The following is a 288,358-nucleotide window of genomic DNA, read 5'->3' as shown; positions in this document are numbered from 1 at the left end:
CCTCCAGGACACAGAAACAAGAATGTGATAGGGAACACACTCCTGAAAGCTGTCCCCTAAAAGTATGGGGGAAAAACCCAAGGAGTGTCCACCACTCTCCCCATACGTTAGGTAAGGTCACAGGCAGGTGTACTTCTGGAGGTTGTAGTCCAGGCTGGAAAAATAAACAGGACATGCACAAATAGACTACACACAAGGCATAAACTTAATAGCTCAAAACATTGACATGCGTTGTTGTGCCACAAAGGTCACTTACCCCAATGAAGTCCACAATGGAATTAAAGTTGAGTTCTTGCTGACAGCGTATGGCCTGCAGAATATGATACCAGGCCAGGAAGGGCAGAACTCAAGAAAGGACTCACACACACCATACACACAAGAAAATAAAAGAAGAGGGGAAGGATTTGAGGTGCACTGGCCGGCTCTCCAGGGGGGCACAAAAGAGCGGAGCAGCTACACTCTCAAGAGGAGAGACACCCGGCCCGGAAGGCTAATCCGAGCGGAGCACTCTCTCTCAGCAGGAACAAAGGAATAGGGCATGCAAAAAACTATATATAGGATGGGAACTGTTCGTGTAATCGGGTGCTTCAATAGATTAGTTTTCAAAGGTGCTATTTCCGTTCTCTTGACCCAGGAATTCAGGATTCAAAGCCCTGGCTGAAAAAGGACGCCCTCCAAATGCGTAGGGAATAGTAGGGCGGGAAGCCAGAGCCCGACCGGTACAAGGAAGGTTTACCTGTAAGGCGGGTTTAGATCGAAGTAGGAAAATGCTCATGCTCAAGGAGGAGGGAAGCGTCCTACAAGCAGGATTTCAGGGGCGAAATGCCGAGAGACGCCAGGAAGGATCAGCGAACGCTGATGAGGCGCGCTTCTTGAAACCAGGAAGTAGGAAGGGGGCGTGGTACCGGAACAGTAAGCCAAGCAAAGGCTACGTTCCTACGTGCCCTTTTACGTGCGCCAGGGAGGGTCTGTAAAGTCTATCTGCTTTGGTCATTCTGCTTGTAGGGATCGTGTGCAAGGACAGAAGGGGATCCTTAGGACAAACACGCATGTCAAGGTTTTCTAGTATGCCCGAGTCTCCGATTCCTAACATCGTCCTGCCAAGGTGGTGGTAGGTGAGCATTGAGGTCTGGGTGCGCAGGGTCGGGCAGTCATCCGTGGGCGGCGGACTGATCTGGGGACCAGGGCTTGGATGCTTGCAAAAGATGTAGGAATCATGCACACTTTCTGAGAAGTTTGCGACGACATTAGTTTACAGGCCCTGGTGGTCCAGTTTTGCCTGCACATTGTTGGAATGCATGTGGTTTCTGTTGCAGTGATTATGTGCAGTGTCGACAGGGGGCACAAGTAGTACATGTGTGCAGTCAATTGCCCCCACCATGTGCAGGAAGCCTGCTATGGTATGGTTACCTTTCTTTGTCTCCAGGTGTTCCTGCGCATTGTGGGTAAAGTCAACATGTAGGTGTAACAAGCTGAAACGAACCGTGATGCATTCAGGTTATAGAAATCCTGCATAATGAGACTGTAACAGAATTTCGTGTGGTTGTAACGTTCCTTTTCTTTCCTACGAAGGTTATGACCACACAAACTTCTGTTATGGCCATTTTGTACAGGATTGATCATACCTGTAAGAATTCCGGTTTGTCCAAATGCAAGACATTGTATCATATTACATTTGTGACCATACTAACGCTTGACCATTGTCTTCATTTATCCAACAGATTTCTGAATACTGGGTATTGGATTTCCAGGATGATCTACAGTTATTTTGATCCACAAGTTTCCCTGATGATGTTCCCCATTGGGAATGTTACTCGTTGTTCGATGTTTTTGTGTTGTTAATTTATGTTTTTCTATTAAAGTACTGTTTTTCCACTACTGTTGACTACTAGACTCCATGACCTGGTGCACCCCCTTTTCAGTGACTACAATCTTAGATCTGGAGCACAGAGGTGTCAAGCAATGGCTGGGGTTGGGGTTGGTTGTGCAGGAATACTATGAATTGGGACGAGCGGGTGTTGCGGATGCAGTGGCCCTACGTTGCTTTTGTGGACATGCTTCTAAGACGTGTGAGGAAGTTTAATAGGCTGGCTGTGAGACTCCTTCGACTCTGGCAGTTGTTAGTTAGAAAGTACCAGAGGCCAACAGGTGGAGCACAGCCAGCAGCTTTTTCTGAGGATGGATGTTGATTGGCTGCTGTGTTGGTACCGTCAGCCTGTGGGCGATATGGCAGTGTTCACCAACTTGACAATGGGGCGATAATTCTTTCTGCACTATTGCTGCGCTAAAGTGCCAATAACGTGGCGATAAGTCCCCCCTGCTGGGTTATAGGGTGACTCTAAAATGAGCCCTTGTGTTTATTGGGACTTTGTTGTAGCTACTTGCGAATCACAAGAAAAAAATGAAAAAACAAGAAAAGTGGGCAGGGTACAAACACCCTGAACCCCTAGGCCTGCTCAGGGGATCCCACAAAAACCCCCAGGGCCCGAAAATTATTATTATTTTTTAGTTTTAAAGGGGCTGGGTACGTGAATCCAGACAATTTTTTTTTTAAATGATGGGGCGTATTCTTAAGGATTTATAGCTGAGTTATCAGCACTTTATTGCAGCAAAAGTGGTGAAAGAATTATCATCCCATACTCAACCTGGTGCAAACTGCCGATATCACCAGTTTTCCAGTGATAGCTTCAGCAAAAAACAATGCCACGAATTAGAGCGACAACAAACGCTAATGATATGCAGAGTAGGCATTCCCTTGCAAAAAACCCACAAAAATGCCACTTTCCAATATTTTCAACAACCAGCCAAATTTGCGATGCGATCCAAAAACAGGCGAAAAGCTGCGTTAGCAGTAAGAATTTAACATATGCGTTTTACTGGCGTAAAGCAGGACCACTACCTATAGTATGAAAGGGAGCCCAGCCCAGAGAAACATCTAAAGACCAACATATGTCATGGAGCTACTGATCATGCAGCACCGACACCAAGAAGGCCACAACAGCCACCGCTATCTACCTCAGGACCTCCCCCCAGACCACCATCCCCCTTACTACCACCGAGGCAGCACAGAACTGGACAGCTGACCTTCTGAAAATGGCATGACCCCTCAGCCACACAATAGCTGAATGTTGGTAGAGGTGGGAACCAAGTATGTGTGAAGGAGACAAGTCACCCATGAATAAGAATGTACATAATGCCAAGTGTAGCGGTGATGTGATGTGCTGACAGACCTCACTATGCAGAGCACAGACCTCTCCATGTTGACATATACTGCTGGTGCTTGTAGTGTTGTGGACAGTGGATGCATCCATGTTACCTCAGGCAGTTGGGAAGATCTTGGTCAAGTAGCTGTGTCATCCCCCCGTAAGCAGAAGGAGAGTGGGCTGGTCCAACGTACGCCACTGAAGTGTAGGAGTGTGAATAAAAAGGCAGGGGCTCTGGGCGTGGCTCACTTCTAAGAAGGCTAATGTATTTGCCAGAGCGGCGGCCCTCACCCTGCCATGAGGCCACCACCATGACCACTGGCCCCTTCGACACAGGCCCCTTGCAAACCCAGCGGCACAGCAACGCAGAGATAAGTCTGTACAGACTACTGTCTTCAATGTACACTGCAGACAGCAGGGTTCACAATTCAGATTGAGTCACGATTGCAGATGGTGCAGTCCATTTGGCAACAAACATTGCTACCAGTGCGGACCGCCTGGACTACGCATCATCGCTAGCTGTGCTCACGCTGAGTGCTTCAGGTGCCACTAACTCAGTGCACCACAAGTCACTGCCACATAGTCTTATTAAGGCAGAATTCATTAGGCAAAAGGCATTGCTCCCAGTACGGCCCGCTCGGACCATGCATCATCGCAGGCTGCGCACACGCTGAATGCTTCTGGTGCCACTAATTGTGCTGCTCAACTCAATGCCACATAGCTGTGAGCCCCTTCTGACCGCTGCCTCTGATCTACACTGCGGACAGCACTGCTCACAATTCAGATTGAGTGGCGATTGCAGATGACGCAGTCCAGTAGGCAACAGGCATTCCTTCCAGTGCGGCCCGCCCGGACCATGCATCATCGCTGGCTGTGCACACACTGAGTGCTGCAGGTACCACTAACTCTTTGTAGCTCAAGTCAACAGCACATGGCTTTGGGCCCTTGCTGACCACTGCCTCCAGCCTACACTGCGGTCAGCAGGGTTTATAATTCAAGATTAGTGCCGATGCAAATTGTGTAAGAGAGTATAATCATTTAAGAAGACTATATGCTCCCAATCTGTGCAACTCAAGTCAGCGCCATGTAGCTGTGTGCCTTTGCTGACCACTGCCTCCGGCCTTCACTGCGGACAGCAGGGCTCACAATTCAGATCAAGTCGCAATTGCAGATGACGCAGTCCAGTAGGCAACAGACATTGCTACCAGTGCTGCCTGCCTGGACCATGCATCATCGCCGGCTGTGCACACACTGAGTGCTTCAGGTGCCACTAACTCAGAGCACCACAAGTCACTGCCATGTAGCCTTATTAAAGCAGAATTCATTAGGCAAAAGACATTACTCCCAGTGTGGCCCGCCCAGACCACGCATTATTGCTGGCTGTGCACACGCTGAGTGCTTCAGGTGCCACTAACTCAGTGCATCACAAATCACTTCCACGTAGCCTTATTAGGACAGAATTCATTAAATCTGATCTACTCAATGATCTAATATGAATCTCAGACTTGAAAAAGAGCCCCTCACTGCCCCTGGCTGGTGCCCTAGTGAATGACCTCCTATTATTTAAACTAAAAAACAACTCAACTTGGTCCCACTTCGAACCTTATTGTGAAGACTCCATATTAAAGACGCTAAACACGTTGAAGCCCTCCAATCACTTCACGGACCCGCTACCGGTAAACTACCTAAAAGACTTAATTCCCCTCTTACTACCCAGCTGGACCAAGATCATTAACACATCCCTCCTTCAAGGTTCCATTCCAGACATCCTGAAATCTGGACAGGTCTCACCTATCCTAAAGAAAACCATCGCAGACCCCTCGGACCTAAATAACTGTTGTCCCATATCTAACAACCCTATGTTAGCCAAACTCCTAGAAAATGCATTAACATACAGCTGAATAGTCATATTGATCGATTCAACTTGTTGAACGAATTTCAATCAGGCTTCAGAGCAGGTCACAGCACCGAATCAGCCATGAAACATGTATTAGATGACTCTCTCAAAATCCTAGACCAAAATGAAGCCTGTCTTCTAATCCTACTCGACCTATCATCAGCTTTCCACACCGTCAAACATGACAACCTGCTGTATTTCCTGAAACACAGAATGGGAATGTCTGGAAATGTATTTAACTGGATCGCCCTATTCCTCCAAAATAGATCCCAAAGAATCAAGGTCAACCAATCCCTGTCCAACCCCATGTCAGTCACATTAGTAGTCCCACAAGGCTCCTCTCTATCACCCAGCTTGTTCAACCTGTTCATGGAACCTCTTACTGATCTACTCAGCCTCACAAAGATACACTTCCACATGTGTGCTGACAACACCCAAATTTACATAAAGATACACTCACTAGAGGACATCAAATCGTTCAATACCACTCTCCAAAAAACCAAAACGTGGCTGGCCGAAAACCATCTGAAACCTAACTCCCTCAAAACGGAATTCCTCTTAATTGCCCCCCCCAAACAAAACTCACACTATCCTGGACTGGATGAAGCACCTAACAGCCCTTAATGGACAACCGCTCATAGTCCACTCAGCGAAATCTCTAGGGGTAACGCACGACAATAACTTAAAGATGCAGAAACACATTAGCGCCTCAACAAAAGGAGCAAACTTCCACCTTAAGACCCTGCGAAAACTGAAACCCTTTCTGCCCGCACACTCAAGCCCTAGTAATTCCCTGCGTGGAATATGGAGCAGTAACACTGTGCGGCCTCCCAAGGTCATCGACTGCTCCACTAAGAGCTATGATCAACTCAGCTGCAAGACTCATCAAAGGTTCTAAGAGAAACGCTCACATTTCCCCAGACCTCAGAGCACTAAACTGGCTACCGTTTGAAGCCAGAATTCACCAAAAAATCACTTGTATGACACACAAGGCCCTCTGCCACAATGGCCCACAATACATAGCTCAGAAACTGGTGCTCTCTTCTGGCAGCAGAGCCTCCAGGAGTACCAAGACTCTTCTCCTACAACCTCAATGATTTGCCAAGAAAAACACTTATAATCGGTCCTTTTCTGGTATGGCTCAGAGGATATGGAACGCCTTACCCAGTGCAACAAGAATTAACCCTTCCACTGCCTCCTTCAAAAGAGAAGTTAAAGCTATCCTCATGGCTAAATTCACTTGAACTCTGTGTCCATTCATTGTTAATTTTTTATTATGTTGTTCTTTGTATACTATATCTTGCCTTCTAATTATGACCTGTAAAGTGCTCTGATACTCGCAAGAGTCTTGTTCACGCTATATAAAACCTTCAAAATAAATAAATAATAAATAAATAAAATTAGGCAAAAGACATTGCTCCCAGTGCGGCCTGCCCGGATCACACATCATCGATGGTTGTGCACACGCTGAGTGCGTCAGGTGCCACTAACTCAGTATACCATAAGTCACTGCCACGTAGCCTAATTAAGGCAGAATTCATTAGTCAAAAGACATTGCTTCCAGTGCGTCCCGCCCGGACCATACATCATCGCAGGCTGTGCACATGCTGAATGTTTCTGGTGCCACTAACTGTGCAGCTCATCTCAACACCATGTGGCTGTGAACCCTTGCTGACCTCTGCCTCCGGTCCACACTGCGACAGCAGGGCTCACAATTCAGATCAAATCACGATTGCAGATGACGCAGTCCAGTGGGCAACAGACATTGCTACCAGTGTAGCCCACCCGTACCACGCATCATCGTTGGCTGTGCACACGCTGAGTGCTTCAGGTGCCACTAACTCAGTGCACCACAAGTCATTGCCACATAACCTTATTAAGGCACAAATTATTAGGCAAAAGACATTTCTCCCAGTGCGGGCCACCTGACCTCGCATCATGACTGGCTGTGCACATGCTAAGTGCCACTAACTCAGTGCACCACAAGTCACTGCCACGTAGCCTTATTAAGGCAGAATTCATTCGGCAAAAGACATTGCTCCCAGTGAGGCCCGCCCGGACAGTGCATCATCGCAGGCTGCGTACAAGCTGAATGCTTCTGGCGCCACTAACTGTGCAGCTTAACTCAATGCCTCGTGGCTTTGGACCCTTGCTGACTGCTGCCTCCGGTCTAAATTGCAGACAGCAGGGCTCACAATTCAGATCGAGTCGCGATTGCAGATGACACAGTCCAGTAGGCAACAGATATTGCTACCAGTGCGGCCCGCCCAGATCACGCATCATCGATGGTTGTGCACAGGCTGAATGCTTCAGGTGCCACTAACTCAGTATACCACAAGTCATCGCCACGTGGCCTTATTGAGGCAGAATTCATTAGGCAAAAGGCATTGCTCCCAGTGCAGCCCACCCGAACCACGTATCATTGCTGGCTGTGCACACGCTGAGCCCCACTATTGCCACTAACTCAGTGCACCACAAGTCAACACCACGTGGTTGTGAGGCCTTGCTGACCACTGCCTCTGTCCTACACTGTGGTCAGCAGGTCTCACACGTATCCAATCCAATCCTGTCCTGCAACAAAAGGCCATCATCGCTGGCTGCGCACATGCTGAGCTCTTCAGGTGTCACTAACTCTGTGCATAACAACTCATGGACCCTTTATGATTTATGCTGTAGACTCCAGCCGCAACAATGTCACCTCAGGCAGCAGGAATATTCCGAAGGGACAGTAACAATTTCTTCACATGAGCACGCTCATCTCTGGTGCCCTTACCTCAGTGCACCACAACTCATTGACCCTTTATGATAGAATCTTTTGTGTATGATTTCAGATCTGCTGCCCCTACCTCAGTGCACAACAAGTCATGGACCCTTTATGATTGAATCTCTGTGTTTGATCCGATAATCACTCTTATAGTTGTTTCCAACACCAACCATTCCCTGAGGGCTAGCTTACATTCACCCCACATGCATCCAGTACATGCATCCAGCACAGACAAGACTGGACATGTGAGCCTGGTAATAAAAAGGGGCAGAGCGCACGTGCCCGTAGCCAATTCCACTATCTATCTAACTGTGTCCATGTGTTCATTTTGTATGCATAATGGCCCTGGGCCCTACCACATTACATTGCGCTGTTGACTGCGCACGCAACCATGTTACCTTTGGCAGTGGGGAAGACCTCAGTTATGTAACTTTGTCTGGGTCATTCTATTAGTACATTGGTAAAGACTGGATGATTAGAGTACTGCAAGGAGAGTGTATGGTGAATTTATAAGTGCTTAGGGATTGGTGGAGTGATTGAATAAGTACATATGTTGGCGTAGCGTAACCCCTGAGCACAAGCTTGGTTCTAATTAGCTGCCAACCAGCAGCAACCCCAGCGGAGTGTCAGGATTGCAAACCAAGCCTCGGGAGAGCCGACACTACCCAGAGAGCGTGAGTCGGCACCGCGCAGGTTCCTGAGGCACCGCCTTTTTTGCTACAGGATCCCCACGGCCTTTGCTCTTGTACCCTGGGTTCCTGCCCACTAAAATCCGGGCCACTGGCTAGCGGGAATACCACATGGATGCCTGGAAAATCGAGTCCATGAGCTTGGAATTCTCATTGTAGTATACTGCATTCTCATTGATTGGATTCCCTCCCAGGTCGTTGATCTCTGGATCAAGGAATTCTGACTGTTGGATACCCGGAGTCCCTTCCTCTGGATTCCCTAAAGCGAGCTGCTGGGTCCATGGAGCACCGGTAATAAAAGCCCCAGCATCCTGTCTGCAAGATATTCCCAGCCCCACAGCTGGATCATTGACATACAGCAGATAGAATCTATGGAATTCTGTAAGCATAAGCAGAGTGGGCAGAGCCGGCGTACACCAGTTAGGGGCGCAACTAGAGCCAAATGTCGGGGGAGGCTGATAAAGATTTTAGGGGGGCTAATTCTTCCAGTCATAGGCATAATGGAGATGCAGGGGATCTAAGAAGGGGAGAAAACACAACAAAGCCTCATTAACAGGTGAATGATCTTTTAAAGACCTGTGAAGTACTCGGATAGAGCGCTGAGAGCCGCGCACCCAGCGCATTCACACTAGGGGGCCGCCCTGAGAGCCACACACCCAGCTCTTTCACACTAGGAGGTTGCGCTGAGAGCCATGCACCCAGCGTGTTCACACTAGGGGACCGTGCTGAGCGCCACGTTAGGATCGCCACTCCACACAAAAAAAGGTCCACTTCCAATAATTTATATTCACTCCGAACACCTCATCGCCCGCGGCATGCCCAATTCTTGAATGTTTTATTAATCATTAAGAAAGGGGGCTACATGGTCCCCCTTCCCTTGTCCACTTCTGGCCCCAGGGACCCCATCCCCCGGGGCCTATCCTCTTCATTGGGGACCATGGGGGTAACCTCAATGTCCACATGGTCCCGCCTGCTACCCGCCTCTTGCAGGAACCAGCATTGCTTTTGGGCAAGGGGAACTGCTAACATGCAGTCACCTTGCCCAAAAGCAATCCTGCTTTGCATTGTTGAAACGAGAACAGGTTTTCCTTCAATGAAGCAAAGCAGGGTTTGCTATGACCGGGTGGGAGCTCCCACCCTGACATAGCAAACAGCAATGTCCCGGGGGTGGGTAGCCTGGGTCATTGCATGAGCTGGCCCTGGAGGGTGATGGTCCCCCTGCATATTTTATTGAAAACCGGGGTTGGCGGTCCCCGGGGCTTAGGAGAGCCTAGAGGCCCCCCACTAATTGCAAAACAAGCCCCGGGAGGTGGCGGTCCCTGGGGCTGCGGAGGAACCGCAAGCCCCTGCAATATAATTATATGATTGTCCCCGGAACCTGGCCCACCTGGGGGCTCATTTAAATGAAGTGGGGGAGCTCCCGTTTCAACAAAAAAAAAATAGTCCGGATTTGCGCACCTGGCGCGCATTCAGTTTTTTTTTTTAAAAACCCTGACCCCCTGCGCAGGACTAGTGGGGTCAGGGTTTTTTCTACCCTGCCCCCTTTTCTTCTTTTTTTATCTTTATTTGACTGTTTTCTACCGAGTCACAAGTAGGCTCGCAACACTTCCTGGTTTGGAGTGCTGGCAGCCAATCACAGTGAAGCTCGTGGTCGGTTGGGTGAGCGAACCGACCGCTGCCCCAGATATCTAAACTTTTAGTATATGAATTTCTCAGCAACTACTAAACGGATTTAGACCATTTAAAAAAAAAAAAAGATCGCTTTCTGAACCAAGCACTACCTTTTTGCCAAATTTGGTGTAATTCTGTTAGGCAGTTCGGGCTGTAGCCTTGGCTAAAGTTTCCTATGGGAAATTGATTTTCAGACTTTTATTTTTTGAATTTCTCAACAACTACTTAACGGATTTACGTCATTTAAAAAAAGGTTGCTTTCTGAACCATGCACTACCTATTTGGTGTAATTCTGTTCAGCAGTTTGGATTGTAGCCTGTAATAAAATTTCCTGAGAAAATTTACATGGACAAAACACTTTTTGGGACCTCTCTTTTTTCTCAGCCCCCGCTTGACGAATCACCCCAAAACTTCCAGGATACGAGCTAACCTGGATAGACCTTTTTTTTGGAGAATTTCGTGAAGATTCGTCAAACTACGCCAGTAGGTAATATATATATATATATATATATATATATATATATATATATATATATATATATATATATATATTCAACACGATCCACCAGCGTCTTCCTTTTAGTGATATCAAAAAGAACAACACGGGAGCCGTGGCCTCAGTAAATGGTGCAGTTTAATGCAGATGCAACGTCCTACGCATTTCGGAGTAAGCCTACTCCTTCATCACAGGCACGTGATGAAGGAGTAGGCTTACTCCGAAACGCGTAGGACGTTGCATCTGCATTAAACTGCACCATTTACTGAGGCCACGGCTCCCGTGTTGTTCTTTTTGATATCACTAAAAGGAAGACGCTGGTGGATCGTGTTGAATTTAAGGGGGTGGCTACCCCTGCCGTGAGCCCGCCGACATAGAGGCAAAGGACCAGCTACAATTCTGTGTTCATATATATATATATATGTATATATATATATATATATATATATTTATTTACCTACTGGCGGTTGCCAGTAGGTAGTTATAGTTAGGACCTTGTTTCTATTCAAAAAGCGTTTTTCTTTTCCCAATAACTTTAGTACCGGTTGATGAATCTTCGCGAACTTTTCAAAACCTATGGCCTGCTCCGGACCGCTCCTATCATAAAAGTTTTGGGGTGATTCGGCCAGTGGGGGCAGAGAAAAGAGGGGGGTCCGAAAATGTGTTTTCTCCATGTTAATTCCTATAGGAAACTTTAGACATGGCTACAGCCCGAACTGCTGGACGGATTTACATCAAATTAGGTAAAAAGCTAGCCCTTGATTCAAAAAGAACTCTTTTTGTTAAATGGTGTGAATCCGTTCAGTAGTTCCTGAGAAATGTAAAAAAAGAGGTTGAAAAATGCATTTCCCATAGGAAACTTTACACATGGCTACAGCTCGAACTGCTAAATGGATTGACACCAAATGTGGCACAAAGGTAGCCCTTGTTTCAGAAAGAACTCCTTTTCTTAAATGTTGTATATCGGTTCAGTAGTTGCAGAGAAAATAAAAAAATAAAAGTTTTGATATATATAGGCGTGGTAGATCCGCGCACCCTCCCGACCACTAGTTTTATTCTAATTGGCTCTCTACACTCCAGTAAGGGTGGGCGTAAAATCAGTTTCGCGGTCGAATTTGCGGATTTTCCGCGATTTCGCGATCCGCGAATCTCCCGAAATCACGGTAAAAACCGCGAATCAACTAGGGGACGAATTTTCAGCCAAGAAAGGGTTACAGCAGCAGGTGCAAAAGTTGAACCTAATTTCTTTGTAACCTTTTACAAAAGGTTTACAAAGAAATTAACTTCAACTTGGGCACCTGCTGCTAAGTGCTTCCTGGCGCCTTGTTGCCTAATTGCAACTATTCTCTGACCCTGCTCTGACCCTTGAAGCAGGGTCAGAGAATAGTTACAAGTAGGCAACAAGGGACCTGTCCCAGGAATTAAACCTCATCAGGAAGCACTTACAGATATAAAAAACAGGAAGAAGGTAGAGGATGACAAATACACCCATTTTGAGTTGTCAGGAGGGGTTAAACTAAAAGAGACCTTTACAGCACAATTTTCATATGCATTTTGCTAAAAGTAAAAAGCTGTATGTTCTGTAGGGGCAACTCAGGAATCTGGCCCTTCAGAGATCCGGCCTCTCTTTCTTTCTCTCGTTCTCTCTCTCCCTCTCTTTCTCTCTCTTTCTCTCTATCTATCTCTATCTTCCTCTCCTTTCTTGCTCTATTTATCTCTTTCTCTCTCTCTTTCAAGTTCTTCCTCTTTCTCTGCTTATCTCTTTCTTTCTCCGTTGTTCTCTCTCTCTATCTCCCTCGTTTTCTTTCTCTCTCTCACATCCTCTCTTTCTCGCTCTCTCTTTTTCTCTCTTTCTTTCTCTCTCACTCTCCCTCTTTCTCTCTCTCTTTCTCTTTCTCTCTCTCTCTCTCCCTCTCTGTGTGTCTTTCTCTCTTTCTCTCTCTCTTTCCATGTCTCTCTCTCTCTCTTTTAATTTCTTGCTCTTTCTCTGTCTCTTTCTTTCTTTCTCTCTCGTTCTCTCTTTCTCTCTCCCTCTCTTTCTCTCTCTCGATCCCTCTCTCCTCTTCTCTCTCCCTCTCTTTCTCTCCCTTTCTCTCTCTCACATCCTCTCTTTCTCGCTCTCTCTTTCTCTCTCTTTCTTTCTCTCTCCCTCTCCCTCTTTCTCTTTCTCTCTCTCATCCTCTCTCTCTCTCTCCCTCTCTGTGTGTCTTTCTCTCTCTCTTTCCATGTCTCTCTCTCTCTTTCTCTCTCTCTTTCACTTTCTTGCTCTTTCGCTGTCTCTCTCTTTCTTTCTCTCTCATTCTCTCTCTCCTTATATCTTTCTTTCTTTCTTTCTTTCTTTCTTTCTTTCTTTCTTTCTTTCTTTCTTTCTTTCTTTCTTTCTTTCTTTCTTTCTTTCTTTCTTTCTTTCTTTCTTTCTCTCCCTCTCTTTCCCTCTCTCCCTTTCACTTTCACTTTCTTGCTCTCTTTCTGTCTGTCTCTCTCTTTCTTTCTTTCTCCCTCTCTTTTCTTTCTTTTTTCTTTCTTTCTTTCTTTCTTTCTTTCTTTCTTTCTTTCGTTCTTTCTTTCTTTCTTTCACCCTCTCTCTCCCTCCCTCTCTCTCTCTATCTCTCTCTCTTTCTCTCTTTTGAAACATTGCAAAGATCTCGTAGATAACAAAGTACAAACAAGCATTTGCAATGCAATAGGTCTCGCATGTTTTGGATTTACATGACTTAGCTGTATTGATATTACAAATTACAATGGCTTTTAATTTTTAAATAATTAATACTTAAATAAAAGTGATTTTAATTTATAATGGCAATAGCTTAAACTTTTGTAAATAACTTTTGTGAAGATTATGTTCAATGTATTTTATTGTGACGAAAATCCAAGAACAGAAGTGAAATATTAACATCTTTTTGTGACATTTGTAATAAAGTTTGAAACATTGAGAGAACATGTTTGAACCAGTTGTTGTTGAATGGTTGCGCAGATTGATGTTGGGGTGGTGCTGAGTGGTGCTGTGGTGGTGCTGAGTGGTGCTGTGGTGATGGTGAGTGGTGCTGTGGTGGTGCTGAGTGATACTGGGATGGTGCTGAGTGATGCTGGGGTGGTGCTGAGTAGTGCTGTGATGGTGTTGAGTGATGCTGTGGTGGTGCTGAGTGATGCTGTGGTGGTGCTGAGTGGTGCTGGGGTGGTGCTGAGTGATAATGTGGTGGTGCTGAGTGATGCTGTGTTGGTGCTGAGGGATGCTGTGTTGGTGCTGAGTGATGCTGTGGTGGCACTGAGTGGTGCTGTAGTGGTGCTGATTGGTGCTGTGGTTGTGCTGTGTGATGCTGTGGTAGTGCTGAGTGATGCTGTAGTGGTGCTGTGTTGGTGCTGAGTGATAATGTGGTGGCGCTGAGTGATGCTGTGGTGGCGCTGAGTGATGCTGTGGTGGCGCTGAGTGGTGCTGTGGTGGTGCTGAGTGATGCTGTGGGGGTGCTGAGTGGTGCTGTGGTGGTGCTGAGTGATGCTGTGGTGGTGCTGAGTGATGCTGCGGTGGTGCTGAGTGATGCTGTGGTTGTTTGAGTGGTGCTGTGGTGGTGCTGAGTGTTAATGTGGTGGTGCTGAGTGATAATGTGGTGGAGCTGAGTGATGCTGGGGTAGCACTGAGTGATGATGTGGTGATGCAGAGGGCAGAAAGGCCCAAAAAGCAGTCTAACAAAGGGCAGAAGGGCAGAAAAACAAGGGAAAAACGAGTCTAACAGAGGGCAGAAGGGCACAAAAAAACCAGTCTAACAGAGGACAGAAAGGCAGAAAAACAAGGGAAAAACGAGTCTAACAGAGGGCAGAAGGGCACAAAAAATGAGTCTAACGGGGCAGAAAGGCACAAAAACGAGTCTAACAGAGGGCAGAAGGGCACAAAAAAACCAGTCTAACAGAGGGCAGAAGGGTACAAAAACAAGGGAATAACAGAGGGCAGAAGGGCACAAAAAAACGAGTCTAACAGGGGGCAGAATGAATCCCGCCCTGCATGTTTGTCCACGAAGATGCCACCTTTTTGTTCAATACCTCTACTCAACTGGAGTACTTTCTACTGTCTAATCAGTAAGTGCTACCTCGTTGGCTAAATATATAGGGGCAGATTTACAATAACTGGTGCATCCCCAGGGATGTGCCAGTTATTGTGCACCGCAGCTCCGCCACCCACGGTGCGCCGTATTTACAATGCGGCGCACCATGTGGCAAAAACGGCACAGATGCGTCACGCATCTGTGCCGTAAAAGCAGCGAATTGCTGGAGCTGCGCAGCTCCAGCAATGCTCTGGGGGGGCCCTAGCTCCCCAATGCTGCATCAAGCCTTGCGCCTGCTTCAAGCAGGCGCAGGGTTTTGACGCAGCATTGGCCTAAAACTGAGTGAGTGAAATCTTGTAGATTTCATTCAGCCACTTTTAGGAGGCTGAGTCGGAACACCTCCTGATGGCGCAGGGCTTTACAACGTGACGCATCTCACAGAGAGATGCGTCACGTTGTTAATACCCAGCACCATGGCGCATCTTTTGTGCTGCCGCTGCGTCACAAAAGGTCTCGGTAGAGGGCGGCAGTGGTGAACCAGAGGGTGGCAGTGATGAACCAGAGGGTGACAGTGATGAACCAGAGGGTGGCAGGGGTAAACCAGAGGGTGACAGTGCTGAACCAGAGGGTGGCAGTGCTGAACCAGAGGGTGGCAGGGGTGAACCAGAGGGTGACAGTGGTTAACCAGAGGGTGGCAGTGTTGAACCAGAGGTGCTGTGATGAACCAGAGGGTGGCAGTCGTGAACCAGAGGGTGGCAGTGGTGAACCAGAGGGTGACAGTGCTGAACCAGAGGGTGGCAGGGGTGAATACTTAAATAAGAGTGATTTTAATTTATAATGGCAATAGCTTAAACTTTTGTAAATAACTTTTGTGAAGATTATGTTCAGTGTATTTTATTGTGACAAAAATCCAAGAACAGAAGTGAAATATTAACATCTTTTTGTGACATTTGTAATAAAGTTTGAAACATTGAGAGAACATATTTGAACCAGTTGTTGTTGAATGGTTGCGCAGATTGATGTTGGGGTGGTGCTGAGTGGTGCTGTGGTGATGCTGAGTGGTGCTGTGGTGGTGACAGTGATGAGCCAGAGGGTGGCAGGGGTAAACCAGAGGGTGACAGTGCTGAACCAGAGGGTGGCAGTGCTGAACCAGAGGGTGGCAGGGGTGAACGAGAGGGTGGCAGGGGTGAATCGGAGGGTGACACTGCTGAACCAGAGGGTGGCAATGCTGAACCAGAGGGTGGCAGGGGTGAACCAGAGGGTGGCAGGGGTGAACCAGAGGGTGGCAGTGATGAACCAGATGGTGGCAGGGGTGAACCAGAGGGTGGCAGTGGGGAACCAGAGGGTGGCATGGGTGAACCAGAGGGTGGCAGTTGTGAACCAGAGGGTGGCAGTGGTGAACCAGAGGGTGACAGTGCTGAACCAGAGGGTTTCAGGGGTGAACCAGAGGGTGCTGTGATGAACCAGAGGGTGGCAGTGGTGAACCAGAGTGTGGCAGGGGTGAACCGGAGGGTGACAGTGGTGAACCAGAGGGTGGCAGTACTGAACCAGAGGGTGACAGTGGTTACCCAGAGGGTGGCAGTGGTGAACCAGAGGTGCTGTGATGAACCAGAGGGTAGCAGTCATGAACCAGAGGGTGGCAGTGGTGAACCAGAGGGTGCCAGTGCTGAACCGGAGGGTGGCAGGGGTGAACCAGAGAGTGGCAGTGCTGAACCAGAGGGTGGCAGTGGTGAACCAGAGGGTGGCAGGGGTGAACCAGAGGGTGGCAGTGGGGAACCAGAGGGTGGCATGTATGAACCAGAGGGTGGCAGTGGTGAACCAGAGGGTGGCAGTGCTGAACCAGAGGGTGACAGTGGTGAACCAGAGGGTGGCAGTGCTGAACCAGAGGGTGACAGTGGTTAACCAGAGGGGGGCAGTGGTGAACCAGAGGCGCTGTGATGAACCAGAGGGTGGCAGTTGTGAACCAGAGGGTGGCAGTGATGAACCAGAGGGTGACAGTGCTGAACCAGAGGGTTTCAGGGGTGAACCAGAGGGTGCTGTGATGAACCAGAGGGTGGCAGTGGTGAACCAGAGGATGGCAGGGGTGAACCAGATGGTAGCAGTGGTGAACCAGAGGGTGGCAGTGCTGAACCAGAGGGTGACAGTGGTTAACCAGAGGGTGGCAGTAGTGAACCAGCGGTGCTGTGATGAACCAGAGGGTGGCAGTCGTGAACCAGAGGGTGGCAGTGGTGAAACAGAGGGTGACAGTGGGGTGGCAGGGGTGAACCAGAGAGTGGCAGTGCTGAACCAGAGGGTGACAGTGGTGAACCAGAGGGTGGCAGGGGTGAACCAGAGGGTGGCAGGGGTGAATCAGAGGGTGGCAGTGGTGAACCAGAGGGTGGCAGTGCTGAACCAGAGGGTGGCAGTGGTGAACCAGAGGGTGGCAGGGGTGAACCAGAGGGTGGCAGGGGTGAACTAGAGGGTGGCAGTGGGGAACCAGAGGGTGGCATGGGTGAACCAGAGCGTGGCAGTGGTGAACCAGAGAATGGCAGTGGTGAACCAGAGGGTGGCAGTGCTGAACCAGAGGGCAATAGTGGTTAACCAGAGGGTGGCAGTGGTGAACCAGAGGTGCTGTGATGAACCAGAGGGTGGCAGTCGTGAACCAGAGGGTGGCAGTGGTGAACCAGAGGATGACAGTGCTGAACCAGAGGGTGCTGTGATGAACCAGAGGGTGGCAGTGGTGAACCAGAGGGTGGCGGGGGTGAACCAGAGGGAGGCAGTGGTGAACCAGAGGGTGGCAGTGCTGAACCTTAGGGTGACAGTGGTTAACCAGAGGGTGGCAGTGGTGAACCAGAGGTGCTGTGATGATCCAGAGTGTGGCAGTCGTGAACCAGAGGGTGGCAGTGGTGAACCAGAGGGTGACAGTGCTGAACCAGAGGGTGCCAGGGGTGAACCAGAGAGTGGCAGTGCTGAACCAGAGGGTGGCAGTGGTGAACCAGAGGGTGGCAGGGGTGAACCAGAGGGTGGCAGGGGTGAACCAGAGGGTGGCAGTGGTGAACCAGAGGGTTCTGTGCCCATACATGACTGCATGGGTAACTTCGCCATGCAAGCGGCCCGCGAACACGCAAAAAGCCCCGCGAACACGCAAAAAACGCTGCGAACACGCAAAAAAACCCGCGAACACGCAAAAATCCAAAAATCCGCGAATTCGCAGATTTTGCGGATTGCAAATTCGTTTTCACGCGAATTCGCAAATTTCGCCCATACTTACACTCCAGGAAGTGTTGGCAGCCATCTTGGTCCTCGGTAGAAGTGAGTCAGAGGAAAACAGGGAAACTAAGGTGAAAAGAAAGAAAAGGCCTGCTCAGGGGGGTCTCAGAAGGACCCCCACAGCCAAAAAAAGATAAATTTTTTTTAAACGGTGGAATGTGCACTGGGTGCGTGGATTAAAGCGAAAGCTTTTAAAAAAACAAAGCAAGGGCTCACTCGCTTCGTTATTTTTAACCCCCGGGTGGGCCATGTCCCGGGGGATTTAAAAATTAAAAACAGGGGCCAGGGGGGCCCTTGCAGCCTCAGGGACCACCATCTCCATGGGGCTCTGTTTTTCAACGAGCCCCCCCACATGCCCCGGAGAGCCTAATATGTACATTAAAGACACATACAAAATATTTTAGTATATACATTTTTTTGCACGAATCGTGCATCCAGCAAGCCCCAGCACGTATATGACGTCACGTCAGGGGCACCACAGTGCAAGCGTTGCATACCGTAATGCGCATGTGTCGTGAATACACAGGAGCAGGAGTCGCGAGCCGGTAGCATACCCATCGCGCCTGCCACATAACATTATACGTATATGACGTAACTGAAAAACATGTTGTTTAATAAATAATATATTTACAAATAGACAGTTAAAAAACTGTAGAAATTCAGTATATAGTATATCATAGGTATAACTACTATTATAGTTAGAAATTAGCATTAACAAAACTTTTGAAATTCACTGAAAAAAACATAGGTTTCAGAGACGTTATAGTTAGAAATTAGCATTCACTGAATTCACTGAAAAGAACAGTGAGTGATCAAAGGTTATACTAGTGTGTGATGAGGTATATCAGATTGTCTAGTGGATGTTGTCATCAGTGATGTCATCAGTGATGTCACTGGCCATGTAATGAATGATGTAATATGTGACATCATCAGCAGCGCATTGCGGGCACGAGAGTTATAGTTAGCGGAACTAACTATAACTGAGGAATCTCTATGGTTTTGTACGAGTGAAATGTCCAGCTAACTATAACACCCCTGAAACCTATGTGTTTTTCAGTGAATTTCAAAGGTTTTTTAAATGCTCCTTTCTAACTATAACGTATCTGAAACCTATGTTTTTTTCAGTGAATATATATATATAGAGCTGTGCAGTCTGTTGTGTGAATAAATTACCTGCAAACCCATTCAAGGTGTCCGTGAGAATTCTTCCTGACCGAGGGAGTACTGTGGGCAATATTGTACAGGGCTGCCGGTGCCCTGACCACGGACCGCCCTGCGAGACGGCCTCTTTCAAGACCGGAGACGTTGCTGTTCATATATATATATATATATATATATATATATATATATATATATATATATTCACTTAAAAAACCATAGGTTTCAGGCCTTATATAGTTAGGAATTAGCATTTAAAAAAACCATTGAAATTGCTCCTATATAGTTAGTTGTACTAACTATATTTCGCGCACCCGCAATCCACTGCTGATGATGTCACATATTACATCATTCATGACATGGTCAGTGACATCACTGATGACATCTCAAATGACATCACTGATGACATCTCATTTGACATCACTGATCACATCACTGATGATATCATTCATGTGAATGCTAATTCCTAACTATATAAGTACTGAAACCTATGTTTTTTTAAGTGAATTTGCAAGGTTTTTTAAATGCGAATTCCAAACTATATAAGGTTGAAAACCTATGGTTTTTTCAGTGAAATTGCAAGGTTTTTTAAATGCTAATTCCTAACTATATCAGACGTGAAACCTATATTTTTTTTCAATAAATTTCAAAGGTTTTGTAAATGCTAATTCTATTAGCGGATAACGTTTATATATGTTATTATCCTTCTGGGACCACCTGAGCAGCCATCTTGTTTCTCAGGAGAAGGGAGGCACAAGAGAGCACAAAACAAGAGTGGAAAACGCGATAAGGGGGCAGGGTTGAGACCCCATGACCCCCTAACCCTTCTCAGAGGGTCCCAGAAGGACCACCAAGTTCAAAATTGTTTTTTTTAAATCGCGGGGTATGCGCACGGTACGCGTACCCTACGCGTACGGTGCACGTACCCCGCGATTCTTTTTTTTTTTTTTTGCCCTTGGGGATCCTTTTGGGACCCCCTGAGAAGGGCTAGAGGGTTGGGGGGTCTCTACCTTGCCCCCTTTTTGTGTTTTCCACTCTTGTTTTGGGCTCTCTTGTGCCTCAGTTCTCCTGAAAAACAAGATGGTGGCCAACACTTCCTGGTTTGGACAGTTTGGAATGTTGACAGTCGACTGCCAGCCAATCAAAAACTCGCTCGCGCATGTAAGGGTACGCGCACGTACATGTACGGTACGCGTACTGTACGCATACAGTGCGCGTACGGTGAGCGCATATAGATTTATAATTTGATCAAATTCAATTTTCTCAAAAACTACTAGAGGTGTTTTCACCAAATATAGAAAAGGCACTACTGCATACCTGTCCCTACCATTTTGCCAAGTTTGGTGTAATTCCGTTTAGCCTTTCGGGCTGTAGCCGTGTCTAAAGGTCCCATAGAAAATGCCATTTGAAAAATTTCAAATTCAATTTTCTCAAGAACTACTGGAGGGATTTTCACCAAACATAGCAAAGGCACATCTGCATACCAGGCCCTACCATTTTGGCAAGTTTGGTGTAATTCCATTCAGCTGTTCGGGCTGTAGCCATGTCTAAAGGTCCCTATGGAAATTAACATGGGGAAAACATGTTTTGGGACCCCCCTTTCGGCCCCCGCTTGACGAATCCCCCCAAAACTTTCTGGGAAGGAGCTGAGCGGAGCTGGCCAAAATTCTTGAAAATTACACACAGATTCCTCAATCGGCCCCAAAGTTATTCCTAATAGAATGTTGAGCGCATATAGATATATAATTTGCTCAAATTCATTTTCTCAACAACTACTGGAGGGATTTTCACCAAATATACAAAAGGCACCACTGCATACCCGTCCCTACCATTTTGCCAAGTTTGGTGTAATTCCGTTCAGCCGTTCGGGCTGTAGCCGTGTCTAAAGGTCCCATAGAAAATGCCATTTGAAAAATTTCAAATTCAATTTTCTCAAGAACTACTGGAGGGATTTACCCCAAACATACAAAAGGCACTGCTGCATATCAGTCCCTACCATTTTGCCAAATCTGGTATAATTCCGTTCAGCCGTTCAAGCTGTAGCCTTGTCAGAATGTCTCTATGGAAATTAACATGGGGAAAACACGTTTTGGGACTCCCTTTTTTCTCGGCCCCCGCTTGACGAATCCCCCCAAAACTTTCAGGGAAGGACCGGAGCGCAGCGAGGCAAATTTAAGGAAAATTACCGGCAGATCCCTCAATCGGCGTCAAAGTTATTTCCAATAGAATGTTCGGAATTTCCTATGGTAACTAGGTCCTAACTATATATACCTACTGGCGACCGCCAGTAGGCAATATATATATATATATATGTATATATATATTACCTACTGGCGTTTGCCAGTAGGTAGTTATAGTTAGGACCTAGCTACCATAGGAAATCCGCAACATTCTATTGGGAATAACTTTGGCGCCGGTTGAGGAATTTACTTGTAAGTTTCCAGAATTTAGGCCAGCTCTGCTGCGCTCCTTCCCTGAAAGTTTCGGGGGGATTCGTGAAGTGGGGGATGAGAAAAAAGGGGGGTCTCAAAACGTGTTTCCCCTATGTTAATTTCCATAGGACGAATAGACAAGGCTACAGCCCGAACCGCTGAACGGAATTACACCAAACTTTGCAAAATTGTAGGGACTGGTACGCAGAAGTGCCTTTTATATATTTGGTGAAAATTGCTCCAGTGGTTTTTACGAAAATTAACTTTTAAAAAATATATATATAACACGCCGAGGCCAAAAATTCTTGTCTCTGCCGAGAGAACGTGGAGGGCTAGCACTACCCGACTTTAAAATCTATTATTGGGCTACAGTCTTGCAATACATCAGAGGGATGCTAGGTGGAAATGTTATGGATAGATGGAGAGGTAGAGAAGGGGTCCCGGATGTATATGAACTATTAGTTAATGATTCTGACAGGTGGCTTTTATCATATGATGAAAGAAGTTATTATAAGAAAGTATGGTTTAAGACCCTAGGGGCGGCCATGTCAGTATGGTCTGGGATCAGGAAGAAATTAAAGATAAAGAGGATGAATTATTATACACCTCTATATAGAAACTCCTCATTTCCCGTGATCTTTCACGATTCAGTGATGAAGGGCTGGGATCTATCGGGGGTTAACATTTTAGGGGATCTTATAGGGGCAGCTGGCTTAATGACATTCGAACATATACAACGGCTATATAATTTGGGGAGCAGAGACTTCTTTAAATATCTGCAAGTTAGGTCTGTTTTAGTAAAGAAGCAAGGGGGGGGAATTAACTTCCAAAGAATAGATCTTATGGAATATTTAAGAGATGAACCTGGATGCTCCATCTCACAGCTGTATGGTGAAATTTGCAAACATAAAGAAGACGATTGTAATAACAGGTTTGAAAAATGGAGAATTAAACTAAATCTATCAGGGAGCGAACCGGAGAAATCACTTATACTGCTAAACTCGGTGTTGAGAGTAGCAAATTTACAAACCCAACAATACAAAACCTTCTTTGAATTGTATCATACACAAAATAGCTCAGTGGGGGGAGACTAGTGGGGTATTATGTCCAAGATGTCAATCCCCTCATGCGGATACCATACATATGTTTGCTTCATGCCCCGTTTTAGATACATGTAAACAGTCATTGGAGCAATTCTTTGCTAACTCTCTGGGGATGCATATAACTCTAATAGATGAAATAATGATCTTAGGGGTGACAAAGGGGGGATCGGATGTGATGCATCACAAATTTTTGTATCTAGCAATGACTCTCAGCCGATTATGTATTGCTACTCTTTGGAAAGACCCAAATCCGCCAACACTGCAACAATGGATCTCCCGGTATTGGCTACATATATACTAGAGAAAGCCCTATATGAAAAAAGGGGAAGGAAAAGAAAAGAAGCCAGGAGAAGGATATGGGCTCCAGTTTCAGAATGGAAGCAGAGTCTAGGAGAGATGTAAATCAGGCATTAAATAATGAGACTGATTATAAATGGAATGTTTACTGATTGTATTATATTATTCAAGGACACATTTTACTATTGTAACCGCGGATATCGCTCTTTCTTTTATGTCGGGAATTATTGGATTTGAGAATATTGATGTAAGGGCTATAATATCTTAATTTTTCCCTTTTCTTTTCCTTTTCTCTCTCTCTGTAACTTGTACTTCTGCGTATTCTTGATGATGATGAATAAATAAATAATTAAATTAAAAATATATATATATATCTATATGAGCGCTTAAAGCGCTTACAGGTACGCGTACCGGGGAGCGCACCCGGAGCGCTACGGGAGGGCGCGAGCGGAAAGCTGATTGGCTCTCGGGTGTCTGTCAACATGCTAATCAGTCCGGAGAGTCCGCCATCTTGTGTCTCAGTAGAATCGAGACACAAGAGGTGAAAAAAAGGGGGAAATTATTAAAAGGGGGTAGGGTAGATACCCCCTGACCCCCTAGGTTTTCTGAGGGGGGCCTAGAAGGGCCCTGAAGGACAAAAAAACTTTTTTTTTTTTTTAAATTTCGCGGGGTAAGCGCTGGGTGCGTTCCCATGTACGCTTCCCGGTACGCAAACCCTGAGCACACCACGGGGAAAAACAGAGTAAAAAATTAGAGCAAAATAAGAATTTAGAGTGCTTAGAGGTAGGGTAGCTCTGAAAAGAGCTGTTGTGTTATGTGGGTGTTTTTTGTACCTGCAAGTAGGTACCGATGCAGAGTCTAAAATTCAAGAGGAAGACTCTATTCCCCTCATCTGTAAAATATACACCATCTCTCCTATAGATGCCTTGCGTTTTGTAACGCAAGTTGTTGTGGTATATGGAACCCATACCATAGTCTCTGAGGAAAGAAGAAACAGATTTATTCACATGTTTCCTTGCTTTCTCAATCAGTGGACAAAATTGGTTGGACCAGTTCCATTTTTGCCTTTGGCATATATAGGAATATACCAAGGCAGTTTTGGGAAAAAGTGACATCAATTGCCCAAAGATGTCCTTTAAATGCATTTCCAGACCTACCCCAGTCAAAGTGCCCAGGTCATTTCCACCACAGTGCACAATTATGAGGTCAGGGTGTGGTAGATGCATAAAGATTTTTCCAATGGTATCAATTGGCGACATCTCAAACCTCTCTGCCCAATCCACATACTTTCCACATTTGGTAAATCAAGGTTGGAAATCCCTCTGTTAGCTGCATATTTTTCACTCCAGTGAACAAAGCTATGACCCACAATCCAGACTTTTGGCATCTTCAAGGTAGATGTGGTTGTATTCAGATGAGTTGTGGAAATGAAATGGCAGTTTGAAAGTAGGAGAGAAGAAAAAAAGTGGTTGAGATGCAGTGCCCTTGAAAGAGAAGAAATGATTTGTGATTTTTAAAGTTCTCCACTGAAAATTAGGGTGCATGCTTTTGTTTTTTGAAAGAAGTAATTCTAATGGTTGAGAAAAAGTCATTGAAAGAAACATTGCACATGATTAGCTAGTACATTGAGAGGTCAAACACCCTTGCTGGATTTATTTGCAACATAGTATGATGAACTTTTCAACTGTGTGCTGAGTTAGGTGGGAGTTACCATGGTAACAGGCTGAATGAGCACTGGGGGATGGGTGAATATTATGTGAGTTTGAAAGTGTTGAAATGTAGAACCAATTAAAATGTCAGTTTGGTTTTGAAATAGTGTAGGAAGAATTTTTATTGGTTAAGTCCAGGGATATGTGTGAAGAATAACAGGGAATCAGGGCCATTTGTGGTTGCCTTGTTTGAGGAGCATTTCAGAGATTGTGCTTAAGAAAATCTGGTGTGTGTGACTGACACTGTTCTAAATCTTCTAAAGCATTTTTAAAGGTGAGTAATAATTCATTTAATAAAGATAGACTGCTGTATGCACAATGGGGAAGATTAAGAAGCATATTGTGCTTCTTTATTCTTGCATTGTATGTCATGTTTTTTTGTAATGCTGGTAAAAAATGTAACGGTGCATATTGGAAATGTATTTTGGAAATGAGTCAGGTTTCTGCCTTGTTATGTAGTGGTCATTTAAATGGGCTGTGCTCAGTGTGTAAAACGATTTACTATGCTACATGTTTTTTGATAAAATGTAAGATGGTGATTGATGGTGAGATGGTATGAGCACAGACACACATATTGCATGCAGAGACAGACATGGTAGATTACATGTAACATCCTGGTCATGTGCCTAAGATCACACTGTGAGTCAAACTTGATTATAAATGAATCTGGATGAATAATTTGCTTAGTTGATGTGTTTAAAAATATGGGAATACATGTATTTTTGAAGTCAGTTAGGCTTTAGGATATGTAGTAGTAGAGAAACTTATGCAGCATGTCTGTTAGGCCTCTTACTTCACAAATAGGCTCTAAGCTGTGCAATAAAGATCCAGGTTGTGCTGTTGAAATGGAAAAGGAATGTTATGTCTTTCTTATATATATGTGGTCTGTTTTTTTGCCAGTAGAGACAGTGAAATAGTATGAGCAGAGACACACATATTGCATGCAGAGACAGACATGGTATATTACATGTAACATCCTGGTCATGTGCCTAAGATCACACTGTGAGTCAAGCTTGGTTTTAAATGAATCTGGGTGAATAATTTGCTTAGTTGATGTGTTTAAAAATATGGGAATACATGTATTCTTGAAGTCAGTTAGGCTTTGGGATATGTACTAGTAGAGAATCTTAGGCAGCATGTCTGTTAGGCCTATTACTTCACAAATAGGCTCTAAGTTGTGCAATAAAGATCCAGGGTGTGCCATTGAAATTAAAAAGGAATGTTATTTCTTGCTTATGTATATATGCACTGTTTTTTGCCAGAGAGACAGTGAAAGAGTATGAGCAGAGACACAGATATTGCATGAGGAGACAGACATGGTAGATTACATGTAACATCCTGGCCATGTGCCTAATATCACCCTGTGAGTCAAGCTTGATTTTAAATGAATCTAGGTGAATAATTTGCTTAGTTGATGTTTTTAGAAATATGGGAATACATGTATTCTTGAAGTCAGTTAGGCTTTAGGATATGTACTAGTAGAGAATCTTAAGCTGCATGTCTGTTAGGCCTCTTACTTCACAAATAGGCTCTAAGCTGTGCAATAAAGATCCAAGGTGTGCCGTTGAAATGAAAAAGGAATGTTATGTCTTGCTTATATATATGTGGACTGTTTTTTGGCAGTAGAGTCAGTGAAATAGTATGAGCAGAGACACACATATTGCATGCAGAGACAGACATGGTAGATTACATGTAACATCCTGGTCATGTGCCTAAGATCACACTGTGAGTCAAGCTTGATTTTAAATGGATCTGGGTGAATAATTTGCTTAGTTGATGTGTTTAAAAATATGGGAATACGTGTATTCTTGAAGTCAGTTAGGCTTTAGGATATGTACTAGTAGGTAATCTTAGGCAGCATGTCTGTTAGGCCTCTTATTTCACAAATAGGCTCTAAGCCTTGCAATAAAGATCCAGGGTGTGCTGTTGAAATGAGAAAGGAATGTTATGTCTTGCTTATATATATGTGGTCTGTTTTTTGCCAGTAGCGACAGTGAAATAGTATGAGCAAAGACACACATATTGCATGCAGAGACAGACATGGTAGATTACATGTAATATCCTGGTCATGTGCCTAAGATCACACTGTGAGTCAAGCTTGATTTTAAATGAATCTGGGGGAATAATTTGCTTAGTTGATGTGTTTAAAAATATGGGAATACATGTATTCTTAAAGACAGTTAGGCTTTAGGATATGTACTAGTAGAGAATCTTAGGCAGCATGTATGTTAGGCCTCTTACTTCGCAAATAGGCTCTAAGCTGTGCAATAAAGATCCAGGGTGTGCCGGTGAAATGAAAATGGAATGTCATGTCTTGCTTATATATATGTGGTCTGTTTTTTGCCAGTAGAGACAGTGAAATAGTATGAGCAGAGACACACTTATTGCATGCAGAGACAGACATGGTAGATTACATGTAACATCCTGGTCATGTGCCTAAGATCACACTGTGAGTCAAGCTTGATTTTAAATGGATCTGGGTGAATAATTTGCTTAGTTGATGTGTTTCAAAATATGGGAATACGTGTATTCTTGAAGTCAGTTAGGCTTTAGGATATGTACTAGTAGAGAATCTTAGGCAGCATGTCTGTTAGGCCTCTTACTTCTCAAATAGGCTCTAAGCTGTGCAATAAAGATCCAGGGTGTGCCGGTGAAATGAAAATGGAATGTCATGTCTTGCTTATATATATGTGGTCTGTTTTTTGCCAGTAGAGACAGTGAAATAGTATGAGCAGAGACACACATATTGCATGCAGAGACAGACATGGTAGATTACATGTAACATCCTGGTCATGTGCCTAAGATCACACTGTGAGTCAAGCTTGATTTTAAATGGATCTGGGTGAATAATTTGCTTAGTTGATGTGTTTAAAAATATGGTAATACGTGTATTCTTGAAGTCAGTTAGGCTTTAGGATATGTACTAGTAGGGAATCTTAGGCAGAATGTCTGTTAGGCCTCTTACTTCACAAATAGGCTCTAAGCTATGCAATAAAGATCAAGGGTGTGCTGTTGAAATGAGAAAGGAATGTTATGTCTTGCTTATATATATGTCGTCTGTTTTTTGCCAGTAGCGACAGTGAAATAGTATTAGCAGAGACACACATATTGCATGCAGAGACAGACATGGTAGATTACATGTAACATCCTGGTCATGTGCCTAAGATCACACTGTGAGTCAAGCTTGATTTTAAATGGATCTGGGTGAATAATTTGCTTAGTTGATGTGTTTAAAAATATGGGAATACTTATATTCTTGAAGTCAGTTAGGCTTTAGGATATGTACTAGTAGGGAATCTTAGGCAGCATGTTGTTAGGCCTCTTACTTCACAAATAGGCTCTAAGATGTGCAATAAAGATCCAGGGTGTGCCTTTGAAATGAAAAAGGAATGTTATGTCTTGCTTATATATATGTGGTCTGTTTTTTGCCAGTAGAGACAGTGAAATAGTATGCGCAGAGACACACACATTGCATGCAGGGACAGACATGGTAGATTACAAGTAACATACTGGTCATGTGCCTAAGATCACACTGTGAGTCAAGCTTGATTTTAAATGGATCTGGGTGAATAATTTGCTTAGTTGATGTGTTTAAAAATATGGGAAGACATGTATTCTTGAAGTCAGTTAGGCTTTAGGATATGTACTAGTAGATGAGAGTTAGAGAGATGGGGCAGGTACTGAGTGAGATGCACACTGTGAGCAGACACAGGTGACATTATTGAAAAATGTGAAAATATTATTCCTTATTTCATACAGACACTCAGTGTGATCCTTGTAAAAAAAACATACATTTTACGAAATGACACACACAAAGAGAGAGAGATGGGGCAGGCACAGAGTGAGATGACACACAGGCACAGAGTGAGGTGAGACACAGGCACAAAGTACCCTTTAACCTTAGAAATGCAAACTGTGAGCAGATTCAGGTGACATTATTGCCAAATGTGAAAATATAATTCCTTATTTCATACAGACACTCAGTGTGATCCTTGTCAAAAATGTTAAAGCCATACTTTTTACCATAAAACATTTACCAGAGTGAGATGAGACACACACAAACAAACAAATGACACACACAAAGAGAGAGATAGGGCAGGCACAGAGTGAGATGAGACACAGGCACAGAGTGAGGTGAGACACAGGCACAGAGTGAGATGGTGCAGGCAGAGAGTGAGATTAATAATGAAACTGTACTGCAGTCTTGCTGTGACACAGTTGCTGTGGTATAAACTTACTTATGTTGTAAACTAGTGTTTATATCGTTTACTTATTGTAATTGCTATGTAGTATGTTTGTAGTGGTCTATAATATGTTATTTTGTCTTTACCACAGATTATATTCATCTATAGAAAGATAAAAGAATATGCCGACGAAGGAAAGACGACAAAAATTATATAAACATGATTTATGGACCAAGAAAACACAAATACAAGATTCATCCAAAACACAATCTTCAGTGAAAAAAAAGAATGCTCCTGGTAAGCAAACTAAGGACTTTTTAAGGAAATTAATGAAATGACAAAAAAAGAAGTTCTTTCAAAGAAAAAAAATAACATCTCTAAATAGAAAGAAAAAACTGTGCCCCTCAAAAAATGTTAGACCTGTAGAAGGAGCTGATATTCTCTATAGCAATAGAAGGAGAAATCAATTTATTGACATTCGTAGATGAATGTTTTATAACAGAATAGTTTCAAATTTATAAAAAAATGTAAAGATGTATCAAAAGAAGAGTGCTATTTACAAGAAAAAAAAGCATAGTGAAGATTGTGGATCAGGCATTTCAAGTGAAAAATAAATTATATGGTTTAGTAATCAATAGAATTCGTACACTAGATAAGGTAATCAATGTTTTCAAATCAAAATGTAAGTGGAAAAGAGTAATTAATCAGACTCATTTTTGTGATGTTTTTTCTGGAGAATGGAAGCATAGTTCAATTTGTGAGCCATTTATTAATGAAGAAAGTTACTTTCAGGATAATGAGTTGGTGCATGCAGTTGACACCAGTGGTCGAGCATATGAGGTGAAGGACGGTTGTCCGGCTGAAAAAGAAAAAATTGTGCCTAGAAATACAGAAGAAGTGAAAGCTGATGAAGTTTTAGGGAGATGTCCTAAGACTCCAGTGTATACTTGGAATTGTAGTAGTATTTGTAGTGTGCGACAGGATTCAATTGATTTGTTTCTCAGTTTCTTACGGACATATAGTAAGAAAAGTCTCAAACAGAAGATGAAAATGTTGCAAGAGTTAGATCCTTGTAGAGGGAGAGAAAAAACAGGTTTGCATGGGCATTCACTGGCTTGTCTATTAAGAAAAGTATGTCAGGGTATTTTTCACCATTTTAGGATGTTAGCAGTGCATCATAATAAAGTGAGGAAATTAGTGAGAAGGTTGTATTATGCAAAACGTCCAGCACTTAAGCTAAAACTGTTAAATAGTGCTCTTTTGCATGGAACTGAATTAGATGTGAAGAACATTTGTGAAGAAATTGAGTTTTGTTACTTTGGTGAAAAAGAGGACGTTGCAGGAACTGATACAGTCATAGAAGGTAATGTGGAAGAGAATGTACAGATTTCAAGTACAGAACAATTTGAACATGAAATTACAAAGTTTAAGGTGAATTCAAGTGAAAGGCCTAATTTTACTTGTGTGTGTTGTCGACGAACTCATTATAAGAATCAGACTAGATTAGTTGATTTATATGTAATGGAAAATAATGATGAGTGAAAGGTTTTTGCAACTTATTTGTTGGTAGAAATTTGTTTTGATTTGGGTTCTGATCAACGTATTTGTAAATATTGTTATAATAAATTAAATGAAAACAGAATGCCTGCTAGAGCTGTTCATAATAATCTGGAGTTGGTAGACATTCCTTCTGAATTGATGGATTTAAATACCTATGAGTCTATTCTGATTCAATGTGTACATCCTTTTCAGGCTATTGTTCGCATGGAGCCTAAGACAGGGAAATCGCCTCCTTCAGATTTACAGAGAGGATTAAAGGGAAGAGTTGTTTATTTGCCTCTAGATTTTAAGAAAAATATTGATACAATTGGTGTAGAAAAAATAGAAGAGGAACCTCTGGTTATTCTAGTTAATGGTGTTCCGACAAAGAGTAAGAAAATCTGGCAAGAATTAGTGGATGTTAGGAAAGTCAAAAAGGCAACGTTGTATTTGGTAAAAAACAATCACTACTACCAAAATGTATATGTTGTAGAAGAGGAAACAACTGTAGAAGAGGACAGTGATTTCTCAGCTGGGCAAATTGAAAAAGTTGATGTCTCTAGAAGTGAAGAAATTTATGAACATTATAGTGTTATTCCATTGCATTCCAAAGAAGTAATGGGGAATGCTATTGACTTGTTTCAAATGAAAGAAGCAAAAGGAAGTCCCATTAGTGTATGGGAAGAAAGTTTGGAAGCTCGTTGTTTTCCACAGTTATTTCCAAAATGCCAAGGTGGACGATATGACGACCGACCTGTTCAAATTCCTGCATCTGAATACCGGACTTTAAGATTATATGCAGAAGATCCAAGGTTTCGTCAATGCATTCCATATTTGTTCCATCTACTGTTTGAGAGTGACTTGTCTGGACTTTCTGATGCAGTGAACCATATATTGAAAAGTGGAGTACATCTGCAAAATGTTTCCGCAAGGGACTTTATGGATGAAGTCAAACTGCAAGACAGTGTTTTGGAATCTCAGCTAATTAATCTCTTGGCTTGTCAGCGTGGTACTAACGAGTATTGGTACCATTGTCATGGGGAATTGAAATGTATGCTAAGAAACTTAGGAACTCCTACATGGTTCCTCACTCTTAGCTGTGCTGAGTATGCTTGGGAAGACTTACTTCAATTTCTACGAGAGGCAAATAAAAACATTGAAAATATTGAATACATGACACCTGAGAACTGTGCTCTTTGGATCCAGTTAATGTATGCAGGTATTTCAATCATAGATTTGAAGCTATGATGTCTTTTATGACAAACAAAAAAAATCCTCCGCTTGGAGAGGTTTTGGATTTCTTTTGGAAAAAGGAGTATCAAGGAAGAGGTGCTCCTCACATACATATGCTGTTATGGATCAAAGATGCACCAAAATTTGGAACAGATTCAGATGAGAAAGTGATGAGTTTCATTGAACAGTATTCTACACGTATTGTTCCGAAAAGTACAGAAGAAAACAATTTAAGACATCAAGTTTTATGCTTTCAAACCCATCGTTTGTAGAAAATACTGTCGTAGAAAATACAAATCCAAGGACAAATTCTACACAAAATGTCGTTTTGCCTTTCCACCTCCAGTAACATCGAAAGGAAGAGTGAACAATTTTATGTCTTCTCTACGACATACTGTGACTAGAAAATCACCGAAAAATACATACAACCTAAGAAGAAATGAAGAATTGAAATACATAAATGACTACAACCCAGTCATTTTGTCCATGTGGAATGCTAACATGGATATTCAATATGTTGCTGACAACTCTATTGCTGTGGCTCGATATGTGACGTCTTACATCACAAAATCAGAAAAGTCGGAACTGAAGGAAATGTGGGAGGAAATTTCACATGAAAAGAGTCTAAGTAAGAAATTATACAGTTACAGTCTGAAGATATTGTCGCATCGAGAAATTGGAGCATATGAATGTTCTGATCGGTTATCATCAGCAAGTCTATGTGGCAAATCTCGAACAATCATTTGGGTGAGTCTAGGTCTTGCTGCAACACGAAACCGAGTTTTGAAATCTGTACAAGAAATAGAGTATTTGGCGGAGAAAGAACCAAACTGTACAGATATTTTGAAGACAAACATGCTGGATACATACTATCGAAATAGAAGTAGTCATCTTGAGAACGTTTGTCTCTATGATGTTCTGCAAACCTATACTTTTAAGAGGAACATCACAGAAGATATCAATAAAGGTGTATATGCTGTAATTGGATGTGAAGGCTGTCTGGTGAAACAAAGAAAAGGCCATTTGATTAATCATCGAAAATTAAGTTGTGAATCTCCAGACAAAAGGGGATTTTAATATTTAGCTCTTTTGCAACTCTTTAAGCCATGGCGTACAGAAGAGGAACTACTTGGAGATTTTCTCAGTTATGAAGATTCGTTCAATGCAACCAAGGATACCATAGAATGTCCTGTTTTTTCAAATTATCTGCAAATGTTGAACGAGGAAATACAGCAAGAAGCTACAATTGCAGCAGAGATTGTTATAGACAGTTCTCAAGACAGTCAGAGTTCTGCTTCATTGAGTCAGGATCCACTAGGAGGACCAATTATCCAAAATGAAGCTGCCACTGCCATGAATGAAGTGGAAAGAGCCATGGAACAAGCTCAGGAGGATGTAGTTAACTTAGAAGATTTGGAAAAAGAACTAAACGTTGAGCAGAGACAAATATATGACGAAGTCACAGAACAGATTGAGCATGGTTTATCTCATGGGAAAAAAGAGTGCTCGTGTACATCATTTATACCTGTCCGGGATCACTGAAATAATATCGACTACCAAAATATCGACTACCCAAAATATCGACGAGAAAATATCTACAACCAAAATATCGAGTTTGTATGTACAAACAGGTAAGTACAAAAATATCGAGTACAAAATATCGTTAACAAAAATATAGTTGTAAAAAATATCAACTTTAATAAAAACAATGTTTAATTACATTAATATAAAAAATTAATTACTAAAATATAATTAACAATACTTAAAATAACTTTTAATAATTAAATATTTAATGAAAGTAAAAAAAAAATATTTTTTTAATCATATTTCTTAAAACATATATATATATAGTAACAAAATTTAATTAAATAATAGCCAATATTATTAACGTACAAATATAAAAGAGTAAAAATTACTATTCCCACTGCAAAGAGTGCAACAGTGGATATATGACGTTACAACGCAACTTTTACAACGCACTACCATTACAACGTAAGTATTGGTAAGTATATAATAATTTTTTTTAATTTAAATTATTTAAAATTATTTAAATATAATTTAATTTAATTTAATTTCATTAAATTAAATTAATGTAAATTTAATTTTACTTTATTTTTACACTGTACCCCAGTACCCCTGTACCCCAAAACTGACCCTGAACCCTAAAAAAACCCTTTACCCAAAAACCCAAAACTGACCCTGAACCCTAAAAATACCCCTTTACCCAAAAACTAAAAACTGACCCTGAACCCTAAAAATACCCCTTTACCCAAAAACTAAAAACTGACCCTGAACCCTAAAAATACCCCTTTGCCCAAAAACCCAAAACTGACCCTGAACCCTAAAAATACCCCTTTACCCAAAATCTAAAAACTGACCCTGAACCCTAAAAATACCCCTTTACCCAAAAACTAAAAACTGACCCTGAACCCTTAAAATACCCCTTTACCCAAAAACTAAAAATTGACCCTGAACCCTAAAAATACCCCTTTACCCAAAAACTAAAAACTGACCCTGAACCCTTAAAATACCCCTTTACCCAACAACTAAAAACTGACCCTGAACCCTAAAAATACCCCTTTACCCAAAAACTAAAACCTGACCCTGAACCCTTAAAATACCCCTTTACCCAAAAACTAAAAACTGACCCTGAACCCTAAAAATACCTCTTTACCCAAAAACTAAAAACTGACCCTGAACCCTAAAAATACCCCTTTAATTTAACATAATTAGCAATTAATCAATTAAATTAAATTAATTACCAATTACATTTTAATTAATTAACAAATATTATTTAATTACCAATTAATTAAATATTACTACCAATTAATACATTTACATATTTAATAAATAATAATTAAATTACTTCCCACCCTATTCCCCTATAAACCCACAACCCGCTACAGGAAATACATTATTTTAATTTACATAATTAGCAATTAATCAATTAAATTAAATTAATTACCAATTAAATTTTAAATAATTAACATATAATATTTAATTACCAATTAATTAATTATTACTACCAATTAATACATTTACATATTTAATTAATTATAATTAAATTACTTCCCACCCTATTCCCCTATAAACCCACAACCCGCTACAGAATAAAATTACACAATAATTTAAAAAAAATCATTAATTAAAAATAATTATAACATAAAATGACACTTTTCACACATATTATAACATAAAAACACTATAAATAGTTACATATTATATAAAAAACGATATTTTTTACTTTCGATATTATTTACAGTCGATATTACTTCACTTACCTTAAAAACGATATTTTGGCTGTCGATATTCTGTCCTGTCGATATTTTCTCCAAACGATATTTAAAACTCGATATTCTGTCCAAACGATATTTTGGAGTCGATATTATGTCTGTGCACCACCTGTCCGACTGTCCGTGAGTGGAGAAGCAGGAACTGGAAAAAGTTTTCCGATTAAAGCAATTGCAACTTATCTGCAGAAAACAACGGAGTCATCGCTGTCTTGTGTTGTTACCGCTCCAACTGGGTTGGCAGCACATAACATTAAAGGGATTACTTTACATCGCTTATTGATGCTGCCAGTAGAGCATGATAATAAATTACAATACCACAAGCTATCTGGAGAAGCTTGTTGTGAAGTTTCAAGTGTCCTAAAGAAAATGAAACTTCTTATCATTGATGAGGTAAGCATGGTATCAAATGTAATGCTTGCTTTTGTGCATTTAAGAATGCAAGAAATTCTTAAAACAGACTATGATGTGTTATTTGGAGGCAAACACATCATTGTTTTTGGAGATCTACTGCAGCTAACTCCAGTGAAAGGACAGCCAGTGTTTAAAATGCTTACACATGAAGATACCAGGAAGTGCCTAAGAAGCATTGGAAATGTTAACATATGGTTAAATTTCAAATATGCAGAACTGCTTCAAAATATGCGGCAGGCAAAGGATGAAGATTATAAAAATATTCTACAAGATATACGAATTGGAAAAGTAAGTGAGCATGGCAAAGACGTTTACATGCACGATTAATTTCAAATTTGTTTCCAAACGAAAACATTCTCCCAGAGAATATTTTTAAGAAAATTCCTGAAAACAAATCTGTGATATGCTTGATGCCTACTCTGCAAGAATGTTCAATCTTCAACAACAAAATGTTAAAGTTAGAAAATCAAGAGATTGTGAAACTGGAAGCTATTGATAAAATAGAGCATGAAGGAGCAACTATTATTTTGTCAGAACAGTTGAAATCAAAATTGGATTCTTTAGAGAAGACAATATCTAAAACTGCTGGTTTGGAAAAGACTCTGTATGCATCTTTAAATTGTCGTAAAATTTTACGACGTAATTTACATGTGGAAAGAGGTTTAGTAAATGGAGCAATGGGTTTTGTTATTGATTTTGTGAATTACTGAAATAGAGATGGAATTGAATTTCTAAAAATAAAATTTGATGGTATTGAAGAAGTCCAACAAATCAGTCATTGTTCTGCTCGATTTTTGCGTGTGAAAGATTTATATGTCCGCCGAAAACAGTTTCCTGTTTCTTTGGCATATGCAGTGACTATTCATAAATCTCAAGGTTTAAGTGTAGATAGTGCTTTGGTAAATATTGGAAGTTCTGTGTTCAAAGAGGGTATGGCATATGTTGCTTTATCTCGAGTCAGAACATTATCTGGATTGTACTTGATTGATTTTGATGAGACAAAGATTAGTGCAGATCTAAATTGTGTAAAAGAATATAATAGGTTAAGAAGAGAGTATGCTCCAAATTTACCTCAATATCCTCTATTTGAAAAGCGTGTAGTAGGCCGAAAAAGAAGAAATGAGAAAAATTGTAGTGAAGCTGTAGCAAAAAGATAAAAAGTAGATGAACCAGTAATTGTAAGCAGAAAGGAAAAGGATTCAGTTAAAGATTTTGTTGGATTTCAGTTTGAAAACAGTTCTGGTGTCAACTGCTATGCTAATGTAGTGGTTAATGTTGTTTTTTCTCCAAACTGTACAAGAACAGATTGTTGAAAATCGTGATCAAAGATTTTGTTGTTTGTTGAATTCTCTGTTTGAGAAATGTAGAAGTGATAGAACAAAAATACAAAGTGTTTCTAAAATTCGAAATGTTTTCGACATATGTTCTGGTCTAAATCAATTTTCACAGAATATTCAGCAAGATTGTCAGGAATTTCTAATGTATATACTTGTTGTATTGCAAGATGAAGGTGTAGATGCAGAAAATCTTTTTGGCTTTTTTTATAAATGGCAGCATAACTGCGACAATTGCTCCTTTTCAAGTACTACTACAATAGACACTGAAAGATTTATATATTTGACTTTACCAGACTGCAAATCAGTGTCTTTTAATAATCTAGCTAGATAAGCGAATCAAAACATGGTCTGTACTCAATGTAAATCTGCAATGCTATCAACATTATTTATACAAAGATATGGACAGTATGTAATTTTAATGTTCCAACGATGTAGACCTGATGCAACTAAATTGACAACTTTAATTAAAAATTTTGTGGCTTCTCAATTATCAATTTCAGGAAGAACCTTTGCAACTGCAGCAATTATTTTCCATGATTGTCCTTCGACAACATCAGGACATTACACAGCTTATTTAAAATGTCAAAAAGGCTGGATTAATTGTAATGATACTCAATTGACTTTCAAACAACGTTTGCCTTTTGACTTACCAAATTCTTACCTAGTATTCTTACAACCGAAATTTTAGGAAAGGTAATTGGCCTATGAAGTTTGGAGCAGTTAATAAAACTTAGTCTGCTGTTCAAAATTACTTTGTGAGTGAGAGTGATCAAGATAATAAAAAACTTGTAGTTGTCATAGAGGTAGTGTAAGTGTATCACATAGTGAGTGATATGAGTATTATACGAAATATTAAGCATAAGTAAGCCAGAGGTGGAAATATAACTATTGTTTCATAATGTAAAAGATGTTGGAGCTTTTCTTTCAGAAACTTGGTAAATGGAAGATTAAGAATACTATTGAGTAATTTCCAAAGAAAAGGACTTTCCATATACTATTTGGCCTCGTGGAAAAGTACGTGGATCAAAAGTGAGTTAAGATATGTTTTTTCTAAATTTTACATTATTTATTGAAGCGTTGTATGGGTTTTTTAAACACAATCTTTTTGATTGTGTTTTTTTGCCCGCTGTCATATGATGAGTAGTATTGAAGTCACTGTTTTAAGTGAAATTCAATATATTCTGAGAACAGCAAAAATAAACCATATAACATGTTGTACAAATTATTTTGTATTTTATATTATAAAATATATATTATTCTCTCCTTGTCTCACACCTTTTACCACCCTCTATCACTCCTCCTAACTCACCCTCACTGCCCTTCTCTCACTCTCCCTCACCTCCCTTCCCTTATTCCACTTCCCTCACTTATCCTCATTCCCCATTCCTTCACTGCCCTTTCCCTCTCTCCCATCCACCACTTTCCAGCTCTCAGTCACTCTACTTCACTCCCCTTCCCCTTCTTTCCGTTCTTTCCTCCCTCAGTAATTCCCCTTGCCTCACTCACCTTACTCCACTTCACTCACTCCTTCTCTCACTCCTTTTGTCCTCTCACATCCTCACTCCTCTTCCCTCACTCTCTCACTCTTAGCCTCATTCTCTCCGTCCTCTCACTCTCTCACTCCTATTCCGCAACACTCACTCCCTATAACTCACCCACACTCCCTCACTTATCTTTCTTTGCTCCCTTACTCAGTCCTTTTCTCTCACTCTTTCCTTCACTACCTGTATGTCCTCACTCCCTCAGTCCCCTTGTCTTACAATCACTCGCCTTTATGCACCCTCTATGACTCCTCATTCCTCAACCTCACTGCCCTTCTCTTACCCTCCCTCACCCCCGTTCCCTTACTCCACTTCCCTCACTTATCCTCATTCCCTATCCTTAACTGCCCTTCCTCTCACTCTGCTCCCGCAGTCACCTTTTCACAGTCCCTCTGCTTCACTCCCCTTCCTTTCTTTCCTTTCTTTGCTCCCTCAATCATTCTCTTTCCCTTACTCAACTTACTCCACTTTACTCAATCCTTCTCTCACTCCCTCTGTCCTCTTAGTTCCTCACTCCTCTTCCCTCACTCCCTTTCTGTTACCCTCACTCCCTCTGTCTCCTCACTCTCTCACGCCCCTTCACTCACCCTCACTCACCTTCCATCCCTCATTGTCGTGAATGCACCCTCACTCACTTCCCTTTCCTTCTCACTCACTCCCCTTCCCTTACTCCCCTTTCCTCATTTAGTTTTGCTAACTCACATTCCTTTAGTATCTTACTCACCTTCAGTTCATTTCTCTCTCCCTCTCTTCCTTTCTATCACTGAATCTATCTGCCTCATTATCCTCTTAGTAATTTGCTCACCTTCTATTTCTTTTTCCCTCTCTTTGTCCTTCACCATACCTTTGTTTCCCTTTCTGTGTTCTTTACTCCTACTTTATCTCTTACTACCCGTTTATGACTTTTAATCTCCTGCCTTGTCTCTTGTATTGTGAAATATATATTGTAAATATTATAACTTACTTTTTTTTTCTCTTCCACAGATATTAAATTTAGTAAAAATATATAATTAAGTTTACATTACTTATAAGGTAAGTTTGACATACAAAATGTACTTTATCATCACTCTTTTCCTTAACCTCACTACTCTTCTCTCACCCACCCACACCCCTGTTCCCTTACTGCGCTTCCGTCACTTATTCTCAATCCGCATATTTACTCCCCTTTCCCTCACTCCCCTCCCACACTCACCTTCTTTCAGACCTCCTGCTTTACTTCCCTTCCTCTCTCTTCCCTTCCTTCGCTCCTTCACTCTTTTCCTTTCCCTTACTCTCCTTACTCCACTTCACTAACTCCTTCTCTCACTCCCTCTGTCCTCTTACTTCCTCACTCCCCTTCCCTCACTCCCTTTTTGTTAGCCTTACTCTCTCCGTCCCTTCAGTCTCTCACTCTTGTTCTGTCATGCTCACTCCCTATAACTCACCCACACTCCCTCACTTACCTTTCTTTGCTCTCTCACTCAGTCCCTTTCTGTCACTCTTTCCTTCACTACCTCTATCCCCTCACTTCCTCACTCCCCTTGTCCTACCCTCACTCACTTTTATCCAACCTCTTTCATCCCTCTTTACTATGCTCTCTGCCGTTCTTTCACCCTCCTTTACCCCCGTTCCCTTAGTCTGGTTCCCTCACTACCCCTCATTCCCTATCTTTCTCTCCCTTCCCCTTTACTTTCATCCCCCACTCACCTTCTCTCAGTACCTATGCTTCAGTCCTCTTCCCCTCTATTCTCTTTTCGCTCATTCACTCATTCCCCTTCCCTCACTCACCTTACTCCACTTTACTCACTCTTTCACTCACTCCCTCTGTCCTGTCACATCCTCATTCTCCTTCCCTCACTCCCTCTCTCTTAGCTTTACTGCCACCGTCCCCTCACTCTCTCACTTGTCTTCCATCATGCTCACTCCCTATAACTCTCCTACACTCCCTCACTTAGCTTTCTATGCTCCCTCACTCAGTCCCCTTCTCTTACTCTTTCCTTCAGTCCCTCTGTCTCCTCACTCCCCTTGTCTCATGCTCACTTGCCTTTATCCACCCTCTATCACCCCTCTTTACTTACCCTCACTGCCCTTCTCTCACTCTCCTTCACCCCCGTTTCCTTACTCCACTTCCCTCACTACCTCTCATTCCCCATTCCTTCACTCCCCTTCCCCTCTCTCCCCTCCACCACTTACCAGCTCTCAGTCACTCGACTTCAGTCCCCTTTCCCTTCTTTCTATATTTTGCTCCCTCAGTAATTCCCCTTCCCTTACTCACCTTACTCCAATTCACTCACTCCTTCTCTCACTCTCTCTGTCCTTTCACTTCCTCACTCCCCTTCCCTCACTCCCTCTGTCTTACCCTCACTCTCTCCATCCCCTCACTCTGTCACTCCCCCTCCACTCACCCTCACTCACCTTGCATTCCTCACTGTCATCAACTCACCTTTACTCACTTCCCTTCTATCATTTATTCCATGAGTCACTTTCTCCCCTTCATTTAGTCATTTCATCCAAACAATTATGCAGTACACATTCATTGAAAAAAAAGAACGACACAATATGTAAGGAATATAGCTCTTTTTGGAGAATTAGAGGTAATTCTGAAAATAACTCTTTTTTTTCTTCTTTTTTAGGTTTTTATTTATTTTTTGTAAATTTTCTGAACGTTTTTATATTTTTTTTGTTTTTTTACAGAACAAAAACAAAACTAAGGAATGCAAAATTGCTCAACTGGAGCAAAAAAAAGGGAAAAATTAGGGATGATCCTTTTTCTTCCTGATAATTAATCATATACTTTGCTCGCCATAACAAAGCAACTCATCACAGTACTTGCACACAAATTTTATGTCTGCAAAGTCCGGCTGCACAACAGGTATTAATCTGGCACCTTGACTTCCAGAAGGTGTTGGACCACCAGTTGAGGTACATCTCTTGAGGGATTGTGTGCCAGGTCCCTGACACTCTCCCGGGCATAGTTCTGGGGGTGCCTTCTTTGTACATGTCAAATCATAGTGGAGTTGCCAAAACTGTATTTCTTTCTTGGGTCACCACGTGATAGAATTGTGTGACATATTTTGCATTCCACCTTTGGTGCATTGACTTTCCTCTCACCTTCTGGAATGGTGAAAAACTTCCAGATGAAGTGCTCTTTAATTTTTGGCTGAGGAGGGTCCTCATGTAGAAACTCATCAGAGTCACTGCTGCTTGGAGCTCTTCCAGCCATTCTTTTCAAAGAATTCAAGAGGAGAAAAAAAAGAAACAGGGAACAGGTCTTGCTCTCTCCAAAGTGAAAGAGGTAGTGAAGTAAATGGGTGGGGTTTACATTAGTTGCAAAAAAAAATGTGAACAACCAATGAAAAGTGTTATTTTAAGGTCACATGACTTGACGCGCTTACGCTACGCACTCCGGAGCGCTTCCGGGGGCGCTTACACGGCACGTACGTAGGCGCTTCCGGGGGCGCTTACGCGTCTGAATGACGTTTTGCTAGATTTTCGGAAATGCGTTTAAAATACGGTTATTTAAAATCAAAAATACCACTTTTATAAGTATGCCACTGAATGTCTTGCATTATTATTTACTTTAAATACATACTTATATATTTTTTCGCATGCAGGAATAGCGCTCTCGCTACGTTTACGGGTGCGTTTACGGGTGAGCGTACCCTGAGCGCTCCGAGGTAAAATGATAAGAAAAAACACAGGAAAAATACATTGAAAAATTAATTTTAGAAAAATATACTTTATTTAAATAATTTTATAAAAAATATAATAATTATTAGTTATAAAAACAGCTATTAAAAAAACATAATAATTCACTTTAAAAATAGTAGGTTACAAACTCGTTATAGTAAGGAATTAGCTTTTAAAAAACCTTTGAAATTCACTGAAAAAACCATAGGTTTCACACTCGTTATAGTTAGGAATCAGCATTTAAAAAACCTTTGAAATTCACTGAGGTGAAGGAGGTGCATCGTATTATCTTTCACTTTGATAACTTTATTTCGGTCGATGACCATAAAAGTGCAATAAAATATGTACAGGCAAGATGATAAAACATAAATACTTCAGAATTAAAAAGTAATTAAACATTGGTTATCAAAGGAATAGAAAAACATAAAAACAGTAGTCCATTATTCCTTATGGATAAATACATTTCTTCTTCGCCACATGCCGAATAAAAACCGGGAAACGGCAAAAACAATGGGAGGGGCAGTGTCATAGGTTAGGACTCTACAGGCGTGTACACAATGTCTAAAACCCAGGTTTTTACATAATGGGGTAATCCAACACTTCCGAATTTTGCTGTATGCAGGGCAAAAAAAGAAGATATGTGTAATGTCTTCCCTGACGTGATTACAGGCAGGGCAATTAGCCTTCATCGTTTTTGTCCATCTGGATGTGAATGCCCCAACCGGTAAGGAGCCGTGCCTCAATTGAATATATAGTTTTCTTGCCAGTGGCGGCTGCACCAGGTCCAAAAATGCCTCCGTCCAGTATTCAACTTTTGTTATGAGGAACTCAGTGGACAATCTGCCCAGGAAGTAGAACAGTGTAGCAGTTTGAGGTTATGGGATTTTACAGCTGCCACCAGTACAATCCTCTGTATCCTCAAACAACTGACCTCCGGTGTATCCCAAAGTTGGGGAAGACCAATTTGGTAAAGGAGAGTCTTAACGTGTACCAGCCAAGGTATATTCTTGTTCCTTAACTGCCCCCAAATAGTATTGAATTCTGCTCTAAACGGTTCAAGCTCCGCCACAGACCAGAGCCTTCTCCAGTAGAGCAGAGGTCGAGCTGCCACCAAATCAATAATAGGTTCCAGACCCAGGTCCAGGCGTAATGGTAGCAGGGGTGTGCTTTGTGGAAGACCAAACAAATGTCGCATGAAGGAGTGCTCGACTTTCATTAGCTTACATGCATTGGTGTGTCCCCAGAGTTCAGCAGCATATAAAGCTGCAGACCTGACCTGTGTTTTGTATATCTCTAGGGCAGGGGTAGCTGGTTTAAAAGTTGAGGCACTATGGAATCTGCCTATGCCACTCATAATCTGTGCAAGTCTCAAGGAGGATTTAGAGACTTGTTGGTCCCATGTAAAATATTCAGTCAGAGAAACCCCAGTATCTCTCTCTCCTGTCACTGAGGAAGTGGCAATTAACCAAAAGGTCTTAGAATCTTTAAGGAGTAGTGCCTGTCTCATCTCTTCCCACCTAGATTCTTCCCACTCACTCTTTGTTTGATGAGCACCTTTTTATACTGCAGTCTAGTTGTTCTAATTTTAGGGATGTCCTTAGATTTAATTGCCTTGAGTAAGTCTTTCTTTGAGTCTTAACATGCGTGGTTGTGCCAGGGATGTGTTTTGCTCCGGCGCGACTTAGACCCACTAACAGGATAGAATACATCCCCTAGACTCTCAACTAACTTTCTATGGGTCGCTATAGTCTGCCCATGGGAGATAGAATTTCCCATATCGCTTCTTAATGGAACAGCTATCTGGTAAATGTTTGCGAGACGAGTAGGAGAGTCTAGGCAGGAAGGCCATTTGACTCTTCTCCTATTGTTGGATATAATATGTAGGGGAACTATCGGAGTGGGATTAGAGTCAGGGTTAGTTAGTCCAAATGCACCCGCTTTAAGCGTTAGGACCAGCGCATTGTGGTCACTATCGTGCCTTTCAACAACCCCGAAGTCTTTAAACTTTCCCCAGTGTTTGGCTTCCAACATGAGGTAGTCAATGGTGGAAGTTCGATTTATCCTGTTATAAGTAGGCAGGCCGGAACATTCGTTGTTGCCCCTTCCATTGCATGCCCGCAGAGACATTGCAAGGGTCAAGGCCTTAATTTGTAATACTAGCGGGGTCCAGGCCTTAACCGGGGCGAGTCTTGGGGCTGGAATTTGCCAGAGCGAGTCAACCTCATCCTCCTCACACAACTCAGGACCGCCCAAAGGCTCGAACTGACAGTTCAGATCGCCACCAAGAATAATCGGAGTTGCGGGGTCAAGTGTCTGGAGAAAATAGTCGAGTGCTTGGATAGTACTCAATTCTTTCCCGTTCACGGTAGGCCTGGAGTAGATATTAATAATAGACAATGTAGATCTGCCAACAGATGTTAGCAAAACACATTGGATATCAGGCGAGTTTGTATCCACCTGTACCGCCTGCATGCCCAGGTGTAAGCCTACCCATATGGCAAGGCCCCCCGAAGGGCGGCCTTTCCCACCTGAGACTGCAGGGATGTCAAAGGTAGCAAAACCGGGACTGTCACTCGCCTCGAGGGACCAGGTCTCTTGCATCAAGCAGATGTCATCAGTGGACATAAAGGAAGACCAGTCTGGTGCAAGTAGCTTGTTCTTTAGGCCTGCGACATTCCACGAGAGTATTTTTATGCTACCTTCCGTAGCCTTACTTTTATCCTTCTCCCCCCCCTGTTCTCTTAGTGCTAGCTGATCCAGGCTCTGTTCAACCCTTGCCTGCTCCCTCTTTGAGGCATGAGGCCAAAGGGTCTCATAACTGTCGAAGGAGAGTGACTTTTCCTGTGTTATAATACCTTCATCTAGAATACCCTCATTATGTTTTCGTGGGGGTGTGCATGGCTGAATCAGTCAGTCCACCTCCTCAAGGACGCTAAACCTATTCCAATGGGGTTGTATCGTGTAAAATGGGGTATGTGGATGAAAACCCTCCCCAAATGGTTGCCAGTGGTGAGTCCCATTCGGGTAGGAGAGGGGATTTCTAATTAACTGTGGACTCCTTTTGTGAAACGATTTATGAATTGGGGTAGGGTAGAAATAGGACATGTGCAAAGGGAATATTTGGGACTCTTTATGGAAAGGAGTTCTACAGATATGGTCAACGGCTGAGGAGTCCCTAAAATTGATTGTTACAACATCCCCTGCCACTGTTTTAGGTCCCCTTCCAATCCAGTCTACTCTTCTTACTGCCAATATATGGCCTGAAATATTGGGAGGTAAGGGTCTATTTAAATTCAGCCACTGTATGCACTTATTATGTAGATCTACCTCCTGTTCTCTCTTCCCCTCACTAAGGGGTGGGACACCGGCTAGGGCTACTACATATGGTTGTGCTTCTGGAGGCAGATTTATTGTCGGCAATCGTTTAAAGGTTGCCTTTAGTGGGGGGGGTCTTGATGAAGATACTACTTTTTTTGATGCCGTATTCTTACCCTCCTTGGGATGTTGGCTAGATTTAACAGTTTGGCCCACAGCTGGAGGTCTAGGAGGACCTGATGGTTTAGCTGCAGGTGTGGGAGGGGTTACGAGGTTTAAGGATTTAGCTGCAGTACTTGCCGGTCCTGGTTTTCTATTTGGTTCCACCGGAACGGTGGATTTAGTTAACTCAGGACAGGGTACCTTTGTGGAGTCACCGGCTAAAACAAGGGGTAACGAGTTACCTTGGGAGATATGTGGCTTAGTTGTCACCAAAGTCTTATTGTTTACCATGGAAAATAATCTATCAAGTTTAGAAACCAGTGGTTTAATATGGGAAGCGATTATTTGCTCTAAACTATTCTGGAGATCCGTGACCATGTTGGTGACCCAGCAGGGTATCCCTGTAGTTGGATGCCGGGGATGGTCAAATGGGGTTACCAAGTTATGGTTGGGCTGTTTTTTGGTACCTAAATTTTTAGGAAGACTGTCCTTTTTTGTCTTAGAGCCCACCCTACCAGGTTTTAGTTTTGCCACAGGGGGAGGGGAGATCAAGATACAGGATTGATCGTCATTGTTAATAGAGATCTCAGCTAAGGCCAATGGAAAATCATCAGCTACTGAAGTCTCGACCGAGATTTGTGCACAGGGTAGCTCGGCAAAGGTGGATGTTAAATAGGAGTCCAGGATCGTAGGATCAATGACAATCGCCGAGCAATCTTCGCCATGGTCCTTAGAGCTTATTGTGGGTGGGAAGGATAATCTTCTTTCAGTATTTTCGATTGCATTGGCAACCACCCCTATGGTCTGTTGTAGCATTTTGTCAATTGCCGTCAGAGTTGGAAGGGACTGCGGCATTGTGGCCTGAAGTCTGCTGGTATTTGGGCGTGAAGCAGATGGTTTAGTTTTCTTGCCCTGGCTACTCATATTTGCTGTGGGTAGCCTCGTTAGTTAACAGCAAAGTATGGAGAAAGGTGTAGAAGACACAATGGGACCAGCACAGGAAATGGATACCGCTCACACTCTTAAAGGGGATAACTAATACGGTGGCCTGCAAACAAAAGGGAAAAAGCGGATAACAGTACCTTGTGGAACAGTGCCGGATGCTTTCGGGATTAGATGCCACAGAAAGGGGGAGTGGCCCGTCCCGTCCTCAGTCGTCCACGGACGGCCACAGACGGCCCGCCCTCTGCCCGGGCTCAGCCCGGCGTTACCCGCGCGCGTCCCGCGATGCGGGAGGAGCGCCTCTCTCTTATGCGCCTCCGGGCGCAGCAGAGTGATGCGGCGGTCGGCGTCCAGGGAGCAAGGGATGCTGGGAGTTGTGGTTTTTTCCCCGAAGGCTCTCCTCTCTCTGCGGCCGTGATGTTCCCAGCGGCGGCGGAGGAGAGCAGAGGTGCTGGCGGGACCGGTTTGCTGCCTCAGGAGGTGGAATTGAGTGGCAGTTGATGTGACCCCCGGTCAGATTATTTCCCCGCTCAGCCGCAGGAGCGCCTCTCTCTTATGCGGCTCCGGGCGCGGCAGAGTGATGCGGCGGTCGGCGTCCAGGGAGCAAGGGACGCTGGGAGTTGTGGATTTTTCCCTGAAGGCTCTCCTCTCTCAGCGGCCACGATGTTCCCAGCGGCGGCGGAGGAGAGCAGAGGTGCTGGCGGGACCGGTTTGCTGCCTCAGGAGGTGGAATTGAGTGGCAGTTGATGTGACCCCCGGTCAGATTATTTCCCCGCTCAGCCGCAGGAGCACCTCTCTCTTATGCGCCTCCGGGCGCGGCAGAGTGATGCGGCGGTCGGCGTCCAGGAAGCAAGGGACGCTGGGAGTTGTGGTTTTTTCCCCGAAGGCTCTCCTCTCTCGGCGGCCGCGATGTTCCCAGCGGCGGCGGAGGAGAGCAGAGGTGCTGGCGGGACCGGTTTGCTGCCTCAGGAGGTGGAATTGAGTGGCAGTTGATGTGACCCCCGGTCAGATTATTTCCCCGCTCAGCTGCAGGAGCGCCTCTCTCCTATGCGCCTCTGGGCGCGGCAGAGTGATGCGGCGGTCGGCGTCTAGGGAGCAAGGGACGCTGGGAGTTGTGGTTTTTTCCCCGAAGGCTCTCCTCTCTCGGCGGCCGCGATGTTCCCAGCGGCGGCGGAGGAGAGCAGAGGTGCTGGCGGGACCGGTTTGCTGCCTCAGGAGGTGGAATTGAGTGGCAGTTGATGTGACCCCCGGTCAGATTATTTCCCCGCTCAGCCGCAGGAGCGCCTCTCTCTTATGCGCCTCCGGGCGCGGCAGAGTGATGCGGCGGTCGGCGTCCAGGGAGCAAGGGACGCTGGGAGTTGTGTTTTTTTCCCCAAAGGCTCTCCTCTCTCGGCAGCCGCGATGTTCCCAGCGGAGGCGGAGGAGAGCAGAGGTGCTGGCGGGACCGGTTTGCTGCCTCAGGAGGTGGAATTGAGTGGCAGTTGATGTGACCCCCGGTCAGATTATTTCCCACATGGATGATGTCATCAGTGATGTCATCAGTGATGTCATTTGAGATGTCATCAGTGATGTCATCAGTGATGTCACTGACCATGTCATGAATGATGTAATATGTGACATCATCGGCAGTGGATTGCGGGCGCACGAGTTATAGTGAGTCCAACAAACTATAACGTGGGAATTTCAATGGTTTTGTATGAGTAAAATGTTCAGCTAACTATAACTGGTGTGAAACTTATGGTTTTTTCAGTGAATTTCAAACGTTTTTTAAATGCTAATTCCTTACTATAACGAGTGTGAAACCTATGTTTTTCAGTGAATATATATATATATATATATATATACTCTTTATGATCCGCTCTTTCCACTCTCCGGGCCCATTATAGGTGGTGAGTCCTGCGAGCGGTAAACTTTGATAGAAAAGCAGACATTTGAGGTGAGCAAATTTAGAGTGTTGCTGGTGTTGAGGGTGCTCTATACAGGAGCTGCCTTCCTCCTAAACTTCGGAACTACCCAGAGTTCTCTCCTTCTTTTTTGCCTAATTTATGCGTCACTCTATGCCTGCAAGGGAATTGTTTTGACTTATACTGTGTGCTCTCTTGTGTCTGGACAAAGCTACACCTCTCTGAAGAGCTGTAATGACAGCGAAACACGTGTCAGAGGTTGCTTTTATTCATTTCAGGTTGGCTTGAATGATATTTTACCAATCCAAAGCTGTAATATTGTGCCTGGAGTGGTAAATGGCTTTTGCCTTTTACAGCTCGGCATGGATAGCACTGTGCTAATCCTATGGTTAAAGACTTTTCTGTACAAATGGCAAAATACTTTTTCCATTTCTATCTCGGCATGGATAGCACTGTGCTAATCATATGCTTAAAAACTTTGATTGAAAAGCAGACATTTGAGTTGAGCAAATTTAGAGTGTGGCCGGTGTTGAGGGTGCTCTATACAGGAGCTGCCTTCCACCTAAACTTGGGAACTACCCAGAGTTCTCTCCTTCTTTTTTGATTATATATATATATCTATAACAGATGCATAGATATTAAAGGAAAACAAGAGTCCACGTGTGGCATGGATTAAACACAATATAATACTTTCTTTGACTTGAGCGCAAATACATACAATAAACTTTGACATGGATATATCATAACAACAAACAAACAAAGCTAATAAGAAATGAAGGAAAGACAAATGCAATGGAAGCTGCAGCTGGGTGGACATTCAGCAAGCAACAAACAGAATCAATGAGGCAAACACACATGGGCAAAGTAATAAAACACCAATACAATTGATTAAACAATTGGAAAAGGCAGGAAGGATAGAGTCAAAGCAATGGCGGGAGATAACATTGCTCTTCAAATACCTGGAATGTTGAAGAATACCTAGAGGCCTTTTCACTATCTTATTAACCACTTATGAGGACGTGGATGATGACCTCACAAAGGCATGATGATGGTGAATTTTAAAATAAATTGACGTAATCCCTTGGAGGTCTGAATATATAATGGTCACCCTTGATGTTGTATCAATGTATACATCTATTAACCATTTTTTGAGAGACAGACCTATTGAATTCCTGAAGCACACTGTAATTATACTGGAAATGCACCATTATTGCTCAACCTACAATGTGTACACTTTTAATAAAAAATTCTATTCACAGCAACAGGGAATGACCATGGGCACCTCCTTCGACCACACCTAGGCACATCTATTCATGGGTTGGCGGGGGAAGGAGGTGGCCTTGCAGAGGAGAATAAACCCTTCATCAACAAAAATGCCATGCTCTGGACTAGTTTTATAGACAATTTCTTCTTGGTTTTGGAGGGTGATGAACTTGAATTGAAAAGATTCATATCACAGTTAAATACCAATGAATGTAACATCAAATTTATCACAACAGAGTACACTGTGCGTTCTTGGACATTGAGTTAATTAAAAAAAAAAACAATATCTCCACCACAATCCACAGGAAACCTGCAGCAATAAATGTGATACTGCATGCCAATAGTGAGTATACACCGGTATTGTAATGGAGCACACTGTATGGACAAATGGGAAGGGCAAGGAGAATATGATTGTCAGATGAGGAATATGAGAAACAGGTGACCAAAATGACAAAGTGATTCATCCTATGGGATTATGTTTCTGATTAGCTAGTGCACGCACTGAAGCCAGGCAGAACCCACCACTCCAGTCAGTGCAAGTAACTTACACACCAAAGATACCCTGGGTAGCTTGGCAAAAAGCAGTCAGGCTTATCCCCAGAAACAATGGGTAAACTGTTTGTGCAACACACTCTCACCAGTAACACCATAAATACACCACAAAAGAGACGAGACTCCACACAGGATTATACAAATATATAGTGTATATTGTCCATAAAACAGACCAAAATGACATGAATTGTAAATCATTAACACTCAGAGGGTCTGCGGTAGAGGGAGACCCTGGCGTTGAGAGTGTACTACTCCCCATCTAATGTATGAACTCACAGAAAGTACACCTCAAAAAGTGGGGACGAAGAAGAAAACCAAACTCTAATTATTGTGTGGGTATTGGACTGAATTACCCAACCAACTGGGAGGGAAGAACTGATAGAGATCGGGGGTCACCTGACCAAATAATTTCACCATATAGTTTTCGGGCCCATATACTTCAATTCATCATATACATTGATCAGATGACCTTACAATCCACTACCAATAATGATGAGTCCCTTTCTTTATTTTCAGTGTACCCGACTTACCATCCACCGTTACGGGTACCTATGACCACGATGGGTCAGGGAGCTAGCTGTAAAGGAAAGGCAGCAAAGTACAAAACCCAACCTAGAATTACTTTGATATTTCATCAAATGACCACAGACAACTGGGAAGTTTTAAGAATTTTATCTAGAAATCAGTTTCGGAAATCATAAGGTTTACCATAAAAAGACAGTCAATAATCAGGATAACGAAAATCACATAACTATAAAGAAACAATGTAAGGGTGATCATTGAAGTTTTGTAAAATAGAGTAACAGGGAACTCACTTAAGTAGACTTAAACTGAAAATTCAAGAATAGACATCTATAAATGGGCAAGTTATTTGCATGTACTAAATTATACTATTGGAACATACTTCATAAAAAGGGGAAGAAATTAGGTATCCTAGATGTCTATCAAAAGAGTGGAAAGTGAAAACACGCTATAATTCTAGTAACGTTACATCAAATCAGAGTTCAGAAGGAAATTATAAACCACGTTTATAATTCATAGACAGTATGGAAATAATGTGCTCTAAAAGGTAGGGTAACATAGGAACATGCTATGAAAATTCAATGCAAATAGATTTCATAGGGTAGATTTTGTAAAAAGCATGGAAAATATGACGTGTGCAAAGGTATGTCTTTATTGAAGCAAAGACAGAAAAATAGAGAGGTGCAGTTTAGAGTTTTCGGCAAGATATTTACCTAGACTGGTGTGAAAACCAACCCTGGCCACGGGTCAGTTAAGGACAGGAAATACCCCAAGGAATAGCAGTCATCAATGGGACAGCAGGTGCAGAATGGACACCTCAGGACAGGACAGGAAACCCAGATTAGGATCAGGACAGGACCACCAGGATACGACCAGCACCCGCAGTTCGGAAGCAACACCTGCGCTCCACCCTCTCTGCAGCTATCAGTCAGAACCCCGATTGGGTTAGCGAACTACCCAGCAAAGTGCTCCGCCAGCACTTAAGGTTTAGTAAAACCTTAGTCTATGGTCAAATTCGGACAGAGTGCTCCGCAGCGCTCTGTATATTCAGTCACCTATTGAGTGCGTTGGGTCAGTGACAGGTCAGCTATTCGGACAAGTCGGACAATTTCTCTAGCTAAACCTAGGCTAGATATACTCTTTTGGGTCAGTGTACCACCCCCCAATGTTGCAAAGTGTCAGAATCCCCAATTTCGATTGGTCCTAAGGTAGGATGGGTTAACACACCAATCAGAACAGACTTATTCAAGTCCTATTTTGCATTCTAAGGTACCGCCTAGCAAGATTGGGGTTCCCATGAGAGAATATGCAGAATACAATAGGAATAATGTCATTGTATCAAGTTAGGAACACAATTTCTCTATCCTCCTGGGTCAGAGGTGGCGTTCTCAGGAGCATCTTGTCTGTGACTGCCAGCTGGCTGAGTTCCACCGCTCAAGGCTACGGCTGCCTGGGCTGCGTGGTCATGCGCAGAAAGGACTCTCAAGATGGTTCTCGACCCAGTTGGACCCCCCGTTTACCATGGTACATGAAAATTAAGCGAAAACAAATTAAAACATAGAAATAAATGAATAAACTACATAACATTGAGTGTGTACTTATGAATTATCACTATAAAATATATTATGCAATTATTTATTAGTGCAACAGACAAAAACACAAAAGCGACGGTGCAAGTTTCACCTCGTTATTAGAAAGCGCGGCCATTTTATGGCTGTTACGCATGCGCACCCTTTCCCTCCAAATGTGACTGCGTCATGTCACGTGATTATGCCTAACGCATGCGCAGAATCAGAATTCAAGCAGCATCCATTTTTAAAGACAAGGGTTATTCGTATTAGTGAAACACATAGGCAAGCATCACTATGATACACACGCACATTCAAAATACATAAATTTAGTAAAACGAACAATTGGAATTACGGGATTATAACAAATTTTCGAGGTTCTTGACTCGAGCAAGTCGCGATGCAAAATCTTGCTCTATCAATCCCCTCTTTGATGATATTTACTATCATCACAAAATAATGGAACCAGATGCCAACTTTCTTTCACACCTTGTACATTTCTATCTCTTCCAACAGGCGATTCAGTTTCTCTTTCTCATTTTTGGTAGGGTGAGAATTTTTCACCTTTTTATAAATCTGATTATTCATTTCTTCCAATTCAAGCTCATCCGCACTCCGTTTCACTCCTCTCGCATTCACTTGGTATTTCTTTGTGTGTTTGCGACATTTGCAACAGACGAATATGAGAAATAGGATAAGACCTATCACTCCAATTGGCATCAGTACCTTAAACAATAAGCTTTTACCTAAGCTAGCAAACCAATGACCTATATTGGAGAGACCATCAACCAGTCTCCTCCAGGCACTGTCAACCTCGAGTGGTTTGAGTTCCTTTTCCAAATTAGTAATGTTTTTCACATATCTTTTAAGCTGTACACTTTTGTCCGGAATGTAAGTGCAACAATGTTGCGCCTTCAACATCCGGCAGACTCCGCCCTCTTTTGCTAATAAGGTGTCAAGAGCAAGTCTGTTCTGCAAAACCATTGATCTGATCGCAACCATTTCAGTATTGACCAGCAGAAATCCATGAGCCGTGTCAGTAGACAACACATCCACTATTGTGGATAATTTGCAAATTCTGTGAGTGTTCAGAACCACTCCCACTCCAGGTATCAGTGCACTAAAAATACTACCCATTATTTCACCTACGCTTTCTCTTTTACTACGCACTAAGCCATTAGTGTTTTCATTGCTTCCAGCAATTTCATTCACGTGGTATATTTTCGGGAAAACAATGCCAAAATAGCAGCTTCCATACCAGTGATCCGGCAATTTGAAATAAGCCTTGTTTCCACATACATAATAAATTCCGGGAAACACAGGTTCTGACCCATTTTTGAAACCCCAACCTCCAATTACCTTGTAATTGTGTTCACATTGACTGGAACCAATGAAAATATTATTATAATAACTAGTCTTCTCGCGATGAAGACAGAGTTTCCCTTTCTTTTCGAAATCCAGCAACAAAGCAGGCCCTGCCCCGCCATTTGAGGTGCTTTCCATGTCCTCAGCCCATTTTGGGGTTTTCTGTCTTTTGTCATTTGCCTTTCTTTGGAAACTCTCCCTCCTCTTCTCTGCCATGTTCAAAAATATTTTTTCTTGTTCATGTAATGAACAGGTCAAGTTGTCTCTGTGTGCTTCATTTAAGTCTATGGTACCTATAGTCAGAAAGTATTCTCCCATATACCGTGTAACGTCACTTTTAGTATGTACAGGATTCAAGTTTCCACGTATGGGAAGTTCAGAAAATATCACGTCTGAATTAGAATAGTAATACTGTAATGCTCCTCTTTTATAAAATAAGCTTGCTAAAATGCTACAGGAAATTCCATAGGTCAGAGGTAGGTGATGATAAGTCACGCCTTCAGCTACAGAAGTAGGTAGCTTCATGCAGACATAGCAATCTTCTATTTCCATAGTTTCTACATAATGCACTAACAAGTTTGCGAAAACATTTAAGTGTGTCTGGTTTCTAACTCCGTGGTAATGTAGTCCTTCCTCATCTGATGCTTCTAAGTCTCGTTTTGTCTGTCTGAGTGCTTTTTCACGTCTTTCTACACTTCGTGTTGTCAGTTCTTCAGTGTCGGTAGTTTGAGTAGGGTCAATATTAGTATTTTTGCTTACCATAAAAGGAATGAAAACTGTTAGTCCTATCCAAACTAATATTACTATAACTATACTACATATACATACCTTGCAGCATGTTTTGCAACAACTGCGGCTAGGTCTACCACTCACGTTTGAATCAGACATTTTGGCTCAGAAGAAGTGTTCAACCCCTCTTTGTGGCCTTGCCCAGGTATCTTTATGCTGAGCAATTTCACGGCGGTTCGTCCTCTTCCTCTGCAGAGTAATCAGTAATCGGTTCCCCGTCGCTTTCGTCAGTAATATCAAGATCCTCTAAATTTTCCAGAATCAGGTATGTCCATTCAGGATCCTGGTATTTTTCATTCAGTCTTTTTATTCGATCACTCCTTCTTTTGGAGCTTTCTCCAGCTTGTTCTGCAATTCGTATGCTTTTTCTTCTGTCAGCAAGTTTCTCTTCTACTGTTTTTATTCTCAATCTTAGTCTCTTAATGTATCTTGGTTCGATATTTTTCTTTTTCTTGAGTCTTTTGGTTGGCACTGTCAGTTGACTTTCTTCTAATGCTCTTTTGTTTTCATTCGTTTGTGGCACTTCTTTTGTCTCTTCCCTTCCTGTCTGACTAGTCCCAGGTCTTGTATCTAATTTTTCTGCCTGGTTACTAAGCTGGCCTGGTTCAGGTGAATTTTGGGTTTGGCTTTCAAATGTCTCTGTTTCTGTGTCCTGAACACGTTTTTCTAGTTCTCTCTGATCCTGTTCAAGCACTTCGATCTCTTGATTTTCTTCTGCTCGAACTTTTGTACTAGTTCTAGTCTGTCCCTTTTCAATTTCAGGAGTCAGTGGAGGAGTATCGATCACTTGTTCTGTCCCTGTCTGACCTCCTTCTTCGTCCTCGGATTTAATGTGAATCTCAATGATCTGAGGGTCTTCGCCTGTGCCTATCTCGACCTCTCTATTCCACTCTCTATCTTCGTAGATTCGCTCTCTTGTTCTGATTGGGTCTTCAATGAAATCGATTATAGGTATCCAATCATCTTGGCTGGTGCTCGGTTGCTCGTCATCAGCTACTTCCGGACCAACGTCTGCAGGACCCTCAGCTGGACTGGTGCTCGGCTGTTCGTCATCAGCTACTTCAGGACCGACATCCGCAGACCCCTCAGCTGGACAACCTTCAGCTCCAGGCTCCTTGTCTGGAATTACCTTTTGAGTATGGCTGGCATGGATCCACCTGGGAATGCCTGCACACTTCACTGCTGTCGTGGTCACCAGTATTACTTGGCGTTTTTCTCCCCACTTCGGTGCAAGGCAACTCGAACGAGTGTGCTTCTTTATTCTAACCCAGTCACCTGGAACCAATTTGTGAACTGGAGTTGTCGGGTTGGCGACGGCGTCTTCCCCAATCTGGCGAGAGATAGAACGCACTTGGTCACCCAGTTTCCTGCAGTACTCAAGTACCAAATCATCAGAAATGCTTAACAGTTTGTTTCCTGGTACCCATGCTTGTCTCATCACTCTTCCCATCAAAATGTCATGGGGGCTCAGGCCTGTTCTCCGATCTGGAATACTTCGGAGTCCCATCAGAACAAGAGGCAAGGCAGTAATCCAATTCATTCCAGTTGAGTCACACATTTTGGCCAACCTCGATTTAATAGTGCCATTTATCTGCTCTACCACTCCAGAAGCCTCTGGACGATGTGCACAGTGTAACTTTTGTGTGATTCCAAATGCTTTACAGAGTTGGTCCATCACCTCATTCTGGAAATGTCCGCCTCTATCTGATTCAATAGTGACTGGCACCCCGAACCTAGGTATCAATTCTCGTAGTAACAATTTGGCTACTGTTAAGGCATCACTCTGTGGGACAGGGTAAGCTTCCACCCATTTTGAAAATAGGCAGACCACAACAAGGACATATCTTTTTCCCTCGCAGCGAGGCATGGTGATGAAGTCAATTTGTATTCTCACAAAGGGACCTCCTGACTTCCCAATTTTCCCCAGTTCAACTACTGTTCTCTTGCCAGCGTTGAACTGTTGACACGTCATGCACCTCTGGCACAAGGATTCTGCTACCTTCCTGAACTTCGGGTTGTACCAGGTCTGTTGAAATACCAGAACCATGGCATCCCTACCAATGTGTTATCCTTCATGTATCAGTCTGGCCATGGGGGCAAGCAGGTTTCTAGGTAACACAGGCATACCATCTGGGCCCACAATGACACCATCCTCACATCTTGGTTGACAACCAAGTCCCTTCCATTTCTCTTTCTCTTCCCAGGGCACAGCATGCTGCCATTCTCTCACTTCATCCCAGGTAGGCACTCCTTCAAACACCATAAGTTGGCAGCTGTTTCCAATCCCACCCAGTCTGATATTCATTGACATGCGATCCATAGCACATTGTTTTGCTACCCGATCAGCAAAATCATTTCCCAATGACACGGGGTCAAGGCCCTTTTTTATGAGCAACACATTTGACCACTGCCAATTCTTTTGGTAATTGGATTGTCTCTAGAAGGTCTTGGATAACTTTTCCATTTCGAATGGGGGTACCTGCTGAAGTCAGGAATTCTCCTTGTAGCCATAACTGGCCAAAGTCATGCACAACCCCATAACAGTACTGGCTGTCAGTATACACTGTTATTCTTTTGTCTTTTCCCAATTTGCAAGCTCTTATCAAGGCAATTAGTTCGGCTACTTGTGCAGACTTTACTCCAAATAAACAGGATGCTTCTTTAACTTTGTCTAACGCAACCACAGCGTAGGCAGCACTTAGGCCTACAAGTTCATGTCTCATGCATGAACCCACAAACCATTCCTCATCATGTACAGGCAAGGGTGTTTCTTTAATGTCTGGGCGGGGTTTAGTACTGAATTCTGTCAGGTCAATGCAGTCATGCTCGTTCTCTCCCTGGTCTTCTAAAACCATTGAGTCAGGGAGTAGAGTGGCGGGGTTCAGTATATTACACCGAGTGATGGCTACATTTGCAGCACCCACGAGAATCCTCTCGTATTTAGTCAGCCGACTAGGGGTGAGATACTGAGTCTTTGTTCTGGTTAGTAAAATCACAACTGCGTGTGGAACATACACAGTTACCGGATGTCCCATGACAATAGATTCACTCTGTTCTAAACGTGTGCATGTTGCAGCCACTGCTTTCAAACATCCAGGTAATCCAGCAGCCACTGGATCCAAAGTGGCAGAAAAATATGCCACGGGCCGTCTAGATAGGCCATGTTCCTGAGTTAGGACCGACAATGCACAATTGTCTCGTGTGTCACAGAATAGAGCAAACTCCTTGGAATAATCAGGCATTCCCAAAGCAGGGGCTGTACACAGACAATCACGTAATTTAGTAAATGCTGTTAAGCTTTCATCATCCCATTCCACATGGTCCGGTGCTCCTTTCTTTGTCATTTTTATTAAAGGCTTTGCATGGACTGCGAATCCCACAATCCATTGCCTGCAGTAACCTACAACTCCAAGGAACATTCTGATTTCTTTCTGAGTATGGGGTAACTGCATCTTTTGAATTATTCTGACTCTTTCTGAGGTGACTTTTCTGATTCCTTTTTCTATCTGGTGCCCCAGATATTTCACTTATTTTGAACAGAACTGCAATTTTTCAGGGGCCACTTTATGTCCCTTTTCACTTAGGTGATTCAGTAGGGCAATGGTGTCAATCACGCAATCCCTATGACTTTTAGACGCCACCAAGAGGTCGTCAATGTATTGCACCAAAACAGATTTTCTAGGGAAGACTAAAGATTCAAGGCATTTTTTCAAGATCTGATTAAAGATAGAGGGGCTTTCGGTGTACCCTTGGGGGACCCTGTTCCAAACGTACACGTAACTGTTGAAAGCAAACGAGAAAAGAAATTTGCTGTCTGGATGCAATGGGATTGAAAAGAAAGCGTGACATAGGTCTATCACAGTAAACCATTCAGCATCCCAGGGAATCTGATACAGAATCACAGCTGGGTTTGGGACAATAGGACAGCAAGGAACCACAATTTTGTTTACCTTTCTCAGGTCCTGCACTACTCTGTACTTGCCACTAGGTTTCTTGATTCCAATTATTGGGGAATTACACGGGCTACTCATCACTTCTTGTATGATGTTTGCTTCTAGCAATTTCTGTATTTCAATGGCCACTCCTGCTCTCACTTCGGCGCTCAATCTGTAAGGCTTAGTATTGGGGTAGGCTGCATTTTCTTTTATGGCTATTTGTATTGGGTCTACATTGGCCATTAATCATACATCCTTTCCTGTAAAGTCCCATACTTCTGGTTTCACTGTCTGTTGGAGTTCTTCAGGTAAGTCCTGTATAGTCATTCGTTTAATTTCTGAGTCAGGTCTGACTAACATTAGCTTGTAAATACCAACTTTGTCTGGGGTTTGAATCTCAACGCCCTTTGGTGTGCAAAAGATAGTGCAGTTCATTTTGCACAGCAAATCACGTCCCAGTAAGTTCACTGGACTGGTATCACAGACGACAAATCTGTGCATTTCTTTGAAGTTCCCTATTGATATCTCCATGGGCTCGGTAACGGGGGTACTAATCAATTGATTAGATACACCCACTACTTGGATTGCTTCTCCCGAGAGGGGTAGGTTTGGAACGTCTGCTGTTCTCACAGTAGAACGGGTAGCACCAGTGTCCAATAGAAAAGTGACATCATTTCCATCAACCTTTCCTTCAATGTATGGCCCTGACTGGTCTACCGGCAAGGAGGCGCCAAGTACAAACTCCTTGTCCTCCCCTCTCAGGCCCTGTCAGTACTCGACGTCACAGAAAAAAGTGTCATTCAATAAATATTGCGAAGTTGCTGCATTTCTGTTCTCAGTGCCCCCCAGATCTCTATATCATCTCCCTGCGGTGATTTTCCCTTAAAAGTTGGCGTTGGCGCTCGGGGTATTTGAATCGTTTTTACCTGCTGCTGGGTCTTTCTTGGCTTTTCATTCTGCGTCTGTGGAGTTAAATCAGGGGTTTGGGTATTATCGGACTGTAAATATGGACACTCGTCTCTCGAATGTCCAATTTCCCCGCACAGGTGGCAGGGAAATTTCTTTTTGGCTTCCTCTCTGCTCATTTTTGCTCGGGGCTTTCCTCCACCCCCACCCCCAGGGCCTTGGTTCTGAGTAGTTTTATTTATCTTATTCAATTGTTTTTCCTGCTGTTCTGCAAGTTTTACTTGAGCCCACATCACTTTCTCCTTCAGGGCCTTCTTCTTTTCTGCCATTTCGTCTTCACAGTACTTTGCGTACCGTAGAACCTCGTCCATTTTCTTGGACTTCCAACAGATTTTGTTATCTTTTATCCACTGACAAATTTCGGGTCTTAAACCGTTTACAAACCTGTAAATGAAATGCGTCATGTCCTTCATTTCGATGTTATCTATACCACTGTACGTTTTGAACACCTGCAACAGCCTTTCATAAAAGGAATGCACAGTCTCGTCCCTTTCCTGTGGTTCTATCTATCTTGGTCCAATCGGTTTCCTTTGCGGGCACTTTTTGCTTCAAGTGTTGAATTACTTGTTCATATTTCCTCATCACCTCAATAGAGGGTTCACCTGTTTTGGAGTCCCTCGGGTATTCCTCACTAGGCCAAGCTATGGCTATTTTACACTCAGTCCACAGATCTACAGGGACCACTATGTCAAAGAACCCATCCAGGTCCTTCCACGAGCATTTTTGCACCTTTACAAATCTTTCTACCTGCCGGTACCAATCGACGGGCTTCTCTCGTAATTTCGGGAAGTCATTGGTAAAGGACACAATATCCTGTCTGGACCATGGAACATGTACATATTTTCCTCCTGGCACTTCGCGCATAGGGCATAACTGTTCTGGTTTGTCGGTTTCTTTTAAAACGAATTCTGGGGTTACCTGCTTAGACCTGGCCTCATCTTTCTTTCAGGCCCATCTGGCTTTCCATCTTTCTACGTCTCCCCATTTCTGCAACACTGTCAATAGTTCCTTGACCTGTGCCTTTTTCCCTGATATATTCAGGTTTTCCAAATCTTTGTCTGAAAATTCTGCTCTGTATGGTTTCTGCAAGGGTTTCGATTTTGAAATATCTATTCCCATGCTAGCAGCAGTATCTGTCAATTTTTCATGAAGTACTCGGGCATTTCGGGTAAGACTTTTGCAAATAAACAACAGCTCTTCTTCAGAGTAGGTATTTAATCGGTCTAATCCTACATTTCCTGCCATAAGTTCTTCTATTTCTACTCTCAGTTTGTAGAGATCTAGAGGTTTCGACTGAAGAGTTTGTTTTTCTAATTCTTGGCTCCATCTTTCGATTTCTTCAGGAGTTACCAACGTGACACTCTTAGTACCCGAAGTTGATTCCATCTGAATCTCCCTCGTGTTAAAAGGGTTATGTCTTTTCTGCATCCTTTTCCCTGTGCTTCTATTGGGCAGATCCAATAGCGAGACCTCAGACTCGCACTCACTTGTCTGGTCATCTACAATTAAGGTTTCTGGTCTTGGCTGGACTATGACTGGGGTAATGACTGGAGGTTTTGGACTCTCGCGTCGGTCCCCATACAACGGTACCACGGGTCCGATTGTTACTGGGATTGTCAATGCTTCAGGACTGGTATTTAACTGGGAGATTTTCTGAATTATCTCAGCTCTCTGCTTTGCTAGAACTTCTTGCTCCTTTTCTTCCAATAATCTCTCTAAGGATTTGTCATGTAACACCTGCGGGGTCAGAGTGGGAGCATAGCTCGGGGCAGTGGGATGTGTCTCACTCGGTCCTTCACCATAATTTAGTCTGGGGAACAAACTTTCTGTGCCTAAGGACCTTGGTTCTCTTTCATATAGAGGCTGTAAAAACGGCATTCCTGAACCTGAGGGTCTTGCCTCACCCTCGTAGGGAGGTCTCGGGGAAAAATTGCTTTCACAGGAGTATCTTGCTTCTCCACTAGCTGGTACTCTTGGATAGATATCTCTTGTATCTACGGGACCTAAACTCTCGATATAAGGAGGTATGGGGCAACCCCCTCCTACACTGGCAGATCGAGCCTCATCCTGGAGATGAAGTCTGCGGGAATTATCCCCCTCACTGGAAGGTCTATGTCTTTCATTATAAGGAGGCGGACTTCTCATAAACAGGTCATCTAATAATTCATCATCCGACTCTCCAATAGGTACCCAATGTTTGCACTTTTCTGTTTTCTTCTCCCCCCCGGGAGGACCACATGCTGGCATCATGGGAAACAGTCCTTCTACAATCATATTCTGTCTCCACTGTTTCATCTTTTTGGCTCGGGCTTCCTGCTTCAATTTTGGATAAAATTTAGTTAACCCTTTATCCATTCGGGGCTTATCTCTCTCAAAAGCCTCAATCTCCCATTCCTCTAGTGCTTCATACTGCGTTAACCTAGGTCTGGGATGTAAGTCATTCATTCGGGTTCTCAGATTGAATAGAATCCTACTGTTAAAGGTACCCTCTAACGGAAAAGCCAATACCCCGTCATCCTTTGTGTATTCCGCCCAGTTCTCCAACCATACACATGTGTTGTACCCTTTATCGAACATCATGAAAGATGCGGGAGTGTTGGGTGGCGGTATGACAACACCTTCTCTAGTTTTAATCGGCTTGTCCTTTTTGAAGTAATTCTTTACTTTGTTTACAAGAGACAATTTTCTCTTATTTCCGTACATAATGTCGTTTTTAACGCCTTTCCACTGATCGTTCTCAAATCCCATATGCCGTGGATCAGGTCTGGTATGCGGTCTATACGAATGCCTCATACGATTTTTACGAGTGACTTTGTTTACAAAAATCACTTCCAATCCGAGTGCGTCTATTATTTTCGTGCGACCAATAAAATGCACGATTTCAAATAATTTCGACCAATGGGTGCGCGGCCTTTCGCGAGACCGTTCTCACGCTTTGGCACTCACCCCTCCTTTACAATTCCAGCTCCGCTACAACCCCGCTGTGACTACCAATCCCAGCGCGGCACAGAGTGACGTCAGAGCAGCTTCGCGCCTGACTCCCTCCTTTACAAGGTAACGGAAACTTTCTTTCTTTCTAAAGTGCTAGTGTTTGGTTATTTAACAACGAATACACATTCGCCACTGTGCTCAAGTGTCTAGACAGGAAAGAATTAGTTTCACTGCAAGTAAACTACTTCCATTTACTTTTCACACTCTACGGGTAGATCTCTTCTGCCTACCCTTCACACTAGCATTGGAGAACCTGCTACTTCCCTAGACTCATCCACCTTTCTGGGATATATCTAAGCCTAAAGTTTCATGAGCGAGCCCCTTTGCTTTCACCCAAGCTCCGATGAACCTGCTACTCTTCCGGTGTGACCCTCACTAGGTTATGCCACAATAGGAATTTTGCCAATGAACCTCGTTACTAACATTTATTCAATCATACATTCAGGAAACCCTAGTTAGCGCTTCTAGTTCTGCTTAACCTGCACTAACTTTCCTTGAAAGCCAGTGACCTCAAAGCAAGTGGATTCTATTCACCACTCGCTATTCAATTCCCCGGGGATTTCTGACAACACTTAAGACGTTTTACTAATGAACAGATAAATACATATAACAGTATAAGAATAAGAACAACAATTTTAAAACATTTCATAATTTTTAAAGCAAACACTTCAAGTGAGTGATCAGATCACTCGAATTGTCTACTCTCATTAGCAGCATCCAACTTAGTTAATCTTAACTAGTCCTACCTAACCTTTAGCTATTCCCTAACCATCCTCGATGCTACCAGAAAATTACTGATAGAGATCGGGGGTCACCTGACCAATTAATTTCACCATATAGTTTTCGGGCCCATATACTTCAATTCATCATATACATTGATCAGATGACCTTACAATCCACTACCAATAATCATGAGTCCCTTTCTTTATTTTCAGTGTACCCGACTTACCATCCACCGTTACGGGTACCTATGACCACGATGGGTCAGGGAGCTAGCTGTAAAGGAAAGGCAGCAAAGTACAAAACCCAACCTAGAATTACTTTGATATTTCATCAAATGACCACAGACAACTGGGAAGTTTTAAGAATTTTATCTAGAAATCAGTTTCGGAAATCATAAGGTTTACCATAAAAAGACAGTCAATAATCAGGATAACGAAAATCACATACTATAAAGAAACAATGTAAGGGTGATCATTGAAGTTTTGTAAAATAGAGTAACAGGGAACTCACTTAAGTAGACTTAAACTGAAAATTCAAGAATAGACATCTATAAATGGGCAAGTTATTTGCATGTACTAAATTATACTATTGGAACATACTTCATAAAAAGGGGAAGAAATTAGGTATCCTAGACGTCTATCAAAAGAGTGGAAAGTGAAAACACGCGATAATTCTAGTAACGTTACTTCAAATCAGAGTTCAGAAGGAAATTATAAACCACATTTATAATTCATAGACAGTATGGAAATAATGTGCTCTAAAAGGTAGGGTAACATAGGAACATGCTATGAAAATTCAATGCAAACAGATTTCATCGGGTAGATTTTGCAAAAAGCATGGAAAATATGACGTGTGCAAAGGTATGTCTTTATTGAAGCAAAGACAGAAAAATAGAGAGGTGCAGTTTAGAGTTTTCTGCAAGATATTTACCTAGACTGGTGTGAAAACCAACCCTGGCCACGGGTCAGTTAAGGACAGGAAATACCCCAAGGAATAGCAGTCATCAATGGGACAGCAGGTGCAGAATGGACACCTCAGGATAGGACAGGAAACCCAGATTAGGATCAGGACAGGACCACCAGGATACGACCAGCACCCGCAGTTCGGAAGCAACGCCTGCGCTCCACCCTCTCTGCAGCTATCAGTCAGAACCCGATTGGGTTAGCGAACTCCCCAGCAAAGTGCTCCGCCAGCACTTAAGGTTTAGTAAAACCTTAGTCTATGGACAAATTTGGACAGAGTGCTCCGCAGCGCTCTGTATATTCAGTCACCTATTGAGTGCGTTGAGTCAGTGACAGGTCAGCTATTCGGACAAGTCGGACAATTTCTCTAGCTAAACCTAGGCTAGATATACTCTTTTGGGTCAGTGTACCACCCCCCAATGTTGCAAAGTGTCAGAATCCCCAATTTCGATTGGTCCTAAGGTAGGATGGGTTAACACACCAATCAGAACAGACTTATTCAAGTCCTATTTTGCATTCTAAGGTACCGCCTAGCAAGATTGGGGTTCCCATGAGAGAATATGCAGAATACAATAGGAATAATGTCATTGTATCAAGTTAGGAACACAATTTCTCTATCCTCCTGGGTCAGAGGTGGCGTTCTCAGGAGCATCTTGTCTGTGACTGCCAGCTGGCTGAGTTCCACCGCTCAAGGCTACGGCTGCCTGGGCTGCGTGGTCATGCGCAGAAAGGACTCTCAAGATGGTTCTTGACCCAGTTGGACCCCCCGTTTACCATGGTACATGAAAAGTAAGCGAAAACAAATTAAAACATGGAAATAAATGAATAAACTACATAACATTGAGTGTGTACTTATGAACTATCACTATAAAATATACTATGCAATTATTTATTAGTGCAACAGACAAAATCACAAAAGCGACGGTGCAAGCTTCACCTCGTTATTAGAAAGCGCGGCCATTTTATGGCTGTTACGCATGCGCACCCTTTCCCTCCAAATGTGACTGCGTCATGTCACGTGATTATGCCTAACGCATGCGCAGAATCAGAATTCAAGCAGCATCCATTTTTAAAGACAAGGGTTATTCGTATTAGTGAAACACATAGGCAAGCATCACTATGATACACACGCACATTCAAAATACATAAGTTTAGTAAAACGAACAATTGGAATTACGGGATTATAACACATTTTCGAGGTTCTTGACTCGAGCAAGTCGCGATGCAAAATCTTGCTCTATCAGAACCTCTTTTGGGACAAGAGCCCTCACTCACCCGAATGTGACATGCTTCATCATTGGGTTCCCTCCTCGCCAAAGACTGCAAGATCATTTGTGTGGGCTACAACTCTCTGGACTTCGAAGAGGAGCTGAGGTGTTTTCAAGGGATGAAGTGGAGGGTGATGCAATGAAACACAGTATGTGAGATAAAACTGCCTTCAGGGGGGCAATTACTATTTATTCTGAGGGCCCCTCAGACTGGGATAAAAGAAAAAAGGACTAGGGATTAACCACAAATATACCCCTATCTGTTACTCAACCCGGGGTTCAGGGGCATTCTTCAGGACCACAGAATTAGTCACTCTGCATTGAGCCAATTTGTTTGGGGATAAATAAATGTACTGACTACCAAAGTTTATTGACCAGTCAAACTCAAACGATGGTCAATATTAGTGGGAAAGGCTGTTATGTTATGTTATGTTAAAAATTCTTTTACCGCGCGCGTTCACCCAAACGGTTTCTTGGCGCTCATAACAGATGCGGCAGCAAGGACCGAGGTTTTACTCATATGCAGCTTTGAAGAGGAACGTTTTCAATGTCCTGCGGAAACATTCATAAGAAGGGCAGTGACGATAGGAGGAAGGGAGGGAATTCCAAAATGTGGGGGCTAAAAAAGAAAAACGAAGACCACCGTGTTTCTTGCGATGAATTTGTGGGATGCACAAGAGATTGTCAGTGGAGGAGCGCAAATTACGCGTTGGTAAATAGCGCTTTAAATTGGAAGAGATGAACGCCGGTGCCAGATTGTGCTGGGCTTTGAAGATAGTGCATCCGAGTTTAAATGTGCAACGTTTGGCCACAGGAAGCCAATGAAGGCTCCGTAATAATGGCGAGACGTGCTGATGCTTTGGCTGGTGGAAGATTAGGCGGGCGGCCTGATTTTGTATCAGTTGAAGCCTCTGAAGCTGATAAGCAGGGATCGCCACGTATAAGATGTTAGCAAAGTCCACCCTGGAGATGACGAGGGCCAAGATGACTAAAATGAGTGCTTCTCTGGTGAGAAATCTGCAGATCTTGCGTATCCTGCGTAGATGGAAAAAGCAGGATGATGTGACCGCAGAGATCTGAGATTTCATGGATAGATCAGCGGAGATGACTACTCCAAGGCTTTTCACAGAGTTGACAGGGCGGGGGGGGACCCCGAGAGAGTGAGGCCAAAAGCTATCATTCCATGGGTTGGCCAGCCCACCCACCAGGACAAGTTCCGTCTTTGTAGGATTTAGCTTGAGCTGGCTGTACGCCATCCAGTCGGAGATATCTAACATAGTGGTTTGGAAATCAGTGTGGGAAGATGAAGAGGTGTCGATAGGAAAGATCAACTGCAAATCATCTGCGTAGTTGAAGATTTTTGCAGAGGATTTACGGAGGGAAACCATAAGGGGTTGCATATACAAATTAAAAAGAAGGGGAGATAACGCTGAGCCCTGGGGGACTCCACAGAAAAGAGAAGAAAGAGGAGCAGAGAAAGTGGAAAGATGTACAGCTTGGGAACGATTGTCAAGGAAAGATCGGACCCAATCAAGGGCCAAGCCCTGGATGCCGGCGTTGCTGACACGGTCGATCAATATAGAATGATCGACCGTGTCAAACGCCGCCAACAGGTCTAACAGGACGAGGGCTTGAGAGATGTTATTGTCAGCCCCGGTTCTTAAAGTGTCCATAACGGCAGCAATCACCGCCTCAATAGAATGAGAGGGGCGGAAGCCGGCCTGTTGAGGGTCTAAAAAGGAGGAACTCTCGATGAAGGCACTCAGACAACAAGTGACATGGTTTTCTAAGCTCTTTCCTAAGTAAGGAAGTAAAGAAATAGGCCTATAATTACTCAGGACCAAAGGATCTGCATTAGCTTTCTTCAAAATTGGCAGCACCACTGCCTGTTTGAAAGAGTCAGGGACTACTCCGGTGGCCAACAAGGTGTTGAGAAGTGCTAAGGCCGGGTCAGGGCAGGCCAGGAAAATTTCTTTGAGAATATGGGGAGGACAACAGTCATTAGGGGACCCGGAACTAACTTGGTGCAGGAGTCTCTGAAACTCAGTGATGGAAATGGGGGGGGGAAGGCATCCAGATGCTGAGGATTACTGGGGGGTAGCGGAAGAAAAAGGGGGGAAGAGGACAGAGGAATATTATTTTTGATAGTGATGATTTTGTCCTGAAAGTAAGTGTTTAATGCATCACAAAAAGACTAGGTAGGCACAAGGGGGAGAGTGACCCAATCCGGAAGAGAGAGCTCATTGACGATAGAGAATATATCCTTAGCCTTGGAAGCAGATTCCATTATTTTGCGGGAGAAATACGTTGTTTTGGCCTCGAGAATAGAGGATTTATCAATTTTTAGGTGGTTCATGAATTCAAGCTTGAGGAGGGGGTCATAGTTATGGCGCCATCGGCGCTCGGCTTGATGAAGAGCCAGTTTGTCGAGTTTTAGCTGTTCAGTGAACCATTGCTGAGCGTCATGAGGGCGTAAAGCTTTTATAGTTTTTAGTGGGGCTACAGAGTTGCAAGCTGACAACAGCCATTGTTCGAGAATGGAGGCTTGATAGGTGGCTGAGCCAGGGAGCAAGGGAATTGTAGCTGCCAATAAAGAGTGTAGTTCAGGTAAGTTAGCTTTCTTCCAGTTGCGGGCTGAGATATTAGTTGTAGGGGGAAGACGGCGAGGAATAGATAAGTCAACAGAAAAAGATATAAAATAGTGGTCTGACCAAGGGCAGGGAGTCACCAAAGGAGGCGAGATGTCAAGGTTAGCCGTCCAAACCTGGTCCAATATGTGGCCCTTGCAATGAGTGGGTGTCGAGATGAATTGCCGGCAATTCATGCTTGTGAGAAGATCCGAGAATTCTTCTGAGAGTCGGCATTCCCGGGGGTCGGAAGGCCAATAGTTAAAGTCACCGATGATAATGACTTTAGCGTTATTAATAATTAGTTGGGAGATGAGAGCTCCGGCCTGTTGTGGAAAAGAAGGCATATAGATGGGAGGTCTATACATAAGGACACAGGTCAAGGAGGACCTGTTAGAACTGAGTTTAATAACGAGAAATTGAGTATTGGGAATTGCAGCACAGGCTAAGGTGGAAAAGATATGTTCTGTGCGAATGATGGCTGCGACTCCACCATATATCTGAAATAAACAAGCATAAATAAATAAAACAATAGGAAATATATCATGTGAAGCCTAAACACAACCTATAAGAGGGACTATGTATTCGAATAGCTGTAAACAGATGTGGGGGAAACACACAGGAGTGCTAATACTGCCCTCACACACAGCAATCTGTGTCACGCTTCATCATAGGGCTGCTAACACACCTCCATGCAGACAAGTGACAATGGTATGGGATCATAAGTAAACATAGGTGCAGAAACAGTGAATAAAACTGGTCACAAGGAGTCCCTATTACAATTTTAATATTGGGTACCCTGTCCATAATACAAAGTGGTCACACCAGGACCATTGGATGGTGGTATGGGGAACTTATAATGAGACACACTCTGCAAACCGTCAACATGTTTCAGCCAGCACAAAACAATGCCTTGGCTTGTATCAGGACTCACAAAAATATGATCCCAAAGGTACTAACCCTACCTCCTTATGATCCAGGGGTGAAGGAAAGCCACCCTTCGAGTGACTGCTCAGGTTTAAATGCGGTAGAGGCTCTTGTTCTCCATGAGAACCAAGTTCATATAAAATCTAAACTTGAACTGTTGGGGGAGCGAGGACAGCTCCCTATAGTCACACTTTCATCAAGGTGAACTGTGGCATCAGAGTATGTCTCTCCCGGCGCCTTGTGGGAGTTGATATATCATGTAAAAACTAAAAAAGTGGACTTCATGTCAAACAAACAATAATATGATTACTGAAACAGCTGATGGTTTAAAAACCCTCTAGCATTGGCGTACCTATTTGATGAAGTGATATAACCTTTCTCAAGCCACATAAGTGATACTACTATAAAGCACAGCTAATGATGAGAAAAGTAGAGAAAAAACAGAAGAACCACTCAACATGATTATGCCCTGTGTGACAGTGACATTGTCAACTGGTCAAAATTTACAGTTTGTTCCGAAGCTCAGAATAAATGTTTAGTGAGCAGTATCATGCAGTCAGTGCATTGTTATTATTTCATAGGTACAAAGGCTGGAAAAAGAAGAGTGGATTACTGCCCATTGTGCATGATGACAGAAATTAAATGTGTTCGAGGGGGGCCAAAGTAAAATACTGTAAGGCATACAGTCCTGAAATTGTACTCTTTATCCTGAAAATACAAGAGTCAAAACCAATATGCATCATAGTATCAGGGCACATAATGCAGCAGTTTAGGGGGAAAGAACATGTGAATCATAAAGCATTTTAGAGGAAACACACAGGCCACAGTGCCCTTGTGCTTTTATTAGCCCTGTTACGATACTCAATGCACTATGTAGGGTGCCAAAGCCTCTGGACACCTCTTACATGTAATTTGGTAGTGCCTGTTTCCTGAAATAATGATGTGTCTCAAGTTCCCCATGGTATGGCCAAAGCATAGTGGGGGGCATCTATACTGGCATTCCTCAGGTGGCAAGTTCGACACTGCAGCTGTCCCAGAGCACACAGGGCAGCTGCTGGAGTTGCTGGGATGATAGTCTGTCTGCGGCTATGGGAGACCTCTTGTGATCTCCCCTAATTGACCTCTGAGTACATAAGACCTCTGTATGTCTCCAAACCAGTGGGGTGCACTGGGTACTGCAATGTGGGCTGCTTGAGTCCATAAGGAAGTAAACAAGGGTTCACCACTGCAGCCACAGGCTGAAACAATAAAGAAACTGTCTTATTGGCACATCCTAATATAGATATCTAATTAGGACAGGCTAACCAGGCCCAGGGTCAGTGCTCTGCTTAAAAGGTATGTGGTAATTGGCGTAATTACAATTGGTTCAAACAGCCTACCTGTAAGTCCCTAGTATATTAGAGGGAATTTGGATTTAGAGACCCCAGTAGATGATTTTATGTACTTAAGTGTGCACTGCTGTGGTGTTGGTTGTCAGTTTAGGAGCAGTCGTTATTTATACATCTTTAATTTGTAGATACCCTTGCTAGGGTATGATTTAGAGTGTATTTTCCTAAATGTTAACTTTTTTTATACACTAGCTTACATTTGAAAGGCACAAATACAACAAAATTCAATTGTTTATAACAAATGATTTACAATTCTATGCTCCCACAAGTCGTGCAACAAAACTTGTACCTCACTTGTGCAGGTTGGCCTAAAGCCAACGACAGAAAACGTCCCAAAACGCAACGTGGATGCAGCACATTTTTCCACTGAAACTTGCCCTTTTTTTCCACTGTGGGTAGCTTTAAATTTTGGACCCTAGATCAGCCATCATCAGCCGATTGTGGCCCCCAGGGAAACTACACCTGTATACAAAAATGTAGCCCCCACTGGGGGCAACCCGTGTCTAGGAGTGCCGATTCCTTGACAATTTCATCATTTTTTCACTTCTCTTTTAAAAAAATGAGATTTGCGAGGGGCCATTCACGTCCCTGAGGGGGACAAACACATATATATCCAATAAAAACTGTCTGTTACCACGAGGACCAATTCCTCCTTGTGGTTACCCTGTTGACCTAGTGGGAATCCTGCTCATGGATCAAGTCACGCAAATCCATTTGTGGGGCGCATTGCTGGAAAGGGGAATCTCTGTTTTTTTCAGTGAAAGTATAAGTTTTTTAAAATTCTATTTCCTAACTATAACAGCCGTAACCTTTTTGTAACTTTTGATTTTTTGAGTGAATTTTTATGTTTTTTTAAGTGGCAATGGTATTTGCAGAATGGTATGGAAAGGGGGCGGGCTTCTGACCAGCTCAAACTGTGTAGGACTTACAGAAAGTACCAGGAGAATTTCCTGTACCCAAGGTCCTTTAGCATCCTAGAGAACTTTATTCCCCAACCTGTAGTGTGCCAGGAGATGTGTTTTCTGAGATGGTGCATAAAGGGGGCATGGCCCCCGAATACCTCTTCACATAAGGACTGTGTGAAACTTGCTGGAGGTAACAGGAGGGGTAGTTGGCCCCAAATACCCTCAGTAGCCAAGGGGCATTCACCACCTAACTAGTACTAAGCCAGAAGGTGTGTTTGTAGAGTGGTGGAGAAAAGACATCCTTGATGATTGCACAGGTAGTGCATGTATGATTCTATGAGTGCCATTGCCAGGGACACTTCTTAGCAAAGTGTAAAACAGATATATAGAAATATTTTACATAAGGTTTCAGTGTAGCTATTTAGTAGGACACTAATTTAACGTTCCCCTTTGTAAACATTTGTTGCAATAATTACATAAAAAATTGATCTTTCTTCCTCACAGCAACACTGAAGGTCACAATGACATCAGTAGTCACAAATACTAATGGCAAAATATACAACAGAAATGTAAACATATTTTACACAAAGTTTAAGTCTAGCTAGTTAGTAAGATGAGTGTTTAACTTTATTTTAGCAACACATTTAACCAAAACAACAATTTCAAAATATAACTTTAAAGATCTGAACTCACGAGTAGAACATACCTACAAAACACCCAGAACACTACCCATTTATACCTAAAATCAACAGGAATAAAAAACGGTTCCAAAACTAGTACAATGCACACTCTGAAAATATCCCCGCTAGACTGATGAACAAAAAATATTCATGTGGGATAGCATGGTATATCATCTTCAAACTTAACATACAAAACATCTATAACTGGCAATCAAGAAAAGGAAAGATGGAGGACCATCTACATCAGTGCGACCGGAAACAACAATTCCCGGACAGAAGGTCCCTTCAGAGGTGCAGACTACTGCAACAGAAATGACTCCAGAGTTTTTAAGAATATCCACCTATTACATGGACTGTAGTGTGGTATAACTGCTGGTGAACAGTGTATTACAGCTATTCACAATGCTGCAAAAAATCATATATGCTAAGTTTTTCCCCTTTATATTTTTAGCACATTTCTCAGTGCACATTTTTCAAATTCTTCCCATCCAAGTTGCCATTTTTGTTACCATAAAAAAAGAACAAAAATATTTTACAATATTACAAGGGGTACATCAGAAAACATACCAAATCAATTGTGTAAAAGCACCTTGAAAGCAATGCACAGCTGAAGGACCCTCAACTTTAATAGCAGTTACAACCACTGGGCAGAGTCCATTCAGAGGTCCAATCTCTACTTCAAGATTTGACTCCACAGTTTTCCTGGATTGCATCATACTGCATGAATTGTGGAGTTCTAGTGAGTGGTGGAAAGCATTCTATAATGGCCCTTCGCAAAGCTGCAAAGAATCATAAATATTGATGTATTTTTATTATTTTCTGCCCTTCATAATTTTTCTACATTAGCAGGCATTTTATTGTCCCACAAAATGGGTAATGTTGTTCATTTTATTATCTTCAAATTGATTGTAACACTACTTATATATAAATTGCCGTATAGACAAGTCAAAGTGTTCCTCTGCGAATAAATATACAGCAAACTTTTGCCAGTTATCATTATTTACTTTTTCACTTTTTTTTATTTTTTTTTAAAACCTTTATTTGAGCAAGCAAGAAGGTACAAGGATGGGCCTACAACCACACGGGCCAGCCGCTAAAAAGGAGTAGACACATATCATACATGCCCGCAGAGGTAACAGTCAATCAACAATGCAATACTCCACATTATATACAGAGCAAAAAACAGGTTTTATGTATATAAAAGAACAAACATACAAAAAGGCGAGAGTGTATCACTGAAGGTCAGCCCAAGGGACGCAAGGGGGGGACAGCAACGGATGTGCAGTAGCAAAATTCTAAGCACTAAGGAGTTCGGAGGGGGGGGGGGGGGGGAGGGGCGCAGAGATCAGGAAGAAGGGGGGGGGGGAGCCGGAAACACCAGCTCAGTCCCTATATGAAGATTCCGAGAACGCTAGCCTAAGGAGACAGGGCAATCTCGATAGTGTCCACAAGGGGAGGAGTACAAATGTCGCCACGGTATTCATTCCATTGACCCCACACCTTCACCCATGCCCTGGGTCTGCCCCTGGCCACATAGACAGTTTTCTCACGGAACATGGACCAATCCATGTTATCCTCCCATTGCGAGAGGGCAGGGGGCCTGGAGGCCCCCCAGAGTTGCGCAATATCTCGCTTCGCAATCATATAGCCCAGGGTGGCCCATCTAGTCTGTGCCACCGAATAGTCAGTGGGCTCCCAAACATTCAAAAGACAGCGACGAGGTTCCGGACGCAAGGACATCCCTGTCACCACAGTCATCAGATCAAGCACAGCCACCCAATAAGCAGCCACCATCGGGCACTCCCAAAGAATATGCAGGAAAGTAGCACGCAAACCACATCCACGCTTACACAATCCATCGGAGGAAAAGCCCATCACCATCAGTCGCGGTCCCGTCACGTACACCCGATGAAGGATCTTCAATTGGACCAGACGGAGTCGAGCCGGGATAGCCACCTCCTTCGGGGAGGAGAGGGCCGACTGCCAATCCTCATCATCAAGTTCTAACCCATCTCCCACCCACTGTTCCCGAAGTCGGGCCAATAAGTCAGTCCGATTGTTAATCAACTTTTTATAGATCAGGGAGATAGTGCTATCAGGAAGATGTTCGTCAAGGATACGGTCTTCAAGGGGGGAAGAGTCAGGCGGAATCTCACCAGGAGCAAATACCGAAACCAAAGCGTGCCTGACCTGTAAATAACGAAAGAATTCCCGACTACTCAGGCCGTAGTCAGCCTGGAGGGCCTGAAACGGGCGCACAGAACCCTTAGAGTACACATCCCCCACCTTAGAGATCCCAATCAAGTCCCAACGGTCAAAACCCTTGGAAGACCAAAGACCGCCCAGACGTTCTGAAGCATAAAGCGGCGTCGCCAACGTCAAGCGACCCTCCCAGCCCAGGCTCACATTCGCGGCACGCCACACCGACAAAGCAATCAAAGTAGGTCCCACAAGATGGCGCCCAGCGGAGCGAGAATAGAGCACTCTGTTAAAGTCACCTCCCGGAAGCTGAAGTTTATCCATCTCAAACGCCGGATTACGACCTGGCGAGAACATAGCGTGATTAATAGCGGACAGATGGGAAGCCCAGTAGTATCTCTTAACATCGGGGAGCGCCATGCCCCCATCATACCACGGGATGGAAAGTTTCGCGAGAGCAATGCGCGGTCGCCCATCCCAAATAAGTTGCCTCTGAAGGCTCTCAATCTCCCGAAAATAGGCCTTAGGGATAGGATCGTAATAATTCTGGAGAGCGTAGAGAAACCGCGGTAGTGACATCATCTTAAACAGGGCCGCCCGACCCAGGGGAGACAAGGGAAGTTTGCGCCAACGGGCAACGTCCAAACGGAGCCTAAGCAACGGGGGAAGGAGATTACGATCAAAACGAAGGGACGGGTCCAAGGTAACAAAAACCCCCAAGTATTTGAAGCCATCCCGGACCACCTGAAGAGGAAGTCTACTCGGCAACGGAGGCAAGATACCAGATAAAACGTATACACAGGACTTAGACCAGTTGATGACGAGGCCTGAGTTAGCGCCAAAGGACGCAAGAACGTCAAATAAAACAGATAAAGACTTGCGAGGGGAAGTAAGATACAAGAGGATGTCGTCCGCATAAAGCGAGACGCGGTCTTCGAAGTCCGGGGCCCAACGAATCCCTTTAAGGGATGGTTCCCAACGGAGCCAGGCCGCCAACGGTTCAAGAGCGAGCGCAAACAACAGAGGGGACAAGGGGCAACCCTGACGGGTACCCCTGCCCAAGGAGAAGGGAGCCGACACTCTACAGTTCACTACAACTTGTGCCAGAGGTTCCGCGTACAATAGTCTAACCCAGCTAATAAACTCGCACCCGAATCCGTATTTCTCAAGAGTCGCCCATAAATAGGGCCACTCCACAGTGTCAAAGGCCATGGAGGCATCCAGGGACGCCAAAATGGCCGGTTCAGTCAAAAGCCCCGCCCTCGCCAGCACGCCGTGGAGGCGACGTAAATTCAGAGCAGTGTTTCGATGCGGGATAAAGCCAGACTGATCCGGATGAACCAAATCCCCGAGAACCGAAAGGAGACGGGTCGCCAAAAGTTTAGCCAAAACCTTAGGTTCAACATTTAATAGGGATATGGGCCTATACGAGGAACAGAGGTCACGCGGTTTACCCTCTTTGGGGATGACGACGATTGTCGCCAGACGCTGATCATAAGGAAGTATGTTCCGCTCACGAGATTCTAGAAACATGGCGCGAAGATACGGCGCCACCTTATCGGGGCGCAACTTGTACAACTCAATAGGCAAACCGTTCGGGCCCAATGCTTTGCCCGAACGGAGCGAACGAACTGCAGTGGCTATCTCATCATTCGTAAAAGGGGAGTCCAAAGCAATACGGTCCAAGTCGGTGACACAGGGCAAAGTGATATCACGCAGAAGAAGGCGGGAGTCGGCAACATCCCTTACAGACACGGGAGCATACACCACACGGAAATATTCCGCAAAGCGATCAACAATGGCAGTCGGATCAATCACATTCTCACCACTCGCAGACTGAATCACGGGCACCACACGATTAACTCTTTCTTTCTTGTCCAACCACGCTAGGAGTTTGCCCGCCTTGTCACCCACATCATACAATCTGCCCTGTTGCTCACGAAACATCACCTTCGCAGCGTCAGTGACCAAGGATTTATATGCAAACTGTTTTAGACCCAGGGCATGGAGTTTCTCAGGCGTGACACCAGACTCTAACTCGTCCTCCAAAGCAGAGATCTCCCCCTCGAGGTCCACCACCTCCCTCCTCCCAGCCTTCTTAGCTTCAACAATCAAGGAAAGGGCCTGTCCACGAATCACAGTTTTAAAGGCTTCCCACAGGGACACAGCCGAAGAGACCGACCCCTCGTTCTCCAGGAAATATGCATCCATAGACTTGAGCAAGAGGGTACGAGTCTCAGGGGAGGAAAGATACCAAGGGTTAATGGGAGCCACTCGGCCCGCCGCCTCTACCCCAACCTCGAAACGAAGCCAGAGCGGCGAGTGATCAGAAATACCCCTTGGCAAATGTAAAATCTCACGAACCGCCGATGATTGGGCCGCGGGCATCAGGAAATAATCCAGCCGAGACAGACTGCCATGAGCCCCAGAATGGAAGGTGTATTGGAGCTGAGTAGGATGCAACAGTCGCCAGCAGTCCACAAGGCCAAAGGTATCTAGAAACCCACCCAACCACTGCTGAGCCTGCGGGGTATCTCTAGGGGGATGGCGATCGTGAAGGCCGGAAAGCACCGAGTTAAAATCACCGGCCAGAAAGAGAGTACTATCAGGGAGATCTAACAAAACACGGCCCAAATCAGTAAAAGTAGAAGCCTGCAAACCCGGGGGAACATAGACATTGAAGAGAGATAGGGTGCGGCCTTCATATCTACCCACCAAGACAGTATATCTCCCACGATCATCGTGAATCACCTCATCGATCGCCAGGGGGAGGGAGGTTCGAACAAGAATACCCACACCCCTAGATCCGGAGGTAAACCCCGAGTGCGCCACAAGGCGGTAGCCCCATCTATTCAATGCATAACAAACATTACCAATCAAATGGGTTTCTTGCATGAAAACAATGTCCGGCGACAAGCGTCGTATACATTTTAAGACAACACTGCGCTTAATACGATCTCCCAGGCCATTAACGTTCCAGGAAAGAAATTTCAACCCTCTACCCCCCATCCCAGCCGCCCGAGCCAAGACCCCTCGTCCATGAGCTAGACATCAGAAACAGCAGCAAACACAGGAGCAACTCGCCTTGAAAACAACACACAGAAAAGAAAAAACTTCCCAACCCCCCTCCCCCAAACTGAAGAGAAACACCCCCCACCCTGCACCCCTGCAAAAAGCTAAAGAGCCACCCCAACCTGCAGCGTGCCTGTCGCCCAAGAACCCCTATTCTACACAAAGACCCCGGAGGAGGAAAGGTCTCCGTTCCACCCTCCCCCCGACCTCAGCAAGAACAAAAATAACAAACGAAAGACAGAATAATCACAATGTAGAGGGACGCCGGCCAACACTCCTGATAGTGTATACAAAATAAGACATAAGAGCCGAACAGTTAGATCTCCACACCACCTTCGGCACCACCCGGGTGAGCGGCGGAGTCAGTCTCAGGAGGACGATCAGGCAATGAGTCCAGCCAGTCATTAACAGCATCTGGCCGATCAAAGAAAAGGGTACGCTCATTGTATTCGACCCGAAGTCTGGTGGGAAAGAGCATGGCGTAACGTAGGCCCCGATCCCGAAGACGTTTCTTGGCACCACGAAACTCCATACGTTGTCTCTGAACCTGTTGAGAAAAGTCCGGGTAAAAGTTCACCGTAGCATTCTCAAAGGCCACCGGGCCCTTCACCCGCGAGGCCTGCAGGATAGCGTCCCGGTCTCTATAATGAAAAAGCTTCGCTACAATGGGTCTCGGCGGGGCTCCCGGCTTGACTTTGCCCCCTGGAACACGATGTGCGCGTTCCACCGTGAAAAATTTTGTAAGACCAGAAGGGGCCAGATGGTTCAAGACCAAATCCTCAACCAGGAGATCCACCGAGTGGGGTTCAGGGTTCTCCGGTACACCAACCAGGCGAACATTGCAGCGACGCGCCCTATTTTCAAAATCCTCCAGGCGACGGGTCATGAAGTCGTTCCCCCGACGGAGATTTCCGATCTCTGTCTGGAGCTCTGAGACGTCCTTCGTAAGGCTAGACGATTTAATATCCAAAGATTGTACCCTCTCATTCGTCTTGCCGAGATCAGCACGAATCAGATTCACCTCAATAGCCACGGTGTCAAGTTTATGGGCCAAGGCCTCGTACTGTAGGCCGATGGATTCCCTCACACCCGAGATGGCGCCCATGATATCCTGTAGGGAGGGCTCCGCCGACTCTTCCAAAACTCGTTCGGACGCTATACTGGAACCAGGCAGGGCAGCTCCGGGGGACCCCTTAGAATGGGTATAACGGTCCATGACATTTGATTGAACTGGAGCTCCGCGCAGAGGTGTTTTCGTCTTGCGCGTCTCTCTGTCCCCTCTGCCCGCCATTTTGAAGATGCGTCACAGGACAAGCCACCAGGTTCGACGGGCCCGACACCCAAAGTACAGGATCAAAAGTACACTAAAAAGGGGGCACAACTCGGGCAGAGGTCGCCAAGCCAGCAAATAGGTCACATGAAAGTCCAACAGCCGATCTGCCTCCAAGTCTCAGCCGCAACACGATATCCACACCCGTGGCCCAAGTCGGAACAGAATCGAAACCGAAACTTAGGAAGGGGGGACCCACAAGGCCAGATCTCCTGCCGTTGTTGTTCAATTGCAGGACGGCTACAGAACCGCACCCCGTCCCGGGCGCACCTCAAGGGCGGAGCCCAAAAGTTCAGAGCACCATATCTCAGGAATACGAGATCCAAATCAATTTCCGAAAAGTGCCAGGGTAATCAGCCAAACGTCCCCCACACGAATTCTTGCAAGAAATCAGGATTCAGCCAGGATAAAATGCCGGGAGCGGCGAGGGTCCGGAGAGCGCTGTGCTCACGCGGCCATCTCGGATGCCCGCCAAGCTCCTCCTCACTTTTTCACTTTTTAAATATAAGTCAACAGTCTCTTTTAAAATATTCTAATAAGTGCATCGACAACATATACAAACATACTCTGTTTTTTTAGACCACACTGTGTTAAATTTTGTTATCTTTAAAACTATCAACTTTAACATATGTGTTCTGTCCTGCAACTCCTCCTCTTAACAACTCATCTTTTTCCCTAGAATCCTGCTCAGGACCAAAGATATGAAACCTGAACATCACCAAAACTTTTTCTATGCCTGCCATAGTACCAAGCAAAGGTGCTCTATTTATTTCTCCTACACATAAAGCAGGAGTTTTCAAATAGTACAGCCTCCAAACTAAAGTTCGCATTGTTGAGTGGTGTACAGCTAACATCTTGAAATGATGAATGGTGCTTTGTCACAGTTTGTTTGATAAATATTCTACTGAGTATCCCTGCAAATTTGTATGTGTTCTAATCTTGCAAGGATCCCTGTAAAGCAGTTATTTTCTGTTTTAATCTTCACCTTGGAAACATATGTAGAAATTACCATAATATATCAATATTGTCGAATACTACAAACACTACTACAATTCAATTTCTGTACAGGCATCTGACCATGCCTTCCCTGTACCTGTTCTCCAATAACATATTCTACATTTGTAAGAACCATCACCTCTTTTGCTGTAGGCGTGCCATTCTTCATTACATAACATCGTCCTCTGTAATCAATATCATGAACTAATCTATTATCTCATACATAACTTTCTCCATTAAAGAAAGACTTTGACCTAGAACTATGTCTGCATTCTCCACTAAAAATTGTACAAAAGTTACTTCTATTCACTAACTTTTTTTCTGGTTTGTCTCTTCAAGTAGAACACCATTTTGTCAAGATTCTTTATTCTATGTATAATGAAAATAAATAGCTTCCCCATCAAAGCAAAGTTCTTATCAGCTACTATCTCTACTCATTCTTTCTGTTTCACTGCATGTCTACTTCTTCTATAATTCTTAATATTTGTCAGTAGATGTATAACTACTCTACTACAAAACATCCTAGCTCCGAATTCTTTAAACTGCTTCTGCCTCCTGGATAAAGTGTATACATGTGTGTTACATTCTTTCCTGATCTTGCTAAATAGATGTTGTCCATTGTTATTCTTTCTCATAGTTTGGATTTTATTTTCATCGTTTCATAATCTTTGGAAATGTCCACATATATTTTTCATTCACCACTTTTACTTTATTTTGCACAATCTGAGTCTCAGTTCTGCATAGATACTAAACTTGCTTCTGTTCCTTTTACCACTGAGCGTTTGTAGGCAATATGTCTGTAATTATGCAAATATTAAAAATATGTATATATTTGAATTTTTGTCTAGCCAATGTACCAGCTACCTTACTTCTGGCCTACACATATTATAATATGTTATGTTGCACTTTAAAATCTACAAATCAACCTACCAACATAAATACACGCACTAAGTTAAATGTACCAATCAAAAACCTAAACACAAAACCTAATTTAATATTTACCATTTAATATTATAGCACCCTCTCCTACAACACAGCTGCACCATATCTCAGTTTCCACTTATACACGGTAAAAGACCACTTTATCCCTTATGTACTCAATTTTAAAACAAACATCAACCAAAGAGTAAAAGTACATACAGTGTCTCAATACTCTATATCTGAAAACACAACATAGGAGCTCTTTTTGTGGCTCTCTACCACTGTGTCACCTGTAGATTTAGTGTTTCAGTACTTTTCTACTTAGATGTGTCAGATTTATATTTTGAGAAACACTGCATATACAAATCTGCACATTAAAGCTCTTTCTTCCAAATACATGCAAACTTAGTGTCAGAGGTTACATCTCACTAAAACTTGTAAATACATGTGTATGTGGTTGACTACAACACTACTCCTTGGATGATTGGGTGTGTACATTGATAGTGAGTACAAACTTCCATCAGAATATAAGTAGTGCCTGCATGGTTCCCTGAGTATGTCCAGACTGCATCAGTGGTCCCATAACTGCATAGTTAATGCCTGTGTATTCACATAACGATATTGCTACTATCTGGGTAATTGGATGAGCATGGGTGTTGCCTATGTAGATCAATGCGTACATAATTAGTGCCTGCATGATTGGAAGAGAGCAGTGGACTGTCCTGGTTATTGAGTAAATCTAGATATCGTACTTGATATTTAATTTTATACATGACTCTCTAAGAGTATACATTGCTCTGTTACACGGTGTAGATCTGCATCAATATGTTTCTAAAACTGCAAACAAAAATTCTTACCTTTTGAAAGCACAAAACCTTTTCCTAATGGCATACCTACATCATTTCGCAAATATTTCTTGTGTCTTTAAAACATATATTCAGAATTTCTCAAAGAATAGTTATATGGCAAGTGAAGCTATCACACAAACACTCAAAATACATTTTCACAATTAGAACCCCACATTTTAAATTGAGCATGTTGAAAGAAATGCACCACCCTCACTATGTACATGAAATTATCAATAGGCTTGAAGAACATAGATCACCATGTAAACATATATCGATAAAAGATATACACCTTCAGGCTAGCTTTACAAAAATCTATAGTTCTCTGCGTCTTTAAGTAAACTCAACACTCTCATCTCAAATGGAACTATCTGCAACAAAAAAATATATATCGCCATCTTAACATATGCAAACTGATCATATAAGTAAAAAACCACATTGACAAACACGTCCTAATACATACCTAACAAGTATTACTACTTTATCATTTATATGCAGGCACTGCACATTTTTTATGGTTTATTCATGACTACAGTACTCCTGTTTAATAATGTGACTAAAACTACCACAACTTCTAGAATGCAAATAATATAGATGTATCTATTTTGCACATAATGCGTAGACATTTATAACATTTTGAGTGTTAAAGGCATTGCTCATGGTAATTTTCAACAGTACTAACATTCTAAACACATACCCTCTGCCAGATACAGTTCCTCTGATATTTTTTTTCATAGCACTGTAATACTCTTTTTTTTAAATTTTTTTTTTTATTAACCCTGCATATGCTCTCCCGTATATTCTTACACATGTTGCCAGAATTTTAACAATTTTCTCCCGCTCTGTGGTACCCAACATGGGAAACTCTCGTATAACACCAAAAGAAAGTCTCCCTCCCCCCCCCCAAACTAGGGTCATCACTCTTATTTATGTTACATACTTCTCCTCCTACCAGCAGGTCTCCTTGTCCCATTGTCTTCACCCAGGTAAGTTATTCCAACACGTTGCCGCGTTTAGCACGAGTAAGCATACCTCCCCAGCCCCGCCCATCACTCCTCCTCCCCCTCGGAGTCCAGTTCGTCTCCCTCTGGCAAGGGTTCACAGATCTCACCCCTATAAACATTCCATGCCGTCCATATCTTGTTCCATTTGCGGGGGGCAGCTCGAAGGACGTACACAGTTCTTTCCGTGACCATCAGGATATCCATGTTTTTAGCCCATCTGTGTGCAGTGGGTACGTCTGGAGCCCCCCATTTTTGTGCAATATCACGTTTAGCTACTGTCATGGCCAGCGTGGCCCAAAGTATTCCATACCTGTCTAGGTCATTGGGGTCCCAGACGTTCAAAAGGCATTTACGTGGTTCTGGTAAAGTGGAAACCCTAAGTGTCTGGGAGACGGTGCGTATTATCTGTCTCCAGAATTCCTGTATTTGTGGGCAGTCCCATAGTGTATGGAGCAGTGTTCCCTCCTCCCCGCAACCTCTCAAGCAAAAGGGAGTGGGCGCTCTATGTATTTTGTGGAGTAGTGTCCTGGTGTAGTAGATGCGGTGTAATATTTTTAGTTGCACCAGTCTAAATTTTGCCGAGATGCCTACCTCTCTTGGGGAGGCCAAGGCTTCATTCCACTCTGATTCATCCATCATACCGATTTCCCCCTCCCATCGTTCCTTAAGTTTCATCGTGGGGTCCTCTAAGTTGTTGATCAGTTTTTTGTAAGTGAGGGAAGTGGCGCTCTGCTGCATGAAATCTGTTAATAGTCTGTCCTCAAGTGGCGAGGAGTCCGGCAGATCAGTGCCCGGTGGGATCACCTGGAGCAGTGCGTGCCTAATTTGTACATATCGAAATGTTTCAGTGGGTCTGAGGTCATACTGCTGCTGGAGTTGTGGGAACGGTATTACTGTGCCTTTGTCCCAGAGGTCCCCCACCTGGGAGATACCTATCAAGTCCCACTGTGCAAACCCTTTGCATGTTCTAAGGTTTCCCAGTGACTTTGTGTCCCATAATGGTGTCATTTTGGTGATTCTTCCTTTCCAGCCCAGTCGCGCCTGTGCTATATGCCAGAGGGTTGCTGTGTGTCGTGTCGGGCCGTGTAGATTTTTAAGTAGCGATTTGTCATACAGTACCGAGAGCATGCAGTCTGTTCCTAATTGCGCCCAATCTGCCCTGTATGCTGGGTCGTCCCTCGGGGTGTGGATCCACTGGTTAATTATTTTGAGTTGAGCTGCCCAGTAATATAGCTGAATATTGAGAAGTGCAATCCCCCCCTCATACCAACTTTTCACCAATCTGTCATAGGCTATTCGCGCTGGACCATTGTTCCAGAGTAGGTTGGAGACCAACGCCGCAATCTGTTTGAAGTATCGCGGAGGGACAGGATACGGGGTGTTTTCTAATATGTACAGAAATCTGGGGAGTGCCATCATCTTAAATAAAGCTGCCCGCCCCAGGAGGGTGAGGGACAAGGTCGCCCAGTGTTTAACGTCTGCGCGTAGGCGATCCATAGGTGGTTTCAGGTTGTTAGTAAAGAAATCTGCTTCAGAATGTGCAATGATAATGCCCAGATATTTGAAGGAGGCCGTCGGCGCCGCCAGGGGGCAGTTGTCCTGTAGCCTCGGTGCCGGACCCCTTAACGTGTAGATCACCGATTTTGACCAATTCAGGGTATAGCCTGATGATTCCCCATGTGTATTACAAATTTCCAGCAGGGCTGGGATGCCGTTGTCGGGGTCGACCATGTAAATGAGCATGTCATCCGCATATAGGGAGACCTTGTCCTCCCACCCCCCCTCCCATGTGATGCCTTTGAATAAGGGCGTGTGTCTAATCAGGATTGCTAGAGGCTCGAGCACCAACGCGAAGAGTAAGGGTGACAAAGGGCACCCCTGTCTGGTCCCTCTGCCCAACGGGAACACCGGTGAGATGTGGCCATTAGTCACTACCTGCGCCATTGGTTTGGTGTAGAGTAGTCTTATCTAGGCTATATATTTCGATCCAAAGCCCATACGTGCAAGCACCTCAAATAGGTATTCCCATTCTACTAGGTCAAAAGCCATTTTGGCATCAAGGGAGAGGATCACCGCCTGCTCTGTGAGGAGGTGCGACCGTGCCAGTACCCCATGAACCCTCCGGAGGTTCAGTGCCGTACTTCTATGGGGCATAAAGCCTGATTGATCGGGGTGGATCAGGGTGTTCAGGTGCGGCATCAGACGGTTGGCCAGAAGTTTAGCCAGCACCTTGGCTTCCACATTTAGTAATGATATCGGGCGATATGAGGTGCATTCGGCTGGGGGTTTACCCGGCTTAGGTATAGCCACTATCGTGGCCGTGCGTTGATCCAGTGGCAGTTCCTCCCACTCCCTACTCTCCATATACATGTCCAGTAGGGGTCTACTGAGTTCCGTGGCCATTGATTTATACCATTCCACAGGCAGCCCATTAGGCCCTAGTGCTTTGCCTGATTGCAGCGATTGTATCGCCAGTTGGATTTCTTCTTCCGAAGGATCTGCCTCTAAGTCTCGTGCAGTCTCTGGTGTGATGCTGGGGATGGCAATGTCTGCTAGTGAGATTGTCGCCATTTGCGCAGTGACGACATTATCTGGGGTGTAAATGGTTTGAAAATGATGTGCTAAGGTGCGCACAATGTCCTCCGGGTGTGTAAGTAGTCGGCCGTCAGTAGTACTTAGTCTCTGAATTCCTCTTGCGCCTCCCTCTCTCTTATCCAACCATGCCAGCATTTTCCCTGCCTTGTCGCCCACATCATAAATTCTATGTTTAGTGTTCGCGATGTAGCCCTGCACTGTCGCTCTGAGGTGGGTCTGGTACTGTTGTTGCCGTAGCTGCAGTGTGTGTGTCGTAGCCGGGGAGGGGTCCGCCATATGCGCCGTATTTGCATCGTGGAGTGCCAATTATAATTCTGTAAGTTCTTTCCGGGAATCTCGTTTGTGCCCTGTGATGGCTGCTATTGCAGTCCCTCGTAGGACGGTCTTGTAAGCCTCCTATAGAATCGACGGTGAGGTCACCGTCCCATCGTTTTCCGCAAAGTAGTGTGTCGTCGCTAGTTTTAGTTTCTTTCGTATGTTAGGGACTTTTAGATAATTTGGGTAAATTGGGTAGATCCTAGCGCATTTCTGTTCTCTGGTAGTAAGGGTGAGAACAATTGGTGAGTGGTCAGATATGCCTCTGGGTAGGATGTCGATCTTGTCAACCGAACCTAGTCCTTCCCCCAAGAACAAGAAGTAATCTATGCGAGACAGGCTATTGTGTACGGCGGAATAAAAAGTGTATTGGGTCGCTGCTGGGTGCAGATGCCGCCATATATCTACAATGCCCAATGCGTCTAAAAAGTCAGGGAGTGGTGTAGTCCCTCTTGTGCGGGCCCTGGTGGGAAAGGCGTCCAACGCAGAGTCTATGATCGCATTTAGGTCACCCCCTATGATTGTGTCACCCTCAGGGAGGTCCAGGAGGAATTTACCCAATGCAGGTAACGCCACGGAGTGCAGTGCCAGGGGGATGCATACTGATACCACATTACGCGGCTTGCCCTCCCACTGGCCATGTATCGCTGCGAAGCGTCCCTGGGCGTCTGTCGCATGTTGTGTAATGATAAAGGGCGACGACTTTTTTAGTAGTATCCCTGTCCCCCTGGACTCAGAAGTGAAGTCTGCATGTGTTGCCATTTTATATCCGCGCCTATCAAGCGCTTTGCATGTCGTCCCTGCAAGGTGCGTTTCTTGGAGCAGAACCACATCCGGGCTCTGACGTTTAATAGCCTGCAGCACCAGGCCCCTTTTTATTTTGTCACCCAGGCCCCTGACGTTCCAAGTGAGCATGCGCAAAGGGGGCACTCTTATTGCTACCGTAGCACTCTCAGTGGGTGCAGCTTGAAGTGGGTCGGCCATGTAGTCGTTGTAATAGTGTCGTGAGCAACGTGTCGGTGCCTTTCGCGGTGAGGCCTAGGAGCATGCCGCTATGTAGGGTGGTAACATTACGTGTGAAGTGAGTGATGACCAGAAACAAAAACATGAACATGAACAATAAAACTGTATCCCCTTCCCCCTTCCCTGCTCCCCTGCTCCACGGACAAAATCCCGCCCGTTTCCCCAACTTCGCAGAGTGCTTTAGTCCTTCCCCAACTATCTTACTTGCTTGTGGGGTTGGTGAGTCCCCCTCAGGCACTAACTGCGCCCACCTTACTCAGCTGCATCAAGTCCAAGGTCCATTGCGGCACCCTCAGGTCTTCTCATATATAGTCAATCTTCAGGTCAGTGCTGTCCGCCCCGAGTCCAGCGGATCTTGTGTGGAGTCGGATCCTGTTGCCGCCGTGCCATCTTGATGAGACGGATGGTTGGTCTGGCTGTCCATTTGCGTGCCGTTGCGGTGATTAGTCCGATCCTTGCGTGAATGGTGACGTTGCCCCACCTGCCTCCAACCCTCCAGCCAGTCGTGGGCCGCTTCTGGTGTGTCGAAGAACCACGCCTTTCCATCAGCTACTATCCTTAGCTTGGTGGGAAATAGCATGGAGTATGGCAACTCCCTGTCTCGTAGTGTTTTCTTTACCTCCGTGAATGATTTGCGGCGTCTGGCCACCTCCGCCGTGTAATCCGGGAAGAAGGATAAAGTTGCGTTCTGAATCTTAACTGGTGGGGAGACTCTCGCCGCTTGTAGGATTGCATCCCTGTCTCTAAAATTGAAGAGTCTTGCCAGCACAGGCCTCGGCGTTGCTCCTTGCTTAGGCACTCCGCCCGGAACCCTGTGTGCTCTTTCCACTGAAAAGAAGTGGGATAGTCCTTTGGGTTGTAGTTTGGTCTTGATGAGGTCTTCGACATAGAGGTCCATAGCCCCCTTCCCTTCCGTTTCCGGAAGGCCAAGGATTCGTACATTATTCCTTCGAGAACGCCCTTCTTGGTCGTCCAACTTATCCTGCAGGAGTTTGGTGACTTTTTCCATGCGTTCCATGGCTATTTGTAGTTCGAACGTGTCTTCCACCAGAGCTTTAGTGACCACCTCCACTTGGGATACTCTTTCAGTCATTTTTTTGAAGTCCGCACGTAGTAGCGTGACTTCAGAGGAGATGGAGCCTACTGTTGTTTTGACTTCGGTAAGGGTTTTCATAATGTCCTCAAGCGTTATCTTTGCGGTCCCTTCCGCTTCCGGGGTAGCACCCGTGGAGTTGCGTCCATTGTTTTGCGATTGTCCGTGTTGGCTGTATGCAAATTTATCCAGTCTGGTCTGTGTGGACCCACTCCTGGTACCTTTGCCCGCCATGGCGCCGCGACCTGTGGAGACTGGGGCCGTCCCTCGCCGTGTCGTGGACTGCGGTGGATGATTATTTCTTTCTCCGGCGCGTGGGTCAGGGGACCGCAGGTGGGTGTCCACTCTGACAGCGTGCTTGCCTGGGCAGATGTCCCTCTCACCCCCTCACTGTCGTCACACCGGCCCTAGTCCAGGACGTCTCCGGCCAGTAATTGCGTATCCTTGTGCTGTCGCCGTCTGGAAGGCTGCTGTAGCGGCCGTAATGACTGCGATGCTTCAATCCTCTACCTCTAGTGGCCAAAGCACTAAGTTGCTGTCAGTCATTGGGTGCAGCATAGACAGGGTGGACTCATGTCAAGTTTTTCGGTTAGGGTCCAGTCGGCCGCCACGTTGCCAGGTAGAGTATCTGACCGGTTACATGCAAGTCCCACAACGTGCCCCTTATGGTGTTATTATTAATGGTGTGGCCGAGGTCTTGGCCGGGCGTCTCTCACTTTGGCCGCTGCGGTCGTGTCACCACGAGTGGGTCAGGACAGCCACTATCGTTTCACGTGGTCGGGTGCTGCCGGTTACCCCCGCGTTTATATGTGTTTTGATGCTGTTTCCCTCAGTCCCCCGGGGGCACTCGCCTCCCCCGCAGTCGGCCTCTCGCTGGTGCACACAGACGCACTGACCCGGGGGGGGTAAGTGGGGTGCGTTTTTCCTGTCGTGGCTGTCAGACTCGATCCCCGGATGGCGTGGGTTGATCGTGTATTCTCAGGGGGGGGCCTCACCGTCTCCCAGCACTCCGTGGCCGCCCCTTCTCCCCTCCGTCTCCGAGTCCGCTTCTGTCCCACTCGCCGCCGTACACAGATACCGGCAGGCGCAGTGGGGAATATTGTCGTCGGCCGCTGCTCAGAGGGCGCCTCCGCTGCTCCGGTGAATGTTTTGGGCGGGCGAGCGCTCCCAGTGGGGCGCCGGGAAGTGCCTCTTTCTGCAGGCCGGTCCGGTCTCACTTCCACCGGGGCTGGTGGAACAATCGAGGTCGTTGCTTCCTTCGTAGATACAGGCCCCAATGCGCCAGTGCGTGGTTCGGTGGGTCCCGGTCCCCGGTTTCAGCCAGAATTTGACCCGGTGGTGCCGCTCCGATCCCGGACCCGATCACTGCCGCTTCGGGTGGGTGATGTAGCGGATACGTGCGTCGGATTAATAATTAGGCCGCAGTGCCTGCAGGAGCTCTCACTCTAAGCTGTCGACATGTTGGCCGCTAGCCACGCCCCCCTGTAATACTCTTTTTAATCAAACTCCCATTTACATTTCATTTCTAATACACATTTTTTATATAATTAAAAAGTGATATGCATACCAGTGAATTGAGTGCGTAGATTATATTGTTGTTTTAGCTCTTTCTGGATGGCTTTGAGACTGTTAAGATTTGTAAAAACTAAGCACAAGAATGGTACACCACTCTAATACAAAGCAACTCTAAAATGGCAACCTCTTCAACTTTCCACTCTATCACAATTGGAAAGGCAGCAAATGAAATCATGTCTTTCATTTTAGACTTCTGCATCTCCACTTGAGAATTGTTAGCATCTATTAACTCTTTCGCTCTCTTTCAAAACAAGGTTCTTGTCGTCTTGTTTTCCTGATCATTGTGGAGTAATCGTGAAATAAAAGGAAGCTCAAATCAATAGCTAGCTTCATTTGAAAAAAATATAAATACTGAATCAATCAATCAATCAATCAGAGTACTTGTAAAGTGCGCTACTTACCCGTGAGGGTCTCAAGGTGCTGAGGGGAGGGGGGCCGCTACGGCTCGAAGAGCCAGGTATTGAGGAGTCTTCTAAAGGCGAGTAGGTCTTGGGTCTGCCGTAGGTGGTATGGGAGGGTGTTCAAGGTCTTGGCGGCAAGGTAGGAGATGGATCTGCCACTGGAGGTTGTTCGTTGGATGCGGGGGACAGCGGCGAGGGTGAGGCTGGCGGAGCGGAGCTGGAGGGTGGGTGTGTGGAAGCTGAGTCTGCTGTTCAGGTACACTGGTCCGGCGTTGTGAAGTGTTTTGTGTGCGTGGGTGAGGAGCTTGAAGGTGATCCTCTAGTCAACAGGGAGCCAGTGTAGGTCTCTCAGGAGAGGGGATGATGTGGCTGCAGCGGGGGACGTTGACGATCAGTCGGGCGGAGGCGTTTTGGATGCGTTGTAGTCGTCGTAGGTGTTTGGCTGGGATTCCTGCGTAGATTGTGTTGCCATAGTCCAGTCTGCTGCTGACGAGGGCCTGTGTCACCGTTCTTCTTTTTTCGGTCAGGATCCACTTGTAGATCCTGCGGAGCATGCGTAGGGTGTTGTAGCAGGAGGAGGAGATGGCGTTGACCTGTTTAGACATGGAGAGGGAGGAGTCGAGGATTAATCCTAGGTTGCGTGCATGGTCGGTGGATGTCGGTGCTGTTCCCAGTGTGGTCAGCCACCAGGAGTGTTCCCAGGCTGAGGGGGTGGGTCCAAGGATGAGGACCTCCATCTTGTCCGAGTTCAGTTTCAGATGGGTACTCCTCATCCAGTTAGCGACAGCCTTCATTCCCTCGTGGAGGTTGGTTTTGGCGGTATGTGGTCCTTGGTGAGGGAGAGGATGAGCTGGGTGTCGTCGGCGTAGGAGAAGATGTTGAGGTTGTGATGGCGGGCCCCTTGTGCGAGGGGGGCCATGTAGACGATTAACAGCTTGGGGCTGAGGGATGAGCCCTGGGGGACGCCGCAGATGATGTCGGTGGGTTTGGATCGGCAGGGCGGGAGGCGGACGCTCTGGGTTCTACCGGAGAGGAAGGACATGGTCCAGTCAAGGGCCTTTTCTTGGATTCCGACTTCTAGGAGGCGTGTCTTTAGAGTGCTATGGCAGACCGTGTCGAAGGCGGCTATCAGGTCCAGGAAGATAAGGGCTGATGTTTCGCCGTTGTCTAGTTGGCACCTGATGTCGTCTGTGGCAGCGATGAGGGCTGTCTCGGTGCTGTGAACAACAGTTTATTAAACAGTCCTGAGTTGAAAGGTAAAGCTTGCCATTTTTTAAATTGTGTCATCACTCCACAACTTAAAAAAAAATCTGTCTCTTTAATGCCCTCCCCATCAGTACACTCTTAGGGGCACATGCATCAAAGGAAATTGCATTTGCAAATTGTGCGAATCGCAAAATTCGGCCGTTTGCGAATGCAATTTCCGTTTTTGGGATGCATTAACATTTTTTTATTTTTCGCAATTTAAGAAATCGCAAAATTGCGATTTCTTAAATTGCGATTGCATTTAAGGAATCTCAAATGCAATGCATCAAACTTTTAAAATGTGCGAATTCGTAAATAAGAGGAGCAAATTACCATGAAGCCGACCTTCATGATAATTTACGAAAACTTTGAAAAATGCACTAAAGTGCATTTTTCAAAGTTCCATTTCACACACACACATGCCCTTGGGGCATGTGAGTGTGCAAAACGTACTTCTGAGCAGATTTCAGGGGTGCAACAGGGTGTCCTTTGGACACCCCTGCACCCTTGAAATTGCAAATTAATAATGTCTTCCCATTCATTCCTATGGGCCTCCAGGACCATAGGAATGGATGGGGAGGTATTCCTTAATTTCGATTCTCAATTAGAGAATCGCAATTAAGGAATTTTAAGAAATCGCTATTTTTCAGCAATTTCTTAATGCATTGCAGTTTGCAATTCCTTAATTGCGATTCCTTATTTTTTGCAATTAAGGAATCGCAAAATGCAAAATTGATGCATGTGCCAGTTAGCTCAGTGTAGCTAGCAACTCAGTGGAACAAGTAGGTCACAAGTTCACAGCACATTCCAAATAAGATACAGCAGATGTGCTTTACTCCACAGATTCAAAAGCATATCGATGTCTGTATTACATTCCTTTAATTTAATCAAAAGACAATAAAAAAACTTCTTACTAAGGCATCTAGCACACTACCTAATGGTATTAACTGTCATGCTGACAGCATCCAAAGAAGTATATCTTTTTTTTTTAAAACACCCCATTTTAACTATTTTACCTTCGGAAAACTACCTCATTCAGCTCCAGCCTTCTCCTTAGTACTTTTGCTTCTTCACTTCAAAATGCTTAGAGTATGGATTGTGGGCCACGGCTATATTTATTGGGCAAAGAGGCTGCAAAAAAAGAGAGGTTAGGTTTGTCAAATGTGGAGATTTCTTGGTTTGGCCAGAGAGGGTTAAAATGTCATCAGTTGCTGGCTTTGGTTAAAGCATTTTGGATTGCTGAGTTCCTCACTTCATGATTGTGCACGTTGGTGGCAATGACCAAGGCACAATGACTAAGGTATGGCTGGAAATCCTAATGGAAGACAACTTTGCAGAACTGATGTCGCTTTTCCCTCACATTGTCTTTGTGTATTCAAATATATGCCGAAGACAGATATGGAAGTGGTCAAATCAGTTCACAGATTGACAAAGCCAGGAAACATGCTAATAAAACTGTTTCTGCATTCCTCAGAGACCATCACATGGGTTGTATCTATAACAACAATCTCCATTTTGACATGCATCAAATTTCTAGAAATTATGAAGTGCACTTTATAAATGGAGGCAATAGGGTAGTTCAAAGTAACCTGAAACTCTGCATCTCGTCTTATATGCAGCAGCCATATACACATATCCATCACAACAGCTCTTGTCAGAACCACCCTAGTGCACAAAATATTGCGAAGTTTTTTTCTAAAGGTATTTTTTTGACAATGTTCACAACGACGGCATGATCGTCGCATATACGTTGCATAAACAGAATGGAAAATCAGACATTCAATAGCCACCAACACATTCAGAAATAACATGTAAAAAAATCCATTCTGAACATTGGACTACATATATTACTATATACATACTTATTTCAAAGCATGTTTAAACTCATATTTTGTACTAAGTTTCTTTAAAAACCCTTTTTTCAGACCTATTTTCCATTGCGATTTGGGACCGCGACGATCACGGCTTTTGCATAAAGTCTAAAACATATTCACGCGGTATTTTACACACCAGGGGTTTTTTACAGTATTTTCTAAAAACAAGTTTTTCTAGATAGTTTCTATAAAAACCATCTCTGAAACCTACTTTCCATTTTTGCGGTAAGGCCGGAGATCATGATCACTTTCGTCATCGCAATCCCTATGGATATATTGCGAATGTGGAAAGCAAAGGCATGAGTTTATTAGCCAAACATTCAAAAATTATAAATATATATTTAATTCTTACCATCACAGTAGATACCTCACTATATAAATAACTGTATTAATCAGCGAATCCATGGAAACATTTAAAAATAATAAAGACATGTGGGCTCCTGCGCTTCTTTTTTTAAAGCCCATGAGTGGGCCAAATCCTGGGGGCATGAAGAAGATGGGTCATGGGGCCTCCCTCTTGGGCTTATTCAAATCCCCGGGGACCACCATCTCCCCAGAGCTGTAAACAACAAAAATGCAGGGGGCCCACTTGGCTTCCCGCTGCCCTCGGGACTGCCAACTTCCCTAGGCATACAGTTTTAGAAAATACTAAATGTGTCGAGGGCCTATGGCCTCTCCCACTGCCCCGGGGACTCCATCTCCCTGGGGCAAAGATATGCAAAATGATAAGGGGGCCTACTCGCCCCCCCCACATCCCCAGGGACTGCTCCCTCCCTGAGGCTGTGACATAATAATAATAATATGTGGGGACTCCAAGTGAAGTCCTCGGTACCCCCATCTCTCTGGGGCATGTCTTTAAAATTAAACACAGGAGCCTTGCAGCCTCTACAGCCCAGTCAACGTCCACCTTCCCAAGGCTTAATTAGAAAGTAGGGGGGCTGTGAGGCATCCCTCATGGATCCCTTCAAGACCCTGGGGACCGCCATCTGCCAGGGATGGCTCCAACAATATCCCAGGGTGCCTACCGTATCGCCAATACAGCTTTCAATGGCTTCTGCCAAGTCATAGCAAACCTGCTCTGATATCAACAAGCGAGAGCAGAAAATGCTCCCTCTTGTTGAAAGCAGAGCAATGTCTGCTACCCTGCCCGCAGTGAAGCAAGCAGGGAAACAGACATTGCTTTGGGATTGAGGGAGCTGCGTGTTAGCAGCTTCCTGGGTCTCAAAGCAAAACTGGCTCCTGCAGGAGGTGGGGATCCAGCAGGTACCATGGAGGCTTTCAGGCTTCCCCAGTGGTCCATAACGAAGTGGTCAGGCCTCAGAGGATGGCATTCCGGGTGCCATGCGGCCCCCTCCCCACCTTTTTTTAGAAAAAGATATAATGATCTGCAACCAGGTTTGGGGTCTCGATGCTGAAATCGGCCTAACCATGTCCCCCTCCCCTTTTAAAAAATAAAGGCCTGGCCCCAGGGGATGGGGTGTCCGGGCCAAAATTAGCTTCAGGAGAGGGGTTGTGGGGCTCCCCTCCAACGTAAAAATAAACTAAATAAAGGGCAGGACCCAGGGGAAGGAGTCCCCAGGGCCAAAATTAGCCTGGTAGGGGGCTGCGCCCTGCCTCCTTTATTTTAACAATAATAAGTATTAAAACAAGGGGCATGCCCAGGGGATGGGGTCCATGGGGCCCAAAACAAACCAGGGAAGCCCCCTTTGTAAAAAAAAAGATAAAAAAAGAAAGCTAGCAATTCACCAGAGGCCATGCCCCCTATCTCCAAAACGTGTCTTCTGGCTGCTGGTTCAAGGATCAACACACATATCCACTCACCCATACACACACTAACACACCCACTCACTCACTAATATAGCCACTGACATATCCACACATACACCCATATAGCCACTCACACACTGAGTCAGTCAACCATAGAGCTACTCACTCATCCAGTCAATCACACAGCCACCTACTCACCCATACAGGTACACCCACTCATTCAGTTACTCATACATATACTAATGCATACTCACTCACCTATACAGTAACATGTCACAAGCACACAATCACCCATACTGCTACTCTCACATTCACTTACTGACCCATACAGTCATTCATATACCCCATAACTCACCTACACTGCATTTTAAACACCCAGTTACTCACCCATGTACAACTGACACATGCACTCTCTCACTGACACAGCCATATACACACTAACTCACCCATACATACCCACACACATGCACTCACTAACCCATACAGCCACTGACTCACCCACTCACTCATCACCCTCCCACACAGACACTCAGACATAGAGGTACTCAGACAACCAATGACTCACCCATAACGAAACTCATGTACCCACTCACATACCCACACAGCCACATAGGCACCAACTGACAGACAGATACAGACATTCACACAACCAATCACTCAGACACTGAGACACCTAATCACTCACTTATACAGTTAGTCACTGAATTATCCAATCAGTGACTCATGCACCCACTGATTCAACAATACACCTTGGTTTATAATTTAACACTCTAAGGGGCATATTCTCAAGAACGTGTGATAACCATCGCAAAAGTAACATAACGCAACTTCCAACATCGCAGTCTATTGCTGGAAAATTACACTGTGTTAACGAAGCATTTTCAACACTGTGGTACCATGCGATAGCCACCAGATAATGCATCAACTGACCACGTTAAAATCAACGCCATGCCACAAAAATGCGAAATGCGAATGCAATAAATCTTGCGATGAGGCCAAACACGGAACAAAAAGCACAGAAAACTAGTGACCGGCCTGCAAATCACACAAGTCTGGCAGGAAAACGACCATCAGACCAGAGTCAATAAACGGTGAGATGACAACGTGAGAGCACAACCCCGCAGCTGTGATGAAGAACAAATTACCATTGTCCAAATCAGAGAGGCATTTCCCCACAAACAGCCACAATGCACATTGACATGCATTCAGTATGTAACCTGCGCCAATGCGGAAACAAACATGGTACACACTGTGAAACCGCATCTCCCCCACACATTGCAGAGGGACAAACAACACCCCCTGCACACCAATGTGCCATGTCCATGATCAAACAAGAATGAAAGCAAGGACTAATGTAGGGGCAGTGACTCCCCCTCGCGTACGTGTTGCCCTGTCGTGGGACTTGAGTCACAGGGTGCATCCCTGCATCATGGTGGCACATATCAGACCACAGAAGAATCCCTGTTGTCACTTGTAGGCCACAAATGACCGCCAAAATGGAATGAATTGGGACACTTGTGAAACGCCGAAGAGTGGGATGCCATAACAACTGTGACACACAGAACTGGCAGTTCAAATACGTGACACCCTAAACAGCCTCACTGCACAGAGGTGACACACCCATTAACCATCAACAATCCCTCAATTGACAGCATAACATGTCACACCCACACTTGTCTGAGTGAAGTGCTTGTACATGTGATTAACATGCCCGCAGGATATGTGGATCATAATGCTTTATTAACACATGCAGTGCCTGTGGCAGTCAACATATTATGCCATTACTGCTAAGGATCCACACAATGTCACGTCAACCAGAGAAAAAATAATGATATAGTCCAAATGGGCTATTCCTGCTGCGGCTGTAGTGGGGTGTGGTCCACCTGCCTCATCTTCATCATCATCGTCCGGTACATCTGGCACTCGTATCCATCGGGCTTTGCTGTGTACACATATGTTGTTCAGCAAACAACATGCAGCGATCATCCTGCACACGAGGGCTGGGCTGTACAGGATCTTTCCACCTGTGACATCCAGGCACCTGAAACATGACTTCAACACACCAATTGTGCGCTCCATGATACCCCTAGTGCATTTGTGGGCCACATTGTACTGCCTCTGGACCTGTGTGTTCGGGGCTCGGAGGGGTGTCAACATCCAGGCGCAGAGTGCATATCCCTGGTCACCTGTGACAGTGCAGAGAGACATGAGTTACACCTACGTACTGCATGATGTGCTGGCAGGCTCACTGGCTCATTGGTGTGTGATATGTGTGACTTAGTGATTCCTGTATGACATATACTGCATGCAGCAAATGAGCTGCATTACTAGGTACTACGTAGCCTCACTGCTGCACCTCCCCCGAGCACATTCACTAGTGTGCACAGCGCGAATACATCACATGCCCCCCTACGTCACACCATTGACATGCCTGTCTGCGCATGTCTACAAGCCTGAGTATGACACAGTGATGATGCTGCGCAGAATGTTGCCAGTCACGTGTGTGTAGGTCCATTGCAAGGACAGGACTGACACAGATGTAGAGCACCTGCCTTGCTGAACTGGACATGCAGTTGAGGGTACATCTTTGGCTCATGCTTCCCTAATAGCGACACACTCAACAGTGTGATCCCCGACCCAGAGTGTGCATGCCCTCCCCCATGTACCCCTTCAGCTGACCACGCACACCGGGGACATGCCACATAGCAGCATTGTTCATTACATGATGGGTGGGGCAGCCACTACAACAGAGACACACGCATCAGCCACATCCTTGACAAGGCCCATAGTGAACCAAACCCAGGTCCATGTGTGGAGGAGCCACACCCATATGTAGTACTGTTGTACGCCTGTCCAACCCGCTTATGCTCACATGAAGAAACAACACGGTTACATGTCCCTGCTCTACACCACTGCATGCAGTGACATGGTTGCGTACGCTGTACACAGCACAATGTAATGTGGAATGGCTCTGGTCCCACATGCATACATAATGACCACACAGACATACTGAGTGAGTTTGTGGGACTGGCTACGGGCACGTGCGACCCGCCCCTTTTATTACCAGGGTCACATCTCCAGTGACGCCTGTGCTGGATGGGTGTTTGGAAGTGTAAGCCACCACTCAGGGGTTGGTTGGTGCTGTCAAAAACCACAACAGTGAGCAGATAATTAGCAGTACAAGGTACGGAGATCATGGGTCCCTGACTTGAGCAGCACAGAATTTGTGACCCCGGATGCACAGCCGCCGGCACAGGCACACCGCCATGGGATGGTGACTTGCGGTGCACTGAGGTAGGGCCATGTGAGCTGAGTGAGTCCTTGTCGATATCCAAGGAGAATGTCGCAGAGGGTTGCGGGGGATAGTGTAAGGTGTCCTTCCAGGGCACAAGGCAGAGGGCAGTAGCAAGCAGAAACAGGCAAAATGGAGGAGTTGAATGCTACAGACTCCGCTTTTCCATCTTGTCAGTATCAGATACATGTAGAGGAAGACAACCTCCAGTCCATGGGCCCAGACGCCACCCACGTACAAACAGAGATTGACCATTAATTTCAGGGCACACACTCAGGGGAAACAAAGCTGAAAGGGGATGCAGTCTGCGATGAGGCCTCTACAATGACATGGACTCTGCCATGTAGAGGGCAAGACTCAGTTTAAAATGTTGTGACCTACTACACTGCAGTGTGTGCCAGAGCCAGCGGGCATCAGGGGCCCACAGCCATGTGTGGTAGGCATGCACTGCACAGAGTCAGTGGCACCACTGCAGTTGTTGGTATTGTCCCATCACCTCCGTAAAGGAGAGCATTTTCTCCTCCGGACGGAAGCGTGCCTTCCTCTTACTCTTCTCCTTGCATACTGTGACATGTACACTGCCATGAGGCAATCAAGACTCAGTTCCAAAAATGCAACCTAGTTGGCTGCATTGTTGGACAGAGGCTGCGGTCAGCGTGGGTTAACCACTGTCCAGCCATCTCTTCCTGGATCTCTAACACACAACGTTGGAGTGGCATTTATATTAGATTTGTGGGTGACATAGGTAGTGGCACCAGAGCTGAGCAGGTGTTTAGCCAGCGACGGTGCCGTGTCCAGCCTGTGATGGACTGCATTGGATTGGTGTGAGGCCTGCAGGAACGCAGTGTAGGCTAAAGGCCGCTGTCAGCAATGGCCCACAGACACATTTGGTGCGAGTCCTATGCACAGCCTTGGTGGCACCACATTGAAGGGAGTATAGTGGCATAACCTCAGCCTTAAACAATGTACTCTGCCATGGTGTAATCAAGACTCAGTTTCAAATGTGTGTTCTACTTGTCCGCTGTGTATGCCGGTGGAGTATGACAACGAGAATGGAGTTCAGCCGGCCTGTGACACGGAGGCCGTGATGATCAGAGAGGCTGCCAAGGTCGTGGGCCTCGGGCCTTGAGCTTCCACCTGCACCTGGTGGGCCCTCTTCATCACACGAAGGTGTCGGCAGTTGAGCATTGAGGCCTGGGTGCACAGGGGCGGGCAAGACTGGTTAGGGAACCAGCGACCTGGGGTGCATAAAGCCCACAGGATCGCAGGCAACACCACTCACGGTGACGGCATCAGCCTCGTGGCGGGGCAAGGGGCGCCGCCCTGGCAGAGACATTGGGCATTCTAGGAAAGAACCACGCCCAGAGCTACGTGCTTTTTATTCACACCTCTACGCTGGCCTGGCATATTTCAGGCCAGCCCACTCCGCTCATGCTTACAGGGGGGACATACCATGCCACATTTTCACAATCTTCCCCACTGGTTGGGGTGACATGGTTGCGTCCACTGTCTACTACACTCCAAACACCAGCGGTGTATGTCGACATGGATATGTGTGTGGTCTGCATACTGCAGTCCGGCCAGCACAACCATGCCACACTTGGCATTGTGTTCATGCTTCTTGATGGGTCACTTGCCTACTTCACACATGCCTGGTTCCCCACAATCTGCTATTGTGTGGCTGAGGTGTCATGCCGTTGATGGCTTGTGTACAAGGCTAGCCCAGGTTACCACAGTGAGTTGTGCTATCGTGTCGGGTAGGTGGGCACATTGTTTGGCATGTTGTATGTGAGTTTGTAACATGTGCATTCCCAGAGTTGTGATTTGCATGATTGTGAAGTTGAGGTGTTAGATGTGTTCATTTGGTACTTACGAGCAGAGCATTTCCATCGGTGCATCCTGAAAACACCGGTTGATGATGGACTGTTGGAAGATGAATTCATCATGCACCATGCCTGGGTAGTTGGCGACAATATTGGTGAATAGTCCCCGGTGGTCCACTATTGCCTGCACATTAATGGAATGCGTGTGCTTTCTGTTGCGATAATGTGTGCAGTGTCGGCAGGAGGCACACGTAGGACATGTGTGCAGTCTATTGCCTCCAAAACGTGTGGGAAGACAGCTATAGTGTAGAAGCCTTGCTTGGTCTCCAGCTGTTCATGCACAGTGTGGGGGAAGTATATGTACTGGGGTACCAAGCTGATGATGGTTTCAGGACAGGTTGAGGAACTTTGATAGAGCTGGCTGTGATACTCCTCCGACTCTGGCGGTTGCTGGTTGGAAGGTACCAGAGGCCAACAGGTGCAGCATAGCCAGCAGCTTTGTCTGATGTGGGATGTTGGTTTTCCGCTGTGTTGGTACCGTCAGCCTGTGGGCAATGATGTTCAGGATGCGGAGGATGGTTGTCCTTTTGATCCTGTAGAGGGCAATGATATTCTCGGGTGTTAAATTTGTGAGGCTAGTGCGTTTTCTGAAGGTCCGTGGTCTGTGTCTGCGCTGCCTCTATGGTGGTCCAGGGGGTGGTGCGGGGGTCCGGGGGTGGTGGGGGGGGGGTTGTGGGAATGTGGGGGCTCCGAGGTGCATGACTTCTGTTTGCCTTCAGGTGTGGCTGTGGTCTGGGCTCCGTTTTCTGGTGCTGGCTGCCGTCCGACTTTACACCAGTTCAGAGCAGGTGTTAATTTCCTGCTGCTAGCGTGCCTTATCCCATGTTTTGTGGTCACATTGCCGATATGGCTGGTCATTGAGAATGCTACGGAGTAGTGTTGTTGCAGATTTTTGCAGGGGAACACCTACTCTGCATCTCATTAGCGATAGTTGCGGGGGTCATCTGTGACAATGTTTTTTGCAGCTGCTGTCGCAGGTAAACTGGTGCTATGGGCTATTAGCACCAGCTTGTGAATGGGGTGATACATTTATTGTGACTTTGGCTGCAATAAAGTGCTGTATTAACTCCTTGAGAATATGCTCCAAACTTTTTTAAAGCCCTCAAAGTCACCAGATGATATCATCAGTGATTTCATTTGAGATGTCATCAGTGATGTCATGAGTGATGTCGCTGACCATGATAGAAAAAAATATGAATATTACTCAGTGCCTTTCTTGCAGAGACACAAGCGTTAGATTCCTCCCAATATGGCTTTAGGGAAGGCCATAGTACTGAGGTTGTGCTTATCAAGGCCACAGATGAGATCAGGGGAGCTGTGAATCGGGAGGCAAGGCAGTTCTGGTGTTGCTGGATCTGTCCCCTGCCTTTGACACGGTCCATCATGATATTTTGACGGACCGTCTAAAGATATGCGAGGTCCTTGGGAAAGTTTAGGACCTTTTAAGATCATTTCTATCAGATAGAAAACAAATGGTTGCTCTTGGAGATCATCAGTCAAAATCTTTTGCACTGCCCTGTGGGGCTCCACTGGGCTCTTCCCTAAGCCCCAAGCTTTTCAATGTTATGTTTCCTCGCTGGCGCCTATTGTGGGGGCGTTTGGATTTGGCCTAACATCATATGCGAATGGCACCCAAATTGTGGTGTCTCTGCTTCCTGGTGATGAGGCAGGTTTAGACAATCGATTCCAAGAGTGTATGTTTTCAGTGGGGAGAACTGCCTAAAACTCAACACTGGTAAAATCGAGGTTATGTTGTTTTGTAACAACATTAACTTCTGGATGCCGAATTGGTGGCCAGATTCGATGGGCTCTCTTCCCTTGCCCAATAATAAGGTGAAAAACCTGGGTGTCATAATGGATGAGTGTCTTACATTAGTCAACAGGTCAATTCGGTGGCATCTAAAACTTTTTATATGATCAAAACAAAAAGAAAAATACTGCAGTTCCTGCCCCTGAGCAGTCGACAAAGAAGGTTGCGATTCTTGTAATGTCGAGAGTGGACTACTGTAATAGTCTGTACCATAATGCTCAACAAGGGCTCCTGAATAAACTTCAGACACTGCAGAATGCAGCAGCCAGACTACTCTCGGGCACACCTCAGTTTGCGCCCATTACCAAGGAAATATACAAAATTTCGCTTCAAAGACATTTGTTTAGTTTTTAAGGCGCTGTATGGCTTAGGACCTGACTATTTAAAACAACATTTCCACTGGTATAGACTGAATAGACCACTTTGTTCATTATGGACTAGGCTAGTCTCAGTGCCACGCATTAAAAAAAGTTTGATGGGGAGGTAGACGTTTTACCTACAGTGCAGCCAAAGCCTGAAACAACCTGCCATTTCAATTAAGATGCATCACAAACCTCCTAACCTTTAGGAAGAGCCTGAAGACCTGGCTTTCTGCCCAATAAATGTTCTTTCATTTTTGCCACAGGAGATATGACTAGTGCCAGGACACCTTCGGGTAACAGCTGCGCAGTATAAATTTCGCTAACATTAACATTAACCATATAATGAGTTGTGTAATATGTGAAGTCATAAGCAGTGCATCACAAGGGCACACGTTATAATTAGCTCACTAACTGTAACAGCGAAATTTCTCTGGTTTTGTATGATTGACACCTGAGCCTAACTATATTGTCTCTGCAACCTTTGTTTATTTTCAATGAAAAAAACATGTTACAGGGACGATATAGTTAGGAAATGGAATAAAAAAAAACCTTAATAAACTAGAAGATGTAACCTGGGATGAGGGATTTACCCTGGTAACTTTGGATGTGGTAGGATTTATACTTGTATCCATCAGGACAAAGAAATCCAAGCACTGAATCACTATTTGGGCAGTAGAAGCGCGAGCTTGAGGGAACACTCCAACATGCTGGTGGAAATGGCGGGTTTAATTCTGATGAATAATTTCTTTTTATTCGAAGATACCTGGTTTCATCAGATATGGGGTACTGCGATGGGCTCCAGGTTTTCTCCCTCTTACGCCAACCTATTCATGGGTAGGTTTGAGAGGGAGCATGCTTGGAGTCGCGGTGCTAGTAACTGGAGAGACCACATCCTTTTCAGGACACGCTTTATTTATGATGTTTTAATGAATTGGGCGAGGGACACATATGGAGCTGTTGGAGTATTTTGATTATCTGAATAATAATGATTTAAATGTAGCCCTGACACTGAATCATAGCCAGACCAGCATTGTTTTTCTGGATGTAGAACTATTTGTTGAAGGTGATAGAATTTTGAGCAAACTGTATAGAAAAACAACAGCAACCAACTCTCAGCTCAGAGCAGACAGCCATCACCCAGCATCAGTTATGGACTAGGCGTAATTGTAGCAAGGATGATGATTTTCATTCTGAACTGAATGTTTTACAGCACAGGCTATCACAAAGAGGCTACAAGAAACAAGATCTTGGTAAGGCAATATCAAGAATTATGAATATAAGCAGACAGTCCACTTTGGTACAAAAACATAGGGACAAATCGAAGGAACACCTACCATTTTGGACCAAGTATTGTTTACAGAAAGATGGCATATATAAAGCCCTTGGTAAAAACTGGAATCTTTTGAAGAACGTTCCAGGTCTTATGCCATATATTGGTGATAAACCAGAGGTTGTTTTCATGAGAAGTCCTACGATTAAACAAATGGTCACTTGCAATTACTTGGAACCTGAATGTGTGAATGATGCGAACTGGCTGCCTAAACCACCCATGGGCTTCTTTGTCTATGGATCATGCAGTATATGTAGTTTAGGATTGAACAAAACGAAGGACTTCACTTTTAACAATAAACAGAGATACGTCATTAAAGAATTCATTAATTGTGAGAGCACAGGAGTGGTGTATGCAGTGATTTATGGCTGCAACAAGGTATACATAGGGAGCATCAAACGCATGTTGAAATTGAGAATTCAGGAACACAATAGATCTATCATCAATCATGATGAGAGTTCACCTTTGTACCAACACATTAAAGAATATCACAATTTGCAAACCAGGATAAAATTCTATGGTATCCAGAAAGTCAAACCTCGCAAACGGGGGTGACTGGGAACTAGATCTCAGACGTCAGGAAGCCAAATGGATAAGCAGATGTTGAAAGTTAAACCTGGGACTTAATAGTGATAATGAGTTACACCATTTTCTTTGATGCGTTTACATATTGAAGATTTAAAATTCAGTGTAGTCTCTTTCACTGTATCAATTTACAGGCCTCACATCGCACACTATATGACAGCTTAATGTCTTCATTGACTTTGAATTTTCCCTTGACGTTTTTGAATTACTATGGTGAAGACCGTAAAATTAGGAGTTATTTGAGAATGAATCTAGAGAGAGCCATTATGTATTTTACGAGCATTATACTCGGATTGAATTAGCAAACTGATTCCTTATGGAGTATGTTGTGAATCTTGACCATTATGAGTGTTTTTAGACTTGTATCAGGGAGACTTTTTTCTGGTATGGATCACCCAACTTATTTGGAACATCCATGCTCATGTCTTAATAGAGTCGAAGAGGATATGAGCATGAATTGTATGGGGCTTTTTATAAATGGATCGCATTAAGAATTACAGGATTCATTTGTTGATTGAAACTTCTTACTAACAGTGTTTGGCTTAGTCCGCTACTTGTAACATGATTGGATCATCACGTTATAATGGGTAAATTTCGATATAGGTTTAAACTTATTGACTTTCTCTTTGGCACAGTGAACATAATCGAGGGGAGACCTGATTGTTAGTATGTGGAGCTTTCACCGAGGGAGGTATGATGCGCAAGATAAACATGCCAAGTGTTAATCACGGCTGCCCGTTAAATATCAGCACGTTTTATACGTATGTGTATTTGTCACTATGGGGCAGATTTATGATAACTGGCGCATCCCCAGGGATGCGCCAGTTATTTTTCGCCGCTGCTCCGCCACCCATGGTGCGCCGCATTTACAATGCGGCGCACCATGGGGCAAAAACGGCACAGATGCGTGACGCATCTGTGCCGTAAAGGTGGCGCATTGCTGGAGTTGCATTGCAAGCGCGACGCAGCTCCAGCAAGGCTCGGGGGTGCCCCATCTTTACAATGCTGCGTCAAGACCTACGCCTGCTTCAAGCAGGCGCAGGGTTTTGACGCAGCATTGGCCTGAAAGTGACTGAGTGAAATCTTATAGATTTCACTCAGCCACTTTTGCGAGGCGCACCTGCCCCGGAACGCCCACAAGTGGCGCAGGGCTTTACAACGTGACGCATCTGCCTAGATGCGTCACGTCGTAAATGGGTTGTAGGGATGCACCATGTTTACGCCGCAGTTGCGTGACGCACACGTGGCGCATTCCCAACATAAATCTGCCCCTAAGTTCGCAATCCTGTTGGATATGATTTCACCATACTTCTGTTTTAACAGATTTCGATAATGCTCTGTGTACAGAAATATGTATAAGCTAGTGCTTGCTTTTTACCCGCGTACAATGAGGCGTCATTGGGCGCCGGTCTGATATTCATGAGCTTGGATTGGCTCACCAGATAGTATTTCCGCCGTACAGACGGAAGCATTAGCAATGTAGAGGACCAGAGAGGGAACCACGTTTTCTTTATACACAGTAAGGTGATTGGCTGTTGAGTGACAGGAAATGCAAGTGAATCATTCCTCATTGGAGACTCGTGGCCATTTTTACTTTCACACTTTTGATTGGTGGAAAATACATGCGGGCCTAGTTAAACACCATGGAGATTGTGATTAGGCAGGAATACACGAATCCGCTGATTGGTTCGTGTAATCTTCTTAAGGAACCAGCGAGCTCCAGGCCGGTGCGCAGTGGATGATCACATACCCAGTGTTGCCGGCCTGGATCTCATGTGGAGGAATTGTTGCTCTGGCCCAGGTAAATACGGGGGACATGTTTTTAGACAGCAGTAATCCACAGGTTTTTGGTATTTTGATGAATTGATGGATTTCTCTCATTTGCAGATAGAAGGAAATGGTTTGTCTTAAAAAACTCCCTGGGGAATGATACTGGATACTTTAATTTTGAGGTAAGCCTTACAGCTCTCATGGATTGTCTGATGGGGGTTGGTGATTTGGCCACAGTTAGATGTATTAGTTCATATGACTAGTGACTCTCTTATTGTTTTCAGATTTGAACTGAGAGATTACACAAGTGACTATATCCAGGCCTGAATAGGAATATATATTGTTGTTTTGAGGTGAGACCTGGGTTTTTTTTATACTACCATTTGCAGTGGTCTATACTAGCACTCAGTACTGGGGGTATTCTGGATATGGCATGAATCAATCAAGAATTTTCCTTACTGAGTTAACACAGTGTCTACTTTTCTACAGTGACTTATCCAATATAGATAGAGATAGTAACATGTCTGACATTAAATAACTGTAACTGGCTTTAGGTCTCATACTTTATTTCTTGTTTATTCCTGTCTCAAATTTTACATCTAAGCGGGGAGGACTTAATGTACTGGATCTTAATACTGAGTACAGGCCACCACATTTGTTGATTATATACAGTTACTTTGAGGTAGGCTACTGAAATGGCTCATTTGTTTTCATGGCTGCTGATTGGAAGCTCTCTTTCAATTTAATATTGCTTTGACTTTTTTGTCATATATAGCTTTAATAAGGGCAATGTTGTATCGCAACGATCATCGTATTTATCAGAATGGTATATAGGCATGTGTCAGTGATGTCATCTATCACTGTTTGCAAACTAGATGTATGCTTGTTGATTTAAATGTAACAATATTTAATAAATATTATTTTCTTTAAATATTCATTCACAGCCCTGATGTTGTCCATTCCGGACGAAACGCATTGGCTATTTTGAGTTTTCTGCACTGCATAACTTTGGATTTATTTGGGACTATTTGTATTGTTGGAACAAAACTTCTGTGGCTGATATTGAATGAACTGTGCAACAATAAAACTTTGGAAATCAACATTTGAACCCAAGACTTTGTTACGAATACCACGCTCCTTCCACATAATCTTGACTGGTTGGATCATTTGGGGCCTAAACGGTAGACCTCAGGGAGTAGAGCGCACAAACTTTCTACACTTGTGTGTTATTGAATACACTGATTTTCTCCTTGTGCTTCTCTTATCACCCTTAATGTTATATACACAGTTCTCTCGGCTGTGGCTGCCCCTTCTGGGTAGGGCAGGAGGCTGGAGCACTTCTTGGTGGATTTTTAAGAACTTTACCCATGATCGTAGCAGAAACTTGCACCCCCCCCAGCGGGTGGCTTCCAGCACGCACTGGGAGTTGGTAATGTACAACAAAGTGTTGAGCACAGGGAATCGCTTGTTTAATTTCTGAGTCATTTCATCCCATCTTTTCTGATGCTACTAATTGATTTCATCATATTTTTTTAACTTTTCAATGTTTGTGGAAACTCCGCCTTCAGGGTTTTATGGACAGCCTACGTATTAATATTTTGTAAGCAGTCTTATCCGTTTTTGAGGTAATTTACCCATCTGAAGTTGGGCAAACTGTAGTGCTTGATGGTGTCCCGGTGATGGGAGAAGTGTCAGTTTAACTGTTTAATAAAAGGTATCTCCCTCCAGTCCGGGCCCCGTCTTATGGGGAGGGGTGTCTCTTGTCTGCAGCACATGTGTGTACGTTAAGGTAGGGGAGCTGGAGGTTGCCGTCCAAACCATAATAGGGGGGAGGGAAGAGTCGTACCTGCATGGATGCTCACGTGCAGCAGCTCACCCGGTCCTATAAGAGGACACTGACAGACACTCCAGTGAGGGCACATCCGCGTAGACCCCCTTCTACAGAAAAAGCAGTCAGGCAGCTCTAAAGTGTGGTCATGTAAACTCCCTCCACCGGCATCAGCGCGCGGTCCCATGCGTGCTCTGCACAGGCAAACCCCGGGAGGTGTGCTGTGAGGCGCTATAATACTCGGTGGCGACTGCTCCGTGTTTCATGCAAAGAGCAGCACGAGTACATCTTTGATGCGCTGTGGATTGATGTAGAAATGCACTTGCATACAATATGTTATTCTGAGTACTTTGTAGAGCTTTCACTCTACACAAAGTAAGAGAGCCCAGTGGGTTGAATGCATGCCATTGTCATCTTTGTTTAACCTGGAGGACCCAGATTGAAAAGCCCGCTGATTGGGCATTTTCATTTCTGCTGTATAACTTGTGCATCATTTATTGCCTTCAGTGGGTCCAGTAGCGGGTTAAATAGTTTGCTATGTGATACTTTTAAAGCGCAAAATCAGACAATGTCTTGACCTCTAGGCGCTAATGTTTGATGTACTAATGCATCTGAAACGATGGAGTGGGGGTAAACATTCTTGCTACATTGTTTTGAGTGTCTTCTGCTATTGTGTGTATAAAATGAAGCAGGAATCCTACAAGGGGAGGTGTTTTAATTCACAGGCTGTAGGTAAGATGGTTGTCATAAATAACACAATTGTGCTTCACCAATGTCCCTATTTTCATACTTCTTAAAGTTTTCAAGGACCTGAAGACAAATGTTCCATGTGTATTTCTTTTATCCTGAGTTATCCTATGTTGGTCCAAGTACAGCTCCAAGCAGGATAACCGGTAGGCCTAAAACTAAAACTAAGAGCATGCTGGCATTGCACACCATGGTTACTCACGTTCCACTGCTCCCTGACGCGTAATCCTAAATCTTGGGTTCATTGGATGCTGGCGGCCCGGCGCTGCTGCTAGCTATGTAAGCCAGTCTGTTCCTAAACTGGGAATGGGCAATAGCGGGCCTGTGTTCAACCTGATATGCGAGAGAATAGAATATTTACGACTGGATTTTTTTTTTTTTTTTACCAAAGCCTTCCCCTATCAGGCGCATACCTTCCAGAATTCAATCAATGTAGTGTTTTTTTTACAAGCAGTGAGCTGGACTTTATGTCTATGCCTCTGCGGCTTTTGCATTGATCGGAGGCCATTGCAACCGGGTTGTGTGTGGAATTTTGTATTTACAGGCCTGGTCTTCCAACGTCTCAAAACATGTTGCGCGTGTTTTTTTTCTGGAAAGCATGTTTCAACTGAGCACTGTAGGCCTTTAACAAAGAGGGGTGCTGTTCAGGAGCCAACAGGTGAGAGGGTGAATTCTGAGTGTGTGTGTGTGTGCATGAGCGAGCATTGGAATCAAGGCCAGCCGCTGTTGCCTACAGACCAAGAAATTGAAAGAAGTCAGCAAGGGGTTGTAAGAAATCTAGAGATTTATTTAATCTGCGCACTCTAATTCATTAAGAAGTAGCAGCATCTCCCGAGAGTAGGGCTTTCTTAAATTAGTACATTGCAGGTTTCTCCAAATCAAAGACCTTTTGCTCCATTTGAGAAGATGACAAACTTAGTGAAGTTACCTGGAATACAGAATACTATTTTATAGTTACGGACATCTGCTCCCTGTACACCAGCATCAATCACCATGATTGATTAAATGCAATACAGCAAATTTTATCTAGCAGGAGTGTGCAATACAACCAACATAACAAAATATTGTTGAAAATTATTGAGATGTGTTTACATAATAACTTCTTTTTATTTAATAAGGATGGCACCAACAATTGAGGGGTGTGGCGATGGGGGCATGTTTCTGCCCCAGCTATGCATGTTTGCACGTTGGCTGGTGGGAAAGATATGTCCTCTGCCACACTCATGGGGAACAATTTGCTAGAAATGTTGTCAAATGGTGGCGTTTTATAGACGATGTTTGTGTAATATGGCATGGATCTAAAGAGTCGACAGAGAGCTTTGCTGATGAATTCAATAATAAGAATTTGAATCTTGAGTTCACTGCCACCATCAGTAATGAAAGGGTCGAATTCCTAGATGTTGAGATATGTGTTAAAGAAAACAACATACATACGAAATTGCATAGAATGGCTACAGCAGGGAATTAGACATTGCATGCAAGCAGCGCCCACCCCAGACACCTCAATAAAAGCATCCCCTATGGGGAGTTTTTAAGAATAAAGACAATATGTAGCAGCAAAAGTGACTTAAAAGAATGTCTGGATGACTCTGTGCAAAAGTTTCTGGCCCGAGGATATAGAATGAGTGACCTACAGACTGCTGTAACCAAAATACATAACATAGTGAGCGAACCAGCCCTGCCAAACAATATGGGTGGATTAGCAACAGCAGAGCAAGGGATCCACAAAATGAGTAGACTGTGGTCAGGCTAATAACAAGATATAGTTGCCAGGAGAAGCAAGTCAGAAATATTATCAATAAGAACTAGCCCATATTAAAGACCGACATTACTCTTGCCCCAAAACTAGATGAACAGCCAGCCCTTACTTACTTAGAAGGGCACCCTCTATGAGGGATGCTCTTGTTCAAACTAGTCCAGAAGTATGTGGAACAGGGCATTGGCTATCAAACAGAACAGGTTTTTATAAATGTAGTTCCTGCAGAGCATGCAAGTTTGGGATGAATAAACATGAGCACTTAGATGCATTTGCTCTCACCCCATGTAAAATCAATGGGCTATTCACTTGTAAAACTGACCATGCGTTATATGACTTGGAATGCACATGCCATCTCCAGTATGTAGGGAGTACTAAACTTCAGGTTATTAATCGTATTTTGCAGCATATTCGTGCAATTGTAAATTCAGCCTCTAGCTATCCGGTCACATGTCATTTTAAACTTGTGCATCAAAATAACTTAAAACATCTTAGTTATTTTGTAATTGACGCAGTCCCCAGATCAATAGGAGGGGGGAACACAGAGAGGAAGTTGCGACAATTGGATATTTATTATATTTTGCAATTAGACACAAAAATGCCGAATGGCCTGAATACTGGAGAGGACCTGTACAATTTTTTTATAAATGTTGTTACTATTGATTATAATCAGCATTTACAAGTGGGACATGTATTAATTAGCCTGCTGTTTATATGAATTTGATATAAAGAATGTGAGATCCTGTAAATATAATAATGTGAGATTCTGTAGGTTGTGTTGGGGCTCATTGCTGCTATATTTATAAAACAATAATTTTTGGGTACATTTTTTTTAGGCATGACTTATCTGGATTTTAGCCTTACTTTTAACGGGTTTTAGCTGGTTTTACTAGTTTTATGGTTTTACTGTTTTTTATTTGGTGTCTGTGAGGTATAGGGATCTGGTGATTACTGGTCAGGCTTACAGAAAGGTATCAAGGACCACTGTTCAATTTGAATTAATTATTTTATTTATTTATTTATTTATACGACTTATATAGCGCACAAATACCCTGAGGTGTCTCGGCGCTGCTCAAATCTGATAATCAGGAGTGTGCTGATTTATTATTGATTAAAAAGCCATGTTTTTAACTGTTTCCGAAAAGTCATTAAGGAAGAACTGTTTTTTATATATTGAGGGAGAGAGTTCCAGAGTCTAGATACTGATACTATAAATCGTCTGTCTCCCCAATTCACTCTTTTTGTTCGCGGTATTGGAAGCAAGTGGGCTGAGGATGAACTTAAAGATCTTTTGGGAATGTAGGAACCTAAAGCTTTTTTTTTTAAATCTGGGCCTGTATTATTCATAGCTTTATACGTGATACAGAGCGCCTTAAACTTGGTACGACTCAAAATTCTCGCCGCCGCATTCTGAAATAATTGCATTTTTTTAAGAACTTGTTCTTGGGCGTTTAGTAACAGACCACTACAGTAATCAATTTTAGAGAGTACTAAGGTACACATAAGGGTTTTGCCTGCATTAGAAGGAAGAAAAGGTAGTAGTTTCTTAACCATCCTGAGAGTGTAAAAGGATGATGAAACTACTGCATTAGCGTGGCTCAAAAAAGACAACTTATTGTCAAATAATACCCCTAAGTTTCTGACTTTGGTAACCGGTATTGGGGGAGCTCCTAGGTCCGATGGCCACCAAACTGGAGACCAAGACGGGGTCAATTTTCGAAAGACCATGACCTCCGTCTTGTCAGAGTTTCATTTTAAACAGTTATAATCCATCCAGGAGCTGATAGCCATCTTGCCTTCCTGAAAATTGGCCGCAACTATTCCTCCGTTGTTATGGATGGCCAATACCAACTGGGTGTCATCTGCATATGATGTCACCCCTATTCCGTAGGATTTAATGACCCTCGTCAAGTCCGACACATAGATGTTAAATAGTGTCAGACTTAGCGAGGATCCCTGGGGGACACCACAAGGTAAGGTGAAAACTAGATGTACTGTATCAAGATGACTTTAGATCATGGTCATACAACAAATGAACACAGCGTTTTTTGTACAATTTTGCACATTCCTATATAACCATGTTTTGCACTTTAAGTTCTCGGCCAATTGGCTTAATGCATTCTGGTGTGATAATAATATATTTTGCATTAGCACTTTATATTGATGAGATTTAGTTTAAGAGCGTCTATCCGACCAATCTATTTATTTATTTATTTATAGTTAGTAAGGGAGTTACCTAAGCATTAATAGTTGACTTGCTATCTTACTTTTATCATGAATACGATTGCTATTGCACTTTTTCGAATCTTTGTGGCACACAATTTGCACTATGCACTTTATTTCATCAACAGGCATAAGGTATTATGAATATCATGATGTTTGTTTAAACTTGATACTACCTTTTATATGGGCACTAGCCCTATATTTCTAATATGTATTAATGTCGTATTTATAGAAATTTGGTAGATAAATTATGCAATTGTCTTTTTACAGAAAAGCGAATACCATTTGGAAAGTTTATAAATTAGACAATGCTGTTTCAATGTTTAGCCTTTTTAACATCATGAAATAATAGTCTGTTGTCTAGCTCCACGAAAGATATGGGAGGAGCCAATTTAAGGTGCAACTGTATATAAACACTATTGGGTTTTGACATGTCATGTGATCAAGACCGGGGGAACCCGGTCGAAGCGCGTCATGTTGCTGGAGGAATAAAAAAGCACACTATAACTTCAACTGCTGAGTGGTCCGTACCTCCTTTTCCGATTTTTCAAGAGGACGCTTGGTATCAGAACTGTGGTTTTGATATAGGACTTGAGGGAGTTCTGAGACTTTGCACCGACAAGGACTCTGCTATGAGACCACACTGTGGTGTGTCCTGCACGTCACCTAATCCACATGGACCTTACAACCAAAACCCCACTTAGCACTTTCCTGGAGTGAACCATTCTGGAACTGGTGGTTCCGACGAGCAGCCAGTTCTTGCACGGTCACATAGATGGGGGTGGAGCAATTTTCCATCAAAGAAAAAAGTGCTGGACATTTAAAAACGGAGGTGGCAGAGAACCCTATGAGGAGTGGTATCTGAGGAAGGCCGAGACAGGCCGAAATGCATTATGCCTGTGCAGTCTATTAAAGAGCTTCCATCATGTCCCTTTGTGTGGCCTCTGCTTCTTCAGGTTGGAGAAGTTGTTTTGGATATATTACCTACTGGCGGTCGCCAGTAGGTATATATAGTTAGGATTTTTTCTCTATGGGATTTTTGAAAATTCTATGTCTAATAACTTTGGCGTTTGTGGACGGAATTGGCTGAAATTTTCAGGAAAATGGAACATTTTGTTTCTGAGCAGCCCCTGAAAATTTGGGGGGTTTCGTCAAGGGGGGCCGAGAAAAAAGGGGGGTCCCAAAACGTGTTTTTAACATTGAGTTTTCCATAGGGCGGTTGGCCTCACTTTTAGCCCGAACGGCTGAATGGATTTGCACGAAACTTGGCAAAATTGTAGGGACTGGTAGCCCGATGTGCCTTTTCTAGGTCTCAATATATGTGCTCCAGTGGATTTTGAGAAATTAACGTTCAAAAAAAGATATATATCTGTAACAGCGGACCGGGCAGCGCTCCAGTTCGCGTACTTTTCGCGTTACGGAGCTTTGTGAAGCGAAGCTGATTGGTTCTCCGGCGTCTGTAAACATTCCAAACAGTCCGTAGCGGCCGCCATCTTGTCTCTCGGTAGGATCGAGAGACAAGAGGAGGCCAAAGCGAAGGGGCAAATGACCATAAGGGGGCATAGTAGATCCTCCCTGACCCCCTAGGTTTGATGTGGAGGTTTTAAAAGGGCCCCGCGGGGAAAAAAAAAATAAAATAATAATCGAACGGCTGAATGGATTTGCACGAAACTTGGCAAAATTGTAGGGACTGGTAGCCCGATGTGCCTTTGCTAGGTCTCAATATATGTGCTCCAGTGGATTTTGAGAAATTAACGTTCAAAAAAAGATATATATCTGTAACAGCGCTCCGCTTCGTGTACTTTTCGCGTTACGGAGCTTTGCGAAGCTGATTGGTTCTCCGGCGTCTGTAAACATTCCAAACAGTCCGTAGAAGCCGCCATCTTGTCTCTCGGTAGGATCGAGAGACAAGAGGAGGCCAAAGCGAAGGGGCAAATGACCATAAGGGGGCATTGTAGATCCTCCCTGACCTCTTAGGTTTGATGTACCATTTTGCCAAGTTTGGTGTAATTCCGTTCAGCCATTCAGGCTGTAGACGTATCTAAATGTCCTATGGAAAATTGCATGGGGAAAAAACATTTGAAAGTGTTGAAATTTAGAACCAATTAAAATGTTACTTTGGTTTTGTATTTGTGTGTGATGAAAGTTAATTGGTTATGTATATATCTAAAATGAGAGGAAACCACAGCCATTTTGTGATACTACTGTCTGAGGTACATTTGTGAGGAATTTTTGGTGCTCAATTTCTGGTGTTTGATTTACACAGTACTAACACTTCTCCTACTTTTAAAAAGGTGAGTTGTTAATTTGTAAGGGAAACTATGTTGTACACTTTAAGATAATTTGAAAAATGTTTTCTGTTATTTATTTACAGTCCTTCTGTTATACTAAACACTTGATGAAGTTAGTTTTATATTATGTATTACTAAAAACGATAAACGAAAGTGATTATTTTTTTCTGCAATTTACAGCAAGCAATTTCAAAATAAAATGGATCACAATGAAGAGACCGTGGCAATTTCTTTTGAATTATCCACTACATTTATTGAAATTGACAGCACCAATAATGAAATATTCTCACAAGGAGGAGATGACTTGAATGATTTTTTTGATCAATCTCTTGATGGCGAATTTATCGAATGTTTGGAGACCATAGAGTTACAAGAATCATCATTGCAGACTTTTCATGAGGAGATTCCTGATGAGATGATTGAAGAGGAAATTCCTGATGAGGACATGTTACTAGTTCTTTCAAATTATGAAAATTCAGAAGAATAAATGTATATTTAGAAATCAAAAATTGTTTGAGACATTATTCATTTTTATTTTTAATTCATGAGGTTGTAGCGAAGTGATTGTAGTATAAAATGAGACTTTTAGTATAGAGTGCAACATTTTTATGTTACATGGTAAGTTTACTCATATTTACTTCTCTTCTCCCACTATATTATCTCCAATGTGTATTTGACATCTCTTCTTCATCTCCGGCCTCCTTTCTCTCACTGTCTGTCTCTGATGCATCCTATCGCTGCCATTTTGTGTAATTACAGAAGAGAGTAAAATAAAATAGTTCGGAACGTGAAAAGGGGGCAAAGTAGAGTACCCCTCACCCCCTAGGCCTTCTCAGGCGGTCCCAAAAGGATCAGTTCCTGCTTTCCTGAGAGATTATGGTATGAGTTCCATATACCACAATAACTTGCATTACAACATGCAAGATATCTATCTCCTATTACCAACTTTTGGAGATATTCGCGCTAAGCGCGAATATCTCCAAAAACTAACACCTGCCCTGAGCAGTTCTTAGCCATGTCATCCAATGGGAGGTGGATAACATGGCTAAGAGCATTAGCTCGGTAATGCATGAATATCGCTGACTTTTTAGCGATATTCATGCATTGCGGCAGTTTTTTATCGCATTTGCGATAAACCTTGATAATAGCACGGTTTATCTGCGATAATTTCTGACGATGCTTAGCGGTAAAAAATTCGTTGCTAAGCATCGTTAGCGATAAATATCGCTTAACTTTGGTAATATGCACCAATGTCTGTTAACGTTCGATTCGAAGGAAATGAGGAAGTGTTGAAAAACATTGTCTGCGCCATCTTGCCTTTTTTCAAATGCCACACTTTTGTCGTGCACGGCAGCCATTTTAGATGCCTTGACCAGACCCACTCTCTGCACGCTGTCGATCCGTAGCATGGCTCCCCACCCTCGCAAGCATCTTCCCCAGGCACTGGTCACCCCCGCTCTCTGTCTTATGCATGGGCAATAAACCTCCCCCCATCTGCGCTGCTCTTCCCTGAGAATCACACTCTGTGCCCGCCCGACACCTCCCTTTCGCCCTATTCACTACTGCACCCTCTGACACTCCTCTTCCTCTGTGTCCGATTGTCCAGGCCGGTCCCAGGCTATCAGCTAGCCCTGCAGATGTAGTTTATGGCCCCAGCTGTAAAGAATCACCCCTCTTCAAAGGAGTTATAGTAGATCAAGGCCCACACCCGATGAGATCCGTCACACCACACGCGTTCCTACTATCTGAAAACCATCCTGTATTGTGATTGGGGAGGGGACCGAGCCTGAAGCGGAAGATTCCAGGGATGACTCTTTGTACATCAAAGTTTTTACAATTATGTGTCACATTAAAAATATATAGCACTCCAACAAAGTAGTAGGAATATAAAACTTTAATAACTTATAAATATATACAACAAAACAAAAACAGTAAAAACATTTAAACATTTTTAGGGAAAAAGAAGGAACAATGGTCAGTAGCGGTCGGTTGTGCGAATAGTCCCAAGGCAGCACAACGTCCAGATTTCTGGACGGCACCCAGGTGATGTTGCCTGGGTGCCGCACTGATTTGGGTATCCGGCGTGGGGCGTCCCGGGGGGTGGGTCGTCAGTAGCGGTCTGTTGTGCGAATAGTTCCAAGGCAGCAGAACGTGCTGAAATCTGGATGGCACCAAGGTGATGTCCAGTAAGTTGCCGCCCACCAAATAACGGCGTGGGGCGCCGCGGGGGGGGGGAGGCAGTCCAATGTTCCGTTAAAAGGGCAAAGGAAAGGATCGGTGGTTTGAACCATCAGTCAAAAAGGGGAGGGGGTGCAACAATTTTTCCTACCGGGTCCACTGTGCTTTCACCGGAACTGAGGTCTGCAGGATTCTAGTCATTCAAACTGAGGCTGGCGCCAGCATGGGAGCGCCGACGTCCCACGGCTACAGTTTAGTCACTCCACGGGCGATCATGGCAGTCATTCCCCATCGGGGGTGTCTGCGGGGGTCGGGGACTCCCGCGGCTCCTCTAGAATCTTCAAGGTCGTGGAGGACTATGGTGGTGGAGTCAACCAGTGACCGGGCCATTTCTTTATGCTGGGCCCGCTCTTGCCAGGTCGACCGCCATTTTGAGAGTTCGGTAGCTACCGGCGATCACGGGGTCAAATGAGCGGACGGGCTCCACCCTGCCGGGCGAGACGTTGCAGCATCGCCACAGTGGAAGAACCCTTTTCCGGGCGCCTGGAGCGCTGAGGGTGCAGCTGGGAAGCCTCCACCTGGGGAGGCGGGAGAGGCCTGTTCGCACCGTCTCTCCCACCCAGTGCACCCCACGGCGTCTCGCTTGACATTTGTTATGGCCGGACCAGGCGATGAGGACGAGGGGGGGGGTCGGAGGCATGTGCAAGACATCCCCCCCCCAGTGTTGTCGCAGCCATTATAAAAGAAAGAAGAAATGTCCCGTCCGTCTTTGGGCCGGACCTCCGGTGGATGGCGGCCGGACGCCCTTTGCTCTGGCCCCATGAACGGGTTCCTTGGCTCATCCGGTGGGGCAGGCCTTGGCGTGTGGTGCCTCTCCTGGGCCTTTCGTGCAGTGGCCTCTCCACTCCCAGGCCCTCCATGGATGCTGGCCCAGACTGGGAGAGAGAGGGTCTAACCTGCAATTCTCCAGGGTTACCTCCACCGCGGCCGGATCCCGTCGGCCTCGGCCTCTGGTTGATGGTGGCCGGACTGGGAGAGAGAGGGGAGGGTCGAGGACACAGACATTCCCCCCCTTGCAACTCTCCAGGGTTGTCGTAGCAATCCCCCTGGACGGGTGCCATTGGCCTCGGCCTTTCCTCCGGCTACACCCTACGTGATGATCTTCTGCCGACGGTTGGCAGCAGGACCCGCCTTATATGTGTTGCTTCCGGCTGGGCGTAGCCGGAAACCTGTTGCACTTTGGAAGTTTCCAGAATGGGGTGGATGTCTGCTGACTTGTATCTTTCCCAGTTTGCCGTCATTTGGCCGTGGCAGGCGGTGGGATAGACACGTTTTGGGGCAGTGAGGGGCGATGAAGCCTCGTTGCCTTGTGGCCGTTGCAATGTCACACTTGGTTTCTCTTACTGTTTTCAGGTTTCTTATTACGGGCTTACTTCTAACGTTTCTTGTTTCTAGGACAATAATAGGTTTTATCATTACGTATTGTTATCGTTTCTTTGTTTGTTATTTAATAAAAAGTTCATCAGTGGCCTACTGATTTTCGTTTTCCTATTCCTTTCTTTCCAGGTTGTTTCATGCTAAAGTTTCTGTTAACAGGATACAGTGATCACTTCGTTATTATTGCATATGTCCTTTTCACTAGGGGTGCTCTCTGGTCGGGCCAGATGACCTATCTCTAGTAAATGGTCCGGGTGAAACAGGTGCATCAATCAGTGGGGAGTAGATAGGCATGACAGATTACAACGGGGGAGAAAGGTCGGCATTACCTACCCTTTCACTACTTGCATAGATTTTCCTACGTTTATTTGCAAACAGGGAATACCTCCAAAAAGAACCAATTCCCAAACAGTCAATGTTCGGGCAAACAATCAATCAATGAGGAACGAAATAGGCACGACGTGTTAAAGGTTTGCGTTACCTACCCTTCACTATCTGCAAAGGGAGAGAGAATATTCCTATTATTCCTCGTTTGCAGGCAGAGAAGATCCTTAAGAGAACCAACTTCGAACAATTCAATGCTCGATTCAAACAATCAACAAGGGGTTCTGTGAACACAAATGAACGCCGCTTATGTACATACACATTGCTATTTTGAACAGGTTGTTCCTAATGTTTCTATTTTAGCGAGGTCAAAAAGAGATCCCAGTAGTGGCCTACTGATTTTGCTCGATTCCTTTTGTTTTTTTACACGATTTTTCGCTATCTGCAAAGACTAAACAGAGTATTGCGACTCTGTGCTTGTTTGTAAATAGAGAATGAACCAAAGAGAACCAATTCTAAAACAGTAAATGCTTGGATAACAATCAATCAAATGGAGAGAGAAGCAGGCACGACGGATTACAACGGGGCAAAGGCCTGCGTTAACTACCCTTCACTATCTGCAAAGAGAGAGTACTCCTAATAGAAATGAGGGGGGGGCAGCATTCAAAGCAGATCAGTGTGCATAAACACGAAAATGTTTTTACTTACCACGTACTTGACATTCGACAGCTTATGATATTTGCTATTAAAAAACCATTGAAATTCACTGAAAAAACCATAGGTTAGAGACCATATATAGTTAGGAATTAGCATTTACAAAACCTTGAAAATTCCCTGAAAAAACCATAGGTTATAGACCATATATAGTTAGGAATTAGCATTTAAAAAACCTTTTTTTACTCACACAAAACCATTGAAATTCCATATATAGTTAGTAGTACTAACTATATATCGCGCACCCGCAATCCACTGCTGATCATGTCACATATTACATCATTCATGACATGGTCAGTGACATCACTGATGACATCACTGATGACATCTCAAATGACATAACTGATGACATCACTGATGTCATCTCAAATGTCATCACTAATGACATCACTGATGACATCACTGATGACATCTCAAATGACATCTCAAATGACATCACTGATGACATCTCATTTGACATCACTGATGACATCAATGATGACATCTCAAATGACATCACTGATGACATCACTGATGACATCTCATTTGACATTACTGATCACATCACTGATGACATCATTCATGTGATATTATGATGAACCTCTTCAGACTCTTATATAATCTTAGATACACTCAGTATAAACATACACTCACAGACTGTCACTCATCCATGGAGTTACTCACACACCTAGTCAGTCATGCAAAGAATCAATCACACCTCCATTTCCTTAACTATACAGTTAAACACACCTTACTTATTCAAACATATACTAAAACATATTTACTCACTTATACAATCCTGGATACAAGTTCACAATGATCCATACAGCCACTCACACATTCACTGGCTCTTATGCACAGTTATTTATATATGTCAACTCTCACATGTACTGTATTTTACATATGTACTTACTTTGACATGTAGCACTGAGATATCTATTCACTCACCAATACACTCATGCACACAGTCAACTGCCCATACAGCTGTTTCCACATGAACTTTTGAACCCATACATCTAGTCAATCAACTGCTCACACATCTATGCAGAGAGTCATACACCTCCCAGCCACCCACACACACACTCAGTCTCCCATACAAATGCTTGGGCAACCAATCAATAACCCATATAGTTAATCATATAGCTACTGATCAACACATGCAGCAGTTTACAGAACAACAGACATAATGATGCACAAATTAAGACAGTTTAGTCACTAACCCATGCACTCAGTGAGACACATTTAATCAGTCACTCATACAGTCAGTCATGCCCCTACTAAATCCTTCATCAAGACACTTATACATCCACTCATTCTTCAATATGTAAGACATATTTTAACTTTACAGAATTATACAGTCACTGGATGTAGTCATCAGTGATGTCATCAGTGATGTCATTTGAGATGTCATCAGTGATGTCATCAGTGATGTCATTTGAGATGTCATCAGTGATGTCATCAGTGATGTCACTGACCATGTCATGAATGATGTAATATGTGACATGATCAGCAGTGGATTGCGGGTGCGCGATATATAGTTAGTACTACTAACTATATATGGAATTTCAATGGTTTTGTGTGAGTAAAAAAAGGTTTTTTAAATGCTAATTCCTAACTATATATGGTCTATAACCTATGTTTTTTTCAGGGAATTTTCAAGGTTTTGTAAATGCTAATTCCTAACTATATATGGTCTCTAACCTATGGTTTTTTCAATGAATATATATATATATATGCTTCCAACCGGTTTCAGTGCAATGAAACCTCCCAAGCACTTCCTCCAGCGCGCAAACGCAAAATAAGGCTCCAAAACCAGTCTTGATTTCTTCGTGTTTTTTTTATATATATATATATATATATTGTTGGACTTGGGCCTTAGGGCAGGTTCACCCCTAATCTTTTTGCTTTTATTTGTGACCTTGTGTAGTGATTTTTGGGTCTTGGCGCACTTTTTCCCTGTGTCCCAGAGTAAAGTGCGTGCGTGTAGTATGGCTGGCCTGCCCTCCCATAGGAATGCATGGGGAATGTGTGTGTCCATGTTAGTTCCTGATGTGTGGGGAGTGCAGGCTCGAGTTTGGTATGTATGAACTCGTGAGAATGAATGCTGCACGATGGTATGTGCCGCTTGTATGTGTCTAGTTGGGAAGTACTACTTCTGGATATTGATGTATGGGTGCAGTGAGGGTGCTGGAGCGTGATTGGCTGAAGCTGGCTGGCATGCCAGGCTCCAGGAAGTCTGAATGGGTCTGCCCGGTGGTGAGTGTGAGATCAGCATGAGTGATGTGTGGGAGGAGTGCACCTGGGTCCTGGATGGGCTGGGTTTTTCCCCACACAATGCTGGCTCCGCCCCCCTGTGGTTTGTCTAACGACCCAAGCCTCCCCAGTGAATGAAAGGGGTGGTTGGGCCATCAAGGGTACTCCCAAGCCAGCTGCAACTGGTTTCCCCCCACCCTGCACCCTGAAGACAAAGGAATTTACAGTATAAGAAGGGGCTGTGTCCCCTTACAATTTGTTCCCTGTTCTGCTTTTGGATCCTTGCCAGAGGGGGCTGTTGCTGTTGCTGGGGCCAGGAGGACCGCCACTTGGCTTGTCTCCCTGCCTGGAGACCCAGTGTGCTGGCTCTGGGCCCAGCCTTGCCCCCTGCCTGCCTAAGAAACCTTGTGCTTGGGGAGCGCTCTCCCTTGTCCCCAGCGCTGGGAGCGCTTTGTGTCTGCCCTTTAGCGCTGTGAGCGCTTCTCCTTGTCCCTAAGCGCTGGGTGCGCTTTATTTTGATTATAGCGCCAGAAGCGCTTTATTTTCCTTATAGCGCTTGGGAGCGCTTTGCCAGGCCGAGCGAGTGCCCACCTCGCTTTATATTTTAATTCGGAGGCCGGTGCCCACCCAGCATTGCCCCGTTTTATTTAAATATTGACAGCCGGTGCCCACCCGGCATTTGCTTCTTTGGTTTCCCCCGCCGGGCCGCCGCGCTACCTGCGACGACCCGGAAGCGTTGGGCTGGCCGGCCAATTGCGGCGCGGCCCCAGACCAGCGAACCGGAAGTCCCGCCCTGCCGCTGCAGAGCAAGAAGGAGCCCAGCGCCCGATCCTCGGCGAGGCTCTCATGAGGGAGAGAGCCCCGCCCGCTGCCCAGCAGTCGGAGAAGCCCAGAAGGAGAGCCGACCGAGAGTGAGGACGCCGCCGGAGCCCCGAGGAGAGGGAGCTCCCGTCCAGCGTCCCTGAGCAGCCGGTGAGTGTGAATGGACCTCATTGGTGCTCCTGGGCGGACCCCATTGTTTCTTTGAGCCCTGAGAGGCTCCAGGCATCCCGGGGGTGACAGAGCGGCCCCGGTTGGCAGCGGGCCGCTCCGACGTCTATTCCGAGTCCACGAAGGACTCCAACAGCCTGCATTTGTAATTAGGAGCCCCGAGGCTCCTGGGGGCAATCTGTTTATTTAGAGCCCGAGAGGCTCCCGCCCTAATTATATTTACGAGCCCCGAGGCTCGAGGGGGCATTTTATTGATCTTTGAGCCCCGAGAGGCTCTGGGGCCATTTTAATTGTTGTAGAGCGCTGAAGCTCTTAAGTGCCTATTTGTTTTGCAAGCCAGAGAGGCTCTTGGGACACGAGTGTGGTCAGTAGGCCCGAGGCTCCCACACAGTGTCTCCTCCCCACCAGTGTTCTTGAGCCCACGTGGCTCCAACGTTTGCCTACCTGTGATTTACAACTGTCCAGCACTTAGTGGACAGTTGCTACGTTTAGGCTTTTGTTCTGTGCTGCCTGCGCAGCCTCCCCTGACATTGAGACTCAGGGCATTCCAGCCCTTGCGAGGCCAGTTGGCCTGGGGGACATTTCTAGTGTTGTGCCATGTGCACCCTGCGCAATTTATGATTTACTGCTTATGTGATTCCTGCGCAAATGTTCTACCTGCACCTCTGAATGTGTTTTAATGTTTCATGTGCAATTGTTTGTTATTACCTCTGCTAAAAGTGACCTGCTTAGGTGATTCTTTATGTTTTTATTCCCCTTTGCTAAAAGTGACCTGCTTAGAGGAATGTTTGTTTTTACCTTTGCTAAAAGTGACCTGCTTAGGTAATTGTTTATGTTTTATTCCCCTTTGCTAAAAGTGACCTGCTTAGAGGAATGTTTGTCTTTACCTTTGCTAAAATTGACCTGCTTAGGTAATTGTTTATGGTTTATTTCCCTTTGCTAAAAGTGACCTGCTTAGAGGAATGTTTGTTTACCTTTGCTAAAAGTGACCTGCTTAGGTAATTGTTTGTTTTATCCCCTTTGCTAAAAGTGACCTGCTTAGAGGATTGTTTATGTTTTATTGCCTTTGCTAAATGTTACTTGCCTAGGTGATTATTTTAGGTTTCCTTCCCTTTGCTAAAAGTGACCTGCTTAGGTGATGGTTTTCCTTCCATAGGTCCTGATGATAAGGTCCTAGTTCCCTGCGTGATTTCCCTACAGTGTTTAGGGTGGCGTAGGAGGTATTTACCCTTTACCAATAGTTACTGGTTGTATGCTACATTTACTATTTTCTGTGTTACAGTCATTATATGTTTATGTGCTAAGTGTTATACCTACAAGTGCTATTTCTAAAAAGTGCATACCCCTGACAGTGGTCCAGGTGGCCCTGTCCTGTACATAATCCCTTGTAAATCTTGCCCGTGCCTGTTGGCACATTGTAAAGTGTGTGTGTTATCTAATGTGATTTTACTATTATAATACAAAGGCTATTTTTGATATAACCTTGTATGGAGTTTCCTTTGTGGTGGGCCTAGGGTGTTGTCGCTGGGGTGCGCGCGCAAACGCTTTACACATCGCCTCCGAGATTAGCCTTGCTGCTCGCGCCACGTTACCTAGAGGGTGAGCAGGGGTTATCTTGGCGTGTAACTCCCTTGCCCTGACCTTAGAAATGGCGATCCCTGACTGACTTGGCGTGAGCCGTGGCCGGCCGGGGGTCCCGTTTCTAACATTGGTGGCTAGCGGTGCGGATTGGACTTGCGTTTGCGGTGTACCACAGTGGCGACAGGCCACATTACAAAACTCTGCAATTTTAGATAACCACATTTTGGGGATTATTGTTTTTTAGGGAAGTTCAGTATTGCTTCTCCTGAAAGGTGTCATTTTGTAATTTCTGTTCAGTACATTTGTTCCCCGCCCTGCTCCCAGAGTTTGGTACCTGTGTCACTTGTGGTCAGGTTGAGATAATCAGGGGTGGTAGAAACTGCCTTACCGGTCCGAGGGGAGGGTGTGTGTGAATGAGTGGCGTGTTACACTGGACAGTGGAGTGCAAGTTCTCTGAGATAGGAATCTTGCTGAATTGTGTTAATTGTGTACTCCTGTGTAAGCTCAGACCCCTAGGTTCTCTGTGTCAAACTCTTCTTGAGAACGTCCGCCAAAATGGAGCCTGTTTTTGATCTCTGTTGTCTTTTTAGGTACAGTAGGTCAGAGCTGGTCAGATTCTGTGAAGAGGGCGGCATGGAGGTGAGTGAGTTGGATACTCAGTCCCAGCTTAGGGACAGCCTGATCCTATGGCAAAAGGGTCAGTGGGATCTTGAGCACAGTGAGAGAGATAGGGCCCGGGCCACACGTCATGAGGATGGTGAGTCTGTTGGGAGCCCTGAAGAATGTGAGTTGTATGATGATGACAGTGGATGGATATCAGCAGATAGTGAGGACCCCATAGATAGGGAGTCCCTTGCTGGGTCCAGTGTCAGTATCAGCGCCCCATCCCTTTCCCTGTCCCCAGAAGAGTGGTTGGATAGGAAGGAAGAGCGGGAGCATCAGCTAGCGATGGAACAGCTCAGGTTGGAGCATGCCAAGCTAGAGGCTGAGAGGGCCTTGTTCAGGGAGAAGGTAGCCCTAGAGGATAGGTTATCCCCTGAGTGCAGTTGTGGTTTTCTGGATTCCCCAGGGAGGGTTGAATCCAGTGGTGGCAGCTATTTAAGTGTTAGTGTAGACAGTCCCACTCCCAGTTCCCCGAGTATGGTACCTGTTTCCCTAGAAGAGGAGTATAGGTTGCAGTTCAGGGACAGTAGGAAACTGTCTCACCAGTCTTGGGAGGAGTTTACAGAGGACTGTCAGTGTGCACTGATTGAGTGGATAGAGGTTCCCACGGGACCTGAGTATTACAAACTGTTTTGTCTTATTCTCAAGGAAAAGGTGCTCAGTCATTGTCGGCCGGAGTTGCGGCAACACCTGTTGAGGTTGACCTTTGATCCTTGGGAGCTTGCAAAGGAAGCAGACCGATGGGACAGTGCGAGAGGTTCTTTAGAGTCACTAGTGAGTGATTCCAACAATAGTGGGTCAGGTGTCTTCCAGCCCAGTGTGGTGGAGGAGGGTGAGAGTAGCCCAGCTAGGTCCCAGGTTAGGGAGGAGGGTGTAGGGGCTGACTGCCTGTCTCAGTGGAGCAGGAGTGAGTGTGTGACCGAGAGTCTCCAGACGCCCGAAGCCCTGTCACAGAGCCTGGATGGTTTCTTTAGGGAACACCAGGATGGGAACCTAGACTTGCCTGTTAGTTCACTTGAGGGAGATCTCCTGGTGTGTAGAGGACCTGAAGCATCTGTAAGCGGAGCTTCTATGGTTCTAGAGTCTGGCAGTACCGCTCCAGTGGGGAGGGTACAGGAGTCCAGCAAAAGGAGTGATTGGGGGATAGTATGTGAGTCCCCAGAAGTCCTGGAGTGCCAGGCATTGGTTCCACCAAAGGTTCTAGACCGGAGGTTGGAAGGCCAGGTTCAGGATCCTCCTGACCTGAAGGGTGGGACTACTGTAATCAGTGTCCTGACCAGTTCTTTTTCCAGAGGTACCGCCCCGGTTGGGAGGGAGCAGGACTCTGGAAGGGGGTGCAGAGGGTGGGAGAGCCCACCTCTGACCCCGGTGCAACCTAAGGGGTTAAACCCTAGGTTGGGAGGATTGTGTTTAGAGGGTACCCCTCGCAGGAGGAGGAGGAACCCTAGAAGAAGAGGTAGGGGAGGAGAACCTTCCCTGAGACTCCTGGTCCGCCTGAGGTTGTAGACCCTAGGTTGGAGAACCAGTGGCAGTCTAGCCCTGTCTTGCAGACAGGAAGGGTAAAGAGTGGCTATTATGTGCCAGGGGTTACTACCCCCCACTTTGTGAGTAGGCAGGATCCAGTGGTAACAAAAAACACTACGGTAGAGGGGGACCTAAGGGGAGTTTAAAGACCAAGCTCTGAATACAATCCCCAAGAACCTATAAACAACAAAAGTATCAGAGGGTCTCAAAAAATGTGCCCAGAAAAATTGACAGGTCTACCACAACCAAGGAACCACAGTGATGCGCCACAGAAGTTCTCAGCAGAATGCGAGAAATACCCATCAGTCACCATACGGATCCGCCCTTCATCATTTGGGATTTTATCCGTACCACCCGTCTGAGAAAATCGGTGCCAACCACGAAGGTCAACCCGGTGGTAAGGGGGTTCCTAAGTGGATGATGGCAATGACAGTGAGGTAAGCCACTCGATGTTTAATGAGCGGCCAAAAACATGGGACTGGGGTGTGCAGTGTAAAAAGGGGTGAAAAGGTGAGAAAACCAAAACAAAAGTGTATTAAAATTGGTTAGAAAAAGGCACTTAACAAAAGTTTATTCGATGTGTGCCTAACATACCAACGTTAAAAGGCAATGTGACCCAAGGTTGTCTAGTTATGTGGACGACCTGAGGTGAACAAATGGTCAACTAGTTTCTGCAAATAAGGGACTCTTGTGTCTTTGCATTCATCAGGACCGACAATAAAATTAAACTACTGCACCACGTGAAATACATATAGTGAAAGGAAGCACCGGGAAAACAAAAAAGTGAACATTGTCACCTGAAAGCTCCGGGTGCCCTTACAGTCTGGGTTAATCCCTCGATCTGTAAGGTGGACTGGCCTCACCCCACCTGGCAGCGGCTCAGGGGAAGATGAAGCACCGCTCTATCCGTCGGTACTCCGGGGCCGGCGTCCTGGCCGTCTGGAGCCCCAGGACGCCGGCCCCGGAGTACCGACGGATAGAGCGGTGCTTCATCTTCCCCTGAGCCGCTGCCAGGTGGGGTGAGGCCAGTCCACCTTACAGATCGAGGGATTAACCCAGACTGTAAGGGCACCCGGAGCTTTCAGGTGACAATGTTCACTTTTTTGTTTTCCCGGTGCTTCCTTTCACTATATGTATTTCACGTGGTGCAGTAGTTTAATTTTATTGTCGGTCCTGATGAATGCAAAGACACAAGAGTCCCTTATTTGCAGAAACTAGTTGACCATTTGTTCACCTCAGGTCGTCCACATAACTAGACAACCTTGGGTCACATTGCCTTTTAACGTTGGTATGTTAGGCACACATCGAATAAACTTTTGTTAAGTGCCTTTTTCTAACCAATTTTAATACACTTTTGTTTTGGTTTTCTCACCTTTTCACCCCTTTTTACACTGCACACCCCAGTCCCATGTTTTTGGCCGCTCATTAAACATCGAGTGGCTTACCTCACTGTCATTGCCATCATCCACTTAGGAACCCCCTTACCACCGGGTTGACCTTCGTGGTTGGCACCGATTTTCTCAGACGGGTGGTACGGATAAAATCCCAAATGATGAAGGGCGGATCCGTATGGTGACTGATGGGTATTTCTCGCATTCTGCTGAGAACTTCTGTGGCGCATCACTGTGGTTCCTTGGTTGTGGTAGACCTGTCAATTTTTCTGGGCACATTTTTTGAGACCCTCTGATACTTTTGTTGTTTATAGGATCCAGTGGTACCTGGGTGGTCTAGGGCCTGGTTTTGGCCGAGGGCAGCTGGGGAGTATCAGTGGGGTACCCCAGTTAGTCCCTACAGTAGTTTTAGAAGAAACCCTAGGGGTTCACCGTGGCGTAAAACAGGAGGGTGTCCCTGAAGTTGTGGGCCCGCGTCCGTGTTTTATCGCCCCAAGCAGGGAAGTCCATCACGGTGGTGATTGGTCTGCCCTGCTTTTTGGCTGGAAGGGGGTTGTGTTGGACTTGGGCCTTAGGGCAGGTTCACCCCTAATCTTTTTGCTTTTATTTGTGACCTTGTGTAGTGATTTTTGGGTCTTGGCGCACTTTTTCCCTGTGTCCCAGAGTAAAGTGCGTGCGTGTAGTATGGCTGGCCTGCCCTCCCATAGGAATGCATGGGGAATGTGTGTGTCCATGTTAGTTCCTGATGTGTGGGGAGTGCAGGCTCGAGTTTGGTATGTATGAACTCGTGAGAATGAATGCTGCACGATGGTATGTGCGGCTTGTATGTGTCTAGTTGGGAAGTACTACTTCTGGACATTGATGTATGGGTGCAGTGAGGGTGCTGGAGCGTGATTGGCTGAAGCTGGCTGGCATGCCAGGCGCCAGGAAGTCTGAATGGGTCTGCCCGGTGGTGAGTGTGAGATCAGCATGAGTGATGTGTGGGAGGAGTGCACCTGGGTCCTGGATGGGCTGGGTTTTTCCCCACACAATGCTGGCTCCGCCCCCCTGTGGTTTGTCTAACGACCCAAGCCTCCCCAGTGAATGAAAGGGGTGGTTGGGCCATCAAGGGTACTCCCAAGCGAGCTGCAACTGGTTTCCCCCCACCCTGCACCCTGAAGACAAAGGAATTTACAGTATAAGGGGCTGTGTCCCCTTACAATTTGTTCTCTGTTCTGCTTTTGGATCCTTGCCAGAGGGGGCTGTTGCTGTTGCTGGGGCCAGGAGGACCGCCACTTGGCTTGTCTCCCTGCCTGGAGACCCAGTGTGCTGGCTCTGGGCCCAGCCTTGCCCCCCTGCCTGCCTAAGAGACCTTGTGCTTGGGGAGCGCTCTCCCTGGTCCCCAGCGCTTGGAGCGCTTTGTGTCTGCCCTTTAGCGCTGTGAGCGCTTCTCCTTGTCCCTAAGCGCTGGGTGCGCTTTATTTTGATTATAGCACCAGAAGCGCTTTATTTTCCTTATAGCGCTTGGGAGCGCTTTGCCAGGCCGAGCGAGTGCCCACCTCGCTTTATATTTTAATTCGGAGGCCGGTGCCCACCCGGCATTGCCCTGTTTTATTTAAATATTGACAGCCGGTGCCCACCCGGCATTTGCTTCTTTGGTTTCCCCCGCCGGGCCGCCGCGCTACCTGCGACGACCCGGAAGCGTTGGGCTGGCCGGCCAATTGCGGCGCAGCCCCAGACCAGCGAACCAGAAGGCCCGCCCTGCCGCTGCAGAGCGAGAAGGAGCCCAGCGCCCGATCCTGGGCGAGGCTCTCATGAGGGAGAGAGCCCCGCCCGCTGCCCAGCAGTCGGAGAAGCCCAGAAGGAGAGCCGACCGAGAGTGAGGACGCCGCCGGAGCCCCGAGGAGAGGGAGCTCCCGTCCAGCGTCCCTGAGCAGCCGGTGAGTGTGAATGGGCCTCATTGGTGCTCCTGGGCGGACCCCATTGTTTCTTTGAGCCCTGAGAGGCTCCAGGCATCCCGGGTGTGACAGAGCGGCCCCGGTTGGCAGCGGGCCGGTCCGACGTCTATTCCGAGTCCACGAAGGACTCCAACAGCCTGCATTTGTAATTAGGAGCCCCGAGGCTCCTGGGGGCAATCTGTTTATTTAGAGCCCGAGAGGCTCCCGCCCTAATTATATTTACGAGCCCCGAGGCTCGAGGGGGCATTTTATTGATCTTTGAGCCCCGAGAGGCTCTGGGGCCATATTAATTGTTGTAGAGCGCTGAAGCTCTTAAGTGCCTATTTGTTTTGCAAGCCAGAGAGGCTCTTGGGACACGAGTGTGGTCAGTAGCCCCGGGGCTCCCACACAGTGTCTCCTCCCCACCAGTGTTCTTGAGCCCACATGGCTCCAACGTTTGCCTACCTGTGATTTACAACTGTCCAGCACTTAGTGGACAGTTGCTACGTTTAGGCTTTTGTTCTGTGCTGCCTGCGCAGCCTCCCCTGACATTGAGACTCAGGGCATTCCAGCCCTTGCGAGGCCAGTTGGCCTGGGGGACATTTCCAGTGTTGTGCCATGTGCACCCTGCGCAATTTATGATTTACTGCTTATGTGATTCCTGCGCAAATGTTCTACCTGCACCTCTGAATGTGTTTTAATGTTTCATGTGCAATTGTTTGTTATTACCTCTGCTAAAAGTGACCTGCTTAGGTGATTCTTTATGTTTTTATTCCCCTTTGCTAAAAGTGACCTGCTTAGAGGAATGTTTGTTTTTACCTTTGCTAAAAGTGACCTGCTTAGGTAATTGTTTATGTCTTATTCCCCTTTGCTAAAAGTGACCTGCTTAGAGGAATGTTTGTTTTTACCTTTGCTAAAAGTGACCTGCTTAGAGGAATGTTTGTTTACCTTTGCTAAAAGTGACCTGCTTAGGTAATTGTTTGTTTTATCCCCTTTGCTAAAAGTGACCTGCTTAGAGGATTGTTTATGTTTTATTGCCTTTGCTAAATGTTACTTGCCTAGGTGATTATTTTAGGTTTCCTTCCCTTTGCTAAAAGTGACCTGCTTAGGTGATGGTTTTCCTTCCATAGGTCCTGATGATAAGGTCCTAGTTCCCTGCGTGATTTCCCTACAGTGTTTAGGGTGGCGTAGGAGGTATTTACCCTTTACCAATAGTTACTGGTTGTATGCTACATTTACTATTTTCTGTGTTACAGGCATTATATGTTTATGTGCTAAGTGTTATACCTACAAGTGCTATTTCTAAAAAGTGCATACCCCTGACAGTGGTCCAGGTGGCCCTGTCCTGTACATAATCCCTTGTAAATCTTGCCCGTGCCTGTTGGCACATTGTAAAGTGTGTGTGTTATCTAATGTGTTTTTACTATTATAATACAAAGGCTATTTTTGATATAACCTTGTGTGGAGTTTCCTTTGTGGTGGGCCTAGGGTGTTGTCGCTGGGGTGCGCGCGCAAACGCTTTACACATCGCCTCCGAGATTAGCCTTGCTGCTCGCGCCACGTTACCTAGAGGGTGAGCAGGGGTTATCTTGGCGTGTAACTCCCTTGCCCTGACCTTAGAAATGGCGATCCCTGACTGACTTGGCGTGAGCCGTGGCCGGCCGGGGGTCCCGTTTCTAACATATATATATATATATATTACCTACTGGCGGTTGCCAGTAGGTAGTTATAGTTAGGACCTATTATCCATAGGAAATCTGCAATATTCTATTTGGAATAACTTTGGTGCGATTGATGAAACTACACAGAATTTTCCAAACTTTTGGCCAGCTCCGGTCCGCTCATATCCTGAAAGTTTCACGATGATTTATCAAGTGGGGGCCGAGAAAAAAGGGGGGTCCTAAAACACGTTTTCCCCATGCAATTTCCCATAGGACCTTTAGCTGCAGCTACAGCCCGAACGGCTCAACGGAATTACACCAAATTTTGCAAAGAGGTAGTCCTTAGTTCAGACTCGTGCCGTTTACTTATTTGGTGTAAATCCGTTCAGTAGTTCCTGAGAAAATGACAGTTAAAGTCATTTATATATCTATGGGCGCGGTGGATCCGCGTACCTATCTGCGTACACTAAGCGCAGCCTACGTGCACCCTGCCGTGCACAAGCTGTATTTTAATTGGCTGTCAAAACTCCAAATCAGGAGGTGTTGGCAGCCGTCTTGTGCCTCGGTAGAACAGAGGCACAAGAAACCCCCCAAAAAAGCCGAAAACGTGAAAAGGGGGCATGGTAGACACACCCTGACCCTCTAGGCCTGCTCAGGGGATCCCCAAGGACACCCAAGGCCCCAAAAAAATGTATGTTGTTTTCAAATCACGGGATGCGGGCAGGACCTGCGCATCCCGCTGCTGAAAAAAAAAATAAAGTGCAGGCTCCCGCGCTTTAAAGGTTATTAGCCCCCGGGAGCCAAATCCCGGGGGCATTTTTTAAAAAAAGTGTGGGGGGTCCCAATCCCCCCCCACACTGCCCCGGGGACCGCCACCCCCGGGGCTCTAACATAACATAGGTGGTGGGCTCATGACCCCCCTGCAGCATGGGGACCGCCAACCCCCCAAGGCTTGTTTAAAATGGGTGGGGGGCTCTGAGGCCCCCCCAGCCCTGAGGACCGCCACCCACAGGGCTTAAAAACATTTGGTGAGGAGGGCTCTGAGGCCCCCCAGCCCCAGGGACCGCCACCCTCAGGGCTTCTGAAAAATGTGAGAGGGGGGCCGCACAGCCCCCCTCCTGGAGCCTTGTCTAGGCCCTGGGGACCGCCACCCTACCAGGGCTGGCACCTGCATTGTCCCGGGGTGCCCACCCCGGGACACTGCTGTTTGCAATGGCAGGGGGGGAGCTTCATTCAACAAAGCATATTGCTTTTCCATATGGGGAGCAGCATGTTAGCTGATCCCCATATGGAAAATCAATGCCGGTTCCCGCAGGAGGCGGGGAGCCGGTGGGACCATGGTGGGATTGGGGACCCCCCCAGGGTCCCCAACAGTGAGGGCCAGCCCCAGGGGATGGGGTACTTGGGGCTACCAGTGGCCTGGGAGGAGGGCCGCGTGGCCCCCTCCCCATTAACACATTATTTTTTTTTAAACAATGTCCGGTCCCAGGGGATGGGGTCCCCGGAGCCTTGAAGTAGCCTGAGGAGGGGGTCTATGCAGCCGCCTCCATAAAAATATTAAATTAATTGACCATGCCCCAGGGGATAGGGTCCCGGGGCCCGGAATTGGCCACGGGAGGAGGGCCACACGGCCCCCTTCCGTAAAAAAAATGGTTGACATTTATATTTGGGGGTCAGGCCGTGGGGGATGGGGTCCCCAGGGCCCAAAAAAGTAAAAGGAAGAGGGGCCACACAGCCCCCTTTCAAAAAATACTTTTTTTAAAAAAAAGACTCGATCGTTCCTAGGCCCCGCCCCTCACAAACACACTTTGCAAACACGCCCTGTGAAGCATTTTAAATTTGGGAATTATTTCCTCTTCAAAACTGGGGTTCCCTGGGGGCCAACTAGCCCACCAGGTACCTCCAGTAAGCACCACAGTGCTGCGTTGCAGAGAAGTGCTCCAGGCCACGCCCCTTTTCCCACCTCTCTGCAACACAGCCTTGTGGCGCTTACTGGAAGTACCTGGTGGGCTGGTTGGATCCCAGGGACCCCCAGGATTCAAAGGGGCTTAATTCCCCAACCTAAAATGTGCCACGGGGCGCGTTTGCAAAGTGGTGACGGGAGGGGGCAGGGCCTGAGTTCACATGTGTGCAAACACGCCCTGTGGCGTGGTTTAAGTTGGGAAATTAATTCCTTGTCAATACTGAGGGTCCCTGGGGGCCAACTAGCCCACCAGGTACCTCTACTAAGAGCCACAGAGCTGCGTTGCAGAGTGTTGTAAAAAGAGGCATGGCCTCTGAACACCTCTCTGCAACGCAGCCTTCTGGCACATACTGGAGGGACCTAGTGGGCTAGTTGGCCCCAGGGACCCATAGGATTGAGGAGGAATTCATTCTCTAACTTAAAACGCGCCAAAGGGTGTGTTTGCAGACATATCACCTTAGGCCTCACCTCCCTCCTCCACCACTCTGCAAACGTGCCCTGTGGCGCTTTTTAAGTTGGGGAATTAATTCTCTTTCAATGCTGAGGGTCCCTGAGGGCCAAATAGCCCAACAGGTATCTCCAGTAAGGGCCAGGGAGCTGTGTTGCAGACAGGTGTTCAGAGGCCACGCTCCTTTTTGCACCTCATTGCAACGCAGCTCTGTGGCGCTTACTAGAGGTACCTAGTGTGCTAGTTTGACCCTAGGGACCCTTAGGACTGAAGGGGACTTAAACTCTCAACTTAGAATGGTGACAGGGTGTGTTTACACAGTGGTGAAGGGAGGGGAGGGGCCTGACGTGATGTGTGCAAACACGCCCTGTGGCTCGTTTTAAGTTGGGGAAAAAATTCCACTTCAAACCTGAGGGACCATGGGGGCCAAGTAGCCCACCAGGTGCTTCCAGGAAGCGCCACGGTGCTGCATTGCAGAGAGGTGGTGCAGGCTGTGCCTCTTTTTACATCTTTCTGCTATGCAGCTCTGAGGCGCTTACTGGATGTTCTACGTATTCGGATTTACTCACCTGTTATCAGGATAGACCTCAGTGCAGCATCTTTGAGCCCAGTACTGATACTGAAAATTAATTCTAACCATACTTACCAGTAACTTGAATTTCGTTCCATAAGCTAACATTGACTGGTTTCACTTGGAAATTCTTGTAAGTGTGGAGTTTTGCAACTTTTAAATATTCATCTAAAATCATCGAACAATGAATTCCGATTTACTCACCTGTTATCAGGAGAGAACACAGTGCTGCATCTTTTAGCCCAGCACTGACCCTGAAAAGTAATTCTAACCTTACTTACCAGTAACTTGTATTTCCTTCCTTAGGAATCCATTGTCTGTTTTTCACCAGAAAAGTTTTTAAGTATCGATTTTCACAAACTACAAATATTCCTAAAAAATCGCCTGTATGACTTAAACGCATTCTTTTAACTGTTTACTGGAGATGCACCAGTGCTGGATCCAGGATCCACCACTGAGTAAGAAAAAGTAACGATAACACTACTTACCTGCTAAGTGAATTTCCTTCCATAGGGTAACATTGACTGGTTTCACTTGGAAATTCTTCTAAGAGTGGAGTTTTGGAACTTTAATGCCTTAACCGCGGTCAGATTTACCGCGGTGCGCTGAAGATTATGAAAACCCGCGGTTCATGACGAGCTCAGCTCGTCATGAGTGTACGAGAGGTGTACCTCATGACGAGCTGAGGGGGGTTAAAATATTCACCTAAAATCAGCCGAGCTATGAATTCCGATTTACTCACCTGTTATCAGGAAAGACCTCAGTGCTGCATCTTTGAGCCCAGTACTGATTCTGAAAAGTAATTCTAACCATACTTACCAGTAACTTGAATTTCCTTCCATAGGGTAAAATTGACTGGTTTCACTTGGAAATTCTTCTAAGTGGGGAGTTTTGGAACTTTTAAATATTCACCTAAAATCATACGAACAACGAATTCCAATTGACTCACCTGTTATCAGGGGAGAACTCAGTGCTGCATCTTTTAGCCCAGCTCTGACCCTGAAAAGTAATTCTAACCATACTTACAAATAACTCGTATTTCCTTCCATAGGAATCCAGTGTCTGGTTTTCACCAGAAAAGTTTCTTAGTGTCTGTTTTCACAAACTACAAATATTCCTTAACAATCGCCTGTATGACTTAAAAGCATTCTTTCAACTGTTTACAGGAGATGCACCAGTGCTGGATCCAGGATCCACCACTGAGTAAGAAAAAGTAACAATAGCACTACTTACTTGATAAGTGAATTTCCTCCCATAGGATAACATTGGTGATTCTAAGTGAAAAGGTTTCTGTCAACTTTTAAAATACAATAATATTCCTTAAAAATCACTACTGTAACCAAAACGCTTTTACTCAACTGTTTACAGGAGTTGTCCCAGGACTGAATCTAGGATCCAGTCCTGTGGTTAGAAAAGTAATCCATAAAGTAACTAATTGCATTTAACTAGAAATTCCCATTCAACTCAATGTTGCATTGTGTTTGAAATTGTGTTGCCCATTGTAACTACTGTACTTAAAACTCTATGGCCTATTTGCAAAGTATTTAAACTAAAGTAATTCATTCTGAGAAAGTATATTTTGTAATGTAATGTATAATGTAATTATAATGTAATTTAAAAAATAAAATATCTAAAAATAGTTTTAAAAAAAATTGTAAATCAGTATCAAAAAAATAAATATAAGAATTGATACATTCAAAAATTGTCATTTACTAAACCTTTGAAATTCACTGAAAAAACATAGGTTTCAGACATGTTATAGTTAGGAATTAGCATTTAAAAAACCTTAGAAATTCACTGAAAAAACATAGGTTTTAGGGGTGTTATAGTTAGTTGGACATTTCACTCGTACAAAACCATTGAAATTCCCCCGTTATAGTTTGTTGTACTAACTATTACTCGCGCACCCACAATCTACTGCTGATGATGTCACATATTACATCATTCATGACATGGTCAGTGATATCACTAATGACATGACATCTCAAATATGTATATATATGTATGGATCAACAAATGCCCTGAACCCTCGGAACCTCCATTGCCGCAGTCAGGTACAGACCTAAAAAAACTTGCTCCAAGTAGTAGATTTTCAGTGCATAAATCTTTTATTTTAGTGTAGCCAGCATGACGCGTTTTGGCTGCGGGGCAGCAGCCTTGATCACATGACACCCCGGACATAGTGCTCATCATATATAGTAACACTTCCTGGTTAGGCTAAATTGCTTTACAAATACAAACAGAAGAAATACTTCTATAAGCACATTGAAAACCTGAATCCAAATCTACATGGTAAATCGTAAATACTAGCAAAAAACATAAATATGCTTTAAAATCAAGTATTAAATTACGATAAAAATTCCATACGGACAACAATATTATTAAAACTGTAAAAATCAGAGTTAATTGATATTGTCATTAGCACCATTGCAATAAAGGCCAAGTGGCCATAAATATTGGAACCAATGTAGTTTGTAGATCCCTCAATGTTGAAGACATTTTCTTAACTCCCTATAAATGCAATTAATTCCTAAAAAAGTGCTAGTGCAAATTTACGAATTTCCCATTGTACAAAATTAGTATGTAATATCAAGAAAAGCATGATATTAAAATTCATATCAATAGATTCCAGGATAAAAAGTTCGATAAATATGAATATAAGAAAAACTGTGGTCATAAAATGCTCTATTCCATATAAACCTGTTAGCAATAAAGTGCAGGTGCAAAAATTAAGGGAAAGTGCACTCAATATCGTTCATACAGTGTAAGAAGTCATTGTAATACCTTCAAGAGTAGGTATACTGATAGTAAAGTTGTTTCTATGTCTCAAATTGGAACAATGGGGCATATTTTCCAGAAAGTTGCGTAAATCTGCCCCCATATTAAGCCCATTTGGAATTCTGGTGTCTAGCATTACAATGTATTTTGATTCTAGTTGTCTGAGCTGCTTTTCTCTATTCCCTCCCTTAATGTTTTGGGGACAGAGTCAATAACAAAATAATTCAAGTCTTTCAGATTTGTGGCATGCACAAGCTTAAAATGACGAGCTACTGGGTAGTTGTCATCAGAATTTACAATTGCCCTTAGATGTTGCAAAATACGGACATACGCTTGTGATTTGGTGCTTCCAACATACTTCAATTGGCAAATGCATTCAAGCACATATACAACATAGTCAGTACGGCATGTGTATAGCCCCCGAATTTTACTGGGTGTAGATTGAAGTATGGATTGATACTCAGTTGTATTCACACTGAATTTGCATGTTCTGCATGAAATACATTTATAAAATCCTGTTCTGCTAGACAACCAATTTTTGTTAGTTACTACCTCTGGGCTGGATTCCACTAGTGCATCCCTCATTGAGGGTCCCCTTCTAAATGTAATACAGGGTTGTGGTGGGAACAATTGTGCTAATGTAATATCTGTCTTCAATATGGGCCAATGTTTTTTAACGATTGCCCTCACCTTCCTCTCTTCTGTGTTGTAACTAGTTATTAATCCGATAGGTTCCAAAGTTGAGGGATCAGCGCTAACATCCAAACCCCTTCTTGAACTACTAGAGTTGGTGGCCTTGAGAAATTCCTCTCTGGAATGACAGTTTGCCTTGTTTTTTGCTTCTTTTAGAATTTGCAAACTATACCCCCTAGACAAAAATCTTTCAAATGCCTCTGTCTGACATAACTCTAAGTCAAAATGTGAACTGCAAATCCTGTACATTCTTAGAAATTCACCATATGGAATACTTTTTATAAGGTCAATCAATCAATTAGTTTATTTGTTACGGAACTCCAATGGAGGTCCACAAAAATACACCAATACAGTAAAAAAAAAAACATACTTTATAACAAATATAATTCTAATAAATATCCAAGAATGTTTTAAAAAATTGAAATATTCTATAACAAGTCATTTCATTTGGAGGGGACAACACGAAAGATCGTGCCTCCTGAGCAGAACAAATATTACATTTAATGGATAAAGGTCTCAAAAACATTCGCCTTGCCCTTCGAAGTTCTGGGCACACAAATAACACATGATTGAGAGCCTGTATTTGGAAACAACAAAGTTCACAAATTCTCTCCTCTCTAGGAGTGTTTTCCCAAATGCCTGTTACTTCTCTCAGGGGCAACAAGTTAGTTCTTAAGAGTAGTATTAGCCTTCTAATTCCATGTGGGATATTCAATGAGAGATAGGGCTGGGGTCTGCTCCCCATCGCACTCGCACAGATCACCCCGTTACGGGCTTTAGGGTGACTTAAAGCCATATCTCTTGCCGTACTAATCGTGCTTATTGACTTCTTTAGAAATAACTTCAATACAGGATTTGGCATGGGTAAATCACAGTTTAACTTAAGCCCCAATAAATGGTTTGCATTAGCAAATGATCTAAAAAAAGCAGATTTATCTTTTAATTATGCAAAAATTTCCAACTTCAGGGCGGCCCTTAGGGTGCCCTCATCCCCCCAAAAATGGGAGTTCCCCCACCTCAGAACCGCTGCCAAGGACAAAATATAAGAAGAAACTAAATGGAATTCCAGACAAAGAACATGTGGGACAGCCAAGGAATTTAAATCACAAATTTGACCGAAAAACCGGCCTTCAGCCTTATCGAAAGAGAGCCAGTAATTCCTATCCAAAACTTAAGCAGCATAAGTTAATGTCGGGGGGATTTTAACCTTAAATACTGACAGAACATGATTAAAAAGACGTCTCCCGCAGGTCTTATAAAATCTATTTAGAGCTCCGGCCTGGGAGGCAGCCTTGCCAACGCACCTTTTGATGTGCTCTGAGTCACGCCCATTTTTTGAGAAAACCTTCCCCAGATACAGATACGTATTGACCAATTCAAGAACTTCATGCCCCAACAGCCACTTATACCCTTTCTTTATTGGAAAACCTTTCTTGCGAAAGACAAAAATGTTGCTTTTAGCGATATTGATTTTCAAACAATGGTCCTCCGCATATTTAGTTAAAACATCCAGACGACGCTGCAAACCAATGGGAGTTAAATCAAAGATTGCAATGTCATCTGCATATAGTAGGGAGCCAATGGACATTGTACCAATTTTAGGGGCATCCCCCTTTCACTGAATTTAATTTCTCGGGGATGTCAAACATACAAAGAGAAAACAAAAGGGGGGCCAACAGGCAACCCTGCTTGAGACCGTTGTGTGTATTAATCCTACAGGAAAGCCCCTGCGAGCCACCCATCATCACTTGACACCAACCGCCTGATTCATGAAGCAAAATTGCGCCCGCAATCGCTGCGAAAATGCAATTGCGAGCGCAATGTCCGTAATCGGCATTCAACACGAAAATAGCGAAATCACAAACACATAATAGCGAAATCGCAATAGTATTCGCAGAATCCCGGGAGGAGAGCATTAGCGAATCGGAAAATGCGACAATCCACGGATTCTGCTAAATAAATTGCGAATTCGTTAAACAATCGCAATCGGTAATCATGAAAAATCGCAAATAGCGAAAAACCCAAAAATCGCAGTTTGCGCGGCGCAAATTAAGGACAACTCAAAGCAGGTGGTAACCATAAAAGCCATTACAAAATTGCTTTCAAAAAACCGTTGGCCAATCAGTAACAGGTTCAGGCCTGACCAATCACACATAAGGACATTCAGCAGCAGCATTAGGAGTTCCACAATGCCAGGAATGTACATGGTGGTCAGGCGGCGAAGGCTACAGAGAGCAGCACGGAGGAGACGCAGGATCCAGGACAGGATATTCCGCCAGCGGGTCACCTTGCTGGGCCAAACCAGAGAGCAACAGATATATGCAAAATACAGGCTGAATGGGGAAATGATAATCCAGCTAATACAGGACTAAGCATGGGCGGATTTTGCGGATCCACGATTCCCGGATTTGCGTATTCACGGATCGTGGATCCGCAAAATCCGTGGATTTTGCGGATCGGCGGATTTGGGGCGGGGCTTCCATGCCAGGATCATCGTGCCAGATTGAACCCTGCCCTTCATATTTATTCAAGAAGACCCCACCGTTTTGTGCCATACCTCTACTCAACTGGAGTACTTTCTACTAGATAATCAGTAAGTGCTACCTCGTTGGGTAGATGTATAGTGCTTTTACTACACTACAGCTGCCTAAAGTGCCAGCGAGTTGTCTACAGCGACCAGGTGTGTGGTACTATGCAATCGCGCCGAAGGGCGCAGGGGTCCCTTGAGTGAGCTGTCCATCATAGTGGGTAAATGGCGGGAAGACGGTGCCCACTGCGAGTGTGTGGGCGGGGCCAAACGGACGGGGCTTCCATGCGAGTGCACATGCCTCTTGTGTGTATAAAAGGTCAGAGACCGATCGAGCAGCAGATGAAGATACAGAAGCTCCCGGCCACAGGAACAGCACGAGGATTGCGCTTGTGAAAGTCAAGGATGCAAAGGCCTCTGTCCAGCATCTAAGCTGATTTTCGATGGTATATTTGGGAAGAAGGCACATCTGCCCAGCCTCCACGACGCTCACGATTGTTTTTGGGCCAATGAATGAGTCACTGAATTTAAGCTTCAACTAGGGCACATGCTTAATCGATATCTGAAAGTGCTTGCGGTTGAGGTTTAATTTTTGTGCCAGGACCGTCGTGCCAGAATGAACCCTGCCCTTCATATTTATTCAAGAAGACGCCACCGTTTTGTGCCTGTTGTAACTAATTTACGATGGCGCCGGCAAGCTGCCAGCGCCATCCTAAAATAGTTACTAAATTAGCTTCAACAGGAAGCTCGAATAGATAAAATAAAGCAAATGCACGAGCGCCTGCTTGATTTTATCTATTAGTGCTTCCTGTTGAAGCTAATTTAGTAACTATTTTACGATGGCGCTGGCAGCTTGCCGGCGCCATCATAAATTAGTTACAACAACAGGCCAGGAAGGCTTGAACTTTTGGCCTCGGAATCCGCCGCTCGCGGATTGCGAATTTTCGGTAAATTCGCGAGAGTTCGCGGATCGCGGATTTACCGAAAATTCGCAAAATCCGCGAGTGTAGCGGATTTTGCGCTCATGCTTATACAGGACCTTGACCCCCTGATGCAGCACCCAACAAGGCGTACCAATGCGGTGCCTACACATGTGCAGGTATTGTGTAGCCTGCACCTCCTGGCCTCCGGGAGCTTCCAGGGGATAGTAGCGGTTGTTGGGGGGATCTCCCAGCCCACCATGTCACGCTGCCTTAAGAGTTTTGTTAACGCCATGCTTACCCAGCTACACCGACACATCAAATTTCCCACCAGCCAACAGGATTTGGACTTGACCAAGCTACAATTCTACAACGTAGCCCATTTTCCACATGTCCTCGGATGCATAGACTGTACCCACATCGCCATCTGCCCTCCAGCTGCCACGGAGTATATGTTCCGCAATCGGAAGTCCTACCACTCCCTCAACATACAGATGGTCTGCAATGCTAAGACATACATCACTGACATTGTTGCCCAGTACCCAGGGAGTACCCATGACTCCTTCATATTCCGGCACAGCGGCATCCACACACGACTAGCCAGGGGAGACTTTGGGGAAGGACACCTACTTGGTAAGTACACTTTGTCGACAATGTCACATTGCTATGAAGTAGCAGCGCAGCACAGGCACTCACCCTCTGCTCCTCTCATTCAGGTGACAGTGGCTACGCCCTCCGTGAATACCTCCTCACCCCATACCTCAACCCTGCTACACCCCAGCAACGGCGCTACAATGTTGCACACATACGGACAAGGAATTGCATAGAAAGGATATTTGGGCTGCTCAAGAGCAGGTTCCGCATACTGCACAAGACAGGTGGGGCCATGTATTACAGTCCTGCAGTGTGCTGCCGCATTGTGGCTGTCTGCGCAATACTACATAACATTGCAACCAAGTGCCGGATACCTGTCGACATCTCTGTCAGTGAATATGAAGGGGACGACCGGCCACCTGCACTTGCGCACCATGCACGCGGGGAGAACCCAGCTGAAGGCCACAGACGTCGCAACCACATCACAGTGAACAGTTTCTAGTGCACCCTCTTCCCTCACCCCACAAATCACAAATGCATGCAAAATGTAATAAAGACACAACGCCAATGTGTGCTGCAAAAACATATATTATTGTTTCTTTCACAATAATGGTACCACTTTGAATAACGTCATTGCGAACAGTATTACTGCATACTGCTGTGTGAAAGGACAGGGCAGGCTTATACTCAGCCTGTGCCTGTAATAGTCATATGTTGTCAATTGCGCCTCCTGCGCGTACCACCCAAGCGCCTATGAGGCTCATCCTCTTCCAAGGCACGTGTTCCTGCCGTTGGCCTGGTGCTGCGCCTGAGTGACCCTACTTGTGTGGCTGAGTGGCTGCTCATGCTCGATGTCCCCTCACTGACATCATCACCCCCAACAGTGGTAGGTAGAGCAGGAGGGTGTAGTGCTGTCACCGCCGTGGTCAGGTGCTCCAGGACCCTGGTCATATCCTCACAGCACTGGATGAGTTGGTGCTGCTGTGCAAGGGACCGCCGCGACAACTGTGATGTGGCATTGGCTGCAACATAATTGGACCTGGTGTAGGCAGCCAGCCAGGTCAAAATCTGATGGTGGCGCCGGCGTGCTGCGTTGCGCTGAGTTGTCATCGCTGCAGTGTTGGCCTCCATGGCTGCAGTCATGCGGGCCATTCCCTCCCCCACACCTGCCATGGCTGCAGTCATGCCGTCCATGCGGTCCCCCACACCTGCCATGGCCGCCGTCATGCGGTCCATGCGGTCCCCCACTCCGGCCACATTGCGCACAATGTTGTACAGCTGTAGCTGTATGGCACCTTGCTGCCGTGCCTGCCGCTGATGAATACGCAGCATGCGTCTTTCGACGCTCATTCGCGCCAGCCGCTGTCCATTGCCCCTCCTGCTGATTGCTGTATTGGTGTGCTGGCGAGACCTGCCAGGCCTGCTCTGCTGGCCTGACACAGTGGCTGGCCGCTGTGTTGCCGCGGGCCCTGATGTAGTCGCAGCAGCTGCTGGTGGTGTCACAGCAGGCGTTGCTGGTGCGGCAGTGACTGGAGGCACACTAGTCGTGGGCCTGGCTGCGGCTGCAGTTGGTGCGGCTGAGGCTGGGGGCACACCAGTCGTGGGCCTGGCTGCGGCTGCAGTTGGTGCGGCTGAGGCTGGGGGCACACTAGTCGTGGGCCTGGCTGCGGCTGCAGTTGGTGCGGCTGAGGCTGGGGGCACACTAGTCGTGGGCCTGGCTGCGGCTGCAGTTGGTGCGGCTGAGGCTGGGGGCACACTAGTCGTGGACCTGGCTGCTGGTGTTGTTGCTGCGGCAGGGGCTGGTGCCTGTGTTTGTGGCGGCACCTCCTCATCATCATGGGCCTCCTCATCAATTAGCAGCCTTTCGCTGTCGCTGCTTTCAGCTCCACCTGTGAGGGTAAGTGGACGATCATTAGTTGCATGTATTTGTCAGACGTGCAGTTGCTACATCCATGCTGGGTGACATTCCCTGACTGGCTATGGCTTTGCGTACATTGGAACCTGCCTGGCTGCATTGTCGTACTACTACATTGTGGCCACACTACATGTCCCACAATGCTTCAGGGCATTACCTGATGTGCAGCAATGGTATGACTATGGAAGATTATGGGAGCCTATATGGTCATGGACATTCATAGGGGACAGGGTCGCAGTCGCATGCCACTTACCTTGGGTGTCTTGGGTGGGGCGGGATGAGTCCAGATGCGTGAATCCAATGCACGCCTCCCTCTCAAGCGTGTCTTCCACTTGGTCCTCCAAGGCTGTGTTTGGAGGGACTGTAGGTCCTCCCCCTCCAGTGCCCGATGCCTCTCCAAGGCGCTCCGCCACCTTCTCTTTGGCACGACCTCGGAGGTCGTACCATCTTTTTTTCAGTTCGTCCAGTGACCTATCGGCCACACCCACGGAGTTGACGGTGGACGCTATTCCCTGCCAGATCCTCATTTTTTCCTGCTCCGGCACCCTCCTGGAGTCCTTGCCAAAGAGTTTGGAGTGGTTGGCCACCACCCCTTCTATCAGATGCTCCAGCTACTGTTCTGAGAATTTCAGCTTCCTCTTCCGCCCTGTGGTGTTGCAGGGGCCAGGAACAGCTTCCTCAGACATGGCAGCACTGTTGTTGCAGAGTAGGAATCAAAAATGGGATAGCAGGAGCTCTCACAGTTGCTGACTCGAGGTCTGCCTCACTGTGGTGAATGGGGGTGGGAACTGGCTGCTTCCTGGTTGTGATGTCATCACTGTGCTCAAAATGCGACTTCCCGTTTTCCCGATCTCGCGATTTTGCGATCTCGCAATTAGCGATATCGCTATTTGCGATTTCGCAATCCCGACGCGAGTAGCCGGAAATAGCGATTTTTCTGCGATTATCGGTAATCGCAAACGGAATTTGCGCCCGCGTGCGAATCGCATTTTATTATCGCTAATCTTCATGAATTCCAATTTGCGATTTCTCGATAGCGATTCGCAATTTTTCGCTATTTGAGAATCGCAAATCCCGTTTTTCATGAATCAGACTGCATGTGTCTGAGTGTAATTCAATTATAAGGCCCAAAAGATGGTATGGCATACCAAGAAGAGAGAGCTTTCTCCACAGCGTCTGATGATCCACTTTGTCAAACGCTGTGGAGAAATCAATAAAAGCTGTATAGACTGACATATTTTTTGAGAAAGCATATTTCTCCACAATCGTCTGGACGACCGCGATATTATCCAGCGTTCCGTGGTTCTTTCGCAAACCAGCCTGTTCTGGCGGTAAGATGTTCAGGTTATGGGCCCATTGCTGCACATGCTGAAGTATGCATTTTGTGAAAAATTTGCCCGCAGCGTGATCTGTCTAAAACTAGTAGGTGACCTTTTTGAGCCTTTTTTATACAGCGGGACTATAATGCTCCCCTTCCAAGATGAGGGAATACTAATCGATTGAAAGCAGTAGTAGAATAGTGACACCAAGAGGGCTCCCCATGCAGCTGGATCCTTTTTAGTTAGCATAATTGGTATACCATCCGGTCCCTGAGCACCGGAGATTCTAGCGTTCTTTATATAACCCATCACTTCAACACTTGACGGGGGACCATACTCAACACAGACAGCCTCCTCTATTACAGGCATCTGAAAAGGGACTGAGCTGTTAGATTTATATAGTAATGAAATGTAGTCCACCCACTCCCTTTCTTGTATCGGAATGGGGAGTGACCTCTGTCTAGAATCAAAATACTCTGCAATCAGGTGGCAATACTTTTTTGTATCTTTAGCTCTCGCTGCTTCTCTCAACCCTATCCATTTTGCATCCATCTCATCTCTCTTTGCTCTTAATTTATACCGACCTCTGACTCGCTTTAGGCGATTAATTTCCCGTTGCACACATATAGAAAATTGTTTATATTGCTTCCGAACTAAATTGTTAATTTCGTAATTTAAAGCCTTCAGGATAGAGGGATCCTGATTTATTCTACGTCGGCCAGAGGGTACTGACCTTAAATTTTTTATCTCCCTCATTTGTGCCTCAAAGAATTGCATAGTATTTGCGGAAAGGCAACCATACTATTCTGGAAGACTTTTTTTCATTATCGCGCCTACCTCAATGATATTTTTCTGTGTCCAAAATGAACGACCATTAGATTTATTAAAAACAATCGAGCCCTGGCACAAGTGCCCTTGATTCAGTGCGGATAGGTTAAAGGCCAAAGTCAGGCATATTACACTGTGATCACTCCATACTGATGGAATAACCTCTAGATTTTCACAAGCCCCAAACATTTGATACGAGATAGCTACGTAGTCAAATAGGCTTTGTGTACGGGAGGACTGAAAGGTAAATTGGGCTGTTTTATCAACTGGTATCCTCCCATTTAGAATAACCAAGTCTGTACTTCTAATGCTATCAAGCAGGAGGAATCCCCACTTGTCCGTTTTTATTTTATCCAGTAAAAACGACTCGGGAATGTGCCAAATTTCTAACTTATCTGGGTTAGCATATAATACCTGTGACGAATTAGAAATGTTTGCATTTAGATCTCCCACTAATATCACTAGAGGGCATTCTTCCATGGTGGCTATCTCATTGATACATAAAAAACGTGAACTCAACAGATGGTCATAATTTTTCCCTGGGGGGATATAGAGATTTGCCACCAGGAAGAAGGAAGGCCTATCAGACTCTCCCAGGCATGCCAACTTCAGGCAAATACAGAGATTAGATGGATGATAAAAAACTTTCTGATTCTAATTAGTACTATTCTTAAGCTAAATGGCAATCCCCCCACTAGCATGTCCCCTTTCAGAGTGCTTAGCGTAACAAGAGAGAGTAAAAAACCCATTACAATCGAGATCTTTGCACGCCCAAGTCTCATGTAGGCATATAATCAGAGGGTTTAAAGATTTTAAATAATTCAATTTTTCTTCATCGTGCCCCAGACCAGCCATGTTCCAGGACAGAAGTAGCCCCCCCCTGGCTACCTCAGAGGAGCACTTCTTTCTACCTCTGGATGGTTAGTATTCAGGGTTTTTGCTACCCAACTCCACTTGGCTAAGTCATCTTCTTTATTAGGGGGATGACATGCAACTACAGAATCAGGCACCAAGTTTATTGAACGGCCCTTTTTAGTTAATGAAACCATAATATTTTTAGCGTTGCCCATAGGAGACTCGAAGTCGGGGACCATGGCGTTCAACACCACGGGATTATCCGGCCTCAGATCTTGAGGGCGTAGGATTGTACTACACATAGTAGAACAATCCTCAAAATTTGCTACAGAAGTTATATCTAACCCTCGTTTTAAAAATTGCTCGCTGTTCTGTATGGCTAAGTTGGCCACTAACAGGGAACAAAAGGTGACTCTAGAAAAGGAAACATTCTCATGCTGGATAATATTCATATTTAAAATATCCCTGCTTTCTAACAACTGCAATGCCTCTATTTCAGAAAAGATTTTAAGAAGGAGTCCTCTATTTATCGGAACAAATTCGGACTCAAATTGCCAGATGGAATCCACTATGGGGGAAGAAGCGGTCTGCACCGTATTGACTTTCTTTACCGCATTTCTTTGTGGAATCCATAGAGGCACCTTATCGCCATTATTAACTACCTGTTCCTTCGCGTTGGACTCGATCTGTGTGAGAGACCCTACCTCTAGTTTACCATCTAGTTCAACCCCCGAACTGTGGACCATATTTGGAATGTAGGGTCTCCACTTCCCAATATATTTCTCCTCCCCAAGGAATCATCCCCCTCACTAAGCAGAAGAGAATGAGGTACTAAAGGAGACTGCAGCGGAAAACTTGATGATGCCGCTACTGCTCCAGTAGCCCCAACTCTCCCATTAGGAGACGGAGGTACTGCAACTGGGTTCCTGGGTGCACCTTCTCCAGTGAATAGTTGACAACCACCCTCCTCCGTTGCAGTCTGAGCAGCACTCTGGCTATCTGGGATCTGTGGGAAGTAAAACTTTGACCTTTTTCTTTTAGGTAATCGTCTTCTCCTTTTTGGTTTCTTATTCCTGTTTTCTCCTTTGCAGTTTATTAAGAGCCCACCCCTCTTTACTACTTTCGTTCCCAAGTCCACCAGGGGGTTTGGAGGTTGGGCCTGAGGGGCAAATGGATTTTGGACCTCCCCCTCTATCACTCCCACGCCTTTTTGCCCAGCATGACACTCAATATTCTCTGCTTCCTTAATGGCTTCGCTGGCCCCCCTTTTCCCCTTGATAAATAAAGGGTAAAGTTTTAGTGGGACGTGTCCCAGGAGAGGGCCCACTGCAGCGTCCTCAAAGAGTAAGCTTAAACCTAGCTCTTCATTTTCAAGGTTGCAGGAAGCTTCTATTGGGGACAGTGAGAAGAGAGGTGTACCTGCTTGAAGAGACACGTCTCTGTGTTCTACGCAGGGTGCATATGAAGGGGGACTAACATCGATTTGTTCGTCCAATCGTGCAGGTATAATGGAGAGGGGAATAATGGTGCCTAATTTATTTACTTTTTGTATTTCAAACAGCATTACAGAGATCATTTCCAGCATATGATCTGAACTGAAAACAGATTTCTCCAACAAAGACAAAATAGAACTTAAAAGTCTTTCAATGCATACAAAGAATTCCGAAGGCACTCCATCCCTCTCGTTGCTCAACTTTGGTTGTGAACAAGGCAAAAATACATCCTGCACATCATGAGCATCTTAGACGGACTCAACAAAGTTACCATTCAGGGGACTTGTACTACAATATAATAGGGGCATTGAGAGGCGCCTGAGGGGGGAGTTTACGGTGCAAATGTTTTTCTCCATCGGACTGCTCATTGGATACCCGCTCTTCAGAGAATTCTTCGCAGGGTGTATGTTAATGGCTCTCCACCCCCTTATTTGAACATCAGTGTCAATGTCTGGGAGTGTAAAGTCTTCCCTTAAGTTGGGTTCTCCACTAAATGAAGCCTTTTCCACAATTGCAACAATATCCTTCCCGGCATCCTCCCTGGTTCCTACAACGTCCCCAAACACACCCTCTACACTGGGTCCCTTGCCGATGTTCCCCTCAATAATGGCAACATATTTACCCTTGATCTTGCTGGATGATTTTTTTCTGCTCAATGAAGAGGATTCCTGATTCTGCTGGTTAAGAGGATGATCCGAACCCATGACTGCATGCAGATCAGCGTCCGAAGCGACAGGTATACCTACAGCAGGAAACTCCATTTTTGATGGCTTCGAAGGGGTGTATGGGCTATGTTGTGACTGTTGAAACCATTGGATTGGATCGTTACCACAAGGGCCAGGAACCAAGTTTGTCCTTGAAGATATATCTAATAAAGAGCTAATTGGTTCATCTTCCGTGCCTGATCTTATCTGGCCCCTTGCCCCTTCTTGGGACATTTTTGAACTCCCCGTGGAACCATAAAGGTTTCCCTGAGCTTCCCCTGTAGACATGGGGCGATGTTACTAAGGCAAACTTGAAATGCATGCTATCTTGTCCCAATATTGCCTCTGCAGGAACGGTCAGGGGAGCTTTCTGAAAGAAACCTGTGATAGTTGATTGAGATTGAGATTTAGAGCAAAGATGTTGTAATTTTTTTGTTCCACTATATGATCTCCTCAATTTCCTTACACAGTTAGGAGATGAGGTAAGTACGCGACCAGAGCGTAATTTTTTAGAAGTCATCTTGCGCATAGCATAGAGACTTACGCCGCTGAAATGCTCTTGAAATATACAGTACAGTTCGTGCTTCACCTGGGGATGCAAAGGTTACTTGCTGGGCTTAACTGGTGCCTGGTGCCGGGTGCCCAAACCAGATCAGAACCGGCACTGAGGTTGAGGCTTTAGCTTAGGGTAAGACCACGGTGTTCTAGATTCCGTCCCCTGCAGCTCTACACTCGATGAATCGGGAGGGTTGAGACAGGAACTCCACTCTCCTGGCAAGGACCGCTATAGACCCCTCTCAGCCTCCTGCAAATCCCACGACTCCACGCTGCAGCCTTTGTATAATAGTCCTGATACGATCCGCGGGATCCGCGGCTTGCCGCAACACTGCAGCAGGGCAACTCCTACGCCACTCCTGCTGTGATCCTAGACTTTTGCTATAGCTGCAGCACTGTAGCGCCTGGTGCGGCTTGCGGTTTCTCGCGTTCGCAGTTCCGCGGTTCGCCTGGGCTCCCACTACCGCCACCGCTTCACCGCCGCTTCAATCAGACTCTGTTTGTGATCCTCCTTAGAGAAGCCTAATTATCCTTGTGCCTCTAAAGTCAGGAGGGTTATTAGCAGATAGTCATACCCCAGAACTTTGTATAGAAATGCAGTACTTAGGCTCGAATGTCTCGAGATCAAAATATCTCTTGTCGAGTTGTTAAATCACACCAAAGCAGAAGCGGAATATCGTTATCATCTCCATAGAATTGATGGCATTCAAAAGGAGACCTCCTGTTACAAGAACGAAACGCTTCTGATTAGATTCGAAAAGTTAAAAAATGCTAACATGGGCTACCATAGCATACAAGTACCAGCACCCACTGCAAAGAGTAAGTAATATAGAAATGAAAGCTAATCCCCGAGAGGAGAGCACCTCCAGGCGCAGTCTTCCACTCTCCAAGGGAAAGCTCAATACCTGTTAGCGGCACCGGGGTAACGCAGCGAGGCGTCCAAGCACGTTTTCCAGGTGCGGGCAAAATAACACAGCAAACGCCAGCAGTCAACGCGTGCACCAAACAAAGCGCTGCCGGTTACGTGAACACCTCGTAAAAGGTCAAAGGTTTTGAGCTACGAGCTCCCAGGAATATGCGAGGAAATATGAGACTCCGAATCTCTCTTCAAAAGCACCGAGTGATTTATAAGGTGACCAGGGTGTGCACTACTGGCATGCAGTATAGAGTTGCCTGCCATTAATTTATGATGCAATTTAGTTTGTATGTCTTGGCCCTCAATGTATATCTCTACATCTAAAAACTGAATTCTGCTTTTACTAATATCTGCTGTGAATTGTAGGTTGCGTTCATTCTGATTAAGGAGTTTAACAAATTCTTGAGAGTCATACAATCTTTTGTGGGTGCCCATGAGGACGTTTTTCTCCCACCTCCCAACATGTAAACACGCATAGGTAGGGGAGAAACACGCCCCCATGGCCCCACCCCTCAACTGTTGGTATATCGTCTGGTCAAACAAAAAATAATTGTGTTCTAGACAAAGTTGAATCATTCTGAGTAACATAACATTGTGTTGGTGATATTCGATGCTTTGTTGATCAAGATAGTGTTTAACTGCTGAAAGGCCATCTTTGTGGTGGATACTAGTATACAATGCTCGAATGTCCAAGGCTATCAGAACATAGTAATTTTCCCACTTTACACTGGTCAATTTTGATAAAAAATGGCCTGTATCTTTAATGTAAGTGGGTAACTTTTCCACCGCATCGTGCAAGAAAAAATCCACATACTTGGATATTGGTTCCATGAGACTTTTTTGGGCCGAAATAATGGGTTGACCTGGGACTGGTGAAATTAGTTTATGAATCTTGGGTATAAAATAGAGGGTCGGTGTTATTGGATAATCAGTAGCAATAAAGCCATGCTCTTGCAAGCCATCCCTTCTCCATTGATTCAACTCTTTAGCAATTGTTTCTTTCAGATTTTTCATGTCATTCATGGTCCCTTTGCGGTAACAAGAAATATCATTGAGATGTCGTAGAGCTTCTTCCATGTATAACATTCGGGGCCAGATAACAATGCTCCCCCCTTTGTCAGCCTTGTTTATGATGAGGTTGGAATTAGATCTCAGTTTCTTCATTAATTTAGAATATTGTTTTTCCACATACCTCTGCCTATTTTTCTTTCTGTTAGACGTGTTTTGCAATGCTTTAAGGTCCTCTCCTATCTCATCATTAAAAGTGTCTATAGCGTCCTTTGCCATCAATGAATGTGGAAGGTGGTTGAAAATTGTTGTGACATGGCAAATTGCTCTTTACCCCCATGATTGCCAGTTCTTCCTGGGTTGAATTAATTCTTGTGTCTTCATCTTATATATATATATATATATATATATATATATATATATATATATATATATATATATATATATATATATATATATATATATATATATATATATATATGCTTGTAGTTTCCGTAGGAAGATCATTTATATATACCTTTTTTACAACAATTTATTTTCGTATGTACACTATGTAAGTATATAATTGATAACTCAATATTGTTATGGTCTATGCTTTTTACATATCGTCATACATCATTAAAGACCTAAAAAAATGTTGTCAGCAGTGAATAAATATGTCAGCAGTGAATAAATGTGTATTGCGTTATTTATATAATGAAGGTTGCAGTGCAGAAGCTTAACATGATCTAACCAAGTTTAAAAAAACATTTTGTGTGTGGGATCATTGAATGCAAGAATGTAATTATTTTTACCTTTGAGTGAAACAGATAATGTAAAAAATCCAGTTCCTATAGCATCCTGGTTTCATTTAAGCCTGTCAGAAACTAAGGTAAAGTATCACAGTCAGCAAATGTTGCCAGTCTCTTCTCTGAATCCTTAAAATGTGTTTGAGCAGCTTGTAAGTAACAGAGTTGTCACAATAATCCTATTTCTCATAAATTCATTTTAAAGATGTTCCCACCTGCAGGTCAAGAACAGCAGGACAGGCCTGATTTCAATTTCACAGGGAGTGAGGTCTGAAATGTGTAAACGGGGAGTATATGAAATGGGGCATACGTATTTATTTCCTTCGTTGACAAATGTGCACATGTATAGTAGTTGATACATGAACGGCATCTATATTTTATATTTTATAATGTGATGTTTTATGTGCTTTTATGGCTGGATAGCCGAATAAAGATTTATAAAGTAAAGCATGAATGACATCACTATTTATTATGGCATGATTATTGAAATTAAATGTATTGAAATAGATGTAACACCATCTCAGCAAGTTTTGATTTAATGTTGGTAAAGCAGCAGATTATTTTAGCAGAAGGTTATTTCAGAATATGAAAAAATCGAGTAGACGAATGTTAAAAATGTGCACAAAAGTTCAATGAAAAATAAAAGAGCTTGGAAAACAGACGCTTTAGATTTTTGATCTCTTACATAAAGTACACTTTTTTCACTTATTACATAATAACAATGGGGAAAATTTAATACTAATAAAGCATATAATAATTTGTCACAGTGTACCCTTGGGATTGTTCCAACTATGTTTATGGATTTTGAGTGACAGTATCATTAAATGCTTACTCGGCTTGATATTCTTAATCAATCAAAAAACGACAACTACACATTTCTTCTTGGGTGCATATTTCGAACTTTTCTGATGTCATGAAAACTTTTGAGAAGTTCATTTTAATTTGCGACAACTTTTATTTAACAGTTTTATTTAGCACATGAGCACCAAAGGTTTCATACATGTGCTTTACATGAGGATAATAACTAGGCGCAAGTTCTTAATAATAAACTAAAGATAATCAAACAAGAGGGAGGAAAAGAGTGGATGCAAATGATTAGTTAAGTAGAGAGCTTAGAGTGGCAGTGAGAAGACGTGGAGCAAGATGAGGAGGCAAGGGAAGGGACAGAATACATTGAGATGAAGATAGGGGCCAGGGAAGGGAAGGGTGGAAGAGTGGGGGAGGTAGGGAAGGCATGTGAAGAAGCAGAGGTTAGGGAAGGGCAGTAGCTGAGATGGGAAGGCGTCGAAGAATGGAAGGGCCAAGGATGTAGATATGTCACTTAATGGATGGAAAGACTGGGGAGCTAGAGGGAAAGGAGAGAGAAGAAAGGAATGATTGAAAAGTAAAGAATGAGGGGTCAAAGAGCAGCAAGGGGGAAGGAGCGAGAGGATAGAGAGAAGCAAAAAACTGAATGCTTAATCACATTTCGTAATTCTGTATTATGATTCAGTTATATCGCACATGTATATTTTATCTTATACTGAATGAGGATGCTCATTATTTTTGGGAGTATCAACGGCATTACTGCACTAATGTTCGTAAATGTATGTTTGTTATCTTCATTTAAGACTTAATTTACTCAGGCTTTACACCACCACATTGTCATTATCTTAGGGAGAACTTAAGTAACTGCACTTCGTTTCACCAGTCATATGGCTGAATGAGTGGTAGTCCGCTTTCTATTTTCACTTATATCGCGTGTACACACGTCATCACACAGGTGACATTTGCAGGTTTACTGGTCAATTTCATAGCTGCCAAGGTTTAAGATTGCTGTGTGTGGCATTTTCATCATTTCAGTGTAATTATGAGTGGTATTTTGGCGACAATAAATGGCACTTTCCATGAGCAAAATCTAGCAATGAAGACAACGGAAACATATAAACTACACCCATGTGAGCAACGAATAACATTAAGAAGATGGTAAAACCGCATCAGGGCACCAGAAACAGAAGGGCCCTTGGAAGCATTCCGTGTTGGATAGACAGAGCAGCATGGACAATGCACATGACCCAGAGTGCCTGCTTCTAAGCACTAATATAACACATAAAGGAAAGACCAGAGTCTGGGTAAAGTGACCTAGAAATAACTGTTTTTAGAGGTATAGGATTTACAAATATATTTTTGCAGTTGGTGGGACTCAGCTGAGCAGTACCCAAATGGCGCACTCCTCGTGGTAAAACATAAATAAAGCAAGGGTTAGTGGTACATCTGCTGCACTTGAGTATGAGACTATCATGCATACTTTTAAAGTACATTCTGTAAAACATGCCTTGGTTGTGATTAGCCAGTTGGGACACTTCTTGTTTAAAACACGTTTGTAGTAACAGATTAGGGTTGGTAATTATGTTGTGCTCCTGATTTGAAATCCTAAGTAATTAGCACTGTAAAATGCAGGTGTTGTTGCACTTGCTTGCATCAATGTGGGCCCCTGGTATCTCTGCCTAAATCATCCTCACTGTCCTGGATGATGGATTTAATGTGAAAGACTGTGGTTTGTTAAATTGATGGGTCAATTTTCATTATTGTTTAATTATTCTCTGATGCTCACTGGAATATTTTAAATAGAGTAAGTTGACTACTGTAGAAAAAGGCCTGGATGTTCCCCCTATAGAAACAACGATTTGGATGATTCTTTGCGTCTTAATAACGGACATAGAAGTAATGAGCTGTTCAGGGTTTTGAATATTCGCGGCTGTTTATTCAATATATATGGCCCCAGGGGTGAAGGCCATTCAAATAGAATAAAATAAAGTGGTAGGTTGTTAAAAATTAATGGTCACTCGTGTGCACTTTACATGGTGCTAAATGACATGTGTAGCAGAGACACTCATCAGTCTTAAGTAGCGCTCCAGCTTTGCAGAGGAGACGCTATAAATGCATGACAATGCATTTCACTATGGTGATGCGGACCACCACACTGAAATGCGTTAATCTGACGCATGATGAGTGGTACTTTGGCAGGACTGCAATTGAGTAGATGCACTTCATTTTACCATTCAAATATGGCAAAATCTATGTCTTAGAAGGGTATCCCGGTTTCTATTTTCCCTTGTGTAGTGTGTACACATGTCATCATATGAGCGACGTATAGAAATGTGGGTTTTTTGTTTACTAGTCAAAGGCATGCTCACAGAGTAGTATTTCAAAACACCAGGTGGAGAAGAAAGTGGATTAGAACCAGTCTTTGTAGTCATCTCTGCTTTCCATATATTGTTTTTGTATGACACTTGGTCACAAAAAGGTGAATAACACCGGGAACGCACCATTGGGTGTAAATTGATGATTACTGCTTGTTTTCAACATGCTCATTGGGTGAGACAGTTTACTAGGCTAGCTTGCGGTGGTTATCGTGGGCATGTGCTCTTGGTTGTTTCTGCATAATGCATGTTTTGCACTTGGTCACAATGAGTTGAATAACACAGGGAACACACCATTGGGTGTAGACGGGTGATCACTGCTTGTTCTTCACATACCCTTGGAGTGACACAGCTCACTAAGCTACATTGAGGGGGTAATCTAGTATTTTATTTCCATTTATTGCTTCTTTTTTTCCATTTTGTTTGATTTGATGGATTTATTATTGCCACACCAGTTCACTTTAGAAGGATTTGCTAACAAGTCTTATTTGTTGATACCAGTATTTGGTTCATTGGTACATTGGTTTTTCTGTTGTTTTGTAGGAACCTCCTGTTGACGAGGGCCATATTGGCTCGAAATGCATTGGGGATAGTTGATGCAAATACCACTTCACTGGAAGAATATTCCAAACTTCATATTGAATTAAAGAAAGGATGTTTCATCATGAACGTGACTCACAGTGTGTTCTTTGTGAATAACCATGACCACCTTCTTTAAAAACAATGAGCCGGCTGCCAGGAGCCCATCCGTCCCCCAAATAGCAGTGCTATATGAGTTCAACACTATCCCAAGAATGGAGCTGACATTATACTTAGTGATTGAATACCTTGGATCAGGTGGTATACCTCCTCAGCACGCAAACATTTGATAATTCAAAATAAACACTGACCTATACTATTTAATCAGGAGTGCTCTGGGAACCACAAGTTCCAAAGTTTGCAGCATAAAACGTTACCACTCTTCTAGCTAAACCATTCTTGCAGCCATGTTCTCAGCTGTCTGAAATCTAGTAATAAAGCAATTAGGAAGGCAAGGATAATGCCAGCGTATCCTCTGTCCAATAAGAAGTAACAACCACCTGACACAATATTGTTTGGCAAATTAAGCATTTTTCTCTGAATTAAAATTATTTGAAGCAGAATTCACTATTTTACTGCCCCGAGGCTCAAGCGGTAACTTTGGGTTTAGTATGACACCTAGATTTCTAACCATATTTAACGGGACATGGGTAGATTCTAGAACTGCCCTGCCCAAAAAAATGTAAGTACTTGATCGCTCTTATCACCCACTTCCTCCGTTCAACTCCTGCCTGACTGCAGAAAGGTACAGAGGAACTAACCCCTTCTACCAGCTTTGCTACACATCCTACTAGCACTTTTACCTTCTGGACTTTCTTACACAACCAGTGAAGCAGCCAATTCTAACAAATGATCTAGATAATTTGGCGTGTGAGCTGCTATTTGATAAACCAAGTTCTCAGATCCAGCAATACAGGAGGATTTGAGAAAACCACTCTGCTTTTTTCTCATTATGAAGGGAGATATTATTTAAATATTGCATCTCAGTCAACTGATCGTCCAGTGGAAAATATATTAGGAAGTCCATGCTAGTCCATTGACAGACTCAAATGCCCTCTTAAAATACAGTTTTTAGGGATACCTTTTTGTTCAGTTTAGCAGAAATACATTGATTTAAAGTAAACCAAAGCAATACATGTTCCATATTCTACAATGAAAAGTCGAGTCTGTGCATCTCTGGGAGTTTATGCAAAGCCCAGTTCTGCATCCTGCCGCAAGAAATGAGAGGATGCTCATTCTAGCTTCTTAGGGCCATCAGAAAGTAATTCCAATCAGCATTTACGCCACAGCTTCTGTACATAATGTCACAATTCAGCAATATGCTTTTTTAAAATATAAAACTATTCCAACAATTAGGAGTGGTGGCTACTGATAATGGCGCGGGTATCCCAGTGGTTATTTAAAGTCAAGGCACATGTCTTTTGTGCTCTGGGATGTTGAAGGTTCTATTTTTGTCCCAAAATTCATTGCTATTTCCTTTGCAGCCACATTTCTAAGGAATCATTACAGCTTGACTGAATAAGTACCTATTTATTTAATAAATGCCGGTTTATTTGGGTAGGTTAATGATGAATGGCTCCTGATGCTATCATTACCCAAATAAGTACTGCTATAACTCAACTCAGGGGGAAATACATTGTTAAAACTGTTTTGGTAAAAAGAAAAAATCCAAAATAAAGAAAGCATTATGCATACTTTGTATTTCAGTGGTTGTTCATTGCCAATGTAAACGATAATTAGAAATTAAAATGACAATTACATTTTGTGGTTTGGTACTCATAATTTCACTACATTTGGCATTTTTATTACTTTTTTAAATATTCATAAACCAATTTTCCTGTGTGTATTTAGGCATGCTTTTGGGTATTGTTTTATTGGAGTCAACAACTCTGAAAATCTATTACATTTTAACGGTTATTGCTAAATGTATTCAATGCATGCGGTATATAATAAAACTATGGAATGAACAATTACAGTAGCCTATGTCCTCAATCTCAAAAAATGCATCTAAGTGATTGCTGTAGGTGCTGTAGTTTAAAAATATATTTCAATGGGGCTACGTAAAATATAGTAGGAGCTCATCTTACTGCAAATTATGTGAATTCGGGCTCTTCCCAAATCCAAACCTCTCAATATTTGCTATATTTTGAGTGTGTGAAACTTCCACAGAATGTTGATGATGTTTCCACAGTTGTATACTCTTCGGAAACTTTTTGGAATGACTGAGGTGAAGGAGTCAGCCATTTTCCATATCCAGATTTTGAACAGGAAAAATCTCTCTCATTGAACTAATTTCTTTCAGCTGTTCATGCAATTTGCATCAGATGTATTGCAAAATTAATTCTGTTTGCAGCCAACCTTCTGAGAGATTTGGGCATACAAGTATTTTTCATAGCTGCCAAGATGTCCCATCTCATTCGTTCTTTAGCAACTTTATCCAGTCATGGGTTACTCAACATCTCATCCCAAGCCTCACTGCACCTCCTAAAGCGATATTGCACAACTCCATTTTAAATGTCATCAAAGAGAAGCGAACAGCACATCTTAAAACAGCAGACCTCACCACATGACATACACAAGAACGATGCTTTAGAAGTAACACTACAAGTTGACACAATATTTGATTCCCCACTAAACTTCCTTATGTTGTCTGTCTCCCAGTCGGAAACTACTCACCTTCACCTTCACCTTCCCCTTATCATGTACCACAGCTACATTCCCCCTTGAAACCCCTGGATTACCATTCACAGCTTTAATTATTTTGCACACTCTACCATGTGCCTACCATATGACAGATGACCACTTGTCCTAGACTCTCTAATTACAAAAACGATAATTCACCCAACACACACTCTCATCACACTCCATAAATTCATGTTGCATCTCACCCTGTGTCATCAAAAGAAGTTGATACACGCAAATAGAACAATTGGTGGACAGAAAGCAGAACAATGTCTTACATTCACCCCAGTTCATAGATCTGGGCCGAAATTCATTGTTTGTTTGCTCCCCATGCCTTTCTAGTTTGAACCCAGCCATATGCAAATCAGCCTTGACCCTGTGCCCAATAGGAACAGTCCAGCCCGATTTGCCAATCCAGGTCCTCCCTGAACTGGAAACTAGCCTGCTAGGACCAGTTTCGTGGTTTCACCCCTCATCAGCCAGGATAGCTTGACTCCAGTGGCATGGAGAGCACCGATCCCTAGTCTGGGCATTCCTGTCCCACTCGGGCTGACAAATGCAAAAAGAAGAATTGATGGACAGAATTCAGAACAATGACTCAAATTCACCCCAGTACAGAGATCTGGGCCTAAATCCATTATTCTTTTGCTCCCCATGCCGTTCCAGTTTGAATCCAGCCATAGTCAGTCTTGACCCTGAGCCCAATGGGAACAGTCCAGCCCCAACTGCCAGGCTAGGTCCTCCCTGGACTGGAAACAAGCATCCTAGAACCAGTTTCTGGGTTTCACCCCTCATCACCCAGTATAGCTTGACTCCAGTAGCATGGAGAACACAGGACCCATGTCTCGGCATACCCGTCTCACTCGGGGTGAAAAATGCAAAAAGAACAATTGAAGGACAGAATGCAGAACAATGTCAAGACTGATTTGAATATAGCTGTGTCTGAACTGGGTTGGTAAAGTGAGTTAAACAACGATGATGGATTCAACCCAGATCTGTGACTGGGGTGAGTGTCTGAAAAGTTTCAGCGTTCCGTTCATCATCTCCATCTGTTTGCTTTGTGAGCCTAAGTTGACAGGGTGTGCCCGGACATGGTTCCCTTTCTCACTTTGCCACTGGATTCAAGCTAGCTTGGAAGATGAGGGCTGTTAGCCCAAAACCGGTCAGAGTCTGTTTGTTTCCAGTAAAGTGAAGACATGGCTTGACTCCTCTCCCCAATTCTCTCCAATCCTTCCTCCCCATTATGGCAGCAAATTTAGGCAGTGCCAACCGCAAACTCCGTGGGTGATGCAGGCAGGCATGGATGCAACCCCGCTCCATCTTCAGTGAGGCAGATGTGGAAGCACTCATTTTCTGTGGGCAGGACAACCTCCCACATGCTGGCAGCAGGAGGCAGGCTTGGTAAGGGGTATACCCTGAACAAGAAAGAGGAGAATGACGTAGCACACCTCTTTTATATTTGGAATCTAATGCTTGTTTAGAAATCTATAATGACTCTATTATCTAGCTGAACATGTTGTACGTGTGCTACACAGTATATGTGGACTGCCTAAACCACATTAATAATATACAAGAAAAAATCAAGAGAACTCTCTCTTGAAAACCTGTGTGCACCACAAAGAAAATGTCTGTATTGTAATCTTTCTTAACTTATTTCAACTTGGTTATCCAACACATATGCTAAAGTCAACATAAAAATGAAGAAACCAAAAATGTACAGTCAAATTCAGTTTGTTATTGTCACAATACTTCCTTGAATGTGCTTATTGACATAAGATCAAACAATCAAAATAGTTTTTTCATCAATGCGTAATGTGTATATACAATTGTATTCAACTATTTCACACCACAACATTAAACATGAGCCCGATGCATTTCGGGATGAAAGTCCCTTCTTCGGGGGCCACTGAAAATTCAAAAACAAATAAGTATTTTAATAAGCGGAAACATTTTGAGTGACATAATTAAGTACTGCTGTCAAATAGTCGTAGCCAAGGAGGGGTGATGATGTGTGAAAATGAAATGAAATGAGATAGCGCGTACCTTAATCTCCCGCTAACAGCGCTAACAGTCCTGCTTATTACAAAGGTATGGCACACCTGAAGCCATCTTGATTGGAATAAAGTGGTAACTCTTAAAACATTTAATTTAAAAAGGAACAAAATGAGGGGGTATATTTTGCCATAGAAAGTATGATTAGTGCTGCAGAAAGAAAAATTAGGGCACATTTTGAGTGACTTCTCAAATCCTCTTCAATTTCACTAAAACATTCTGACATGCAGTCTCCCAAGATGGCCACCAGAGACAAAAGAGCCCAAATGTAGCCCAAATATCACCCAGATGTAGCCCAAGTATAGCCCAATGACAGAATGTCCCAGAGTGTTCTAAAGAACAACTAGAGCCCTAACAGTCTTACTTATGACAAAAGTATGGCACACCAGAAGCCATCTTGATTGGAATGAAGTCGTAAGTCTGAAAACATTTAATTTAAAAAGTAACAAAATGAGGGGGTTCATTTTGCCAAAGAAAGTATGATTAGTGCTTCAGAAAGAAAAATTTGGGCACATTTTGAGTGACTTCTCAAATCCTCTTCTATTTCATTAAAAAAATTTTGACATGCAGACTGAAACATGCACTTTGAATACCAGCAGCAGACTTCCCTGGTGAGCAGTAGCTTTACTACAGTGATCTAATGAGCAACTAGAGTGCTAACATTCAGAATTTATGGCAAATGTGTGACACATCTGAATGCCTTCTTGATGGAACCAAAGTAAACAAGCATTGAAAAGGCAATAGATCTTGCCCTCGTTTAAGTTAAAGCCATTCTGTTTGTAATGAGGTGGCTTTTTAGCTTTGCTTTTATTAGTGTTTTTAAAACTTTCATGTAAATAACATGCATATGTATGCATATATGTATATGTATGCATGCATTTATATTTGTATTTATATAGATATGCAGATTATATATGTTTATATATGTATGTATATATATATAAATTCACTAAAAAAAACATAGGTTTCAGGCCTTATATAGTTAGGAATTAGCATTTAAAAAACCTTTAAAATTCACTCAAAAAACTATACGTTTTAGGGGTGTTATAGTTAGTTGGACATTTCACTCATACAAAACCATTGAAATTGCTCCTATATAGTTAGTTGTACTAACTATATTTCGCGCACCCGCAATCCACTGCTGATGATGTCACATATTACATCATTCATGACATGGTCAGTGACATCACTGATGACATCTCAAATTACATCACTGATGACATCACTGATGACATCATCCAGTGAATTTGGTTTGCTTCGTTATTTAAATATGCATTATATATATAGCAATTTGCATTGAAGAATGAGTGGATATATAAAAATAAATATTTGGATGGAGGATTTAGTAGCAGTGTAATTGACTGTTTACTTGACCAATTTATAGTGTCTCACTAAATATAGTGGATAGTGACTAAACTGTTTGAATATCTGTATCACTTTGTCAGTTGTTGTGTAAACATGTTCTCCAGTTGGTTACTAGCTATGTGAAAGTCTATATTAGTTATTGATTAGTTAACTGAGTATTTGTATGGGAGAGTGAATGTGTGTGTGGTTTGGTGGGGGGTGTGTGACTGCCCAAAGATGTGTGAATAGTTGAATCACTAGATATATGAAGTTAAAAATACATGTTCTAACAGTTGTTTGGGTGAGTGCATATCTTTATGGGTGTGGTGATGAGCAAATATATTTCTCAATGGTACATGTCCAACAAACTAGAAAAATAAAAGGCAGTGTATGTGTCAGTTGTTGTATATAAATAAGTATACATAAGACTCAATGATTGTGTGAGTGACTGTATGGATCTTTGTAGTCCTGACCCAGTGAGGTAAGTAACGCCCTGAGTGGGCTCCCGCCCTCTGTCAATTGCCAAAGGCATGAAAACCGGATGGCTGGGAGTTCGTCGTGTGCCCTTTTAAAATAGCTCGAGGGCTTTTGCTCATAGATTTTCCTGCACGGCTGCCCTTGGCCGTGACTAAAAGAGCACCACCTTCCCTCTCGCATCTGATGGTTAATGAGGGAGAAGGGGCCGCAGAAGAAACACCGCGTTCAGTCTGCCGGCACGAACTGCCAATGACAATACTATGCGTGCAGCACAGACTTTCGCCTTACTCAAAGGTATTACTTTGGCAATTGACAGAGGGCGGGAGCCCACTCAGGGCGTTACTTACCTCACTGGGTCAGGACTACAAAGACCAGCTCAACTGGCGACCTTCCTTCAGCCACGCCCACTGAGGCGGTCCTTCCAGCAATAAAAGGCAGGAAATGGAGTCCCAGTGAAGAAATTCTTTTCCCTCTGTGCACAGTCCCTGATGAAAAGGCGCTGAAGCCTTGAAACGCGTCGGACATCGTCATTCAATTTGGAGGTTCGAGTTGCACGCATCCCAAGGCATGAAAACCGGATGGCTGGGAGTTCGTCGTGTGCCCTTTTAAAATAGCTCGAGGGCTTTTGCTCATAGATTTTCCTGCACGGCTGCCCTTGGCCGTGACTAAAAGAGCACCACCTTCCCTCTCGCATCTGATGGTTAATGAGGGAGAAGGGGCCGCAGAAGAAACACCGCGTTCAGTCTGCCGGCACGAACTGCCAATGACAATACTATGCGTGCAGCACAGACTTTCGCCTTACTCAAAGGTATTACTTTGGCAATTGACAGAGGGCGGGAGCCCACTCAGGGCGTTACTTACCTCACTGGGTCAGGACTACAAAGACCAGCTCAACTGGCGACCTTCCTTCAGCCACGCCCACTGAGGCGGTCCTTCCAGCAATAAAAGGCAGGAAATGGAGTCCCAGTGAAGAAATTCTTTTCCCTCTGTGCACAGTCCCTGATGAAAAGGCGCTGAAGCCTTGAAACGCGTCGGACATCGTCATTCAATTTGGAGGTTCGAGTTGCACGCATCCCAAGGCATGAAAACCGGATGGCTGGGAGTTCGTCGTGTGCCCTTTTAAAATAGCTCGAGGGCTTTTGCTCATAGATTTTCCTGCACGGCTGCCCTTGGCCGTGACTAAAAGAGCACCACCTTCCCTCTCGCATCTGATGTTTAATGAGGGAGAAGGGGCCGCAGAAGAAACACCGCGTTCAGTCTGCCGGCACGAACTGCCAATGACAATACTATGCGTGCAGCACAGACTTTCGCCTTACTCAAAGGTATTACTTTGGCAATTGACAGAGGGCGGGAGCCCACTCAGGGCGTTACTTACCTCACTGGGTCAGGACTACAAAGACCAGCTCAACTGGCGACCTTCCTTCAGCCACGCCCACTGAGGCGGTCCTTCCAGCAATAAAAGGCAGGAAATGGAGTCCCAGTGAAGAAATTCTTTTCCCTCTGTGCACAGTCCCTGATGAAAAGGCGCTGAAGCCTTGAAACGCGTCGGACATCGTCATTCAATTTGGAGGTTCGAGTTGCACGCATCCCAAGGCATGAAAACCGGATGGCTGGGAGTTCGTCGTGTGCCCTTTTAAAATAGCTCGAGGGCTTTTGCTCATAGATTTTCCTGCACGGCTGCCCTTGGCCGTGACTAAAAGAGCACCACCTTCCCTCTCGCATCTGATGGTTAATGAGGGAGAAGGGGCCGCAGAAGAAACACCGCGTTCAGTCTGCCGGCACGAACTGCCAATGACAATACTATGCGTGCAGCACAGACTTTCGCCTTACTCAAAGGTATTACTTTGGCAATTGACAGAGGGCGGGAGCCCACTCAGGGCGTTACTTACCTCACTGGGTCAGGACTACAAAGACCAGCTCAACTGGCGACCTTCCTTCAGCCACGCCCACTGAGGCGGTCCTTCCAGCAATAAAAGGCAGGAAATGGAGTCCCAGTGAAGAAATTCTTTTCCCTCTGTGCACAGTCCCTGATGAAAAGGCGCTGAAGCCTTGAAACGCGTCGGACATCGTCATTCAATTTGGAGGTTCGAGTTGCACGCATCCCAAGGCATGAAAACCGGATGGCTGGGAGTTCGTCGTGTGCCCTTTTAAAATAGCTCGAGGGCTTTTGCTCATAGATTTTCCTGCACGGCTGCCCTTGGCCGTGACTAAAAGAGCACCACCTTCCCTCTCGCATCTGATGGTTAATGAGGGAGAAGGGGCCGCAGAAGAAACACCGCGTTCAGTCTGCCGGCACGAACTGCCAATGACAATACTATGCGTGCAGCACAGACTTTCGCCTTACTCAAAGGTATTACTTTGGCAATTGACAGAGGGCGGGAGCCCACTCAGGGCGTTACTTACCTCACTGGGTCAGGACTACAAAGACCAGCTCAACTGGCGACCTTCCTTCAGCCACGCCCACTGAGGCGGTCCTTCCAGCAATAAAAGGCAGGAAATGGAGTCCCAGTGAAGAAATTCTTTTCCCTCTGTGCACAGTCCCTGATGAAAAGGCGCTGAAGCCTTGAAACGCGTCGGACATCGTCATTCAATTTGGAGGTTCGAGTTGCACGCATCCCAAGGCATGAAAACCGGATGGCTGGGAGTTCGTCGTGTGCCCTTTTAAAATAGCTCGAGGGCTTTTGCTCATAGATTTTCCTGCACGGCTGCCCTTGGCCGTGACTAAAAGAGCACCACCTTCCCTCTCGCATCTGATGGTTAATGAGGGAGAAGGGGCCGCAGAAGAAACACCGCGTTCAGTCTGCCGGCACGAACTGCCAATGACAATACTATGCGTGCAGCACAGACTTTCGCCTTACTCAAAGGTATTACTTTGGCAATTGACAGAGGGCGGGAGCCCACTCAGGGCGTTACTTACCTCACTGGGTCAGGACTACAAAGACCAGCTCAACTGGCGACCTTCCTTCAGCCACGCCCACTGAGGCGGTCCTTCCAGCAATAAAAGGCAGGAAATGGAGTCCCAGTGAAGAAATTCTTTTCCCTCTGTGCACAGTCCCTGATGAAAAGGCGCTGAAGCCTTGAAACGCGTCGGACATCGTCATTCAATTTGGAGGTTCGAGTTGCACGCATCCCAAGGCATGAAAACCGGATGGCTGGGAGTTCGTCGTGTGCCCTTTTAAAATAGCTCGAGGGCTTTTGCTCATAGATTTTCCTGCACGGCTGCCCTTGGCCGTGACTAAAAGAGCACCACCTTCCCTCTCGCATCTGATGGTTAATGAGGGAGAAGGGGCCGCAGAAGAAACACCGCGTTCAGTCTGCCGGCACGAACTGCCAATGACAATACTATGCGTGCAGCACAGACTTTCGCCTTACTCAAAGGTATTACTTTGGCAATTGACAGAGGGCGGGAGCCCACTCAGGGCGTTACTTACCTCACTGGGTCAGGACTACAAAGACCAGCTCAACTGGCGACCTTCCTTCAGCCACGCCCACTGAGGCGGTCCTTCCAGCAATAAAAGGCAGGAAATGGAGTCCCAGTGAAGAAATTCTTTTCCCTCTGTGCACAGTCCCTGATGAAAAGGCGCTGAAGCCTTGAAACGCGTCGGACATCGTCATTCAATTTGGAGGTTCGAGTTGCACGCATCCCAAGGCATGAAAACCGGATGGCTGGGAGTTCGTCGTGTGCCCTTTTAAAATAGCTCGAGGGCTTTTGCTCATAGATATATATATATATATATATATATATATATTTCATTTTTTTTTCTTTCCAGTCCTGGTTCCAATGATTCAAAACAGGCACTGACTCCATGGGATGTAGTGATGCAAAGAAAATTTTATTCGATTAGATGAAACCCCGACACGTTTTGGCGGACGAGTCGGCCTTGCTCACTACATCTGGCAACACTCAGGTAAGATTCATTTTTATCTTTTTTGCACCTGGGTACAAACCAAACTGGTTGTCATAGCAACCGAGAAAGTGGTAAAGGACATGGAAGAGTTTCAAAAAAGTGCATGTCATGGTTCAACATTAAGAATACATTAAACGTTACTGACCACCTTCCACCAAATACCAAATGTAGTACAACATTTGTTATTATATCACAAATAAAGAACTGAACACAGAACAATTAATACAAATTAATAAAAATAAACCAATCATATATACAGTGTATTCCATGTGGTTATTCGAATGCGAGCTGCTGACAGATGGACCCCTTGTGAAAAAACAGGATTGTGTTTGTCACCCCCCCAAAAAATGTCAAAGGGAGAAATTGGCTGTACCTATTCTTGGTTTTCCCATATTTATAATAGTGAGATACTAGTACTATGTTCCACAGGAAAAGTCGCTAGTGCGTAATCTGATCCTTGGGCATTCGGGCGGGTGAGGGGTGTGGCGCGCATGTATGCTGGTGAAGCCCGAGCGGGCAAGATTGTTGTTGCCTCCGCATTAGAGTTTGATACACAATGTGTATCAGTTCTGTTAACTTGGTACTTGGTTTGATGGGTGTAACGTTACTATCTGTGTATTAAGATATCTAGTGGTGTTGTGAAGTAGATTGTGTTGGGACAAGGAAAGTGGTGTGTGCCAAAGATACAGGAGTGAAAATAAAAATAAAAAGTAAGGGAAGAGTGAGTCTGATGTTATAAGGATTAAAGTTCTGGAGGGGGCAGTTACAGTTATCCTTATATGACAGAGGTAGTTATTGAATGTGTACACGTATTGCCTCATTAGCGTTCATGCCATTAGGGATTGTGCAATCTAACAAGATTATCTATCTGGATTCTAACCTTCTGAGAGCTAGTTGTCTGTTGCCTCCTCTGATGCTCTTCTTAACACTGTCTATGACAAAGTAGGTAATATCCTCTGCTCTGCCGCCATGGTATGTGTTTATGTGGCGGGCTACAGGATACGCAGGATCATCATTACTGATGGCCCTTAGGTGTTGCAGTATCCTCACATGTACGGGATGAATAGTACTGCCCAAGTACATTTTGTTGCAAGTGCAACGCAGCACGTACACTGTGAAATCAGTTTTACATGTGTTATTCTCCCTGATCTCAAGAGGAGTTTTTCTGAGAGGAATAGAGACTGTTTTGGTGTTTATACTGTGCTTGCAGGCTTTGCACTTCGTGCATTTATAAAAACCTTTCTGGGATTCGAGCCAACTACCACCTTTATCCTGCCCGGGAGCATTGGACACAAGCTCTTGTTTCATTGACTTGGCTCTTCTGAAGGTTATTTGAGGAAGCTTGGTGCAAGAGGGGCCTATAGTGGGGTCACTACGTATTATTGGCCAGTGCCTGTACAAGATTTTGCGTAGGTTGGAGTGGTATGTGTTGTACCTGGTGATAAGCCTGGGAGTGTTTTCTACAGATTTATTTGGGCCTTGTTTTCTCTCTTTGTTTTTAAAGATAAGGTTCTCCCTTGTGGTGGCTGCACACTTCTGTTTTGCTTTCTCTAGGGTTTTGGTCTTGTAACCACTGTTACTGAATCTCATGAAGAGGCCCTCTGTGGATTCTTTAAGGCTCTCTTGGGTGCTGAATTACGCTTCATTCGCAGACACTCAGCATAGGAAATGCTTTTAATGAGATTGATAGGATGAAAGTTCTGGGCATGAAGAATGGCGTTCCCTGATTTCGGCTTTCTGAATGTTCTCGATTGTACTTTATTGTTACAGATATACAATTCTAAGTCAAGGAATACAATTGACTTCTTACTGGTAGTGCATGTGAATTTTAAGTTAAGGGCGTTGCTGTTTATTTCATTGGCAAATTCAATGGCACTAAGTTCAGTGCCCTTAAATAAAATGAAAATGTCATCTATGTAACGCCGGTATAGTACTACATTTATATGTTATATGTCTTCATGAGTACTTGCTCCTGCCACCAGCCCATACTCAAATTTGCATAGCTGGGGGCGAAGCAAGTACCCATGGCTGTGCCCTGCGTCTGTTTGTATAGTAGCCTGTCAAACATGAAGCTGTTGTTCTCCAAACACCATTCGGTCATGTGCAATAACATAAGTGTGTATTGGTATAACCCTATGTCCCTTGTACCCAAGTTGTGTTTCAGGGCATTCAGGCCATCCCACTGCCTAATACTCATGTACAGGCTTTGTACATCCAATGATACAAATACATAATCTTCATGCCAATTACAGTCAAAGATTTTGATTAAAAAGTCCCCAGTGTCTTTTGTATAGGCGGGTAAGGCTTGGACAAATGGTTGGAGAAAAAAGTCAATACATTTGCTGATATTTTCAAACAGACCTCCAATGGCAGATGTAATTGGTCTGCCTGGTGGGCACTCTGCATTCTTGTGGACTTTGGGGATCTGTTAGAGTTGTTGTGTTACAGGGTAGTCATTTTTCTTGAATACAAACTCATGCCTTGTAATCAGCCCGGTCCCTCTCCAATCATATAAACACTTGTCATATCGTCCCTTGATACTGAGGGTGTTGGTGGTACTAATGCAAGTGTAGTAGTCCTTGTCTTGTAATTGTGTCAATGCTTCTCTGTTGTACATTTCAAGGTGCCAGAGAACCACGTTTCCCCTTTTATCTGACCCTTGTACAACTATATCAGTGCGTTCTTTTATTTTTTGCATGACTCTGGAGTATTCGGTTCTTCAGTTGTGCTTCGATTTGATAAAGTCACTGCTGCTGTCTATTGCCAGTTCCTTAAGTTCTTTGAGTACCTTATCTGCGAATATATCTATATTGTCCTTAGGCATTATTGGATTGAAGACAGATTTGGGTCTGAACAGTGTAGGGATAGTTGCAGACACATTCAGGTCTGATCTGATTGCTGCTTGACCAATGTTTATTACTCCTGTTTCATCATTATTGTCTAACTCTGTCATGTCTCTCAAAAAGGTCATATCTGCTACACTTAGAATGTTTGTTGTTTTGGGCACTGTGCCTCCATACTCTCCTTCATTAGTTTTTTCATTCATGTTAAAGAAGTGTTTACGTAACTTCAATTTTCGTATGAAAAGGTACATGTCTATCCTAGTTTGCGTATAGTCAAAGTTTGTTTCTTTACAAAATGATAAACCCAGAGCAAGAGTTTGTTGTTCCTCGTGTGTTAAAGCCATAGTTGTTAGGTTTATAACTGTGTTTTCTGTCCCTGTTGTGTATTTCATCTCCTTCTGTTCTCTCTGGATGTGGGGTTTGCTGTTTTTTGCGCTGTGCCTGCTCTATCATCGGTTCTTCCTCCTTCTGCTCCTTGATTTTAAAGCCTGTTGTGTGCCTGCTCCTGTCATGGGGGTCTTGGGCGTAGACTCATCAGGCGTTCTACGCGTAAAAAATCTAACTCCTGAACCGGTGTTGGATCCTTGCATGTTTGGTTCCCGCTTCCACTTGCTTCTGGGTCGGACTCTAATTCTGAGCTCAGATTGGATTCACTGGGTTCATGGTATCCTTGTGGGCCAGTACTTGTTATATATATAAAAAAAAATATATATATATATATATATATATTACCTACTGGCGGTCGCCAGTAGGTATATATAGTTAGGATTTTTTCTCTATGGGATTTTTGAAAATTCTATGTCTAATAACTTTGGCGTTTGTGGACGGAAGTGGCTGAAATTTTCAGGAAAATGGAACATTTTGTTTCTGAGCAGCCCCTGAAAATTTTGGGGGGGTTCGTCAAGGGGGGGCCGAGAAAAAAGGGGGGCCCCAAAACGTGTTTTTAACATTGAGTTTTCCATAGGGCGGTTGGCCTCACTTTTAGCCCGAACGGCTGAATGGATTTGCACGAAACTTGGCAAAATTGTAGGGACTGGTAGCCCGATGTGCCTTTGCTAGGTCTCAATATATGTGCTCCAGTGGATTTTGAGAAATTAACGTTCAAAAAAAGATATATATCTGTAACAGCGGACCGGGCAGCGCTCCAGTTCACGTACTTTTCGCGTTACGGAGCTTTGTGAAGTGAAGCTGATTGGTTCTCCGGCATCTGTAAACATTCCAAACAGTCCGTAGCGGCCGCCATCTTGTCTCTCGGTAGGATCGAGAGACAAGAGGAGGCCAAAGCGAAGGGGCAAATGACCATAAGGGGGCATAGTAGATCCTGCCTGAACCCCTAGGTTTGATGTGGAGGTTTTAAAAGGGCCCCGCGGGGCAAAAAAAAAAAAAATAATAATAATCGAACGGCTGAATGGATTTGCAGGAAACTTGGCAAAATTGTAGGTACTGGTAGCCCGATGTGCCTTTGCTATGTCTCAATATATGTGCTCCAGTGGATTTTGAGAAATTAACGTTCAAAAAAAGATATATATCTGTGACAGCGGACCGGGCAGCGCTCCGCTTCACGTACTTTTCGCGTTACGGAGCTTTGTGAAGCGAAGCTGATTGGTTCTCAGGCGTCTGTAAACATTCCAAACAGTCCGTAGCGGCCGCCATCTTGTCTCTCGATAGGATCGAGAGACAAGAGGAGGCCAAAGCGAAGGGGCAAATGACCATAAGGGGGCATAGTAGATCCTCCCTGACCCCCTAGGTTTGATGTGGAGGCTTTAAAAGGGCCCCGCAGGGCAAAAAAAATAATAATTTTTTTTTAGTTTTTTTGCGTGGGGAGCGTCCGGTTCGCGAACCGGGAAGCGTTCTGGGGAGCGTACTTTGTTGAAAATTTGTGAAAAAAGTTAGAGTAAAATAATAATTGTGAGTGATCAGATGTAGGGTAGCTCTGAGAAGAGCTTTTGGGTTTATGGTACATTTAGGTACTTATAAGTAGGTACCAATGCACAGTCTTAAATTCAGAATGAAAACTCTGTTGCCCTCATCTGAGAAGTGAACTCCATCTCCTCTGTAGATATCTTGCATGTAGTAACGCAAGTTATTGTTGTACAAGGAGCCCATTCCATGGTCTCTCATGTAAGCTGAAACAGATTTGTTTACATGCTTCCTCGACTTCTCAATTTGTGGACAAAATTGGTTCGACCACCTCCATTTCTGTCTTTGGCATATATTTGAATATACCAAGGCAGTCTGAGGAAAAAGTGCCATTAATTGCTCAAAGGTGTCCTTTAAAAGCATTTCCAGACCTACCCCAGTCAAAGTGCCCAAGGCATTACCTCCACAGTGCACAATTAACAGGTCAGGTTTTGGAAAATGCATAAAGGTTTTCACCAATGGTATCAATTGGTGACATTTTAATCCTCTGTGGCCAAACCACTTAATTTCCATATCTTGTAAATTGAGGTTAGGTAAATTTCTGTTATAAGCATACCTCTGAGCCCAGTAGATGTAACTATGTCCAACAATCCAGACAGAAAACATGGTGAGAGAAGGTTCTGCTGCAGTCAGATGAAGTGTGGCAATGAAATGGCAGTTGAAAAAATAAGAGTTTTAAATGAAAAAAACTATGGAGTTTCTGTGTTAATGAAGCAGTAAGAGTGATTGGTGGATTTTGATTGCTGAAAACAGAAAGTTAGGGTGCATGGATGAGTTCTTTGAAAGATGTATTTTGAGTGGTCAAGAAAAAATCATTAAATGAAAGAATGCACTGGATATGCAGGTGCACTGAGAGTTCAGAGTTCAATTGCAACATTGTTGTGTGAACTTGCAAACACCAGAGGTCTTCCAAGAGGTGGTTGCTATGCAAAAAAAAAGAGAGGGCAGAGGGGGGAAGGGTTTTGATTTGAAAAAAAGTGAGGGAAGAGTTTTGATTGGGTGACATGAGAGATATGTGTGAAGAATAACAGCATTTCTGTGCTTTTGATAGCTGCAGACTCTGGAGTGCATACCTTTTGCTCTGCTGAAGACAAATTGGTGTGTTTCTGAGACTGTTTTGAAACTCAAAGTATTTGCTAAGGTGAGAAAAGATTTCTTTAATTTAGATAAAGAATAGTGTGCTTTAAGGAGAAAATTATGAAGAAAGTTGTGTTTTTCAAATGTTGCTTTGTCTCAAGTGTTTTACAAATAGATTTTGTTTCTTTGAGAAATTGTAATTGGAGAAAATGTGAAGTATTAGTACTGACAGGGTTTTTATGTGCATAGGAGCTGTGGAGTGTTTTCAAATTATGACTTGTAAATCGTTTTTGAGGAAAAGGAATGGTTTTAATATTTATGACAAGGACATAATGGTGTATGCTTCTTTATAAGGCAATTGAGATTCTCTGATGTTATTTTTCCCATTTTAATGTAAGACCTTTCCCTGTGGAGCAAATTGCTTGTAAATATGCTCTCACCTGTGCATGGCAAATTTAGATTTTGAATGTTTGCGTTACATAGCCATGTTAAAAGTTACCCAAACATGCTGCAAAGGCAATCAAAAAACGCTTTCATGTGTCTTAAGGACATTTTAAGTCATTTCCCCATGTGGAGTGTTTTTAAATTATGACTTGAAAATCGTTTTTGGGGAAAAGGAATGCTTTTAAAATTTATGACAAGGACATAATGGTGTATGCTTCTTTATAAGGCATTTCAGTGTCTCTGATGTTATTTTTCCAATATTTAATTAAAAGACCTTTCCCCGTGGAGCAAATTCCTTGTAAATATGCTCCCACCTGTGCATGGTAAATTTAGATTTTGACTGTTTGAGTTACATAGCCATGTTAAAAGTGACCCAAAAAAGTTGCAAAGGCTTTAAAAAAACACTTTCATGTGTCTTGAGGACATTTTAAGTCATTTCCCCGTGGGCAGTGTTTTCAAATTATGAGTTGAAAATCGTTTTTGAGGTAAAGGAATGTTTTTAAAATGTATGTGCGCCATATGCCTCCAAATTTGTTTTTCAGGGGTGCAGCAGGGTGTTCTTGAGACACCCCTGCACCCTCGGAAAAATTCCTAATTTGCGATGAGCTAATTGCTAATCGCAAATTGCACCTTCATTCCTATGGGCCTCCTGCTCCATGGAAATGAATGGGTAATTTGCAATTAGCAATTTGCTCATTGCAAATTAGGAATGGTAAAGAATCGCTATTTATTCCTTAAAGTTCGCTATTTAGGAAATGCAAAAAACTTTGATGATACATATGGCGGTTCATCTCTAACAAGATAAGAAGCTTAGGGATAGATTTATGATGACTGGCGCATCACCAGGGATGTGCCAGTCATCCTGCGCCGCTGTTCCGCCACCCATGGTGTGCTGCATTTACAATGCGGCGCACCATGGGGCAAAAACAGCACAGATGCGTGACGCATCTGTGCCGTAAAGATGGCGCATTGCTGGAGTTGTATCGCAAGTGTGATGAAGCTCCAGCAAGGCTCAGGGGTGCCCCTGTCGCAGGGTTTCTGTTCTCACACAGAACTGTGCACAGAGGATTGGAACCTCGGCGAATTACGGTGCCCCAAAACTCACCTTAGTACCCAAAAACCCCTTACCAAGCTAGCTACAGTGTCACATTGGATATAACAAACTCCCAATGGTTAGACAATCCAGAACATGAACTTACAGTACCTCAGGATACGTGGAACTCATGAACACTCGGTCGTTATATATTCATTACAAACCAGAACATGGAGTTAAGAAGAACACATGTGCATTTGAAATGTTTATTTACTAATGCCGTCTTCTCAGGCGTAGTATCTTAGATAATACAAGTACACATATTATCAGTAGCAAAATTACCAGCATAGTTACTAGTACATAAAAAGCGAATGGTGACAGCATGTTAACATGCTGTAAATGAATAAGAGTTAGCAACACTTATATCTCACCCTCCCTAATACACATATTATATTATTTGCTAAGAAGGTCTCTTTGGGTTGGTTTAGGGCGGGCCCATACCTTAGTGTCCTAGATTTGAAGGAATCACATCAGCATACACCAGCTCTCTCTTGATGTGAACCGCATCAAGTGTTGTGTATGTGTGTTCGGCAAAGCAATATAAAAACCGCCTCATGCCCAGAATTGGCAGAAGCTGCACTTATGTTATGACTATGAAGTCGTGGAGATCAGACCTCATAACAATTCTGTATCGTGTTGTTCTTGAAACTTCAGCACTCCCTGTACAGACATAGTTTAACAAGCAAAGCAGATAGTAGAGCAATAACATATTATTCTCATGTAAACCACGATGAACTACTAGGTTGAAAGCTAAAGCAACAACTAAGTGTCGTGTGCAGAAGTTGCAAAAAAGGAAAAATGGCGTTTAAACCGGTAATGAGCCCATGCTAACTTAACACGGTGTAAAGATATCCAGGATCTACATGACACCCCCCCATGATCCGGAAACGAACTGAATAAGATAATAGAAGTGCCATCTCATGAGAGCAGATTGCAACTTTATATGTGCATGGTCCGCAAGGTAAAACATTAAAAACTAGCAAAATGTAATGCTAAAAAAAAATAAAACAGCCAACTACTTTATCGAGGGTTAAGCCAATAGGCAAGCTAAATAATAAAAACTTGACAAATAAGTCAATGAATTGTCTATGAAATGCTAGTACTCAGCATGTCAAACATGAAAAAGGTCTATGACATAACTGTGTATGCAAAATAAGCTGCAACAGCCTCCAATAGGAAGTCACCGTCTTCATCCGAAAACAGTTCAGCAATCCAACTTAAAAGCGGAAAAGAACATACGTGCTCTCCCAGCACCGGATCCTCTATCACCATCAGAGGACAGCTCGGTGGGTTTTCAAGAAAGCTCTGTGCCAAGAAAGACTATGCTGCCGCCAGTAAATTCCAGGGACCAATTAGTCCATGCATCAATGCCACAGCCATAATCCTTTCGCCAGGACAAACCAACTCGTGAGTAATGATAGGACTCATCAGCTGATTAAAGTCGACGTCAGGAGAAACCGGTCCGCAGAGACACAAATCAATGGCCCAATCGAAATCACAGGTCAGGCAGTGAAATACAGGCTGGACACAGGTGAAGTAGGAGAATCGAAAAGATAATCCATATGCCGTGCTTAATATCGCCAATGGCATTGTGCCATAATATTCAAGCATGCGATTGCGGAACAGCGTCAGCAGCTGCAGGGCGGGACCTTGCACAGGAAGGACATCCATATTTAAAAATGTAAAAAACCACAAGAGCGCCCGCTGCTAATGCAAGTAAAACTGGGAATCCACCAAACAAAGTGGAAAAAATAGAATGAAAGAAAGCAGGGATGACTCCAAAGATTTTCTCAAATGAAGTCACGAGACCACTGCTAACAACTTTAAAAAAATGCGCCAGGCCCTTTGTGGAGGACGCGTTAAAGATAGTCCGAACCATGTCGCTGAAATGCAAAGGCGAATCAGTATTTAAAAGGGCTTGCACCTCTGTACGGGTGTTCGCTATGTGAAGCACGAAAGTTTCACGGGCCGAACTCAAGGCCACCTCTCTCTGAGACAAAAGAGCCCTTATTCTTGCCATGCCGTTGAAATCTGCTCCCAAGGTTGGTATTTGTGGCCAGATTGAAAACTCCCTATGTTCATGTGTGGGAGGAAATAGAACATTTCTGCAGCAAATAACCCGTTCACTTACTTTTACGATAAAAGGAATACTTCTAATTAACCCACAACAATCTTCATTATTGAGCATCAAATAACTACCATTTTCCAACAACTTGAACGTGGGGATGATAGCAGGAACTGGTGTGCCTTGCAACACGCAAGCCATATTTGGTCGGTCTTTGTTGCATGAACCGTGTAACTGTATGTGCCTACACATTAGTGAATGATCTGGCGTCTCAGTGCATTCCTCTCCATTCAGATAAACTTCTTGATCATCTTTGAAACATCTGTATGTGTATGGAAGCGACCAGACCTCATGAAGAAAACTACTACCTAAAGGTTCATAACGACCTATTGGTACATATTTCATACAATTTGAAAACTTATATAAAGCAAAAGGCAGCGTTATTAAACCGTGGATAAGCCACGTTGCAGCAGTGGCCTCTGCCACGGAAAAAGGCAAAGATTCTAACCTTTCAATATGTAACATAGAAAAGGAAGCATCACGCATTGACAGCAAGCGTTGTTTGTCAGTCAAATTGAATGGGGCAAATAAAGAAGAAACGTTCATGTATCCCCAGGGAACTTTACCATTTTTCAGAGTTTGAAGGGTCCAAGCAAATTGCCTGATTGATCTTAATTGATTCTGACCATGGTATAACACTGACACTTCATCATGCACAATATCGACAACTGACGACACAATGTCATCTAGTGTGTAAATTCTAGATGAAAGAACGCTAATACTATTGTCAACAACTGCAAGCACTTTTTCAAGATTCGCTTGATCAATAGCCCTAAGGCGTGTAGCAGCCTCAATCTGAGTCAGTTTCCAAATTTCATTGTAAGCTGCATATATCCACCTTTTCGACCTGCCACTAGCCGGGCCTTTAATGAAATCATTCAAATCCACGTCTGCATTCAGTTTAGAAAGGTGACTTTTAACTGCAAGTAAAGTTGAATGCTTCAGCCAATTCTGACACAATTTTCCTACAGAGTAAGTCGTGACAGTGTGGACCAAGTCAAACCGGGGATCAGATCTAACATTTTTAAAACCTTCTGTTAAACCCAAAAATCGATTCTGGCAAGAATCTGAACTACGTTGCCAAAGCAGCCAACCTTTTGGATTCATACTGGAAATGTTAAAGAAAGAATTATGGAGTAGGGCCTGTAAATCACTAATGGACAACCGAGTAAAATTACTCCAACCATCATATTCCTCTAACTCCGGGATAGTAGGGGTGTTTAATTTTTTAGAAGTAGCCAATCCAAAGCATGTGGTCTGGGAAATTGTTTCATTCAGAAACAACATATGATTCGGGATGAGACATGCACGGTGCAAAGCCTCAGTGCCTTGTACCTGCCAGGTTTGTGAACCCCAAACTGATGTAGATCCTGGATATCTTTACACAGTGTTAAATTAGCACGGGCTCATTACCGGTTTAAACGCCATTTTTCCTTTTTTGCAACTTCTGCACACGGCACTTAGTTGTTGCTTTAGCTTTCAGCCTACCTGCGTCAAGACCTATGCCTGCTTCAAGCAGGCGCAGGGTTTTGACGCAGCTTTGTCCTATCTGATTGTAAATGCGGCACACCATGGGTGGCAGAGCAGCGGTGCACGTTAACTGGTGCATCCCTGGGGATGTGCTAGTTAACATCAATCTGCCCCTTTACATTTAAGTATGTGCAGGGGACACAGAGTCGGTGAGGCTTATCCAAGGTTAAGAAGAGATGAGTCCTGTTCACTGAAAAATTTGACATAGGCTTCACCTCCTCAGCATCGCTGGACATGGCTAAATAATAGCTGCAAAATGTTACTCTTGTTAAACAATTTTACTATTATAATCTTTGAGATTTGTCTCTTACTCTGGAACATCTCATTGTTGTTATCTTTCTTTAAAGATAAAGACAACATCAACATGAGCGACAATCAGCAATCAGTTGATTTCGACCTCATCATTGAACTCGTAATTGAAACATCAGTGGATGTTGATCCCTTGGATGATTTAAATCCTGAGGATGAAGAAGAACGTGATGAGGATGCAGATTTGTCAGAATTGTATGACATAGGATGGGAAGCTGACGTGCTTGAGCCTATGGAACTATAAACATTTATTTAAAAACTTTATAATAAATAAAAAGTAAAAATGTAAACCGTTTAATTTAAAAATAAAGACACCTTCAAAAACAGGTTATGTGTAGTGTCTTCAACAAAATATTAAAATATGCTCATAAAATTAGATCAGATTCACATATAAAACAGCACAGGTAAAATGAATATAAATTCCATTTCTTTTCTGCTATTTCTGTATTCTAAATTTGCCAAGCACTAAAAAATCTTCTATGTAAAAATGTTAAGTTTTTGATGACTGTTATTGATTTACTGTTGGGTAATAGTGGTTAATAACATTTTTTATTATATTTTACCACAGATTCAACTGCAGATCATTTCAAGATTTCAGCATGCCAACCAAAGAAAGACTGAGAAAGGCTGCAAAACGTCAAAGACAGCAGGTCAATGAAAAAAAGCAGCAGTCCTCTAACAAAAATATTTGTCAAGTCACCAAGAAAGCACCGGATAAGAGTACAAAAACATTCATAAGAAATATCTGTAGTAAAAAAAATATTACTACAGAAAATGTTTCAGTCCAGAAAAGGAGAAGCAATTCAAACGGAAAGGAAAGGCCAATGAAAAATGTTATTGCTAGAGCAAGAGATAACTCTGTGCATGATAGTAGAAGGAAACAACAGTTTAGGGACATTCGTAAACGAATGTTCCGCAACAGGATAATTGGCAATTTGTTAAAAAATATTAAGAAAGGTCAACAGAAAGTGGTTTTTTATAAGAGAAAAAAAATAGTTGAGAAAGTTATTGATCAGGCATTTGAAATTAAACGTAAGTTATTTATTTTGATAATCAATAGAATTAGGAAGCTAAACAAGGCAATTTATGATTTCAAAAGAAATAGTAGATGGAAGAGAATAGTTAATCGTAGTAATTTTTGTGAAGTTTTTTTCTGGAGAATGGATGCATAGTTCAAGCTCTGAGGCATTTTTTAATGAGGAGAGTTATTTCCAGGATAATGATTTGGTGCATGCAGTTGACACCAGTGGTCGAGCTTATGAAGTGAAAGATGGTTGTCCAGTTGAAAAAGAAAAACTTGTGACAACAGAGATAGAAGAGGTGTTAGGTAATGAGGTTTTAGGAAGACGTCCTAAGGGTCATGTGTACACCTGGAAGTGTAGTAGTATTTGCAGTGTACGACAGGATTCCATCAATTTGCTTTGTGATTTTATACGGTCATTTAATAAGAAAAGTTTGAAGCAGAAAATGAAGTTGTTGCAAGAATTAGATCCTTGCAGAGTGAGAGAAGTGACAGGTTTGCATGGTCATTCACTGGCTTGTCTTTCCAGGAGAGTATGCCAGAGTGTTTTTCATCATTTCAGGATGCTAGCAGTGCATCATAATAAAGTGAGGAAATTAGTTAGAATGTTGTATCATGCTAAGAGTCCAGCAATTATGCTTAAACAATTATGCGCTGCTCTTTTGCATGGTTCTGAAATAGATGTGAAGAATATATGTGAAGAAATTGAGTTTTGTTACTTTGGAAGTAAAGAGGAGAATGTTGAAATTGACCAAGAAGAAGAGAGTAATGTGGAAGATAGTGTACAGGTTTCCAGTACAGATAATTTCCAGAGGGAAATTGCGACGTTTGAGGTGAAATCAAGTGAGAGGCCAAATTTCACTTGTGTGTGTTGTCGACACACTTATTATAAGAATCAGACTAAGTTAGTGGATTTATATGCAAAAAGTGAAAGGGAAAATAATAGTGAATGGAAGGATTTTACAACATACTTGATGGTAGAAAATTGTTTTGATTTGGGATTGGATCAACGTGTGTGTACTTATTGTTGTAACAAATTAAATCAAAACCAGATGCCTGCTAGAGCAGTTCATAATAATCTGGAATTGGTTGAGATTCCTTCTGAATTGAAGGATTTAAATACTTATGAATCTATTTTGATTCAAAGTATCCATCCCTTTCAGGCTATTGTAAGAATGGAGCCAAAGACAGGGAAATTGCCTCCATCAGATTTACAGAGAGGATTAAAGGGAAGAGTTGTTTATTTGCCTCTAGATTTGAAGAAAAACATTAACACAATTGGAGTAGAAAAAGTGGAAGAGGAACCTCTGGTTATCTTAGTTAATGGGGTTCCGACAAAGAATAAGAAAATATGGCAAGATTTAGTGGATGTTAGGAAAGTCAAAAAGGCAACATTGTATTTGAAAAAAAATAATAAATACTATAAAAATGTATATGTTGCAGAAGAGGAAGTAAGTGAGGAAGAGGATAGCGATTTGTGTGCTGGTCAAATTGAGAAAGTAGAACCCTGTACTAGTGAAGAAATATATGAACATTTTAGTGTTCATCCTTTGCATTCCAAGGAAGTCATGGGGAATGCTATTGAGTTGTTTCAAATGAAACAAGCCAAAGGGAGTCCCATTAGTGTTTGGGAGGAAAGTTTGGAAGCTCGGTGTTTCCCACAGGTCAGGGAGGAAGATATGATGAGCGACCTCATCAAATTCCTGCTTCTGAATACCGGACTTTGCGATTGTATGCAGGAGATGCTAGGTTTCGACAATGCATTCCCTATTTGTTTCATCTCCTGTTTGAAAGCGATCTGTCTGGACTGTCATATGCAGTGAACCACATCTTGAAAAGTGGTATACACATGCAAAACATCTCGGCAAGTGACTTTATGGATAAAGTCAATGTCCAAGACAGTATTTTGGATTCTCACCTGATTAATCTCATGGCGTGTCAGCGTGGTACTAATGAGTACTGGTACCGTCGTCATGGTGATTTAAAATGTATGCTGAGGAACTTAGGAACTCCCACATGGTTCCTCACTCTGAGCTGTGCCGAGTATGGCTGGGAAGACTTACTTGAATTTCTACGAGAGGCAAATGCAAACATCGAAAACATCGAATTCAAGACACCCGGAGAACTGTGCTCTTTGGATCCAGTCAATGTATGCAGGTACTTCAATCATAGATTTGAAGCTATGATGTCTTTCATCATGAATAAGAAGAATCCACCTCTTGGAGAGGTGTTGGATTTCTTCTGGAGAAAGGAGTACCAAGCAAGAGGTGCTCCTCATAAACATATGCTGCTGTGGATCAAGGATGCACCTAAATTTGGAACGGATCCAGAAGACTCAGTGATGAGTTTCATACAACAGTATTCTACGTGTGCTGTTCCAAACGCAAAGGAGAAGAAAAGCCTAAGAGAAAAAGTTCTACGTTTCCAAAGCCATCGATGTGGAAAGTACTGTCGTCGTAAATTCCGAAACAAGGACAAGTTCTACACCAAATGTCGTTTCGGCTTTCCACGACCGGTGATTTCTAAAGGAAGAGTAAACAGTTTGATGTCTTCGCTGCGACATAATGTGATGAAGAAATCACCTAAAAACACATACAATTTGAAGAGGAACGAAGAGTCCAAGTACATCAACGACTACAACCCGGTGATTTTGTCCATGTGGAATGCTAACATGGATATACAGTTTGTGGCTGATAACTGTATTGCTGTGGCTCGGTATGTGACATCTTACATCACCAAAAAAGAGAAGACAGAATTGAAGGATATGTGGGAGGACATTTCCCATGAAAAGAGCCTCAGCAAGAAGTTGTACAGTTTCAGTCTGAAGATGTTGTCGCATCGAGAAATCGGAGCTTACGAATGCTCTGACCGGTTGTCTTCAGCAAGTCTCTATGCCAAGTCCAGGAGTATCGTTTGGGCGAGTCTTGGTCTTGCTGCAACGCGTAATCGAGTTCTGAAACCTGTGCGGGAAATTGAGTATTTGGCGGAAAAGGAGCCAAACAGTACCGACATTTTGAAGACCAACATGTTGGATACATATTATCCAAATCGAAGCAAACACCTCGACAATGTTTGTCTGTATGAGGTTCTTCAAAATTACATATTCAAGAGGAACATCAAAGAAGATACTAAGAAAGGAGTGTATGCTGTAATAGGAAGTGAGGGACGTCTGGTCAAGCAAAGAAAATGCCACTTGGTAAACCATCGAAAATTGAGTGGCGAATCTCCTGAAAAAAAGGAGTTTTTCTATTTAGCACTTTTGCAACTTTTCAAGCCTTGGCGTGCAGAAGAGGAACTGCTTGGAGATTTCCTCTGTTACGAAGACTCTTTCAATGCTTCCAAGGAGACCATAGAATGTCCTGCTTTTCCCAAATATGTAGAAATGTTGAATGCGGAAATTGAGCAGGAAGCAACGATTGCAGCCGAGATTGCCAGAGACAGTTCTCAGGACAGTCAGAGTTCTGCTTCATTGAGTCAGGATCCACTAGGAGGACCTGTTATCAAAAATGAAGCTGTCACTGCTATGAATGAAGTGGAAAGAGCCATGGCACATGCTCAGGAGGATGCGGTTAACTTAGAAGAGTTGGAAAGACAACTCAACGTTGAGCAGAGGAAAATATATGACGAAGTTACCATGCAAATTGATCATGGATTAAGTCATGACAAGAAAGAGTGTTCATGTACGTCATTGAAGCCTGTCCGACTGTACGTGAGTGGAGAAGCGGGAACTGGAAAAAGTTTCCTTATTAAAGCAATTTCATGCTATTTGCAGGAAAGGACAGAGTCATCGCTGTCTTGTGTTGTCACCGCTCCAACTGGACTGGCAGCACTTAACATTAAAGGGATTACTTTACATCGTTTACTGATGGTGAGAGAGGCTGGTTTGGCTTCGTGTGTGACTGGATTCTTTTTAATCATTTTAATACTGCATTTGTACTATTGTGGTTTAGCGCTTTTCAGCGCTACCGCTTTGTATGTAGTGTGCTGATCTTAATGGGCACACCGGCTCCATTCTGTTATTGATCGCCGATTTCGGCGCAACGTTTATATTTTGATCGCCTCCCTTGGCGCAACGTCCTGTAATCTTACCTGCATATGTTTACTTAAATCTCGCTGTCCCCGGCTCCTGGCACCGATCCGCCACGGCTTGTGCCGTTTGCAGCGGCGGTGGCCATACGAGCGCACACTCACTTCCGCCCTGCATCCCCACTTCCGCCCTGCTGGCTAATTGGCAGGTGAGCGGTCTAGTGGATTATATTGTTGATCATATTTAAATCGAGCTTCCTGTCAGTCCGGGGCTAACTGCTGGTGAGAGAGGCTGGTTTGGCTTCGTGTGTGACTGGATTCTTTTTAATCATTTTAATACTGCATTTGTACTATTGTGGTTTAGCGCTTTTCAGCGCTACCGCTTTGTATGTAGTGTGCTGATCTTAATGGGCACACCGGCTCCATTCTGTTATTGATCGCCGATCTCGGCGCAACGTTTATATTTTGATCGCCTCCCTTGGCGCAACGTCCTGTAATCTTACCTGCATATGTTTACTTAAATCTCGCTGTCCCCGGCTCCTGGCACCGATCCGCCACGGCTTGTGCCGTTTGCAGCGGCGGTGGCCATACGAGCGCACACTCACTTCCGCCCTGCATCCCCACTTCCGCCCTGCTGGCTAATTGGCAGGTGAGTGGTCTAGTGGTTCTCTCCTCTTGTGTACTTCATGACACAATGGCGGAAGCGCAGCGGACGAGCGCAGCGGGAGCGCCGACTTCGCGCCGAAGTCGTGCCAAAGTCCTGCCCGTCTGCGCCCGTCCGCGCCAGCACGGGCTCAGGGCCCAGCCCCTCTACACAAACTCCTCTTTCTTACTCTAGATCCGCTCTCCTGCTGTTGCGGGGATCATTTTGCTCTTCGCATACTGTGTTAAACTGTCAACATGCCCCTATTGTTTGCTCCCACTGCTCCCTGGCCCTGGACTCTTTTGAATCAAGCACGGACAGTATATCGTCCTCGTTCTGGAACTTACCCTTCCCTGCGTGTAATGTACGTCCCACCTCACACAATTACTCTTCAGAACTGACCTTTATTAGCATTAACAGTAGATCGCTCTCCAAACATAAGAGAGATATCTTCGACCTCTTGGAGTCAGATCGTCCCGCTGCTCTGTTTGTGACCGAAACATGGCTTAATGATAGCTCTGGACCAGATATCACCATGGCTCTCCCCAATGATTATACCTATGTTGGGAGAAACCGAGCGCTTAAAGACGGTGGAGGAATTGCTGTCATTTACAAAAGAGAGTTCTTCTGTAAATGGGAAGACCTCGACTTCCCTGACTGTGAGGCGGGCCTGTTTAAATTAACTCTTTCCCCCCAATTTACCTTAACAGGCATCCTGATTTACCGTCCACCGGGATCAGTGAGCGGTTGGGCTACTGCACTTCCCGAACTCATTGCTCCTTTATTAGCACAATCCACTAATTTTACTATTGTTGGGGATTTAAATATTCATTTTAATTCTGTCTCGTGTGCTACTGCTCAACGCCTCTTACAAGATCTTGAAGCTCTTGACCTGCATCTCTATAATTCCGACCCTACTCATAAGGCCGGTAACCTCTTAGACCCTATCATTTCCAATCTGACGACTATTTCCTATCAATCCTCTACCCCTGTTCTTTGGTCAGATCATTTTTTAGTTAAATTTTCTGTTAAAATATGTGTAGCTGACACTCCTAGGCCAGACCTTACCCATAAAGCTAGCAGGAACTGGAAACGTCTAGACCTTGACAGATTTAACTCTTTTCTGGCCAACTCTACCCCGTCAGTTTCTAATATAACGATCAAAGAGCTACCCATAATTACATCATGGTTAACTACAGCCTTGGATTCCTGCTTACCTACCCAAAAAAATAAAACTCAAATTCATCACCCCCCGGCGCCCTGGTTTAATGACTCTTTACGTCTTGAAAAATCCAATTGCAAAAAACTTGAACGTATTTGGCGTGCAAAGTATAACCCCGAGCACAAAGCTAAGTATAGGTCCGCTCTTAAATCCTACCACGCGGCATGTGACACTGCTAGAGCTAACTTTGCCAACAACACCATACTTACGGCTCAAAACAGGCCCAAGGCCCTGTTTAAAATTGTTAAGGAGCTCTCTGGTGCTTCCTCAGTTCCGAAAGACCCCTGCTTAGACACTGCACAGTGTAACGCTCTAGCCAATTTTTTCCGGGAAAAGATAGACAAAATCTATGCCATTTTTAATTCCACTTCTGCCACCCCTACCCATGTCGCTCCCCTGGTTACTCCTCCCTGTTCCCTGCCTACCACTTCCCTATTGCTTTCTTGGGATCCCATCTCCCCTGCGCTTTTAAAAAAATACCTTCAGGACATTAAATCTGGCTCTCCCCTGGACCCTCTCCCCCCTCAAGTTCTGGGCTCCCTTGACCCAGTTCTACTTCACATTATTTTGGATGTCCTTAACGCCTCATTGGTAGAAGCGACTATTCCGAATGAATGGAAGCACGCAATGGTGGTACCACTATTAAAAAAGGCCAATGCTGATCCCAACAATCCTTCCAACTTTCGCCCTATTTCTTTGCTTTCCTGTTTCTCCAAGATTTTGGAGAAACATGTTAATTCCTTACTTAGCTCTTTTGTTGAATCCTCCAATTTTCTCCATGGATCTCAGTCCGGTTTCAGGGCTGGTTTCTCCACGGAAACTACTCTCCTTGGCGTGTCAGAAACCATCAGGCGCCAAGTGGATAATGGTGAGACGGTGGCACTCATCTTGCTTGATTTGAGTGCCGCTTTTGACACCGTCTCCCATTCCATCTTATTATCCACCCTGGAGGCAGTCGGTGTTGGTGGTACCGCCCTGGCCTGGATTGCTAACTTTTTGTCTGATCGCACGTTTCAGGTTTTTTCTTCTACCTCTGTATCATCTACCCTTCCTTCCTCTCACGGTGTTCCCCAGGGCTCTATCCTCAGTCCCCTTTTCTTTAACCTGTACGTAAGGCCTCTTGCGTTCTTGGCCGAACAGGCTGGTCTCACAATTTATTCCTACGCAGATGACACTCAAGTCATCTATTCACTTTCTACTAACAAAAACCTCCCTTCCTCCTCTCTCCAAATTGGATTAAAGCATATATCGGACTGGATGTTGAAGCACAAACTGAAGCTCAACGGGGATAAAACAGAGCTGCTCCTGTTTGGACCTGACACCTCTCTCTGGGGCCCTCACCATTGGCCTCCGGAGATGGGTCCCCTACCCATTCCATCAGTGTCTGCTCGCAACCTCGGTGTGATCTTCGATAACCAACTTACTTTCAAACATCATGTTGTGAAAGTTGCGGCCACCTGCACTACCATCATCAGGTGGCTGAGAAAGATCACTTGGATGCTGCCTAAAGACACCTTGAGGACCGTTGTCCAGGCCCTTGTCATCTCACGCCTGGACTATGGGAACATCCTGCTCTTAGGTGCTGCCAAAGAGGTAACCAGAAAATATCAAATGGTTCAAAATATGGCAGTTCGTTTGATTTGTCACCTTCCCGCAAGATCCTCAGTCACTCATCACAGGCGTAACCTGCACTGGTTGCGCATTGAAAGCAGAGTGCACTTTAAAGCACTCTGCTACATGCATAAAATCATGACTGATAGAGCTCCGCGCTATCTTGCTGCTCTAGTCCAGCAATATGTTCCCCCTCGTACACTCAGGTCCTCGTCACAAAACAAATTTAAAATTCCACGCATCAACAGAGCCAAAATGGGTGGCCGCTCGTTTGCCCTGCTGGCCCCATCCTTATGGAATTCTCTTCCTCAACCCTTGCGCACGGAATCGTGCTTTCTGAAATTCCGTAAAGGAATAAAAACATGGCTTTTTAACAACTAATGTCCCTCCCTCTGTCCACCGTTCAGTTTGCCCTAGCGCCGGGAAACCTCCGGGTAGCTGTGCGCTTAATAAATGTAATAATAAATAAATAAATAAATGCTGCCAGTGGAGCATGACAACAAATTACAATATCACAAGCTATCTGGAGATGCTTGTTTTGAAGTTTCAAGAATCTTGAGGAAAATGAAACTTCTTATCATTGACGAAGTAAGCATGGTTTCCAATGTCATGCTTGCGTTTGTGCATTTGAGAATGCAAGAAGTTATCAAAACAGAGTATGATGTGTTATTTGGTGGCAAACACATCATTGTTTTCGGAGATCTTCTGCAGCTGACACCAGTGAAAGGGCAAACTGTGTTCAAAATGCTCACGCATGAAGATACCAGGAAGTGCCTAGGGAGCATTGGCAACATCAATATATGGTTAAACTTCAATTATGCTGAACTGCATGAAAATATGCGTCAGGCTAAGGATGAAGTTTACAAGAGTATTCTACAAGATGTTAGAATTGGAAAAGTGACCGAGCATGGGAAAGAAGCTTTACATGCACGATTACTGTCAAATTTATATCCAGAACAAGATGTTGTGCCTGAGAATATTTTTCAGAAAATTACTGAGAAGAAATCTGGAATATGTTTGATGCCAACTCTTGCAGAATGTGCCAAATTCAACAACAAAATGTTGCATTTGGAAAAGCAGGAGATTGTGAAACTAGAAGCTATTGACAGAGTAGAGCATATGAGATCAACAATTATTTTGTCTGAGAATTTGAAATCAAAATTGGATTCATTAGAGAAGACTATATCTAAAACTGCAGGTTTTGAAAAGACTCTGAATGTGTGCTTGAACTGCCGTATAATTTTAAGAAGGAATTTACATGTTGAAAGAGGTCTGGTAAATGGATCAATGGGTAATGTTGTTGATTTTGTGAAATACAGAAATAGAGATGGAATTGAATTTTTAAAAATTAAATTTGATGGCATTGAGGAAGTACAGGTAATTGGTCATTGCTCTGCTAGATTTTTGCTTGTAAAAGACTTATATGTTCGCCGTAAGCAGTTTCCTGTTTGCTTGGCATATGCGGTGACAATCCATAAATCGCAAGGTTTAAGTGTAGACAGTGCATTGGTGAATATTGGCAGTTCTGTGTTCAAGGAGGGTATGGCATATGTGGCATTGTCACGAGTTAGAACTTTATCGGGATTGTACTTGATTGAGTGTGATGTCACAAACATTTGTGCGGATCTAGATTGTGTTAAGGAATACAATAGGTTGAGAAGAGAGTATGCGCCACATTTGCCTCAATATCCTTTGTTTGAGAAACGTGTGGTAGGCCGGAAACGAAGAAATGTGACAAATACTAGGGAGGTTGCAGCAAAAAGACGAAAAGTCGATGAACCTGAAATTATAAGCAGAAACAAAAAGGATTCTGTTGAAGATGTTGTTGGTTTTCAATTTGAAAACAGTTCTGGTGTCAACTGCTATGCTAATGTAGTGGTTAATGTTTTGTTTTCTCTAGAAAATGTAAAAGAAGAGATTGTGGTCAATTCTGATCAAAGATTTTGCAGTTTGTTAAATTCTGTGTTAGAGAAATGTAGCACAGATAGAACAAAAATAGAAAGTGTGTCTGAACCTCGAAATCTGTTAGACAGATGTTCAGGCCAAACACAATTCTCTCAAAATATTCAGCAAGATTGTCAGGAGTTTTTAATGTATATACTTGATGTATTGCATGCTGAAGGTGTAGATGTAGATCACCTGTTTGGGCTTTCTTATCAATGGCAGCATGACTGCGAGAACTGTAGGGTATCAAGTAGTACTAGTGTAGACTCAGAAAGATTTATATATTTAACTTTGCCAGACAGTAAATCAGTCTCTTTTAATAAACGAGTAAAAGCAGCTGATCACAACATGGAGTGTAGCCAATGTAAATCTGAAATGATGTCCACATTATTTATACGAACATATGGCCAGTATGTTATTTTAATGTTCCAACGATGTAGGCCTGATGGAACAAAATTGACAATTTTAATTAAAAATTTTGTGGCTTCACAGTTGTCAATATCAGGAAGGACTTTTGTAACTGCAGCAATTATATATCATGACGGTCCTTCAATAACATCAGGACATTACACAGCTTATTTAAAGTCTAGAAACGGCTGGTCATTCTGCAATGATTCTGTTTTAATTTTCAAAAAAAAATTGCCGTATGACCTTAAAAACTCTTACCTGGTGTTTTTAAAACCAAAATTTTAGGGAAAGAATCTCGGGATGTGCTCTGAGGAATTTCAAGAAGTTCTAATGGCTCCTACACGATTTGGCCTTGAGGATAAGTGTAGTACAGAGACATAACTTCTTACCATAACACTGGACGTCATGTTGAAATAACTGCACTTTGAATGAATTCAGAAAAACTGTTTCTTTTTATAAGCAAATTCAAGCAGCCAATCAAAACATGGAGTAGAGGGAATGTAAGTCTGCAATGCTGTCTACTGTTTTATATTGCTTTGTGATTAAAAGTAATGTAGAGAATTTAATAATTGTAGTAGTCATAGAGATAGTGTAAGTCTGCTTCATAGTAAGCAGTATCAGTGTCATAGGAAATGTAGAACATGAGTGAGCAAGAAAGGTAAGATATTAGTAATCCAGGATTGTGAAAATGATCTTCAACATTTTAATTCTGAAAGTTGCGGAAATACAACATGACGGGATTGGCTTACAAGAATTCCAAGAGTTATAAATGGCTCTGACACGATTTGGCCTTGTGGAAACGTGTGGTAGAGAGCGAGAAGTCATTTATTGTATGTAACATGTTTTTGAAAACGATGGAGGTTTTCTTTCAGAAAGTGGCGGGTTGAAAGTAATAACAGCACAACAGAGTGTAAGCTGTTCATAGGACATCCTTCGCCGTCATGGAAAGTAAGTTAACTTTAAGGAGTTCTGAATTCTGATTTGTTATGTTGTATGGGTTTTTTAAACACAATCATTTTGATTGTGTTTTTTTTCCCCCCGCTGTTATATGATGAATACCTTCAAGTCACTGTTTTTAGTGAAATTTGATACATTCTGAGAACAGCAAAAATAAACCATTTAACATGTATAATTAATTCTGTTCTGTTTGCATTTATGATGTACATGTAGAACTGTGTAGGAGGCATGGAGAAGGTGAGGCTTCTGTAAGTGTCAAAGTTGTTGCATACAGTGCTCATATTCTACGTAGTCTTTCATATGATAGACTACATTTCCACAATGAGATACCTAAGCAAAGGAAACACAGGTGATATGATTGTGGAATGAGCAAAAAAAATTGCACGTTTTTCAATTATATTACCTGTGTTTCCTAACATTACACATCACATTGTGTAGATGAGGTTTAGGCCTGTTCCTGGAGACAGAGGAGGTCTGACATTTGTTCAAGAGTGCAGTGGACATGACACACTTGGTTGGTAGGCCTGCACATGTATTTTCTTCTCTGTATTCTTCAACAAACCTAAATTTCATCTGCAACTCTGAGTAGGACTTACCTGAAACAAATCTGTGAATAGGTTACACCTTATCGGCATCTTGAAACAATGATTTAAAATGTTAGGGTCAGATTTATGATGACCGTGCGTCTCATTTGCTCCGCTGTGGGTCACTTTTGTGTAAAAGATGCACCATGTTGCAAGATAGGTTTCAGTTCATCTCCAGCAAGATACCATCACTTTGAAATGTATATAATTAGCACTGTGTAGGGGACATGCAGAAGCTGAAGCTTTTCTAAGTGTCAAAATTGTTGTATACACTGCTCAACTTCTGTGTACTGTTTGATATGCTAGACTCCATCTGCACTATGAGATACCTAAGCAAAGGCAACACAGGTGATGTGATTGTGAAATGAGGAAAATAAACTCCACATTTTTCAATTACATCACCTGTGTTTCCTAAGTTTACGAATGACATTGTGCAGATGAAGTTTAGGTCTGTCCACGGACACAGAAGAGGTCTGGCCTTTGTTCAAGAGTGAAGTGGACATGACTTACTTCATTAGTAGGCCTTCACATGTATTATCTCCTCTGTATTCTTCAACAAGTGTAAATTTGATCTGCAACCCTGAGTAGGCCTCACCTTAAACAAACCTCTGGATAGGCCACATCTTATTGTCATCCAAAATCAATTATTTAACATGTTAGGGACAGATTTATGATAGGTGTATGCCTCTTTTGCGCCACTGTGCGTCACTTTTGTGACGCAGTCGCGGTTGAAAAGATTTGCTATGAGGCGACAAAATTATAAAATGATGCATCTAGGCAGATGTGTCATGCTGTAAAAAAACAATGCCACATGAAACCGATGCAGCAGTCATGGAAAAGATGCACAATGTTGCAAGATAGGACTCACTTTATCTGCATCAAGATACTGTTAGTTTAAAATGTATATTTTTAGGACTGTGTAGGGGCATGGAGAAGCAGAGGCTTCTGTAAGTGTCAAAGTTCTTGAAAAACTATTTGTCCTTCAATCTTTTCCCTTGTCTTTTCTAATTTTTTAAAAACATGTTTTAATATTTTTCAAATGTTTGTTCTCTCTTTCACAGATTGAAAGTATAAAAAGAACAAATGACTAACTTAACGACAATTATAAGGTAAATGTTTTGTACTCTTTTCGTTATATTTCTATCACATTTAACTTCATTTAGTTCCACTGCTTCATTTCTTTAAGCATCACTTTCCTGCCTTTGCTACTTCCCTCATTCCTTTCTCTATTACTTAATTACTCTACTCCTTCACTATTTTTCTTAGTCCCTCTCTTCTCATACTTCTTCACTCTTGGTCACTCACTCTGTCTCTATTACTTTCACTGTTTCTGACTGATCTAAATTTTTTTTTTTAAAAAGAACAGTAAGTATAAGGGAAGGAAACAGACAGTTATGTTAAAAGAAAGACAGCTATAGGGAGTAAACTAGGGATACTGTTACCCGCAATGCTCTGCTGATGATGTCACTGACCATGTCATGAATGATGTAATATGTGACATCATCAGCAGTGGATTACGGGTAACAGTATCTCTAGTTTACTTCCCTATAGCTGTCTTTCTTTTAACATAACTGTCTGTTTCCTTCCCTTATACTTACTGTTCTTTTTTAAAAAAAAAAATTTTTGGTTCGCTCCCGGTTCGCGTACCGGCGAGCGAACTGGGAAGCGAACCAAGAGAAATAGAGGTTGGCAGAGTTCCAAATTTTCTACCAATTTTTTTATAACGGGGAGGTAGTTCTGAAAAGAACTTTTTTTTTATTGTTTTTGTTGTTTTATATTTTTTTTATTATTTTTCTGAACATTTTTTTACTTTTTTTGAATTTTTCTCAACGGTTTTATATATTTTTTTGGTTTTTTTGGGGGGGGAAACGAAAACGATTCATTGTAAAGGGCTCAACAGGAGCAACAAAAAAAAAGAATTTATTGTTTGGGGCGTTTCGGACAAACATAAGCATGATTGTCAATAGCTCTGTTGATCAGAGTGATGCTACTTTCTCTGTAGCAAATGAATCCATTGCAAAGTACGCAGACTTGTTTTACTTCCCCGAATCTCATTTGTATATTTGGCACCATCTCCCTGCCCTCTGGTCCCGTCACTTCCGGTACAACAGATCTTCTGGCCATAATAGGGGGATTATCTAGTTCGTTACGTAACTGTGCAGCACTGTAGTTGTTAGGATGCCACCTAGTCATATGGCGATGCATTGTGTAGTTTCCGTAACTGTATTTCTTCTCGGTCCCTCTGGACAGTCTATCTTGACATATAAGGCAAGTTACGTATCTTGCATTTACTTTTTTCTGGCCTTTGGGAAATTAAAAAAATTGCCAAATACAATTTTCTTTCAGGTGAGACCTCCTGGGCTCCTCAGGCAAAAAATGCCTCTCTTCCTTCTCTTCCTCCTCTTCCTCTTCTTCCTCTTCTTGCTGAATTATAACTTCAGCAGGTGGTCCTCTCTTCCTTGGATGTGGTGGAGGTGGTGGGGAAGCACCAGCTGAAGCTACTAAAGAAGCCATTGCTCACTGGTAACAAAGGGTCTTTCTCTCACAAAGATGAAAGTCAGAGTGAGGAAAGAAGGAGGGGTTTTCATCATTTGGGAAAAACAATAGTTCTCAACCAATGAAAAGTGTTAATTTTAGATTACATGACCTAGTCTTACATCATTAGGAAACCAAAAGTGAAATGAACCAATGAAAAGTGTTATTACCAAGTCACATGACCTGCTGTGTTTACGTTACGCGCTTTGCGCCGCCTCCCGGTTTGCTTCCGGGAACCTGCGCTTCACGCCTCGCTTCGCGTACCAGTTCGCTTCCGGGTACGCTAACGTAGCACGTCATATGACGTATCACGCGACAACGCGAAACGTCACGCGTCACGATGTTGTTTTCTAACGCGGCAGTTGCGCTAAAGGAACGTTTACCGGTTCGCGGACTATTTCACGGCATCAAGGTGAGCTAACGGGAAGCTTCCCGATTCGCGAAGCGGGAGCGAAGAAAAAAATATAAAAAAAAAAAATTATTAATAAACATATAAAATATATTTTTGGATTTAAAGAAGAATACATTTTACAGCTACAGATATTAGCTTTTAAAAAACCAATGAAATTCACTGAGAAAAACATAGGTTATAGACCATATATAGTTAGGAATTAGCATTTACAAAACCTTGAAAATTCACTGAAAAAACCATAGGTTATAGACCATATATAGTTAGGAATTAGCATTTACAAAACCTTATTTTACTCACACAAAACCATTGAAATTCCATATATAGTTAGTTGCACTAACTATATATCGCGCACCCGCAATCCACTGCTGATGATGTCACATATTACATCATTCATGACATGGTCAGTGACATCACTGATGACATCACTGATGACATCTCAAATGACATCACTGATGACATCACTGATGACATCTCAAATGAGTGTGTGAGTGGGCGTGTGAGTTGCTGTATGAGTGTATAGGTGGGTTTATGTGTAGCTGTGTGGGTAAGTGGCTTTATGAGTGATTGTACTGGTGAGCGAGTGGCTGTTGGAATTGGTGTTTTGTTACGTGAATTGGTGTGTGAGTGGCTGTATTGAAGAGTAAATTTCTGTTTGAATGGATGTATTGGTGAGTGAGTGAGTATGTGATTTGTGAATGTGTGTCTAAGTGGTTCTGTGAGTGTTTTTCATGGCAAGTGAATGGCTGTGTTTAGAGGCTGTATGAGTAAGTGATTAGGTGTGTGAGTTGAGTGGCTGTATAGGTGAATGAGTGGCTATGTAGATAAATGACTAGTTGTATCAGTAGCTGTATGGGCGAGTGAGTGGTTGTGTGACTGGTTATATAAGTGAGTGGGTGGGCCTGTGAATGACTCTATAGATGAGTGAGTCGTTGCACGAGTACTTGTATGGGTCTGTGAATGGGTATGTGGGTAATTGTGTGGATGTGTGAGTGGGTGTATGACAGGTCGTATAGGGGTATGAGTACTTCTGTGGATGATGTCATCAGTGATATCACTGAGCATGTAATGAGTGATATATTGTGTGGAGTCATAAGCAGTGTATTGCAGGGCTATGAGAGTTAGCTCAGCTCACTATAACTGCTGAATTTTATTAGTTTTGTATGAGGGAAATCAGAGCCTAACTATAATGTCCCTGTAACCTTTGTTTTTTTTCAGTGAACTTCTAAGTGTTTTTAAATTCTATTTTCTAACTATACAGTCCCTGTAACATTTGTTTTTTCTGTGAATTTCTAAGGTTGTTTTAAAGTTGTTTCCTTAGTATAACGTCTCTGTAAACTTTTATTTTTAGGTGAATTGCTAAGATTTTTTACATTTTATAACTCTAACCTGTAACTTTTGAGAGTGAGTGTGCGAGAGAATACATAAGTATTTCAATGGGCGAGTGGGTGTGTGGGTGTTTGTATGAGTCTGGAGGTGGCTGCATAAGTGTCTTATTGGATGTGTGAGTGGGTGTGTGAGTGCCTGATTGAGTCTGTGATTGGGCATGTGAGTGTTTGAGTTAGTCTGTGACTGTCTGCATGAGTGTATCAGTGGGTCTTTGAGTAGGTGCATGAGTGTCTGATTGGGTTTGTGAGTGGGTGTATGAGTCTCTCAGTGGGGGTGTGAGTGGGAGTGGGTGAGTGAAACTCTGATTTGTTTTGTGAAAGGGTGTGTGAGCTTCTGAGTGGGTCTGTGAGTGAGTGGGTCTATGAGGGGGGCATGAGTATCTGAGTAGATTTGTGAGTGTGTGCATTAGTCTCTAATTGGGTTTATGAGTGGGTGTGTGAGAATCTGATTGGATATATGATTGGGTATATGAGTCTAAGTGGATCTTTGAGTGGGTGTATGGGTGTCTGTTTTGGTCAGTGCATAGGTGTGTGAGTGTCTGAGTAAATCTGTGAGTAGGTACATGAGTCTCTGAATGGAACTGTGATTGGAATAGTAAGTATTTGAGTGGGGCTGTGACTGTCTGCATGAGTGTCTGAGTTGGTCTGTGAGTGGTTGTCTGAGTAGGTCTATGAGTAGGTGCATGAGTCTCTGAATGGGTCTGTGAGTGGGTCTTTGAGTGCCTGAGTGGGTCACTGATGGGGGCTGAGTGCTTGAATGGGCCTGTGAGTTGGTATGTGAGTCTCTGAATTAATTTATGAGTAAGAATATGAGTATCTGAGTAGGTCTGTAAGTAGATCCATGAATGTCTGAGTTGGTCTGTGAGTGGGTGCATGAGTATAGGAATAGGTCAGTGAGTGAGTATGTGACAGTCTGAGTGGATCTCTGCAGTGTGCAAGAGTGTCTGAGTGGGTCTGGGAGTCGGTGAGTGAATGTAGGAAAGTGCCTTGTTTTGACATAGTTAGCCTCCACCTTTTGCCTGAAGTAATTTCAAAATATAATTCCTCTCGGTCTTTGCTAACTAGGTCCCTGGTGTCAGATCTTTTTTGTAAAACTGTACCAGGATTGGCACAACCTCATTCACCCCTGTAAGCCCCTACTTATTGGTACCCCTGTATCTAGGGCATGGGTACCTCTGGGGCTGCAGCTCAAATTGTGTCACCCGAGATACCCATCACCAAGACCATACAGACTGGCATTTCAGACTAGGTGTCTTGGTGCAGAGATAACTGAAGAGTCGCCATGGCACACTAAGGCAGGGTGCACTATATGCCTTGTGTGGACATATCTGCATGAGCAGATATGACCCTACAATATCCAAGTCCATTCTTTGATACTGTAACTGCACAGGTAAGCCATAGAGAGTACATGGGCTGTATTTCACACCATCTCCATGCCAGGATGGCCTTCCAGAGTGGAAAGCTTCAAAGACGATGATGCCTTTGAAAATGCAACCCATGGATCTCCAGATCATGGAAGATGCCAACCCCCATTTCCTGCTATACATCTGGCATGAGAACAGTAGGGGAAATTAGTTAAATTAGGAGGTGTGCCCATATTCAGCCAGCAACACCCCTAAGGTGTAACAGGTGATGTGGACATAACTTTTCCATTTCCTCCATCTTGGGATATCAGAAATTAACCTACCAGGGCTAGGGTAATGCCCCTTCCCACATGAAGTGGTCACTTGGAGAGTACAGACACCCTATCGGTAGGTAGCACATTTTCTACTACCCTTCATTCCCTTAAATGCCCCTAAATTTTAAGAATGGGCGAAATTTGCAATTTCGCGGTACGCGAATTAGTGCAAAAGCAAATTTGGGGTCCGCATAATCTGCGAATTTGTGCGAATTTACGGATTTGGTTTGTTTTGCGTGTTTGCGGGTCGCTTTGCGTGTTCGTGGGTCGCTTTCAGCGTGCCAACAGCAAAGTTACCCATGCGGTCGTACATGGGCGCAGCCATCTTGTTTGCATTGCGTATTTCCGTTTCTGGGCGCTAGTTGCATTCTCGCGTTGTGCGCGGGGCGCGATTACGTGGTCGCGTGTCATTTTGCGTACTCGCGGAATATCCCGCGAACTTAGCCACGCGGTCCTCAATGGGCGCGGCTATATTGTTTTTCATTCATTGCTATGGTTCTGGGCATGCTTTTTCAATCCTCCCCTAATCTTTGCAATCCTTTGTTTCTTTGTACTTTTTTTTGATCTTTTTTACTCATTATCTATCCCTCTCTTTTTCTACATCTATATTTTGTGTTACTTTCTTCTTTTGGTTACTTTAAAACTACTTTTTTAACTATTTACTTTTTCCCTATTCTCTTTCTATTATTTCCATTCCTGTCCAGGACCATGGCAAAGAGAGCCGAGAAGAACAAGGGGAAGGGTCCTGCACCCCGTACCCGGCTCCCTTGCGGGCGATTAAGGGGGGGAAGATGTAGTGGCGGTGGAGGTGGCGGCACTTATCTTTTATGTTCAGTGCGATCCGGCCGCCATCCATGCCTGATTGACTCCCCGCCATATTTTCTCAGTCAGTCAAAACACTTTGATTATTTAAAATCATAAAATACATGAGTACAACATTTCATATATATACAATAAAAAGAAACAATCCATATACAATATACAGGGAATATCCATATCCATAAAAACATTTTTAAGAATCAGTCAGGATTAATATGGAAGGCCTCTCTTTTAGATTTAGTCCGCACAGCAACCACCAAAAAACTAGCAACACAGAAATGTCGCGAGTACTACTTAACATCTGTAGGTATATGAGAGCACGCCTAACTTGTAAGAAACCTGCCTCTCTTAGAATTGGTAATAAAAACTTTCTCCGGATGTCAGAGTAGAACTCCCAAAACATGATAAAGTGCATGTTATCCTGTGTAGAGAAATTATCACACTGACATGGTTTAGAGTTCTCTGGTTTGCCCCACTTTGGGAAATCCCCTAGGGTTAAGTGGATTATATTAAAACGGAATCTGAACAGGAGCTGGCGATGAAAAGGTCTTGTTACTATTTTTAGATATGGCTCAAGTGAGGGAGTAGTTAATAGCACGTAGGTAGCTTTTACGTGCGATTTCTTGAGTTCCTGCTCCTCACGTTCCATTGCAAGCATGTTTAAAAAACTAGTCCTTGTCTAGCTTATGCTGATGCACTCCGGTGAAGTATAAATCTCAGGGTGCCCTAATCTTGTGAACATTGATTTTACGAATACAAGCCAGGGAACCCTGTTAGCTTCATCCATGGATGTGCAATCTCTTAAGATCTGATGATTCTGGGTAATTTCTTGATTTAACCAGGTCTTAACCCAGCAGATCAAGGGGGCAACTTTCAACTGGTCCGTGACGTATCCTTTCCCTAATTCCATGTGAACTGAAAAGGTTGGAGTGGACTGGGGCACGGCAAGTAGGGCTCTTAAAAACTTTTTTTCCCCAACTTGCATCTTCTCATGCACTTTATAGCCCCATATAGAGGAGCCATATGTAGCTATTGCCAGACATTTGGATTTATACATTTTCAGGAGTGTCTCAAGAGGTCTCACCCCCAGCCGCTTGGCGAACCCCTTAAGTGCTGAGGTAGACCTGGCTAGAGCGTTACTTTTAAGATTCTGTTGTGACCCCAGGTCCCCCTTTCATCAAAGAGGACCCCTGAATAAGTAAAAACTGGCACCCTTGTTAACTCAACATCCTTACAGCGAAAAGGTTTTTATCTTAGGATTCCTACGATGTTTCCCCACTACCATGACGTGTGATTTCTTAGTGTTCACTTTCAAATCCAACGACTTCATGATGTCCCCAAAGGAGTCCAACAACCTCTGAAGACCAAGGCCAGTACGTGCCAGTAATACAGCGTCGTCCGCGTAAAGGAGAACCGGGATCACTGATTCTCCTACACGCGGGACATCCAAGGAAGCCCCCCCAAGGCTCTCTCCAAGGCGTTAATATATAAAGTAAACAGGATGGGGACAGAATGCATCCTTGCCTGATACCCCTCTTGGAACTAAAGTGACTTGTGCATCTACCCTCCCGTGTGACCCTGACTGTCGCTAAAAGATCCCTATGTAAAACAGCAAAAAAATTTACTAGGGGGCGGGTCAATACCAATATCCAATAAAATTGACCAAAGTTTAGCCCGATTAACCAGATCAAAGGCCAAGGAAAGGTCCATGAAACCCATATAGAGGGACCCCTCCTTGGCTACTGTGTATTTACTAATCAGGAGCTGTAAGTACAGACATTGGTCAAGGGTACTTCTCTTTTCCCTGAAACCATACTGGAGATTAGAGAGGACCCCCCTGCTATCTAAGCTGTCTGTCCAATATAACTCTCCCCATGATCTTAACCGCTGAGTCTATCAGTGAGATTGGCTTATAGCACGAAGGGTCCCCTCTCTGCCCCTTTTTAATAACCGGAATAATAACCGATGTAGACCAGGAGGCGGGAAACCCATTTAAGCTTGAAGCATTGAAAACATTGGTTAGAATCTTCGCCCAGAATTGAGGAAAATGACCGTAAAGGTCCGCCGGACGCCATCCGGGCCCGGGGCTTTAATTTTTGACATTTCCAGAATTGCCCTTTCTACTTCAGTCACTTCGAAAATAATAGGAACAATAGGCTAATTAAGAGTTGTATCATCTTCCGGAGAAACAGAGCCCTCATTTTCGTAGATCTCCTTAAAATGTGCGAGCCAGTTGTCATCCGGGATGACGCAATCAAGGGTTGTATTCTTTTCCCCCGAGAAAAACGGATGATTGATAGTAGCCCAGAATTTACTACTATTGCGCAGAACTTCAATTGAAAGGAGATTATTCCACGCCTCATCTTTTATCTCTTTTTTGCGCTCATCAATAGCCATTTTATACTGCCTCCTCAAAGTAGCAACAGACTCCTTATTTCTAGGTCTTTTTTTCAATGCTTTAAGAAGGGCACCATGCACTTTAGAGCAATTACTATCAAACCATCTTTCTAACTGAGTAGATCTTTTTCTAGATTTAACTTGTAGGTCAATAGCAATCTGGCTACAGATGGAGATGTATGCACCAATTACCTCTAAACTCGGAGCAGAACTGTCCAAACAAATGGCCAGGTTCACATCGGCCTTACTAAAGAAGTCCTCAAAGAAAGCTTTGGGGACCACCTTAGACCAGTTAAGCCTCCTGCCTTGGTCTTTCAAAATCAGGTGGCTAGCATCCGGTGTCACAATATCTCTGGTTCCAATGGCTTCTCCTAAATCTACCTCCAAAGTAACCTGAATATGGTCACTGAACACAGAGGTTACAGCTTTATAAGATACAACCCTAGATAGCACAAACGAGGACATGAAAATATAATCAATAACAGTACCTGTCTCTGCCCCTTTGAAATGTAGCAGTCCTCGTCTCCCCCTCACTGACCCCTGGTTCAAAAAGGTTCATAGTAGCTAGGAGTTCCTCCAGGGCCTCTCCTTGCCTGCTGTATTCAAAATGGGGGACCACAGACCTGGAGGTCCCTGATGATCCTCTATATGGCAGTCCCAGCTACACAGATGAATATTAAAATCACCCATAAATATGATATTGAATGCAGTGTTATGTTTTAACTTATATTCCGACAAAAAGCAATCCAGAGAAACCAAGTGTTGATTAATAAACACGCTCTCCTTAGCATTATAAAAAATAATCAGTAAAATGTTAGCCAAATATGGCAAAACCCATTCAACAATTAAAATATTACTAGAGCCTGACTCCAACATTGTTTGTTAGCCTTTCAGTTCCAACGAAAGGAAGAAGATTAAACCTCCTTTCGTTCTACTCACCGTCCCTGAAATGGCGGGAACAACAAAGCTTATAATGCCATCCAGACAACAATTCTCAGATGCATCCCACGTTTCCCGCAGGGCAATAATATCAAATTGTTTTAAATAATCCAGACAAATATTGGCCTTTCTCTTAGACCTAATTCCTGCAATATTCCAACTTAGAATTTGGCACGCTATTACTTGATTAGGTAAAGAGGACCGCTCCTCTAAATGCTGAACATTATCCTGAAGTCAATCATTATCCTCCATATTTGACAAAGGAGCACTATAGTTACTTAAAGCTATGTCAGTAATACATGAGTTTAGAGGATTATGGATAGAATATGGAACTGCTTTGGGACTTTCTACAGGGCGTGGGAGGTCCTCTACTATTTTAAATTTGGGGTTATCAGTCCGAGCATTGGGTACCAGTGAGAGCCTCTTCCGGGTAGGTACTAATGGAGGGATAGCATGAGCCTTTAGATGTCCAGTTACTGGGGGATAGAAAACCCCCAGCTGTACTGGTCTAATACCAGAGGTATCTATCTCAGAGGCATCCCAAAACAATCTGTCTGCCACATTGCGTCTGTTGAAATTAACAACCACACTGTCTCCTGCAATATATTTGGGGTGGCGACCTATCCATCCTACCCTTCTAGCCATAATAATGGTGGATGATATATCAAGGCCCCCACTACTATATTGCCTACACCACTTTTTTGACTGCCTTAGTAGGTCTTGGGTAGATTCAGCCACATTGTCCCCTAGAGGAGGGACCCCTATAAATACAGCTACTAAAGGGGCTGCATCAGGTGGCAAGTCCAAGTTGTTACAACTCGATTTCTCATATCTGTTAGAAATACCCATATTCCTTGTGGTTATTTTGCCACTTGTGATGTAACTAGGCCCTACCCCATGGGTACTGACTGTGTTAGGGCTCCCATTGGCTTTTCTGCCGGTCGACTCGTCGAAAAAGGGGCATAATATGGTGGCGGTGTCTGCAAGACACCGCCATCCCTATTATGATGCAGGTGGAGATCAGCCTTTCCATGGTGGTGTTGCCCCCTTTTCCACCCGGTTGAACCTTAGCAAACTGTTCATGCCATACATGAGAGTCTGATATCCTGACATCCAAGTATTCAAAATGAGTTACTTTTTGTTATTAATTTTTACTCCTAAATCCCACTTAAAATTCCCTCAAGATATCATTATCAGTCATCAAAGCTGTTAGTTTGTCCAACCCCTGTTTGCAGAAACGTTTTTGCAGATTATCTAACTGGCTATTTGAGCAATAGATACTGGGGGACATATTTACAAGGAAGTGGCACAGCACAGCGTTAGCCTCCTTGGCTTAACGGCATGCTGTGCCACATCTGAAATGCAAGGCTGCACCGTATTTACAAGAATATGGTGCAGCCTAGGGTTCCCCCTTTGCTGGCACTAATTTAGCTACCTTACGCCAGCACAAGCACCATGGCACCTTAGTAAAAGGGTGCCTGTGCTGAGGGAAATGACTGTTATGTGCGGGAAGGTGTCCCTTCCTGCACATAAACATTCTGAAATGGTGTTTTGAAACATGAATGTGTGCTGCTTAATGCAGCTCATATAGAAATTGCAAAACATCTATTTTTAATGATTGTTTATGTGCAGGAAGGGACACCTTATTGCACATAAACAATCAATAGGGTTTTGCTTTTTCCATGTGTGCTGCACAACGCAGCACGCATGGAAACAGCAAAAACGAGGAGAAATTAAACATTTCTCCTCGTGGCACCAGGAAAGACCAGTTTTTTCCTGGTCTTAATTTTGGTGCTGCCCCATATTTATGCCACCCTTTTCAATTTGGGGCAGCATCAAAATCATTGGGTGATACTGTGGAACATCCACCACAACACCCATTGTCCTCCCCTTTCACGCTAAGTATGGTGTGAAAGGGTGCCCTATTCACAAGGCGGCGTTAAGCCATGTCAAGTGGCTTAATGGCAGGCTCTTCTGTCCATGCCGTGGGGCCAAAGTGCTGTCCCTTACCTGTTGCCTCGCACACTCCCAATCCTGTGCCCCTCTGTCCCCGCCATCGCCGCTGCTGCCAGGACACCGCAGCGCGGCCGCCGGGACAAGGGACTACATCCCCCAAGATCCTCAGCGGCTGGACGCCGCCTCCAGCAATCAGGGAGCGCCCGGAGGCGCTTAAAGCGAAGGACTGCCCTCCACGCCACGGGATCGCGCGCGGGTCCGCGCCGGGCTAAGCCCGGGCAAAGGGCGGGCCCTCTACGGCCCTCGGAAGGCCAGATAAGGACGGGACGGGCCACCCCCATTTTCTGCCACATTGAAGGTCTACTATCAGGAAGGTAAAGACCCCCTCTAACCGATTTGTCTCCATATTTGCGGATTTGTTCATATATCGCCGCTCTATATTTCTTTATCATTATGACCTCCAAGGGGGACCATTCAACTAGCGTAGCAGGCACTGGCCAAATGTTCTCCCTGTTAGACGAGTTAAACGTCCTATGTAAAACCAACTATGCTACATTGGAAACTCCCCCTCCGCCCAAAAGTGTTAGTACACTACCAGACAAGGCTACACTCCTAGATCCCCCCACATTATTGAACAAAACCTGCAGCCTGAACACTCAAAGTATTGAACCCCCTCAGGTTTTATCTGTGAAAAGGAAATATAACGGTGTCAATCAAGGTGGAAACGACCCCAAAATCCAAAAATTGTGCCTAAACTCATCCACTGCTAATACCTTAATGACCCCAGCGATTGTTGAGCACCCAGATGCCATAACACCTCCTCCCCACATGCACATACTACCTCTTATTGAACAATTGGTTAGCTCCTTGATAGCTCCTTTGCTAGAAAAAATAAACTTGTTAGGGGATAGGCTCTCTGGATTAGAGAAAGCCATCAAGTTAAATCTGCTGGCTGACAAATGTAGTGACACATCCAACTGCCCTAAGTCATCTCCTACTCACTTAGGGTCTAAACCATTTGTGCAGGATAAAAGGCGTGAAATACAACCAAATGGCCCTGGTGTATCAGGGGAAAAAATAGCTGAATACCCTGCTAAAGCTTCCCTTCCCCAGTTGACCGCACCTAGAGTAGTTCACAACAAAGTTAATTCTATTCATTTACCACCGGAAGCGGCCCCATACGTGTGCATCCTTGCGGGTGTACCTGCTCTTCCACTTGGAAAAACTGAGAGACAACATGACCTAGTTAATAAAACCAAATTCTGGCTGTCAAAAAATAGGCCACTGCCTCGTAATTTATACGGAGCAATAAGGAGTGTCAGAAGGGTGGGCTGGCTGGGCTCCCTTCCTAAAGATGTTCCTGGGGACTTGGTACTTGTGAGATTTAGAGACAGAAATATTGTCCCTTACTTGAAAACGTGGCCGCCTCAAGAAAAAGACGGCCCAATATCCATATGGGACTTACATGACTTCTATCCCAAAATTCCGTGTTTTCTTCCTCTTCCGAAATCATACCCAATGTGTTAGGATTTATAAAATGCATCATGAATTTTTGGGAAATACCTGTACATGTAACAATGACTAACCACGAACTCCAAAGACTAACCACGAACTCCTCTGATACTTGGAGTGGAAATGAATTTTTATGACTGGGTCCCTGCCTTACTGTATCTTGGTCTCTTAAAGTGTTTTTACTATAATCTGGATTGTAATTTGTATGTTTTATGAACTTTTATGGTTTTGTATCACAAAAACCGAATAAAGTACATTTGAATTTTGAATTTAATGGCACCTTGTGAATAGGGCAAAGCCCCTATTGCCACAAAAAAGTAAAGAAAATTGACATTGTGGTGGTGATAGGGGCTTCTAAATATGCCCCTATGATAAATAGATTACCCTTTTTGTGGATTAGCACTATCTCAGCTCCCCTTCAAGATTCTGGTATTGGTGCTCCATAAACAATTGCATTAAAGATAGTATTTATGTAAGGGGACCAAATTTCCGCTTTATATAAAAATTTATATTTTATCTAAACCTAGAACTTTGGCCTTTTTTGAGCATTGATTTCCATCAGTGAAGTGAGTTAAAGGCTGGGTTTCCAGATTGTAAAACACATCTATCTGGGAAAATTCCACATGTGGAGTTAGTAACCTCATTTTCAACTGGATCATTATTTAAAGCTTCAAAAAGTTTAATCAATTCTGCTGCCTGATCATGCACCTCAGGTTTCATCATAGAATCTCCTGGTGCCATGAGATACAATGTGTACAAATTTGAGTTACGGGGTGCGGGTGAGTGTAACCCTACTCAGATAACAACCACAATTCTATGTTAGGGTGAAGCCACAAGAAAACACCTACTTATCTTTTGCTCAACCCTCTGGTAGCTTAGCACAGAGCAGTCAGGCTGAACTTAGAGGCAAGGTGTAAAGTATTTATGCAGCATTGTAAACAGTAAGAAAGTAAGAAAACAACAAAAGAAAAATTCAACATCAATTTAGAAACATATAGTAAAATGTTATAAATAAAACAAGACAAAATGGGGGTGTCCAAGTGCACACCTGCTTCTGTATTTTTCAGTTTTCCATTTAAAACTTGTTTGCGTGCAGCCCGTGTCGTGGTCTGCCCAAAATCCATGTGTAGTTAATTACAATGCAATTAGGGGTGAAGTTACACTCCTTCTTCCGGACTCACAGCGTTAGATCAATATAAAGTGATTCCACTAAGTTATCCACGTTTTATGAAGTTTTATTTCATGTCTTTTACAATTTCCTTTGTACTCATTTAATCAGGTCACATGAGAGACACAATATATTATTTAAATTCTAATGCAGCAGATAGGCCTATCCAGGCCTTTTTCTGAAGCAAGAACAATACATTTATCAGCCTCTGTAGAAATTGTCATTCCCAATGCATTTCGGACTTATCGTAGTCCTTCGTCAGGGGTTCTCTACAAATTAAACAACACCGACATTAAATTATATGTTCATCTGTGCATGCATCCAGTGCAATCAAGATTACCTCTCACTGTTTGTATCTATTGTAACAGTCCCCACTTAATTGACGTTTTCCCTCTACTAGCGTAACTGCACGCCATCTAAAAAGTGCCCAAACTAGCTTCTACTCTACTCGATAAACATTCACTAATTCACTTTCCTCTCTTAACCTCGCCCAATGTATGGAACATTATGTGGTACATTGATTATGTCGCTGGCTTACTGTCTGTTCGTTTCACCTTCCCAAACAATTCTGACCAATTCACTCAGCTGCGCTTTTAGACAAAGTCTCAGCGTAAAATTCCATAAACTCATGTTATCACTAGGCAATGCTCACCTTTCCCCATAAGAAGAGCTGTCAACATCATTCCTACATACCTCCTGCCTCAATCAGCATACTCTTCTTCTCGTACGGTTCCTATCGTTGTATCAAGAAGTCATCTGCTCCTTGTCAGCTGTTCCCTTTTTATACTCTAAAACTGTGATCCCGCCCTCTCCAATTAACCACTTACGGGAACCCACGCTCTCTTTATGCCTTCAACTCCCAAACGCCACCTATTCAATTGCCTCATAAGCTGTAAATCCATCTATCTTTCCGCTCATTCCATCCCTGTAATTGAAACCTCCCGAGGCAACTTACACGATTACCCCGCCCACCCGCAGATGTTATCCTAAACGTCAATTATTAAGGTGTACCATGTGAATGATTTAAAACATAAGGCTGCTGTTAAATTGAACAATTCTTCCAAAATGTAATGAGCAACCTCGAGTTATGTAACAAATACAATGATGCATAACTTAATACAAAAATCACCCGTCGTGTCGTTTTTCTTAGAGCAGTTCACAAGCCCAAATCGTGGAGGTGACATGGTCTCTCACGTGACAAATAGTTTTGATCGAATATTAGCCATAGATTCTTTCGGTGGGGGCAACTTGTCCTTAGGGCAGAGAAGTAATACATCACAAAATGGGGGTGTCCAAGTGCACACCTGCTTCTGTATTTTTCACAGTTTTCCAAAATGGAAAAATGCATGTTTGACGAAGGTGTTCACCTGGTTCAGACAGAACCAATTGATGTGCAATTCGGAAAAATCTGAAATTATATTCTTTGGCCATAGCCCTGGCGAGGAATGGCTCCAATGGTGGTCCCAGAATATGTCACCCTGGTCAACTCTGTAACCACTGTGAAAAACCTTGGGGTTAAATTGGATGCTGACATATCCATGAATTTGCAGGTCCAAATGGTGGCCGGCACATTTTTCGGGCTAATGAAAATGTTGGGGAACTTCCTACCTTTACTCTCAGACCCACACAGGAAGACAGTTGTCCAATCCTTGATTACATCCAGGCTGGACTACGTCAAGGTACTGTACCTTGGTCTTCCTGACTACCTACTAGGTCACCTGCAGGTGGTTCAAAATGCGCCACGCACAGCCATACTCATGGTTGACCTCAGGACGCGCATGACCCCTCTCATAACGTCCCTGCATTGGTGCTACCGGTGCTGTGGCGGATCCACTTTAAAGCCTTGTTTTTGGCTTTCAAGGCACTTCACAACACAGGAGCTCCTTACATTAGGAACATGATTCAACATTATGCCTCACCTCGGACCTTGAGGTCCTCCGCAAAGCGGCTGTCGGCCATCCCAAAGTTTGACCGGTCACGCATGGGTAGTTGTACTTTCAAGTGGTGGCTTCTCAGCTATGGAACAGTCTGCCACCCTCCCTAAGACAGGTGCAGGATCTCTTGGTCTTTAGGAAAAAACTAAAGACCTGGATTTTCCAATATTAGAATGAGGTCTACCTGTCTTGTTGCACACTGCCGGTCCCGTGGTCTTTTTAGCAACGGGACACTCTGTGAGTAGCCGTAAACTTTATAAGTTCAGAGTAACATAATGTAACAACATGATCTACATGTGTAACTCTGAGTCTTAATTGTGTTCATTATACTACTATCCTCCAACACGTGTCCCCACGTGCCTGCAGACGCATTTAATCTCCCTGTGTTTATCTCCACCTGCCCTGTGTTCATCCCCTCCTCCCCGACCCTGTTTTTCCCATTTTCTTGAAAAGCGGTTGTGCTGGCCTTCACCTTTAAATTGGAGCTGCACTGATTGAGTATGATTCTTTGGTGAGTGCGCCTTCCTCCCCTGCATACCTCGTTATCTGTATTTGTCTGTTCCATCCTACCTGTGTAAGAGTCTGCACAGAATGGTTCAGCCAGAATATAAGTACCGCTGTATTCTCAGGGTTTGCTGCCCATAAGACCTGCTACTTACAGAGAGCTCCAGTATCCTAATTCTGATGGTGGCAGATTTTGCTCAGTCCTAACTGCCTTCACTTTTATTTGTCATGTGCAAAGAGACAACTCCCCCATGGGCTCCTGTGTCATGTCGCCTAAAGCCCAGAGCGGCGCTAACACCCCAAAATTAAAAAGCCTTGGGTGGCTTTAGAATTGTTTGTTCTTCTCTCTGTATAAATATTCATCTTACTGTGTAACCTCCAAGCTTTGTCCTTCTCTGGCCATATCCTCATGTCTTTCTGTAATGCAGTTGGATCTATCGGGTCAATCTTTCGCTGTGAATGGAGATTTCATTTATCTGTTAATTGCACTGACTCTGGCCTGCAATCTCAGACGAAGTACACACTGTCCAGGAAACAACTAAAACCCTCACACTGAGCCACTAGCTGTTGAAGCCTGCTAAAAGCCTCCTGGACTTTCCTGTATTATGCTAGTTTCTTTTGTTCCTGCAGGTGGCATGGGAACACTCTCTGGTCACACAGTGGCTCCCCCTGCTGCTCCCTGCCCTATGCCGTCACAGACTTGCAAAATACAACCTTCCCACTGTGCTCAAATTTCAAAGGAGGCGAGGCAGCCAATGAGCCAGCAACACAAGGCTGAAAAGGCTTGGAGTGGACTGTTTTGGTTTTCGGTCACCATTATTCTGCAACCCACCCAGGATATCCTATGCTGGGAACCTTATACGCATGCAGGCTCATGCTTTCCAGGTGACACGTTTCTCAAAGATTAATATTTTGCCTTCCCAGAGTTGCGTAATGGTTATTTTTTTAGATTTACGCAGTGAATTTGAGCAAGTATTTGTTTATTTAAAGGGTTGGCAAAGTCCGTTTGCAATCCAATGTTTACATTTTAGGCCAGATCCAATTCATCATAAACATGATTACTCACCCACCCAGTAACGTGCCATGTCTTTTTTAAAGGGGCATCTTTGCTTGAGCTGTGAAAGGTGACTAACTTTCCTTGGTCCTCCGGGGGCTCGGGTATGTTTAGTATTCTCCACATAAGCCTCGTTCACTTCCATTTGTAATGCCTACTTTCCAATATCCCCTTCACACCTCCACAATACACCAATGTACCAAAAAAACCTCAACAGCAGATAAGCGATCCGTACTGTTGGGGGGGTCAGAATTAATGATAATTATATAGTGATATTACAGTTAGGCTTGAGTTTCTCCTGGCAGCCTAACTGTAACATCACAATGTAGTTATCAGTTCTGACTTATCTAACAACTCTGACACTTTAAGTTGTAAGAATCTTCACCTTTTGCATGAACACAACTCTTTCCAGTGCAAGGAAGTGGGAAGCTGCATATCACATGTCTGTGACAGAGCACCTGTGAACACCAGCCACAGACTGGACCCACTCCTCCTTGCACAGATGCTGCCCAGTTTATGGTTTAGAACCTCCTTCATAAATCAGCTTTCTGGGAGATGAACAGAACCTGGGAGCTAACAGGCAGAATAACTTCTGCAGCACAGCCCAGTGTTTTGCACAAACGTTTATTTTTGCAAACACCCAGTGATAGGCATATTAATATTACAAGGTCCCAACAGTCCAAATTCACAGAACTAATCTGAGACAAAATCCTAAACTTACTACTTTTGGTATTCAAAGAAGGCATTTAGTAGTAGTAAGGTTAGGATTTTGTCTTAAGTTTCTTCTATTGATCTCTGTGTAACCCACCACATAGTTATTCTCCTCCTTTGTGTTGAACCATATTTTCTTCTTTTGTGACTTAGGCCCAGAGAGTGATGATTTGCCAAACAAAGTGTCATGATGGGATACACACTCTTTTGTTAGTATCTCTAACTGTTCTTTTTCTTACTGTTAACGCGGGATTTCTGGTTACTAGTTACCTTACCAGATCCCAAACCAAGTCGACTGAATCGTTGGTACCTGTCATTGAGTAAAAGGTAATCTAACAATAAGTCAATCAATTTAAGAACTTACACCACTCTAAATGATCACTGACCAAATTTAAGTTTCAAAGATTTAATATAAAGTCAAGGATAACTGAAGATACAAACTTCTCAAAATGAGATTCAGAAGATAAATTGGTATCACTATGAACATGAACTTTTTGAATAGTCTGAGTCTGAAAAACAGAATAATGAGTACAACTTCAAATAACATAAGCGTTGCCAAAATGGATACAAGTTGCAACCTCAAAGTCATTACAGAAAAGAAAATTAAGGTTAGTCTGTCCCTACACTATACTAAGTGACATCCCTACTTAACAAGATCTTTTACCCCTCTAGGTGTCAGCCGTGGTGACTTCCTAAGAAGATCACGCACTTCTCTTTGTCTCTTCTCTGATAATGGGTCTCTCCTGATCAGCCTATCTGCCTACCCATCCGCTTCCTTAGGCTCCCAAAATCATCTGCTCTACTCTCCTCCCGGGTCGCTTTCCCTAATACCAAATCACATTTCCAATAGAAACGCCCCTTGGGAGGCCCCTCACGTGGTACATCTTTGCGCGGTAAACTCCATGATGGTACTCTTCAAGACCCTCGTTATAGTTGACCTTGGTTCCCAGGTTTCTTCTCCAGTGCGCTGATACCCCCTGAAATTCCTGGAAACTCCTACAGGCCTGCGCCAAGCGCCACTGAACAAAGCCCCTTTCATTCTAGCTGATTAAGACCCTCGCACCTGCATACAGTCCGTCCTGCAGTGGGCCTCAAATTCCAGACTCCACCATATCTATAGGTCGTAAAGCACGCTCGAAGCTCTGAGCTGGACACCTCTCGACTTCTCCTCTAACGAGCACATGGCACATCAAAGGAGATGACATTATCAGCACAGGCCTCCTTGATTTACATGAAGCGAGTCCCTGCACTCTAAAACATTAACGTGATTTAAACAACATTCTTAACTAGCATACGTTTCTAAAACAACACATCTATAAAACATATATATCAAACTTAATTCGATAATACATTTGTGGAAGAACCAGGTTAACCCCATCTCACATTATTTTAGCAGCACGTTTAGATTTGCTGTGAATTGCCCTAAGGCCTACACAATATACTGGATTTTTAGAGTTCTATTCAACTCTAACATGATTCCTTTAACATGAGAACATGAGGTTTTCGTTTTCATTCCAACATTTCTACATTAATCTCACACAGTTATGATTATTGTTACTCTACTTAAACATTCTATACATTTCACTACTGAATATAAGACACTCTGTGTATTTCACTTCTAAATATAAAACACTCGTGTGCAAAAGCATGTTTAAACTAACTACGTGCTTGTAAATATGGTGCACTTATACATTTTTCAGACTTGTGCTCTCTCAATCCCCCCTTTGATGACCTTCTGGGGTCATCACCATCAAGACACCATCACAAAATATGGAACCCTTCAAAGTGAAGTCGTGGCAGTGCCACCTCTTTTCATTGTCTCTAATGCCTTTAGACTCCTGTATTGGGTGTCCTGCATCGCTGTCAACTTTTCCTCCTGTTTCCTCATAGTTCTCTGCAACCTATTTGCTCTATACCACTGATACAAACGCACCAATCCCCACAAAGTGATTACACAAATCACAATTATGATGATGGGTTTCAGTATGTACCAAACGATACCCTTTCCTAAGTTGGCAAACCAACCTCCAACTTTACCCATTCCATGACCTACTTTTTCCCACACGTTTATCTTTGTCAGATCCTCAATTTCGTAGTGTATGGCAGTGATGTTTCGTATATACTTCTCTAGAGGTTTTGAATTGTCTGGAATGTAAGTGCAGCACTCCTGGACCTTCAAAGCCTTACAGACTCCTCCCTCTTTAGCTAACAGAACATCTAAAGCAAGTCGGTTCTGAAGAACCATTGCCCTAATCGATTGCATCTCACCTTCCACCAGCATCAATGATCTAGCAGTACTGGCGGAAAGCCTATCTACGACTGTAGCTAACCTCCTAATCTTAATGTCATTCAGTATCACTCCTAGAATAGGGAATGCAGCACCGAATACATCTCCAATTACTTCTGCTGCTCCCAGCCCTCTCTTCCCTCTAGTTGGAATTTCTTTCTTCGTCGTTTCTAAATTCTCAACATGATATATTTTAGGGAAGACAATAGCCAGATAGCATGATCCGTACCAATTATCTGGTAGCTTCACATAGGCATTTCTTCCACATACAAAATATACATTTGGAATTGCTTGCATCTCTTTCAGGAAATCCTTAGAGTAATACTCCAGTTGAAAAGCATGTTCACAACTGACTTGACCTACATACAGATTCTCATAATAGGAGTAACTCCTGTGAATGCACAGTTTCCCCCATTTCTCCTTGTCTAAAGCAATTGGACCAAAGCTACCCTTTCTTTGATGTATCCTTTCCTCCTTGGTCCAATCTGTTTCCCATTGTCCTGAGGCCTTCAGAATCTTCTGCCTCCTGTATCTAGTATCTACCTGCCCTATAAACTTTTTCTCAATTTCTGACACTTGACAAGTCAGATTGTTTCTTCGAGCATGTGAAGTATCTAACGTTTTCCATGGAATAAACCATTTGTGTAATCTGTCTTCGCTTTTGTAATAGTCCCACTTGTTCAAATGCTTGTAATTTGGGACCTCTGGCAATGTCGAGTCGAAATTCGAGAAATAATACTCAAATCCTTCTCGTCCATAAAATATGCTCAACAACAAACTGCATGTGATTCCATATGTCAATGGAAGATGATGGTATCTGATACCCTCCTCTACCGAAGCTGGTAATTGCATACAAACGTAGCAATTCTTCGCCTCCATGACATCAATGTACTCATAAAGTAATTTAGCATAAGCATTTGACCTGAAATTTCCCTGTGACTCATCTGTGTGTAACCTTTTTATTTCTGCATCTAACAACGCTTTGTCTTTATCATTGATGTTTCCCTTATCATTAACAATAGTGGTTCTCGGTGTTGACACTCCCTTGACCTCCTTGACTGCAGTTGCATCTCTCTCGTGTCCCACTATGTATGAGACAGTAACCACTAAAACTATCAGGGAAATCACCACTCCCAACAATGTGCCAACTATACATTTTGCCCTGCGGTTCGGGTTGCCAGCCTCCATGTTCTCAAACAGTGTAGTTCTTGACTTTCTTCCAGCATTCGCTTCTTCTTCTCTCTGTACAAAGTCTTTCTTTTACATATTGTCCCTCTTTGGAACACTTGGAAGCCGACAATTTACTCCGCAAAACAGTTTAAAGTCCTGTAGAAAGCAGACAACCCTAGCCCTTCTCCATCCGCTAAAAGGAAACCCCTACCAATTTTCTTCTTCCACTCGGCGCTAGGTTATCTTGCAGTAATTTTTCAAAGTCCTTTCAAAAAGTCTTTTTGCAATCAAAGTGTTAGTCCAAAACAATGAGCATTCCAAGAGCTTCCACTACTCGCTCAAGCATTTCTAACCGAAGGAGAGTTCCCTCCAACACTGGATATTGTGAACAGCAAACTGGAAATTCAACTGTTTCTAAAATCAATTTTCTTATTCCGCTTAGGAGAGGAGGATAGACGATGTTGAGTGTCAGCAACCTTTCAGTCTCCGCCCCCGGTAGCAGGAACAGAATTTGTACAGTGATGATTGGGTCAGTTCTGATCAGGTTCACTTCCCTGACCCTCCCGGTTCTGTGCCCCACCGACATCTGCATTGAGGTAGGTCCAATCAGGAGTAGAGTATCTTCTACTAGGCACTCGCACCCTCCTTGATCTTCTAGGGCCCTCCTCGGTTCCCTCTTGGGTATCTTCCTCCTGATCCGAGTCTTCGGATATAGGAACAAGTGTTTCTTCCTGGGCCGACCTCAAACTTAGCCTCCTGTCTCTTCCCGGCCAAGTGGCAGCCTCACACCTTGTTCTCCTATATCTCGTCCTCACACTCGGTTCTTGATCACTTTGGTACTGCTCTGTGTCTGTTTCGTATTCACTGCTGCTCTCTCCTTCAGTTGCGTCTTCAGTCTCACTGCCGTCCTGCCTTCGCTCTTCTTCTGAATCCGATGCGTTCCCAACTTCTTCCGACACCCCCTCAGCTGCTTCGATCCCTTCTTGCGACTCTTCTTCCACTTCCGGGTTTTCGTCTGGGATAGGAGCTGTTTCTTCTAGAGGTGCTGGAACTCTTCGAGTATGGGATGCATGGATCCAATTTGGTAGCCCCCCGCACTTCACCGCGGTGTTCGTGATCAGGATTACCTGAAAGGGCCCACGCCAGCGAACATCTAGGCAGTTCTTCCGGACGTGTTTTTTAACCAACACCCAGTCCCCTGGGTTCAGGTCATGACACAGGTTCCTCGATGCTGGAACTTCAGCCGCATGCACCTGAAGGGACACAGAATGGATGGCGTCAGACAATCCTTTACAATAATCCAAGATCAGATCATCTGTAATATTCAATAGGGCAGCAGTTGGAACTGTGGGAAGTCTCATGGCCCTCCCCATCAGAATCTCGTGTGGAGAGAGACCTGTCCTCCTGTCAGGGGTGCTGCGCATGCTCATAAGCACTAAAGGAAGAGCATCTGGCCAACTCAAAGATGTGGATGCCACTACTTTAGCCAATCTATTCTTCAAAGTGCCGTTCACTTGTTCCACAATTCCTGAAGCTTCTGGTCGATAACTACAATGCAGCTTTTGATCGATATTCAGTGTGGAGCACAACATCTTCACTATTTCGCTGTTAAAATGTTTTCCTCTGTCCGATTCCAGAGAGGCAGGCACCCCGAAGCGCGGTATCAACTCCCTGAGCAACAATTTAGCCACTGTGAGTGTATCGCACCTACGTGTAGGGTATGCTTCAACCCATCTGGAAAATACGCATACAATCACCAACACATACCGAAGGCGATTAACTCTTGGCATTTCGATGAAATCTAGTTGCATCCTATTGAAAGGCCCCCCCGACCTCCCAATGTGACTCAGTGTGACTGGTGTTCGTTTGCCTACGTTCAGTTGTTGGCAGGTAACACATCGCTTACATACTGATTCTGCTGCTATTCTAAATTTGGGGCAATACCAAGTTTGCCTAAACACTCTCATCATAGCATCCCTTCCTAGATGTACTGGACCATGTATTTCTCTCGCCATGGGATTTGCTAATTCTTCAGGTAACACAGCCCTCCCATCTGCTGAAACCCAAAAATCCATTTCGCTTCGCACGCAACCTGCTATTTCCCATGCCTTTTTCTCTGTTTCAGGTGCGTTCTCCTGCATCATTCTTAAATCCTCCCAAGTGTCTACAGTTTCTAACATCATACTTAATTCTGTCTTTTCTTCAGCACCATCTATTTCCACTTTTGAAAACGAATAATCTTGTTCCGCACAATAACGTGCGACTTCATCAGCGTATCTGTTGCCTTGTGACACAAAATCTGTATTCTTAGTATGAGCTACACACTTTACGATTGCAATGTCAACTGGACCTTGTAATGCTTCTAACAACAATCTCACAAATTCTCCGTTTCGAATGGGCGAACCAGAGGAGGTCATGTAACCCCTCTGAGACCACAACTGCCCGAAATCATGAACCACACCGAAACCATATTGGCTGTCAGTGTATATGGTGACTCTCTTTCCGTTTCCTGCTATGCAGGCACGAGTTAGGGCAATGATTTCTGCTACCTGTGCGGAATGTACTCCTTCCAGGCAAGCGGCTTCCACAACTCCAGAAATGGTACAAACAGCATAAGCTGCTCTCAACCGACCAGTATCGTCTCTTAAACATGAGCCATCAACAAAATAAATCTCATCGGGGTCAGACAACGGCTCATCCACAATATCTGGTCTGGGTTTCGTGCATAGTTCAGTCACATCAAGGCAATCGTGGTCTTCACATCCTTCGCCTTCTATTACAGTAGGTAATGGCATTAAAGTAGCAGGATTCAAGACAGAGCATCTCCTGAGAGTCACGTTCTCCGCGGCAAGAATAACTTGCTTGTAGCGCGTGAGCCTACTATTGGTCAGATGCTGCGTCTTCGTCCTGGTCATTAGCAATTCAACTGAATGTGGTACATACACCACCACTGGATGTCCCATCACAATACTCTCGCTCCTTTCAATGCTGACACCCGTTGCAGCAACGGATTTGAGACATCCGGGCAACGCTGCGGCTACTGGATCTAATGTAGCCGAAAAATATGCAACTGGTCTACGGGCATTTCCGTGGGTCTGTGCCAAGACTGACAAAGCACATCCCTCTCTCTCACAGCAATAGAGTGAAAATGATTTCTCGTAATCGGGCATTCCCAGAGCCGGAGCACGACACAAATCGTCTCTCAGCTGCAAGAACGCCACCAAGCATTCTTCGTCCCATGGTACCGGATCACTCACCTCCTTGTGCGTCAGTTTCTGTAAGGGCTTTGCTTTCAGTGAAAAGTTAACTATCCACTGTCGGCAGTAACCCACCATTCCTAGGAACATTCTAACTTCCCTCTGTGTGGTAGGCGCATTCATCTTCATTATCGCCTCAATCCTCTCTGGTGACACCTTACGTTTTCCTTTCTCTAACCGGTGCCCTAAATACTGTACTTCTGTCAGACAATACTGCAACTTGCTCGGAGATACCTTATGTCCATTTTCGGCTAAATGGTTCAGTAAGGCAATTGAGTCTGCTTTACAGGCTTCCTCTGTCTCTGACGCAACAAGTAGGTCATCTATGTACTGGACCAGAACCGAGTTCTGGGGCAGTACTAGATTTTCGAGATTCTTTTTCAACAACTGATTGAAGATGGATGGGCTGTCTGTGAATCCTTGTGGGATTCGACACCATGTTAAAACGCGATCTTCCATTTTAAAAGCAAAAAGATACCTGCTCTCTTCATCCAATGGGATGGAAAAGAAAGCCTGGCAAAGATCTATCACTGTGAACCATTCTGCCTGACATGGTATTTGAAATAGTATCACTGAAGGATTCGGTACCACGGGACAACATGAAACGACTATGTTGTTAATCTTTCGTAAATCCTGCACTATCCTGAATTTTCCGCTAGGTTTCTGCAAACCCATAATCGGGGAGTTACAAGGACTACCCACGATTTCTTTCAGTATTCCCTGTTGTATCATTGACTCGATCACAGGTTTTATCCCCGCAATCGTTTCCTGGGACAATTTGTATTGAGGCGTTCTTGGAAACTCGGCATTTGGTTTTACCAGTATTTTTACCGGTTCTACCCCTTTAATCAATCCTATTTCTTCTCCTGTGAAATCCCATACCTCTGACGCCACTGCATCTCTTAAATCTTGGGGAAGATCTTCAACTGTCAGAGTAGGATATAGTTCTACACAGGATTTTGAATTGGCCACCTTAAAGGTAGCATCATCGTCAGTAGTCTGTACCTCCACTCCTTGCGGGGTGCAGTATATGGTGCAGTTCAATTTGCACAACAAATCCCTTCCTAACAGACATACCGGACTCGAGTCACAAACCACAAACTGATGCTCGTTCATATGGTTTCCTATCTTCACAGACACTGGTTCTGTCAAGGGACTAGTCAGCCTTTTGTTCGCAACTCCTACCACTTGAATTGTTTCCCCTGACATCGGCAAGTCTGGAACCACCGCCGATCTCAGAGTTGATCGGGTAGCCCCAGTATCCACCAAGAACGTAGTGGGACACCCTGCCACCTCTGCCTCAACAAATGGCCCTCTCTGATCCACCTCTAGGACAGCCCCGAGGGTACAGTCCTCTTCACTGCTCACACGTTGTCCTGTCAATGGATCAATGTAATAACACTTTTCTTCCTCAATGAAGAGAGGCATCTGTTTAAAGACCTTTCCCCCTGTCGCTACCTTCGGTGGCTGTGGGAACTGGGCCCGTGGAGCCGAAGTCCCCCCTTTGGCCACCTTGCTGCCTGGAACTGTCACCTTTGGAGTTGGGACTTCTTGAACCTGCTCTTCTACTTCTAGCTCTCCATTTTCAGGGTTAAAGGGACACTCGCGTCGCCAATGCCCCATCTGGTGACACTGATGGCACTTCGTCGTTTTCTTTAAAGTGGCAAAGTCTATCCTAGGTCTCTGCCCTTCTTCATTATCTTTGTTCTGACCGTTTGGTTTTCGTCCCATCCCCTGCTTCTGCTGGCCCCCCTTCCCAGCGGACTGCATTTGCACCACCATTAATTTCTCCTTTAAATTCTTAGCTTTAGAATCTATTTCGTCACTACAGTATCTCGCATAAGGTAGAATCTCATCTAGTGGTTTGTTCTGCCAACAGATTAAATGTTGCTGTATCATCAAACAAATATCAGGTCCCAACCCCAAGACAAACTTTGACACAAACTGCCCTATATCTTTGGGATCCATTACATCTAGTCCACTTTATTGCTTGAATGTTTTTAATAATCTTTCATAAAACTCGTGAACTGTCTCCTTGGGTTTCTGCCTCGTTCGGTCTATTTTCACCCAATCTATATCCTGTGGTGGTACCTTATCTTTCAACCAAGCTATTACCCTTTCATACTTTCGCATGACAATCTCGGACGGTCCATTAGTCCGAGCATCCCTCACTGGTTCAGTATTTGGCCATTCAACACTAGTCTTGCACGGGGTCCACAAATCAGATGGGACCACGATGTCAAACAACGTGTTCAAATCAATCCACAATACTTTCGAGATCTTGACAAACCTTTCTACCTGCTTATACCACTCAACTGGATTGTCCCTTAACTTCGGAAATGAGTTGGTAAATGCAGCTAAGTCTCCTCTACTCCAGGGCACATGTACATAATTTCCGTTTGATATTTCTCGCAAAGGGAATGCCTCCATGTGCATTACCCTTCCCTCGGGGGTCATCACATTTGCACTTTGTCTAACTGTGCCCTTTTTCGACCACCTTTCTTCCCATTTGTCCAATTCTCTCCACACTCTTATCCCTGATACCAGCTCTCTTATGTGTGTTTTTAATCCAGTAGTTCTCTTCTCATCTAGATCCTGGTCTGCGTACTGTAATCTGTGGTTACTCTGTAATGCCCTTGTCCTAGATAAATCCACGGCATACCTGTCTGCCAAATCAGTCAGTTTCTCATGAAACGCTCTAGCTTTCCTAGTAATATCCTTTGCCATGAACAATAACTCATCCTGTTCATACAATTCTATCCTTTCCAAAGGCAATGTTCCATCTATTATCTCATCAACATCTGATTTTAAACTAGTAACATCGAGCCTCTTTGCCTTAATTTCAGCTTTCAAGACACTCAATTTAGCTCCTCCATCCGCATCTCTCCCATCCCAGCTCCGAGATCTACGTTTAGGTACTGGTGAGCTATAGGGAGTCCTCCCCTGTTCCCATCTCTCTAGGTCCCATGCCTTTCCATCTTCTCGGGGTGGGTGGTGAAACACTCCTTCACGCCTCATAGCCCCTCTCTCCCCATCCTGGCTAGTTTCACGGGATGCAGGGTAAGATATTCCATTACTCCCTCTTTCTTCACTACTTCCCTGTGATTCCTGATTATTCGAGGCGTGGCGGGACCTATCGCTGTTCTCCTTTCTCCAATGTTGAACATCTTCTCCGAGTACATGATGAAGGCACCTAAATCTATTCTGAAAAGCTCGTACCATCTCATCTCCCCCTTTCTCCCAGAGACGGGACATTTCCTCACACTCTACACTCCTACTATTTTGTTCCTGCTGTTCTCTCTGATCTGCAGGACGTGTATCCCCTCTATTCTCTTGACTTTGGCCTTCCCGCCCCTGACTACTTTCGCTGGCCCCACAATGAGATATGGTCCCATTACCTCTGCTTTCCCATTCTGGTTCTGTTCTTGACCTATTACTCGGGGCTACTGCGGACCCATCCCATTCCCTCAAATCAGCTCTTAATTCTGTATAGGACTTTGGCCGCGGTCCCCTTAGGTCCATCGGTCCTCTCTGACCTCCCTGTCCTGTGTTGGGACCTACAGATGTATCTAATGGGGTGTTCCACGTTACCGAACCTGGCAATTGCTTCCATGCATTTGTCACGTTATTCCTCCTTTCCATCTCAATCCTTTCTCTATCCAACTGCCTCTGTTCTTCCTCTCTATCTCTCTCTGGGTTATAGATCGATACTATAGGTCCTATGGTAACAGGCACCTGAAGAGCATCTGGCAATCCAAAGGACTCAACCCTTTCGGTGGCTGGCGTTTTCTGCACCACAAACCTTCCCACTACACTCTGTACTGTGCTGGGTTGAGGTGTCTCCCCACCTTTGGTAGGTGTCCATTCCGATATAGGGAGTGGTGTATACCCCTCAATGGCATTCCCATCTTCCCTTGCGAGCCCCCTATCTTCTATCACCCCCACTCTCGGAGGTGGTCTATCCATTAACAATCTGTTTATCAGATTGTCCTCTGACTCGCTTTCCTCGTCTTCTTCCATGAGGTTTCCTCCTCCTCCTGCCACCTCCCTCATCGGATACATTTTTTCCACCTCAATAACCTGTACCCTCCACCGCTTTGCTTCCTCATCCCATTTAGAATCTCGCACTGCTCTTACCGATCGCGTCAGTCTTTGTTGACGCCTGTTCAAATTTCTGTCGTGTGCAGCCCTAATCCATGCATTAAGGGCCTCAAACTGTGTTGGTCTGGGCGAGGGTTTCAATGAGGACATGGTTGCATTTAGCCGATGTAACACCTCTAACTTAAACGTCCCGTACCTCGGGAACTGCATTTCCTCATTCCCTTCCGTAAGCTTATTCCAAGCCCCAATCCATAATATGGTATGCAGCCCAACATTCGTTGCCATATAATGAGCTGGCGTACCCTCCGGCGGAGCCTCTTCCCCATAATAATGTTCACTTCGTTTTCGTTTAAAAATCCCTTTCAAACACTTAAAACACTTCATGATTTCGCTCTTTCTCCGCGGTTGTTTACTTCCTGATGATATTCCACCAATCTCAGCCCCGTTCTCACTAACTGGCCTATCCGTACGCGACTTTCCTCCGACGTCACTCTAGCCACCCAACCAGAGCGCGGCTCTAGCTAACGTCACACCAACCGCTCAATCACAGCGCGGCTCTAGCCGACGTCACCCGTCCCCCTTCGCAGCAGTTCCCCTCCTTTCTCAGCTCGTCTCCTCGGTCATGCACGCGTCCCATTCATACTCTGAAAAAATGATTACTTCCGTCCAAGCGATCACCTTTCTTGACTGTACGCCCACAGTCTTTCTGTAGTTGTCACCTTAACTTTGGCGAAATGTCTTTCCGTTTACTTCCAGACAATAGCCTTCTCCGATAGGTTACTCACACGCAGTAACTTTCGACCAGCGTCCGTTACTCATACACTCACTCTTACACTCCCCCTATCTTGGATCCACGGCGGTCAATGGTACCTCGTGACCTCCGTACTATGGTCGACAACTACCCTGGATGTTCGATACACCCAAAACCACTTAAGCTCTGGCCTGAACTTAAGATTTCACCAGTTCACCCGTTTACCAGGTAACCAGTTTACCAGGTTGCGCGCGCTCACAACCTTCTCTCATTCACACTACAGGCATTCAACTCCGCAAGACATTACAATACAAATACAACACAAAACACCGCAATCTGTTCACGCATGACCCTTTTTATACTCACTCTCCTCCGATACTGCTGCTTTTCTCGCACCGTCTGCACCTTTCGGCACACGATTCTTCCGCTGCTCATCTCTCGACGTCTCGGGGCCTTGGGGTAAACTAACCTCTCTAGATTACCTTCCTCAAGAAGATAACCATCCTCTGCTACCAACTGTTAACGCGGGATTTCTGGTTACTAGTTACCTTACCAGATCCCAAACCAAGTCGACTGAATCGTTGGTACCTGTCATTGAGTAAAAGGTAATCTAACAATAAGTCAATCAATTTAAGAACTTACACCACTCTAAATGATCACTGACCAAATTTAAGTTTCAAAGATTTAATATAAAGTCAAGGATAACTGAAGATACAAACTTCTCAAAATGAGATTCAGAAGATAAATTGGTATCACTATGAACATGAACTTTTTGAATAGTCTGAGTCTGAAAAACAGAATAATGAGTACAACTTCAAATAACATAAGCGTTGCCAAAATGGATACAAGTTGCAACCTCAAAGTCATTACAGAAAAGAAAATTAAGGTTAGTCTGTCCCTACACTATACTAAGTGACATCCCTACTTAACAAGATCTTTTACCCCTCTAGGTGTCAGCCGTGGTGACTTCCTAAGAAGATCACGCACTTCTCTTTGTCTCTTCTCTGATAATGGGTCTCTCCTGATCAGCCTATCTGCCTACCCATCCGCTTCCTTAGGCTCCCAAAATCATCTGCTCTACTCTCCTCCCGGGTCGCTTTCCCTAATACCAAATCACATTTCCAATAGAAACGCCCCTTGGGACGCCCCTCACGTGGTACATCTTTGCGCGGTAAACTCCATGATGGTACTCTTCAAGACCCTCGTTATAGTTGACCTTGGTTCCCAGGCTTCTTCTCCAGTGCGCTGATACCCCCTGAAATTCCTGGAAACTCCTACAGGCCTGCGCCAAGCGCCACTGAACAAAGCCCCTTTCATTCTAGCTGATTAAGACCCTCGCACCTGCATACAGTCCGTCCTGCAGTGGGCCTCAAATTCCAGACTCCACCATATCTATAGGTCGTAAAGCACGCTCGAAGCTCTGAGCTGGACACCTCTCGACTTCTCCTCTAACGAGCACATGGCACATCAAAGGAGATGACATTATCAGCACAGGCCTCCTTGATTTACATGAAGCGAGTCCCTGCACTCTAAAACATTAACGTGATTTAAACAACATTCTTAACTAGCATACGTTTCTAAAACAACACATCTATAAAACATATATATCAAACTTAATTCGATAATACATTTGTGGAAGAACCAGGTTAACCCCATCTCACATTATTTTAGCAGCACGTTTAGATTTGCTGTGAATTGCCCTAAGGCCTACACAATATACTGGATTTTTAGAGTTCTATTCAACTCTAACATGATTCCTTTAACATGAGAACATGAGGTTTTCGTTTTCATTCCAACATTTCTACATTAATCTCACACAGTTATGATTATTGTTACTCTACTTAAACATTCTATACATTTCACTACTGAATATAAGACACTCTGTGTATTTCACTTCTAAATATAAAACACTCGTGTGCAAAAGCATGTTTAAACTAACTACGTGCTTGTAAATATGGTGCACTTATACATTTTTCAGACTTGTGCTCTCTCATTCCCACCAAGGGCCTTCTCCTTCTCCTGATTCTGTTGAGACATATTGATGTTTTTGAAGAGTGGATGGCTGAGATTTGCGCTGGTTCAAATTGGATACAAATGGCAATCCCCAGTATCAATGCTCTCCAGTGTTCCTATAGCTTGGTGCTACACTACTTCCTGTTTTGTGTGGAAATCACTCATTGCCGGAAAGCAACAGTTGGTATTTGTGATTCGATTCACTATTTACTGATTTGCTAATTGCGATTCCTTAAATTGCAAATGAGACCTGCACCGAATTGGTACTGGACAGTCAAACACATTTGTACAAACCAAATACGATTCATAAATTGCAATTTGGTAATTATTGCAAATTATGAACCGGTATTCATGTGCTTCATACATCTGGCCCTTTCTATTTCAAAAAAGGACTGTTGCCTTCTTTTGAACTAAGTGGTCACTTTCTCACAATGTGTGAATTAGTGAAGTGAACTCTTGCTGACTATCATGTGTGTGCTTTAATGGAGTTCTAGCACGTGTAAGTTGTATAACTTAGGGGTTATTAGTGAAGCAGTACGGCGGGGAGGTGGCAGGAGAGCGGCGATGTAAAGAAGGAGGCAGCCACGGGGCAGGGGAGTGCCTTGTAATTATTTTGGGAGGGCGCGGAGCGGAGCATAGGGAAGGTCAACGGAGTTGCTTTCCAACTTCGTTGAACTTTGCATTGAGGCACAACGCCTGCTCCGCCCAGGATTATGAAAATTCACAATTTTCCTCCAACTTAAAATTGGTTGTAACCCATTCCCAAATGGGAAGGAGTCCTAAAGGGACTTCCTCCTCCTCGGGAATGGTTGGAAAAATATTTTTTAAGAGCAGGGACCACTGTCTAGTCATAAATAATAATTTCATTTTTTGTATTTAAAGGCATCCCACTTTCTTTTCAGGGGATTGGGCTGCTTTTTAAAAAACGTTTGCTTTATTTAAAAGCAATCATAGACATGGTGGTTTGCTGACTAAAGCAGGCCACCATCCCTGTGATGGCAGAAAATTCTAGTGGGTCGCAAATTGTAATGAGCCTTATTGATATTCATAAGGTAGGTCTATTTGCAACCCACTATGACTCATTAACCGCATGCGTGCGGGCGGAATTCCGCCCGTACGCTGGGTTTTTAAAAAGCGTACTTTACGTGACGAGCTGGGCTCGTCATGAGCGTGCGAGGAGGCTACGCCATGACGAGCCCAGCTCGTCATGAGCGTCGAAGGGGTTAATGGAATAACAATTTCCTAATTGCAATTCTCAAAACTCGCAATTAGGTAATCGCTATTCCTATTTTCGTATATCTGGTCGATGGTTTAAAGTCGAAAAAGCAAATATAACCTTCACGGGAGAGTGAAGCAGATGATTGCAAATTATCAGTAAGTATGTTTTAAATTCAGAACGAAATTAAGGTTACACATGTTTGGAGTGCTGACTCTGTAAAGTATGATCTCCCAGTGCTCTGAAATGGAAAGATGTCTACAATTTTAACTGGAGTTACAAATATTGGAAACGTAATTCAAATGTGTGCAGAGAGGTTGGCTACAGACTAAGCGGCTTATTTATGAGAGCCCTGTGTCACTTTTGCACTACTTGAAGGGGTACATGGAAGACACAGGGCTCTCATAAAGATTTATGACACCATGCAAGGCCAGCATGCATGGCTTTGAGTGGCCTCATAAATAATGAGTAAGGCGTAGCAGTTCAAAACGCTGTGTCGCCTTTCTCTGTGCCCGGGAGGTGTTCCATGGGCGCTGAGGTGGGTCGTTCCATGTAACACTCATTAACTTTGACACAGCCCCAGATTTACAAAGTGATGTAAACCTGAGGATGCATCAAATCCGTGCACCTCAAGAGGTGAGGCGTAACTAGGAGAAATATGTTAGTTTCTCCTCAGTTCTTCCTCTTTCCATGTGTGCTGCATGTGCAGCACACATAGAAAAAGGAACACACCTCGTAAGATTGTTTTTGAAGTTGCTCCTTTCTGCACAAAAACAATCCTTCCTGCACTGGGGCACCGTTGCTCCATGGTGCAAGGGTGTCTGCATTGGTGCTAGGCTGCCAGAATGGTGCCAATGCAGGCAGAAATGACAGGAGTGCACACCACTGCTTAAATACAGCTCATTCCTACCGTTTCACTTTGGCTTAAGACAGAGCAGCAATTTGCTTTGCTGAAGCACCCTACACCAAAATGTCATAAATGAGGCCCTAAGTACTTGACACAGTGTGATCTCAAAGTATGTTGAAGTAGAGAACTGCTGGGAAATGTTCAAATGCTTTCACTGTTTGTCTTCTAATGTCTGTCATAGGCAATCGCTAGTATCTGTATTCATATTCTATCAACAGACATCAAAATGTGATCATTTTCAGCATGATTTAAAACCATAAAGGTGACATGAGACAAAGAAAAACCTGTGGCTCATAGAGGACCTAGCATTTTACCTATCTTTCCCCATGCAAGTCCATTTCAATGTTGTTCGCAAGAGTTTATAAACTTCTCTCATGATTTGCTGTCAGCTGGGAGGATTCTCACTCTCTGGGTTAGAGAATTTGATAAAATGTTTTCGCTTTTTAAATGTTTTCTTCTTTCTCGTTCTTTAGTGTCATGTAGTAAAAGTCCAGTGCTTAATCTATGCAAGGGTCAGGCTCCTGCACTAATTTTTAGGGACTGAGACTTATTTTTCATCATCATCTTTTGACCCATAGAAAAAGTGGGAAAAGAAGGAAAGAAAGAAAGAAAGAAGGGGAATAGAAAGGTACGAGTACAAAGAAACAGAGAAGAAGCCGGGATGAAAAGAACCTGCAAAAAAGAGATACATAGTTAATAATAGTATATCTACAAATGAAGCACTTTACCAGTCTACAGTAAAGTGTGAACAGTTTTAGTGTCCTCAGCACTGACTGATGAAGCTAACCCTACCCTTCACAAATATATATAAAATATTGTATAACCTTAAAGGATTCTATAACTCTCCAGGACTTTTTTTAATACAGTATCGGCAGGTTAAAATGAAGTATGGCAAGGTTGACTATTCGAAGAAGTTCTATATTTCGCATGCTGGGGCAGCTTCTCCTCTGGAGCTGAGGAGCGTCGCCCGGCCTGTTGCGAGTACAGCACGCAAACAGAAATAAATTCAATATGAATGGCATTTTATTTATTTGCCAATGCACCGGCTTGTGCCGGCTACAGTGCGAGGGTGGGACTGAATCCTGCAAATGCAGGATGTCAGCACTGATCTACAGTGCATGGGGTCAGATTGTCCCGCCACCTTGCGACGGCCAGCACAATATGTGCACTGTATACCCAGCAATCCAAAGGCTGTGAAACAGCCTGGTAATTGCTGTCAAAGGCCTCCACCCTCAAACTGAATTAATACATTTAATTTTTGGATAATTTAAAATCATACACGATATACTCGTAAAAATCACCTCATATGAAATACAATTAAACATTACAATTAATACATTTTGGTGAAGTAAATTACATTTTCATTTTGCAAAGCTAAAACTCTTCGTAGAAATACCAAGGTAAACACCACATGTATTTTTTAATAACACAGCTAACAGGAACCTAATTCCATATAACCACTACTAATATAAATCATTTGGTATAAATTCGATATTGTGCATAACATAATTAAACTCTCTTTGGGAGTAATTCAGTGGGTTTAGTCCTCTGGGTTTACTACGGTCTATTCACAGGAGTCTAATTTCCTTTGTGCCAGTAGCATAAATTTAGCAAAAGCAGCAATCGGAACTATATCTGTTAATTTAAAACGTCTTATAAGAGCTTGCATGCAGAATTGAACACCACAGACGTTAAAATTATTCTTTAGTAGCCTTCTTCTTTCTTCAGTCAGTTCTGGGCATATACAGGCTAAATTTATGATGCTTTCTTCTTCTTTTTTGCATAATCCACAGGGGTATGGGGTTTTATAGTGCGAAGCCATGGCATTGCGAGAGCTGATCTTAGAAGAAGGCCAAAACGTGCTTTAATAAAAATATTTAGTTTTATGGACCAAGATGTTTCTAGGTAGTAAAGTATAACAAATGACAGTGAGGCCCTGTAGCTGCTAGCACCTAACCTGCTTTCCGCAAAAAACTGTAAATAGAGGGAAATCTCCCAAAAGTATGTGTGCACCCGATCATAAACATCCACTGTCAAGGTGTTGTCCTCAACTGGACTATACAATGTTCAACATAAAGAGCAATTGATTTACCACTATATAACTATTCCATAAAATACAAGGTCTGAATCCTGTGTCATGTTCTTCAAATTCTCCTTTTATTATCTACTCCCTCCATGCAGTAAAATTGCTTTGTATGCCAAATATTTGAAAATTTACACCGCACACTAACTAGGGTGGAACAACTGACAAAAGAATATGGGACATTTTCCAAATACTCAGTGAATTTATCAAAAACAGGGGGAATGTGTTGGAATATGGAGGATTGGGGAGGCAGAGTGTGAATAGAGATGAAATATCTGGGGATGGTTATAGTAGAAAAAACTGATGAGATCCCATTCCGTAATGTGAAGAGAGGGTGCCAAGGAAGTTGACAGGTCATTATCCAGAACTTACCTCTGACAATCTGTGGGAGGGTCAACTTAGTAAAAATGTCTATTCTTCTGAAGCTAACATATCTCTTCAATTGCATTCCACTCAATTTCCACAGGAAGAAATTAACAAAATACAGGGGAAAATAACTGGTTTTATTTGGGCATCACGTGGGATACGGCTCTCCTGAAAAAAGTTAAGACATAGTCTCAAGAAGGTTGGGTTAGCTTTGCCGGACCTTAGGCTCTAATGCCTGGCATTTCAATATAAAAACTTCTGTATGTTTATGGGGGAGCCTGATTGTTTCACCTGGTGTTTAATATTGGGGGGATGACTGAAGAGTTAGGTCCACCAGCTTTCCTATATAAATTCGGAGCCCAAAAATTATTTTAAAAAGTAAGCCTAAAGGTGTTGAAAACTGCATTGAGTCTTTGGCTTGGAGCAAGGAAGTTACTAAACATTGGCTATTTTTCAGAATTTGCTCCGATCTGGTAATCGCCAGGGATGCTGGAATGCTTGAAAGATGCTCTGAGTTTTCCCTTAAATCAAGCAGGGATATCTAAGTAGGGGGATTTGAATCAACAGTAGGCATGCTACCCTGGGAGGTATTGAGTGCTAAGGCTGGCAATAGACTCTCCAGATTTAAGTACTTGCAGCTTACTTCATGGTTTTCAACTGCCTCACATGAAGTAGGAGGGCTATGGGAATGTGAGGCTTCACTCCAGGAAGTCAGCCCAAAAGATAAAGAAGTGGCAAAGTGGTATGGACAATTCCTGGAGGCAGAGAAAGAGAAATTGATGGCCCCCAATGGGATCTGACCGGATACACTCCAGGAAGGAAACATACAATCTCTTTGGACAGATTCATTGAAATTAATATATGCTAGAGTAACATCTGCAAACTTTAAGCATCAACATTTTTTTGTTATTAACAGGCTGTATTGGACTCCTCAAAGATGGACTACGTTTGTATCACAGCCGGTCCCCAGATGTAAGAGATGTAATCACCTAAGAGCTACTGATGTACATGTTTTCTTTACATGCCCAGTGATTAAAGAATTTTGGAAGACTGTGGAAGCCACCATGAGGGACATTTTAGAAGAACATCTAGTCTTGACGGAGGACCTGGTACTTTTGAGAGTAAATAGTGCTATGCAAAACTCCTTAAACAGTAAACAAAGGGGTTTATTATTTTACTTGTTGCTCTTTGCCAGGCGGGAGATCTGTAAACGCCCGGCTAGATTCTGCTCCTCCTCACCCCGCGGGGTTGTTAAGTATAGTTAAGTGGACAAGCAATATGGACATCAAATGCACCCACGATCATCAAGAGAAATTTGGGAGGATTTCCTTAAGTGGACAGGTTAGTACTTAGTATAATACCCAGGGCGGCTGGAAACATCTATATATTGACCTATGAAAACACCAGGTTATGGACCCGGTGCTTGGATTCTTAAGTGGATTGGATTGTCTACTCTGGGCAGCCTTTAATTGTGGGGGACCCAGTGTACTGAAAATTTTAGGTGTCTTGTACTCCAATTCTACGGGCACTAGAAAGATTAAGGTGCCTACAATTGCTCCAAAGTGACTCATATGTTCTGGTGCTTAGTCACATGTCACTGTTAACAACTTACATATTGTCTTAGATGTCCTTGCATGTTTCTAGGTCGGTTTGTGACTTAGAGGTTTTATAGTAAATCAAGATCGTCCATGCGTGCCCTTGATTTGAGAGGATTCCTTGTCCTTCAGCATTGACAATTGTTTAGTTGTTCTATTTACGCTTTTTTTAAAACACTCCGGCATTATAGACGTGTCTCAAATTGCATGTGTTGAGTACTCATCTAAAGCTGTTTGTAAATACTTCCAATACTGTAATTTATGATGGTCTTGTATTTCTTGAAAAAGCGATTGACACATTTGATTTGATATGTTTGTTTTTATTCTTTATCATACCTTTATATTATGACCTTTTCTTGCAATATGCTGGTTAGATAACCCAAATTCTAACCTGATTTGGGCTGGTGACGCGTTACAGGTAGGCCGAAAAAAAAGCTTAAATGTTTTTGTGATAGCATTATTCAAAGCTAAACAATCCCTACCACATAGCGCCTCACTACCATATGTAATACTTGCCAATAATTTTTCATGTATTACCTTTAAGAGCAGAAGGTAGCTAGGTCCTCTCACGGACCTCTGTAGAGTTTGAAATGCCATGATTAAGGTGCTACTTCTGCTTTCCATCTCCATCTTGTGTGGCTGGAAAGAGCCCTTTTCATCAAAAAGTACACCCAAGTACCTGTAGGTCTTCACTTGCTCCAACTTGATGGTTTTGCAAATACCATTTGTCTTTATAATTCTTCTGTTTCTTGATATTGACTTCTATTACCTTAGTCTTGACCCTGTTTACAACCATACCATTTGCTGAAGAAAAATTTGAAATTCTGTTTAAGAGCCGTTGTAATCTATCTTTGTTTGGCTTAATAAAATAATGTCATCAGCGTATAGCAAATTTGATATGTATCGTCCTGCTGAGTTGGGGGAGTAAGCATTCTCATTATCCAGGCAGTATGTTAAAGCCGATAAAAACAAATTGAACAAGTATGGCGTGAGGGCGCACCCTTGTTTTAATCCCTGGAAGGTATACGTTTTTCTTGAAAGTTATGAGCCATCACTTATTCGAACTCTAATCCAAATGTCGGAATACAGTGATTGAATTGCTTTTAGGAGGCTGTCTGGTATTCTTTGTTTCTGCTGCTTCTCCCAAAGAGTTTGACGATTCACACAATCAAAGCAGATTTATCACCACAAAACATAGGTATACTGGTTCCTTACTAGTTTTCTATTTATTAATTAAAATTGAAATCACTAAAATATTAGTTACTGTTCCCAGCCCTTGCAAAAAGCCTGATTGATATGGCGGAATTGTATTCTTCTCGGTTGCCCATTTTGATTGCTCTGTCAGGAGCATTCCTGCAAAAAGTTTGGCCTCTGTATCTTATAGTGTAACTAGATAATAGTTAGAGCTCAATACCGCTATTGTAAATGGGTGATATTATGGAGCCTTTCCATGACTACGTCAAGGTTGATGAATGGATAGCTTTGTCAAAAACATTTGTCAGCTGTTCTGCCCAAACAGTAGGATTATCTTTATATAAGGCAATTAAAATTCCGTTTGGGCCTGGGGCTCCATCTTGCCTTTGTTTTCTGATGAGTATGTATACCCGGTCTTCAGTTATATTTAGTTCCATTTTGGGATTCTTTTTTTTGTCTTTTCCTCTATGATTATCAACCCCATCCATTTGTTTGACTTCTTGGTTGTCCTTAAAGTGAGTTGTTAAAAACGTAACCCATTTTGCGCTCATTATGGTGGATGTTGTAGCTGGCAGGTTAGTTTCATTCAAACTGTTGATAATTTTTCAGAAGTTTCTAGAGTTTTTAATTTCGCTTGTGTATAGTGCTTTTAAACAGAGTGCTTGTTTTACTTGAGATTTTCTATCCCAAATTAGCTTTCTCAGCTCAAAATGAGCACTGGGTGAACCTGCTCCCACAAATCCTGGAGCTGCTTTCAACGCATAAGAGTTGCTCCAGGATTGGTTGGAGATGTGCTCCACAAGCAGGAAGTAAGTTCTTCCTTTTCCTTCCTACTTGTGGAAAGTCAATTTATGGTGAATTGCGCGCCTTCGTGCCTCACACTTTTTTTATTCCTGGCAGCCACTACTGTTGGCATGGGCACTAAACAAAACATGTGCCTATCACTTGTACAGCATCAGTACCCACACTCGTCTGGACCTCAGGATTTGTTAAACATCAGCAAATGTTTCATTCTTCTTAATAAATCTCAATGCTTGGTTGCTATCCTGCTCTCATTTTAATCTGTTGTTTTATTGTATCATTTAAGTACCTTTCCATCCACATTCTTTTGACTTCGTATGTATTTGGCATTCATGTGTTTAGTTGCGTCAGCCGTGAGTGTAAACTCCAGATCAATATGTTTCTTTCCTGGCTTTCTGACCCTATAGGACGAGTATTTCATTGTGGATGGACTTTGGGGCATGTTCACAAGGAGCTATGGCCGAATTAATGGCACTTTATCGCAGCCAAAGTTGTGATAAATTTACCGCTCCATTCACAAGCCGGTGCTAACAGCCCAGAGCACCAGTTTTCCTCGGGATAGCAGCTGCAAAAAACATCGCCACAGAGACCCCTGCAACTATCACTAATGAGATGAGAGTAGGCGTTCCCGTGCAAAAAGCTGCAACAACACCACACCTCAACATTCACAACGACCAGCCAGATCAGCGATAAGAACACAAAACACACGATAAGGCGCGTTAGCAGCAGGAAATTAACACCTGCTCTGACCTGCTGTAAAGTCGGACCACAGCCTGCACCACAAAAGGGAGCACAGCCCAAAGCCACACCAGAAGACAAACAGATGCCATGGAGCAACTGGGCATGCATAACCGACACCCAAGAGGGCCAAAACACCCACGACCCCACACCCAGGACCACCACTTCCTGGCACCCCCCAACCAAAGACAATCCACATCAGCTACACTGAAACATGTACAAAATAATCTGCATGATGTCGCATAATCACAACTGGTAACATGCATGTGTTGTCACAGAAATGAGCATCACACATTCACTTTCGAAGAAAACAATGAAACTTTATTGAAATTAACACAGAAATGAAATTAAGGCACATTGCGTATCCCCTCGACACAATCCGTATGTCATAGCCTGCAAGACAAAAAACATGATGAGAAGGTGTGTCCTGCACACATAAAAGGACAGAGAGAGAGCGAAGGAGGGAGAGAAAAGAAGAGAGGGGGGGAGAGAGAGAAGAAGAGAGTGGGATATAGAAAGAGAGTGAAGAAGAGGAGAGGGAGAGAGAGAGAGAGAGAGAGAAGAAGAGAGGGGAGAGAGAGAGGGAGAAGAAGAGAGGGGGAGAGAGAGAGAAAGAAGAGGAGAGGGGGAGAGACAGAGAGAGAGAGAGACAACCCTGCACACCCAGGCCACACTGCTCACCTGCTGCCACCGGTGTGTCTGCAACCACTTGCCGGTACGTATAGCAGTACACCAGGTCACACATCTGGTACAGAGCCATCATCTGAAAGAGTCCAGAGACATGACAGGCACAGTACACACACTTGCACATGACATCGTCCGCCCGCCCATGCACACCCAAGCAAAGGTATCCCAGCCCCTCCCGCTGCCCATCTGAGTATGCCCACCCATTCACACTCAGGCAACACTGCTCACCTTCTGCCACCAGCATGTAGACTGCAGTTCCCACCATGTGCCACTGAAAGCCACAAGCTCGGGGCATACAGATTTGGCATCCTCCACACCATGCATCCACACTGCGCTGGCCTCCAGGTCTCACGTCTGGTGCTGGGACTTGATTGCACCATGGCATAGGACAAACCAGGGCACCCAGCAACATCACAGCCTGCACAGCTGCTTAGCCCAATGGGTGCCACTAACTCTGTGATCCCAGAAGTGAGGCCACGTGGCTGTATGCCCGCGCTGCCCCCTGGCACAGCCTACACTGTGGTCTAGCAATTCACACAAATCCTGAGCAGTCCGGACCGCTCAGCAGCTCAAGGTACCAATGACTAAGTGCACCCAAAGTCACCGTCCTGTGGCGGGGTGCCTGTGCAGGCCGCAATGCAGCATGTGCCACAAACCCTGTCCAACCCTAGTCAGCATTCCGTGGCGGGGTGCCGGTGCAGGCCCCAATGCAGCTTGTGCCACAAACCCTGTCCAACCCCAGTTAATGTGCCGTGGCAGGGTGCCTGTGCAGGCCGCAATGCAGCATGTGCCACAAACCCTGTCCGACCCCAGTCAGCACCATGCGATGGTAAGCCCATGCCGGCCTCAAGGCCTTGGGTCCGTCATCCAGTCACCAGCGGGAGAGGGGCGTGTGACGTCATCAGCCCCTTATATTTGCGAGGTTACATGGCCTGTGACACCTGTGCTGGGTGGTGTGGTGTGCGTGCAAAACTACTTTCAGGGAGTGGCTGTGACATGCTGACAACTAGATCAGTGACCTGCGCACCACCAGTGAAGACGAGTGCGATGGGTAGCAATGAGGTCCACCCCGGGAGCGTGAGTGGAGTGGTCTAGCCTGCTGTATGCCGAACAGTGCAGGGCTTGCAAAAATGACTTGTGGGCACTGTGAGTGGTTCAGTCCATGTCCGGACAAGAAAGTGGCTGATGCATGTGTCCCTGTTGTGGTGTCCAGGGGACCAGTGACACACATTGCTATTTAGCACCCTCTGACCGGCATCCCACAGGATGAGCATCATTGATGTAAGGGAAATCACTGTCCCTACATTCATCCACACATACATACATGAATGATGAAAGACATGACACAGCAGTGCGTCGCTGGATGTTTATTGCACATCCAGTGCAGTTCCGCAGCTGAAGCAGTGCAGGGCACTTCCAAGTACTTTACACTATATGGGCCCGTGGAGGGCCAGTCAGAGTCCATCTGTGGAAGACAAGTACTGCGGAAGAGGAGGGGTACAGTCCGCAGTCTGGTTGCCGTGCCATTGGTCATCAAACAGGATGTGGCAGTCCATGTCGTTGTCCAAGGTATTTGTATTTGCACTTGTATTGGGTATTTGTAAAGCGCATACTGTCGCTCCGCAAGGGGCATCCTGGCGCTGAGATAATGTATCATACAGTGATGGAAACTAGATAGAGGCCATTACAAAGACATCGGATAGATTAAAAATCCATGTTTTCAGTTGTTTCCTAAAAGCATTCTCATGGGCTAAGTGTCTGAGTTCTTTGGGCATGGCATTCCAGGCCTTTGATGCCAACACGGAGGGAGTCTTTCCCCCCTTCGTTTTATAATGAAATCTGGGGATGGTAATCAGATTTCCGCCTGAAGATCTCAGACTTCTACTGAGAGGTACTTAGGTCCTGTCTTATTAAGGTCTCTGAAAGTTGTCAGAAGGATTTTGAATAAAATCCTCTTGTGCAAAGGCAGCCAATGTAGAATCTTAAGTGCAGCCGAGGCAGAGGACCTTCTTTGTAATTTAAGTACCAATCTGGCCGCTGCATGTTGCACACTCTGCAATTTTTACAGCGTGGATTTTTTAATCCCGGCCATCAGGCCGTTACAATATTCCAAATGTAAAAGAATGAGAGCCACTGCCACCGTCTTTCTCGAATCAGTGGGCAGGAAATCAAAACATTTCTTTAGGGATTTAATGATACTAAAGCAACTTCCTGCCACATTCCTTACATGTTGGTCAAAAGAAAGAGCGGAGTCAAACAGGACTCCCAGGTTTCCAGCTGTTTCCACTGAGTGGGGAGGCGCGGGCGAGTCCTCCGGCCACCAATCCTTAGGGCAAAAATAAACATCTTTACCCAGGGGTAGGATCTCTGTCTTATTGGCATTGCACTTTAGATGATTATTGTCCATCCATTTAAAGACTTCTGTCAAACAACTCTTTAAGTTTTGTTCTGCGTTGGTAGAGTTCTTATCCATGGAGACAATCAATTGAGTGTCATCGGCATACGATGTCACAAGTATGCCGTATGACTCTATTAATGCAATAAGGGGGACCATATAAATGTTAAACAATAATGGACTCAAAATAGAGCCTTGAGGGACTCCAGATGACACCCTTTTTTCCCTAGAAAGAAAAGGGCCCAGTGAAATTGTTTGGGATCTGTCTGACAAGAATGACATTATCCAGGCCAAGGCAGTTCCTGTTATGGCTATGTGTCTCAGCCTTTCAATCAAGATTTCATGCGAGATGGTATCGAACGCTGCAGTGAGGTCCAATAAAATCAAAACAGCGTTCCTACCCTCATCCTGCGAGAATTTGATGGAGTCAGTAAGTTCCATAAGGGCCGTTTCGGTTGAGTGTCTGGGCCGGAATCCTGACTGCTGAGGGTGAAGGATGTTCTAAGTTTCAACAAAGTTTTTTAATTCTAAATATACCATCTGTTCTGTTATCTTCCCCAAAACCGGAAGAAGAGAAATTGGCCGGAGATTGGAAAGATCGGTGGGGGGTTTATTAGTTTTTTTCATTAAGGGTTTAACAGTTGCCTTTTTCCACTCAAGAGGCACTACCCCCTGACTAAGTGAAGCATTGACAATCGCATTGATAAGGGGATTGACTACATTGATTATCAGATGTAGTATTTGGGGAGGAAAAGAATCCGTAGGTGCTCCTGATTTACAGGCCAAGGTGACCTCCCGAGTTTGAGAGAGGGAGACAGGTTGGAAGGCACTTAAGGTATGACCCTTAGTCTCCAGCCATTCCTGATGACTAAATAGAGAAGAGAAAGAGGGAGTTGGGAACTTCTTCTGTAAAAGCTCGATTTTCTCTTCAAAGAAATCGGCAATTTGATTGCAGAAACCTAAGAATGGTGGGATTTCTTACTGGAGCATTTTAGGGTGGGTGAAGGACTTCACTATGGAGAATACCGTTCTCTGCTTTTGCTGAGCTTCATTAATAGCGTTCACATAGTAATCCTTCTTAGCCATTTTAATACTGGCAAGATAGGATTTCCTATGCTGTATGTACAGAGTTTTAGCTGTTTGATCATAAGATTTCCTCCATTTACGTTCACTCTTTTTGCATAATAAATGCTTATCAGCCAGCGTTGGTGAGTACCAGGGGGCATTAATTTTTCCCCTTTTTCCCTTGCTCGGGGGACATTTGGAAGGAGCGCAATCCGTAATGACTTGTTGCATTCAGGAATGGAAATCTATAGAGTCCTGGGACACATCACCGGACAAACTAGGCGCCTGTGAGTGCCGCTGTGGATTAAACTTAATATTATCAGCAACACCCCTCCAATTTGGGTTGGTTATAGGCTGCTGACTGACCCTAGTTCTTTTCCCTGGGCAAGAGACACAGACATTGAAAGGGATCAAACAATGATCTGTCCAAATTTGTGGTACAGGGAAATAAGTTTTCAATGGAGAAAAATTGGAAAATATCCCATCCAAGGTATGCCCGGCAGAGTGAGTAGGTTGCGTCACATGTTGATGCAAACCAAAAATATCCAGAGTCTGGTGGAAATTGATCGCAAATGTGAAGGTGAAGGTGAGCGCATCTGAGTGAATCGGGGGTCAGTGGAAGGTCATGAGGCCATGTGCAGGACCAAACCAGGAACAGGCCAGGTGGAGGCAATGAATGCTACAGAGTCCTTCTGATCACATGTACATCCACGCCCTCGTCCCCGGATGTGTGCCCTGCCCCACCTGTGGGTGTTGCTGTACCGGCTGTGGCACAGTGTGCCACTGACACATCTGGTGCTGGAGGTGGATTGTCAGCTGCACTGTGTGCCACTGACACATCAGATGCCGGAGGTGGAGTGTTGGCCGCACTGTGTGCCACTGACACATCAGGTGCCAGAGTGGTTAGGCCTGCCGCACAGGGAGGCATAGACACACCAGGGGTGGTGATGTAAATGGTGTGGGGGCAGCAGCATTCAACATCGCCATGCCTTGTGACAGCAATGCCATGATGAGGATCTGTAAGGCATGGTAGATCCCAGCTACAGTCCGCTGAGGTGCAGCGGTGGCTGCCATCCTTTCCGCCTCCATCCTTACCCTGTCCTCCACGAGTCTCTGAATGAGTGCCAGCTCACAGCGATGTCAGTCAGGGCTTGTTGGACACTATGGAGTGGGGCTACACACCCAGGGATGGTGTCAAGTTTGGTTGCCATGTTGCCGAAGCCCAACCACACCTGCTCTGATCCTGGAGGTGAGTGGAGGATGAGGTCAATGATGTCTTGGATGGCTTGAGTGTTAATTTGGGTGTTGTCCTCCTCGTCATCAATGAAGAGTGGCTGGAACTGCTCTGCAGGAGGTGTTGACAGTGCCCCTGTGATGTGAAGGAGGGATGGTGTATTACAATGTGTCCACATGTATGCAGCCGTATGGTACATGTTGACATTCAGACAGCATGGCATTGTACATTGTGACTGTTTGTAGATCTGGGGAGGACCCAGAGTCATTGTGGTTGTGCACTGTGCACTGCTTAATTGTGCATGTGTGCCATTTTGCCCATCTGCACCCATCCCCCCAGTACCTGGTGGTCACTCACCCTGTTGCGGTTGTGTTGTGTCCTGTCTAGCAGTGTCCGATCCCCCGACTCCGGCCAGTGTCTGCACACTGATGACTGTCGACACCAGCTCCTCCATGTCATCCAGCAACCGCTGTTGCGCTGGGCCCCCACCTCCAGTCTGCTTTGCTGCCTTCTGGTTGGCGGAGAGTTTCTCCTTGCTCTGCCGCTTGATGTCATTCCATCGCCTCTTTACCTCGTCCATTGTCCTCTTGTGCGCCATGACTCCATTCACCTTGTCCACAATGTCCATCCATATTCCATTTTTGGTGCCCAATGACACCTTTGAGGTGACAAACAATTGTTGATGGTGCTCCATCAATTCTGTGACTATGATCCTGTTTGCCTGCAGACTGAACTTTGTCTTCCTCTTCTTCTTGCCCTTCCCTGTCCCCGAGGTCCCAAGCTGGTCATCCGGGGTGCTTGTGAGGTTGCGCTCGTCCTCTGCGCCTGCTCCAGCTGCCTCCATGATGCTTGGGTGTTGGTCAGTTTGTGTTTTTTTTTTTCTACTTTTATGGGGATTTTGCCTGCCTGCCAGGTGTGTGTTGCAGGCTTGGCACTGATTATTGCTGGTTTCCTCATCGCGCTTAGGCCCATCGCAGGTTTTTTGGTGTTGTGGTTTGGGCTTTTGTCTCCATCAAGGTGGTTGTATCGCGGACATTGTTTGTGGTTTCGGCAGACTATCGCATGCTACCGCTGTGTTGTGAATTCCATGTTGCCACTGGGTTATTTTCCTGCGATAGGCTGCGATGTTGAAAGTTGTGTTACGCTACTCTTGTGGTAGTTATCACACGTTCTTTTGAATATACCCCTTTGTCTTTTTCCCTTTACCGTGAATAGGACCCTTGAGGCTTAGCAAAAAATGACCAATAGATTAAGAACGTTGATTCAATTGCTTCCGATTGTGTGTTGCTCTTTGTTGTATGCATTTCTTTCTTGGAAATATGATCTACTATTTCTATAGCTGTATATTAAATTACATTTTATTCAAGTAAAACCTAAATTGACTTGGAAAAAAACATCAATTTTATTTAGCGTATTCAGTAGTTTTCATTCACACTATCGAAATTTAAAACTCCAAAGAACGATTATAATGATATTGATTATTCCATAAAGCCCTCGAGGGAGGGAAGGACGGAGGCGTAACATAGGCCCCCGAAGCCCCCGCGGTGTGTGGGTGCCCGAGCTCCAGGGAGCCCCCTCAGCACAGTACACTGTCCTGCGAGCTCCCGAGTAAGTCCGGAAGGGGGCCCCTCCTTGCACTTTGCAGGGAGGCCCCCTCAGGTTTCGTTGCACCATGGGAGGGAGGAAGGGAAGGGAAGGGAAGGGGAGGGAAGGGGAGGAAGGAAGGAACTTCAAAGGGTGAGAAGTGGGTATATATTCCTAAAGCAGAGAAGGAAGAGGAATAAGCTCTAATACGTCATAACCTTTAACATTACCTCTACAATGACTAACAGCACAAAAATTACACCTAATGTCAAATAATTACTACAAAATCGGCTAATGAGCACAAAGTCACATTTTTATCAGGAGGAACTTAAAAAACTTACCAAATTAAATCTTTAACAAGTGGATGATTTTTGGAGGCGGCTTTTAATTGTGTTTGACGTGTTTCAAAACGCCTGCTGATGCAACTGCGATCTTGTATAAATTACGGGCTTCATTTTAAATATTTGGGTTACATAAATGTTTGCGATGCAGCCATACATTTGCATAACACTGGAATGAATTATAGAAATGAGTACATACCATAATAACCTATGGCCGACACATTAAAGCTTCTTTCTTCTGTTTATATCACTCAAGAACGATTTGCCATGATGCCACGGAAGGTGCAGCATGTAGGAAATGACTGTGGCGAAATGCTCGGCTTTATCTTCCACGGCAGGACCAGTAAAGGGATGTCTTCTAGGCCCACGAGTGAAGTTAAACAAATGACGATCCATTACAAAGTCATTCGACACATCGTTTTATAGACTTTAGACAGCTTAAGGGCACACAAGGTTGATTTTCAATTTATGGCTGAATTTATATCAGCAAGGGCCCCAGGAGTACGTTTTAAGCATCAAGCTAATGTCCATTTCCTTTATGCTGAAGTTAGGCTTTTGAGACCGGGCTCCTCCAGGAGCCCTACATTATGTCCGAGACTCATTAGCCAGGCGAGATGAAATGTGATGTGCTGCTGAGGGAGACTTTTTTTTATCTCCATGCACTAAGTGGAAGACTTATTATAGTTCTAGGGTATCCTTAACTACTCATCATTCTAAAAGACATCACACGGACACACATGCCTCTTTTTTGATAAATCTCCCCTTTGATGCTCATCTTCCATTTCAACCATTATGTGCAGAACGCATTAAGAGCGGGTCTCTGTGCACATCCATCCGGAAGTTAATGTAGCCCGGACTCAGGTCAGCCACCTTAACATATTGATCTCAAGTAGCATAAACATTTGTCTTACACACAAAAAAAAGGATAACAATAAAACCTTGATCAAATGCCACGCAGATCATCTTCTGCTCAAAATTCATTATTTGTAAAAAAAAAAAAAAGGTGGAGGAAGTTTCACAATATCGTTCTCGAAATGTTAACTTGCAAGAATGCCAAATGCATACTATTGACTACCGCCTTCTGTGGCATTAGTCATCATTGTGGAGTCGTTTTTTTGTGGGTTGATGTTTTTGACCATGGTATTCTGACATACACTGTATACACTATTTTTTTGTTCATTCAACTTTGCAATTTTATTTACAGTTAAAATACTATGCAACCACCATTAAACACAATTTACATCTATCCACACAAACATCATGGTAAAATAAACTTTGTATCCAGAATGGTCTGTGGAGGAGAAAACATCACATCTGCATTATGTTTGCTTTTCCAGTGTTTTAGCAGCCCCAACTCCTGAGTTAGAGCAATGACTGAGGGTATCATCCCAGAGAAGGCCAAACCTTCGGTATTGCACCTTCCCACTTCCATTTAATTTCCTGTAGAGGCGAGATTCTCCATGACAAGCTACCTGTCTGTTGTTGAACCAGTGTGGTGTTATCGGAAGAAGGAACTGCACTATAGCTCCTCTCAGAATTCTTCGAATCAACACGTGTTCCAGAAACTAATGTTTTCACACACCAATTCACACATGCAATAATTCCATTGAGTTTTAACACCCCATAAAAATAATAGAGAAAATACGGAGACTCAGTTTTCATTGTTATTTATTTATTAACTCATACATGCATTAACGACTGTTTGATATAACATCAAATACACTTCCACACCACTCTCTAGTGTGATGCGAGCTGAATCCTTGAAATATTTTGTAATCAAAGTTTCACTAGGTGGGGTAGATGTTTCCACTGAGAGGGTGCATCCCCTTGTTTGATGGAAAATAACAACATCATTTGTGTAGTCCCATTGAGGTGGGGGCAGTCTCTTTAGCAAAAGGCAAGTACACTACATGCAGAAGGTCAGGGAGTTTGAGATTAAACATAATGCCATGGAGGGCTTCTACTAATCTGTTATCAGCCGCTGCATCTATTAGTGCAATCCTCAGAGTGCTTGCTTTGAGAATATATTTTTCTATTGTCTTCTGTAGAGCATGTGGTTTAGTTCTGCACCCATGTCTTGATTGAGCTAATTCTAGAGCCATGGACCTTATACTTCAAATTACCTTCCCTTATACCTTTGTCACCTGACCTTTGAATCGCTGATTATTTGCCCAGTGGAACAGCAAACGTTTGTATTTGTTTAATTGTGGGACCAGCATCTTTAGCTTTACATTCCTCTTGCCTCAGTAGGCCCCTGCATACTGTAACAGTTGTGAATTTGAAGGTAGGTTTCATGTGTCTCTTACATGTAAGGCTCGACCTAACCACTAATAACTTGCACTCTATGGACCCAATTGCAAGTTAGCCATATTTCGTTCCTGGGATTCTGAATGATCAGAATTCAAAAATGTAAAGCCTGCATCCCAACTCCTAAATCTCACTAATACAATTTCTTCTGCCCAGAACTAGTAATATGTGGACCAAGTATTATGGGGGCCAAATCTGCAAGTGGATCCCGATATGGATCACCGAGAGACATATTATCAAGGACCGGTGTTAAAATTATCGCCGTTATATCGGCAGGAAGCTGCCGATAAAACGGTGATAATGGGCTTGATAATACGCCCTTGTTATTTCCCATAGAAGCCAATGTTCTGATGTTAACATGGGTTTCTATGGGAATTAACAAGGGTGTATTATCAAGCACATTATCGCTGTTTTATCGGCAGTTTCCTGCCGATAAAACTGCGATAATTTTAACACCGGTCCTTGATAATATGCCCGAGTCCCTTTCTGGTCCCGTTTACCACCTGCTTTAATAAGGTGGTAACTGGGAGTGAGAGCATCGATGACTGTCAGAAGGCAGATGACATGGAGAGCGGAGGACATCCTCTGCCCTAGATGCTGATGGGAGGCAGGAGGATTCTATGCTCATCATATGCCATGCGAACCAGCAGCGTGTTATACTATGACAAAAATAAAAGAAATGTGCTCTTGTGTTGGATGTTTCAGTAAAACAGAGAAAAATTGAAGTAGGATTCATGGCCAGGGAGGATGATGTGATGGAATTTGGTATGTGATAGAACCAATTCATTTATTTTGGTTGTTGAAGGTGAAGGCATAATTCAGGTGGCAAAATATGATGATCCCAGAATCAGAGTGGGATATAATGACAAGCACATGGATCGACTATCTGATTGTTGCGTAAAGATGACTGGCATCACAAAGTTATTCTCCCCCCAAATTATATAAAAGTAACCTTTGAAGAGAGAAAGATAACATTCATAGGTTACTTTTGGGCCAGAATATCATTTAGGGATGTGGAATTAATGAAAATGTTTATGTCATTAAGGAAGGTATCAATGTTTTGGGTTGCTAACATCAAGCTGGATTTAGAATGGTGCTCAGGCCTGGGGAAATGAGCCAGGATGTTTTTGTTGATGAGCATATGTGGTGTCGGATTCGCACTCACCTGGCAGTCTGGATGCATGAGGACAGACATCAGCCCCTTCGCTTCATCAAGCCATCTGATAACCATGCCATAATTACTATGCTGATCAGCAGTAGAGCCTGGGAAAGTAGGATATAATAAAAGAAATTAACATAGACTTTGGAGGTCTTCACTTTGCCTATACGTAAAGTTAAGCTCAACCTGCTCTTCAGAAGCATTGATGTCTAAAGCGAGAAATAACTCAATAAATATTTCTACCTTTATGTTTCAATTCACTGACCATAACATGGTATACAATATACTGTATGACAGTGTCTGTAGTTATGATTCTGTAGGAGGTTGATGCTCGGAGACCATCTAGAGTTGTAATATAAACGGAATCTCTATTAAAGATGCAAGCAAATACTTGAACTACAAAACTTATTTGTATGTTGTTAATTACCTTCAGTGATTTGTAAAGTAAATATGTGTTATGACTGTGTTTTCATGTAACAAGTTCATCAGCTCTAACATACGGAAAGTGCATTAGTATTGAACCTTCCCTTGTAAGAAGAAGCAAATACGCCTGCCCCTTTTTCAAAACCTTAATACCATACTGTGTTTAACCACATCGATGCTATGCATTTTCCCGCTGTGTGCTGGAAGCAACAAAAACACATGTTACATGACGAGCTGGGCTCGTCATCAGCGTAGCAGGAGGCTACCTCATGACGAGCCCAGCTCGTCATGAGTGTGGAAGGGGTTAAACATGAGCAGACCTTTCTCGCTCACATTCTATAAGAGTATGTGTTGCAAAGTCATCCTGTGCCCTGGGCACCCCCCAACTTTTTGCTGACTATTACTGGTGATAACTGATTTTGACTGACCCTGGGCTTTGCCTAACCAGGGCCAGTGCTATGCTGAAAGAGACACATTAGAATACAGTTAAAACACCTACATACACTAGGGTACACAATTGTATGGTGGGGTACCACCATGATTGGCATGACCTCCCCTATAGACCCCGAGTACATGATAGGGCAGGGGGATTGAAACTACCTACCTACCCAAAATCAAAGGCAGGGGTTTTCATAGAAAGCCTGGTAGGTTATTTGATCCCTCAAAGGTGGGTAAGTGTTTTGACTGTAACCAGCTAGGTCATACGCAGGGAGATGCTGTCTGCGCCAGGAAGCTCCCCCCTAAGGGGCCATCCACATGGATTGCCAGTGTCAGTGTAGGGGTGGAGAGTGGTACCCCAGAGAGGGGTATTCAGGTGGTGGAAGCAACCATAGTGTCCCTGGGTGGGGTGAATATTGCCACCCTTGCTGCCTTACCTTCAAACATGGCAAGTACAGGCAGAGGCCTAAAGTGAATGGGACTGAGGTTGAGGCTATCAGAGACACTGGGGCTAGTGTAACTATGGTCCTGGATAAACTGGTGCCTTCAGAGAGGTTGTTACCTGGTGAGTTTCACCAGGTGACTTATGCAGACAGCACTACCAAACTCCATCCCATGGCTGTGGTGGATTTGGACTGGAGAGGTGTGACAGGCCCTATGAAGGTAGCTGTGTAAAAGGTGCTCCCAGTCCCATGTTTACTGGGCAATGATCTTGAAACCTCTGTGTGTCAGAGGTGGAGAGAGGACTCCATATGAAAATATTGGAGCTCCCTGAGTGGGTATGTGCTGTGACTAGGTCACAGACTAGCCGAAAGGGAGGGGGGGCTGGACACCTAGACCCTGGAACAAAGGGCCAAGCATCCAAGGACAAGGGTACTGGGCCTGGTGAGCCAGCCCAGGAAACTCCAGGGGTGCAGATAGAATCTAACCCTGTTGGGGAGGATCTGGCCTCTGAGGGAGGGACTCCATCCCTGTCAGAGCTGTCAGATTTGGCAGAACTGACAGGAGCAGGTGGACACTCCAGAGAGGAGCTCAGTCAGGGACAGCGTGACTGTCCCACCCTTGAGGGCTTGAGGCGATTGCTTCTAAGCAAGAGAAAGGGGATGACAGTGGGTTTCACAAACTCATACTGGGAAGATGGACTGCTTTATACTGAGGCCAGGCAGCTCAAGGAGGGGACCACCAGGAGGTTGGTAGTACCCAAGAAGTACAGGGAGTTCATCCTGACTTTGGGTCATGATATCCCCTTGCAGGACATTTATCTCCATAGAGGGACTGACTCAACCTGGCCAGCCAGGCCGCCTGCCTTCAACCACGACCCGGCCAAGCCAATCAAGTTTGTTCCGCTAAATGCTCCATTGCTCCAACTTCCAGAGATTGACCGGGACTAGATAAAATCTGAAGCCGGCGAACACTCACCAGATCCAGCTACATGAGCAGCATCGAGAGAACCCGTGAGAAAAAGCTCCAGAAAAGTCCACTCGTAGAAAAGGTGACCGGGAGTAACCGGGAGAGCCAAGCCGCCTGCCTTCCATCGCGTGCCGGCCTGGATTCCTCAAGCGATCCTGAGAAATTTTCAAAGTTCACTCCAGGGAAGTTGATTGGGACCTCATCACAAGTCAAGGAGGCAAACCCTCACCGAATCTGGACTGGCTGGGAGCTTCGTGGGGCCTCGAGGGGAAAAGCTCCAGAAAATGTTCTTAGTGTGACGGTAGAAACTGAGACCGGACCTGCTGCTAGCTATAGCTGGTCAGGGCTCAATCGCGCACTGCCTGAAACTTTGACTTTGGTCCGGTCTATCACAAGCAGGTATCACAAAATGGTGCTATAATCTTTTAAGTGCTATATTTTATTAAATATTTGAAAATGTATATCTCCGGTTCCCTACATTGGATTTTTGTCTTTTTGATGTCATTTTAACGATAAAAATATTTCCTATTTTTATACATTGTTGTTGGATTTTTATTATGTGTTGTGTCTTCATTATTTACTGAATTGGTGTTTTTAAATGCTTTACATACCTGTCTTTGAAGTTAAGCCTGTCTGCTCGCAGCCACGTTACCAAGGGTTGAGCAGAGGAGCAATTTTTTAAGACCTGTGCTGAGTGTTAACATGTGTTAGTGTAAGAGTCCTGTGTTGCCCAGAGACTTGTAAACTGTTGTGACTCTTCTGTATTTGTTACATAGTGCACGCATTGCATACAAGACGTCTCACACCAAGTACTCCCACACTTTATTCACTCACCACTGAAGTCACTTGACTCAGAAGAATTATGTAGTCATGAATTCATTGGCACACATATCCTTGCTTGTCTGGTTCTTACAGGGGAACATGGTTCTTGAATCTTGAGACATGATTCAGTACATTGTCAGGTGTTTTAGTTATAAGGTATGCACAATCCAAAGTTATATTCATCATACTAAAGCCACATTCTTCATAACATGAGCTCTGAATTGTGCCGTACTGTGTGAGAAATTATGTAGAATGTCAAATTGAATGCACACTTGAACATGGTGTTATCAGCAGCTACTGGGCCTCTGCTGTGGGACAAGACCAGACTCCAGGTGATGTCTCCTCACCTCTGGCTGTCAGGGAGACATCGGCTCTGACAGCACAGCAGACCTCCGAGTACTCCTTTTCGTAATTGAAGAGAACCAGGAACCAGAACAACAATGGAATCTGTTGCTTTCTGTTTTACAGGTGAAGCAGACATGCAATATGATTTTCTTACCTGCACTTTCAGAACCAGTTTGAGCTAGCTCTCTTTTCATCTGTCCTCTCCAGGCTATTTTCCAGACACAGCCCGTATGCAGTGTGATTCTCCTCATGGCCGAGTGGTCTCCAGTTTATAGTAACCATAGCAGAAGCACAAAGAGGTATGAATTGTTAGCCCTTAGCTCATCACCAGATACACTGACAGTGATCAGGAAAAAGCCCAAAAGCAAGACTCCTCTGGAAGACTCTTCTCACCCTGAACAATAGAAACTGTAAACTGCAGACCAACCTTTCACATTGACTATCTACAAATGACTGTGCTCAAGAAAAAATTTCAGCAGCCCCTGTCAGCAAAATAACCTAAACACATTTCCAAAGAATCCCTGTCTCCTATTTTCTCACTTCAGTGCTTAGGTCTCCTCCCCCCAACTACAGCAATGCCAGTCAGTACACTTTCACTGCTTGAGAAAACAACCTCACACCCATCTTGTGCACAGCAACATGCCAGGGGCTTCCAAATGCCTCCATTACTCTGACACACTTAACCCGTTCGACGCTCATGACGAGCTCAGCTCGTCATGAGGTACACCTCTCGTACACTCATGACGAGCTGAGCTCGTCATGAACAGCGGGTTTTTACAATCTTCAGCGCACCGCGGTAAATCTGCACCGCGTTGATGTGGTTAAGCACCATTCATGTACCACACAGGCAACATACACACAAACACACACACATGTGTATAATATATACTTGGGATGCCAGCAATAGTACCTGGGTTAACACTAAGGGGCTTATTGACAAAAATGTGGCACCGGACAGTGCAACAAGGCTTCTTGCTGTGCTGCCTTACTCATATTAAAAGGGCAGGAATGCACCGTATTTACAAGATACGGTGCATTCCTGTCCTTTTAGCCAGCACACATTTTGCAGTTGTGTGTATGGTGAAAGGGTGTCCGGGTTCTGGGAAGATTGATTTTGTGTAGAAAGGGGCACATTCCTGCACAAACACAATCCTAAGAGGTGTTTCCTCTTTCTATAGGTGCTACAGAAAGCAGCACACATAGAAAGAGGAAAAACAAACGGAAATTACTAAATTTCTCCATGTTACACCCACTCTGGGGAGGCACACTGTTTTGACACATTCCCAGATTCATGCTATGTTGTAAATCTGTGAATGTGTCAAAATCAATAGGTGTTGCATGGAAACACCCTCTGCAACACCCATGGAACGTCTTTTTGACTATGAGTAAGGCAAGACAGCAACTTGCGCCACTTAGCCTTACTCAATAGCTGCGAGGCTGTGATAAACCTATGGTAAAGCTAAGCAAAGTGGCTTTGTGTGATCTTGTAGATATGGATTTGTACACTGCACTTCCAGAGCATCACAAAAGTGACACTCTGCCAGCACAAATATGCCACAAAGAGGTATGTAAATAAGTCCCTAAGTGTATAAGAAATGTATGTAATTAGATGTTTCTTAGCTATGCAAAATTTCCAAATAAAGGACACAAAATGATACATTATTATACAAAATGTAAAGTCGTCACAAACAGCAGCCGCTCATGTTCTGATTGTTCATGCTGCTCCCATACACTAATGCAAACTCTTTGCCAAGAATGGTGGTTAATTGCACAAAGTGGCAAAAGTTTATCTGAACAAGCACAGCACAAAATTACAGAATTTATGTAAGCTTACGCTGGAAAACAGAGATTTCACCTGGAACTATTTAGCACATAGAAGCAAATTTTACATCAGTGGGCCAGAAAGCCTGTTCTAGTGACTCAGGTAAAAAGATGTGATCATGACTTACATTTCACAAAACAATTGTATGCTGACACCACCGCTGTTAGAAAAGGGTTTTCTGTTTGGCTAGGCCGAATCCACCACTCTAGTCAGTATAAGGGTTGACACATCTAAAATAACACATGCTCACCCCCTTGGTAGCTTGGCAAGTGCAGTCAGGGTTATCCTAGAGGAGTGTGTAAAGCAGTTTCACATAACATACAGTAGACAGCAAAAATACTACAAAAACATACCACACCAGTTTCAGAAAAATATCTAATATTTATCTGTTTAAAACCAAAGACCAAAATGATAACATACAGTAATACAGCAAAAATACTACAAAAAGATACCACACCAGTTTCAGAAAAATATCCAATATTTTTCTGTGTAAAACCAAAGACCAAAGTGATACAAATCCACCATACATTGATCAAAATATGAATATTGCATAAATAGGTTTTATATACAGTTACTTGAAGTTGATAGCTCCGTCCAGGAGTATCACACTGTTGTGAGCAAACAAATCCAACAGTTAACAGCCGATCATGGCATCACGGGCCAGCTACGGTGTAGGGGGGACCCGTAAAAGAATACCTTTGGAGATGCAGGGATCCGGACACTGCAGTGAGCTCCGGAAGAGTGGTATCGGCAGGCCCTGGTTCCAGAAGTCAGCGCAAGAGTCGGTGGGACCTTGAAGTCACAAGTTTTGCAGGTCGAACTCTGTGAGTTTGTGGTCAAGAGCATTGGCAGGTGTCGTGGCTGCAGTGTGAAGTGAAGCAGAGTGATATGTGGTGCCCTCTAGTTGCGGTACAGGCAGTGGCTTGGTGACTGTTGTGCAACATTGTCGGTGAGTCCAGGGCGCCAGTGCAGAGTGTATAAGGAAGGTATGTAATTTGATTTTTCTTAGTTATGTAAAATTTCCAAATAAAGTACACAAAATATACATTATTATACAAAATGTAAAGTTGGTATTTAGTGATATGTTTTAATGCAAAATTAATTGTGGATGCATTTAATGCTAATTAATGTGAAAAAACAAGTTCCATAAACAGCAGCCGCTCATGTTCTGATTGTTGATGTTGTTCCCAGGCACTAATGCAAAGTCTTTGCCAAGAATGGTGGGTAATTGCACAAAGTGGCAAAAGTTTCTCAGAACAAGTACAACTCAAAATTACAGAATTTATGTAAGATTACGCTGGAAAACAGAGATTTCACGTGAGCCTAGTTAGCACAAAAAAGCAAATTTTACATCAGTGGGTCAGAAAGCCTGCAGTCTAGTGACTCAGGTACAAAGATGTGTTCATGACTTACATTTCACAAAACAATTGTATGCTGACACCATTGCTGTTAGAAATGGGTTTTCTGGTTGGCTAGAGTTTGCACATAAACCAGACAGAATCCAACACTCTAGTCAGGATAAGGGATGACACATCTAAAATAACACATGCTCACCCCCTTGGTAGCTTGGTACGAGCAGTCAGGCTTATCCTAGAAGCAGTGTGTAAAGCAATTGCACATAACATACAGTAAGACAGCAAAAATACTACAAAAAGATACCACACCAGTTTCAGGAAAATATCCAATATTTATCTGAGTAAAACCAAAGACCAAAATGATAAATATCCAATATACGTTTATCGAAATATTAATATTGCAAAAATAGGCTTTACATACAGTTCCTTAAAGGTGATAGCTCCGTCCGGGACTATCAGTGTTGTGAGCAAACAAATCCAAGAGTTCCGGCCGATCATGGCATTACAGGCCAGCTACAGTGTAGGGGAGACCCGTAAAAGAGTACCTTTGAAGATGCAGGGCGTCAGACACTGAGGTGAGCTCTGGAGGGGTGGCATCTGCAGGCCCCAGGTCCAGAAGTCTGTGCAGGAGTCATTGGGCCCTTGAAGTCACACCTGTTGCAGGTCGAATTCAGTGAGTTTGTAGTCAAGAGCGTTGGCAGGTGTCGTGGCTGTGGTGTGAAGTGAAGCAGTATGATGTGTTGTGCCCTCTAGTTGCGGTGCAGGCAGTGGCTTGGTGACTGTTGTCCAGCAGTGTCCGTGAGACCAGGGCGCAGTTGCAGAGCGATGCTCACTGTGGTGCTGACAGGTCAAGTTGCAAGCAGCGTCATTGTCAATGCTGAAGTGCTGGACTCGGTAGGCCAAAGGCTAGGTGTGAGATGGGCAATACAATATGCAGGGCCGACAGGTGGCAGTGCAGGCACGGTGTCGGTTGATGAACTGGATTTGAAGGCCCTGGCGTCAGTGGGCCAAGGCTGCGGTGTGGCATGGGGAAGTGCATTGTATAATGCAGGAGCAGTGCCCCCAAACCATGGTGCAGGCAGCAGCATTAATGTGAGCTTGGAGCATTGTTATCGTTAAGATCAGGGATGCACTGCGAAGCAGGACAGTGTTCCCTGTTCTCCATGAGCGGTGTCCACATGTCATGGTGCAGGCAGTGGCATCGGTGATGTTGATGAAGAGCTGTCAGGGATACCAGGTCAGACGTGTAAAGTGAGGCGGTGTGGAGTGCAATGTACACAGGTCACGGTACACGCAGCGGCTTTGTGACGGCATCAGGTGGCAGCGTTGGTGTGACCAGGGTAGTGGTGCAAAGAGCAGCAGTGCCCTCTGCAGTGCCTTCAGATCAAAGAGCAGGCAGAGGCATCGTTGATGGCGGCGGGTTACCTTTTCACTCTGTGGCAGCTGAAACAACCAGTTCCAGAAGCTGGTACCCAGAAGATGGTGAAGTCTTTGATTTACCTGGGACTTAACAGGAGGCAGGCTCTGCATCAAGCCTCTGGAGACGTTAATTATGCAGAAAGGAACAGTCCAGTCCTTTCCCTGCCTAAGACAGAAGCAGCAATTTCAGGCCAACCCAACAAAGCAGCAGCAGCAAAGGGTCAGTACTCCTCCTGGCAGCTCTTCTTCCAGGCAGGTTCCTTATTCCAGCAGAATTCTAATTCTCTGGGTTTTTAGTTCCAATACTTATAACCCATTTTCTCATTGTTCACTTTGTGGCAAGGGTCTCTGAGACCAGTCCAAACCAGTTCTGCCCTCTCTGGCCCAGCTTCACTACAGGAGGTAGAGACAGCATTTTGCGGTAGAGACGCTGCCTATTCAGGTGCTAGTTAAAAGTTATCCCACCACTATAAATGCTGACCAGGCCTATTCAGCCCAACTATGGGTCACTCAGGAAATGCAGGTCACTCCACAACCCCCCTTGTGGCTGTCTACAGTGAATGCACATCCCCAGCTCCTGTCACTCTAAAACCGGAAAGTCAGTATATAAAACAGCAGCAGCACAAAGAATGGTTAAACAAGAAAATCCCTTCTTTCTAAAAGAAAAAAGAAAAATTGATAAACAGAATGCAGAACAATGTCATACATTCACCCCAGTACAGAGATCTGGGGCTAAACCCATTGTTGTCTTGCTCCCTATGCCATTCCAGTTTGAACCCAGCCACATGCAAATCAGCCTTGACCCTGCGCCCAATGGGAACAGTCCAGCTCGAACTGACAGGCCAGGTCCTCCCTGGATGGAAACAAGTATCCTAGGACCGGTTTCAGGATTTAACTCCTAATAAGCCAGAATAGCTTGACTCCAGTGGCATGGAGAGCATGGGACCCACGTCTGGGCATACCCGTCCTACTCGGGGTGACAAACGCAAAAAGAACAATTGATGGACAGAATGCAGAATAATGTCATACATTCACCCTGGTATAGAGATATGGGGCTAAATCTATCGTTCTTTTGCTCCCCATGTCATTTCAGTTTGGATGCAGCCATATGCATATCAGTCTTGACCCTGCGCCCAATGGGAACAGTCCAGCCTGAACTGCCAAGCCAAGCCCGGTCTTCCCTGGACTGGAAACAAGCATCCTAGAACCAGTTTCGGGTTTTACCCCATCATCCAGGATAGCTTGCTCCAGTGGCATGGAGAGCACGGGATCCACGTCTGTTCATACTGTCTCACTCAGGCTGACAAATGCAAAAAGAACAATTGATGGACTGAATGCAGAACAATGTCATACATTCACCCCAGTAGAGAGATCCGGGGCTAAATCCATCGGTTTTTTTCTGCCCATGCCATTCCAGTTTGAACCCAACCACATGCAAATCAGTCTTGACCCTGCACCCTGTCACTCTAAAACCAGATAGTCAATATACAAAACAGCAGTGGCACACAAAATGGTTAAACAACAAAATGCTTACTTTCTAAAAGTGGCAGTTTCAAACACAACATTTAAAAAACATCTGCCTAAAAAGATGTGTTATTAAATCCTGAGTTCAGAGAGCCTAAACTCCATTTCTCTATCTTGCCCGAATGGAAAGTTAAACTTTTAAGATGTTACAAAGCAACTCCCATGTTAGCCTATGGGACCAAACGCCTTTCAATAGTGAAAAAGGGAATTGGCAGCATTTCACTATCAGGACATGTGACACGCACTGGTACATGTCCTACGTTTCACATACACTGCAACCTGCCCATAAGGTACCTTGGGCCTACTAGAAGGGTGCCTTACATGTAAGAAACGTGAAGTTTAGGGCCTGTCGACATGGCAGTTAAAACTGCGCATGTAGACACTGCAGTGGAAGGTCTGAGATGCATCTACAGTTTTACTCATGTGGGTGGCACATTCAGTGCTGAAGGCCCACTAGTAGGATGTGATTTACAGGCCCTTGCACACTCAGTGCACTTTACTAGGGCCTTCCCAGTAAATCAGATATGCCACTCATGGAAACACCAATCTTTAAACACAATTTACCTTGGGAGCATATGCACTTAAGCACTGCTTAACAGTGCTAGAGTGCCCAAAGTCCTAAAACCAACAAAAAATAGATAAAAAACAGGAGGCCAAAATGCAAAAAGTCTGGGGTGAACGAGCTGAAAAAGCCAAGTCTAACCACTGCCCTAAATGCTATACCCATGATGATGATGGTAGTCCACTATAAGACAAATGAGATCATGCTTGATGCAACCGCTCCAAGTTATAGAACAGGTCAAAGACCTTTGTCATATCAATGAAAAGACATCTGCATGCACCCTGCGGAGGCGTTAAACTGGGGCCAACATCAAAAACCAGGATACCAGATGCTTGTAGTCAGGTGCTCAGGCTAGGGAAGTATGACCGTACACCTCGCAGGGAACATTCCCCTTCTAAAACATAAGGAATAATTGAAGTAGTCAATGCCATGGTATTGTTAGTTTGAATACGACTATGTAGTTCAAAATGTTCCTTTGCCCTGAAAAGAAGACTCCATTGCCAAGGAAGGTCTGACTAAATGGTTTACAAAACTCAATCTCATGTCATTGTACCACCAAGTGATGTTGAATAAGGCTTCAAGGCACCTATCAGTACTTTTCAGTTTTGTTGCATGCCATTTGTCCTGGCATCAGCAACTTCCACATTTTAATCAGTTGAGACATTGTAGCTTTCCATAGGGTAATCTTGATTTTAGGATGGATGTTCAACAGCATAAAAGAACTCTTCAACTCTTCAGAGCTCTTCAAATTGTGCATGCCAAAGTTATGACCTTAAAACAAATATTAGGAAGGTTGTTGAAAAGTTGTCAGAAATATATGGATTGATAATTTGAGATGAACTGTTGAATTCCCCCCATCGGGTTGCGTTGTAAGATTTTGGACACTGCTCACAATGGTCACATTGGTTCTAATCTCAATAAGAAACATGTCTGGGTGTAGCATTGGTTGCCTAGCTTAGATGGTTTAGATGGAGAGCAAGATCAAGTTCTGCGTCCAATTCCGGGTCATGCACAAGCATTTGGTCAATTGTTCTCCTGTTTAAAGTTCTCTGTTCTGACTTGTCAAGAAATAGATTCAACCTTTTTCCTGTGCAACTATGGTATATGTTCTGTAATTAACAAGTGATAATTTGTCATGTTGCGAAGAGTTCACTTTTTTTTAGTGAGCCCACCACGGGGTGTGCTATGTAATTTTTAAGAGGTTCTGACACCATTCTCACTGACAATGACATTCAAGTCACTTCAAATCTATAATCAGATTTAATATATAAGTGTCTAGAGTATTAGTTGCTGAGAACCCCCTTAAAATAATATTCACAGTTCTTGTCCGGGTGAACCACAAAAATCAGTAAATAAAGACCTCTAGTAGCTTGGCACAAAGCAATTCGGCATAACTTAGAGGCAATGAATCAAGCATTTATACAGAGCTAAAACAGAAATAAAGTGAAAACACAACACACAAAATAATAATCTGAAACCAATTCATGAAAATAATGCAAATTTGAATACATAAAATGACACCGTAATGACATAAATCCGTTGTGGAATTGGAGTTATGAATTTTAAAAATCTTAAGGTTCAAAATAGTTACAAGAAGCACTTGACAGCTGTTGAGCACTGACCGGATCAAGGGTAAGGTTTAAGGCAGACTGCAATAGTGCTGTAGTTGGATGCATAGACCAGGTATGTTCCAGTGAAAAGTTTTACCTTCAGAAATAGGGTGTGGATTTTGAGTTTGACAGACTACTCCATCACAATGTGACGCATATCCTCTCTGCCATATTACAAGGGCCATAGGACATAATGCACTTGTAATTTGGTAGACAGGATATCTGTCACATTGCGATGGAGTAACCTGGCCACAGAACTCTAAACCAGTCCATTAGCCTCAGAAAACAATGTAAAAAATCCTCAGATGTTCTAGGAGACAAGCTGTGACTGAAGAGGGCTTCATCTCGTTGGATAGGAACAGGGTCAAAACTCATTTGCATATGACTTGGTCTGAACTGGGGTGGCAAAGTGAGATAAAGAACAATGATGGATTCAACCCAGATCTTTGACTAGTGGTGAGTGTCTGAAAAATGTCAGCACTCCATCCATCATTTCCTTGTGTTTGCTTTCTTCGCCCTCACTTGGCAGAGTATGCCCAGACGTGGGTCCCTTTCTCACTTTGCCAATGGATTGAAGCTAGCCTGGCTGATGAGGCGTGTTATCCTGATACTGTTCCCAGGATGCCTGTTTCCGTTCCAGGGAAGTCCTGGCTTGGCATTTCATGCTGGATTGTCCCATAAGGACTAGGGTAAAGAAAAATTTGAATATGGCTGGGTCTGAACTGGAGTGGCAAAGTGAGCTAAAGAACGATGATGGATTCACCCCCGATCTGTGTATGGGGGTGAGTGTCTGAAAAGCTTCCTCACTACTTCCATCATCTCCTTGTGTTTGCTTCGGATAGCTGCTGGACAAGGTCTCATCAAAACCATTGACTGTTGTTAAAAATCTTCAAATGGGAGAAATTTGAATTTCCTGCCCAGAGAAGATCCCTCATCAGTCGGACACTTTTCACGCCTTTACCAAGTGAAAAATTCTACCGTCAGACTTAGGGCCCAATTTACGGAGGTAAATGTAGACCTTAAATCTAAGCTTAGACCTTAAATCCAAGTTTAGACCTGAAGTCTAAGTGCCCAATTCACAAAGATAAACTTAGACTTCAGGGCTAAGTTTACCTTTGTGTATGGGCCAACAGTCATTTTTTGTGGACCTTGGATTCTTCCAGTGAAACAACGTTGCAGGCTCTAGCCGAAGAAGACTAAACAATCTGGACACCTTCTCTATAAGGTCCAGCTGAATCGGAGTTGCTGCTGCAGACCAAGACATAGTGGGAGCAACCTAAACCTTCGGTTTAGCAGCTGAGATTACTTCATGCATTCCATCCATCACTTTTTTGTATACTTAAGAGTGTATCACCCTAAGTGCATCGAGCATGCCCAGATGTGGATACCATTCACGCAGTGTCACTGAACCTAACCAATATTTAACTGATGTTCCCTTGTTAGAACAAATCTACTCCTGGGTTTTTTGTTTCCAGTTAAGGGAGGACCTGGCCTGGCAGTTTGGGCTGGACTTCTCCCATTAAAGCAGGGTCAATACTGAATTGCATATGTATGAGTACAAAATGTGGTGGCATGCTGTGAAAAAGCATGATAAACTGGGATGTGGCCCAGAATGATTACAAGTGGCTGAGATTAATTAAAGCATTTAATCCATCACTTTATTGAATACTATAGTTAACTAATGGCATTATTATAAGGGTTGGGGAAGGACAGGCATAATGTTTCTAGCCTGTTCATGTTTAAAATCTAACACTTTTAATACATGCCATCAATGCAGGGATATACTCTGATGTACTAATGAAAAACCCTTTGGCTTGTTACAAAAAGGCACTTTTTTATGTAGAGTGAGTCATCCGGGTATACTGCTCTCCCATGCATGTGGCACTCTTCAGATTTCAGTTCTATCACTCAGGTTGTTGACTCAACATAGAGCCATTGGGATCTCAGACAGCAACAATGCCACCTATCAATAACTTATAATGCCAGGCTCTACTTTTGAGCGCTGGTGCCAGCAGTTTGATCATGGAAGACTGTACAGCCTCTTCTGCACTGACATTTGTCTCTCCAGGACTTATCATGGTAAATCAATTCTGGTGGACAACCACCTTCTGAAAAGATCAGCATTCCATCCAGTAGCAGTCCCAACCCAACACAATGTAGCACAGGCGATCAATTTGCATTGCTGTGCAGCACATGTATCATGCCACTCACAGATATGTATTCCAAGTAAACAGCTCAGTGGATCACTGCCAATGCCAAAGACAGAAATACTGTTACTTGCATCCCCCTTAGTCACAATCTTTTAAATCTAACACACTAAGCCATGAACAGGAATCAAAGAGCAGCATGCAAACTACAAGGCATTGGCTAAAAAACATTAATCTCATGTTTTCCTAATCCGACACTATTAAACCAGCATTTCTGTGTCCATTTGGTGTTCGTGGGGGATTTTGATTCTCTTCATTACTGGATCACTAAATCACCTACTTACTCACTATCTTGGCCCTCCAAAGGATCTTTTATATGTTGCACTAAGGGGAAAGAGAGTTAGCATCACTTGTGCGATCAATGTTCAATTTTATTACAGTGCAACCAATTTGGCCACACAATGAGGACTGGGAATTTGTAGCCAAGTTCAAGGGTGTTTATTACAAATTAGAAATCAAATTCAAATAAATCGCTCTCAAGACCATATGTAAGTATACAATTGTGACAGGGAGGCCAAGCCTCCTAATGAAATTAAGGCAAATTGGAATTACACAAACAAGAAGTTTTGTTGCTGTGATACAAAACAATAACATAAGAATCTGATGCTCGGAAAACAATCTTATTTTGTCCTTTCTATGCATTAGCAATCTAATTCTCCCAAGCACAGACCAAGGCACAGAAATGCTCAGAGTTCAGGAATCAAATAGCTCTACAGAAAATGATAGGTTTAAGGCACAAGAGTATTAGCAATACCGTAGTAGCATTGCAGAAGCTCGGTCAGGAGTTTTCAATAAGTCAGAAATAAGTGTCAATCTAAAGCACTCCTAATGGATTCCACGGACATAGGGGAATGTCTCTAAAGAGTCCATACAAAGGCAAAGGAGATTTGGGGCATGGTCTGGGTAGGAGAGCAAGGAAGATTCTATACAGGACATACAGAAAAGGGGCTTCATAAAGGAAAGTCCATTGTCATCTGCCAGATTTCGGGTAAGACAGCAGCTACATGAGAATAAGTTTGAAGGATTCTCTGCTTCCAACTGCTTATTGTTAAGTGATACTCAGCCGTGGCCGGTAGTGGGAGTACCGGCCGGGCGGTGACATGGAGAGGGGGTGGGGGAGGGTGGGGGTTAGTAATGTATGGATTACGGACTTTAAAAGGTAAGTAAACATACAAATAAATAAAACAAATTTTGTTGCACACACAGCATCACCAAATGTGATTCAGTGTGTGCAACGAAATTCGTTTTATTTATTTTGATGTTTACTTACCTATTAAAGTCTGTAATCCATACATTACTACCCCCCCACCCTGCCCCTCCCCCTCTCCACATCACCGCCCGGCCGGTACTCCCACTACCGGCCGCGGCTGGTGATAGTCCTCACGTTCGTGGAGTGACACCCCTTTAGTTGCATCATTAATAGAGGCACATTGCCCATAGTAGCCAGACATTGTAGGCTGCAACAGTGGAGGAAAATTCCACACCAGACATGGGAACACTATCTTAGTCACACACTTAGACTACAGCGCAAAAGTCTTTTATTCCACCACAGCTTTCTCAAGTGCTCGTTGTTGAATTCCTTTAACAGACATGTAAGTATTGCTGTTATGAAAAATGTATCTACTCAATGTGTCAACACAAGAGCACACTTTCAAAAATAGCAAGCCAGCAAAATACGGGAGCACAGTTAAGTATACAGTGAAAAACAGGTATTTAAGAATAATGCTAGCTCAAGACATTAATCAACAATACACATATAATATGCATGTGTATTTTTAAACATATATGAATATGACGTCTTTAATACTTTTAGCTCATATTACATAGGGGTTAGAAATGGGGCTCTCTAGTTGGCAAGGACTTGCACCTTTGTCCAAGTAGGGACCCTTCTTCCTAGTCAGGATAAGGGAGTTACACTCCTAAAATAACCCCTGCTCACCCCCTTGGTAGCTTGGCATGAGAAGTCAGGCTTATCTTAGAGGCAGTGTGTAAACCATTTGCACATAACCAACAGTAATACAATGTAATCACTACAAAAGGCACCACACCAGTTTAGAAAAATAGCCAATATTTTTATATTCTTCAAACAAGACCAAATACAATAAAAATCCACAATCTAGTACTTTAAAAATAGTTCGTTCGCAAGACGTCTTTAAATTCCAAAGAACACAGGGGCAGATGTATAAAACGGGAAATGGTATGTATGAAAAAAATCGCTTTGCAAAATAAGAAATCGCAATATATTCTCAGAATTATTAGCGATTTTTAGGAAATCGCTAATGATTCGCAAAAATGTACATACATACCATTTTGCGATTCCGTAGTTGCGATTCGCTATAAATCGCAATTAAGGACTTGCAAAACAGAAGTTTGATACATCTGCCCCACAGTTCGTAAGAATGGGTAGCTCGGTCCGAGCCTATCACGATGCTGAAAACAACAGAGTCTCGCAGTTTCAGCTGACTGCATTGGTACGGGCCAGCAACAGCATGAACAGACTTGTTAACGGGACCTTTCCTAGGGGGGCGCACATGGAGGTTCGAGTTGGTCTTGGCATCCGTCGCGGTTGCAATGCAACGTGGAAGTGGTGCAGGGCGCAGTGTCCTCTCGATTCTGTGCGAGCAGCGGCTCAGTGACGATCGTCCAGATGGTGATGGTGAGACCAAGGCTGGCGGTGCAGGGCAAGACAGTGCTGGATGCGGTGCTGGCAGAGTGTCCTGTACCTAGTCACATCGGTTCTGGGTGCATTTTGCCAGTGTGCACCTTCTTCCTTTGTCAGTGTACGCCAGGGTCATCAGACTCACCACAGGAGGTGGAGGTAGCATTATGGAAGGCATGCACAGCTCTATTGAGAAACAGGTGCGACTCCTCCAGCCCATCTATGTACAGATAGGTCTATTCAGCCCTGTGCTGACTCACCCTGTCTCCTGGAGTCTCCCCCAGCCCCTGTCACTGGCAAACCAGACAATACACAAGCTAGCAGAGGCAGGCTGGATGGTTAGGTAAGAAAATACCTACTTTCTCAAAGTGGTATTTTCAAACACAGAATGTTAAAACCATGTTCATTAAAAGATGTATTTTATCATTCTGAGTTCAGGCATACTAAATTCGAATTTCTACCATGTTCCCTGAGTCAGTTAGGATTATAGGATGTTATAATCAAACTGCCCACTCTGGCCTATGGGGAACAGGTAGCCTTGCAATAGTGAAAAACAAAGTAGGCTGTAATTTACTATCAAAACCTAAAACCAACACGAACAGGTCAGGAAAAAATAGGAAAAAGCAAAATGTTTGGGGATAAAGGGCCATTTCCAACAATATGTCACACAATAAGCAATGAAGTTTCAAAATAGCAAGTATATCTAGGAGCTAGAGTGAAAGTACATGCATGTAACATTAATGCATAGATCGAATAAGAGTTATTGTTTGACCTATACTAATATTATACACATAAGGATCATTAAAGCCAAGAACAATATCCTTAACATCTACACAGACAATATAGCACACAGTTACGAAATATGTTTTATTTATTTATTTGTTCACTTCCCTCCATGGGGCCGTATTCCAGAGTTTACTTCCTACTCCCCACCCTGCTCCACCCCTATACCACAGCACTCCCATCACCAGCCGCTTCTGGTTGACAGAAGGGTTCACCTGGGCATTGATAAATTCCCACTAAAATAGGCAACCACAGCCATGGTGTCCCATCCTAAATCCTGAGCTGTGTTTTCCCAGAATAGGCACTCTCAACATACAGTGGCTACTAATAAGGATGATGCGCTATTGCCATACCCTTTAGCCTCCACTGCGCCGATGCAACATTTACCATACATAGATACACACTATTGAATGTTTTATTCTCTCTGCACAATGTGTGTGTGCAATGTTAAGCTCACCAGCACCCTGCTTTGGGGACAGGCAGCGCTACAAAATAAGCATAATGTCAGAGATGGGCCACTGACAGGTGAGGGGCAGGGCTTTAGGGTGGCAGAGCAAGAATTCTTGGGGTTGTAGTTAATGACAGAAATGACAAAGATTAACGGTTGGTAACTGAGAAATAGCAGCAAAAAGCCAAGAATGGGAAAAAGTATTGACATTTGAGAACAAATGGCAGAAACAACGTCAACCCCCTGCCGGACTTTGCAGTGCAGATCAGTTATATCACAGTTTTTATACATTTGCCACTACTTGTGCGGAGGCATTAAACTGATGACCTGATACAGCCTGAACCTTTTCACAAGGCTCAGCTATCACTGTTGATTTAGTGACTCCTCCAGATGCACACCTCTATCATTTGTTTAGATCTCATATTCCTCTTGTGTTATGGATTGATTCCTGTGGGTCAAGGGTGCATGTCCCTGGCATCAACTATAGCAGCAATAAGCAGGTGCCCTGTGGTGAAAGGGACCGGAAGGGATACCGGACAATCTTTTTAAGATAAATATTCCACTGTGGGCATCACTTTTGACAAATATTTTTAATATCATATCAGTACTAGGTCTCCTGAATGCTTGGTCCCACTCGACCATTATCTCAATCTTCAAAAAAAGGATCCAAGAGTAACCCAAATCGCTACCGACCCATATCACTGATTAACTCAATCGCCAAGAGAATGAGAAGAATCCGGCAGGAAAAACTGCAAACCTGGGCAAATGAGTACAGCGTCCTTTCGGAACTCCAATTTGGTTTTCGTCCTGGCCTAGGTATAGGTGAGCAGTTTGTCAATTTATACCTCTTGATAAGTAAATATAAGTTGGCCAAGAAGGTCAATCTGTACCTAGCCTTCAGGATCTCAGCTCAACTATTGTTTCTGTTAAACAGAACCAAGTTGTGGAGAAATATGTTAGATCTGGGGGTGGAGCAGAATATTGTTACATTCCTGAGAGAAAATCATATAGATGTGATAGCCAGTATCCGACATGGCCTGTGGGGAAAGCAACTGAACCTTTTAAACAAGCCATGCACGTACACCAGGGTTGCATCGTAGCCCCCTTGCTCTTTTCTTTATATGCAAATGACTTAGAAGAACAATTGCTGGACCTCAATGCTGATTGTCCGTGAATAGGCAACTGTAGTGCCCCCGCACTGATTTATGCTGATTACACGGTTTTAATAGCAAGGACTGCAGTTGGGCTACATTGATTGGTTCACCATTTTTGCAGCTTTATGGCAACATTGGATCCTGCTGTAAATCAGGCAAAAGCTCATGTAGTGGTTTTTGGATCCAACAAGAAGGAAAGTATTGTCTTCCGAGTGAACAACAATAAAGTAATTATGTCCCTGTGTTCCCTTATCTCCGGATATCATTTGGTGAGAAAAACTTACTTGTGGTTTACTGAAGATTAGGAGGGATGCTGCTCTTGCCAAAACCACAGAGGGGGTTTCAATGTTGCCACCTAAATAGGAAATAAGCCCATAAAAAGAGCTTGGCACCATATATAAAGCCAAATGTTGTACAAATGACAGCTACTGGGTTGGTGTTTGGGGATATTGTGATTAAACACGGTTGGAAAGGATTGAGAATGATTTGTTAAGAGGCTATCTCTGCCTGTCCTTCTGCTGGCACAGAATATTATTTAGGATTTTATCCGAAATTTAGCTGAAATTATATTTGAAAAGTGATGATGTTTGGCTTGATACTGCTGCTTTTTAATTATATTTATTTTGGAATTCTAATGAAGTTTGTGCAAAAGTTGTCCACTTTTTATAAATGTCTGTAAAATTAGTTTATTAGACCAAAATGTTTTCATAATTGATTTGTATTATGATGCCAACAAACATGCAAATAAACAGTTGTTCTTAGAGAGGAATAATCAAGGGGATTACATAGAGACCTAATTAGTAGAGGCTCTAATTAGTAGGGGATCTACACTTTAATTTGCAAAGATATTAGGTACTGGTAACGTACTCCCAGACTCTTAGGACCTGATTATCTTTCAGACATTGTGGCACTCACTGGGGAATTACAGGCATGCTCAAACACAAGTGACCCAGGGTTCACACATTCAGGATTCCCATATGTGCAATGCTGGTTTCGAATCTACATGGCAGAAGCGCGCCTGGTCAAATAAATCGGAGGTCCAGGAAAGGGAGTAAAGATAGAAATGTAGCCAATCTGCAGCCTTTCTACACCAACACACAAGAGGAGCCTGGAACACTCTCTTCAGCCAGGCCAGAGCATTCCTTGCCGCTTCACCACTTCACTACCCTGTCCCATACCCAGACTCTCATTCTACCATCTTCCCAGCCGCAGCAGGTAAGAGCGGTGGGTGGAGGGGACGGCTGGGGGGGGGGGGGGGGGGTTAGAGAGACAACCACAAGAGAAAATTAAATAAATAATTAATTTTTCCTCATGGTCGTCTCTCCAAATTCCCTCCAGCAGGCCCCACCGCTCTTACCTGCAGCGGCCCTGGCTGCATCTTTCCCATTTAACACCTTCTCAGGGCAGGTATTAACATGAGGAAAATTAAAAATGAGGAAATGAGTGTGTGTCTGGTTATTCTCTGTTCTAGCTCCAAAACCTCATAACGGCATGGTGGATGGGTGCAAATGCCTTCCAGAATCAGTGATCTAGGACCTGGTAATGTCAGCACCCTTTCACCATGTAGTTTGTTCCTGTGCATTTAAAAGAATGCAGGAAGGAGCCTTATAGACGCATTACTGCTTCTTTTAGGCTGCAGAGCAAAGTAAACGTCTTGCCGACGGCTTATGTGCACAAAAGGTGAAGGACAAATCTTCAATCTATCTCCCGATAACCTGCCTTCGGTGAGAACATTTTTCAAATGTTTTGACAGGGCTACCCTTTCAAAATATTAACTTTCCAATCCGTGTCCCATCTTGCACTTGTCAGCCTTCCGTCTCCGGCTATTGGCCAGGACATAGGACACGTCAGAGAAGCAATATTGAAAATTAGAAATTGCTGTCTTCACCCAATAACAGTGCAATATGATTTCAGCCTGTCATTTCAAACACTATTTCCAGTCAATGGGCAGCCTGGAAACTGAAGGAGAGGAAGCTTTTAGGTGCCGAAGATTTAGCGTCCAGCAATCAATACCGATGCTCTCCCGACGGATCACGCAGAGACCTCCACCCAAGCAGTTTAGTCACTCATTCAATTCAGCACTCATTTGATTATCAGAAAGAGGCAGAGTGATCTCTTAGATACACAGCATTAACCTCCGATCAATAACCACTTTAATGGTGCTCTGGACGTCTGGACCTCTCTTCCTGCATCCTCCGCCATCTGCATTATTGTAATGGCGCGGCTTGACTAACGATTATAACCGGCTCAATAGGCCAGAGTTTAATTCCTGTTTACACTAAAAACATTTGCATTGTACCACTCGCTTTTCTAGACACTCTTTCGAAAAAACGTTTTGCTCTTGTTTAAATGACTTTTATTAAAAAACAGAGCCAACTTCCAATCCGTGAGAAGAGAAACTGAGCAATTTCAAAATCAGGCTAAAATTGTCGTTCGAGATCCGGTTCCTACTGGATCACTTAAGAAAGAAATGTATTGATTACAGGTCTGATGGAAAGAGAGGCTGCTCCTAGCCCTGTCTTGCTGGCTTGTTAACGAGGTACACGTCGGGACTGGGGAGAAGAAGGAGAAGGTTCGGTCAAGCAAATGTAAACAGCAATTTACATTATGATTAGGGCTCCCGGTTTTATTGGAGCCTTAATTATGATCAATCAACTTAGGGGCAGATTTATGAGGCACTTGCGCCACGTTTACGCCGCTGTTGCGTCACGCAAGGCGGCGTAAACGTGGCGCATCCCTACGAACGATTTACAACGTGACGCATCTAGGCAGATGCGTCACGTTGTAAAGCCCTGCGCCGCTTGTGGGCGTTCCGGCGCAGGGTGGGCGTTCCGGGGCAGGTGCGCCTCGCAAAAGTGGCTGAGTGAAATCTATAAGATTTCACTCAGTCACTTTCAGGCCAATGCTGCGTCAAAAGCCTGCGCCTGCTTGAAGCAGGCGTAGGTCTTGACGCAGCATTGTGGAGATGGGGCACCCCGAGCCTTGCTGGAGCTGCGTCGCGCTTGCGACGCAACTCCAGCAATGCGTCACCTTTACGGCACAGATGCGTCACGCATCTGTGCCGTTTTTGCCCCATGGTGCGCCGCATCATAAATGCGGCGCACCGTGGGTGGCGGAGCTGTGGCGCACTGTGGCGCATGTTAACTGGCGCATCCCTGGGGATGCGCCAGTTAACATAAATCTGCCCCTAAGTTTTTACCTCCAAAAATGGAAGAAAATGGCTGTCTTCCGTTCACTGGCCTAAATCGGCACATTTGTGAGCAGAACGTAAAAAAGAGCAAAGTAAAATCACTACCGCTACTTTTATTAGTTGAACATTTGTGAACGAACCTTTAGGCAAAAAGAATAATTACTAGCATGAAGGGTTTATTTGTGTCAAGTAGATTACTTTCTTCATACATTTATAATTTGAAAATGCGAACATTATAGCACAAAGGCAGAGCAGGAGCCTTGTGTGATCGTGTACATTTCAACTGGACTAGAATAGATAAGATAACAAGCAGTTTTTTCAGCCTACATTCTAACATGAGGGAGGGTGGGGCGTTCCTCGTTAGCTTTGGTAGAGCAAGTGACGTTAATAATTATTTGCTTCACGATTCAGAACTTGAGTCTCAGCATAACTGGAAATAAAGGGGCATATTATCAACACAGGCGATAAAATTATCGCTTGCTTTATCGGCAGAAAACTGCCGCTAAAGCCACTTTTGCGGCAGTTTTCTGCCGCAAAAGCGGCTTTAGCGTCAGTTTTCTGCCGATAAAGCAAGCGATAATTTTATCGCCTGCGTTGATAATATGCCCCAAAGTCTCTGGTCTATGGATCTTTGACATGGGTAAGAATTAATCAGAAGCTGCAACTCAATTTTTAAATAACATATCACAGTTCACATCAATTATTGCGAGTCAATGATCAGATTTTGGTACGAGGTTAAAAGGCTATACAAATCTCTTTTAGTCAATAGTTCTTTATTAGTCATCAATATGTAATCAATTAAAAAATATATCTCATAGATAAACAAAGGGGCAGATTTATGTTAACTGGCGCATCCCCAGGGATGCGCCAGTTAACATGCGCCACAGTGCGCCACTGCTCCGCCACCCATGGTGCGCCGCATTTATGATGTGGCGCACCATGGGGCAAAAACGGCACAGATGCGTGACGCATCTGTGCCGTAAAGGTGGCGCATTGCTGGAGTTGCGTCGCAAGCGCGACGCAGCTCCAGCAAGCCTCGGGAGTGCCCATCTTAACAATGCTGCGTCAAGACCTACGCCTGCTTCAAGCAGGCGCAGGCTTTTGACGCAGCATTGGCCTGAAAGTGACTGAGTGAAATCTCATAGATTTCACTCAGCCACTTTTGCGAGGCGCACCTGCCCCGGAACGCCCCCCCTGCGCCGGAACGCCCACAAGCGGCGCAGGGCTTTACAACGTGACGCATCTGCCTAGATGCGTCACGTTGTAAATCGTTCGTAGGGATGCGCCACGTTTACGCCGCCTTGCGTGACGCAACAGCGGCGTAAACGTGGCGCAATGGCCTCATAAATCTGCCCCAAAGTCCTTATGAAGCCAGCCTGGAGTAGCCTTGAAATAAAATGCAGGAGCTGATTTATAGGTACAAGTACATGACACGCAGCACACCAACCCTCTAGGTGGGTGAAAGCCCTGCCACCGACCCCTGGAGGAGCACCACCAGGCACGCTTCGAGGTATTACCTGAATAGCAGGGATGTCTGCGCATTCAGTACATCTGAAAGTGAGGCAGTGTCATGTTTGTAGGTACATCTTTTTCCAGCCAATCCCGAATTTTATTTTTATTTTCAGAAACAAAACTTACAAAGATGGGCACGTTTCTGAAAAGTAAAACAACTATGGCCCTCACATATTGGGCTAGTGTTTTCACTAACCAGGTCTGCTATGCACGTGGCAGCCCAGACCATGGAAACATCTTGAAAATTCAGGGAGGTCTCTGCATCCTAGGCTAGGAGGTATGTCTAACACTGTGACATGTTTGACTCTGGTCAACGGAACAATAGTTCAACGGTTTCTGACAAACGAAATAAATGTAAATGATAATTTTCCAGTGAAAAGATGATCATAGTGTGTGGAAAATGTTACACTTTTCCTGACTACCTGCTTTGTTTTAAACACCCGTGTTTGTTCAAAGCTCCACTTTGGGCCTCATTCATGATGTTTAGGCTCAGGGCAGTGCTGCAAGGAATCTTGCTGCCCTTCATCAACAGAGAAGCGCAGGAATGCACTGTATCTATGAGATACAGTGCATTCTTGTCCTTTTACCCTGCTCTGGTGCACAATGGGCTGCCATGTGCCAATGCGGGCGACCTTGTGCCATGGGGCTAAGGTGTCTTAGTTGTAGGGGTGATTGTTTTTGCAGGAAAGGACACTTTCCTGCACAAAAACAATTATGAGAGAATGCAGCACACAAAAAAAGAGCGACCAATGAGGAGAAATGAGGATATTTCTCCTTGTTGCGCCGCCCTAATGACACCCCCGGGGGTAGTGCTAGAATCTGATGCATTCCCAGGTTTACGATTCCTTGTGCATCTGGAAATGTTTCAGATTCCAAGGGTATTGTATGGGAGCACCCACAACAACACCCACGGATGCCCCTTTCACGCAGTGTTCTGAGTGAAACGGGAACTTATTTACAAGGTCATGAAAAGCCACGCAAAGTGGCTTAGAATGGCCATGTAAATATGCTGCGGCACATTGCGCCACTGGAGCATGAAAAAAGTGACGCCCCAGCTGCACAAAGTGCCACTAGGGAACTTTTAAATGAGGCCCTACATTTTTTAATTAAAATGGAGTGTCAATCAATCAATCAACTTTATTCAAATTTGCAGAAAAATGCATACAAGAACAAATATTAAAAACACAGCAGTTAAAATGTATGAGACAATAGTAAAATACTATTTAAAAAAAAGTTTGAGTGTGAGAGAAAGGGCCTCTGTGACTTTAACAGTCTCTTAAAAAAACAATGCACCTGCTGAGACTGTGATTTCAATGATATTACAGCATAGCACCTACTGTAAATTAAGATCAGTATTGGAGGGTACATGATCAGCTATAACAACCCCTCTTGCAGATGACTTCTTTCTAGTCTTTAAAACTGAGTGCAAAAAACGCGCTAACATGAAACATACAAATGGGGTTTCTAATGAGTTAATTACAGCAAGAGCATGAGAATGCGAATTTAAACTTAATTTTCTCAACAGAGGTATGAGACATTATTTCCTTTTTATCTTATAAAATGAACAGAAGAATAAAATGTAAGAAATCGATTGAGTGCACCTCTCAGCGCAAGGACAGTGGGATTGTTGATTGAATGAATGGTCCTGAGACGGGTAGCCAACCAATAAGGGAAAAATATTAATTCTCATCCTAATCAATACAAAAATCTATGCAGATTATTAGTAACGAAGGAAAGATAGGATGCATGTAGAACCTAGTCGGTTTGTACCATGAGTTTGGGTTGGTTTTGTTGCCACCTATCATAATCGCATTTCACAATAAAAATATCCTTTAATCTTGACTTGGGGAACATCGAGCAATGAGATAGAGTTTCAAATAGGAATAGTAGGCCCAGAACTTTAAAAATCTGTTTTACATAGGCTAACCAAGGGATACTGGCCACTCGATCGAGAGTAAGTAAATCCTTAAGTACCATTTGATTTAATTTGACTGAATCCCTTTTACAAATAGTTAGCCATAGTAAAAACAAAGCCAATTTGATAAGGTAAGAAATAATTGGAAGGCCTAACTCTTTATGTACAATGATGTTCGGGCAGGAGGATGGGAGTCACAACTTTTTTTTTTAGGAATATATCCTGAACAGCCTGGATAACACCAACTTGAGCTGTACCCTAAATTGCAGCACCATATAGAGTTATAGATACTGATTTTGCTTGATAGATGTCCTACGCTTCCTTACATGGTTTGGATGCAAATCTCCACAGAGATGCTAAACTTTTTTTCATGAGGCACATCCTATTTAAAAACACAGCTGACCAATTTAATTTAGCGTCTAAAATAACTCTGGGCGAAGTTTGCGTAGTAGCACTACACGTAGCTGATACAGTATACTTTGAACTACACAAACTGCACAGTGCATAGCTGATGGCACTGTGCAATTGTCTGCACTGTGCAATAATTGCAAATGGCAACTTGCACAGTGCCAGTTATGATAATATAAGTATCTCTATCTTTATATGCTAAAGAGCATATAGTACTTTCACAAAAGTGAAACTTAAAAATTAGCAAGCAGTGAATGAGGTGATGATTTTGGGATCCTCTCTAACCTAGGGAGAGAACCAAGCAGATGTCTTGAAAACAAAAAGTACATTCTGTTGAACGATTCGGTGGTGGCCCTATCCTCTTAGGACTACCCCAAGCACAGTTTTTGGCAAAAAAACAATCCCAACCAAAGGTCCTGCAAAGCATTATGGGACGAGATTAGCAGTGGGCAGTGAATATTATAGTATCCAATATCAAAATAATTCTACAAAGAGCTGCAGTTCAACTAGTCGTTACTAGATGTACCTCACGAGTCAAATGCAAAAGCATTGAAATTATTCTTACATCAAGCTGCAGTTCCACCAGTCGTTACTAGATGTCCCTCACAAGTCAAAGTCAAAGTGAAAAGATAGCTTTATTCGGTTTCAATATAGAGAACCATAAAAGCACATAACAATACAAGCATAAAATAATTTAAACATAATAATAAAAAAGAAAAACACTTTTCATACATATTCTGGGAAAATCTAAGAAAATACAATAGATGCAACAACATCTCACATCAATTCACTTTAAATACAATAACTTCAGATGAAGTCAATTCAGTTAAAAACATATGACTAACGCATGGTCGCTCTATATCTAATGGTAGATCATTTCATCTTGTAATTGTTGGATTTTAAACAAGGCTGCTCTACACTGTCTTACAACCCAAATTTTCAGCAATGGCAACAAATACCTTTTCCTGCTCCAAATATGATATTTACAGAATAAAATACAATGTATTAAAGATTGTGGGGAAGTGTCATCGCATGGGAAGTTAATTAAGGTATTTGACCAGTCGTAAATGGCTGGAAAAGTAACCAGCCTAAAAAAGCTGCCAGTTCTCAGTCGTGCTAGTAACATCCTAGCATAACTGGACTGATCAGGGGACAAATAAAGCTGTATACCAGTGCCCTGAATTAAAAACTGATGTTGAAGTACAGAAACCTTCTTCCCCTCTACATTCCAGCGTTGGTCGTCTAAGAACGCTAAACAGTGTTCCTTCAATGTTTTTCTGAAGATCGAGGACAATGAAGACGGTGTAGTAAAGAATTCTGTATGTCCTAAGTCTGTTAGGAAATTCTTAACATAACGAAGCCACTGTATATTTTTTGACCCCTCATGTTTGATACAGTCCTGAAGGATGGACCTGTTGAACTCTGTAGCAAGTGAAGTCCATATCTTGTGCCAGAGCAGAATTGGACTAGTCCTAATTACATCTGAAATATAGACCATCGTGAGTTCCCTATGGCAGAAATAAGTGGGGGTGGATTTGGGGACAGCTAACAGATAGCGCAGGAAAGCGTTTTCACTTGTTTGGATCGCCTGGCAGTCTGAAATCCCCCAGATACCTGCCCCGTATACTGCAGTTGATATACATTTTGCTTTATAAATATCCTGCAGAATGCGTACAGGCCTTCCCCCAGCTTGTTGGCGAACTGTCTGACTGCGCCAATAGCACGAGTAAAGGCTAGATTCCTAGTAGTAATCGCAGTACCCCAGATACCTCTATTGTTAAAAACAATTCCCGGGTATGAGAAGGTGCTAGTTAAACCTATCTTTGACCGTTCTAAAAAGGTGTTGCATTATACCATTTTTTTAGATGAGCAGCACATGGTAAAGGTTTTCCCAATGTTAATCTTTAATGCCCTTGATCCCATGAAATCTGAGAAGCTGGTTAATGCTTTTTGTAGACCAACTTGGGTTCTCGCCATTATAACGGCATCATCTGCGTATAATAAAATTGGTACTGCAGCACCATTAATTTGGGGGTAATCCACCTTTAAATTTGTTAGATGATTAGCCACATTATTAATATACAAATTGAACAGAAAGGTTGCCAGAATGCAGCCCTGGTGAACACCTTTCTTTATTGGAAATTTAGTTGTGCATTCGCCTCTCTTACCGAAACGTACCTTGGCCCCTGCCCCTCTATACAATTCTTTAAGAAAGTTTTAAATATTGTGATCAATGCCAAGGTCAGCTAAAGTGCCCCATAAAACTTCATGACTTAAACAGTCAAAAGCTGAACTAAGGTCTACAAATGTCATGAACAAATTCCCCTTTTTTGCCACCATGTATTTTCCTACTAGCATCGCCAGATTTAAACTTTGTTCAACCGTGCCTATACCTGCCTTGAACCCATACTGACATTTGGAAAGAGCACCCTCTTCCTCCGCCCATGTTTGTAATCTATTTAAGATAATTCTGCCTGCCACTTTCATCATAGAGTCAAGTAAGGAAATGGGCCTGTAGCATTTGAGGTCGTTTCGATCACCTTCTTTAAATATTGGCACTACTACTGCTTCCTGCCAAGTTGATGGAAATCCTATAATATTACAGCTATTAAGCACATTGGTCAGGAGCGGGGCCCATAAGGTACTATTATCCTTAAATATATCTATAGGGACTCCATCCAGGCCAGGAGCCTTATTGTTTGAGCTTTCAGCGATTGCCAGTTCCACTTCTGTTAGGGAAAAGGCTATCTCCAGAGGGAAGGGGTCCAAGGCGGCTGGTTCCGTAGGTAACAGATTGCATAGGCTCTCTACTCTGACTAGCACGTCTTCCTTATATAGTTCAGTGAAGTGATTAACCCAGACAGTCTCGTCTATGGCAACCTCTACTCGATCCATTTTCCTTTTAATAAAAAAGGGGGCGTTAAACGCTTGCCAAAAGGCAATATTATCTTTCAGGAAACATGCCTTATATAAAGCTTCCCAGGCGGCCACCTTTAATTAGTTTTTCCGCCTTTTTAAGGCAGTTTTATAAAATGCCCTAGTGGACCTAACTTCTGGCATGTTTTTGGGCACTCTTTGTAGGGCTTGCAATAATGAGGAGTGGGCTTTGCTACACTCAGAATTAAACCAGCCCTCTAACATGTGACTGTCCCCTTCCCGTATGGTGCCTATTAACTTACTGCTGATCTGTTCACTAATCTTGTGGAAAGCTGCTATGACCAAACTTGGATCATAATTTTCCTTGAGACAGGTCATAAATTCTTTTAGCTGGTCCGTGACCAGATTTTGCAAAAAGTTAATGGGATTGACCTTATTCCATTTTATTCTGTAACCGTTAGTTCTGGACAGGGTAATCCCATGATGGTGTAGGTTTTCTGCCACATTAGAGATCTGTTTATTACTCAACCCAGTATCATAAGTTGAACTAATCGGAAAGTGGTCACTTAGTGCAATGTCTTCTGTTTTAAACGATAAGATACTGCTAAAGTAGCTAGCCGTAACCAGAGTATAGTCTATAACAGATGATAGGCCCCGGCCATTAAACGTCGGACTAAAATCGACCTGAGGAATACAGAGCTCATTTGCGAATCCCAAGTCCCACTCAAATATTAAGTTATTGAATAAATTTCCAAGCGTAGAATGCTCGAAATGGTTACAGGGATCGCCCTTAGGTTAACCATTCCGTATATGTGTAGGTTACTAAAAGGACAGAGGTGACAATTAAAGTCACCCGTTGTTATTATACATCTCTCCCTAAGTTCTGGTCCTGTTCCATTGTGAAGAAGATTAAATAATTCTTCCATGACCTTTTTTTGGTCGGCCTTTGGAATATTATTATACAGATTAATAAGGATAAAAAACTGATCACATCCCGCCTTAAGTAAAAATACCTGGTAGAAACTATTTCCCCGGGCTGTTAAGCACGTAGCAGTCAGGTTAGCTGTATTAGATACGAAGGTGCACAGCCCTCCAGAGCACCTTCCCCTGTTAGTTTGCTGTGCTGCAGCGAAAAAGGTTCGAAAACCTTTTGTATGGGGCTCATCCAGATCCCAGCATTCCTGAAGACAAATTACATTAAAATTATCAATGAAAGTTAGGAAAGTAGGGTCCTTCACTTTACTTGACAAACCCGCTATGTTCCAAGATAGCAGGGTAATTTTTCCCCCTAGTTCGACCTTTTGCGTCATTGAGTCAGATTTCCTGAAGTCTACAGTATCTTTTACCCGTAAGGCAGGTTCCAGTGTGTCACCTCCACTCCTATTTGACTCACTTACGCTCCTCGACTGATTTAATAGGCTTTCTACATCTCCTACAGTACTTATGCAATCTATAACCTCCAATCCATCTCTCTCCTGTACTATTGGACACTTTAGAATAGGTGAGGTAGCAGCATCTTTGCCACTGTTCATAAGTGATGTTTTAATATTATGATGAGCCATTGGGTTAGTTTTCCTGATTCGTTTACAAGGCCCCTTCCGACGCCCTTTTATACTGTTGTTAAACGGTGTCAGTCAGTCTACCATCTCCAGGCAACTGAAACTGTTTGCAGTTGGGGCATCCCTCCAGCTATCCCTATATACTTGGTCCCTGGTAGTGCTAGCTCCCCAGGTTCCCCAAACGCCGCCCCAGTCCTGGTGTCCTACTTTCCGCCAGTTCCCTCCATAGTCTGGGGCCGGACGGCTATTTGATGGATAGAAGAAGGAAAGTCTTCTAGTTTCTATTCCTTCGCTATTCTGATGGGGACTCCACGAACAAATATGGTCAACCATACGGGGGTCCTCAAAATTGACCAAGATGCTTTCGTGCCCTACCAAAGGTACCCTGCGCACCGTTAAAATCCTACTTGACCTGTGTAATGGTAGTGGACGATTTATGTTTAGCCAATGTTGGACTTTATTCATTAATGACCAGCTAGGTTCTTCTATAAGTTCTGCCAACTCAGGGACCCCGGTCATAACCACCACAAATGGACTCGCCTCAGGAAGCAAATTGGCAATGTGTCTACCCTCTACAATGCCCGTGTTTCGGTCCCTATTTGGGTGTGGTGTAGGGGCATTAGGTTTATTCTCCTCTCGCCTTGTGTGTACCCCTGGGCCCAAGGGTTTATCTGAAATCTTTTTCACTGAGGCGGTTGGTGTTTTCAGGCTCACAGCAGGTACTGGCGCCGTGGTTCTCGTTGCTGACGCGCCTGCTGGTTTAGTATTGCTCGGTTTATTGCCCCCTATCTGGGATGCTGCAGGGTTTAATGCCATTCTTTTAGTACCGTCTAAGTCCGTGAGCTGTTTTTCTATGTGTGTCAATCTAGTCTCAATTGGAGCAAGATATGTTCTTAAGACCTCCCCCATTTTCATTAGAAGTCGATCAACAACATCATCATTTAAATCCCCAGCCATTCTATCCGAGGCCTCTACACAACCTAAGTTCTCTACATCGGTATGTGTTTGTTCTCGCCCTACCTGAAAAAATTGAGTTACTCCCTCCCCTGTCTTTTTTGCTGGGACATTGACCTCCTTAACTTTAGTTGGTTTGGATGTGTTCCCCCCTGACATAATAGTGTTGACGCGTTTCGTCTTGGGTATTGCTCCCTCCTTTACTTCCCTCGTCTATCTAATACTGGTTTTCTCCGGTGTAAGGTTTAAAACCAGTTCTGGAGACCTTTCTAAGGACAGATTTAGTTGGGAATCAGATAGTAGTTGGGAGACCGACAAATCTACAACCTGTGGCATGCTATGCATATCAGCATGGACTTCTATGACACCACCTCCCTTATCGTGCTCAGGAGTTCGGGCCAGCGCAAACTGGTCCAAAGATGACTTTTTCGCCAGCACTAAGTCCTGAGACACTCTTCGTTCCATAAGGCTAATCCCTTGATCAATTACAGAATTTGCCCTAGTTATGAAGTTATCTAGCGGGCCTATTATCTGTGCCCTGCCTGCGGCTGTTTTACTCCAGCTCTCTCGGGTCGACATTATAAGTAAATAGTCACAGGATACAACCACAGTTTAGATCTAATTAAGTAATTCAAAAAATATGATACATACAGAACATATGCTGAAGAGAAAGAGGCATCTGCTTGGTCCTCCCCCTTGGTTGGGGGGACCCCAAAATCATCACATCTCTCATTGCCTAATATTTTCATTCAAAAAGTTCACTTTTGTGAATTGTTATATGCTTTTTAACATGTAAAATTGCTTTATCAAAGCATTTGAGGATGTTGTTGATTTAGCTGCTACACCACGTGATTAAGCACAGTTTTTGTACTGTGCTACGTTCAATTTGTGGAGTGCTTATTAGTACAAACTATGGATGCTCCGTTAGCGTAGAGTAGTACTGTGCCCAGGGTTAGTCTAAAAGTATACCTAGGTACATAATGTTCTCCACACGATCCAGGGTTCTTGTTTCATCTTGTAGGGACATTTGTTTTTTCTTACCGGTACCAACTACCATCACAAAACTTTTAGATTTGTTTATCGAAACTCCCAATTCTCTCATATATTCGAAATAAATACTAATGGATAGCTGGAGGGCCCTAGGAGTTCTGGCCATAAGGACCACGTCATCTGTGTAAAACAGTGCAGGCACTAATACCCCATCAACAGTTGGAGCATCCCTACATTCAGTATTTAGGGGCTCATTAGGATGGCGTTTTTTCCGCATCCTCTGGGCCGGCGGAATCCACCGCCGGCCCGGAGGATGCGGAAAAACCGCAGCGGACCCACCAAAGACCCACCGCCACATTAGGATGGCTGGTGGGTCCTGGTTTCCGTCCGCAGCTTTTCCGCCGCGGTTGGCTTACAACCGCGGCGGAAAAGCTGTAATATGGTGACGGTGTCTCTCAGACACCGTCCACCATATTAGGATGCACAGAAAGAAATGCTTTTACACGGCGGATATTCCGCAGTGTAAAAGCATACGGAGCTTCACTGCGGGGGCCCGTTGCGGGCCCCCTGGGTGAAGGGGGGTGGGGGGTGCACATGGGGGGTACCTATGGTACCCCCCTGCATATGTATGCAGCAAGCGGCAGGCACCGCGCGGTGCCTGCTGCTTGCTGCATACATATGCAATGTATGCTTTTTTAACATTGCTGCGGGTGCAGCTTGAAGCTGCACCCGCCGCAATGTTAAATATCCAGGATGTGACCGCCAGGGTGGCGGTCACATCCTAATTTGCACGGAGGGACCGCCGCAGCCCATGCGGACGGTCCCTCCTACTCTAGGGTGGCGGACGGACGCAAGTCCCAAAGTACTTTGCTCAAATTATTGGTTTAAAGTGAGAAAAGGAATGGGGAAAAAACACAACCTGGTGAATGCCCTTTTCAATTCTAAAGGAATTAGTACATTCTCCCTGTATCCCATATCTGATTATAGAGCCCCTGTGACTCTATAAAGCACCCTGATCAAGAGAATTATTGAGCTATCTACCTCCATTTACTCCAGGACATCCTACAATTTGCAGTGGATCATGCAGACGAAGGCCTCAGACAGATCCATAAAGGCCAAGCATGTGACCTTTTTTTGAGCAAGCATATTTAGCTGTAATTAGGGCTAGATTAAAACACTGATCTACCGCCTTCTTCCCTTTCTACATCCATATTAAATCTCAGCCATGACATTATTCTCAACTGCCCAGCTCTGCAACCTGTTCAGCAGCAGCTTCCCCATTAACTTGGCTGTACTATCCAGTATGGAAATTGGACGATAGTTAGCTGGATTCAAGGGCTCTCCTTTCTTAACAATTTGAATAATCAGCAATTGTTTCCACAAGGGTGGGCGACCATAGAGATTTGTTAGTGTTAGAATTGGGGGTCTCTGATTGGCGCAAGTATGCACTTGTGACAAGCAGGGACCCTCTCCTCTAAGTCAGGGCAAAGGATGACCCCTTAGAATTACCCTTGCTCACCCTCTAGGTGCGTGGCGTGAGCAGCCAAGGCTATTCTTCAGGCGTTATTCAGTTAAGCATTTGTAATCACACACACAGTAAAATGTACCAATCCCCCCACAAATGGACACCAGGATGGAAGTATATATCAAAATACGATTCTTTATGTAAAAATATATATATCTCAGATCAGGCTTATTCACAAGACCAATAACGTTTTTCTTTATGCCACCAGATGATAGAAACAGGCAAATGTCTTTGTTATACTTAAAAAGGGGTTTCTCTCAACTTCAATAGTCCTCTTGGCTTTATCTCTCTTTAAATGCAGTCTCTCTCTCAGTTCGGTGGGTTTTGGAACCACCCCGGGCCTTCGCCGTGCCTTGCAGCGCCTCTCTTGCTCTCCGCTGTGAAATTGATTCAGCCCCTACCGCGGCTCACGCATCGGGCGTGAGCACGCCTGCGCCGGGACCAGCTCTTCCCCTCGGCTCGGGGACAGAGTCAGTTGCGGGCCAGCTCGGCGGTGCAGGAGGGCTCTGGGGACAGCGCGGCAGGCAGGGGAAGCTCGGGGTCCCTAACGGGGAGTGCAGACGGAGCGCACAGCTCTCACTCACCCGTGGGGACTCCGAGGACGCGCAGACTTCTTCCGTCGGCTCCCAGGCAGGGAGCGGTTTCGTTGACGGGGAAATAACAAGTTGCGGGCCCCGAGCCCGGTGATGATTCACTACCACTTCTTCTGTAGGGTCCTGGGAAGCAGGAACGGCCCGCACTCTTTCAGTGCGCGGCGGGGGCACCTTCGGACTTTGTCGCGGCGGCGGCTTCAGGGGGGCAGGTGCGGCCCGGCTCCGATAGTACTACACGTACTGGGGGCGCTTCAGGGGGCGGCACGGCCTCTTCTCAGCACACAAGGGCGAAGCGGGGCGGCCGGGTACGCTTGAGACATACGGCGGCTGCCCGAGGCGTCGATCACCCTCAGGCTTAAGAATTCCTGCTGGAGGGGCGAGAGGGAGCACACAACGTGCTCCAGTAGCAGGCGGCAACAGGGGAGCAGGCGGCCCGGTCCACGGGGAAGAGAGCGACTCTAAGCAGAGCGCGGCTCTCACAGGACACGGGCTGCCAGGCTCCTGGGTGTCACGGCCCTAGGAGGGGGCGAAGGGGCACAAGGTCTCAGCTCCAGCAGAGAAGCACACGGCCAGACAAAGCGAGCGAAGGCACAATGAACCCACTGGTCCTGGGGTTCAGTTTAGGGGGCAAGCTCAGTCAAGCCCTTGGAGAATGTTTCAAAGCACAAAGCAGCAGTCTCTTTACAGTCTTCGTCCTCTCCTTCCTCAGCAAGGAGAGCAGCAGGCCAGTCCTTCCAGCGTCTTCTTCTCCTTCTATTCGGGCAGAGGTCCTTTGTGGGAAACAGGATTCTAATTTACAAGGAGCAGGGCTCCTACTTTTATACAGTTTCTTTTGTTCTCACAGGCCAGGGGGGCCTTTGCATAACTGCTCTCAGCCTCTGAGCACTTGTTGGGTGTACTTCTGGCTTCTGCTTTCAGTGTGTGGGCAGGCACATCAGACGCTCCCCAGGGGGGTGGAGCCAGCATTGTGGGGACAGGGGCAGCCAGGAGTACCTTGTTGACAGTCCTTTGCCGTTTCTGGGCCAGGTGCAGGCTGAGTCATCAGTCGCTCCCCAGGGGGGCGGAGCCAGCATTGTGGTGGCAGAGCACAGCCTGATGAAGAGTCCAGGGAAACTCCTACCTCCCACTAAGGTGTAATCCTTCCATTCACCACCTGTCATCCCCCCAGCCCTGTCACTCACACAACCCAGACAGTCAGATACACATCCAAGCAGAGGCGGGCTGAAATGGTTAGGCAAGCAAATGCTAACTTTCTAAAAGTAGCATTTGCAAACACAGGATATTAAAATAAACTTTACTAAAAGAAGTATTTTATTATTCTGAGTTCAGGCATACTAAACATGATTTTCTACCATGTTCCCTGAGCCTGCTGGGATTATAGAGTGTAATAATTCCAGCAGCCCATCTGGCCTAAAGGGAACAGGTAGCCTTACAATAGTGAAAAACGAATTTGGCAGTAATTCACTATTAGGACATGCCACTCTCATCAGAGCATGTCCTACCTTACACTTACAATGCACCCTGCCCTTGGGCCAACCATAGGGGTGACTAATATGACGTTAAGGGAAGGTTTAGGGGCTGGCAAGTGGGTGCACTTGCCCAGCCAGCATGACAGTACCAGACTGCACGCAGGTTCTGCAATGGCAGACCCTAGACACATTTTAAAAGGCTGCTTCTGTGGGTGGCGCAACCAGCGCTGCAGGCCCACTAGCAGTATTGGTATTTACAAGCCCTGGCACTCCTGGTGCACTTTACTGGGGACTGACAGTAAATCCAATGAACCAATCATTGACATCAATCACATATACACTTTACAGTAGGGAGCACTTGCACTGCGGCACAGGTTGGCCGTGGCGCAGTGCCCTGAGCAGCGGACACCAGCAAAAACATCTGAGGCACATCAGCAAAAAGTGGAAGGGAAACTCACGCCAAGGTGCCAGGTCTAACAGTTAGTGAGGAAGATATCCAGTGGCACACCATCTGGATCAGCTGCCTTTAGGGTGGGCGATTGTGAAAGGGTGAGTTCAATTTCCTTGTGTGAGAACTCCAGTGCCTGTGAAGCAAAAGAGGAGGTCAATCAAACCAATCCATTATGTTCTGATTTGACCTGGAATAGATTTTGGAAATGTTTAACCAGGTTGTTTCATCAACATGGAGATTAAGAGATGGCCCATCCCCCCCTTGCATAAATGGTGCATTGGTCGCTTTCTAAAAGGTCTTACTATCTTTACTCAGGGATGCTAGTCTCAGACTTTCCCATGCTTCCTTCGGTAGTTTCCTCTTCCTTGCTTCACTTGCCAGTTCGCAAGTGAAAAATTTTCTTAAAGCATTCACTGCTTGTAAGCAACTTTTTGTGTGGGTCTAAATATATTTTGATCTCCTGTAACAAATCCCCTACAACCAAGGGCATAAAGAAATTAACATATTTTTTTCCCCATTTTAAAGTGAAACCTTTTGTCCCAGATAAAAGTGGTTTAGGTGCGGAGTGTGGACTTAATTTACTGAGATATGACCAGGAAAGGTAACAGTAAATTAAGGCATGGTCACTCAATTCTGTCAGTTGCACCAGAATATTCTTCACATATTTCTTAAAATTTGCAGGGATAAATATAAAATCTATAGTCGATGTGAGTCCTGACCAGTAAAAAGTTGAAATCATTTGTCCTGTGGAAAGATTTGATGGATTTATTACAATGAAGTCCCAAATCAACAAAAGACTATTTAGAATATTACCATATTATATATGATTAAAATGGGCGATCATAGACTCACTCAGATTAGTTACCCTGCTGATGCATTGATAAGTTTTACTACAAATATGCTTGTTAAAATCTCCTGCGCATATAATGTAAAGTTGTCTTGGATATTTGATGGAGCAAGTCCTCTAAGACTGTACCTAGATCTTCACCCACTGATGAGTGATTAGAAAAATTACTGCTATATAAGTCTATCAGCAGTATGTCAGTCTTACCTCAGCCAGTTGCTACTATCATGTGGAAATACGGGGAGCTATTCAAAAAGGAAACTTTATCAAATTGGAGAGTGTTAACTATAAGTGTAAGTAAACCCCCTTTAGCTGTACCTGAGGATGATGGAATTTTTGGAGTGAAAAAAGAGCGGTAAATATTACCATATACAGCTAGGGTTGCCCAAGTTTCTTGCAAAATATAATATCCGAGCTCCTAAACTCTTTGTACCAATCCACAATATCTTTTTTTTATCATATCCGGCTATGTTCCAAGAGAGGAAAGTGACGCCCTCATTGGACTCCTGAAGAGAGGTATCTGCCATGTGAGCAGAGAATGAGGTACCATGTGAAGTTGGAATACGGTCTGTAACATGTGAGTCTTGTGCTATGGACGGCACCCCTGCAGAAATAGCAGTAGGAGAGGCTCTGAAGTTGCAGCGTTCTAGCTCAATGAAGGATTGAGATTGATCAGAAGAAGATAAAAAGAGTCAATCAAAAGAGTCTAAACCCCCCAGGGGTTTATAGTTGTAAGGGTTATTTATTGGAGCATAGAATTTATCATATATGTTTTTTCTTTTTTTCTTTTCCATATATTCCGTATATTTATTAATATCATTCAAATTGTAAGTTATTATTAACTTTATTGTACTTATGAGGACATTTTCTCAAAATGTCAATACAAAATTATAACACACAAAAAATAAACCCCCCAGGGTGGCAAATCTATTAGAAATGGGGACAGAGCTATGGAGTTTCTGATGATGAATGGGCAAGGTGTTTTTTAATGGGCGGCCAAGGCCATATGTATTAGAGCTAGTTAACGCAGGGGGTTTATAAAAAAAGACCAAGGGAACGGTGAAAATCTGTGATTCTAATGAAGGAGAGGCAGGACACCCTAAAAGATCTCGAACCACCTTTTGTCAAAGTTGAGAATAACACAATCATTATCAATTGTTTTTATGTCAGGCCCTATCCAAGGAGTCATACAGGCCATGATCACATGGTTTTGGATAAGATTCCCTATGTTTGAGGCTTGTGACAGCCAATGATGAGCTTTGCCCATTAAGTGCATTGGTGACTCACTTTGATTATCTCGGCGCATAGGGACATTAACTAATATTAGAACGAAAGGGCTAGCAGAGGGGGGTAGGTTCATGTATTGATGAGCGTTCCTTGTTGATAATGAGTCAAAGGGATTTGGAGCACCCTGCTGACACGTCACACCTGAATTACCTCATGCATCATGGTCGATGTGGTTCAGTGTTACTCGCTTCACACACAGTTCTCACAGTTTGTTGGCCAGTGCCAGTACCAGTATTCTTTTCAAGTGTATCCCCAGATACGTGTTTCTAGATTCCTCTTTCATCAGTGGGGAAAATATTCATAGGTCGCTGGACGTGCTGCCGCAGTTTCCTCAGGGTTAATGCCACTCTCAGCACGCAGGTGCTCACAGAGCTCGTCAGCTCACGGCCCACGGGAGCCATCTTATACAGTCAAATGGATTTGGAGCACCCTGCTGACACGTCACAGCTGAATTACCTCATGCATCATGGTCGATGTGGTTCAGTGTTGCTCTCTTCACGCACAGTTCTCACAGTTTGTTGGCCAGTGCCAGTACCAGTATTCTTTTCAAGTGTATCCCCAGACACGTGTTTCTAGATTCCTCTTTCATCAGTGGGGAAAATGTTCATAGGTCGCTGGACGTGCTGCCGCAGTTTCCTCAGGGTTAGTGCCACTCTCAGCACGCAGGTGCTCACAGAGCTCGTCAGCTCACGGCCCACGGGAGCCATCTTAAACAGTCAAAGGGATTTGGAGCACCCTGCTGACACATCACAGCTGAATTACCTCATGCATCATGGTTGATGTGGTTCAGTGTTACTCGCTTCACACACAGTTCTCACAGTTTGTTGGCCAGTGCCAGTACCAGTATTCTTTTCAAGTGTATCCCCAGACACGTGTTTCTAGATTCCTCTTTCATCAGTGGGGAAAATGTTCATAGGTCGCTGGACGTGCTGCCGCAGTTTCCTCAGGGTTAGTGCCACTCTCAGCATGCAGGGGTTCACAGAGCTCGTCAGCTCACGGCCCACGGGAGCCATGTTAAACAGTCAAAGGGATTTGGAGCACCCTGCTGACACGTCACAACTGAATTACCTCATGCATCATGGTCGATGTGTTCAGTGTTACTCGCTTCACACACAGTTCTCACAGTTTGTTGGCCACTGCCATTACCAGTATTCTTTTCAAGTGTATCCCCAGACACGTGTTTCTAGATTCCTCTTTCATCAGTGGGGAAAATGTTCATAGGTCGCTGGACGTGCTGCCGCAGTTTCCTCAGGGTTAGTGCCACTCTCAGCACGCAGGTGCTCACAGAGCTTGTCAGCTCACGGCCCACGGGAGCCATCTTAAACAGTCAAAGGGATTTGGAGCACCCTGCTGACACGTCACAGCTGAATTACCTCATGCATCATGGTCGGTGTGGTGCAGTGTTACTCGCTTCACACACAGTTCTCACAGTTTGTTGGCCAGTGCCAGTACCAGTATTCTTTTCAAGTGTATCCCCAGACACGTGTTTCTAGATTCCTCTTTCATCAGTGGGGAAAATGTTCATAAGTCGCTGGACGTGCTGCCGCAGTTTCCTCAGGGTTAGTGCCACTCTCAGCACGCAGGTGCTCACAGAGCTCGTCAGCTCACGGCCCGCGGGAGCCATCTTAAACAGTCAAAGAGATTTGGAGCACCCTGCTGACACGTCACAGCTGAATTACCTCATGCATCATGGTCGATGTGGGCAGTGTTACTCGCTTCACACACAGTTCTCACAGTTTGTTGGCCAGTGCAAGTACCAGTATTCTTTTCAAGTGTATCCCCAGACACGTGTTTCCCGATTCGTCTTTCATCAGTAGGGAAAATGTTCATAGGTCGCTGGACGTGCTGCCGCAGTTTCCTCAGGGTTAGTGCCACTCTCAGCACGCAGGTGCTCACAGAGCTCGTTAGCTCACAGCCCACGGGAGCCATCTTAAACAGTCAAAGGGATTTGGAGCACCCTGCTGACACGTCACAGCTGAATTACCTCATGCATCAACGGTCGATGTGGTTCAGTGTTACTCGCTTCACACACAGTTCTCACAGTTTGTAAGCCAGTGCCAGTACCAGTATTCTTTTCAAGTGTATCCCCAGACACGTGTTTCTAGATTCCTCTTTCATCAGTGGGGAAAATGTTCATAGGTCGCTGGACGTGCTGCCGCAGTTTCCTCAGGGTTAGTGCCACTCTCAGCACGCAGGTGCTCACAGAGCTCGTTAGCTCACGGCCCACGGGAGCCATCTTAAACAGTCTAAGGGATTTGGAGCACCCTGCTGACACATCACAACTGAATTTCTCCATGCATCATGGTCGATATGGTTCAGTGTTATTTGCTTCACACACAGTTCTCACAGTTTGTTGGCCAGTGCCAGTACCAGTATTCTTTTCAAGTGTATCCCCAGACACGTGTTTCTAGATTCCTCTTTCATCAGTGGGGAAAATGTTCATAAGTCGCTGGACGTGCTGCCGCAGTTTCCTCAGGGTTAGTGCCACTCTCAGCACGCAGGTGCTCACAAAGCTCGTTAGCTCACGGCCCACGGGAGCCATCTTAAACAGTCAAAGGGATTTGGAGCACCCTGCTGACACGTCACAGCTGAATTACCTCATGCATCATGGTCGATGTGGTTCAGTGTTACTCGCTTCACTCACAGTTCTCACAGTTTGTTGGCCAGTGCCAGTACCAGTATTCTTTTCAAGTGTATCCCCAGACACGTGTTTCTAGATTCCTCTTTCATCAGTGGGGAAAATGTTCATAGGTCGCTGGACGTGCTGCCGCAGTTTCCTCAGGGTTAGTGCCACTCTCAGCACGCAGGTGCTCACAGAGCTCGTCAGCTGACTGCCCACGGGAGCCATCTTAAACAGTCAAAGGGATTTGGAGCACCCTGCTGACATATCACAACTGAATTACCTCATGCATCATGTTCGATCTGGTTCACTGTTATTTGCTTCACACACAGTTCTCACAGTTTGTTGGCCAGTGCCAGTACCAGTATTCTTTTCAAGTGTATCCCCAGACACGTTTTTCTAGATTCCTCTTTCATCAGTGGGGAAAATGTTCATAGGTCGCTGGACGTGCTGCCGCAGTTTCCTCAGGGTTAGTGCCACTCTCAGCACGCAGGTGCTCACAGAGCTAGTCAGCTGACGGCCCACGGGAGCCATCTTAAACAGTCAAAGGGATTTGGAGCACCCTGCTGACACGTCACAGCTGAATTACCTCATGCATCATGGTTGATGTGGTTCAGTGTTACTCGCTTCACACACAGTTCTCACAGTTTGTTGGCCAGTGCCAGTACCAGTATTCTTTTCAAGTGTATCCCCAGACACGTGTTTCTAGATTCCTCTTTCATCAGTGGGGAAAATGTTCATAGGTCGCTGGACGTGCTGCCGCAGTTTCCTTAGGGTTAGTGCCACTCTCAGCACGCAGGTGCTCACAAAGCTCGTTAGCTCACGGCCCACGGGAGCCATCTTAAACAGTCAAAGGGATTTGGAGCACCCTGCTGACACGTCACAGCTGAATTACCTCATGCATCATGGTCGATGTGGTTCAGTGTTACTCGCTTCACTCACAGTTCTCACAGTTTGTTGGCCAGTGCCAGTACCAGTATTCTTTTCAAGTGTATCCCCAGACACGTGTTTCTAGATTCCTCTTTCATCAGTGGGGAAAATGTTCATAGGTCGCTGGACGTGCTGCCGCAGTTTCCTCAGGGTTAGTGCCACTCTCAGCACGCAAGTGCTCACAGAGCTCGTCAGCTGACTGCCCACGGGAGCCATCTTAAACAGTCAAAGTTATTTGGAGCACCCTGCTGACATATCACAACTGAATTACCTCATGCATCATGTTCGATCTGGATCACTGTTATTTGCTTCACACACAGTTCTCACAGTTTGTTGGCCAGTGCCAGTACCAGTATTCTTTTCAAGTGTATCCCCAGACACGTTTTTCTAGATTCCTCTTTCATCAGTGGGGAAAAGGTTCATAGGTCGCTGGACGTGCTGCCGCAGTTTCCTCAGGGTTAGTGCCACTCTCAGCATGCAGGTGCTCACAGAGCTTGTCAGCTCACGGCCCACGGGAGCCATCTTAAACAGTCAAAGGGATTTGGAGCACCCTGCTGACACGTCACAGCTGAATTACCTCATGCATCATGGTCGATGTGGTTCAGTGTTACTCGCTTCACACACAGTTCTCACAGTTTGTTGGCCAGTGCCAGTACCAGTATTCTTTTCAAGTGTATTCCCAGACACGTGTTTCTAGATTCCTCTTTCATCAGTGGGGAAAATGTTCATAGGTCACTGGACGTGCTGCCGCAGTTTCCTCAGGGTTAGTGCCACTCTCAGCACGCAGGTGCTCACAGAGCTCGTCAGCTGACGGCCCACGGGAGCCATCTTAAACAGTCAAAGGGATTTTGAGCACCCTGCTGACACGTCACAGCTGAATTACCTCATGCATCATGGTTGATGTGGTTCAGTGTTACTCGCTTCACACACAGTTCTCACAGTTTGTTGGCCAGTGCCAGTACCAGTATTCTTTTCAAGTGTATCCCCAGACACGTGTTTCTAGATTCCTCTTTCATCAGTGGGGAAAATGTTCATAGGTCGCTGGACGTGCTGCCGCAGTTTCCTCAGGGTTAGTGCCACTCTCAGCACGCAGGTGCTCACAGAGCTCGTCAGCTCATGGCCCACGGGAGCCATCTTAAACAGTCAAAGGGATTTGGAGCACCCTGCTGACACGTCACCGCTGAATTACCTCATGCATCATGGTCGATGTGGTTCAGTGTTACTCGCTTCACACACAGTTCTCACAGTTTGTTGGCCAGTGCCAGTACCAGTATTCTTTTCAAGTGAAAGAGGAATCTAGAATCACGTGTCTGGGGATACACTTGAAAAGAATACTGGTACTGGCACTGGCCAACAAACTGTGAGAACTGTGTGTGAAGCGAGCAACAATGAATCACATCGAACATGATGCATGAGGTAATTCAGCTGTGACGTGTCAGCAGGGTGCTCCAAATCCCTTTGACTGTTTAAGATGGCTCTCGTGGGCCCGTGAGCTGACGAGCTCTGTGAGAACCTGCGTGGTGAGAGTGGCACTAACCCTGAGGAAACTTCGGCAGCACGTCCAGCGACCTATGAACATTTTCCCCAATGATGAAAGAGGAAAATAGAAACACGTGTCTGGGGATACACTTGAAAAGAATACTGGTACTGGCACTGGCCCACAAACTGTGAGAACTGTGTGTGAAGCGAGCAACATTGAACCACATCGACCATGATGCATGAGGTAATTCAGCTGTGACGTGTCAACAGGGTGCTCCAAATCCCTTTGACTGTTTAAGATGGCTCCTGTGGGCCGTGAGCTGATGAGCTCTGTGAGCACCTGCGTGCTGAGAGTGGCACTAACCCTGAAGAAACTGCGGCAGCACGTCCTGCGACCTATGAACATTTTCCCCACTGATGAAAGAGGAATCTAGAAACATGTGTCTGGGGATACACTTGAAAAGAATACTGGTACTGGCACTGGCCAACAAACTGTGAGAACTGTGTGTGAAGCGAGAAACATTGAACCACATCGACCATGATGCATGAGGTAATTCAGCTGTGACGTGTCAGTAGGGTGCGCCAAATCCCTTTGACTGTTTAAGATGGCTCCCGTGGGCCGTGAGCTGACGAGCTCTGTGAGCACCTGCGTGCTGAGAGTGGCACTAACCCTGAGGAAACTGCGGCAGCACGTCCAGCGACCTATGAACATTTTCCCCATTGATGAAAGAGGAATCTAGAAACACGTGTCTTGGGATACACTTGAAAAGAATACTGGTACTCGCACTGGCCAACAAACTGTGAGAACTGTGTGTGAAGCGGGCAACATTGAACCACATCAACCATGATGCATGAGGTAATTCAGCTGTGACGTGTCAGCAGGGTGCTCCAAATCCCTTTGACTTGTTGATAATGAGGGTGAAGGGGACCTAAATGCAGGTTTACGTCCAGATCTATGCTCATTTACCACATTATCCCTGCACTGTGATTGAGAAAGACTGGTTCTATGGGTAGTTTCTATATGACCGGGATTTGGGGCCAGCAAGTTTGTAGTATTTGGAATTTTAGAAAATGTGACAACCCTTGGAGGTCCCTGGTGTGATGCCGTATCCTTAATCTTGCTTTTACAACCTTCACAGAGGATGTGATTACATAATTTACAAGGTGTAACTGGATTAACTGGAACAACAAGAGCAGGAATAGCATTAGCAAGATTAAAGTTCAATCTAGGAATTCATGCTAGCTTAGAGTTAGTGTTATGGCATCCTGATGTTGGCTGTTGCTGAGTGTCAAAGCAAATGCACCCATTGATGGAGCAGCATTTATATTTTTTTAGCAGTGCAAGTGGGAATTGATTTACCAGGGCCTCTTTTTCTTTCGCCGGTAGGTCCAGATGGTGTGAGTAGAAGAGGGGTTTCATTGGCACAAGAAGCTCTGGGTGATATCGCTGTGGGTTGGGAGACAGGCAGAGTGTCTGTTAACTGTTCTAGTAGCTAGGTTCCCAGAAGGACATTGGGCCCCCCTTGGGATAACTGGGGAGCATGAATTTGCCGACCCGGCTCCCTAGAGCATTCTTTCGGTGAGAGCAATATCCCTTTCCAAAACTGTTGTTGCCTCAGCCAAGAAGGTGTCCAGTGATGTAGTAGTTACCTCTACAACAGGAGCAGGGTTCACTTTCTTCTTGTCCATGCTGTCTCCCACATCGTCAGCGTTAGAGGGGGGTCCCAGCCCAGCCTCCTTCAGGCTTCAATTGGCGTGGACAGGCCCGCACTAGGCCCGGGCACGTTTTGCGCCACGGGGTCACAGTAATGCTAATAAGCACCTCTAGGCATGAAAATGGCACTGCAGGGGACCGGAGAGTCTGGGAGTTGAAGTCCAACTCCGGCCTTGTCTCTGTGTCTCATGGGGGTGTGGCAGGCTTTCCCCAGAGGGTTTTTTAGAGTTACTTTGTATTTGGGTGTTTTCTAAAAAAAAGTATCGACTACGTTTTTTCAAGTAGTTTTCAGGTAACTTTTTTCAAAATTGGTGCACCAACATTCAAAGCCACCGGCAAAATAATATGTTGCCAACCTTGTGCTCTCCTTTAACAAGACAGCAATTTCTATTACATTTTCTTACAATATTGTGTCCTCTTTGCATTACTTCCAGTAGCAACTTAAGGCAGTTGCCTACACAGGTAATGCAGCACCGACTCTAAGTGCTTCATATTTTTGGACTTCGATTGCCTCTCCATGAAGGTGATCTTTACACAAAGGGAACTATTTATGAAGTGGTTTGTGTACCTCTTGCACTACGCTACATGGTGCAGGAGTAACACAGATCTTAAGTCAGATTCATGAATTCACACAAGACCACTTACCCTGGCTGGAGTGGCTCCATAAATCTGGAGTAAGGCAACTCATCGCAAATCGATGTGTTGCCTTACTCTGCCCTGGGAAGGTCTTCCAGGGGCATTGCGTGGGAGTTCCCATGCAACTCCCATGGTTTTTTATGCTTTCCCAGATTGAACAGAACTGGTAAACCTGGGAATGTACAAAAAATGTACGCCTTTCCAGGAGAGACATAACAATGAGAAATATCTTTTTATTCTCCTTGTCACTTCCTCTTTCAATGTGTGCTGCATTCTGCATCACCCATAGAATAGGCATATGCTCCTCAGAGTTATTTTTGTGCAGGAAGGTGTCCCTTCCTGCACAAAAACTATTCTGCATGCAATGCAATCACCCTTGCACCATGGTGCAAGGGTGCCTGCGCTGGCACCAGGCTACCAAAAGGGTGGCAGCATGGAGGAAATGGCATGCACCATATTTCCTTATTTAAAGCACATTCTTGCCCTTTCCCTGTCAAGCAGTGCAGCACAGCAAGGTGCTTGCTGAACTGCACTACATGACTATTTCACAAATAGGCCTCTAAATGTGCAAATGGCACTTTTGGTCGATGAATGGTAGAACATCAACTTTACACAGTGTTCATCATTTCCATTTTGTCTTGTCTTTACAAAAGGGGCCCACATGTAGCAAGATTTACAATGGCAGAAATGGTCCACTGGGACATTGAAACAGGAACTCCACAGTTCACTGGTACATTTTCTGTTTACATTATGATATAAAGAAGCACATATTCTAGCAGATGGTATAAAACAAGTCAACCAGCAGATGGCCTGCATAGTCATTTACCATGGCCATCGTGACCCTCTTGCCCCACTAGTCACTGAGATTTCCTGCCTTTGAACTTCAGTGGGGGGCTTAAGGGAT

The 288,358-nt window shown here is 44.1% G+C and overlaps 1 non-coding gene across 1 annotated transcript; it reads right to left on the bottom strand.

Moving 5' to 3' along the window:
• Window positions 1-150,613: 150,613 nt before the first annotated feature.
• LOC144829892 (small nucleolar RNA SNORD19) lies at window positions 150,614-150,683 on the bottom strand. The gene has a single exon (XR_013610876.1). It is a non-coding gene; the product is annotated as a small nucleolar RNA SNORD19 (small nucleolar RNA).
• Window positions 150,684-288,358: the final 137,675 nt, after the last annotated feature.

This window comes from Lissotriton helveticus, chromosome 4_1 (assembly GCF_964261635.1).
Source record: "Lissotriton helveticus chromosome 4_1, aLisHel1.1, whole genome shotgun sequence".
In the NCBI taxonomy this organism is placed as follows: Eukaryota; Metazoa; Chordata; class Amphibia; order Caudata; family Salamandridae; genus Lissotriton; species Lissotriton helveticus.
This window is presented reverse-complemented; position numbering and strand designations above follow the sequence as displayed.